Source organism: Sus scrofa, chromosome 10 (genome assembly GCF_054392235.1).
Source record: "Sus scrofa isolate SSC_HxYL_T2T_F1_AM1 chromosome 10, Sscrofa_HxYL_maternal_Yorkshire_Landrace_v2.0, whole genome shotgun sequence".
In the NCBI taxonomy this organism is placed as follows: Eukaryota; Metazoa; Chordata; class Mammalia; order Artiodactyla; family Suidae; genus Sus; species Sus scrofa.
This window is the reverse complement of record NC_139392.1, coordinates 70,294,746-70,575,507: the sequence shown is the minus strand read 5'-3', so window position 1 is coordinate 70,575,507 and position 280,762 is coordinate 70,294,746. Positions and strand designations below refer to the sequence as shown.

At 41.6% G+C, this 280,762-nt stretch overlaps 1 protein-coding gene across 2 annotated transcripts; it reads left to right on the top strand.

The window, feature by feature from the left end:
* Positions 1-124,686: 124,686 nt before the first annotated feature.
* Positions 124,687-273,745, top strand: ST8SIA6 (ST8 alpha-N-acetyl-neuraminide alpha-2,8-sialyltransferase 6). Of its 2 annotated transcripts, XM_021064812.2 has the most exons (8): positions 124,687-124,895; positions 125,395-125,493; positions 199,456-199,545; positions 227,337-227,423; positions 260,736-260,880; positions 265,422-265,534; positions 268,875-268,967; positions 271,039-273,745. In XM_021064812.2, exons 1-8 carry the CDS (start codon positions 124,795-124,797, stop codon positions 271,505-271,507), a joined length of 1,197 nt encoding a protein of 398 aa, XP_020920471.1. In that variant the 5' UTR covers positions 124,687-124,794; the 3' UTR covers positions 271,508-273,745. The 2 variants fall into 2 exon arrangements, with proteins under 2 accessions (XP_020920471.1, XP_084836319.1); XM_084980193.1 differs by lacking the exons at positions 124,687-124,895; positions 125,395-125,493 and adding an exon at positions 181,489-181,837.
* The last annotated feature ends 7,017 nt before the right edge of the window (positions 273,746-280,762 follow it).

Below are 280,762 nucleotides of genomic sequence, written 5' to 3'. Positions count from 1 at the left end.
GTGGTATATATACACGATGGAATACTACTCAGCCATAAAAAAGGATGACATCATGCCATTTGCAGCAACATGGATGGAACTCGAGAATCTCATACTGAGTGAAATGAGCCAGAAAGACAAAGACAAATACCATTTGATATCACTTATAACTGGAATCTAATATCCAGCACAAATGAACATCTCCTCAGAAAAGAAAATCATGGACTTGGAGAAGAGACTTGTGGTTGCCTGATGGGAGGGGGAGGGAGTGGGAGGGATCGGGAGCTTGGGCTTATCAGTCACAACCTAGAATAGATTTACAAGGAGATCCCGCTGAATAGCATTGAGAACTATGTCTAGATACTCATGTTGCAACAGAAGAAATGGTGGGGGAAAAACTGTAATTGTAATGTATACATGTAAGGATAACCTGACCCCCTTGCTGTACAGTGGGAAAATAAAATTAAAAAAAAAAAAAAAAGAATGACTCGGGGACCCAGCCTTCTATCCCATGGCTGTGCCATGTTTCTTGTATGGCTGTCAAGATCGACCTGCCTATCTCAAGGTAGCAGAGCAGAAGAGAGACAGACCCGCATGTAGGAAGACGGGGCCGTGGCATTCACAGATATTCCACCAGCAAAGGCTTAGTCACAGAGCCCAAGCAGATAGATGGATTGAAGGATGCTGGTGCCCAGGAGGTAAAGGATAAGATTTTTGGCAAGGAATTTTCTTGTTTCTCAAGGGAAACAGAGATACCACAGATTTGCTTTCACTGTAAGGTGCCTATAAGCTGGTATCTATTTACCAAAGGGCCTCCACTTTTGTTTTTAAAAAATATGTTTGGCGACCCCGCCCCCATCGCGGGGAACGCGTCGCTGTGGAAACTCACAGGCTCCGGCCTCTCCTCTCTGCCCTGAGGCAGGCTGCCCTGGAGCCCATAAGGAGGGCGGGGCGACCAAGGCCCCGCCCCCCGGCACCACCCAATCCCGCCCAGGCCCACCCGGCCCCGCCCACAGCCACACTGCCCCTGCCCCGTGGCCAGACCTCACCACCAGAAGCCGCGACCGCTCGGTCGGGTCAGGTCATCCATAACACCCAAGACAGGGTGGCTGCTCATGTCATCTTCTCAATCTTAATAACATGTGACTCCACAAAGGCTGATTAGCATCACAATTTTGGTTGAACTGAATCTGGGATTCGCCAGGGCTTGGCTTCCGAAAGCCTGGCCGAGTAGACAGCCAGGAGCTCAGGCTCCTCAGGACGTACTGGAGCTTCAGCTTCTGGACAGCACTGGGCCCTGGCCATGCAGACGGGAGCCCGTGTATTCAGGACTCGCTGGGAGGCGCAGCCGTGGGAGTAAAAGGTGAAGAAAAAGTGGGGAGAAGCTTCCTGTATGTGGCTGAGTGCCATTTTCGGAAGAGCCACCAGAAGAAGAGCTTGTTGTGGAAAACCTTGGATTTTAGGTACATTTGTGGGTAATGTGGACAGTTTCCTGTGTCTTTCTTTGGTGTGTGATATCTTGTTTCCTTGGTGTCATTTTTTTTTTTTTTAGGGTTGCACCCGTTTCATGTGGAGGTTCCCAGGCTAGGGGCCCAGTCGGAGCTGTAGCCCTTGGCCTACACCACAGCCACAGCAAGGCGGACCCCAGCTACTACCTACACCACAGCCCACTGCAACACCGGATCCTTAGCCCACTAAGGGAGGCCAGGGATTGAACCCGCGTCCTCACGGATGCTAGTTGGGTTTGTTAACTGCTGAGCCACGTAGGGAACTCTCTTGGTGTCATTTATTGAGGGGACTTGCCCCAAGGTATATCCTTGGCTTTGTTATCAATTAACTGGATTTATTTCTGGGCTCTCTGTTCTGTTCCTCTGCTCCCTGTACATGTTTTGGGGTCAGTTCCACACTGTTTTGGTAACTGTGGCGTCATAGTTTCAAGTCAGGGAGGGAGATGCCTCCAGTCTGTTCTTTTTCGAGCTTGCTTTGGCTATTTGGGGCCCTTTGTGGTTCCACACAAATGATAGGTTTATTCTGTTTCTGTGAAAAATGCCATTTTAATTGTGTTAGAGGTTGAATTGAATGAGTACACTGTTTTGGCTAGATGAATGGTGTAACAGTATTCTTCCAATGCCTCATCACAGAATAGTTTTCAATTTATTTATTTTTTTTTCAGTTTATTCGTGTCTTACAGTTTCGATTGTGCAGGTCTTTCACATCATTGGTCAAGTTTATACGTGGGTATTTTGTTCTTTTTGATGCCATTGTGAATGGGATTGTTTTCCTAATTTTTCTGATACTTCTACTTCTTTATTAGTGTATAGAAACAGCTGACCTTTGTTTATTGCTTTTGTATCATGCAACTTTACTAAATGCATGTATTATTACTACCTTTTGGTGATTTGATGTGGAAAATTATAATTCAGTGATCCTGTTGAGGGAGTTCCTGTTGTGGAATTTCCCGTTGTGGCTCAGCAGGTTAAGAACTTGACATAGTGTCTGTCCTTGAGGATTCGGGTTCGATCTCTGGCCTGGCTCAGTAGGTTAAGGATCCAGCATTGCCACAAGCCTCTATGTAGATGGCAGATGTGGCTTGGATCAGGTGTTGCCCACTGTGGTGTAAGCCTCAGCTGCAGCTTGGATTGGACCCCTTACCGGGGAACTTCCAGATGCCACAAGTGCGGCCCTAAAAAGAAAGAGACAAAAAGAATCCCATTATTTCTACCATAGCCCAGCACCCACAGCACCCAAGACCTAGTGACTACTAGTATTATTAAGTGGCCCTGTGGGAAGATTATATGTGGATTCCTACAGGAGCAATTAGCTGAATCTGGGTAAGGTTTGGCCCCTATCCTGAAGTTTGGTGTCTTACCTACTTTTCTGCATGGTACTGACATGTTTCCTTTGAAAGATTATTTACTTTCTAGTAATTTCAAACATAACAGAAAATATGCAGTAGCATTACAATGTATCTTGATCTCTAAATTCAGATTCCCCAGTCATCCTTGATTCACCACATATGCCAATTGATTGATTGGTTGATTGCTGTTTAGGGCATTACCCAGGACATATGGAAGTTCCCAGGCTAGGGGTCAAATTGGAGCTACAGCTGCCGGCCTACGCCACAGCTACAGCAACTCGGGATCCGGGCTGCATCTGTGACCTACACCACAGCTCCCGGCAACACCGGATCCCCCAACCACTGAGCAAGGCCTGGGATTGAATCTGCATCCTCATGGATACTAGTTGAATTTGCTTTCTCTGAGCCACCACTAGGGAACTCCCCACATATGCTAATTCACATGACAACTTCCATTGTGTTTTTCTTCCATTGTGCATTTTCAAAGCATGAAAACTTTTTTTTTTCTCCATTCTGACCATTTTCTTTTTCTGAAAGTGTTCTTGATACTTTCCCTGATTTTCATAACCAGGATAGATTTAAAGTCCCATAAGTTGAGTATGATCTGCGTGGCCTTTTCTATATGGCTTCTTTTGCTGAGGATGTTTTCAAGGTTCATGGATGTTATAACACGTATCAGTGGTTCATTCATGTTTTCCATTGTGATTAAATCTATGGAACATAACATTTACCATTTGAACCACTTAAAGTATAGTTCTGTGACAGTCATTTAGATTTACATTGCTGTACAGATATCCTCACTGTCCATCTCTCCTACCTTTTCATTTTTTCCAAGTGAAACTGCATCCATTGAACACTCTCTTCAACCTTTGTCAACCACATTCTACCTTCTGTCTCTGAATTTCACTTCCCTGGATACTCCATAGAAATGGAGTCGTATAATATTCACCCTTTTGTGACTGGGTTATTAAACTTTGCATTATGACCTTAATGCTACATGCTGTAGCCTGTGTCTGAATTTCCTTAGTTTTTAAGGCTGAATAATATCCCTTTGTGTATATATCACATTCTATTTATTGATTCATCTCCCCACAGGTAGATACTTGGGTTGCTTCCATCTTTTGGCCAGTGTGAGTGAGGCTGCTATGAATACAGGTGTACAAATACCTGTTTCACTTCCTGCTTTCAAATCTTTTGGGTATATGCCCTGAAGTGGAGTTGACAGATGATGCATTAATTTATGTCTGAGTTTTTGATGAACCACCATGCAGTTTTCCATAGTGGATGTACCATTTTACTCTCTTCTGTATGTGGCAGAATAATATGGAACTTTATAGATCTACCCTCTTCTGCTTACCCATTCATCCACTGATGGATATTCAAATTGTTTCTACCATTGGGCCAGTGTCAACAGTGCTGCTATGAATATTCATGTATAAGTTTTTGTTTGAACACAGGCTTTCAGTTCTGTATGGCATATATCTAGGTGTGGAGCTCTTAAACCAAACCATAATTGTATTTTTATCTTCCTGAGAAAATGCCAAACAATTGTACATATTTTCTGCATCATTTTACATTTCCACAAGTAATGTGCGAGGGTCCCAGTTTCTCTACATTGTTGCCAGCATTTTAATTTGTCTGTTCTTGATTATAACCATGTATTGTATGTGAATGGATGTTACATTGTGGTTTTAATTTGCATTTCAGTCATAGCAAGCGAGCAAGAAATATGCCTAAGATGGTTTTATTAGAATCTCAAACCCCAGGGTACTGCTCAGAAGACATAGCTGTTGTATAACCAAAAACTATTAACGTTCCCCTTAAATCAATTTTAAAAACCATTAAGCACAAAAAATTTTTTTCAAATAAAAAATTTTTAATTCAAAGAGAATTTGAAGGGAAAAAAAGCCCATAACTCCACTCTATGTTTTAACATATTTGTAGTCGCTTAATTTTTTACTTATGTCATTTTCATATTTATGTGAAGTGATTATAATTATTTAAAAAACGATACCATATTTCATGGAGCTGATCTTATTTACATCATTTCTCTTTTTTTTGGATATTAATTTAATTTGATTCTACGCTTTCCTCCTCTATTTTTTTGGGTGGGGGGAGCCACACTAGTGGCATGCAGAAATTCCTGGGCCAGAGATTGAACTCTCACTACCACAGTGATCCGGCCCACAGCAGTGATGTCAGATTCTTAACTGTTAGGCCACCAGGGAACTCCATCCTCCTCCACTTTTATAAGTAAAGCTGCAGGGAGCAAATTCTAGCAGATAATATTTTCATTTCTTAAACTATTTTCTTATAATTAGTTGTTAAATTATTGTATAAATAATCCTGAGGTGAGCACATTTTAGCAGATAGTTTTTTCTTCTTTTGTATTATTTCCTTAGAATAAATATTGATCTGTTACATTGCTGGATTCAATAGTGTGAATGTTTTAATAATTCTGGATGCATTTTTTTTGGTTGTTGTGTTGCTTTTCCAGACATTTATACTAATTTTCAGTGCTATTAACTTCTCCTTTTATCCCAGCCTCACTAGCATTTGTAAAACGTTTCCTGAAACTAATTTAATATGTGTAAAACGGTATTTTAGAGTTGTCTTCATATTGATTACTAAGATAAACATTTTTTTTTTCACTGTTTGCATCTATGGAATGCTAGCTTTATGATTTCTTTTTTTCTTTCTGTCTTTTTTTTTTTTTTTCTTTTTGTCTTTTTAGGGCTGCACCCGTGGCGTATGGAGGTTCCCAGGCTAGGGGTCCAATTGGAGCTGTAGCCGCCGGCCTACGTCAGAGCCACAGCAACACGGGATCTGAACCCGCATCTGCAACCTACACCACGGCTCACAGCAATGCCACATCCTTAACCCACTGAGCAAGGCCAGAGATCGAACCCGCATCCTCATGAATACTAGTCAGATTCGTGTCCGCTGTGCCGCAACAGGAATTCCTTGATGATTTCTCTATAAATTTGAAAGAGCTGTTTATTGATAGAGATGTTTATCTTTGTCTGTTGGTTTCACTACAATTTCTTTTCTTCTCTACTGTCTCTTGTGATTATAGGCGTCCCATACTCTTTTCCCAGTGGACACAAGTGCTTCAGTGTACAAGAGCTATTTATACTGCCCTCTGTGATGTTTCACTTGAAAATTTGGAACCATAGAAATCCATGGATGGTGGGATCGATTTGAGACTTTGTGTTTTATGCCATTGGTCCCCGCCTTTGTCTCTTTGTCAGTTCTACACAATAGGGAATTGAAAGATACTGCAGAGACGGGGAGATGTGTGATGAAGGGAGAAATTGACCACCTTGTTTTCTTCATGTAATTTTGTTATTAGGTTGACTTAAATCTCTCAAATAATGGATGAGTATGTGTGTAAGCATCTGCGTGTGGGCATGTCTGTGGCAGAAAGAGGGAGAAATGAGGAAGGACAAAGGAGGTGGTGATAAATTGTGGGGGGTTTGGGATGGAACTAGTGAGCTGGTAAATTGTTTGGCATTCATGCAGTAATTATTCCTCATTTCTCTATTGACTTCATGGATTCCAGGCAGCTTCTGAATCATCAGACTTGATAGAGCATTAACTTTATATTTGATTATTAATATCTGATTTAAACAAGGCTTCAAAATGAGTCATTCATGGCAATGAACTAAATTCAGTTTCTTATATTTCCCCTAAAATGAATCAAGCAAACAACCAAGAAAGGTATTAAAATTAAGGATGTGCAAAAATGCTGTCAGGAAGGTAGCGGTGTAAAGTAAAATAATTTTGTTTTTTAGGAAGACCTGGGATAAATGACTTTTTCAATAAACACTGCAGCCATTGTGTGCAGAATTCATATTTTCTTAGGCTGAAAGACAAAGAAGGAATTACTTCAAGTGCAAAGAAATTTATAGTGCAGTTATGAAAATGCATTGAAAAGTAGAATTATAGCTGCCTGAGGCTTATTTAAATTTATAATGAAGGCAATTCAGAAGGAAAGCAGTGTAGACTTGATTTACCCAATGCTGTGATCATTGTTAAGGCTCTCTGGATTTCTCCCTCCTGCCCCTGTCATCAGTGAGCTGCAGCTGCTGGCCTATGCCACAGCCATAGCAACACAGGATCTGAGCCACATCTGCAACCTCCACCACAACTCAAGGCAATGCTGGATCCTTAACCCACTGAGCAGGGCCAGAGATCGAACCTGCATCCTCATGGATGCTTGTCGGGTTTGCTACTGCTGAGCACTTCCTGGATTTCTTGATAATATAAAACTGGAGAACAGACTTGTGGTTGTCAAGGGGGGAGGGGGAGGGAGTGGGATGGACTGGGAGTTTGGGGTTAGTAAATGCAAACTATTATGGATATGCAATGAGGTCCTGCTGAGTGGTTTTGCGGGGGGGAGATGGGGGGTGCGGACCACGAGGACTCTGTCCTGTCCCTTGTCACGGAGTATGACGGAGGATAGAGTGGGAGGAAGAATGTGTGTTTGGGTATATGGCTGGGTTGTTTTGCTGCCTGGCTGTGCAGTGGAGGTTGGTGGAACATTGTAAGTCAACTATAATTTAAAAGATTAAAACAATAAGTAAAATGCATAGTTCAAAGAACAATCAAAAAACCAAAAAACCCAAAAACCTTGATTGTAGCAGAGTTAGTGGGAGTATATGGAATCTGGCCAGAATCCAGAATCCAGTGCAGTCGAGAGGAAGAATTCTTTCAGGTAACGAATATATAGAGGCATGTGATACAGTCTAACCTTCACCTATTTTTTCTCGGTCATGGTCTGGTTGTGTCCCCTGCCAAAGCTTTTCTGGGAAGCTGTAAGGAGAAAAAGATTTGCTGGCTTAGCTTCTGACTTGACTTCATTCCTCTCTGTAGGGGATCACTTTACGTTTCCTTAATTGCAGGGACAGCTTGTATGGTTGGCAGTTGTTTGAATTGAGAAATGGATTTTAATGAACTACAGTTTCTTTTGCTCAGCTGGAATTGAAGTAGTCAAAGACTAAATTAACAGTCGCCGGCAAAGCTAATATGACAGCCGTTGTCACAGAAAAGGAAAGGTAAGGGTTTATTTTGTGCTGCTATATGAGGATCATGCTCTTGAAATAATGGGTTTTGCAACTTCACACTTTTGAGATACTTTGGTGTTCTTTTTAAGATACCAAAAGGCTCCGCCAAGATAGTTTTATTTATTTTTTATTTCATTTTTTCTTTTTTAGGGCTCCACCTGCATGCCTGCAGCATATGGAAGCTCTGCTCCAGGCATCAAACTGGAGCAATAGCTGAGGCCTAGGCCGTAGCCACAGTAATGGGGGATCCCAGCTGCTTCTGCCACCTACACTGCAGCTTGCAGCAAAGCTGGATCCTTAACCTATTGAATGAGGCCTGGTATTGAATCTGTGTCTTCATGGACACTAGTCAGGTTCTTAACCCACTGAGCCACCACTGGAACTCTCTTCAAGGTAGTTTTGAAAATCTCAGAGGTCAGGAGAAGGGTAGCAACCTGGCTGAAAGTCATTCATTATTAATCAGATAGTAATTTATATTCATCTTGTGACTTAGGGTACATTGTCTGAGATTTTACTTCATTAAGTGCACTAGGTCCCTAACAGTATTCCTTTTGTTGTTTGTTTTTTTCATCTTTTTAGGGCCAAACTAGCAGTATGTGGAGGTTCCCAGGCTAGGGGTTGAATCAGTGCTGTAGCCGCCAGCATGCCCCACAGCTCACAGCAACACCGGATTCTTAACCCACTGAATGAAGCCAGGGATCGAACCTGCGTCTTTATGGATACCAGTCAGATTCGTTTCCACTGAGCCACGACGGGAACTCCATTATTCCTCTTGAACATCTAAGGATACAAATGCAGATAAAGGTTAATTCATATGGACCAACAGAATAAAAATTAGAATTAATATTCCCTAACTTTTAATTTAATGAGTAGTGTAGTTCCTACTACTTCTGTGTGCCTCATAAACATTGCTTCAGGCATTTTGAAAGCACTTTTTATTACACACTATGCAAATTAAAATTATTATCAAGTTTGTTCATTTTTTTTGTTCTTTTGTTGTTCATATTTAGTTCATTACTTCCTAGGGAAGTGAACTTGCTGATTACTTTTGCAGAAAACTGCTAACGATGTGTTTTAAATACAGTCTTACTCATTTATCATTTTGATATAGACTTAGATTTAATACATTATACAGTTAGTTTCTTTAAAAGCCATGTAACAATTTTGCAACAAAGTGGAAATGTTGTGACTTAAATTTGAAATGCACCATCTTTCCAAAAGCTTGGATGAAACAAAATGAAAGAATAATCTAGTGAAAAAAACCTGCATCACAAAAAAGTGTTTGTTCTTCTCTTGTCGTGACAGATTGCATTTTATTCCCAATGATAAAGTATAAAGATATATCCTTTGTAAATATCTCTTGAGTTTAGGGTGACTAAGTCACTGCAGTTTGCCCAGGACTTGGCAAGTTTTAGCTCTGAAAGTCTCTCTTTCTGGGAAACACCTCAAATGCAAGCAAATTAGGATGGTTGATCATTCTACTTGTATATGAAAATTTCCTAGGTAGAGTAGGGTTCAGGAGTGGCTTGCTTCAGGGCTCAAATAATGTCATCTGGGGTCCACCTCAGGATAGGCTGCATTCTCAGACTTGACAAAATGGCCACTGATAATTTCAGGGGACTGGAACTCATTTCCTCATTTTTAGTAAAATGAGTCAAACTTCAAACCTTATTTTTCCACTCCATCAAAACCAGTAGGCATTCCTATCATGGCAGAGCGGAAATGAATCTGACTAGGAACCATGAGATTTCAGGTTCAATCCCTGGCCTTATTTAGTAGCTTAAGGATCTGGCATTGCCATGAGCTGTAGTGTAGGTTGCAGATGTGGCTCGGATCTGATGTTGCTGTGGCTGTGGTGTAGGCCAGCAGCTGTAGCTCGGATTGGACCCCTAGCCTGGGAACCTCCATGTGCTGCAAGTGCAGCTCTAAAAAGCAAAAACAAAACAAAACAAAACAAAACAAAAAAGTAGACATAAAAAAGGTGTCTATCTTGCAAAAACCTTCAGGCATCACTGGATTTGGTGGGAGTATGTGTTCCCTCTTGAGCCACTTACCGTGGATGAGTGGATAGAATAATCTGGTTTGTTCTACCAATCAGGATCCATTTCTAGAGCTGGAGATGAAGTTGATGTGTGGTTGATGATACATTTTCCTAAGAAAATTTTGTTGTCTTCAAAGAGAAGGGAGGTAATATTGGCTATTAGCAATATTTCAGCCTTTTACCTTGCCCACGATTGAGAAATGTAGGGAACTTTTGCTTTTGTGAAGGATGTAGTAAGTAGTAGTGGCAGGTCATGGCTTCTGTCATAAAAGTTGGGGAGAAAAACAGAGAAATTACAAAAATTGCATTTTTAAAGATCTTGGACAGATGATCAAAAAAAAAAAAAAAAAGGACTGGATCATTAGTTCTCAGGCTTTAACATGTATTGGAATTATCTGGAGGGCTCTTACTGTTGTTGTTGTCTTTTTAGGCCCACACCCATGGCATATGGAGGTTCCCAGAGTAGGACTTGAATCAGAGCTACAGCTGCCAGCCTACACCACAGCCACAGCAATATGGGATCCGAGCCACATCTGCAGCCTACACTGCAGCTCACAGCAATGCCAGATCCTTAACCGACTGAGCAAGGCCAGGGATTGAACCTGCATCTTCATGGATGCTAGTTGGGTTTGTTAGCTGCTGAGCCACCACAGGAACTATAGGAGAGCTTGTTGAAACAGTTACTGGGTTTCACTGTATAGAGTTGTTGATTCATTAGGCATGAGTTGGGACCAGGAAATTTTTGTTTCTAACATGTTTTCAGATGCTGCTGATTTGGTGACCATACTGGACTAGATGGAATAAAATTTCAGGGGAAAGAGCCCTTCCTAATAAGCAGAGATTTCTGCCCAGTTTCTTCCCAAGGGACATAGTACTGAGCCTGCAGAGGCATGTGTTCAATCCCTGGCCTGGTACATGGGTTAAGGATCCCTCATTGCCACAGCTATGGCATAGGTTGCAGCTGTGGCTCGGGTTCAATCCCTGGCTTGGAGCTTCCATATGCCATGAGTGTGGCCAAAAGAAAAAGAAAAAAAAAAAAAGAGGTGAAAAAAATGTAACCAGTAATCAAGAGAAATAAGCAAATAACAGGAGACTCATGGATGATGCAGATATTGGAGTTAGAAGTCAGGGACTTTAAGAAAATGGAAATTAACATGTTAAAGAATATAAGGATGGGAGTTCCTGCTGTGGCACAGTGCAAATGAATCTGACTAGTATCCATGAGAATGTGGGTTTGATACCTGGCCTCACTCAGTGGATTGGGGATCTGGTGTTGCCTTGAGCTGTGGTGTAGGTCGCAGATGCAGCTCGGATCCCATGTTGCGATGGCTGTGGCTTAGGCCGGCAGTTGTAGCTGTGGTTGGACGCCTAGCTTGGGAGTTTCCATATGCTGCAGGTGTAGCCCTGAAAACCAAAAAAAAAAAAAAAAAAAAAGAATATAAGGATGGTAAAAATGAACGATGGAGAATTTCAACAAGGAAATTGTACCTCTAAAAAAAAAAAAATCAAATGTACATTCCAGAACTTAAAAAAATACTCTGAAATTATTAGAACTTGTTGTATGGCTGTAAGAGAAAATGCAGTGCAGCAGAAAACACAATTAATTCCTTGAAGGCAGATGAATAGAAAATATCTAAACTGAAACAAAGAGAGAGGAAAAAATAAAGAACAGAACATTTAAAACATGGATAAGGGGGACACACAAACATAGGAAGCCTGTGTAACTGAGAAAGAGAGGAGAGAGGGAATGGGTCAAAAGTAGAAGAGATAAATGGTGAATAATTATTTTACAAATAAAGACTAATATTAACCCATGGATTCAAGAAGTTCAGCAAATCCCCACAGGGGGGGAAAAAAAAAACAGAGAAAACCACATCCATGCACATAATAGTCAAACTCTTGACAACCAAAGAAAATATCTTAAACGAAAGAATATCTTAAAACTCTGCCAGAGGAAAAAAAAAAAGACACATTCCATTAAAAGGAGCAACAGTAAAACTGATTAAATTAGGGATTGATAAACTATGGTCAATGGACATTTGGTTCTGGACATTTCCTTATTGGAACGTTTTTGTTTATGGATTCACTTTCCTCTCTCTTAATTGATCTGTTCAGATTTTTTTGTTTCTTCATGATTCAGTGTAGGTAGGTTGTATGCTTCTAGGAATTTATTGATTTCTTCTAGGTTATCTAATTTACTAGTTTATAATTGTTTATAGTAGTTTCACATGATGCCTTGTATTTCTGTGCTGTCAGTTGTAATGTCTTCATTCACTTCTGATCTTATTTGAGTCTTTTTATTTTAGCTAAAGTTTTGTTGGTTTTTTTAAACGTTCTTAATTTCCTTGATCTTCTCTACTATCTTTCTAGTCTCTATTTCATTTATTTCTTTTTTTATTTCCCCAATACATTATTTTTTTTCTGCTGTACAGCATGGTGACCCAGTTACATATACATGTATACCACTCAGCCATAAAAAAGAACAAAATAATGCCATTTGTAGCAATATGGATGGAACTATAGAGACTCTCACACCTGAGTGAAGTTAAGTCAGAAAGAGAAAGACAAATACCATATGATATCACTTATATCTGGAATCTAATATATGGCACAAATGAACCTTTCCACAGAAGAGAAACTCATGGACTTGGAGAATAGACTTGTGGTTGCCAAGGGGAAAGGCGAGGGTGTGGGATGGATTGGGAGCTTTGGGTTAATAGATGCAGACTATTTTGTTTATTTCTGCTCTGATCTTTGTAATTTCCTCTCTCCTATGAACTTTGGGCTACGTTTTTCTTTCTTCTAATACCTTGAGGTGTAAAGTTAGTTTATTTGAGATTGTTCTCTTTTTCTTAATGTATTTATTGCTAAAAACTTCCCTCTTCGAGCTGCTTTTGTTGCCTCTCATGAGTTTTGATATGTTGTGTTTTCATTTTCATTCAACTCAAGATTTTTTTCCCCTTTTGATTTCTTCTTTGACCCATGGGTTTTTCAGAGGTGTGCTGTGTAATCTCCATATATTCATGAATTTTCCAATTTTCCTCTCCTAATTGATGTCTAGTTTCATACTTTTGTGGTCAGAAAAGATCCTTGATATTATTTCAGTCTCTTTAAATACATTAAGACTTGTTTTTTGCCTAGTGTCCAATCTATACTTGAGAATGTTCTGTGTGTCCTTAAAAAGAGTATGTATTGTGCTGCTGTTGGGTGGAACGTTTTGTTTATGTCTATTAGGTTCATTTGATCTCAGGTATAGTTCAAGTTCAATATTTCCTTATTGTTTCACTGTCTGGATGATCTATTCACTGTTGAAAGTGGGATATTGAAGTCCCCTACAGTTATTGTGTTGCTATCTATTTCTCCCTTCAGATCTATCAATATTTACTTTAAGTATTTAGGCACTCCAATGTTGGGTACGTAAATATTTACAATTGTTATAGTTTCATGGAGAATTGACCCATTTATTATTGTATAACAATCTTTGTCTTACTACAGTTTTTTTGGCTTAAAGTCTGTTTTATGTGCTATAAATTTAGCTATCCTACTCTCTTTTGTGTGGAGTATCTTTTTCCATATCTTCACTTCCAGCCTGCTTAAGCCCTTAAAAGCTGAAGTGACTCTTATAGGCAACACATAGTTGGTTTTTGCTTTAAAATCCTCTCAGCCACATCATGTCTTTTGAATGGAGAATTTAATAGTTTTACATTTAGAGTAATTATTGATGATCATGGACATACTGTTGCCATTTTGCTAATTATTTTCTGACTATTTTCTTGTCCTTTTTTCCTTTCTTTTTCTCCTGCTCTCTTCCTTTGAGATTTGGTGATTTTCTGTGGTGGTATGCTTTGATTCATTTATCTTTATCTTTTGCGTATCTACTATAGATTTTTGTTTTGTAGTTTGCATGAAGCTTGCATAAAACATCTGTAAGTATAACAGTCTACTTTAAACTGATAGCACTTAAAGTTAATTACATACAAGTCTACATTTTTTTACTTGCCCTGCACATTTCATGGTTTTTTTTTACATTTCATGTTTTCAGTGTTACAATTTACATCTTTTTTATTGTGCATCCATAACAAATTGTTGTAGCTGTAGTTATTTTTGATACTTTTGTATTCTAACCTTCATACTAGAGTTATAAGTGATTTACACACTGCCATTACAACATTAGAATATCCTGATTTTAACTATATATTTATCTTTGCAAAAACATATTTTTGTTCATGTATTCATTTCCATATGTTTTTCCTGTTAGTAATTAGATCCTTCAGTTTCTACTTAAAAAACTCCCTTTATTATTCCTTGCAGGTCTGGTCTAGGGATGATGAACTCCTTCAGATTTTCTTTGTCTGGGAAAATCTTTCTCTCTTCTATTCTGAAAGGCAGCTTTGCCAGGTATAATATCATCATCTTACTCCCTTCTGGCCTGCTAGGTTTTGCTGAAAACTCCTCTGGTGGTCTTATAGAGGTTCCCCTGTATGTACCAATTTGCTTTTGTTGTTGTTGTTGTTGCTGCTTTGAAGATTCTCTCTTCATCTTTAACTCTTGACAATTTCATTTTATTGTGTCCCAGTGTGGATCTCTGTGAATTCATCTTTTTTGTTACTTTTCAGGTATCCTGAATCTGGATGTCTGTTTCTTTCCTCAGAATAAGCATTCTGCCCTTTTTTTCTCTTCTCCTTCTGAAACATTTATGATACATATATTGGTTCATTTTATGGTGTTCCATAGGTCCCTTCATGTCTCTTCATTCTCTTTTATTTTTGCTCCTCTAATTGGATGGTTTCCACGGACATATCTTCAAGTATAGTGATCCTTTCTTCCACTTGATCGAGTCTGCTGTTGAAACTCTCTATTGCATTTTTCAGTTTCATTATGGTGTTCTTCAGCGCCATGATTTCTGTTTGGTACTTTTTAGATATTTTTCATTTCTTTGTTGATGTTCTCACTTTGTTCATGCATTGCTCTCTTGACTTCAGTAACACCTTTTAAACTATTATTTTGAATACTTTTTTAGATAAATCACTTATCTCCCTGACATTAGGATCAGTCTGGAGACTTATTTTGTTTGACTGTTTAGAACATATTCTTTTGTTTCTTCACTTTCCCTTTCTCCATGTACTGATTTCTTCACATTACATGAAACAGTCACCTCTTCCAGTCTTGGTAGTCTGGCCTCATGTAGGTGTTGAACTTCTCCAGTCAGTCCAGCCCAAGCTCCTGGTCACCTCTTCTACTTTTGTATTTGTCCAAGCTGCTGTCTTTACTTTCAGTGGCTCCCAGAAGAAGAGGGTGTGCTGAAACACATCAGTATCCCAAAGGCTTAAGAGTTGCCCACATGCCCATTCAGGATTCTGGAGGACTTCTAATCGCCTGTTCTTTTATCTCCACAATGCAGGCTAGTTGGAAGCCCAGGCTTCAGGCAGAAGCCAGAAGTATGTTAGAAGTTAGAGATGTGATTTAGCTCATATTATGGAGAAACTGGTAACTGGGTGCTTTTGTCTACCTACTCTGTGCTGAGCTATAGGGAAATAGCTGCTTGGAGTGCTTTTGTACTGTGAAGGGGAGAAAAGGATCTGATGTACTGGAAAATGTTTTATATCTTGATCTGGGTGATTGAATAAGTACAAATAGATATAACCCTTCATTGAGTTGTTTACTTAACATCCTTTACTGAATGTATTCACACCTTAAGGAAAAGGAGTATTTACTCTGGTTTACTCTCTAATTCTACAATAAAAATCAATAAGTCATGTTAAAAACAGTGAAAAGAACAAAGGAAGGGAAGACCTATAAGTTGTGTTACATTTCTCTTCAAACAATTAAAAGATGTTATTTGAAAAAAGAATTTGCCTTATTTCATATGATTTTTAATTGAAGACCAAAGACCAATAGGAAGAGGTTAGACGCAGAAAATTTTCTTTGATTGTTTAACAGCTACATATTTCACCATCGGAGTATTTGTGTCCCTCTGTAATGTGACATTGCCATCCCTCCTTTTCAGAAGTGGAGTCTTTTTATTCCCGCTTTACCTCTGGGCTAGCCTGGTGTGTTTGCCTAGAAAAATGTGGTAGAAGTGATGTTGTATGTGTCTTAGAGCCTAGGTCTCAAGAGACCTGTGGTGTCTCCCTCCATTCTCTGGGATCACTACCTAGAGATGTGCAGTGAAGTCCATTTAACATAGAGAAAGATGAGCAGCCACATGTAGAGAATCAAAAGTCTTCCAGGCCAAAGGCAGCCCCACTTTCCAGTCAGGTGAGTAAGTCCATCGTGGACCCTACGGCTCAGAAATCTTCCAGTTGAAAGCAATAATTTAATTGAGCCCAGGCAAAAAGTGGTAGAAATAAAACTCCACAGAAATAAAAATCAGTTTTAGACTCACTGTACCAAGTTATCTTCTAATTTTTTGAAGATTTCTACCAGGGATCATAATTCTGTCTAGAACCACTCCCAGGTTATCCATAGTTTTTCTACATTAGATCAAAAGGTCAAAAAAAGGAGTTCCTGTCCTGGATCAGTGGAAATGAATGTGACTAGCATCCATGAGGATGCAGGTTTGATCCCTGGCCTTGCTCAGTGGGTTAAGGATCCAGCATTGCTGTGAGCTACAGTGTAGGTTGCAGATGCAGCTTGGATCTGATGATGCTGTGGCTGTGGTGTAGGACGGCGGCTACAGCTTTGATTTGACCCCAGCCTGGGAACCTCCATATGCTGTGGGTGCGGCTCTAAAAAAAAAAGACAAAAAAAAAGATCAAAATAAATAAAAAGCAATAATTTAAATAACATGCATTTCACATGTAAATGTTTGCACATGATTATACTAGAAGAGATAATGAGGTTAGATGCTTGCTGCTCTCTATAAGCTCACTGTGAACATGATAGCTACAAATATAGGTGTGTTGCATTTATGATTCAAATAATATGTGTGCTATTGCTTTCAGGGATATGATTTTCCAAAATGGTGCACAATTTTTGGCAAAGTCTAAAACAAGCAAATTTTACTTTTTTTTTTTTGTAGAAGAACTAGCTTTATTTTTAATCATAGTAAAATACACAGAACATAAAATTTACTGTCTTAACCATGTGTAAGTTTTCAAGTACAGTTCAGTACTGTTAAATACATTGGTATTGCTGTACAACCAATCTCTAGAACTCTTTGTATCTTGAAAAATGGAAACTCTACCCATTAAACAACAATTCTCCATTTTCTCCTCCCCCAGCCCATGGCAACTAACTACTCTTCTATTTTCTATTCTTATGAATTTGATTACTCTAGAGACTTCATATAAGTGGAATCAAACAGTATTTGTCCTTTTTGAGTCTGTCTTACTTCACTTAGCATAAAGTCCAGGTTGATCCATGATGTAGTATGTGCCAGAATTTATTTCTTTTTTAAGGCTGTATAATATTCTATTGTATGAAAAGACCACCATTTGTTTATCCATTCATCTGTTGATGGACACTTGTGTTGCTTCCACCTTTTGGTTTTTGTGAATAATGCTGCTGTGAATGTGAGTGTTTAGATATCTCTTTGAGGCCCTGCTTTCAATTCTTTTGGGTCTTTTGGCACAAATCAAGACTGTCCTTGGAAAACCAGAATATCAATCATCATCCCCATTTTACGGATTAAAAATAAGGCACAGAGGATGTCCTGTGACACAAGGGGATCAGCAGTGTCTTGGGAGCTCTGGGACACGTGTTCGATCCTTAGCCCAGCACAGTGGGTTAAAGGAACCAGCATTGTGGGATTGTGACTGTGGCTAGGATCTGATCCCTGTCCTGGGGGCTCCATATGCCATGGGGTGACCAAAAAAGAAAAAAAGATATATATATATATATTTGCCTTTTAGACTTACATCATGAGCATTTTCCTTGTTATTTCTTCTTCTTTCTCCCTTCCTTCCTCTTTCTTTCCTTCTTTTCTTCTTTCCTTCCTTCCTTCCTTCCTTCCTTCCTTCCTTCCTTCCTTCCTTCCTTCTTTCTTTCTTTCTTTCTTTCTTTCTTTCTTTCTTTCTTTCTTTCTTTCTTTCTTTCTTTCTTTCTTTCTCTCTCTCCCTCCCTCTCCCTCTCTCCCTCTCTCCCTCTCTCTCTCTCCTCTTTAGGGCTGCACCTGTGGCATATGGAAGTTCCCAGACTAGGGGACGAATCGGAGCTGCAGCTGCCAGTCTACAGCACAGCCACAGTAATGGCGGATCCTTAAACAACCAAGTGAGGCCAGGAATCTAACCTGAGCCCTCATGGATACTTGTTGGGTTTGTTACCACTGAGCCACAATGGGAATCCCCACCTTTGCCTTTTTTGTTCCATTAGGGCCCCCAGAAGACTGGATAATGCCACTCACCTTGGTGAGGGCAGATCTTCTTTACTCAGTCTAGTGAGTCAAATGCTAGTCTCTTCAAGAAACACCCTCATAGGAGTTTCCATTGTGGTGCAGCAGAAACAAATCCAACTAGGAACCTTGAGGTTGCAGCTTTGATCCCTGGCCTTGCTCGGTAAGTTAAGGATCTGGCATTGCTGTGAGCTGTGGTATAGGTCACAGACATGGCTTGGATCTGGCGTTGCTGTGGCTGTGGTGTAGGCTGGTAGCTACAGCTCCAATTAGACCCCTAGCCTGGAAACCTCCATATGCCACTAGTGTGGTCCTAATAAAAGCAAAAAGACCAAAAAAAAAAAAAAAAAGAAAGAAAGAAAGAAAGAAACACCCTCACCCCTCACAGACAATCCAGAAGTAATATTTTACCAGGTATCTGGATATCCTTTGGCTCAGTCAGGTTGACACATGAAATTAATCATCACAAAGGGATTGTTGGGGGAAAAAAAAGAAGATGCAAAGGAGGGGTTATGTAGTTAAGATATTTACTACCTGGCCATTTACAGAAAATGTTTGCTGACCCTTAATATGAAAATATACAGAATATTTTCCAGCTTCCCTTGCAGCTACCTTGGTGAATCCATGTGTCTAGGTTCACATCAATGTACCTGGGCTACATCGTTAAAGAAGAGGGTATGTGTCCTTGCCTGCCTTCTTCCTTCCTACTACTTGGCCTACAAAGTGGTGGTGAACCATGTAGATGAGAGGAACACCTTGGGATCCAGGTGACCTTCTTGAGTAGTCACTGTACCAGCCCCAGACTACTTACCTGTAAAGGGTTATGGTGTTACCATCTTGGAGCTCTTGGCCTTCTTAAGCAATGGAAATTGATAAGAGACCAGACAGGAAAATTCAGTCCAGGCTTTACATGCATCAGGGGGAGTGACAACAAACAACAGTTTCCCATGCTTGCTCACTTGCTGGGGGCGGGGTGAGCTGGTTTCTTATAAATATTTACTAGATATGTAATATTCCATCATGTGATTGTCCAATAATCCTCCTAGTTTTTGCACTGATAATTTAGCTAACCAAATTCAAAAGTCACAGTGAAACTTCATAATAATTTTATATGAGTGAGAGTCAAATATACAGAAATGATAATGGAATCAACTATATAGGCTTTGGAGGTAAAAAAAAAAGTGCTTAAAATTTCTAATAATAATTGATAATTTTTTTTAATTTTTATTTTTTTTGTCTTTTCGCCTTTTCTAGGGCTGCTCCCGTGGCATATGGAGGTTCCCAGGCTACAGGTCGAATCGGAGCTGTAGCCACCACTTATGCCAGAACCACAGCAATGCAGGATCTGAGCCGGATCTGCAACCTACACCACAGCTCATGGCAACGCCGGATCCTTAACCCGCTGAGCAAGGCCAGGGATTGAACCCACAACCTCATGGTTCCTAGGTGGATTCATTAACCACTGAGCCATGACAGGAACTCCCAACAATTGAGAAATTTAACTTTAGCCATGCACAGTAATTTTACAACAGAGAAGACGTATCAAATATTACTACTTCATGCTGCATGATGGATAAAGCCTACTTGTAACTCCCATTTCAGAGTGAGGATGTATTTTGCTATGGAACCCATTTTATCAAAATGCCTTCTAAGAGTATTGAGCAAGGACCTAAATGCAACAGTTTAGGTTTTTAAGAAAGGTCCAAAGAGTAAAAAAGCATTAAAAGCAAAATGAAGAGCTCAGGTCACATTACGATAATCTTGTTATAGGAAAAGCTACTACAAGACATGAGAGACATGATTTGGAAGCATGTCAATAGCTTTCTGAAGATAGAGTGAAGAATAATGGGCAATCCCCCCGCCAAAAAAAAGGAAAAAAAAGAAAGAAAACATAGTACCTGGAATCATTTTATTCCAGGACAATTTTTTTTTTTGGTCTTTTTAGGGCCACGTCTATGGCATATGGAAGTTCCCAGGCTAGGGGTCAAATCAGAGCTGCACCTGCTGGCCTGAGGCACAGCCACATCAACGCCAGATCCAAGCTGCATCTGCAACCTACACCACAGCTCATGGCATCACCGGATCCTTAAACCACTGAGTGAGGCCAGGGATCACACCCACATCTTCATGGATACTTGTTGAGTTAGTTACCACTGAGCTACAATGGGAACTCCATGGACAGTTTTTTTGGTTGATGCTTCTTTTCATAAAAAATTAAAATTTTGAGACAGCTTAGACAGAGATCATCACCTGAATAATTAAAGATTATGGCTCCTAAAACGATTTTCTTGTTTAGAAAGCACAGCAGCAACTACTGACAGCAGGAAAGACAAAAGCAGCTCTTAGCAGATAGAGCAGGAAGTTCATGTTCAGTTGTTCCGAATTTTGACAGAAGCAACCTGTGGGCACTGCCTAGAGCTACAAGATGAGATATTAGCTTCAATTTTGTGAGTAAGAGACAAGAGATGAAAGCATTTATTAGAAAAATCTTGTTCGTTTTTGGTTGGTTATAGATACAAAGAAATGAAAACTGCAGTGCAGGATAAAAAGAGCAAGGGGTTTTGTAGAGAGGAGTTCCGCTATGTATTCAGCGTCAAGGTGAGATTTTGTCTTTCACAATCACATATTAAATAATTTTAGCATGGTAATATCAAACTTTAAAGAGTAAAAAAAGAAACAGAGGAGTTCCCATTGTGGCACAAAGGAAACGAATCTGACTAGGAACCAGGAGGTTGTGGGTTCGATCCCTGGTCTTGCTCATTAGGTCAAGAATCTGGTGTTGCCGTGAGGTGTGGTGTAGGTTGCAGACGCAACTTGGATCTGTTGTTGCTGTGGCTGTGGTATAGGCCGGAGGCTACAGCTCCAATTAGGCCCCTAGCCTGGGAACCTCCATATGCCATGGGTGTGGCCCTAAAAAGACAAAAAGACAAAAAAAAAAAAAAAAAAAAAAAAGAAAAGAAACAAAGAAAAATACAATGTCAAAGGAATAACATCCTCAGTTAATTTTTTGGGCACTCTTATAATCTTGGATAAGCATGCATAACAAAGTGTATTTGGTTTTAAAAAATTAATAACATACCGAAGAATGGGAAAAATAGTGTACATCATATATCTGATAGGGACTTGTGTTCAGAATATATAAAGAATTCTTACAACTCAACAATAAAAAATAAGTAACTGAATTAACAAATAAAGAAAGGATTTGAATAGCTATTTCTCTAAAGAGGGTATGCAAATGACAAATGACCATGTGAAGAGATATTTCAGCATCATTATCGTTAGGGAAATGAAGAGCAAAACTACGATGAGGAGTTCCCATTGTGGCTCAGTGGGTTAAGAACCCAACATAGCATCTATGAGGAAGCAGTTTCAATCCCTGGCCTTGGTCAGGGGGTTAAGGATTCAGTGTTGCCATAAGGTGCAGCACAGGTTGCAGATGTGGCTCAGGTCCACTGTGGCTGCGACTGTGGCATAGGCCTGCAGCTGCCTGATTCAACCCCTAGCCCGAAACTTCCATATGCCACCAGTGTGGCTATTAAAAAAAAAAAAGAAAGAAAAAAAATAAAAGAAAGAAAGCTATTATAAAACTTAGTAACAATCAAATTTGGATTATAAACCCAGAATTCTAAGGAAATAGTGCAGGTAGGTTTCTAGAGTCACAGATGCTCTTTTCTTACCTTTTGAATATTACGAATAGCTGTACTACCTTTGTTTACCTGATGGAATCAGGAAAGTGAATTGAAGTGGTAATTACTCTTCCATTTGGCCAAGCTCATCTTCTTTTTGCTTTCATTCATTTCCCATTTTATTAAAAATTAGGCAGGAAAATGAGACTTAGAGTTTAATTATTTGTTGAGGTAAAGGAAACATATTTACTGTTTTTCAGTTTCAATTGTTGTCTTCCTTTGGGTGTCCCTATAAATCTCAAATCTTTTTTTCTGCTCAGAACATACCATTAAAGAAAATGATTGGCTAGAGGGGAAGTGGTGGGAGAAGAAAAGTGTATTTTACTTTGCTTTTTAAATTTAGTATATGTGTGTATGTATGTATGTATATATGTATTTTTAAGGCAGCACTTGTGGCATATGGAAGTTCCCAGGCTAGGTGTCCAGTTGGAGCTGCAGCTGAGGCCTATACCACAGCCACTAACACGTATCTGTGACCTATGGCACAGCTTGTGGCAACACCAGATCCTTTACCCACTGAGTGAGGGCAGGGCTCAAACCCACATCCTCATGGATACCAGTTGGATTCTTAACCTGCTAAGCCACAATGGGAACACCTATCCTGCTTTTTTTTTTTGCTTTTCTGTCTTTTGTCTTTTTAGGGCCGCACCTGCAGCATATGGGTTTCTGTTGAGTTTCGATTCTATATATGTATGCTTCAAATAAGAAAATATAAGTTTCCTTTTTAACAGACATTGGCTTCTACATAGAAGTTAATTTGGAGAACGCTCAGTTTTGTGATCACCCTAGGCACATGTGGACTTGACTATACATGTTTGTTTTGAGAGTAAGTTCGTCATCGTTGAGAATATTTGGAACTCATTTCAGGTGCAGTCTGTGTGTCTAAATCTTGTGACGTTACATATTATTATGTTTAAACAATGGATTAAAATAATGATACTACAGTAATTATAAAGATAAAGACATTGATAATTCAACCTGTCATTCTATATGACCACTCAGGGATTTAATTTTAAGATTTCTTAACTATGGGCAAACTTGAAAGCTGCTAGAATCTATCCCAAAGAAGTGAACCTCTGGACAGTATTGCAATTTTTGGAATTTATTGTGAAGGATATTTTACTTTTATTATTTTAATTTACCCTGGCTTTATTGATATGTAATTTACATATACCATTGTATGAGTTTGAGGTGTACTTTTTTTTTTTTTTCTTTTTAGGGCCACACGCATGGCATATGGAGGTTTCCAGTCTAGGGGTCTAATTGGAGCTACAACTGCTGGCTTAGACCACAGCCACAGCACCGTCAGATCTGAACTGTGTCTGCGACCTGTACCACAGCTCACGGCAATGCCAGATCCTTAACCTGCTGAGCGAGGCCAGGGATCGAACCCGCAACCTCATGGCTCTTAGTTGGATTTGTTTCCACTGTGCCACGATGGGAACTCCAAGGTGTAGAGTGTGCTGATTGGTACACTTATATATCCAACACGATTACCACCACAGGGTTAGCAGACATGCCCGTTATCTTACATAATTATCACTTATTTTTGTGGTGAGAACATTTAAGATCTTAGCAATTTTCAAGTATATGTTGTAGAATTATTGACTGTAATCACCATACTGAACATTAGATACTCAGAACTTATTCATTATAACTGAAAATTTGAGTAACATCTCCCTGTGAAAAGGATTTTTAAAGTGTCTGCCAAACTTATTGTCTTTAAGTTGTTTTTGGAGGTCCCTGGTAGCCTAGTGGTTAAGGATCAAGCATTGTCACTGCTGTGATGCAGGTTTGATAGTTGGCCTGGAACTTCCGCGTGTTGCAGGCATGGCCAAAAGAAACAAAAAAGATGCTTTCTAACTATGTATCTGTTGCTTTATGTGAAATACAATTTTTGAAATTCAAATAAAGTGCGCTTTGTTCACCTACAAGCATAGATTGACAAACCTAGCTGTACTATCTACTGCATGAATATGCAAAAAAGATCAGTTTCTTTTCATTGGAATATAGTTGTTGCACAATATTATCTAAGTTACATGTGTACAGTATAGTGATTCACCATTTTTTAAAGGTAATACTCCATTTATAGCTATTATAAAATATTGTCTTTATTCCCCATGTTGTGCAATATATCCTTGTAACTTATTTTATACATAATAGTTTGTATCTCTTAGTCACCTACCTCTGTCTTGTCCTTTCCCCTTTCCTCTCTCTGCTGGCAACCACTAGTTTATTCTATCTGTGAGTCTGCTTCTTTTTTGTTGTATTCATTTGTTTATTGTATTTTTTAGATTCCACATATAAGTGATATCATACAGTATTTGTCTTTCTCTGTCTGACTTATTTCCCTTGGCATAATGCCCTCCAAGTCCATTCATATTGATTCAGATGGCAAAATTTTGTTCTTTTTTATGCTTGAGTAATATTCCATTGTGTGTAGATCAATTGATCTATCTATCTATCTATCTATATCTCACATCTTTTCCCATTCATATGTTGATGGACGCTTAGGTTGCTCCCCTGCTGTGGGGTTTTTAACACGTACAAAACTCAAGCATATCATGGTAATTCCATAAAAATCAGAAAGGGGAGTAATTTAAATTATAGTTCTCAAAAGTTTCTTACATTGTTTAGTAAGTGCTATTCCAGATGGATCCTATTATGTCCAGTTTGCAAAGTTTGCATTTTATAACCTTTTTCTAACCATTAAAAATAATTCAGAGATGCATAGCTAAAAGCCAAAAGAAGAGATAAAATGTACTATTAGAAACTACTTGATGAATCTAAAAGAAGACAGGGGAAAAAAGGAACAAAGGGCAAGAGGGACAAATAGAAAACAAATAAGAAGACGGTGTAACTACATCAGTAGTTAAATGTAAATGGACGAAAAGTTCCAATTCAAATAAGAATAAACCAGATAAAATAACAAGGTCCAGTCATTGCTGATTACAAAAGATACAATTTAAACATAAGATAGGTCCATAGTAAAAGGATGGAAAAAATGTTAATAAGATAGAGGAAGGCAAATACTGTTTGCTCTCACTTATGTGTGGAATCCAAAAAATACAACAAGCTAGTGAATGAAACAAACAAAAAAAGCAGACTCACAGATAAAACAAATTAGTGGCTACCAGTGAGGAGAGGGAAAGGGCGAGGGGCAAAATAGGGTAGGGATTAAGAGGTACAAACTATTATGTGAAAAATAAGCTACAAGTATATATTGTACAACATGGGGAATATAGCCAATATTTCAAAATAACTATATGGAGTTCCCATTGTGGTGCAGCAGAAACGAACCCAACTAGTATCCCTGAGGGCGCAAGTTGGATCCCTGGCCTCACTCAGTGGGTCGTGGGTCATGTGTCTGGTGTTGCCATGAGCTGTGCTGTAGGTCACAGACATGGCTTAGATGGCATAGGCTGGCAACTGTAGTCTGATTCGACCCCTAGCCTGGGAACCAACATGTGCTGTGGGTGTGGCCCTACAAAAAAAGATAAAAGCAACTATAAATGGAGTATAACTCTTAAAAATTGTGAATCACTATGTTGTACAGCTATAATTATAAAATATTGTATAGCAACTACACTTTACAAAAAGAAAAACCTAGTATCCTCCATAATAATGTAATAATGAGGTCACACATAATTGCGATCATTACACAAGAGAAACAATAAAACTATTAAATACTTTATACTTCCTAATAGTATGCATTTTTATTATAATTTTCTTGATTGACAATAGAATACTGATCTCAAAGAAAAAAAATACTATAGTATCCTGCAGTTGTGGTTGCTTCAAAGACTTTAAAGAAAATTTTAAACATTAGAAATAATTTTACACCTTTATTTACATAGTTACCTTTTCTGATGCTTTTCATTCCTCCTAGGCTTTTATTCAGAATCATTTCTCTTCAACTCAAAGGACTTGCTTTAGGATTTCTTCTAGTGATACAGGTGATGAATTCTCTCATATTTTGTCTGCTTGAAAATTTGGCTATTTTGCTTACAGTCTTGAAGGACATGTTCAGCACGTATAGCAATCTAAGGTGACTTTTTTTTTTCTTTTGGTATATTAAAATGTCATTCCTTTAGTTTTCATTGTTTTTGAATAGAAGTTTTCTGAAATGCAGAGTATCCTTTTTATTTGCATGTTGTTAACTTTTTCTGAGTTTGGTTTTCTCTCTATTATGGTTTTTAGCAGTTTGGCTATTATATGTGTAGGTGTAATGTTCTTTCTTCTGCTCTACTGAACAATTTTTGTTTGGGGTTCTCTGAGATTCTTAAATCTGTACGTTGATGTCTTCTTTCACTTTTGAAAAACTCTCTGCCATTATCTCTTCACATATAGCTCTGCCCTATAATTTTCTCTGTTCTCTTTCTGGGACTCAAGTTTTATATTGTTCCATAATTCTCTGATGATCTGTCCTATTTTGATTTTTTTCCCATTGTGCTTTAGGTTGGATAATTTTCACTGACCTGTTCAAGAACATTTACTTTTTTCTTTTGCTCTGTCAAGTGTGTCATTAAACCTTCCCATTGAATTTTTCATTTTAGATATTATATTGTTTCATTACAGAATTTCTAGATGATTCTCTTTTAAGGCTTTCCATCTTAGAATGGAAATTACCCCCACATTCTCAGTATTTCCCCTCATTTTGTGCACCATTCCTTTTAAGTTCTTTAATGTATCTCTTTTTGTAATTTAATTAATAAAATTTTAAATCATAGTTGATTTACAATGTTGTTTCAATTTCTGCTGTATAGCAAAGGGACCCAGTCAGTACATGTATGTGTGTGTATATACATTCTTTTTTGCATGTTATCTTCCAGAGATTAGATATAGAGATCTCTATAAGAGATCTCTATAAGAGATTAGATATAGTTCCCTGCTCTCCACAGCAGGACCTTGTTGCTTATTCATTCTAAATGTAATAGTTTGCATCTAGTTCTCTAAAAATCCTTGTCTCTAATTCCAACATCTGGGTCATCTGGGGATCTGCTTCTAGTGATCTTTCTTTTCCCCTGTTGCTTTAAATTCACATTTTCAAGCTTCTCTTCGTATCTATAACTTTCAATTGTATATCATTATGGGACAAAAGAGTTTTAGAGATTGAAGGAGATAATAATTTTTCCAGAAAAATCCTAGCCTTTAGGGTTGGAGGTTGATCTGTTTTCTCGGCAGTAAGTTAGCAGAGTCAGGGTTGCCCTGCTGCTTCACTTACTGGTTTACTTCTGTGCCGGTTGTCTTGAGAATGAGACCGAGACTTTATTTATTTGTCTCTTTAGGGCCACACCCACACATATGGAGGTTCCCAGGCTAGGGGTGAGTCGGAGCTGTAACTGCTGGCCTATAGCACAGCCACAGCAACAGGGGATCCAAGCTTTCAGCTACCCCTGTGTCTCCACCACAGTTCTGAAGATGAGCAATTCTTCTTTCACAGTAGAGTGTTTACAAATCTAGAAATTTGGCTATTTGCATTTCATTTTTTGTTCTGATTTATAGCCAGCATGTGTAAGAATCATTGCCTAATGAAGATGTTTAAGAAATCCTCACACTGAGCCATCCTGACGTGGCTCAGTGGTAATGAACCTGACTAGTATCCAAGAGGACCCAGGTTTGATCTCTGGCCTTGCTCAGTGGGTAAAGGATCCAGTGTTGCCGTGAGCTGTGGTGTAGGTCACAGACACGGCTCAGATCCTGCATTGTCGTGGCTGTGATGTAGGCTGGCAGCTGTAGTTCTGATTCGACCCCTAGCCCAAGAACTTCCATATGCTACACCTGCAGCCCTAAAAAAACAAAACAAAAAACCCCCAAAACCAAAAAAAAAAAAAAGGAAGAAAGAAAGAAATGCTCACACAACTGCAGAAATTGGCTCATCATTATAAATCAACTATGTTTAATAAAAAAATAAATTAGAAAACATACACCACCAAACATGTTATTAAAGTCATCATTATATTAATCCAGAAGCTTATCTGGCTACTTTCTAAATCATATTTTAAGTGATATTAAAATGATGTCTGGGAGTTTCCTGGTGGCACAGCAGGTTAAGGATCTGGCATTGTCACTGCAGCAGCTCAGGTTGCTGCCATGGCACAGGTTCGATCCCTAACCTGGGAACTTTGGTATGCCACAGATGTGGCCAAAAAAAAAAAAAAAAAAGATGTCTAAACATTATTTGGGGTATGTCTGTGAGGGTGTTCCTGTAGGAGATTAGCATCTGAGTCATTGGACTCAGGAAAGCAGATTGCCCTCCCCAGTGCAGGTGACTGTTGCAGGTGGGTACCATCCAGTCCACTGAGGGCTGAACAGAGCAAGAGGCAAAGATGGGAACCACCATCTCTCTGCCCGATTGCTTAACCTCAGACATGGATCTTCTCCTCCCTTGCACTGGGAATCACGTCTTCAGCTCTTCTGGTTCTCAAGCCTTTGGACCTATGTCACCAGCTCTTCTGAGTCTTTAGCTTGCAGATGGCAGACTGTGGGACTTCTTGTCACCTTCCACACTCATGTGAGCCATTTCCTCGTAATAGATTGATGTATATAATACATTATCTATCTGTCTGTCTGTCTTTCTACGTATGTGTGTATGTGTCTACCTGTCTGTCCATCCATCTATCTATCTATCTACCTACCCATCAACTATCTTTCTGTCTATGTATCTATATCTATCTTTCTGTCTGTCCATCTGTCTATATCTATCTATCTTCTGTTGGTTCTGTTTTTCTTTTTTTTTTGTCTTTTTGCCTTTTCTAGGGCTGCTCCTGCGGCATATGGAGGTTTCCAGGCAGGGGTCTAATTGGAGCTGTAGCCACCAGCCTACTCTAGAGCCACAGCAACGCGGGGTCTGAGCCACGTCTGCGACCTACACCACAGCTCGTGGCAACGCCGGATCCTTAACCCACTGAGCGAGGCCAGGGATTGAACCTGCAACCTCATGGTTCCTAGTCAGATTCATTAACCACTGAGCCACAATGGGAACTCCAGTTGTTTTTCCCAAGAACCCTAATCCATGGGGGTTTCAGTTCATTTTGAAAGATCAGTAGAGAAGAGACATTGACAGCAAATGAGAGGAGAAAGAATGGTCTGGGTGTAAAAGTGAGAAGCAAAGAGGCCACTCAGCCCATCTGTACGTTCAGTGGTTTGCAAGCTCGGGTTTGAGTAGCAGAGGCCACCACTTGAAAGGGCTGGAGAAAATGCAGTGTCCACAGGTGGAGTCAGGTTTGGGGTTCTGACCAAGAACGGATTACAGTTAGTTCTCCTGTAACACCTGTTCTGAATCCCCATTTATTTCAACACAGTTGTCATACTAGGGAGCAATGGGAGAAGAAGGCAAATTTGCCATGTACTCAGATGTGATTTCATAAGTGAGAACCACTTAGTGAAACACAGAAGCCCTTGCCAGGCTGACGGGAGCGCCTTAGGCAGACCCCAAATGCACACCCTCAGACACCCCCCAGCAGCCTCCATTCATTGGACGTGTTAGGTGCCCGCCCACATCAGGTGTTACCAAGGCCCTCTGATTTCAGCCGACCCTCCTTCCACTGCCTCACAGCAGCCCCCAGGCTGCCGCTCTCAGACATCCATTCCATGGGATGGTCTCGTTCAAGGTAAAGAGCCCTATTTATTGTAACGTTTATGTCTTTCTTAACCATTTCACATGTGTAAAGTTGTGCCACTGTTTTTATTAGATGCCTATGTTTTCTGACATGTCGCTGCCGAAGTTCTTGAGCGTTCTGCCCCCCTGCTCTTTTCCCCATTCGCTCTGTGGCTTTCATAGGTTGGTTTTAAAATGGCACAGTGATTTTTGTTGTGTTACCGCAGAGCTGTGTTTAGAGATAGGCTGCAGCTGAGTGGATTTGCTGATGCATGGACCCTGAGCTCCAGAGAGCACAGTGGAAGGAGCCTTAGGAGATAAGGAGGTGCGGGAGAAGAGGGCAGCAGAGAGAGGGGCATAAGTGCAGGGTTATTAAAATTCGGGATATACAGTGTGACCTGGGCGTCTGGAGCTGCTTGTAGATTAAACAAGAGACAAAGGTTAAAGTGGGATTAATGCCGTGGTCTGGAGGCTGACAGCAGCAGCCTGGCTGTGAGTGTGGAAGTGGGGAGGGGTGAGCTTCTCGGACCCTTGTTCTTTCTGCCAAAGGAAGCAAAGCCGTGAGGGGGTCAGGGCAGGGGTGATTTCCCTGGTCACAAGGGGCGCCCTAAGAGAATCAGTGCTTCAGTTTGAATGAGTTCAAGATGAAAATGAGATAATACTCTTTTTTATATCTGTTTGGCTAGAAGGAAGGGATTTTACTTTATTTTACTTTGCTTTTACTTTATTTTATTTTTGCCCTAGGCATGCAGAAGTTCCCAGGGCAGGGATCCAAGTGTGCCACAACAGTGACCTGAGCCACATCAGTGCCAATGCCAGATAGTTCCCTTCTAGGCCACCAGGGCACTCCAAGGAGGGGATTTTATCTCTCTCTCTCCTTTTTTTTTTTTTTTTTTTTTTTTTTTTTTTTAGGGCTGAACCTGCAGTATATGGAGGTTCCCCGGCTAGGGGTTGAATTGGAGCTGCAGCTGCCAGCCTACACCACAGCCACAGCAATGAGGGATCTGAGCCTCGTCTGCAACCTACACTACAGGTCACAGCAATGTTGGTCCTTAACCCACTGAGTGAGGCCAGGGATGGAATCTGTGTCCTCATGGATACTAGTTGGGTTTGTTACTACTGAGCCATGATGGGAACTCTTAAGGAGGAGATATTAAAGTAGGAAAAGACTGGGCCTGAAAAATTAGGGTGGAGTGGAGGAACTTATTCCTATGCAAGAAGAAGAATATAAAAACAAGAAGGTTGGAAACACATATATATAAAAATGATTTCACCACCCTCCCAGTTTTGCCTCGGTTTATTTTCAGTGTCTGAGCAGGAATTGTGATGAGGACTTGGTATCCTTTCTGTCAAAACTGTCAGGTACTTGATGAAATGGTTTGAGAAGGAAATAGAACTTTTTGGAAATTAAAAAAAATTAAGTTTGTGGAGTTCCCTAGTGGCTTGGCAGGTAAGGACCTGGCATTGTAATTGCTGTGGCATGGGTCACTGCTGTGGTGTAGGTTTGATCCCTGGCCCTGGAATTTCCTCATGCCCAGGATGCAGCCAAAAACAAACAAACAAACAAACAAATAACCAGATACATAAACTAACAAGTTAATGTTCTTCCAACAAAAAAAGGAGTAGAACCACCTCTAATATGTTAGTGTGTTTCCCTTTGAATATTTTCAGTGTTTCATCTTTCATGTGAATGGACCCCAAACTGAAAGCAGGTACTAAAAGCATGTATTCTCATTATTTTAAAACATTGCTTTCTGATTTGAAAAACATTCATAAAAGTCATGAAGTATCAGAAAGACTGAAAGCAAAGTGAGTGCCGAGAACTCCATCTCTCAGAGTTTTATGTATTTTCTGGAAGGTTATTTTATTTACAGTTTAATTCCACAATCCCCTCTGTGCGGCCTGGTTATCACAGGTCTGTTTAGATGTTCTACATCCTTGTTTTTCAAACTGTGGTCAGTAGGCCTCTGGCATTCAACATTCCTGTGAGCTTGTTGAAATGCTGCTTCTTGGGCCCCGATCCAGGACTATTAAGTTAGGGTCTCCAGAGGGTGGGCCCAGGAATTTGCATTTTGCAACCTCATCAGCAGTTTCTTACAATAAAGTTTGAAACCATGATCCAAGCGGAGGGCGGCAATATGTAAAGAGACTTGGTGTAAATATCCATTTAGTAGTCTTTCCAGTTAAAATTGAACCACTTGAGGTATATTCGAAAGTGAAAATACCAAAGTTTACTAAATTATGGTGTGCCTTAATTTCCCCAGGACTCTGAGTACCAATTAAGCCACATTAAAGATCTTATCTCATTAATTTGTGCCTTTACCAGCATCACTCAGTCTGGCCAGTTCTGGAATCCCATGTTAAGTGTGTCCCCAGTGCTTTTTGGCTCCACTCACTCAAGGATGGTGCTTTAATCATTCCACGGATATTTCTGTTCTTTACTAGTTTTGTGGCCTGGCTAGTTTCACTAGCACCTGCATGGGTTGGAATTCTGTGGAGAAACAGAGCACGTAGGATGTATACACGTGTATATAAAAAGAGATTTATTGTAGGGAATTGGCTTACATGATTATGAGAGCTGGCCAGTCCTAAGATCTGCAGGGTGAGTTAGCAATCTGGATGCCCGGGTGAGCTGAAGCTGTGACTCCAGTCTGAGATCAAAGGCCTGAGAAGCAGGAGAACTGATTGTGTGTTTCTTTCTAGTCCAAAGGCTGGAAGACTTGAGACGCAGGAAGAGCTGATGTTTCAGTTTGATCCAAAGGCAGAAAAAAGCTGACGACTTTGTTTTGCTAGGGAAGAATTCTCTCTTATTGGGAGAGGGTCAGCTTTTTTGTTCTATTCAGGTCTTCGTCAACTGATGGGACAAGGCCCATCCACACTAGGAAGTGCCATCTGCTTTACTCAGCCTACCAATTTAAATGTTAATCACATCACAAACATTCTCACAGAAACATCCATATAACTATCAGGGCACGACATGGTCCAGTCAGGTTGACACAGTTAACCATCACATTGCATCTTCCTTATTTAGATCAGATGGTGTGTGTAGTACTACATGGATAAATTAGATTTAATATTACAACCTAATTATTCGAGATCACATATTATTATGTATTAAAATGCTAATTCATGGCTTAGTGGGTTAAGAACCTGACATTGTCCCCATGAGGATGTGGGTTCGAACCCTGAACTTACTCTATGGCTTAAGGATCTGGCGTTGCTGCAAGCTGTAGCATAGGTCATAGATGTGGCTCACATCCAGGATTGCTGTGGCTGTGGCATTGGCCTGAGGCTGCAGCTCTGATTCGGCCCCTAGCTTAGGAACTTCCATATGCCACAGAATGTGGCCCTAAAAAGCAAAATAAATAAATAAATAAATAAATAAAAAAGAAAAATGCTAATTCAGGTTTTTTGTTTTATTTTGCTTTGTTTTCATTTTTATGACTGCACCTGTGGCACATGGAAATTCCCAGGCTGGGGTCAAATCAGAGCTGCAGCTGCCAGCCTACACCACACCACAGCAACACTGGATCTGAGCCACATTAGCGAACTATGACACAGCTTGCAGCAGCCCTGGATCCTTAATCCAGTGAGCAAGGCCAGGGACTGAACCCGCATCCTTACAGAGGCAATGTTGGGTTCTTAACCCATGGAGCCACAAAAGGAACGCCTAATTCAGGTGTTAGACTTTCAGAAACTAAATTTATTTCGTATTAAAAAAATTTTTGTTTTGGCCACGTCTGTGGCATGTGGAAGTTCTGGGGGCCAGGGAAGACACCCAAGCTGGGCTGCCACAGTGACAAGGCTGGATCCTTAACCTGCTGTGCCACAAGGGAATTCCTCACAAGCTAAATTCAACTACAAGCATTAAGTCTAACATGAAAGGAGAGGATTTGCAGTTGGGAATATGTTCTGGTGCTTAAATGAATTTACTTTTATTATTTATTTATTTTTTATTTAAATTTTATTTTTGTCTTTTTAGGGCCACACCGTCAGCATATGGAGGTTCCCAGGCAGGGATCAGATCAGAGCTGCAGTGGCTGGCCTACATCACAGCCACAGCAATGCTGGATCTGAGCCACGTCTGTGACCCACACCACGGCTTATGGCATTGCCGGATCTTTAACCTACTGAGCAAGGCCAGGGATCGAACTTGCATCCTCATGGATGCTAGTCAGATTGGTTTCTGCTGAGCCATGACGGGAACTCCACTTTTATTTTTTTTAAATACCGTCTTTGCTTATTCCCTTATTATTTATTGGTGTTATTTTATTTATTTGGGCTTCTTAAAAATATTGTATGCATTCATTTTTGTTATCAAGTGTTTACTGAGGCCTTCCTCTATGTAGCATTGGGGATATTCCTGTGACAGGCACAGAATTACAGACCAATTGCGAAATGCATATTAAACAAATCATTACATAATTAACAGCTAGTAACACTTGTGGTCTGAACGAAGGATGCAAGATGTGACCTCTAACAGGGCTTGTGTCCTAGAATTGAGGGTTTATGAAGTTGTAGAAATTTCCTCAAGCTGAGGCTCTGAAGCATGATTTAGAGTTTGCTTTCTGTGGCGTGGAAATCAAACTGTTTCAGTAGAGGATACAGAATGTGCAGCGCTTCTGAGGCAAGAAAGAGCTCAGAGCATTTGGACTAAAAGGTGGTGAAAGCCATTTGTGGAGGGTTTGGGATGTTTTCTTAGAACAGTTGGGAAGCCAGACGGGTTTGGGGCAGAATGATGCTGGGATGGGGCGTGCAATTGAGAAGGTTGCCCTGGATGTCTCTGGGGATTGGAACAGGAAGGGTTCAGGAGTGCCAGGGGGAGATGCTTTGGAGTGCCCTGGAGGCGGGGTGGGATGGTGGCTGCATGGAGGGATGGTGGTGGTGATGGGCGGCAGTGGATACTTTCAAGAAATTTTGAAGACACAGCATTTACAGACTTGAATGTGGATGAGAGAGACAGAGGAATCAAAAATGGCTGCCACAGACCTGGAGAGCGGACTTGGGGTTGCCAAGGGCGGGGGGAGGGAGTGGGAGCCACGGGGCATCTGGGGTTGGTAGATGCAAACTCTTCCATTTAGAATGGATAGGTAATGAGGTCCTGCTGTACAGCACAGGGAGCTATATCCAGTCTCTTGGGATAGACCCTGATGGAAGACTGTATGAGAAAAAGAATGTGAATATATATATGACTGGGTCACTGTGCTGTGCAGAATTTGGCACAACACTCTAAATCAACTATACTTTAGAAAAAAAATTAGAAAAAAATTGCTGCTGGTGTTCTAGGATCACTAATGGGGTAGATGGTTTTGAGCTTTATTGGGTATGGCACACAGGAAGGATAGCAGACTTGAGGGAGAAGATTTCCAGCTCACTCTGGACGTAGGATGTCCGTGGGATTGCCAGGTGTAGTAACATCACATAGACAGTTTGGAGTGAGGGGCGTGGCCTGGGCTATTGGTATATAGATGCTTTGGTTTTGACCCAGCCTAGGCAGACAAATTTTCTTTTCTTTTCAGCTTTTTAGGGCCGTACCCACAGCATATGGAGATTCCCAGGCTAGGGGTCCAATCGGAGCTACAGCTGCTGGCCTGCACCACAGCCACAGCAACTCCAGATCCGAGCTGCATCTGCAAGCTACATCACAGCTCACAGCAACACCAGATCCTTAACCCACTGAGCGAGGCCAGGGATCAAACCCGCAACCTCATGGTTCCTAGTCAGATTCATTTCCGCTGCACCACGATGGGAACTCCCAAGTTTTCTAAGGAAAAATACTGCTTGTAGACCTCCACGTACTTTCATTTCTTTTTTTTTTTTTCTTATGGCTGCACCCTTGGCATATGGAAGTTCCTGGGCTGGGATTGGATTGAACCTGTGCCTTCTTAGTGACCTGAGCCACTGCACGAGCTGCTGCAGTTGGATTCTTTTTTTTTTTTTTTCTTTTTTCTTTTTTGGCCTCCCTGCGTGGCACATGGGGTTCCCCAGCCAGGGATCAGATCTGAGCCACAATTGCGACCGAAGCCGCAGCTGTGGCAATGCTGGTTCCTTAACCCACTGTGCTGGGCTGGGGATTGAACCTGTGTCCCAGCACTCCCGAGGCCCAACGATCCCATTGCACCATAGCAGGAGCTCCTGAAGTCAGGTTCTTAACCCACAGCATCCCAGCGGGAACTCCCTCCTTTTCTGCCCAGATGAGTTTATAGTGATTATTGCCTCCAAATGGATTTTGGAAGAGAGGACCTGATGACACTGGGGCAGGTTGTGCAATAAAGTTGAAGAAAGACCGAAAACTTTCTGAGTGTCTCAGAGGTACACTCGAGCAGAGGAAGAGGAGCTGCTCACTCTTCTCCAAGGAACAGATCTTCTATTATCAAATCTGGGGAATGATCCTGAGCCAGAAATGAAGAGTCTTTCCTTACTCTATTCTGTAGGTCAACCTCCTTTTGTCTGCAGCTCCACTGGATTTATATTAAGTTGATATTATCCCCAATATTAGATTTTTCTGGTGGTCTTGGTTTTTATTTTCTTCTCTTGTCATGTAGCATATTTTATTTGTTTGTTTATTTATTTTTTGTCTTTTTGCCTTTTTCTAGGGCTGATTCCCTCGGCATATGGACGTTCCCAGGATAGGGGTCCAATCAGAGCTGTAGCCACTGGCCTACACCAGAGTCACAGCAACGTGGGATCTGAGCCATGTCTGCGACCTACACCACAGCTCACAGCAACGCCAGATCCTTAATCCACTGAGCAAGGCCAGGGATTGAACCCACCACCTCATGGTTCTGGATTCGTTAACCACTGCGCCATGACGGGAACTCTTCATGTAGCATGTTTTAAAGGAGGTTTGAAAAGCAAGGTCAGAGCTTGCCAGACAGATATCATTTTTAGCTAGTGGTCAAATTTCTTACTTTTTAAAAAAATGAATGAATGAATTGATTCGTTTTTTTGCTGCTGCACCTGCGGCATATGGAAGTTCCCAGGCTAGGGGTCAAATTGGAGCTGCGGCTGCCAGCCTACACTATAGCTTGTGGCAACGCCATATCCTTAACCCATGAGCGAGGCTAGGGATCAGATGTGAGTCCTCATGGATACTAGTTGGGTTCGTTACCACTGAGCCACAACAGGAACTTCTTTACTTTCTGATTAAACACAAAAATTTGTATTTAGTTGATTCTACATAACCATATTACCACTGTCTTACTTAGGGCATATTCTCTTTTTAAAAAACTGAATGAAAGATTCTTTAAATTCTGTAGTGTTCTACAGTTTTCAGAAATTTCACACATATGATTTCATATAATCCCTTAATAACCCTTTTCCCTCCTACCCTTATAGTGCTCCTCCCCCTCTCCCTCTCTCCAGAGGTAACTACTAGTTTGTTCTCTATATCTGTGAGTCTGCTTCTTTTTTGTTTGTTGCGTTTTTAAAATTCCACATATAAGTGATATTATACAGTATTTGTCTTTCTGTCTGACTTATTTCACTTAGCATAATGCCCTCCAAGTACGTCCATGTCGCTGCAAATGGCAAAAATTTCATTCTTTTTTATGACTGAGTAGTATTCCATTGTATGTATATGTGTGTGTGTATGTATGTATCTATCTATCTATATATACATACACACACACCACATGTTCTTTTTCCATTTATCTGTTGATAGATACTTAGGTTGCTTCCATATCTTGGCAATTGTAAATAATGCTGCTGTGAACATTGGGATGCATGTATCTTTTCAAGTTAGGGGATATTCTTTTAAATATAAATATATGAAAACTATAGTATGTTTTAAATAACTTCTCCTAAGTTTTTTGCCATATCCATGGCATGTAGAAGTTCCCTGGCTAACGATCAAAACCGAGCCATAGCAGTGACAATGCTGGATCCTTAACTACTAGGTCACCAGGGAACTCTTTAATTTCTCCAAATTTTTTTTTTAAATTTATTTTTGGCTGCCCCCTAGGATCAGATCAGATCCATAATTGTGACCTAAGCCACAGCTGTGGCAATGCTGGATCCTTAACCCACTGTGCTGGGTCTGGGATCAAACCTGTGACCCAGTGCTCCCAAGACCCTGCTGATCCCATTGTGCTATAGTGAAACTCCTCTCCAGATTTTTAAAGACAGAAAATGAAAGGTGATAATTAGAACTCAACAAACTCTTTAGCTTTTAAAATTTCCATTTTAACGGATCAATATTTAGCAGGAATGGGATGTTCTGTTTTATCCCACTGGATAACTTAGCACCTAGAATAAAAAGTATAGCAGTAGTATAACAGACTGTTAAGTTTTCTTCAAGTCAGGGGGTTTAGTATTAAATATTAAATACAAAGGTCTTGATTTTTAGAGCAAAAAGGAACTCTGACCTTACCAAGGAATTATTAGTGTTTTATTACTACTATTATTATTTAGGTACTTTTTCTTTCCTACATTTCAAGAGTACTGAGTATAGTACTATTGTAATTTGTAATTAGTGTCTAGATCAGTTAGACTGAACTAGATACTAATTCAGGTTCTAATTTAGGTATTTGTTCTTTCTTGCATTTCAAGAGTACTGAGTATAGTACTCTTCGTAATTTGTAATTAGTGTCTAATTCGGTTGGTTGGGAGATTGAAAAAGATAACGTATGCTGAAATGAATCAAATCAGGATTTCCTTAACAAAAACACAGCAGACATAGTACTTTATTTATTTCCCTTGTTTCTCTGTGCTCCTTGTTTTTTTAACTCTTGAAAAAAATATATCCTTGTACCATGTACAGTATTTGGGAGCATCAGTCGAACATAAGCACTATTTTGATGAAATGTCAAGTTAGTTTTTTAGTACAAACATAGAGCCATCTTTCATAGTTTTTATTAGTCTTTCTTTGTTCCTTCCTTTCTCCCCTCTTCTTCCTTCCTTCCATCTCTTCTTCCCTTTCATTTTCTCCTCTTTCTTTCTTTCTCTCTCTCTCTCTCTTTCTCTCTTCCTTCCTTTCTTTCTCTTTCTTTCTTTCTTTCTTTCTTTCTTTCTTTCTTTCTTTCTTTCTTTCTTTCTTTCTTTCTTTCTTTCTTTCCCCTTCCTTCCATCTTTCTTTCCTTCCTTCTTCCCTCCCTCTCTCTCTCTCCTTCCTTCCTTCCTTCTTTCAGTTAACTGCTAGGCACAGAGCGTTTTGCCTAAATATGTAGAGAGTACATAGCTGTCTGTATCATGATGTTGGCCTTAAAGGACTTATATCTGGACTTGAAGAACATATGTGCACACACCTAATACAAGAGGGTGAACCAAGGGATGGAGTGAGCTGGATGAGCACTCAGTGGGGAAGAAGCCAAGCCCTGCATTCCAAATTGAAACACTGGGTTTATGGTGTGGTTTTGGCAGGGCTGGGAGCAGAACTGGCCAGATGGAAAGAGCTCTTTAAAAATCACCTTAGTGACTGGATCAAGCGATTTGCTAACAAAATTCCCAATTTGGTACTAAATATGAGGGTTTTTATGATTGAAAAATTTTATGAGTAAAATTAGAAGCCATTAAAGGCAGCATTTAGATCCAGATGACTTCACTTAACTAAGGGCCAAAATACCTTTATGGATCACAGTTGCTAATGTGAATTGTACTCAGAGGTGAATCTGGAGCCAGAACAGACTGGGGCCCAGTTGTTTCGTGCATCAAGCCAATACCTCTAAGTGAACCAGCTGCTGTACCCTGACCTTCCTAATATTTTGCGCTGTTTTCAAAGGTAGCTGCAAGTAGAGAGAATTCAATCTTGGCTGTGGTTCACTCCATGGTGTTAAGAGATTCTAAGTAAAAATGTCGTATCAGCAAATAAGCTTGGGAAACATTGAGTAAAACAAAGTCAATCAAGAATCTCTTAGATAGATTGTGAACTTGCAAGGATACTTCCCAAGTTTATCTGTTCAGTCCACCTCTTTTCCTAGAGTATCTTCTGAGAGTCTTGTTCCACAAAATGTGGTTTGGAAAGTATTCTATTTGATAACCTACTTTAGATTATAGCTGGGGTAACCATCTAATTTATTATCCAAAGCAGGCATCTTTGAGATGCCTGCAGAGAGTTATTAGTAATTATGTTTGACACCACGTATGAACTGGGGCTGCCTTGGGCCAACCAGAATACATGATCCTCCTAGCTCTAGCTAATAAGAGCTATTGCAGTGGCCATCATTACCCCCTGGACATTGCATCCTAAAAGCAACAGAACATAAATAGCTTGGCTAAGTTCAGATCTTCTGAGAAGCAGGTTCTAGGACAAGCTTAGATATGCCTAGGACTGATTGGGTGAATCTCCAGGAAAGGATGAAGGGGGAGGGAGCAAGAGAAGGAGGAGGGAAGAGCTTCAGACTGTGATGCATGTCAGATACCTTGAAAGGAGAGAAGAAAGGAAGGGAAAGATGGAAGGAGGAGGGTTGGTTAGGAAGAACCTCAGATTGTTGCACAATTCTGAGAAAGATTGGACCAGGCTAATGGATCCTGAAGCAAAGGCTACATGTTGGAGGAATCCCACATCAGATGGGAATGGGTTGGTTTTGGAACCCTTGCTGTGGGACCCATGCAGGGGAAGCTTGGCTTTGACATAGGTACCATGCTGGGTCCTATGAGTTTCAGCTAGATGCTCCCTTCAGTGGGTTCTCTTGAAGAGAATCTAACAGGCTAATCTCTGAAGGCATCACCTAGGTTAACTCATGAAAAATTAAATACTATTTGTTGAATTACCACTGTAATTATTTCAATCCTATCATTTTGTCTTTGGAAGTTAGACCATGGCCCAGGTCCCCACAGTCCAGTAGAAGAGGCTGAAATTTCTTCATTATTGGGAAATCCCTTTGCTCTTGAAAGACTCTTATCCCAAATGGGCATTCAGTGGAGGAGCTGTTAGACTCTTCCAGAAGATGCAGTTCTTCCAGAGTAATACATTTATGAACAAGTGGGGAGGATGCCATCCTGGAATTACATGCAGTCTTGCTTGGAATAAAATGATTTTACAGTAGATGTGTTGCAATGACAGTAGCACTGTCATAGCTCTGTGGTTTATGGTTGTAGAGGTGATTCCCATTCTTGGTAAATTCTAGCAGAGAGAAGAGAAAGCAGAATTTCAGCAATTTACAATTCAAGGCTGAAACCTTTCCTGGCCCTGACTTAGCTGTTGAAACATGGCTCTTCGAGATTTCAGGGAGCTCTCTGAGGCAACATATATGTATTATCAGAGTATAGCTTGAGAATCTCTAGTTGCATCCATGTTGCTATACATGACATTTTTTTGTTCTTTTTTATGGCTGAGTAGTATTCTATTGTTTATATGTGCCACATCTTTTAAAAATATTTTTTATTGAACTGTAGTTGATTTACAGCGTTCTTTCAATTTTTGCTGTACAGCAAAGTTACCCAGTCACACACATATATACATTCTTTTTTTTTCATACTCTATCATGTTCTAACTCAAGAGATGGGACATAGTTTGCTGTATTATACAGTAGAACCCCATTGCTTATCCATTCTAAATGTAATAGTTTGCATCTACCAACCTCAAACTCTCTGTCCATCCCCCTTCTTCCTCCCTCCCCCTTGGCAATCACAGTCTATTCTCTATGTCTGTGTGTCTGTTTCCATTTTATAGATAGGTTCATTTGTGCCATATTTTAGATTCTGTATATAAGTGATATGATACGGTATTTGTCTTTGTTTTTATGATTTACTTAGTATGAGAATCTCTAGCTGCATCCATGGTGCTGCAAATGGCATTACTTTGTTATTTTTATGGCTGAGTAGTATTCCTTGTATAGATGTACCACATCTTCTTAATGTGTTCACCTGTTGATGGACATTTAGTTTTTTTCCATGTCTTGGCTATTGTGAATAATGAACCATATATTGCTCTATTTTCCTCTGTGGCTGCTTTTCACTCAGCAGAGGAGAATGTGGCATTCATCTATGACTCTGTTCCAACACCCAAATGATGCATTGTGATGGTGCCTCTGCAATGGTTAATTCTTTGTGTCAACTTGGAATTGACCACCATAGTACCAAGATATTTGGCCAAATGTTAGTCACATTGTTGCTGTGAAGATATTTTTAGATATGATTGGCATTTAAATCAGTAAAGCAGATTACCCTTCATCATGTGAGTAAACCTCACCCAGTCAGTTGAAGGCTTTAAGTGATCAGAGACTGAGGTTTCCTGGGGAGGAGGGAATTCTGCCTCCAGACTGTCTTTGGACTAAAGCAGAAACATCAATTTTTCTCTGAATTTTCAGCCTGCTGGTCTACCTTCCCTATAGGATGGACTTTCTAGTCCCCACAATCATGTGAGCTAATCTAAGATGAGTCTCAGTCTGTCTCAGTTTCTCTCTTTCTCTCTCTTTCCCCCTTTCTCTCTCTGAACACACACACACCACTGTTGGTTCTGTTTCTTTGGAGAACCCTGCTTACTACAGCCTCTTAATAGAAAAGAGCCATGATACGCATAGTCATAAATGGTGACTCATTCAAGTAGTTGGTGTTTTACTTTGAAAAGCATTGCCTGCCACTCCCACGCCAGTGTATCACTCTAATGTCAAAGAAAACTGTAAATAACAGCACGGGCAGCAGCGGTGGCAGTGAAGAGCTGGTAGTTGGGGTACCTCCATAGAGTCCTTATTGTCTGCCCAGTGCTGTTTGAGATGCTTCCTCTGTATTAACACTTTGGGTTCACGCTTAACAATCCTGTGAAGTGAGCATGACTGTTCCCACTTTACAAATGAGCAAACTGAGGCACAGAGAGGTTATGCAGCTTGCTCAAGGGCCACAGCCAGGAAGAGGCAGAGCCAAAGTGCCATTCTGGGGGTCCTGCTCAAGGGCCCATGGTCTGTCTTTTTAGGGCCGCACCTGTGGCACATGGAAGTTCCCAGGGTAGGGGACGAATTGGAGCTGCAGCTGTTGGCCTACACCACAACCACAGCAATGCCAGGTCCATAACCTACTGAGTGAGGCCAGGAATTGAACCCTTGTCGTAATGGTACTAGTCAGGTTTGTTACTGCTGAGCCACGACAGAAACTCTGTAATACAGTATTATTAACTATTGTAACCATGCTGTGCAATACATCCCACAACTTACTTATAATTGGACCTTTATAACTTTTGACTATGAACTCAGTTTTTTGTTGTTTACTTTTTAGATTTTATATATAAATGAGATCATATGGTATTTGTCTTTTGCTGCCTGACTTATCTCACTTAGCATAATGCCATCAATGTCCATCCATGTTGTCTGCAAATAGCTGAATAATATTCCATTGTGTATGTATGTGTGTGTATATATATACACACACACACATACAAAAACAACATTTCCTTCCTTCCTTCCTCCCTCCCTTCCTTCACTGCGTCACTGTCATGTTCCTGGATGAGAGATAGAACCCACACCATAGCTTCAACCAGAGCCATAGCAGTGACAGTGCAGGATCTTCCTGCTGAGCCACCAGAGAACTCCAGATCCTCTGCCCGTTTTTTAAATCAGTTGTTTGTTTTTCGCTTTTAAGTTAGATGAGTTCCTTGTATATTTATGCTATTAGCCCCTTATCAAATACATGATTTAAAAATATTTTCTCTCATTTGGGAGGTTGCCTTTTCATTTTGTTGATGATTTCCTTTGCTTTGCAGAAGCTTCTTATTTTGATATAGTCCCAATTGTTTATTTTTGCTTTGTTGCCTTTACTTTTGGTGTCTGATTCAAAAAAATCATTGCCAAGACCCATGTCAGGGATCTTACTACCAATGTTTACTTTTAGGAGTTTTATGGTTTCTGGTCTCATGTTGAAGTATTTAGTTCATTTTCAGTTGATTTTTTTGTGTGTGGTTAAGATTGTGGTCTAGTTTCATTCTTTTGCATTGTGGCTGTCCAGTCTTTCCAGAACCATTTAAAAATTTTTTTTTAAAGTATAGATAATTTACAATGTTTCTTTAGTTTTTGTGGTACAGAAAAGTGACCCAGTCACACACAATTCCCTGTGCTGTACAGTAGGACACTGTTGTCCATCCATTCCATATGTAGCTGTTTGCATCCACGAACCCCAAACTCCCTGTCCATTCCACTCCCTCCCCCACTCCTCCCTGGAATCCACAAGTCTTCACTCCATGGCTGTGATCTGTTTCTGTTTTGTAAGTAGGTTCATTTGTGCCACATTTTAGATTCCACAAATAAGTGATATATGGTTTGTATCTTTCTCTTTCTGACTTCACTTAGTATGATAGTCTCTAGTTGTATCCATGTTGCTGCAAATGACATTATTTTGTTCTTTTTTATGATTGAGTAGTATTCCATTGCGTATATGTACCACATCCTCTTAATCCATTCATCCGTTGGTGGACATTTAGGTTGTTTCCATGTCTTGGCTATTGTGAATAGTGCTGCAGTGAATATAGAGGTACATGTACCTTTTTGAAGGAATGTTTTGTCCAGATATATGCCCAGGAGTGGGATTGCTGGATCATATAGTAGATTTGTTTTTAGTTTTCTGAGGAACCTCCATACTGTTTTCTATAGTGGTTGTACCAATTTACATTCCCAACAATAGTGAAGGAGGGTTCCCTTTTCTCCACACTCTCATCAGCATTTTCCAACACCATTTATTGAAAGGTCTGTCCTTTCTCTATTGTATATTCTTGGCTCCCTTGTCATAAATTAATCAACCATATATGTGTGGGTTTATTTCTTGACTCTCTATTCTGTTCAGTTGATCTTTGTGTCTTTTTATGCCAATATCATACTATTTTGATTAGTGTAGCTTTGTAATATACTTTGAAATCAGGGAGGGTCATGCCCCCAGCTTTGTTCTCCTTTTTCGAGATTTCTTTGGCTATTCAGGGTGTTTTGTGGTTCCACATAAGTTAGGGGATTATTTATTCTATTTCTGTGAAAAATGCGATGGGAATTTTGATATGTTTGCTTTTGTTTTGAGATTTTAGGCATAGATATTCCTATTAGAACAGTCATACTGTAGAAACAGTAAGAATAAAAAATTAAGAACAAATAAGGGAGTCATTACTTTATTTATTCTCATACAATTATAATAGTACCTTAATCTCTTCTCTAAAGGGTATTCCTACCTGGTGAATTTATTTATCAGTACATAAAAACAGAAGGAAAAGTAAAATGATAAAAATCTTTAAGGAGGAGTTCACATCATGGCTCAGTGGTTAACAAATCTGACTAGGAACCATGAGGTTGCAGGTTCGATCCCTGGCCTTGCTTAGTGGGTTAAGGATCCGGTATTGCTGTGAGCTGTGGTGTAGGTTGCAGAGGTGGCTCGGATCCTGCGTTGCTGTGGCTCTGGCGTAGGCCAGTGGCTATAGCTCCGATTAGACCCCTAGCCTGGGAACCTCCATATGCCTTGGGAGCAGCCCAAGAAATGGCAAAAAGACCAAAAAAAAAAAACCCAAAAACCTTTAAGGAAATATTAGACATTAAACATATACTTTGATAGTTAAGTGGTGGAAATAACTGAAAATCATGAGCAATTTAATAGGCTAATATTAAAAAATCTAGACTTTAGTAAATATCAAGTTCATAAACAATCAAGTTGGTTTTATCAAGAAGCTGATCAAGATACAAAAATTAGGAGGTAAAAGTGCCAATCCAATATTTTCATTCGTTTTATACAGAGTATTTTACTAGAGTTGCTTAATAGGCAGTTTTTTCTTATCACTTTGAAGATTTCTGTCATGAAAATAATAATTCATTTGTCTGACATTGTGAAATAGTAGGCTTCTCAGTTATTTTATTTCATCTCATTACCGAATAAAATTTATGTCTTCATGAGACACAGTTTTTATTGTCTCAGTGGTGTCTAGGGGACTGTGATGCATTGATTAGTTTATCACTTGACTGCCTATAGAATGTTGTGACATGAGGAAGGAGGATGACATGGCTTTCTGACTGCAAAGCTTCTGGTACATTTCATATGTAGTTATCCTTTCTGTAGAGGAATTTCCTTTGAGTCTGACGTAAGATTACTGCTTCTCTAGCTCTTAACTTGTCAAAGATCATAGCCTGCGAGTCTTTTTCACCACCATTAGCATTAATCAATGTATTTGTTACTTTGCTTTCCTCCAGGAAATTAGTTTTCTGAAATATGTTGGGAAGCATTCTCCATTCCTTTTCCTAGTACTCTTGGAAATCTATCTCATCTATCTATCTAACCATCTGTCTTCTATCTATCTATCTAATCTATCATTTATCTGTCTATGTATCTATCATGTATCCATGTCTGTCAATTAATGATCTAATCTATGTAACTATTCTATGTATCTAATCTAGTTATCTAATCTATCATTTATCTATGTATCTATTACCTGTAAATATCTATCTACCTAATGTATTTATCTAATCTATTATCTGTCTCTATATCTATGTTATCTGTCATTTATCAATTATCTAATCTATGTATCTAACAAATCTATTTATCTAATCTAACATCTATTTATCCATGTATCTAACATCTATCAATTATCTATCTAATCTATTTATCTAATCTACCATCTATATGTCTATGTATCTATCATCTATCAATTATCTGTCTAATCTATCATCTATCTGTGTATCTATCTAGTCTATCATCTATGTACCCATGTTTCTACCATCTCTCCATTATCTATCTAATCTGCCATCTGCATGTCTATGTATCTATCATCTATTTAATCTATCATCTTTGTATTTATTTATATATGTACCTATTTATGTATCTATATATCTTCCTATCTATCATTTTTATGTCTTATCTATCTGTCTATCATCTGGCAATAGATGATAGGTGATAGACAGCTCAGTCTGCACCATTCATTCTGTGTTACATATTCTGTACTATTTCTTAGAGATCCCCAGTCCCCAGCTCTGGTAACTAACTTACTGACTTTGGCTGCCTTGACTCTCTGTATAAATCTTCTCACTCACCTATCTATGACCCATATACCTCCTAATAAACTGCTTTCACACAAATCCTTGGCTCTGGGTTGCTTTCTGTGAAAACCTAAGATGTCCCATAACTGCTTCTTTTATTTTCCCTCCAAGCTGGCATGAAAAACCTTGGGAAACAACTCTTTCTGTGTTGTGTCACTTAGATTTCTGGGATTCCACCACATGGCCTGAGTCTAGAAGTGTCCAGGACAGCCTTTTGGCTCCACCCCAGATTGTCTGCCCTCTCTCCATCCTGTCAGAGATGCCATCAGCTGTGTTGTTGCTTAGATTGTTACCTTTTCACTGCTCTCCCTCCAGAAAGCCACCTATTTACAAAAAAGTTGTTCCCATCAGTAGTTTATTCAGCAGTCAAAACACATATCTCACTGTCACCAGGGACAGAGACTCTCTTTTGATTATCTGTGTATTACCCAAAAGTATCTTCAGACAACCAGCACTTATTATTTCCCACAGTACCGTGGGTTCTTTGAGCTCAGCTGGGAAGTTCTGCTCCACTTGGTGCTGGCTGCGGTCACCCATGTGGCCACATTCAGCTGGGAGCCCTGCTGGGAGTAGAACATTCTAGATGGCTTCTTTCATATCCGGTACCTTAGCTGGACTGGAATACCTGGGGTTGGCTGGCCTCTCTTCCTCCATCTGGTCACTCATGGTTCTAGTCTAGCCCAAGCTTCTTCATATGGAAGCTGGCTTCTAAGGTGCAAATGAAAGCTTTAAGATCTTTTAAAACCTTGACTCTGAAGTCCCAGTGAAGTAAAGTACCTTCACTCCCATTGTGTACTCTTGGTTAAAGCCAACCATTAAGACAGCTCAGATTCAAGGAGGAGGGAAACACAGTCTACCTCTTCCCCCCCCCCCTTTTATGGCCACACCTGTGGCATATGGAAATTCCCAGGTTGGGGGTCAAATTGGAGCTGCAGCTGCAGACCTACACCACAGCCACAGCAACCCTGGATCTGAGCCACATTTGCAACCTACACAGAAGTTCATGGCAATGCCAGATCCTTAACCCAGAGTGAGGCCGGGTATCAGACCTGCATCCTCACAGACACTGTGCCAGGTTCTTAACCCAGTGAACCATAGTGGGAATTCCTGAGTCTACCTCTTGATGGAAGGAATGGCACAAATATGCAGGGATGAGAAGAATTATTGGCGGTCATCTTAAGAACTGATGTCCAGGAGTTCCTGTTGCAGCTTAGCTGTAATGAACCCATTAGTATCCATGAAGATGTGGGTTCAATCCTTGGCCTTGCTCAGTGGGTCGAGGACCTGGCGTTGCTATGAGCTGCAGTGTAGGTCAGAGATACAGCTTGGATTCTGCATTGCTGTGGCTGTGGTCTAGGCCTGAAGCTGCAGCTCCAATTCAGCCCCTAGCCTAGCAATGTCCATATGCCTTGGGTGCGGCCCTAAAAAGAAAAAAAAAATGATCCATAGCTCCTCATCACTTTCACTGGTCAGCTCCATATTTTACCTCCTCTCTCTGTTATTTAGCCTAACTTGGCTAGAGAATTTCTTTTCATCTTCATTGGTTTTACCATCTACCAGTACCAATCCTTTCTTAATCATGTGCCTCTTTACGCATATTCCACAAGCATAGCAGAAAAACCAGGTAAGAACAACAAGAGAGATAATCTCTAATCAGCTTTGGTACTTCCCTTGCTAACAATATCAGAAGTAACAGCTTTGGTACTTCCCTTGGTAACAATATCAGAAGTACCTTTTGTCCTTAAAAGGCGAATTAATTATTTGAAAGCAAAACTTTGCAACAATCTCAAGGTAATACCTGTCTTCCAAATGTCTACAAATACCTGAAAAACTGGCATGGCTATTCACGTGTTTATGTCATATAATCATCTTCTCATTATTTTATAAGAGGCACATGAAATAGAAAGTTAGAATTGGCTACTTGCAAAAAAAAAAAAAAAACAACAAAAAAAAACAGCCTCCTTTTCCTAGAATTTTAATGGGTGAGAAATCTAAGAAATGTTTGGTTGTGCTTTTGGAGCTGCCACTTGAAGCTTGTTGACCTTGTACTTGGGGAGACCTGTCAAGGCTTTCTGTCTCATTATCTCCTAGAGTTTCTCCCAAAGGAAAAGGACCGTGAATCTCAACAGTTTACCCATTTTCCCTACCCCCGCTCCTTAGAGAGTACTCTTTGTATTAAAAATAATCATGAAATCAGTCTTTGAGTGAAAAGTGTTTCTTCCTCTTATATCATCCTCCTTTTAGGGGAGGGTTATTTTTTGGCTTCCATTAAAAGATTGTCCTAGTGCCAAGAGAATTTTTGGACAGTGTTTCAGAAATTAATTAAAAAGTCACAGTTTCCGTATCTTTAGTATTAAGTGAAATGAAAGTGTTTACTGTTGGCTCTTTTCTCGGTAGGGAAACCATTACTTAGATGACTGAAAGCGATGTCCTTTTACCTCATTTTACAGATATTTGGAAACCTCTTTCTGCTTCTCCAAGGAATGGTTCGAGAAGCAAAGGAATTTGCATATTTGATTTATTCTGTTATCACTGTAAAGAAGAATCATCAAAAAAACTGAAAAGGTTTTCATCCTCACATGACTATTATTTCATTTCACATGACTTGCACACCTAGTCTTGTCTGCTGGTTGGACAGATGTTGGGAAAATTCCATGTAGGGGCAGAATACAGTATTCAGAGGGAATGTCAGCCAAGTAAGGGGTTCTGGCAAAAGTGGCTTGGTGGGGGAGAACACTGACACAAAGAATTTTTGGAGCCCTAACTGTGGACCCTTAGGGTTAAGGAAGTCTGTAATAGCTGGTAAGGCCTTCAGCCTCTTCTCAGGGATTTAAGAGGGAGATTAGAATTTTTCCAAGAAGTTGATTGGCAAGAGGCAAGAGTAAGGCAAGACCTTTGTCCAAGAAGAGCTAAGATTTTAGGCAGGTTTTTAAAATTTTTTTTTTCTTTTTAGGGCAGTATCTGTGGCATATGGAAGTTCCTGGGCTAGGGGTTGAATTGGAGCTGCAGCTGCAGGCCTGTGCCACCGCCACAGCAATACTGAATCCGAGCTGCATCTGTGACTTAAGCTGCAGCTTGCAGCAATGGCGGATCCTTAACCCACTGAGTGAGGCCAGGGATTGAATCCTCATCCCCATGGATATTAGTTGGATTCTGAACCCGCTGAACCACAATGGGAACGCCTTAGGCAGATTTTCTAACTGGGAAATGAGGTAAAGACCATTTATAGGACATGGAATAGAGGCATTAGAATGTCATCACTGGTTGAGCTTGTACTCTTCAATTTCCTTCTAAGTAAGATGCCTATAGTAGTCGCTTTGCCTCAGCCACAGAAAGCTTAAGACCTCACAATTAGAAATTAGGCAACCCTCCCAGTCTCTGTATCATCCCTTGCATCAGCTGTGACAAAGTAAATGAGAAATTGGGAATTTTTTTAAGCCAAGGTGATTTTATAAATCAAAGCCTTCCTTACTTGTGGTCCATATAACCCAAAATTATAGGTGGGGTTTTGTCTCCAGAAAAATTTTTAAATGGTTTAGGTACAAAATTTCCTTTGTAGAGTTTTAACTCAACACAATGAGATATAGTAAGTGACAGTAATGGATTGGGGATGACAGTGACAAGGCTAGACTGTGGAGAGTGTTTGAGGACGTGGAAGAATAGATGGGGAGGGACTAAACCTCAGTTGCAATGAAGGTTGGGATAGATGTGGACCATGGCATTATTGATATCCCATATTTGCTGGGCAGTATCCATCATTTCCCAGATTGACTGCTATACGCTGAGGGCAAGTCCTTAACAGATTTGTTACCTTAGACTTAGATGAGAAGGCAAGAATTAAATGAACTGCACAATCTGATATTTCATCAAGATAAATTTTAGAATTTGATAGGCTGCTATAGGAAGAATTATATCTTTTAATAGCATTAAAAGAAACTCCCTCTCAGGTTAAGAAAATGAGGTTGTGATTTCTCTGCATCTTCATCTTTTCTGTCCTCAAGTTTGTAATCACTTCAAGTCAACAGTATATATTAAGCATTTCTTCTATACCAAATATTTTGGGCAAAGCCAAGTAAGTTGAAGAGTTAGCACTGGATAAGTCCCACTCACTGAGGGTATATTTTGCCAAACACCAAGCTTGTTGCTTTATGTACACGTCTCATTTAATCCTCAAAATAATCCTGTGAAATATTGATCCAGGTACTATTGCTATGCAAGAAATAATCCCAAAAGTTGGCAGTTTGAAATGACCATTTTATTATACTGCCAGATTCTGGGTCAAGAATTTATACAGAGCATAGGGGAAATCATGAACTTGAGAATTCATGACGTCTCAGGTTTCAGCAGTGACAGCGTGAAAGCTGGGGCTAGAATTGGTCTACAAATGTCCTTATGTATCTGGTAGTTGATGCTAGCTGTCAGCTGAGGCTATTGACTGGGGCACCTACACTTGGCCTTGCCATGTGCCCTGGGTGTCCTCAGCATGGTGGTCTCAGGACCTCCAGAAGTAGTATCCTAGCTAACAAGGAGAAAATGGCATTGACTTTCATGAATAGCCTCAAATGTCATTCAGCATTATTTGAAATGCATTGTGTTGATGACCAGTGAACTGAAAGTGTGCTCTGTAGTCACAGAGAGGGTACATAGATCTCACCTCTTAGAAATACTCTTAATTTGGAAATCATTTGCCATTTTGAGATGCTGGGAATGTGAAATAGTTGGACTTTTGTGCCTGGCAACTTCCAGCTTCTCTCTCCTCAAAATTTTGTTTGGTATTAAACATTTTGCCTTTTAGCCCATCTCTCTCCTCTTCCATTTTAGCATAGGCAGCAAGAAGAAGCCAAGTAGACTTCTTAACCTTCTGCAGAAAAATCTGCTTAGCTAAATCATCAAATTCCTTAGGTATTTTTCCAACTTTTCACATTATTACATATGAGAGTTTGGCCAAACTTTGTACCACTAGATAATAAAATTTTACTTTCCTCTAGCTTCTTATACAATTCGTCTCTCCTTTTCTTCAAATCCCAACAGCCTCCTCTACCCCTGTCAGACTTCCATTAACAGTCTCCTTCGGATCCATTCAGATGCTTCCGAAGGGTGGTCTCAAAGCCAATGCCACATGCTTTAGGGTTGTGATGTAGTAGCACTCCTAGTACTAGGTACCAAATCTGTCTTCTAATTAGTATTGCTGCATGGTGAATTGCTCTTCACATGAGCAGCTTAAAACAGCTGTTTTATTATACTCGTGTGTTCTGTGACTCAGGAACTTGGACAAAGCCAGCAGAAATGGCTCGTCTCCACTCCATGATGGCTGGATCAGTAAGCAGGCAATGACTTGACAGCAGAGGGCTGGCATCATTTGGAGATATCTTCCCTCACATGTCTAGCATTTGGTGCTGGCTGTTGTCTGGGACTTCATCTGGGGCTTCCTACTGAAACGTGGAAAATATGGCCTTTTTTTGTGTGTGTGACTGAGGCTTCCTCATAGCATGGTTGCCCCAGAGTAGTTAGACTTCTTAAACAATAGCTCAAGCCTCCAAAAGTGAGTGTCTCAGTGAACAAAGCAGAAACTGCATAACTTTCTTGGCCTAATCCTAGAAATAACCCAGTATCATTTCTTGTATTCTGTTGCTTACAAACAAGTCATGAATGTACCCAGTTTCAAGAGGAGGATATGTAGACTCTGCCTCTGAGTTGGGGGGTTGTCAAAGAATTTGTGAATGTATTTAAAAACTTTAATGAATGTTATCATATTATTTAACAGATGACATTAAGCCCCTGAACCCAAATTCATTTGACTCCAAAGGCAAAGCGTTTGATCATGAAGGTAGATTGCTTCTAAATATTCTACAGTGTAAACATTAGTTACAGAACGGAGATAGTTTGGGGCTAAAAGATACAGTTCTGGGGACGAACTTGAGAAGAAGTGGTGAGACAAGAATTTTTGTGTTAATAAAACAATAAGAAAACCAGGTGGTTGGTTTTTTTGGCTGTTGTTATAATGATAATTAGTAACAAGTTGACTTTCTCAATATTAAGCCAGGCTGGGAAGTATGTTAGATCAGGAAAAAAGGACAACACAGAAGAGAGTTGTTTTCTGTGTGCTTTGGAAAGAAGGGAGGGGGAAAGGCTTGAAAGTGAAAAGAGGGGGGCAAGACTTGTCCAGAAATATATAGTATAGATGTGTGTGAGTGTAGGATACACAGGAGGCTGACAGGGAGATAAGGCTGGAGAGATAAGAGGGTGGTGTGCTAGGAAGGAATTTGAATGCCCAGGAATGTAAACTTTATTTTTGTTTTACATTTTTTTTAAGGTTTTATTGATGTAGAGTTGATTTACAATGTTGTAGTAATTTGTGCTGTTCATCACACTGGTTAAAGTATACATATACACACATCCATTCTTTTCAGATTCTTTTCCCATATAGATTGTCAACTTAAAACATATGTACAACTTAAAAGTTGAGGGTTAAGTTTTATTTGGAGAAAAATGAGGACTAGAGCCCGGGAGGCAGCATTTCAGATTTTTCCAAAAAACCACTCCACAAAGGTAGGGGGAAGGTCAGTCTATATGTGATTTCGGTCAAGTGGGAGGTACATGCACCCAAGCACACATTTTATAGAAGACTGCTACTAGCGTCACAAATGTTACTACTAGTCCGGAGGAGCAGACATCACCATGAAGGATTTTAGTACTTTTTTAGATATGAGGAGATGCAAAAATTGGGCTTATAAAATCTTAACCTGAAAATATGTCTGAAGACCTGTTCCGCCCGTTTTCCCAGAGCACAGAGTGCCTCACTTCTGATCTCCACCCTGAGTTCCTTTCAGGGGTGTTGAGGGTTGACAGCTGCAGTGGCTCATGATTCAATCAGTGTAGAGGTAGATGGCAAGTGTCAGTCTCCAGTTCACAAGATTATCATGAAATATTGGGTACAGTTCCCTATGCTATACAGCAGGTCCCCATTGGCCAGTCACTCATATACCTCACTGTGCATATGCCAATCCCAAACTTCCAGTCCACCCTGGGGAGGGATGGATGGGACTGTAAGCTTTAACCTATAGGTAGCACCATCTCAGGTATCTGAGCAGGAAATAATATGGGATCTGTGCTTAAGAGAGACAATTTCAAGATGACAGGTGGATTAGATCAAGGCAAATAACTAGAGGATAATTATTAGGCACCATGTTATTGTACTTAGATATGTTTTCTAAAGAGATCTTAGTCTTTTGCCTTAGTTATCCCCTCCTTAAAAAAGATTCTAACTCCCTGAACTGCATTCTATAACTGAAGTAATTATTTATATGTTTATATCCTTATTCATTCCATGAAGATTTTGATACAGTTTAAAGGCAGTATAGAATGAGAGAGTAATAAAAAAATCAAGGTCAGGGAAGATACACATACATTAGTAAGATAAGACAAGCTGGAGAATATGATGGAGCAATGAAGACATCGTGTCTGTTAACAGAGGAATGGATAACATAGATGCAGTGCACAGACACAATGCAATCTTACTCAGCCAAAGAAAAGAATGAAATAATGCCACCTTCAGCAGCACAGATGAACCTAGGGATTATCATACTAAGTCAGAGGAAGACAAATAGCACATGATATCACTTATATGTGAAAACCTAAAAAAAAGAAAGAAAAAGGGATACAAATGAACTTATTTGGAGATCAGAAACAGACTTAAAGACTATGAAAACCAACTTATGGTTACCAAAGGGGACAGGTGGGGAGGGAGGGATGGACTGGGGTTTTGGATTGGCATATGCACACTGAGGTATACAGATTGACTGGCCAGTGGGGACCTACCATACAGCACAGGGCACTCAATATTCATGATAATCTATATGGGAAAAGAATCTGAAAAAGAATGGATATGTGTACATGTATACCTGAAACACTTTGTTGTACAGCAGAAATTATCACAACATGGTAAATCAACTATACTTCAACATAATTTTAAAAATTAAAAAAAAAGATGATGTAGAAAGAAAAAGACCTCAGACCCTTTGAGTTGACAAAATTAACAGGTGGACTCTGAGCATCCAGGAAGATGAAGAAAAAAGGAAAACACTGACTGCTACAAAATTCATATCACTCATGAGATAGGATCCAGTTCACCCATGTCGTTTCCTAAGGAGAAACAGAGCAACTGGTCATCACGTGAGTTTGAAGGCAGTTATCACAGAGCAATTCAATGAAATGAGTCCTTCGATTCTCATTTTAGGAATAGAAGGAGCACATTGGTGTAGATTTTGATAAGATATTCTCCACTGAGAATAGCAGTGTTAGTACCATAATTCGGGCAGCAGAGAATCAACAAGGACGATGAAGTATAGAGTCAGGCATTAGAGAATAAATCTGGCTGTCATGGCTGGTCCTTTTCAGAGTCCAGCAAAAGGTTGGGATAAATAGAAGAGGTCTCTTCACTCTGACAAAAAGACCAGATACAAATGGGTGAACTTTTTTTTTTTTTTTTTTTTTTGGCCTTTTCTAGGGCCACTCCCATGGCATATGGAGGTTCCCAGGCTAGGGGTCTAATCGGAGCTGTAGCCACTGGCCTGCGCCACAGCCGCAGCAACGTGGGATCCAAGCCACGTCTGCAACCTACACCACAGCTCTCGGCAACGCCTGATCCTTAACCCACCGAGCAAGGCTAGGGATTGAACCCGCAACCTCACGGTTCCTAGTCGAATTCATTAACCACTGTGCTGTGACGGGAACTCCCATTTCTAAACATTTTAGTAGATATTTCATATATTTGTAAGTCTTTTATTAAGCACATGTTTAATTTATAACATCAAAGTAATTAAAGGACATGCTGGTTTGTCAGTTGACTGTAGCATAGAACCCTATTGATTCAATTTTTTCTCTTTTCATGGCTGCACCTGTGGCATGTGGAAGTTCTAGGGGTAAGGGTTGAATTGGAGCTGCAGCTGCAGGCCTACACCACAGCCATGGCAATGCAGGATCTGAGCCACTCCTGTGACCTGCACCACAGTTTGCGGCAATGCCACATCCCTAACCCACTGAGCAAAGCCAGGGATTAAACCTGCATCCTCACAGAGACAATGTTGGGTCCTCAACCTGCTAGGCCACAATGGGAACTCCCTTAGCTGCAAATCTGACTTCATAGCAGAGGTCATTCCAAGGTCCATGGACGGAGACAGGATTCCTACAAAACCAAGGGTGTTACTCTGGCTGCTCTGCAAATCTTTGCCAGTGAGCTGGCTTTCATTAGTATTCATGCCTTCTTGCTTTTGTCTTTACTTTTTTTCAATAAATATCTTAGTTTTGGAAATATAGATATTCAAGGCAAATGGCCAGGGATAATTTTCAGGAAAACATGCTTAAAATAAGACCGCTGACGGCCCTGTACTGAGTGGTGATGATTATGCAACACACAGCACTCTGAATCTCTTGATAGACAGATTTCTCTCATCGAAAAACAACCCGTATCATCAGCAGCCAACCCAAACTCCATCCACTCTTTCCATTTGTAGCAAGAGCAATTTGATGCCTAAATTTATGGCTTGTATTAAAAGCTTGGGAACCTGAGATCCATAATTTGAGGCATACTATATCATGGGTAATATCTATTTTTTTCTGAAGACTTCAAAGGAATGCATTCTCCCCCACCTCCAACCTGTCATTTTTCTGGTACATAAAGTGCTTTGGGTTTGAGGTAGAAGAATTCAATTCTATGTGCATTTCCTGGATTCCTACCTGCCATGAGCAGGGAGCCGCAGAGAACAAAGGTTGAGATAACAAAGGCTTAGTTCAAGAAATGTATAGTCTAGTAAGGGCTGTGACAAAGACACAGACAACCAAAATTCAAGGGAGGTACTGATAGTGTTGGATTTTGGAAGAGTGGGCATTGTTGCTTGAATTCTAGGCAGGAAACCATGTAATTAGGGTGTGGAGAATCAGGAAGAGTTTTCTTTTTCTTTTATAGCTGCACCTTTGGTATATGGATTTTCCCAGACTAGGAGTTGAAATGGAGATGCAGCTGCAGCCTACGTCACAACCACAGCAATGTCCAATCTGAGCTGCATCTGTGACCTACACTCCAGCTTGCGGTAATGCTGGATCCTTAACCCACTAAGCGGGGGCAGAGATGGAACCTGAATCCTCATGGACACTGTGTTGGTTTCTTAACCTGCTGAGTGACAACAGGAATTCCAGGAAGAATTTTCTAAAGATAGTGAGAAGTCAGGCATATAGACACAGGAGTGATAACTTGAGGAAAATTAACTTATCTCACTTGTCAACACACTCGAAATGGATATCTAATACCTAGGAAACATCTGCAGCCATAGTGCAGGTTTAATATCCAACCTAATTTGAGGGGAATAGCCGAAGAAATATTTCCTCGGTAGAGTTGTGGGAGCCAGTAAATTGAATGTCCCCTCAAGTTGCTGTCAGGAAGAAAATGTCTCATTCCTCTTCCTGAATCAACTCATAACTTTGCCCAGAAGAAAATTAAATTGGAGTCATTGTATCTGCACCCCCAGCTGTGTGGCAGCTCATGAGAGAAACTAGCATTTAGTCATTTTAAAATAGTAGGTGTGCTACAGTGTTTAAAAGTTGGGAAGGAGTTCCCTTCGTGGTTCAGTGGAAACAAATCCGACTAGGAACCAGGAGGTTGCGGGTTCACTCCTTGGCTTCACTCAGTGCGTTAAGGATCTGGTGTTGCTGTGGCTGTGGCATAGGCCAGTGGCTACAGCTCCGATTAGACCCCTAACCTGGGAAACTCCATATGCTGCAGGTGTGGCCCTAAAAAGACCAAAAAAAAAGTTGGGAAGATGATTGCAATGTCACTTCCTAATGCTTTGAGGGTTTCTTTCTTTCTTTCTTTTTCCTTTTTACAGCTGTACCTCAGCATATGGAAGTTCCCAGGTAGGGGTCAAATTGGAGCTGCAGCTACAGCCTGTGCCACGGCAACAGTGGGTATGAGCTGCATTCGTAACCTACACTGCAGCTTGTGGCAATGCTGGATCCTCAGTCGACTGAGTGAGGCCAGGGATCGAACCTGCATCCTTACCGAGACAACATCGGATCCTTAACCCTCTGAGCCACAACGGGAACCCTGCTTTTAAGTTTTTCTTGATTATCTGCAATTCACTTAACCACTAGGCTAGCAATGACCCTACTTCTATTGAATTTTTAAGGGAAATGAACTCACAGTCCAAGTTACTGTGACTTTTTATTTCAAATATGTCATCCAGTGGAGGCCATTTCTAAGGGAAGCCTTACTGATTTCTTGAGAAATAGCTTGTAAAGAAAGCTTTTGCTCTTAAGTCCAAAGTAATGGGAGGATGACAGAGAAGAGAGGATGGTGCACATAAAAATGATTAAAAGCATTTAGTGGTATTCATTTTAACAAGTCATTGATTGACAGGACATTCATAACCATAACACTCCCAAAAGAAGCCTTAGCAGGAGAGGAATTGCTTCAGTGTAAAATCGATCTGTTGGAATAATAGGAACAAACCCAAAGGAAAACCTGAAATCTGAAGCTGTAAGGTGACCAAATCTGGACAAATCCCCATTGTGTGTTAAGATTCCTTCTTTGTTTGAAGGGAAGCTGAAGTGGTCAGAAGGGCTATTGTGTGATGGGAAAAGGAAGTTTGAACAAGAAGCCAGGAGACTGTTTTCTTCCATTCATTTCCTATGCTACTCTTTGAGTTGAAGCTCTCTCGTTTGTAAAACAGAAATAATCTACTGTCATACATCTCATAAATCTCTCCTAGGGCTTTTGTTGGAATAAAATCAGATAAAAGATGCAGGAGCTTCTTCAAGAAGGGCAAAGGATAAGCTAATGATAATCATTATCATTTATATACAGAATACTTCAAGTATATCAGACCCAGGCTTTTAATACATTATTTTATCTTAGCCACAGAATAAGCTTGGGGTAGGTCTGTCTGTCTATCTATCCACCTATCTATCACTATTCTATAGATTGGGACATATACATATCACTGTACATCCCTATGTATATTTCCATATATACATACACACACATACATACATACATCATTATGTGTGTGTGTGTGTATGTATCTCCCTAGAATATATCACTAGTCTATAGATTGGGACATTGAGATTAAGAAACACTAAGAATTTGCCTATGATCATACCTGTAATCAATGGTGAAGCCAAGATGCCCTGATTCCATTGCTAACCAATTATATACGCGTTTAGAACTGGAAAAATCTGATGAGTTACTTTGTTCAATTCTACTATTTACAAGGTGTGCCTGTTTTCTTAGCTTCCTCTTTCATTCTAAATCAGGTGTCTCCATTTTATACCAGTTCCTTTCCTCAGCACCGCTGAACTTGACCTTTTCTCAAACACTCCCCCACTCTCCACTCCACTAATTCTTGAACATCTTTCCAGTCTCACTTCGAACACCTCGCCATAAGGATGTGATATGGTGTTTACCACTGTATTCCTAGTGTCAGCACAAAGCTGGTCACTAAGTAGGTCCATAAATATCTGTTTAGTAAAAGGTCGAATGAAGGAAACAGACCCAGGCGAATGAATTGAGCAGATCAATGCCATGTGGCACAATGGACATCCAGACCCACTGTTCTTCCTACTATCCCACTGGGTAAGTTTATTTCTTGCCCAAAATCATGGATTTTGAAGCTGAATACTTTAATCATAACCCATTAATTAAGACCTCAGTGATTCTCTAAATGAGTCATGAACTGTAAAAATAGAATGATATATTGTTATGGTTAAGAAAAAACCTAGCCGATAGGAGCATTGAGAGAGCTCAAATAAAATTTGGGACCAATTAATGACATGAGAATGAGAAGCTAGAAGCAATATGCAGCTAGTAGAGAAATGGCTCAAGGCTACATCATATTAATTTTTGTAGCATATGGAATACTTTGTGTCAATCCAGTTTGAAGAATATAAAATTCTCCCTCCTACTTAATTATGCAGTGTTCAATTTCAGCTTCTTCTATTAAAGTGAAAGGTGAGAAAAAATGCAAGAAAGAAAATTATTCTGTAAATAGAAGTTTTAATAAATTATGTTTAGGTGAACCCGTAATGCTGAGGCACATTAAAGATCTTTAGTGAAAAAAGGGTATTTTGATCTGTTAAGAAATGGGGTAATTTCAGAAAATGATGTCATCATGCCACAGCATTGATGGATGATGTTATCCGTGCCACTGAGAGAAACCATTTTCTCCTTTACCCCTTTAGTATAAAGCAATCACTATGCCACCTAGTGTTTGTTAAAATCATCGACAAATGATAAATACCACCATCAAAGGAAGTGTATCACACTTATAGTTTGATTTACTCTTTCCATTGAGAGCCCATTTTCAAGTGGCTTTGTAACCTGGAAATATAATCTAACATGCTCTTGTAGGTGGACTGGTTGAAATAAAGTTGGAATGAAAAAAAAAAACATAACTACGTGTGTTTCTTAAATTCTGCATGATGGAGAATTTCAAACAAATACAAAAGTATAGTGAATTATCAACTCAGGGTCAATCATGGTCCATTTATACTCCTCTCCCTCAGTAGAGTATTTTCAGGCAAGTTTATTTATTTGTTTATTTATCTGGCCACATCTGTGGCATGTGGAAGTTCCTGGGCCTGGGACTGAACTTGTGCCACAGCAGTGACAATACCGAATCCTTAACTGCTAGGCCACCAGGAAACTCTGAAGTAAGTTCATTTTCATTGAAGCAAATCTTATGATATTCTTGATATTCCTTAATCCAAAATATGTTAGTACACCTCCCTAAAGCATATGGAGTCTTTATTTATTTATTTATTTAGGAGTCTTTTAAAATACAGCCAGAACATCATTATTAAACCTAAGAATATTAACAATAGTTTTTTTGTTTTTTGGTTTTTTTTTTTTTGTCTTTTTGCCATTTCTTGGGCTTCTCCCGCAGTATATGGAGGTTCCCAGGCTAGGGGTCTAATCGGAGCCGTAGCCACCAGCCTACGCCAGAGCCACAGCAACGCAGGATCCGAGCCGCGTCTGCGACCTACACCACAGCTCATGGCAACGCCGGATCTTTAACCCACTGAGTAAGGGCAGGGATCGAACCCGCAACCTCATGGTTCCTAGTCGGATTCGTTAACCACTGCACCACCATGGGAACTCCAACAATAGTTTTTTAATATGATCAACTATTCAATTAGTGTTCAAATTTGTCTGAGTCATAATTTTGTACAGGGGTTTTGTGTGAATTAAGAGTCAAGTAAGGTCATACATTGCAACTTGTTAGCATATTTTTATTTTTATTATTTATTTATTTTGTCTTTTTAGGGCCACACCCACAGCATATGAAGGTTCCCAGGCTAGGGGGTCAAATCAGAGCTATAGCTGATGGCCTACACTGCAGCCACAGCAATGCGGGATCCCAGTTGAGTCTGGGACCTACACTGCAGCTCATGGCAATGCTGGATCCTTAACCCACTGAGCAAGGCCGGGGATTGAGCCTGTGCCCTCATGGATACTAGTCAGATTTGTTTCTACTGAGCTACGACGGGAACTCCTGTTGGTATATTTTAAAAGTTTTTCTTAAAAAATCTGTAGATTCCTTCTCTCATTTTTTATTATAATTGATTTCTTAAGGAAACTAGAGTACTTATCTGCTAATCTTTCCATATTCTGAAATTTTCTATTGCAGTCTGGTGGTATATGGTTTAGTATCTCTGTTTCTTGTAAACTGGGGAGTCGATTTAGAGGCTTGATCATTCAGATTCAAGTTTTTTTTTTTGTTTGTTTGTTTGTTTGTTTTTGTCTTTTTGCCATTTCTTGGGCCACTCCCACGGCATATGGAGGTTCCCAGGCCAGGGGTCTTATCGGAGCTGTAGCTGCCAGCCTACGCCAGAGCCACAGCAACTCCAGCAACTCGGGATCCGAGCCGCGTCTGCGACCTACACCACAGCTCACGGCAACGCCGGATCGTTAACCCACTGAGCAAGGGGCAGGGACCTAACCCGCAACCTCATGGTTCCTAGTCGGATTCGTCAACCACTGCGCCACAACGGGAACTCCAGATTCAAGTTTTTTCATACGTGGCTTTGTGTACTTCCATCAGAAGGCACCTTGTCTGGTTGGCCCTCTAGGATATCAATAATCATTAATGATCATTGCCTACATCTAGACTCATTGTTTCATTAAGGTTTGCAAAGGTGGTGATATTCTAATTTTATCAGTCTCTCTTCATTTCTTATCTAAAGCACTGTCAAGTTTCCTGTCTTTGGTTACTATCCTGAGGCAAGTTCAAGCACCCAAGGCAAGATAACTACTTGGCTTCATGTTACCCTCATCAGTTTTCAAAATAACCAATTCCAGTGTGACCACCTTCCAAAGGTAACCAATGAGATTTTCTTTTTTAATGTCACTACTGACTAATGGATGTTAACGTATTTGTTGTGTTTCAATTCATTGCTGTTAATATTTCTTTGATATTCAAATTGTTCCATTGTTGACCAGTTTAAGACTTCAGTTCTCTTGACTTGATGTTTTAGGCTCATTTTACCATTACAAGATATTTTAGGCTCATCTTGTATATTTCTTGCCCTAGACCTGGAATCAGCCATTTAACCAAGACTCCTTGGTTTCTTTTAGTACAAAATAGTATCTATAGACTATCATCTGGACTCCAAGTATGTCCTTTGCTGCTTTAGTTATGGTTATTAAGCCTGTTCAATGGGTAGAATTGTGACATATAGGTGCCTAGGTACATATTTTAAAATTAATAGTACACCTTAGTACATTTTCAATTCAAATTTTATTTTATTTTATTTCATTAATTTTATTTTGTTTTTGCTTTTTAGGTCCGCACCTATGGCATATGGAGGTTCCCAGGCTAGGGGTCTAATCAGAACTATAGCTATCAGCCACAGCCACAGCAATAACAGATCCAAGCTGTGTCTGTGACCTACACCACAGCCCACGGCAACACCATATCCTTAACCCACTGAATAAGGCCAGGGATCGAACCCACAACCTCATGGTTCCTAGTTGTATTCATTTCTGCTGCACCACAACAGGAACTCGCCAACTGAAATTTTAGATTACAGAGTTTTAACTTAACTCCTTAATTTTATCTTTTTTTCCTCATGCTGAAAATATTGGATTCTAACAACATTCATAGAATGACTTCTCATATAGAATATATGACAGCTGAAGAACAGAAGTGCCAATATTATTATGAAAAATAGTTTAAAATTTATTTTGTTTTTAGAGTATACACCACTAGGGATGTATCACCAGATTGCTGTATTTTAAAGTCACTTGAAATACTTCTTGTTTCCATGCATATGCCATCAACTGGATGAACAGTTATGTTTCATTTCATTTTACTTTGATTTATAGGGGTTGATTTTTAAAATTGAAGTCTAGTTGATTTACAGTTCTGTGTTACTTTCAGATGTACAGCAAAATGATTCAGAACATATGTGTTCATATATATATATTCTTTTTCAGATTCTTTTCCCTTATAGGTTATTGCAAAATATTGAGTATAGTTCCCTGAGCTATACAAAAGTCTTTGTTCGTTATCTATTTTTATAAATAGTCATGTGTATATGTTAATCCTAAACTCCTAATTAATGCCCCCCCTTCCTCTTTGGTGGCCAAAAAAATCTGTTTTCTATGTCTGTGGATCTATTTCTGAAATGATGGAGAGGGTGTGGAGAAAAGAGAACTCTGCTACACTGTTGGCAGGATTGTAAATTGGTGCAGCCATTGTGGAGAACATTATGGAAGTGCCTTAAAAAAACTACAAATAGAGCTGATTCAGTAATCCTACTCCTGAGCAAATATCTGAAGAAAACCATAATTTGAAAAGATACATACACCCCAGTGTTCATTGCAGCACTATTTACAATAGTCAAGATACAGAAGCAAGCTAAATGTCTGTTGACAGGGGAATGGATAAAGAAGATGTGGTACATATATACTTTGGAATATTACTCAGCCATAAAAAGACTGAAATAATGCTATTTGCAGCAACTTGGATGGACCTAGAGATTATCATACTAAGTGAAGTAATCCAGAAGGAAAAGGCAAATATAAGGATGGCTTTTTTTTTTTTTTTTTTTTTTCCTTTTTTGACCACCCCTTGGCACATGGAAGTTCCCAGACTAGGGATCAAATCCAAGCCAGAGCTGCGACCTATGCCACAGCTGCAACAATGCTAGATCCTTAACCCACTGTGCTGGGCCGGGGACCCAATGGGCACCTCCACAGAGACGAATCATTGACCCACTACGCCATAGCGGGAACTTTGAAAGAAAGTTTTGAATTACAGTTACTGATAGTTGTACTGTATCATATAATAGTTATCATCTACACTGTCTTTCTTATGCTGTCATTTAGTGTTAGTTTTATACATAACTAGATATTCAATGCTCACAGCCAGTGATTAAGCGAATTCTTTGGTCACTTGGTCATCTGAGCCATTTTCTAATGGATTCTTCAGGAAGGGCACATGAGAACGACACTCCTGAGTTCTTCCATGTTCATAATGATTTGCATGTGACTTTAAACTTGAATGTCTGTTTTACTGGATGCAAAATCCTTGGCCATGTTTTCTTAGCTTTTGTATTGTAAATGTTACTCCATTGTCCTATGGCATAAAATGCTGCTCTTGAGAAGTCTAATATCACTTTATTTTCTTTCTCTAATGAGGGCTTTGATAATTTTGCTTTGATGTCCAAAGGATCTTTTTATCCCCCTTTTATTTGTTTGATAGATTTACTAAAATATGTTTCATATTGATGACTCTGGGTTGATTTTTCAGGGTCCACATGTGCCCTTTAAAGACGTAGATTCAGATCTTTTTCATACCAGAAACATTTTCCTGAAAAATCTATTACTTTCTCGTGAGTCCTTTTTAAAATCTTTTTCTTTTTTTCCCTTTTAAATTTCCTTCTCATTCTGTTTTCTGTCTTATGGTATTGATTTGTCCTTGTGCTCTTCTTGATTTTGTTCATTTCTAAAATTATTCTTTTCCTTTTACTTCTCATTCTTTTTTGGGGAGGGGGGAGTTGGGCATGGCTGCAGCATGCGGAAAGTCCAAGGCCAGTGTTTGAACCTGTCCCACAGCAGTGACTTGAGCCACAGCAATGACAACCCTGGATCCTTAAACTGCTGAGCTACCCAGGAATGCCTTACTTCTCGTTCTTAAACACTCTCAGATCACTTTTCAAACTTTTCTTTTGTCCAGTCATCTCATTTTCTCATCCCATTTTATGGCAGTCTTCTATACCTTCTATCACTTTCTCACATTCTCTTGGCTCATTTGGAAATATTGGGTTTAGGTTTTTATTGTTTTCTTTTTTCTTTTTCTTTTTTTTTGGCAGCACCCATGGCATGTGGAAGTTCCCAGGTCAGGCATCGAACTTGCACCATAGCAGTGACCTGAGCCGCTGCAGTGACCACACCTGATCCTTAACCCCCTGCACCATAAGGGAAATCCTTATTGTTTTCTGGTCGAGTCTTTATGATGTGATTCCATTGTCTATAGGAGTAGTTCTCTGTCCATTATTAACCTTTTTCCTTGAAATAACACCACGTGGATTCAACCTCAGTTACTGCTGTACATCATGGTTGTTTGGTGCTCATTGAGGGGAGGGAATCCATGATATCTTTCTCAGCTTGACTGGGCCAGGGCTCCATTCTCTCTTGTTATTGTGGTGTGTTCAGCGCTTTCTGAGATATGGTGCCTTTGCTCCCCCACCTCCCCACCCCCTACTCTGGCTCTTCTTTTCTCTTTGCCTTTAGTGTTGGTCCCCAATCTGTTCTGTTGACATGCGGTGCCCAGCAGTTTCTCTTGAGTCTGGGGATTAATCCTTTGGCCTCTGCTTTATGAAAGTGGTACAGAATACTCAAGTGCAGAAATATCAATACCTATTGTATCTTCATTGGAAATGTTGGCTTTTTAGAATTACAAACACTTCTTTATCTTTTAAAACGCAGTGTGTGTAGAAAAGGGAACCCTCCTACACTGTTGGTGGGTATGTAAATTGGTGCAACCACTAAGGAAAACAGTATGGAGGTGCCTCAGAAAACTACAAATAGGATCACCATATGATTCAACAATCCCACTCCTGGGCATATACCTGGACAAAACTATAATTCAAAAAGATACATGCACCTCAGTCTTCATAACAGCATTATTCACAATGGTCAAGACATGGAAGTAACCTAAGTGTCCACTGACAAAAGGATGGATAAAGAAGATGTGGGACATATGGACAATGAAATACCACTCAGCCATAAGAAAGAATGACATAATGCCATTCACAGCAATAGGGGTGCAAGTAGAGATTCTCATACAAAGTGAAGTAAGTCAGAAAGAGAAAGACAAATACCATATCATATCACGTCTATGTGGAATCTAAAATATGGCACTAGTGGGGAGTTCCCATTGTGGCTCAGTGAGTTACAAACCTGACTAGTATCCATAAAGACTCTGGTTCAATCCCTGGCCTTGCTCAGTGGGTTAAAGATCTGGCATTGCAGCAAAGGGTGGAAAAAAAAATGTATACATGTAAGTGTATCTTGGCCCCCATGCTGTACAGCGGAAAAATAAAAAAAGATCCAGTGTGGCCATGAACTGTGGTGTAGGTTGCAGATGTGGCTCGGATCCTGTGTTGCAGTGGCTGTGGTGTAGGTCGGCAGCTGTAGCTCCAATTTGCTCCCTAGCCTGGGAGCTCCCATATACTGAAGGTACGGCCCTAAAAAAACAAACAAACAAAGGCACAAATGAACCTATCTACAAAACAGAAATAGACTCATAGATGAGAAGAACAGACTTGTGGTTGTCAAGGGGGAACAGAGTGGGGGAAGGAATGATTGGGAGCTTGGGATTAGAAGATCTAAACTATTTCATTTAGAAAGGATAAACAAGATCCCTAGCACAGGGAACTATATCCAGTCTCTTGGGATAGACTGTGATGAAAGAGAATATAAGAATAGTTGTGTGTATATGTATGTGTGTGTGTATGACTGAGTCGCTTTGCTGTACAGCAGAAATTGGCACAACATTGTAAATCAACTCTAGTTTTTAATAAAAATTTTAAAAAATGCACTATGGGGCGTTCCTGTTGTGGTGCAGTGGAAACGAATCTGACTAGTATCCACGAGAATGTGGGTTCGATCCCTGGCCTTGCTCAGTGGGTCGGGGATCCGGTTGCTGTGAGCTGTGGTGTAGGTTGCAAACTGGGCTCAGACCCCATGATGCTGTGGTGGGAGGCCTGGCAGCCATAGCTCCGATTTGACCCCTAGCCTGGGAACTTCCATATGCCCCAGGTGCAGCCCTAAAAAGTAAAAAAATTTAAAAAAAGCAAAACCAAAAAACATGCATTGTGATCCGAGCCATCTGAGAGTTGCAGGGCATCCAAAGTCTGCAAAGTGCCTTCCCAGTTTTGGCTGCTCTAGTGGGATTGACCTGAACAGCTTTCCAGGCTGAGGGGGGATGCTGCCCTTTGGGGGTGGGTAGCTGATGTCAATCCAGTTTCTGAGCTGTTGGTTGGAAGCCCCTTGTCTTTGCTTCTTCCTGTAGTTGTCACCATTCATCTTGTTGCTGTTAGTGTTTTGGCCTCCTCTGCTTATGGTAATACCTTGTCACTTTGGTCGTAGACGTGGTCCATGGGTTTTTGTTTTGCTGTCTCAATTGTTCTACTTTTCTTGGGGGTGATTTGGGACAATTGGAAATTGGTGTAATTGCCACCATGGCTGTCTTTCAGCCTCTGGGTAATTTGGGAGCAGATGTGCTGCTGTAGATATTTTAAAACATGTAAAACCCGAGGTGAGATTTAACTTGTTTTTCTTTGTAATGGCTTTGTTCCCTCTCTTCCCCCTTAAACAGATCAGATAATAGACAGGATGCTGTTTGCAAATACAATGAAAATCACTGAATGGGATTTGGAAAATAGCAAGGCTCTTAGCAGAAAATACTGTTTTGTCTATGTTTGTAATGTTATGGAATAAATCATTCCAATCCCCTTCAAAATAAATACTGAGAATTATGACCTTTTTTCCTATGATAAGCCTCTCAGAAATTCAAGCTCACAGAGTGTATGAATAATAAGCCAAGAAATACAAACTGGGTGAATTAAGAGGAAATGAACTTGCACATTTTCGGGATCTGCCTATTGTTATTCTGTTTCAGTGTAGTGTGGGACTGCCAAAAAAATCTTACTATCATTTATTTTCTGTTCAAAGTGATTAATGACAGCTTATAATTTCTTATCATATGGTATAACATCAACTTATGGAACTGATTTTTTTTAACTTTCTTTGTCTAAAAAGGATCTGGTTCATTTTAGAGAGTAAATAAGTATAATATGCAGCATAAAGAATCATTTCAGCTTCTCTTGTGCATACAGCTAAAGCCAGAGGTTCCCTAATTTCTAAACCAAAGACTCCTCAAGGTGTTTTGTTTTTTTTTTTCCCAGCTAAAATCCCATTTCCTATTAAAATACAAGGACAAATGGACCTCCTCAGAATACAAAACTTAGCTGTCATTCTTTCCAGAAAAAAAAAAAAAAAACCTACTGATTTTTTTTCTTTTTACATGTCAATGTTCTGTTTATTAATGGTTTCCTCCTTGCAAGGCATTACACCAGACACGTTGTAGATATTTTTATGCATTCCCTAGTCTCACAACTATGCAATGTAATTATTACTATCACCATTTTACAGATGAGAAAGTTGAGGTTCAAAGACTTGCTGTGTTTTGTTCACAGTCATAGAACTAGTAAGTTGGTGAAAAAACTTGAGTTCAGGTCTAACTTCCAAATCTAGGCGCTTGACATCAAGACGAAATGGCTTCATCTAATCTAGCCTTTCTTTATTTTCTTCCTCTCTCCCCGCCTTCTCGCTCGCAAACTCTCTGTTCTTTTTTTTTTTTTTCCTTCTCTCTCCCCCTTTCTCCTTCCCTCCCAGCCTCCTTTCTTTCCTTCTTCTCACAAATATTTACTTGCTTAAGCCTGGCACTATTTTAGGTACTGGGACAATGACAGGGAAATACACCACCCTTGCCCTCAAGAAGCTTACATTTGTGTTTGGATTGAGTTAAGAGACAGACAATCAATGACTAAGCAAATTTGTACATGTGTGTGTTCTATCAGATAAGTGCCAACCTCCCCACCCTCTTCCCCCTCAAAAATAGCCAAGTACACAGAATAGAATGCTTTGCCCTAGAAAGTTGCTACTTTGTGTAAAGCACAGGTAGCTCCATGTAGCATATGACTCACATAAAGTAAGAAATTTAAAGTTCTCTCTACTAACTTCTCTTCCAGACAAATCTTTTACTAGAGTGAAAAATAACTTGTCATTTATGTCATTCTCTTATCTGTAACTTCTAAGGGCTTTTGATGAACACTATTATAACAATATTATATTATTGTCTGTCGAATGCTCCCTACTTGTTTTTGTTTTGTTTTGTTTTTCTTTTTTGGCCATACCCACAGCATGAAGTTCCCAGACCAGGGGCTGAATCTGAGCCACAGTTGCGACCCATGCTGTCCTTTAATCCCCTGCACCGGGCCGGGGATCAAACCCATGCTTATGCAATGACCCAAGCCACTGCAGTCTGATTCTTAGCCCACTGTGGAAACTCCTCCCTATTTGTTGATCAGGCAAAGTTGACTACTTACCATGGTAAGGGGCAATGTCATATCAGAAGGGTCTCTAGGGAGAAAAGGGAGTGGGATTTTATAAAGAATTTGAAGCTTGCTTTATGGTGGGTCTCTCAAAGCTGAGGCTTGATGAGAATCAGGTGAGGGTTGTGATGGACCAGTTTAGGGTTTGTGGAAACAGTGAAGCAAGAAATCTGAGGCAAGGAATTGAAAGTCTCAGGAAAGCATAAGCAAATACTGATGCTTCCTTGGAAAGCCTTGATGGGTCTTTTGGGAATTTCCTGTAATGATCCTTAAGTCATTTCTGGGTAAGATTGTCCTAGAATAGTCAAGTTGTGCTAATAAAGTTGTGGAGTAAAGTCATGTTAGTGGAGACCCTCTAATTATAGAAGTTAAGTACAAAAAATCCGGGTTAAAAATCTTTATGTGATTCCCATGTACCATAATATGGATACAGTTTTTTTTTTTTTCTCCAATGTTTGAAAAGATGGATTTGGGATAAGGGATGAGGTCCTACTGTACAGCACAGGGAACGATATCCCATCTCTTGGGATAGACCGTGATGGAAGATTGCATGAAAAAGAATGTATATGTATGACTGGGTCACGGTGCTGTACAGCAGAAACTGACACAACACCATAGATCAACTCTAATAAATAAAAATTTTTAAAAAGAAAAAATGAATTTGAACATTATATGAGGAGTTCCCGTTATGGCTCAGTGGTCACAAACCTAACTGGTCTCCAGGAAGGTATGGGTTTGATCCCTGGCCTCGCTCAGTGGGTTAAGGATCCGGCATTGCCATGAGCTGTGGTGTAGGTCACAGACACTGCTCGGATCCGGTGTTGCTGTGGCTGTGGTGCAGGCCTCAGCTGCAGCTCCAGCTCAACCCCTAGACTGGGAACTTCTATATGCTGAAGATGCGGACTTAAAAAACAAAGAAAATTATATGAAATGTTGAGATTAGAAATGATTGTCAGTATCTGGAGTTCCTGTCGTGGCACAGTGGTTGATGAATCCGACTAGGACTAGGAACCATGAGGTTGCAGGTTTGATCCCTGGCCTTGCTCAGTGGCTTAAGGATCTGGCATTGCTGTGAGCTGTGGTGTAGGTCGCAGATGCAGCTCGGATCCTGCATTGCTGTGGTTGTGGTGTAGGCTGGCGGCTGTAGCTCCAATTGGACTCCTAGCCTGGGAACCTCCATATGTCGAGGGAGCAAAAAAAAAAAAAGAAAAGAGAAAAGAAATGACTATCAGTATCAAATCTGTTCTGAGACTTCTGCAGTGTTTTGACATCTATTCTTTGAGTCCTCTCGCCCCTTCATCTAAATTAGGGCAAGAATTTTGTTTTCTGACCCATGGTCAATCTGTACAGGGAGATTGTACGAAATTCGACTGTTTGATTTTCTGTCATTGGCTGTGGTTCAGAGGGGGAGATTCTAGGCCAAGCTGTTTTCGTTTGCAACTTGGTCATTTGGCACGTGACCGCTGGGTCTTTACTTTTCAGCTTTCCCTCGCTTTTTAAACCTGGGCCCTGGTTTTACATGCTGCTTCCTTTAGATGTGGCCCTTTTAGGATGGCAGCAGTGGTTAGAACAGGGGTGAGCAGGAGGGATGGAAAAAACGTGGTTGGCAGGTTCCCCCAAATGCTTTCAAAATGCTCTGGCCAATTTGGAGAAGCGGTCATAATTCATGTTTGGGAGACCGGCTCATTCATCCTCTTTGATGCATTTCAGCTCCAGCACAGCTGTCAGGGCGAGGAAGTTATAAATCTTTCTACATGTTAACATTCACATTTAATTAATACTAATGGGCAAAGCTGTCTCAAGGGGCAGATGGTATGATAAAGAATGAAGTCTGCAGGGCAGATCATAAAGGGAGTGTGTGAATGTATTATTTCTGAATCGGCCCAGCTTGCCAACATTATCCGCTGTTGATATTGTCCAGATTCTGCTCTTTCAAATGGCCCTTAGGTGGTTTGGATTTGAGAATTTCTAATGTTTGCTTGCAAAAACCAGACAGCGCCACTTTTTCGTTAGAAAAGGCAGGAGAACAAATTCAGACCCATCAAATTGCTCAAGCAAGATTTTAGCACTTTTACTCTCACTCCTGACATCCTTCAGTTTAATTGTGGTCCCAGACAGTTTCTTTCGGACGTTGAGCTAAGACAATGCCCGGAGGCTGTGATTTCTAAATGGTCCTTGGGTTCCATCAAAGTCATGTTGACTCAGCAACTCTGAGCTATGCAGACATTTAATTCACCCTGCACTTTCACGTATAAAAAGGTAGCTGAAATGATGACCTTCCTAAAACCCCTAAGACAAGTCCTTCTTTAGATAATGAGCAGTCCATGCAGATTTCAGGAAGAGCAAAAACAGAGCATGCCTAGGACTGCCTTATTTCAGTTGTGTTTAATGTGCAGTGTGCTTCTGAGATACACAGGTGGGCAATAGAAAACTTTATATAATTTTTTTTTGGGTCTTTTTGCCTTTTCTTGAGCCACTCCAGTGGCATATGGAGGTTCCCAGGCTAGGAGTCTAATTGGAGTTGTAGCCACAGGCCTATACCAGGACCACAGCAGCTTGGGATCGGAGCCGTGTCGGCAACCCACACCACAGCTCATGGCAACGCCGGATCCTTAACCCACTGAGCAAGGCCAGGGAACAAACCCACAACCTCATGGTTCCTAGTCGGATTTGTTAACCATTGCACCATGACGGGAATTCCAACTTTATATAATTTTTAAAAACTGTTTTTATTGCAGTTGATATACAGTGTTCTATCAATTTCTGCTGTACAGCAAAGTGACCTAGTTATACATACACACACACACACACACATATATATATATATATACATTCTTTGTCTCATATTATTTTCTATCATGTTCTAAGCAATTGTATGTAGTTCCCTGTGCTGTAGGACCTCATTGCTCATCCATTCTAAATGTAATAGTTGCATCTACTAACCCCGAACTCCCAGTCCATCCCATTCCCTCCCCCTCCCCCTCGGCAACCTTAACTCTGTTCTCCAGGTCTATGAGTCTGTTTCTGTTCTGCAGATAGGTCCATCTCTGCCATATTTTAGATTCCACATAGAAGTGGCATCATAAGGTATTTATCTTTCTCAAGGAAGCTTTATTTAACTTCTCTTTTTACCTGAGTACTGTTCACCATCAGAACAAGTCAGGGTGAGGCCTGATGAGGTGACTCTAGGGAATTCCAAAATGTTGATCTTCTCCAGGTCACGCCTTTCCCCAGAGACAGCCTCCCTGATGGTTTGAGTAACTTGTGTCCACCTATAGGGTATGAATAGAGTGTTCCAGGCGGGTCCCACTTGATTTCATTTAGCTTCCTTTCTAGGATCTATTTAAGTCTCTTCCCTTCCTTCCAGGTCTCAAAGATTTACCATTAATATGCCACTCTCTCCATAAGGCCCTTAAAAAATTCCCACAGCTCATTTTGACTTCCCATGAGGACAGTGAGCAAGGATGAGTTGCTGGCTTTCCCTCTTCAAACCAACTTTAAACTAGAAGTAAGAAGAAAGCATGGATTTGAGAAACTCACAAAAATGGCATGAATTGTCTAGGGAGAGTGAACTGTGTGGCAAACTGTGTGGATGGGGTAAGGTGGAGGGCGGGTCGGAGGATGCAGGGATGGTGTGAAGAGGACACTTCAGGTGCAGTCAGAAGACAGGGTGGAGAAAAGCTGGTCTGTTCTTGCTTCTTCCTCACCTGAATTTGGGTCCATGGTTCATGGATCTTTCACCACTGGAAACCAGCCATTGGCAACCAGGTCTCTAGGGCCAAGGCCTTTGGGGTAAAATCAGGGCAGAGCAAAGTCCTTACAGAAGTGAGGAATTTATAAAAATAAACAAGAAGTGCTAGACACACTGCAGCACTGCCTTCACTTCTGTGCTTCTAAACCCCCAGGGCTAGGAGATTACAACTGAGGAAGATTAATTGCTCACAATGCCTTTTTTGTTTTGGCCCCTCCACAGCATACGAGAGCTCCTGGTCCAGGGATCGAACCCACGCCACAGCACTGACCTGAGCCACTTCAGTGACAACACCAGATCCGCACCTGCTGGGCCACAGCTCTTCGCAATTTCTATTTTTAAAAGGAGTTGAAAGGTGAATCCCTGACCAACACAGGTGCCTCACAAAATGCCAAGTATGATGTGTATGTTAAAAAGCGAACAAAAACAACCCCCTCCGCCCTTACCTTGATACTGTAGTGAAATTTAAGAACACCCAAGATGTGAGTTCCCATTGTGGCTCAGTGGGTTAAGGATCTGATATTGTCTCTGGGAGGATGTGGGTTTGATCCTGGTTAAGGATATGGCGTGGCTGTAGGATGCAGCGAAGGTCACAGATGTGGCTTGGATCCAGTGTTGCTGTGGCTGTGGTGTAGGTTGCTGCTGCAACTCTAATTTGGCCCCTGGCCTGGGAACTGCAGGTACAGCCATTAAAAACAAAACAAAACAAAACAAAACACTGAAGATAAAGAGAGTTGTAATAGTTTCTAGAGATAAACGAAAAATCACCTACAAAGAAACAAAAATCACATTTTTCTTTTTTTTTTTTTTGTCTTTTTGCCTCTTTAGGGCCACACCTACGGCATATGGAGGTTCCCAGGCTAGGGGTCAAATTGGAGCTGCAGCTACAGGCCTACCCCACATCCACAGCAACGCAGGATCCAAGCCGTGTCTGCAAACTTCATTGCAGCCCACAGTAATGCCGGATCCTTAACCCACCTTGTGAGGCCAGGGATCAAACCCACATCCTCGTGATACTAGTCAGGTTCACGAACCACTGAGTCACGACAGAAACTCCAAAAATCACACTTTTCAATAGCAACGCTGTATACTAGGAAACAGTATACTTGATATTGTTTAATACTTGATAAGTATTGAAGAAAAATGAACATTGAACCAAGAATTTTATGCTCAGTAATATTGGCATTTAAATATGAGGATATAAATGAAAAGGCAAGAACTTCTTCCAAGTGTGTGGTTTGTACAGCGGCAGTTCAGGACTGTTAAGGCAGTTTGATGCTCTCTGGCAGCCCAGGCTCCTTCTGTCATGTTGCTGTGACATCCCTAAGGTGCTGGTCTCATCTCTGTGGTCCATGATGCCTGCTCCAGCTATCACCATTATACCCGTATTTCAGCCATCGGACATGGGAAGGCCACACCATTTCCTTTTTTTCTTTTTAATTTGTAAAGTTTTATTGAAGCATAGTTGCAACGTTGTGATCATTTCTGCTGTACAACAAAGTGATTCATTTCTACATGGCCACGCATCCATTTTTTTCCAGATTCTCTTCCCACATAGATGATGACAGAATATTGGGTAGAGTTCTCTGAGCTCCACAGCAGGTCCCCGTTGGCCAGTCATTCCGTAGACCACAGTGTGGGGATGCCAATCCCACACCCCCAGTCCATCCCCCCTCCCCTTACCTGTCCCCTTTGGTAACCGTAAGTTTTTCAAAGTCTCTGAGTCTGTTTCTGTTCTGCACATAAGTTCATTTGCATCCTTTATTTAAGATTCCACATATAAGTGATATCATACGATGTTTGTCTTTCACTGTCTAACTTCACTTAGTATGGTAATCTTTTTTTTTTTTTTTTTGGTCTTTCTGTCTTTTCTAGGGCTGCTCCTGAAGCATGTGGAGGTTCTTAGGCTTAGGGGTCTAATCAGAGCTGTAGCTGCTGGCCTACGCCAGAGCCACAGCAACGTGGGATTCTAGCTGCATCTGCAACCTACACCACAGCTCATGGCAACGCCGGATCCTTAACCCACTGAGCAAGGCCAGGTATCGAACCCACAACCTCATGGTTCCTAGTCAGGTTCGTTAACCACTGAGCCATGACGGGAACTCCCTTTTTTTCTTCTTTTTTTGAGTATGATCTTTTCAAGTTACAACTAGGAGTTCCCACTGTAGTGCAGTGAGTTAAGAACCCAAATGCAGTGGCTCAGGTTGCTACAGAGGCAAAGGTTCAATACCCGCCCTGGGACAGTGGATTAAAGTGTTGGCACTGCCATAGCTTCAGCTTGGATTCAATCCATGGCCCAGGAACTTCCATATGCTGTGGGTGCAGCCATTAAAAAAAAAAAAAAGAGTTCCCTGTGGCTCTTCGGGTTATGAATCCAACTAGTATCCATGAAGATGTGGGTTGGATCCCTGGCCTCACTACTCAGTGTGTTAAGAATCCAGTGTTGCTGTGAGATGTGGTGTAAGTTGCACACATGGCTTGGATATGGTGTTGGCTGTGGCTGTTGTGTAGGCTGGCACCTGCAGCCCCTGGCCTGGGAACTTTCATGTGCCACAGGTATTGACACTTAAAAAAAAAAAAGTCAAAAGAGGAACAGACTGGGGAGTTCCGTTGTGGTGCAGTATCCAACTAGTATCCATGAGGATGCAGTGTTCAATCCCTGGACTTGCTCAGTGGGTCAGGTATCTGGCTCAATCCCTTACTTTCTCAGTGGCTCGGTGAACTGTGGTGTAGGTCACAGACACGGCTCGGATCCCACATTGTTGTGGCTTTGGGGAGGGATGGCCCCTGTAGCTCCGATTTGACCCCTAGCCTGGGAACTTCCATATGCCTCAGGTGCAGCCCTAAATTAAAAAAAAAAAAGGAAAAAAAAAAAAGATGACCAGATCCCTTCCATGCATACTCCATTGACCTGAACTTAATCCTGAGGTCATATTTAGCTGCAAGAGAGGCTGGGAAAGGTAGGCATGATTCTGGCTTCATGCCAGTCCAGCCAAAAATTCAGAGGTTTTATAACAAAAAGGAAAAGGGGGAGAAAGGAGAATTTTTTTGGCTATCATTATATATCCCAAACAAAATATATTCCCTTTAAGGAAGGGAAGAGACAAGAGTATTTGCTAGCATCACTACTGTTTAACATAATTCTAGTGAATGATAAAAGAAAAGAAAAAGAAATGGTCAAAAAGAGAGAACTGTCATTATTATAGATGATATAATTTACGTAGGGAAAAACAACAGAATCAATATATAAACTACTAGACCAATTAAGGGATTTTAGGATAGATGCTCGGTATGTCAATTTACAAAAATCAATGATTTTTAAATACTTGTATTAACTGTATAGAAAAATACAATGAAAATGTGATTCATAATTCCAATAAAAATTAAAAATATTTATGGGGCATTTCCACTGCAGCGCGGTAGAAATGAATCCGACTAGGAATCGTGAGGTTTCGGCTTTGATCCATGGCCTCGCTCAGTGGGTTAAGGATCCGGCGTTGCCATGAGCTGTGGTGTAGGTCACAGACATGGCTTGGATCTGGCATTGCTGTGGCTCTGGCGTAGACTGGCAGCTGTGGCTTCGATTTGACCCCTAGCCTGGAAACCTCCATATGCCATGGGTGCGGCCCTAAAAAAAACCAAAAAAAAAAAAAAAAAAAAAAAACCAAACCAAAAAAAACACAAACAAACAATTAAAGATATTTAGGTTTTAATATAAAATATATAAAACCTTTTTTGGGAAAAATTTTAAACTGAATAAAAGACACAGAAATTAATCCAAAGTAGTACACTTTCAGTGTCTCTGGATGGATGTTAATGTCATAAGAATGTCTTCCCAGAGTTCCCGTCGTGGCGCAGTGGTTGACGAATTCAGCTAGGAACCATGAAGTTGCGGGTTCGGTCCCTGCCCTTGCTCAGTGGGTTAACGCTCATGGCGTTGCCATGAGCTGTAGGTTGCAGACGCGGCTCGGATCCCGCGTTGCTGTGGCTCTGGCGTAGGCCTGTGGCTACAGCTCCGATTCGACCCCTAGCCTGGGAACCTCCATATGCTGCGGGTGCGGCCCAAGAAATAGCAACAACAACAACAACAACAAAAAAATGTCTTCCCAAGTTAATTCTCTAATTCTTCCCAAAGTAAGGTATATATTCAAGGAATCTAAATCCAGTTCTTGGTTGAATTAATTAAAAATTTATGTGAAAGATTAAAGGTCCCTAAATGGTTAAATCAGTCTTTAGAAAAGAGGGGTTTCCTCTCTGACCAGATGTTGACGTACTGCGAAGCCACAGTAAATTTTTTTAACCTTTTTTTCCTCCCATTTTTGACTGCCCCCCAGCACATGGAGTTCCCGGGCTAGGGATCAGATCCAAGTTGCAGTCACAACCTGCCACAGCTGTGGCAGTGCCGGATCCTCAACCCACTGTGCTGGGCCGGGGATCGAACCTGTAACCCAGTGTTCCCAAGATGCCGCCAATCCCATTGTGCCACAGCAGGAACTCCCACAGTAATTTTTTAAAATTCAAAAATTTAAAAGATGATATTGGCATAGGAACAAGCAACTAGATTACTGGAATAGAATAGACAATTTAGTGACTTAATATATGATGAAGATGGTGCCAGAAATTAGTGAAAGGCTGCATCTTAGGTAATATTGGGAAAACAGACTGTCCATATAAAGAAAAATAAAAGTGCTTCCTACCTCATAGCACCATTTGGAGTCCACCCATATGTGTGTGTGTGTGTGTGTGTGTGTGTGTGTGTGTGTGTGTGTGTGTATGTGTACACACACATTCTTTTTCATTATGGTTTATCACAGAATGTTGAATATAGTCCCTGTGCTATACAGTAGGACTTTATGTGTGTTTTTTTGTTTGTTTGCGTATGGTGGGTCCCAGGCTAGGGGTGTAATCGGAGCTGTAGCTGCTGGCCTACACCACAGCTCACCTGCAACACCAGATCCTTAACCCACTGAGTGAGGCCAAGGATAGAACGCTCATTCTCATGGATACAGTCGGATTTGTTAACCACTGAGCCATGATGGGAACTCCAGGACTCACTGTTTATTCCTTCTAAATGTAATAGTTTGTGTCTGCCAACCCCAAACTCCCCATCCATCCCACTTCCTCCCCATCCCCCTTGGCAACCACAAGTCTGTTCTCTATGTCTGTGAGTCTGTTTCTGTTTCATAGTTCATTTGTTTCATAGTTTAGATTCTATATATAAGTAGTATTAGTCTATCTTTCTGACTGAGTTTGGTAAACTCTAGGTCCATATGTGCTGCTGCAAATGGCATTACTTCATTGTTTTTTATGGCTGGGTAATAATGCATTGTGTATATATAGCACATCTTTTTTTTTATTTACATACATTTCATTTTTTATTTTTATTTTATTTTATTTTTTTAATTACTCAATGAATTTATTACATTTATAGTTGTACAATGATCATCACAATCCATTTTTATAGGATTTCCATCCCACACCCCCAGAGCATCTCCCCAACCCCAAAACTGTCTCCTTTGAAAACCATAAGTTTTTCAGTCTGTGAGTCAGTATTTGTTATGCAAAGAAGTTCAGTCTGTTCTCTTTTCAGATTCCATATGTCAGTGATAGTATTTGATGCTGATGTCTCACTGTCTGACTGACTTCACTTAGCATGATAATTTCTAGGTCCATCCGTGTTGCTAAAAATGCTGGTATTTCGTTCCTTTTAATGGCTGAGTAATATTCCATTGTGTATATGTACCACATCTTCTGGATCCACTCCTCTGTAGATGGACATTTAGGTTGTTTCCATGTCTTGGCTATTGCAAATAGTGCTGCAATGAACATTGGAGTACATGTGTCTTTTTGAGTCATGGTTTTCTCTGGATAGATGCCCAGGAGTGGGATTGCTGGATCAAATGGTAGTTCTATTTTTAGTTTTCTGAGGAATCGCCATACTGTTTTCCACAGTGGTTGCACCAATTTACAATCTCACCAGCAGTATACTAGGGTTCCTTTTTCTTCACACCCTCTCCAGCACTTGTCGTTTGTAGACTTTGATGATGACCATTCTGGCTGGTGTGAGGTGGTACCTCAGAGTGGTTTTGATGTGCATTTCTCTAATAATGAGTGATGTGGAGCATCTTCTCATGTGTTTTTTGGCCATCTGTATGTCTTCTTTGGAGAACTGTCTATTTTGATATTCTGCCCATTCTTTGATGGGATTGTTTGTTTTTTTGGTATGGAGCGGTAGGAGGTGTTTATAAATTTTGGAGATTAATCCCTTGCCAGTTGATTCATTTGCAAGGATTTTCTCCCATTCTGTGGGTTGTCTTTTCATTTTGTTTAGGGTTTCCTTTGCTGTGCCAAAACTTTTAAGTTGAATTAAGTCCCTTTTGTTTATTTTTGTTTTTATTGTCATTCTTCTAAGAGGTGAATCTGAGAAGACGTTGCTGTGGTTTTTGTTGGCAAGTGTTTGGCCTGTGTTTTCCTCTAAGAGTTTTATAGAATCTGGTCTTATATCTAGGTCTTTAATCCATTTTGAGTTTGTTTATTTATTTATTTATTTTCTAGGGCCACTCCTGCGGCATATGGAGGTTCCCAGGCTAGGGGTCTAATCAGAGCCATGGCCACCAGTCTACACCACATCTACAGCAATGCAGGATCCGAGCTGTGTCTGCAACCTACACCACAGCTCACGGCAATGCCAGATCCTTAACCCACTGAGCAAGGCCAGGGATCAAACCTGCAACCTCATGGTTCCTAGTCAGATTCGTTAACCACCGCGCCACGACAGGATCTCTGATTTTGAGCTTAATTTTGTGTATGGTGTTAGGGAGTGTTCTGATGTCATTCTTTTCCATGTGGCTGTCCAGTTTTCCCAGCACCACTTATTGAACAAGCTGTCCTTTCTCCATTGTATATTCTTGCCCCCTTTGTCATAGATTAGTTGGCTGTAGGTGCGTGGGTTTAATTCTGGGCTTGCTATCCTGTTCCACTGATCTATATGTCCGTCTTTGTGTGCCAGTACCATATGGTTTTGATGACTGCTGCTGTGTAGTATCGTCTGAAGTCAGGGAGCCTGATGCCTCCAGCTCCATTTTTCTTTTTCAGGAGGTCTGTGGCTATTCTGGGTCTTTTGTGCTTCCAAACTTTAAAATATTTTGTTCAAGGTCTGTGCCCTTGGTACTTTGATAGGGATTGCCTTGAATCTGTAGATTGCCTTGGGTAGTAGAGTCATTCTGATAATATGGACTCTTCCAATCCAAGAGCATGGTATGTCTTTCCATCTATTTGTGTCATCTTTGATTTCTTTCATCAGTGTCTTCTAGTTTTCAGAGTACAGGTCTTTTGCTCTTTAGGTAGGTTTACTCCTAGGTATTTTATTCTTTTGGATGCGATAGTAAACGGGATTGCTTCCCTAATTTCTCTTTCTGCTCTTTCATTGTTAGTATATAGAAATGCCATCAATCTCTGTGTATTAATTTTGTATCCTGCGACTTTACCAAATTCATGGGTGAGCTCTAACAGTTTTCTGGTAGAGTCTTTAGGATTCTCGAGGTATAGTATCATGTCATCTGCAAATAGGGATAGTTTTACTTCTTCCTTTCCAGTTTGGATTCCTTTTATTTCTTTTACTTCTCTGATTGCTGTGGCTAGGACTTCCAATACTATGTGGAAGAGTAGTGGTGAGAGCAGACATCCTTGTCTTGTTCCTGATCTCAGCGAGAATTCTTTCAGCTTTTCACCATTGAGAATGATGTTTGCTGTGGGTTTGTCGTATATGGCCTTTATCATGTTGAGGTATGTTCCTTTTATGCCCACTTTCTGAAGGGTTTTTATCAGAAATGGGTGTTGGATTTTGTCAAAGGCTTTTTCTGCATTTATTGAGAGGCTCATGTGTTTTTTATTCTTCAGTGTGTTAATGTGGTGTATCACACTGATGGATTTGTGGATATTGAAGAACCCTTGCATCCCTGGGATAAATCCCACTTGATCATGATGTACAATCCTTTTAATGTATTGTTGGATGTGGTTTGCTAGTATTTTGTTGAGGATTTTTTCATCAATGTTCATCAGTGAAATTGGCCTGTAGTTTCCTTTTTTTGTGCTATCTTTGTCTGATTTTGGTATGAGGGTGATGTTGGCCTCATAGAATGAGTTTGGGAGTGTCCCTTTCTCTGCAATTTTTGGAATAGTTTCAGAAGGAGAGGTGTTAGCTCTTCTCTAAATGTTTGATAGAATTTCCCTGTGAAGCCATCTGATCCTGGACTTTTGTTTGTTGGAAGTTTTTAAATCACAGTTTCAGTTTTAGTGTTTGTGATTGGTCTGTTCGTCTTTTCTATTTCATCCTGGTTTAGTCTTGGAAGATTGTATTTTTCTAAGAATTTGTCCATTTCTTCTAGGTTTTCTGTTTTATTGGCATATAGTTGCCTATAGTAGTCTCATGATCCTTTGTATTTCTGTGGTGTCCATTGTTACTTCTCCTTTTTCATTTCTAATTTTATTGATTTGAGTCCTCTCTCTTTTTTTCTTGATCTTCTTTATCCATTTATTTGTCTATGGATATTTAGGTTGTTTCCATTTCTTGGCTTTTGTGAATAGTGCTGCTATGAACATAGGGGTGCACGTATCTTCTTGAATTATATTTTTTTCCAGGTGTGTGCCTGGGAAAGGGATGGCTGGATCATATGGCAACTGTATTTCTGGTGTTTTGAGGAACCCCAATTTACACTGTGACATCATAGGAGGGTTCCTTTAGGAGAATATCTTCTTACATAGGAATCAGCAGGACTTTTTACACCTTCACAAGTGTGTACCATAAAACACAACTAAGGATTTCTTTTCACTGAAAGATGCCATGGACAAAGTTAGAAGTGATTGATATGGAAAAATTATTTAACAGTGCCTAACACTGACCAGGGATGGAACCCTAGAATACATAAGGAACTGAGACATTTACAAATCAATCAGAAGAAGAAAGGTACCTCAACATGAAAAATGGGACAAGAATATGAATAGCCAGTTTACATAGGGAAACCCCCCAGCGGTTAGGAAGCATTATAGAGTTACTCAAATGCCTTCATCAGAAATGAAAATTAAAATTACCTTGACATACCACTTCATGCACACTAGCTTGGTAGAATGATATGGATATGGAGTTACAGGCACCCTCATCCATGGCTGATGGGGCTATAGATTGGTGTTGCCATCCTGGAGAGGATACAGGCAGAAAATGATCAAATGGAGTCTGCAGGTATATTAAGATCCAGGAATTCTCTTCCTTGGCATTTCTCAAAGGAATTCACACACAGGTACACAGCGAAACATGTTCATGGATGGTCATCATAGCATCATTCGTGGGAGTTGGAGATAAGCCAGTTATCTATTACCAGGGTAGAAGGTAAGTAAGATATTCTACATAAGGGAACATTATATGGAAAACACGGCAGCAGCCAGAAGCAGTGCCCTGAACATATACACAGCGATGTGGATTCTGTAAGACATAGTGCTGAGTAACTGAAGTAAGAGTGATGTCTGTAGTCCAGCACCATTTGTGGATGACTATGAGAAATGAACCCAACCCCCAAATACCACTTTATAAGAATAAGCATAGAGAAGGGAATATTCATCAGAATTATTAGAAAAGTTTCATAGGAAGGATGTCAGAGAGATGAGAGTGAGAATGATAAACAAAGGGGATCAATAGATGAAAGGAGAGAGGGGCCGGCCCAGACTCTTCCTGAAACGTTTCTTTTGTTTTTTTTTCCATGAAAACATTAGAATGGGTTGGTCCACTGAGGGTCTGGCCCAGAAGGAACATGGCATTTTAGCCAGGATGTGTGTGTGTGTGTTGGCGGGGGGGTGGGGGAAATGCATTGATCTGAGACAGCAAGAAGGCTGAAGGGACCACCTGAAGAGGGATCTGCTACTGATAAGAATCCCAAAGGCGAGAGAACCAGGTGCCTAGGAGACTGCCATCCTAGTTCTGCTTGTTCTTCCATGAGGAAAGTGCAGAACCTTTGGATTAAAAAAAAAAAAAAAATCCAAGACCAGGTACCAAGCCACATGGGAGCATTTTTCTCTTTTTAAAAGTGAAGATCCATCCTGTGAAAAGAAGAAGCCTGAAGTCGAGTACCCGGCGGGGACGCCCAGTCTCACGTCACTGGGGAGTTCCTGACTCTGCAATTAATTGGCTGCACCTGGGCTAATTTCGTCAGGTGTAATTTGTCTCCATGAGAGGCCAACCTTTAAAAAATCTCCCCATGCATCAAATAGAGCAGAAAAAGTCAAGCTGAAGGGGAATAAAAGTCATCCAAATTTTAAAATCATATGTGAAATAAGGGTAAATGGTACTATACTGGTTTTGTGCTATATCTGCTTCTTCTGATGCCTCAGAAATGCTTTATGTTTATACTTCAAGAGTATTTTAAATCTTTTCTCTTAAAAGCCTCCCTAAATCCTAAAATGCTATGGTTTTAGAAAGCTCTAATTTACTTCTTCCTAAAGCTGTGTTCTTGTTTCTGGATTTGCTATTGAAAATGTTTGCAAATTCTAGGTCACAAACAAATGGAATAAAATAGCATGATAAAAATATTTGGAGTATGGCTGCAATGAAAGTTAAATTTAAGAACATAATGGTTCTAGAGGATGACATCTTACATAGAGATTTAAGACTACTAAAATCTGTATTATTCCATTTACTGTGAATAAGATAGGATAGATGCATAGTCTTGAATTCAGAAAAAAAGATAAATCTTTTAAGGAAAAGTGTCAAGGGAAGCGTTGGTATTTGAGATAGAATTTGAAAAATGGGTAGATTTTAGGTGGAGAAAAGGTCACATGGCAGAGGAAACAATTTAAACAAAAGATCAGAAGTGATAAGAGAATACATGTTTGGAAAATGGTGAGTGGTTCCATTAGTTAGGTTATGAGATGGGTCACAACAAGAAACACCTGCCAACTAAAAACTGGCACTTGCCATCTGCCTCTACATGGATTAAATCATGAGCCACTGCAGCTGCCAACCCTCAACACCCCCTGAAAGGAGCTCAGGGTGGCGATCAAGAGTGAGGCACACTCTGCTCTGAGAAACGGACAGCACAGGTCTTCAGATAGTTAGATATTTCCAGGAGAAGATTTTATGAGCCCAATTCTTGCATAAACTCCTATCTAGAAAAACACTAAAATCATTAACGGTGATTTCTGCTCCTCGTGATCAGCAGCAAGCCTCTGCCAAAATGTATGCATGCACTTCCTTCACCAAAATCACATACATACTGACCTTCTGCTCTATTTCTTTGGAGCATTTTTTCAGAGTTATCTGAAATGTTTTCTTCCAGGCTGTGTTGCCCCAAATAAAACTTAAATCACAATTCTCATGTTACGCTTTTTTTTTTTTTTTTTTTTTTTTTTTGGTTGACACACTGATAAAAATATGTGCTAAGTGCTTGGCATGGTTTTAAATAACATATTAACTCAATTAGTCTCTACACAACCCTAAGAGGAGACTTTTTAGGTGAAAAGACTGAGCTTGGAGAGAGAAGATCTGAGGTCCCACAGGTAGTAAGTGACAAGCCCAGGATGCTGAACCCTGGTGCCCAGGTCCTGGTGATAACAAAGGAGTGTAGGGTGGGTGTTGAGAGTAGAGTTTCATCTACATTGTGAGATACTGAAGGTTAGATTTTGGAACAGCAGTATGGCAAGACCTATTTAGAGCAAGTTTAAGGGAGAATAATTGAGTAGTGGCCTCAATTATAGGAGAGATCAGAAGTGGAGGTAAGAGAATTCAGGAATCCATTCTGATGCTCTCACAGGGGGAAGCAGTGACAATGAGATGGGACTGAAGAAGGGAGATGGACATGACAATTAAACCAGGAGCAGAACTTGGACCAGACCTACTTGGATGATGAGCTGATAGACACCTTAGCTGGATATAAAACACATTATGAAACAGAATGACTGTGATCTTGGAGCCGAGAAAATCAACAGGTCATTGATGTCTTGTGCCTCTTGTTTTCCAGCTGTGTTTCCTTCACCTGACTTTTGAGTAAAAGAAAACATTATCACCTGAAAATTCATTTATGCTGCATCTGGAACATTGAGCCTGAGTGGCCTGCCAGTGGTTTGGTAGTGTCCTTATAGGAAAGAGGGAGGTCACAAGGAAGACTTGGTTTGGGAAGAGGAGCAGATGAACTTGTAAGACATCTAAGTGGAGATAACCAATAACCAAGAGGAAAGGACAACACTGGTCAGATTTAGTAGTTATTCAGTAGAAAAGCAGTGGAGCTAATCTATGCATGCAAATGTTGCCTGAGGATTACTGTCGAGGATTAAACTTTAGGAGAAAAATGCATACTTTTTCAATGGCTTTCGACCTTTCTTCTACCCCCAAACCTGAGACACAAAACAGATTCATGTCACCCAACAGAGCCTTTCAATGATTACATTGTGACTCACTTTGGTTTTAGGATCAGGTAGTGTAACCAGAGCCACTGTGAAGGCCACTCTTGGATGTTGATAATGAAACCCTCTTGTTTCTCTGTCTGAATCATTCCTTTTCTGCCTGCTTCTGCTCAGTCTTAAGGTAGGGTTGGGCATGGATTCAATGGCACATCTATTTCTTACAGTGGTAGCTCTTTTAAAAAAAATTTTTTGGCCGTAACCATGGCAGGCAGAAGTTCCCCAGGCCAGGGATTGAACCCATGCCATAGCAGTGACAACACTGGATCCTTTACTGCTAGGCCACCAGGGAACTCCTTAACAGTGGTAGGTCTTCATCAACTCATTCTTGTTTCATACTTTCTGGCTTTCCTGTTCCTGAAAGAATGCTGCTGGTTTTGATGCCACCATGTCTAAAACAGATGTTATTGGAGTTCTGGCTGTTGTGAAGCAGGGTTAAGAATCCAAATACAGTGTTTTGGTGGCTGTAGAGGTGTGTTTTCAATTCCCATCCCAGAGCAGTGTGTTAAAAGGATTGGTGTCAACTGAGGCTATGGCTTGGATTCAATCCCTGGCCAGGGAACTTCCTAATGCCATGGGTGTGGCCATAAAATAACTAACTAAAAGTAAGATAGATCTTGTCTGGTTTCTTGAGAGAGAATACAATTTTAGTCTAGCCTGCCAGTGGCCTCAGAAGAAAACATTTCGCTCTAGTGAATGCCGCAATCTGCCATTTTCATATTCAAGAAGTCACGTTTTTTAAAAAGTTCAGGATAGTTTGACATTTTTACTAGGAAGACATAATAATACATATTTTACCAGTGAACTCTTACTCTGTGCTTTGTATATGTCTGCACATGTCATTCACTCTGCAAATGTCACCTGCTTCCGTCAGAGTGTGGTTCTGGTGCCAAGACAGAGTGGAAAGAAGGCAGGCAGCACTCCTGCCCTCAGGGAGCTTGGCCTTCCAAACAGAAAAAACTATGGGTTTTATATATTTCCTTAAAAGGAAAATACCATTAATCCTATAAAATTGGATTGTGATGATCATTGTACAACTGTAAATGTAATAAATTCACTGAGTAATAAAAATAATAAAAAAATAAATTAAAAAAAAGGAAATAAGGAGTTCCCATTGTGGCTCAGCAGGTTAAGAACCCTACATTATGTCCATGAGGATGTGGTTTCCATTCCTAGCCTCGCTCAGTTGGTTATGGGTCTGGTGTTGCCACAAGATGTGGCATAGGTTACAGGTGTGGCCACAGAAAGAAAATGTTTAAAAAGAAAAAACCAAAAAGGAAATAAGACAAATGGGAAAATTTAAATTTCTTAATTATCCATAAACATCAGGGAAATAAGGCTAATTGATCATTCCTGGGAAAAAATGTATGTGAGAGAACTATCATCTACTGTTGTGTTTGGCTCAGAGTAGTTCATATTATTCCAATATCTGTATTGAAATAGAAATTCTGAAAGTGTGCTTTATTAAAAATCACCTAACAAGGCATCACTGTTGTGGCTCAGAAGGTTACAAATCCAACTAGTATCCATGAGGATGGGGGTTCGATCCTGGGCTTTGCTCAGTGGGTTAAGGATTCAGTGTTGTCATGAGCTATGGTGTAGGTGTATGCTGTGGCATATGGAAATTCCCAGACTAGAGGTCGAATTGGAACTGCAGCTGCTGGCCTATGCCACAGCAACACGGGATCCTTAACCCACTGAGGGAGGCCAGGGATCAAACCCACATCTTCAAAGACACTATGTCGGCTTCTTAACCCGCTGAGCCACATCAGGAGCTCCCAATTTTTAAGGTATTTTCACTTGAAAATGTAAGCCCCGGGCTTAGTCCAAATGTTTACATATTTAAACTGTTTTCTGGAACAGATTTAAACTAATTAAGGCAACATCAGTAATTCTAAGGTGGAATGTGTAGTCAGTCACTGCAACAACATGCAGGTGATCTCAGGAAGGAGCATGGAAAAAAATCTTCCTCCAGCTCAGTGGAACATGGGGTTATAGTTGATGAGCACCCATGGAGCAGGAGAGATGCCTTGGTCCACAGCTTTTAATAACTTGCTCTGGGACGAGGGAAAAATCATTTTGCTTCCCACTGGCTGGGCTTTCACAGCTGGAATAGAAAAGGTAATTAGGCTGTTATTTGGATAAGGCAGAAAAATCTGGCTCCACTGGCCTTCCTCCAATAAACCAAACCCAAAGCGCGGCATTGGCTCCCGGGATCTGAATACCTCCTTCAAACTTTGATGTGCCTGTTGGAAGTTTAACTGAGCAGATAAAGTGGTCAAAAGAAAACTGCTAAAGAGAAACAAATGAACGTGCCAGTGGAAGAAAACCAGTGCAGTTAACGGGCTGAGAGAAGGTCAGCGTGAGTTAGTAAATGCGAGCCTCTCTGAGAAACCACAGAAAGAGGAGCGAGTTGTTTTGACTCCATAATTTTAGTTATCATGTACGTTTGAGTAAATATCTATCAAGGTCATTGAAAAGTCTTATTAGAGTTAATAAGATGATAAAATAGGTTATAAAACATCAGTGATGTGGAACATGTGAAGTCCATTATAAAAGAAAATGAAATCAAAGGGTCTCCTTTCTCTAACTCAGATCATCAACCCATTAGAACCAGGTGCCTTTGAACACGGGGTGAAATGGGACTCATTCAAATATGCAAAACCTAATTAAAGAAACATTTTCCCAGGGAAAATTAATCATGGTGGGTAAACGTATGGCTATCTCCTAATTTAAAAGTGAAATGATCAGCACACCATGTCAACTCTGAGGTGAAGAATTCTTGTTTACAATGTACGTGAGTTAAAACAGTGTGATGATCCATGTGTGTGGTCTGGAGCCATGCTAAGTAATTCAGTGCATTTAAGAATATAAGAAAGAGTTCCCGTCGTGGCGCAGTGGTTCACGAATCCGACTAGGAACCATGAGGTTGTGGGTTCGATCCCTGGCCTTGCTCAGTGGGTTAAGGTTCTGGCGATGCCATGAGCTGTGGTGTAGGTTGCAGACACGGCTTGGATCCCACGTGGCTGTGGCATAGGCCAGTGGCTACAGCTCTGATTTGACCCCTAGCCTGGAAACCTCCATATCCCGCAGGAGCAGCCCTAGAAAAGGCAAAAAGACAGAAAAGCAAAAACAAACAAAAAAGAGTATAAGAAAATGTTCTCTTAAAGGGTGGTGATTTAGACCTAAAATATTAAGCAGGAGTCTCCTTATCAGTAGTTCTTCTGGGGGGATACTATTTAGGTGTCCATACAGAACAAATGCAAAAGACAATGACTTAAAGCGTCTCTAATGAAGTGTTTGACTCATCAAGGATTTTCTTTATTATCAGTGTGGTTTTGACTTAAGTGGAAACTCCAGGAGTTCCTATTGTGGTTTAGTGGGTTAAGAGCCCAACATAGTGTCCGTGAGGATGCAGGTTCGATCCCTGGTCTCACTTACAGGTTAAGGATCTGGCATTGCTACAAGCTGAGGCATCGGTTGCAGATAATGGCTGTGATCCAGCATGGCTGTGGCTGTGGCGTAGGCTGGCAGCTGCAGGTCCAATTCAGCCCCTAGACTGGGAACATCCATGTGCTGCAGGTGTGGCCATAAAGAGAAAAAAAGAAATTCCACTGCTGTTCTTTTGATTCTAGATCACAAGATCAAAAATGCTTCCAAATTGTAATTTTTCATCTCCTGCTCTAGTAGGGTACAGAAGAATAAATCTTTAATTTCTTTGCAATTTTCTAATCACACTGGTGCTATCTGCTAATCCCTAAATGACCACCTTTGGTTTGCCATGAGGGATATCTCATTTTTCATATATAGCTTTTGGAGCAATTAGGTCTCCTCTGTGTGTTTGATCTTACCGAATTGTGTTCTTCTAGGACCTCTGGATTGCTTTTTTAAAACATCTCGAGTCATCCAAGAAACCTCTCTTACTTGCAGAAAGAAATGGTGAAATGTAGTGGACTTTGAATAATTTACAGGATCTTTTTAGAAAAAAAAGTAAATATTTTATATATTTTATGGTAAATAAAACATGTATTTAGAAGAACAGCATAAATACTTGATAGGTCCCTGGGTCTCTTGGACTACCTTTGCACAGGATGAGTTATATATTTAGATCCACAACAGGGCTCATGGATTTGCTTCTAATGAATGTCTAACCCGGGGCGGTTTGTAAGTCACCATGGCTTTTGTATTTTACTAGTTATTCTAGGTTAAGAGATTTTTCTTTTCTAAGGACCATTGCTTTCCACCTCATGTTCAGTTTTTCCTTTCCTCTTTTGGTAATGGAAAAATGAACAGGCTGACAAACATGCTGTTGATGTAGAGATTGGGCTGGTGCAATAGCTCATGGGTGCCAAGCGTGGAGAACAGCAGGCAGGTGATTGTTGGAGTTCCCTGGTGGCTCAGTGGTTAAGGATCTGCCATTGCGATGGCTGTGGCTTGGGTCAGTGTTGTGGCTCCAGTTGGATACCTGGCTGGAGAACTTTTGCATGCCTCAAGTGCAGCCCCCAAAAATAAGTGGGTGATGGTTCGTAAGTTCGGGAAACTACAGTAGATCATTGTTTGTAAAATGAGGGTTGTTCTAGAAGTTCTAAAGAATGTTGTCCAATTTTCATAATTATTAGCTCAGATTGGATCACCTTCACCTTGGCTATCAATGTTCAGAAATAGAAAGGGTCTAGGTCTCTTGTTCAATGTTTTTTTGTACTTATTAAAAAATTAAACTGTTATAGATTGAGGTATAAACCCAAGTACCTTTGGGCTTTATAACTTTTCTGATGATTTGGTCATACAGCAGCCTCAACCTAAAACCTGCTTTCCATGAAAAGATGGTCAACATCACTAATTAAAGAAATGCAAATCAAAACTACAGTGAAGTGCCACTTCACACCCATCACAATGGCCATCATTATACATCTACAAACAGCAAATGCTGGAGAGGGTATGGAGGAAAGGGAACCCCCCTACGCTATTGATGGGAATGTAAATTGGTACAACCACTATGGAAAACAGTATGCAGTTATCTCAGAAAACTAAATATAGAACTACCATATGATCCAGCAATCCCACTCCTGGGCGTATATCCGGACAAAGCTTTCATTGAAAAAGATACATGCACATCTGTGTTCATAGCAGCACCATTCAAAATAGCCAAGACATGGAAACAATTTAAATGTCCATCAACAGATGAATGGATTAAGATGTGGTACATATACACAATGGAATACTACTCAGCCATAAAAAGGGACAGAATCATGCCATTTGCAACATGGGTGGAACTAGAGACTCTCATACTAAGTGAAGTCAGAAAAAGAAAGACAAATACCATATGATGTCACATATCTGGAATCTATTATATGGCACAAATGAACCTATCTACAAAAAAGAAACAAACTCATGGACATGGAGAATAGACTCGTGGTTGCCAAGGGGGAGGGGGAGCGGGAGGGAGTGGGAGGGACTGGGAATTTGGGGTTGGCAGATGCAAACTATAGAATTTGGAGTGGATAAGCAATGAGATTCTGCTGTATAGCACAGGGAACTATATCTAATCACTTGTGATGGAACATGATGGGTCACCTTACTGTACAGCAGAAATTGACAGAACATTGTAAATCAACTATAGTAATTTTTTTTTAAAAAAGAAACAAAGTCTATCTGATTTTAATCTCAGGTGCACTTTACTTCTCCTTGTTGTCACTTAAAGTGCCAGGGTGATTTTTTCATCTGCAAAAAGTGGTGGTTACACCAGGCCTAAGGAAATTTACAAAGCTCCTCTCCCTTTGTGCATCCTTCTCTACCTCCTAGAATCTTCTAGGAGGCCCAAGCTTCCAGTGCCTTCATACAACTTGCAACTTCTGCTTCAGCTCTGTAGCCAAATCGTTTTATCCCAGATTTCACAAATGCATCATGTATGCAAAACCTTCAAATTTTGCATTCGAATCTTTTCCCCAAGCTAGTAACACAGTAGATTCTCTCTTGTGGTGCTGGGCAGCGGCAGCCACAGGATTAGGAGGGGCAAACAGCTGATACACTTAAAACCATCCTCTTGCAAGACAACGGTTTGCTTTTGCACTTTCAGTACAGTATCAACAAATTGCATGAGCTATTCAACACTTTATTATAAAATAGGCTTTGTGTTAGACCAACGTTTCCAACTGTAGACTAATCTAAGTGTTCTGAGCACTTTTAGGTAGACTGGGTTAAACTATAGCGTGTGGTATGTTGGGGGTATTAAATACATTCCCTTGGCCATGCCCACGGCATGCAGAAGTTCCCAGAGCGGGGATTGAACCTATGCCACTGCGGTGGGCCAAGCTGCTGCCATGATGGTGCCACATCCTTAACCTGCTGCACCATAAGAGAACTCCTTGAATGCATTTTGACTTACAAATATTTCCAACTTATGATGGGTTTTTCCAAGTGTGTGTGGAGGAAGATCTGTGTTCCTTCATCATGGGGTAGAAGAGGGCTGGAAAGAAAGCAAGAGGGGAATTAGCTGAAATATATACCTGATTCCAAAATATTTCTAAGTGTTTTCCCTAGGTTTTGAATTATAAGATCATGTTCTAGAGATACATCTGGGGAAAAGATGCCTTTAGGATTCTGAATTGCCAGCAAGAAGTTGAATCACTTGTGCCAATAAAACTAGAAACTTTCTACTAAGTCTAAAATCAACATGAATTTAGATGGGGATCTAATTGGTCATATGAATGGGTAGTGAGGAACAGCATTCTGGTTAATTGCTACTGACTATGAAATTAGACTTATTTAAAATTTTTTTTTCTTGTTTTAAAGATAGCTATAAACCTTCCCAATTTTGAGTGCTAAATATCAAAGTAGAGCAGTTTACAACTTGCATTACATACTGGTTTTTATTTATTTATTTATTTTTGTCTTTTTGCCTTTTCTAGGGCCACTCCTGAGGCATATGGAGGTTCCCAGGCTAGGGGTCTAATTGGAACTGTAGCCACCAGCCTATGCCACAGCCACAGCAATGTGGGAACCGAGCCGTGTCTGCGACCTGCACCACAGCTCACGGCAACACCAGATCCTTAACCCACTGAGCAAGGCCAGGGATCGAACCCTTGACCTCATGGTTCCTAGTTGGATTTGTTAACCACTTAGCCACGACACGAACTCCCTGGTTTTTATTTTTTATTTTTTGTATTTTTAGTGCTGCACCCACAGCATATGGATGTTTCCAGGCTAGGGGTTGAGTCAGAGCTGTAGCTGCAAGGCTTACCCCACAGCCACAGCAATGCCAGATCCAAGCCACATCTGCGATCTGCACCACAGCTCTTGGCAACTCTGGATCCTTAACCCACTGAGTGAGAGATTAAATCCACATCCTCATGGATACTAGTTGGGTTCAATACTGTTGAGCCACAATCAAACTCCTGGTACTGTTTTTTAAACTACAGATGAAGGTTTTGAGTATTTTTATGTGGTCCCATTTGGATTCAAAGGCTTTAAACTTTTTCTTTTTAGCATTTTGAGCAGTCAAATGGCATGTCAAGAACCTGCACAGGATCACAGACGCGCTTCACTCAACAAATATTTATTGAGCCCTTGTCTCATTCCTAATTAGAAATAGTTTTTTTTATTAAACAATTCATAAAGCATGAGATTTTGATTCAAGATATTTTTTTTTTCTATCATCTTATTAGAAGCTGCCTGTCAAATCCTCTTTTACTAAGAAGTTTTTAAAATCTCAGAAATGTTGCTAAATTTTATTAAATGCTTCCTTTTCTGTTGCTAAGATGACTGTGGCTTTATCATATAATAAGATAAATCAAATTAGATTTTTCTCATTGTGAACCATCTTTCCATCATGAGAATAAATGCCAGTAGCTCTTTTTAAAAAATAATAAACTGCAGGGAGTTTCTATTGTGGCTCAGCAGTAACGAACCTGACTAGTATCCATGAGAATGCCGGTTTGATCCCTGGGCTTGCTTAGGATTCGGCATTGCCATGAGCTGTGGTGTAGGTCACAGATATGGCTTGGATCTGGTGTTACTGTGGCTGTGGTGTAGGCCTGCAGCTACAGCTCTGATTTGACCCCTAGCCTTGGAACTTCCATATGCCGCCCGTGCAGCCCTAAGAAGACAGTGAATAAACAAAAAAACTGCATATATGTCCTCATTTTAAAAGACTTGTTAAAAAAGCTCTTTTTTTTTTTTTTTTCCTTTTGACTGCCAAACCTGTGGCATATGGAAGTTTCCAGGCCAGGGGTGAATCAGAGCACAGCTGTGACCTACGCTGCAGCTTCGGGCAACACCAGATCCTTAACCCACTGAGCGAGACCAGGGATCAAACCTGCATCCTCAGGGACACTATGTCTGGTTCTTAACCCACTAAGCCACAATGGGAACTCCTCAAAAAGTTCTTTTAGGAAGTTCCTGTCGTGGCTCAGCGGTAATGGACCCAAATTGGATCCCCACCCCACCCCCCTTTTTTTGCTTTTTAGGGCTGCACCTGCGGAGCATATGGATGGTCCCAGGCTAGGGGTCGAATCAGAGCTACAGCTGCTGGCCTACACCACAGCCACAGCAGCGCGGGATCTCCCAGTCCCATCTGCGACCTACACCACAGCTCTTGGCAATGCTGGATCCCTGAACCACTGAGTGAGGCCAGGGATCAAACCTGAATCCTCATGGATACTAGTCGAATTCATTTCTTTTTTTTTTTTAATTTAATTTTATTTTTTTTTTACAGAATAAAATGCATATATTTAAACACAATCACATTCACACAGATTATTATATCATGGATCTTAAGAAACAGATTAAGTGACTCCCTCTGGAGAAGTGGAATCGAGAATATGCTGAGACAAATAGGAAATTTATTCTATACTTTATCCCATTTTGTATGGCTTTCATCTTTACTATTTAGTATTATCTATTACATTTCAATTTTTCTTTAAAAATTAGCATTATATTAAAATTGTGTATATTATGCAACTAAAATTTATGAGGAAGAAAGCCGTTAAATATTTTATATAGCATAATTAAAAGAATAACTTAACTGGTAAGAATAACAAAAGTAATATACCCTATGAAAATAAGTAAAATATAAAATGCATAAATTGGTTAAAAAAAGCAATGTTCTTCAATACAGGCATTACACCATTCTAGGTGATGTGATAAACAAGACATTATGGACCTTGCATTGTACCATGGAGAGAAATGGTTATTAATAATACATTTGTAGAACTGTATTATTTAATTGTACAGTTGCATTATTTAATTATAATTATCATAAGTTCTTTGATGGAGAGGAAATCAGAATCAGATGTAATAAGACTTCAGCATTCCAAGAATGATGTCAAATGACCCCCTTCATGGTGGATTATGCACTTATTGACTATGAGATATATTTCTTCTCCAGAGATTCCTTGTTTGTGTATCAATTGTAGATTTTTGGTTTGCAGTTATTCTGAAGTTTTGATATGAGTCTATATGTATATGAGATTGTTTTAAATTGTTGGTCTCTTACTTGCAAGTTCGTCTCCAGTGTCCTGCATTTGTACCCACCTCTTCTTATGGTTTCTGCTTTTGGTGGTATAATTATGCATGGATGATTTCATATCTTTACTGTATATATACCTTTACTGGTGAGCCTTGTCATTTGTGGAATTTGTTTCCTGTTGCTGTCTTCTCTTTTCTGCCTAGAGAAGTTCCTTTAGTATTTGTCGTAAGGGTGGTTTAGTGTTGCTGAATTCTCTCAGCTTTTGCTTATCTGTGAAGCTTTTGATTTCTCCTTCAAATCTGAATGAGAGCCTTGCTGGGTAGAGTAATCTTGGTTGGAGGTTTTTTCCTTTCATCGTGTTGAGTATATCATGCCACTCCCTTCTGGCCTGCAGAGTTTCTGCTGAAAAATCTGCCCATAACCTTATTGGGGTTCCCTTGTATGTTACTTTTTTCTTTTCCCTAGCTGCTTTCAAGATTTTCTCTTTGTCTTTAATTTTGGTCAGTTTGATTAATATGTGTCTCGGTGTATTCCTCCTTGGGCTTATTTTATAAGGTACTCGTTGTGCTTCCTGGATTTGAGTGAGTGGTTCCTTTCCCATGTTAGGGAGGTTTTCGGCTATTATCTCTTGGAATATTTTTTCTGTCCCCTTCTCTCTCTCTTGACCTTCTGGCACCCCTATAGTAAGGATGTTGGTGCGTTTAACGTCCCAGAGTTCTCTGAGACTCTCTTCATTTGTTTTCAATCTTTTTTCTCTTTTCTGTTCTGCATCCGTAATTTCCACTAATCTATCCTCCACCTCGCTTATTTGTTCTTCTACCTCCTGTATTCTGCTGTTAGCTGCTTCTAGTGAATTTTTTACTTTGGTCATTGTATTTTGCATCTCTTCTTGTTTAAGTTTTATATCTTGTATCTCTTTGCTCAGTGTTTCCTGTAAATTATCCATCTTTGCCTCCAGTTTATTTCCAATGTCTTGCACCATCTTCAGCATCAAGTCTTTTTCCTGGAGGCCGAGAATCTCATAGCTTAGCTGATTTTCTGGGGTTTTTCCTTTCTCCCTCATCTGAGTTATAGTTCTCTGTCTTTTCATTTTTATAGGTTTTTGGTGTGGTGATGTTTTTATAGATAATAGAGTTGTAGTCTCTCTTACTTCTGGTGCCTGCCCCCTTGTGGCTGAAGTCAGTTTGGGGGCTTGCTGTAGGCTTCCTGATGGGAGGGGCTGATGCCTGCCCACTGGTAGGTGGAGCTGATTCTAATCCCTCTGGTGGATGGGGCTTAGTCTCTGGATGGGATTCCAGGCAGCTGTGTGCCTGAGGGGTCTTTAGGCAGCCTGATTACTGAGGGGCGGGGCTGTGATCCCTCCTGAGTTGTTGTTTGCCCTGGGGCTTCTCAGCACTGACTGATGGGGTGGGGCCAGATTTTCCCAAAATGGCCACCTCCAGAGACAGGCAAGCTGCTGAATATTCCCGAGAGCTTTGCCTTCAATGTTCTTCCCTCACAACAAGCCACATTCACCCTGTTTTCCCAGGATGTCCTGTAAGAACTGTGGTCAGGTTTGACCCAGATTCCTATGGGACCCAGTGCACGTGAAAGTCTGTGTGTGCCTTTTAAGAATGGGGTCTCCGTTTCCTCCAGTCCTGTGAAGCTCCGGTATACAAGCCCCCCTGGCCTTCAATGCCAGATGCTCCAGGGGCTCTTTCTTCCAGTGCCAGAGCCCCACACGTGAGGGTTTGATGTGGGGCTCAGAACTTTCACTCCTGTAGGTGAGTCTTTCTCTGTGAACCAGTTAGTTTTCAATCTGTGAAGCTTCCCACCCAGGAGGTATGGGGTTATTCATATCGTGAAATTGCCCCTCCTACCTCTTGATGTTGCCTCCTCTTTTTCTTCTGGGGTAGGGTATCTTTTTTAAGGTTTCCAGTCCATTGGGGTGGAGATTGCTCAGTCTTTAGTTGTGAATTTTGTTGTTTTTGGGAGAGAAGTTGAGCTCCAGTCCTTCTATCCTGCCATCTTAATCCTCCTACAAGTCAAATTCACTTCTGCTGCACCACAACAGGAACTCTCAAAAAGTTCTTTGAGGTTTAGAGCAAAATTGAGAGGCAGGTACAGAAAGTTCCTATAGACTCCCTTCCCTCACGCATGCGTAGCCTCCCCCATTATCAAAATCCCTCACCAGAGTAGTACATTTATTACTGTTGATGAACCCACCCTGACACATCATAACCACCTTAGATTATGTTCGGGTTCATGATTCCTGTTGTACATTCTTTGAGTTTGGACAAATGTTTAATGACATGTATCCATTATTACAGTATTGTGCAGAGTATTTTCACTTTCCTAGAAATCTTCTGCCTGTTTCATCCTTCCCTGCCCATGAATTCCTGACAACCAGTGATCTTTTCATGTCTTTATAGTTTTGCCTTTTCCAGAATGTCAGAGAGTTGGGATCATACAGTGCTAATGGTTCTTTTAAAGTAGTTCTTGAGATTTATGGTATGTTGCCTTGTTCATTCATTTTAATTGCTGAATGAGTAAGTGACAAAATATTTATCATTTGCCTTCTGAAGGGCAATTAGGCAATTTCTCCTCTCTTACTTGGTAGAACATTTTAGGTCGGAAATAGTTTTGCCTCAGAATTTTGAACCTGTTGTTCCATTCCTTTCTAGTTTTCATGGCAGCTGATGAGAATGTAATAATAAACACAGAGGTAGTGCTTATGATGGCCTGGCTGTGTCTTAACCTCTCTATGTAATATAGCTCATTTAATCTTTATAAATCTGCAGTCTATATGTAGATTAGAAAGCTATAATCTATATATGGATTTATAAATCTATAATCTGATTTATAAATCTATATAAATATCTACATAAATATAACTACCTATATATAGATAAATATAAATAAATATAGATAAGTCTATTATATAGATATTTAATATAATTATAAATATCTATATAATATAATATAGATTATATTATAGATTATAATACCTATATATTAGTTATATAATATAGATTATATTATCTATATATTGAAATTAATATAAATATCTATGAATATAGATATTATGTTGATGTTTACATAAATATCTATGTAATATCTATATAAATCTACAATCTGCATATGGATTTATAAATCTATAGAAGTCTATATGTATAGATTTATAAATCTAAGTAAATTCTACAATCTATCTATAGATTTATAAATGTATATAAATACTTATAATAGAGACTATTATTATCCCCATTTTTTGGCCATGCCTCCAGCATGCAGAAGTTCCTGGAACATGGATCAAACCCACAGTGACAATGCTAGATCCTTAATCACCAGGCCACCAGAAAACTCCATTATTATTCCCTTTTTTTTTTTTCCTTTTTTGGCAGCCCTGCAGCATATGGAGTTCCTGAGCCAGGGATCAGATCCGAGCAGTAGTTGCAATCTCTACCGTAGCTATGGCAATGCCATATTCTTAACCCACTATACCACGCCAGGGATGGAACTTGCATCCATCTCAGTGTTCCCAAGATGCCACCTATCCCATTGTGCCACAGTGGGAACTTCTATCCCCATTTTAAATATGAGGAAATTGAGGCACAGGAAAGCTGAGTACCTCACCCCAAATTCTATAGCAAAAATGTAGGAAGGCCTGCCTATGAACCCAGCTAGTGTACCTTGAGAGCTGCTTCTCAACGACTGGATTATATCACTTCTCATGACAGATTAATTCCTGATCCTTTGTGTATGACCTGGTCTTTTATCTGGGGTCCGCTGCTGAGATTCTCATATTCGTGCAGGTGTAAACCTAGTTTCCCTTACATCTCCCGTTTTCTTCCCGGGCTTTCTCTGATGCCTGAGTGCGATGGTCCTATTCCTGCTGGGACCCACCTTGTCCTCACTTGTGTGCAACCCAAGAGGGAGTGTATAGCTCAGGAGATAACCCTTGGCCGACAGGGACACAAACTCTCAGATAAATGCTTCTCCTGCCTGACCTTCAGGTGAGACATTCAGGTGCTCCTCAGATGGTTCCTTAGGGGCTGCCCCCTTGGATTAAGCTCCAGGTTCCCATAGAATGGACCAATCAAATCGTGCTTTCTCTTTCCACATCAGTCCTGCTTATTGGATCACTTCTCAAATAAGCGTCCTATTTGCAAGCTTTGGCCTAGGGCTTTCCTTGGGGGTGGGTGGGGTGGGTGGGGTGGTGGGCAGGGAAATAGTTGGTATCTGAAGTGGTCCTGGGAGTCCCCCATTGTAGTGCAGCAGAAACGAATCCTACCAGTAACCATGAGGACGCAGGTTCGATCCCTGGCCTCACTCAGTGGGTTTGTTGCAGTGAGTTGTGGTGTAGGTTGCAGATGTGGTTCGGATCTTGTGTTGCTGCGGTTGTGGTATAGGCCAGCTGCTACAGCTCTGATTTGACCCCTAGCCCGGGAACTTCCATATGCTGTGGGTGTGGCCATAAAAAAAGCAAAAAAAAAAAAAAAAAAAAGAAGAGGAAGAAGAGGAAGAGGAAAAAAAGGAGAAGGAGAGGGAGAGGGAGGAGAAGGTGGAGGAGGAGAAGGAGGAGGAGGGGAAGGGGAAGGGGAGGAAGAGGAGGAAGAGGAGAAGGAGAAGCAGCAGCAGCCCTGGAAAGCAGGCCTTTCGAACTGCATCACTTACCAGTCAGGTCGTAGCACGGACCCCATTGCTGGAGGTGGATGGAGTGGGAAACACCCTTGACGTCACACTTACCCGACTCACTGCAGCAGCGGCTTGGGGGGAAGGGCAGGTGATGACGAAGTTTTCACTTAAGAGACAGATGAGGCCTTTGAATAGCATGCGACAGTGTGGATGACAAGGAGCACAGATTGGGTTAATGCTTCAGACACTAACTGGCACCTTAGCGCCGACTTTAAAAATGGAAGACCGGAAGACCGCCATGGCAGGGTTTAAAGAAGGTATCATGCCTCGTTGGGGCAGAATTGAATTGCTCAGGTGACAGAGCTACAAAGAGGATTGGATCTGCAGCCTTGACCGGCGTCCCATGCAAATGCCAAGACCGTGATAGGAAAGGAGTGGGACCTTGAGACCTACCATGGGACATGTGGGTGGATAAACCTAAGAACCTCCAAGTCCCTGAAAGTCTCCAGGCTGACACAAGTAGTCCCCCACCCCTGCTCCCCAATCCTGAAGAGAGAGAAGCTTCATTTTGCATCATTCCAGGCAAAGACCTCAACAGAGGCAGATCCCTCTTGTTATGATATGTTTTCTCCTTAAGCTCTGCCTGTGCCTCCACCATTGCCTCAGACTAATAACCAGGGTCAGGTCACAGCACAGCTTAAGCAAGAAAATACAGTCAGTTCTTTAGGAGGAAAGAGCATACATGTCAAACAAATTGCAGTACCTCCTGGCAGAAACCAAGGGAACACATTTGGGAATGGATCTTGAAAATGTTGGAGCAGACAAGGCAGAATATACAACTGAAGAGGGCAGGATTTATTAATAAGGGAGCACGCTCCTGTAGTGTGAAATCTGATGGGGTCTGGATATCACTGCAGGGCACCTATCGCTCATTCTGTGCAACCTGAAAAGGCACCGTGCAACAGAGGCTGATGGAGAAACACCTGCCTTCCTCCCCCTAGACAGTTCTGTCTGGGTTGTGCATCTGTGGGTTCAACCAGCCATGTATTGGAAATTGATCTAAAAGGGACTTGAACATCCATGGATTCTGGTACCCGTGGGGTTCCTGGAACCAGTCCTCCTCGGATACCGAGAGACCACTGAACTGAGACATTCTATGAGGTTCATCAGAAAATCCCTGGCACAATGATCCCTGCATTCACAGGGGCTACCAGTTCACTGAGGTACTTTTACCCTGGCTTTCTTACCTCTGCTTTGCTTTTCCCAGTTTCTCACTCCTGATCCCAGGGATTTATTGTTAAATAAACTAACTGCACAAAAGCTCCCGTTTCAGCTTTGCTTTTGGAGATTAAAGGGAAGACCTGGGCTAAGATAACCCGTTACTTGGCGAATAGGTTCCTTAGATTGATCTACCAGTTTTCTTACCTGATAAGGCCATTTTGGGGTATATTTTGTATTCTTCGGGTTTACTCTGCTTCCCCCCCCACTTCCTTTTTTTCCCTTTTTTACATCTGCACCTGCGGTGTATGAGAGTTCTTAGGCTAGGGGTTGAATCCGAGCTGCATCTGCCAGCCTACACCACAGCCACAGCAACACTGAATCTGAACTGCAGTGGAGACTTATGCCACAGCTGTGGCAACACTGGATCCTTAACCAGTGTTGAGGCCAGGGATCAAACCCACAACTTCATGGAGACTATTTTGGGTCCTTAATCTGCTGAACTCCAGCAGGAACTCTTCCCTGATGTCTTGATTTAGATGCTTATTAACGCATTGATTTTTCTATAAAAAATTTTTAATGTGTACATTTAAGGCTGTAACTTTTCCTGTTTTCACCATAGCCCACAACTTGGTATGTTGTCTTTTCATAATTGGTTTTGTCAAAATATTTTGAAATTTTAATTAAGATGCTTCTTTGACCTGTAAATTATTTGTAAGTGTGTAGGGACAGTTTTATTACTCTTTCTGTCATTGGTTTCTGATTTCTCTGCTTTGTGATCAGAGAATGGGAACTTGGCAATGTCCATTCTGTGGGATTTGTTGTGATGTGTTTTGTGGAGTAGAACATTCCCAGTTTTCAGAAGTATTCTGGGTTAGCTTGAGAAGAATTTAGGTTTCTTTTGTTTGTGTTTTATTTTATTTATTTATTTATTTTATTTTATATTTTGTCTTTTTTTTTTTTTTTAGGGCCACACCTGTGGCATATGGAGTTTCACAGGCTAGGGGTTGAATTGGAGCAGTAGCCACCAATGACAGCTCCGAGTGGCATCTGTGACCTACACTGCAGCTCATGGCAATGCCAGATCCTTAACCCACTGAGCAAGGCTAGAGATTGAACCTGAGCCCTTATGGATACTGGTCGAGTTTGTTACCACTGAGCCACAATGCGAACGCCTTTTTTTTTTTTTTTTTTTTTTTTTGAGTTGTGTTGTTCAATCCATTTTTCTCATTGATTTTTTTTGTCTCCTTGAGAGAAAGGTGTGTTGAATGCATCAAATTTGTTTTGTATAATTTGATGTTATATTGCTGTTTGTTCCATGTGGATTCAGGATTTTTATTTCTGCCTAGTGGGTTGTGCCTTTTATTATTCTGAAATGATTTTCTTTATTTCTAATAATACTTTCTGCCTCTGTATCTGTTTTGTCTGCCATTTTTAAGCTTTCTCGTGGTTAGTATTTCCTTCCTATATTATTTTACTGACTGTTATTTTAATCTTTTCTGTGTCATTTTGCTTATATCTACCTAATCTGTGAGTTTCTGTCTTTTAACTGATAAGGTTATTTATATTTATTTTAATAACTGATATGTTTGAATTTATTTATACCATCCTATTTGGTGCTTTATTTTTGGCTTCTCTTAATGTTTTCTTCTATTCCTTTTCTGCCTTCTATTGAATGGGTTTGTTTTTCTCTATTCTCTTTTCTCCTCCGCTGGTTTAAGAGTTGTCATGGTTTTGTGTTACAGCTGCACAGTGGAATTCTATCCAACAGGTTAGCTATTGATAAAGTTATCATTAAGGCAGAACAAGAAGAATTTAACATAAATGTAACTCCCCCTCCCCTTAGTGTGCACTGTGTGTATCATTATACATCAGCTAGGTCCCCTTAAACGACACAGGAATGCCAGCTCAGCCTCCAAAAGCAGTTCCCTCATGGCTCTGGCAAGGTAACTCATTAGGAGATAACGTTCCTTTCTCAATCCTGTAAGGGTCAGGGTGACCTGCTACTTGCCTTGTTGGACTATGTAAATTGTCAATGTCACTTTGATGTATAACCCTTTGCCTCAAAACATTTGACCATGCTCTGACCTCTAATGGGCAGAACAGTCCTCAGGGCTCTCCCATTGTCTTGGATTATAATCCTCAGGTTGACTCAGGTAAAGTTCTCCCATTGTATCTTAAAAAACTAAGTTAACATGTTTTTACATTATAATGGATGTCCTATTTTTGCTTTCTTTCTTTCTTTCTTTTGGCAGCCCTGTGGCCTATGGAGCTCCCAGGCCAGGGATCAGATCTGAGCCACAGCCTCGAACCAAGCTGCAGTTGCAGCAACACCAGATCCTTAACCCACTGCACCGGGCCAGGGATTTAACCTGCTTTCCAGCGCTCCCAATCCCCGTTGCAGCATAGCAGGAGTTCCTGGATATCCTTTTCTCCCCAGCTTTATTGAGGTATAATTGACACATAGAGTTGTAATATGTTTAAAGTGTACACTGTGAAGATTTGATAGAGTTTACACTGTGAAAGGATTCTCGCAATTGAAGTAATAACACATTCATCACCTCACATGTAATAGTGGATGTCTTAATATTTAAAAAGTGTACATATATACACAATGAAATACTACTTAGCCATGAAAAAGAACAAAATAATGCCATTTGCAGCAACATGAATGGAACTAGAGACTCTCATACTAAGTGAAGTAAGTCAGAAAGAGAAGGACAAAAACCATATGATATCACTTATATCTGGAATCTAATATACGGCACATATGAAACTTTCCACAGGAAAAAAACTCATGTACTTAGAGAACAGACTTGTGGTTGCCAAGGGGGAGGGGGAGGGAGTGGAAGGGACTGGGAATCTGGAGTTAATGGATACAAACTGGTGCACAGCACTGGGAACTATATCTAGTCACTTATGTTGGAGCATAATGTGAGAAAAAGAACATATATATGTATGTGTGACTGGGTCATTTTGCCCTATAGTAGAAAATTGACAGAATATTGTAAACCAGCCATAATAGAAAAAAAAATCATTAAAAAAATCTCAAAAAAACAAAAAAAGCGTCTGTTTGTACTCAGCCATAAGAAGGAACAAAATAATGTCATTTCCAGAAACACAGATGCAACTAGAGATGATCATACTAAGTGAAGCAAGTCAGAAAAAGAAAGATAAATACCATATGATATCACTTATATGTAGAATCTAAAATATGGCACATGTGAGCCTATCTGTAGAACGGAAACAGACTCACAGACATGGAGAACAGATTTGTGGTTGCCAAGGGGGAGGGGGAGGGAGTGTAATGAATGGGGAGTTGGGATTAGTAGATGCAAACTGTTACATCACATTTAGAATGGATAAGCAATGAGGTCCTACTGTATAGCATGGGGAACTATATCCAGTCTCTTGGGATAGACTATGACGTAAAATAATATAAGAAAAGGAATGCATAGCTATGTGTGACTGGGTCACTTTGCTGCATAGCCAAAATTGGCCCAACATTGTAAATCAACTATACGTTAATAAACATAAATTAATATTAAGAAAATAAATAAAAAGTGTATATTTCACTTAACGATGTGTAAACGTAATTACTACTTCTACTGACCTTCTGAATAAGACAAGGAACTTAGCATGCTTTAACTCTGATAGCTCCTCTTCTTCTTGTTATTATTGTTTATTATTTTGGTCCAATCTTGTTCCATAGTTCCCCTCACAGATTAGTCATCATTCTTTTGTTTTATATAGTTGATGGTTTGCCATTTTCCTCTTCACCTTTATTCTCACATCTCACTCTTTTCTTCTGGAGTCGTCACTTTCTTTTTTTCTAGAGGTACCATTTGTAGTTTTTCTTTCCAATAAGGGTCTCTGAGTGGTAAACTCTTTTAGTCCTTGGAGACACTTTTTAGCTTACTGTCACATTTCCCTGCTAGTTTAGGCAGATATAAAATTAAAGAATGACAGTGTTTCCCCTGGCTCTTTAAAGATTCAGTGAACTTTAGGTATCTATTTTTGCTGATAGGAATATGCTGTATTCTAATTACCATTTTTTTGTAAATTACGTGTCTTTCCTCTTTGATAACTTCCAAGACTTTGTCCTTGGGGTCCTGAAGTTTTATGACAGTGTATCTAGATTTGGATGTATTTTTATTTATCCTAGGTGGGGGCTGGTTGCCAGGGGAACCAGTTATGTGATGGGAGGGCTGGGACTTTCAGTCCCTCCTCCAGCCTCTGAAGAGGAGAGGTGATGGATGCTAAATCAATCACTAATGGCCAATAATTTGATCAATCATGCCTAATTTAATAAAGCATCCATAAGACCCCAAAAGGATGGAGTTTGTGTGTTAGTGAATACATTTGGAGACTTGGGGAAGGATGGTATACTCAGCACAGAAGCTAGGTGCCCTTTCCCACATGCCTTATGCATCTCTTCCATTTAGCTATTCCTGAGTTATATCCTTTTATAATAAACTGTCCATCTAGTAAGTATAGTGTTTCTCTCTGAGTTCTGTGACTGGGTGTAGCAATAATAAAACCCAAGGAAGGGTTTGGTGGAGCCTCTGATCTATAACCAGTGGGTTAGAAGCACAGGTGATAACCTAGACTTGCTCTGGGTGCCTGAAGTAGGGCAGGGGAGCAGTTTTGTAGGACTGGAGCCCTTCACTTGTGGGATCTGATGCTGTCTCCCAGCAGACAGTGTCAGAATTGAGACAATTGCTGGGTGGTGTGGAACCTCCCCCCCCCACTCCCACAACACACACATTGGAGTTGGTCTCAGAATTGGGTAGGTCTAATTCCTCTTCCATTGGATATACATTAGGCTTAGGAACTTGTATGACCAATAGAATCTGGCAGAAGTCATGTTCTGGCACTTCTGATACCAGATCCAAAGAAACTTGCATCTTTGGCGCAGGTCTCTTAGAATATCTTTGATGGGAATCCTTGTTCCCTAAGTAAGAAATCTGGCCACTCTGCGATCAATGTGCTGGAGCAACTTAATGTGTAGTTGAACATGTGCTTTAAATTTATTTATTTATTTATTTATTTATTTTTATTTATTTATTTATTTTTGTCTTTTGTCTTTTTGTTGTTGTTGTTGTTGTTGCTATTTCTTGGGCCGCTCCCGCGGCATATGGAGGTTCCCAGGCTAGGGGTTGAATCGGAGCTGTAGCCACCGGCCTACGCCAGAGCCACAGCAACGCGGGATCCGAGCCGCGTCTGCAACCTACACCACAGCTCACGGCAACGCCGGATGGTTAACCCACTGAGCAAGGGCAGGGACCGAACCCGCAACCTCATGGTTCCTAGTCGGATTCGTTAACCACTGCGCCACGACGGGAACTCCTAAATTATCCCCATCAAAGGTCAAGACAGGTAAGGGAAGCCACACTGAACTCTTCTGACCACATTTGACACCATGTGAAACAGGATCACCCAGCTGAGAACTTCCTGGATTCCTACAGCACAGAATCTTGAGATCTAATGAAATGTTATTGTTTTAAACCATGAAGTGTTAGGGTAATTTGTCATGTAGTTGTAGATAATAGCAGTATGGGTTTTCTTAGGCTTTTCTACAACTCTTTTAGCTTCTGTTTCCATGTTTTTTTTTGTTTGTTTTGGCCAAACCTGTGGCATGTGCAAGTTCCCAGACCAGGGATTGAACCCAAACCACAGCAGTGACCATTTTAGATCCTTAAGTGCTAGTTTACCAGGGAACTCTCCTTTCCATCTCCTGATCTTTCAATAGATAATTTTATCAGAATGGTATTCCAGATCATTGATTCTCCCTTTAGCCATGTATAATCTTGTTGCTTGACTCATCCATTGATTATTTTGATATCAATGACAAACCATTGATCTCTGAACAATACGGAGGTTAATCTGAGTAAAATTTAGGGTCGGCCCTCTGTATTGGAAATTTCTCCACATCCGTGGATTCAGCCAACCATGGATCATGTAAAACTAGTATTTCTAGTAGAAAAATATCTGCGTATAAGAGGACCTGCACAGTTCAGAGCTACATTGTTCAAGGGTCAGCTGAATTTTTTTTCTCATACTTCTGTTGTTTCTTTAGAAAGAACAAAAACAACTGCCTCATTTTTTTTTTTTTTTTTTTTTTTTTTTTTTGGCTTTTTGCTATTTCTTGGGCCGCTCCCGCGGCATATGGAGGTTCCCAGGCTAGGGGTCTAATTGGAGCTGTAGCCACCGGCCTACGCCAGAGCCACAGCAACGCGGGATCCGAGCCGTGTCTGCAACCTACACCACAGCTCACAGCAACGCCGGATCGTTAACCCACTGAGCAAGGGCAGGGACCGAACCCGCAACCTCATGGTTCCTAGTCGGATTCGTTAACCACTGCGCCACAATGGGAACTCCTGCTTCATTTATTATAGCACTTTTCATCCTTTCATATCCTTCATGATTTTAAGCTTGTTTAGTTTATATTCTTTTTCTGATTATTGTTTAACAATCCTCCCATTAGTTGTACCCAATATTCATGGTGAAGTCCTTAAGTGATTTGTAGTTTTTATTTTATTTATTTATTTATTTATTTTTGTCTTTCTGCCATTTCTTGGGCTGCTTCTGGGGCATATGGAGGTTCCCAGGCTAGGGGTCTAATCAGAGCTGTAGCCTCCGGCCTATGCCAGAGCCACAGCAACACGAGATCTGAGCCATGTCTGCCACCTACATCACAGCTCACGGCAACGCTGGATGGTTAACTCACTGAGCAAGGGCAGGGATCAAACCCGAAACCTCATGGTTCCTGGTCGGATTCGTTAAATACTGCGCCATGACGGGAACTCCTTTTTTTTTTTTTTTTTTTTTTTTTTTGTATTTTCTAGGGCCACACCCTCGGCATATGGAGGTTCCCAGGCTAGGGGTCTAATCAGAGCTGTAGCCGCTGGCCTACACCACAGCCACAGCCACGCCTGATCCAAGCCGAGTCTGTGACTTTCACCACAGCCCATAGCAACGCCAGATGCTTAACCCACTGAGCAAGGCCAGGGATCAAACCCGCACCCTCATGGTTCCTAATTGGATTCATTAACCACTGAGCCATGACGGAAACTCCTGTAGTTTTTAATTTTATACTCATTTTTAGTGACATTCCTTTTCTTGAGTTTTTTTTTTTTTTTTTTTTTTTTTTTTTTTTTTTTTTTAATGGAACTAGAACACTTAGCATTTTCGTGCCATGCACCTGCAGCCATCATTAGCCAAGGACCGAGATTTGTCATAACTTTAGGACCACTTAGGATGAGTAACATTGGACTTCGAACCCAAACGAAGGTTAAAATTCTTTCACCCAGACCTTGGGCAGAGACAAACAATTGTCATCGTGCAGCTGTGTGAATCTTTGTTTTTCGAGTTTACATATTTTGTTTTTAACAACAACAACAACAAAGCTTATGCAGAAATTTTAATTCCAACTCTGTCCCACTGGGAATCCAGTCTTCCTCTTTCATTCCCTGCAGAGATGTTAAAAGCAAACTTTTAGGTTACCAGGGTGATAATGAATTCCAGGTGAGCCGCTCTGGATCCGCACTGACACTTCCTGCTCTTTTTTTGATTTGCTCCTCATTTCTAGTAAACTGGGGCTTTCCTTTTCTTTATTGAGAGGTTAGCTATGCATTCCCTTTTTGTTCTATTTTGTAAAACATTTCTAAATGTTTGTAACTGGTCTATATGTTAATTAAATAGGAGTTGTTTCTATGTTTACTTAAAAACTCTGAGTTTCTTTTTCCCTCCTTCTTTGGAAAATATTTATATTTTCTCTTTTTTAATTTTTTGTGAAATGATTATTACTTTTTTACTAACAAGGTTTTAATGATATAATTATGTATATGTGTGTGTATGGATATATATGTATATATTCACCCCAAAAGATGAATGAAATAATGCATTTTCATTACATTTCTCCTTCTTATTCTGTCATTTCTGTTATTTACCATGAATTAGAATTTTCCTTCTTAGATTTATTGTATCAATTTAGTATCTTTTATTCTTGTAGGAATTTTTAAAGAAAATGTAACAGTTATATTGTGGAATTCTATTATTTAGACTTAATTCTATATATAATCTACAGGCCAATCTCACTGATGAACATCGATGCAAAAATCTTCAACAAAATACTAGCAAACCACATCCAACAATACATTAAAAGGATTGTACATCGTGATCAAGTGAGATTTATCCCAGGGATGCAAGGGTTCTTCAATATCCACAAATCAATCAGTGTGATACACCACATTAACACACTGAAGAATAAAAAACATATGATCCTCTCAATAAACTCAGAAAAAGCCTTTGACAAAATCCAACACCCATTTTTTATAAAAACCCTTCAGAAAGTGGGCACAGAGGAACCTACCTCAACATAATAAAGGCCATATATGACAAACCCACAGCAAATGTCATTTTCAGTGGTGAAAAGCTGAAAGAATTCCCACTGAGATCAGGAACAAGACAAGGATGTCTGCTCTCACCACTACTCTTCCACATAGTATTGGAAGTCCTAGCCACAGCAATCAGAGAAGTAAAAGAAATAAAAGGAATCCAACTTGGAAAGGAAGAAGTAAAACTATCCCTATTTGCAGATGACATGATACTATACCTTGAGAAACCTAAAGAATCTACCAGAGGATTTCCCGTCGTGGCGCAGTGGTTACCAAATCCGACTAGGAACCATGAGGTTTCGGGTTTGGTCCCTGCCCCTGCTCAGTGGGTTAACGATCCGGCGTTGCCGTGAGCTGAGGTGTAGGTCACAGACGCGGCTCGGATCCGGCGTTGCTGTGGCTCTGGCGTAGGCTGGTGGCTACAGCTCCGATTAGACCCCTAGCCTGGGAACCTCCATATGCTGCGGGAGTGGCCCAAGAAATGGCAAAAAGACAAAAAAAAAAAAAAAAAAAAGACTCTACCAGAAAACTGATAGAGCTCACCCATGAATTTGGTAAAGTCATAGGATAGGATACAAAACTAATACACAGAAATTGATGGCATTTCTATACAGTAACAATGAAAGAGAAGAAAGAGAAATTAGGGAAGCAATCCCGTTTACCATCGCATCCAAAAGAATAAAATACCTAGGAGTAAGCCTACCCAAAGAGGCAAAAGACCTGTACTCTGAAAACTAGAAGACACTGATGAAAGAAATCAAAGATGACACAAATAGACATACCATGCTCTTGGATTGGAAGAGTCCATATTATCAAAATGACTCTACTACCCAAGGCAATCTACAGACTCAAGGCAATCCCTATCAAAGTACCAAGGGCACAGACCTTGAACAAAATATTTTAAAGTTTGGAAGCACAAAAGACCCAGAATAGCCACAGACCTCCTGAAAAAGAAAAATGGAGCTGGAGGCATCAGGCTCCCTGACTTCAGACGATACTACACAGCAGCAGTCATCAAAACCATATGGTGAGAGAGGACAAGATGGCAGAGGAGTAAGGGGACATGCTCATCCTCTCCCACAAACACAACAAAAAAAGCACATCTACAGAATAAATGACTCGCACAGAACAGCAACCAATCGCTGGCAGAGGAACCTAAACTCCAATAACGGCAAGAGGTTCGTGACATTACTGGGCAGAATGGGAGAAAAGAGGAGAGTGAGAGAAGGTGAATCCGAGCAGGACAGGCGCTCCTGAAAGGGAACTGCGGAGGAGAAAGGGATCCCGCACCCTGGAAAGTCACCTACCGGGGGAAAGATCAAACAAACCGGAGGAATCTCCAGATGCAGAGAAGAGTGTAGCAGTAAGTTGGAGTACGGAAAAGCCGATCAAGAACCCAACGGACCATCTGAACTATGGGCACAGTCACCAAAAATTGAGACGCCTGTGTGGGGGCTGGGCACCGAATCCTCGGCTCCAGAGGTTGGTCCTCGAGAGAGGGCCGGGGGACGCCTGGGTGGGGGCTGGGCACCAAGACCTAGGCTCCAGAGGTTAGTCCCCGGGTTGGGGGGGCGGGGAAGAGCGGAAACTGCTTGGGAGGTCTAGAAACCATTTGACGGGGCAGAGACTGCCTGGGAGACTAGAAAACAAAGCTGTCGCAGAGGAAGGGAGCAATACTCTAGGGGCGGGGAAGTGGAAAGCCACATCAGAGGGAAGCTGGGAGAAGAGCCTGGTCTGCGCCCGTGCTGGGGAGGGGAGAGAAGAAGGGATGGGTCCCCATAGAATACCCCCCACGCCACAGCAAGCTTACAGGCCCGCTAGCTAGCAAAAAGCTGTGCTTCCCAGTGCATCCCCTCCCCCCACCCCCGCCACCCCCTACGCTCTCACCGGACCTGGGGCTGCCTGCCATCCAGGAGGGCTGGCCTCAACAATTGCCTGAAGCCTACCACTGCAGGGGCTGTCCCTGCACAGGCCTGCTTGCCCTTTGGAGGGGCTACACTTCCGCAGAGCAGCACCAAACACCACCAGCCCCCGAGAAAAGGCCTGCAGCCCAGAAAAGCTAGAACAAGCTTAGCCAGGCTGTGAATAGATCGGCCTAATTCTCAGACGGTTTTTCTGAGACGGGTTGCCCCGGGGAGGAGCCTCTTGGGTTTCCATCGGCCCTGCTACCCGCCCAAGCCCCCAGGGGGTGCTCTAGTGGATCAGCTGCATAGGACTGCCAGCTCCAGGCAGGACCCCCTGCAGCCCAGAAAAGCTGCAACAAGCCTGGCCGAATTGGGAAAAGATCTCAGATGGTTTTTCTGAGTAAGGCTGCCCTGGGGAGGAGCCTCTTGGGTCTCCAACGGCCCTGCTACCTGCCCAAGCCCCCAGGGGGTGCTGAGACCTAGTGGACCAGCTGCATAGGACTGCCAGCTCCAGGCAGGACCCCCTGCAGCCCAGAAAAGCTGCAACAAGCCTGGCCGAGTTGGGAAAAGATCTCAGACGGTCTTTCTGAGTCGGGCTGCCCTGGGGAGGAGCCTCTTGGGTTTCCAGTGGCCCTGTCACTCACCAAAGCCCCCAGGGGGTTCCCCACTCCTGCGGAATAGCTGCTCAGCACCACCAGCCCCCTGGAAGAGCCCCTGCAGCCCAGAAAAGCTGCAACAAGCTCGGCCAGACTGTGAAAAGATCTGCCTACATTCTCAGGCTGTCCTTCTGAGTTGGGCTGCCCTAGGGAAGAGCCTCTTAGGTTCTCAGTGACCCAGATAGCTGCTCCAGCACCCAGGGGGTGCTGCACTCCTGAGGAACAGCTGCCCAACACCACCAACCCCCTGCAAGAACCCCACAGCCTAAAAACACCAGAGCAAGCTCTGCATGACCAAGTGAAATCTGCTACCATTGTGGTGTGGACCTCCCAGTCCTGTCTGCCCTCAGGAAGTCCTCCTTTGCTTCAAAGAAACACTGTTAGCCCCATCAACACTCCAGAAAAGCCACACTGCCTTAAAAAAGATTGACCAACAACATCAGCCCTCAGGAAATATTCCACGGCAGTGACAAGGCAAACACTGCCTGATCACGGAGAGTACAACTCCCTCAGGAGAAAGAAAACAACAAGCAAGATGAAGAAGCTGAGAAGCCACCCCCAGTCAAACCAACAGGAGAACTCACCTAAAACAGTCAACAATGAAACAGATCTCTGCAGTCAGACAGACCTGGAGTTCAAAAGAGAAATAATGAAAATACTGAAGGAATTAAGAGAAGATATGAACAGTAATGCAGATACCCTTAGAAAGGAACTAGAAAATATAAGGAGGAGCCAAGAAAAACCAGAACATTCATTTGCAGAGATGCAAACTGAACTAGGGGCAGTAAAAACCAGAATGAATAATGCAGAAGAACGAATCAGTGATATGGAAGATAGAATAATGGAAATCACTCAATCCGGTCAACAGACAGAAAACCGAATCAAAAAACTGGAAAGCAATATAAGAGACCTATGGGATAATATAAAGCGGGCCAATCTACGCATAATAGGAATTCCAGAAGGAGTAGAAAAAGATAAGGGGATGGAAAATATATTTGAAGAAATTATCGATGGAAACTTCCCAAGTCTAAAGGGTACTGGATTCAAGATACAAGAAGCACAGAGGGCCCCAAACAAACTGAACCCAAATTGACCCACACCAAGACACATCATAATAAAAATGGCAAAAGTTAGTGATAAAGAGAGGATCCTAAAGGCAGCAAGAGAAAAACAGAATGTTACCTACAAGGGAACCCCCATAAGAATATCAGCTGATTTCTCTACAGAAACACTACAGGCCAGGAGGGAATGGCAAGAGATATTTAAAGTGCTAAAAGGAAAAAATATGCAACCTAGAATACTCTATACAGCAAGAATATCATTTAAAATAGAAGGGGAAATAAAAATTTTTCCCAACAAACAAAAACTTAAAGAATACAGCAACACAAAACCCAGGTTAAAGGAAATATTGAAAGAGCTTCTCTAAACCAAAAAGAAAGGAAGGAAAGGGAAGAAAAAAGAAAAGAAAAAAAAAAAAGAAGAGGAAGAACTAGGACTGAGGAAACCGCAATCAGAGAGCAGTCACTCAAATAAGCCAGCATACAGATTTAATCATGAACATGCTTCAAACAAAATAAAATTAAAAAGAAAAAAATAAAAAAGAGTCATCAAAACCATAAAATGTGGGCAAGGGATGTTAGGAAGTAAATAACCCTTTTTGTTTGTTTGTATGTTTCTCTTCTTAATTTTAATGTAGTAATGAAGTGTTTGAACTTAGAGGACCATCAGGCTAAAACACACAATTATGGGAAGGGGTTAGCATACTTTAAAAACAGGGCAACCACAAGCCAAAAGCAAATATTGCATTTGCAAAAAAAGAAAAAAAAATACACTCAAGCAGATAATAACAGGAGACCATCCAACCAAAAAAAAAAAAAAAAAAAAAAAAAAAAAAAAAAAACAGAAAGGAGGAATGGAGAACCATAGAATCAACTGGAACACGAGGTTCAAATGGTAATAAATAATCATCTATCAATTATCACCTTAAATGTCAATGGACTGAATGCCCCAATCAAAAGACACAGAGTGGCTGAGTGGATAACAAGGCAAAAACCTTCAATATGCTGCCTACAAGAAACTCACCTTAGGACAAAAGATATATATAGATTGAAAGTGAAAGGGTGGGGAAAAATATTTCACACCAATAGACATGACAGAAAAGCAGGAGTCGCAACGCTCATATCAGACAAAATAGACTTTAAAACAAAAGACATAAAGAAAGACAAAGAAGGACACTATTTAATGATTAAGGGATCCATCCAAGGAGAGGATGTTACTATCGTCAACATATATGCCCCAAACATAGGAGCACCCAGATACATACAACAAATATTAACAGACATAAAGGGAGATATTTATGAGAATACAATCATAGTAGGAGACCTTAATACCCTCCTCACATCAATGGACAGATCCTCTAGACAGAAAACCAATAAAGCAACAGAGATCCTAAAGGAAACAATAGAAAAGTTAGACTTAATTGATATCTTCAGGACACTACATCCAAAAAAAGCAGAATACACATTCTTCTCAAATGCTCATGGAACATTCTCAAGAATCGACCACATATTGGGACACAAAGCGAATCTCAATAAATTTAGGAGCATAGAAATTCTCTCAAGTATCTTCTCTGACCACAATGCCATGAAATTAGAAATCAACCATGGGAAAAGGAAAGAGAAAAAACCTACTACATGGAGACTAAACAACATGCTACTAAAAAACCAATGGGTCAATGAGGAAATCAAGAAGGAAATTAAAAACTATCTTGAAACAAATGATAATGAAGACACAACCACTCAAAATCTATGGGATGCTACGAAAGCAGTGCTCAGAGGGAAATTTATAGCAATACAGGCCTTTCTCAAAAAAGAAGAAAGATCCCAAATGGACAACTTAACCCTCCACCTAAACGAATTAGAAAAAGAAGAACAAAAAAGGCCTAAAGTCAGCAGAAGGAAGGAAATTATAAAGATCAAAGAAGAAATCCATAAAATAGAGACTCAGAAAACAATAGAGAAAATTAATAAAACCAAGAGCTGGTTCTTTGAAAAGGTGAACAAAATTGACAAACCCCTGGCCAGACTCACTAAAAAGAGGAGAGAAAGAACCCAAATAACCAAAATTATAAATGATAAAGGAGAAATCACAACGGATACAGCAGAAATGCAAAAAACCATAAGAGAATACTATGAACAACTATACGGCAACAAGTTTGACAATCTGGAAGAAATGGACAATTTTCTAGAATCTTACAGCCTGCCAAAACTGAGTCAAGCAGAAACAGACCAACTGAACAGACCAATCACTAGAAATGAAATTGAAGAGGTCATAAAATCACTCCCTACAAATAAAAGTCCAGGACCAGATGGCTTCACAGGTGAATTCTATCAAATATATAAAGAGGAATTGGTGCCCATCCTCCTGAAACTCTTTCAAAAGGTTGAAGAAGAAGGAATACTCCCAAAGACATTCTATGATGCCACCATCACCCTCATTCCAAAACCAGACAGAGATACCACCAAAAAAGAAAACTATCGCCCAATATCATTGATGAATATAGATGCAAAAATTCTCAACAAAATCTTATCCAACCGAATCCAACAACATACCAAAAAAATTATACACCATGACCAGGTTGGGTTCATCCCAGGTTCACAAGGATGGTTCAACATACGCAAATCAATCAGCATCATACACCACATTAACAAAAAAAAAAGTCAAAAATCATATGATCATCTCAATAGACGCAGAAAAAGCATTTGACAAAGTCCAACATCCATTCGTGATCAAGACCCTCGCCAAAGTGGGTATAGAGGGAACATTCCTGAATATCATCAAAGCCATTTATGATAAACCCACAGCAAATATAATCCTCAATGGGGAAAAACTGAAAGCCTTCTCACTCAAATCTGGAACAAGACAGGGATGCCCACTCTCACCACTGCTCTTCAACATCGTTTTGGAAGTCCTAGCCACAGCAATTAGACAAACAAAAGAAATCAAAGGCATCCATATAGGGAGAGAAGAGATCAAACTGTCACTGTATGCAGATGACATGATACTATACCTAGAAAACCCTAAGGACTCAACCCCAAAACTACTTGAACTGATTAATAAATTCAGCAAAGTGGCAGGATATAAGATTAACATTCAGAAGTCAGTTGCATTTCTGTATACCAGCAATGAAACATTAGAATAGGAATATAAAAATACGATACCTTTTAAAATTGTACCTCACAAAATCAAATACCTCTGAATACACCTGACCGAGGAGGTAAAGGACCTATATGCTGAGAACTATAAAACTTTAATCAAAGAAATCAAAGAAGATGTAAAGAAATGGAAAGATATTCCATGTTTCTGGATTGGAAAAATCAATATTGTGAAAATGGCCATCCTACCCAAAGCAATCTACAGATTCAATGCAATCCCTATCAAATTACCCATGACATTTTTCACAAAACTAGAACAAACAATCCAAACATTTATATGGAACCACAAAAGACCCAGAATCGCCAAAGCAATCTTGAGAAACAAAAACCAAGCAGGAGGCATAACTCTCCCAGACTTCAAGAAATACTACAAAGCCACAGTCATCAAAACAGTGTGGTACTTGTACCAAAACAGACAGACAGACCAATGGAACGGAATAGAGAATCCGGAAATAAACCCTGACACCTATGGTCAATTAATCTTTGACAAGGGAGGCAAGAACATAAAATGGGAAAAAGAAAGTCTATTCAGCAAGCATTGCTGGGAAACCTGGACAGCTGCATGCAAAGCAATGAAACTAGAACACACCCTCACACCATGCACAAAAATAAACTCAAAATGGCTGAAAGACTTAAATATACGACAGGACACCATCAAACTCCTAGAAGAAAACATAGGCAAAACACTCTCTGACATCAATATTATGAATATTTTCTCAGGGCAGTCTCCCAAAGCAATAGAAATTAGAGCAAAAATAAACCCATGGGACCTCATCAAACTGAAAAGCTTCTGCACAGCAAAGGAAACCCAAAAGAAAACAAAAAGACAACTTACAGAATGGGAGAAAACAGTTTCAAATGATGCAACCGACAAGGGCTTAATCTCTAGAATATATAAACAACTTATACAACCCAACAGCAAAAAAACCAATCAATCAATGGAAAAATGGGCAAAAGACCTGAATAGACATTTCTCCAAAGAAGATATACAGATGGCCAACAAACACATGAAAAAATGCTCAACATCGCTGATTATAAGAGAAATGCAAATCAAAACTACCATGAGATACCACCTCACACCAGTCAGAATGGCCATCATTAATAAATCCACAAATAACAAGTGCTGGAGGGGCTGTGGAGAAAAGGGAACCCTCCTGCACTGCTGGTGGGAATGTAAACTGGTACAGCCACTATGGAGAACAGTTTGGAGATACCTTAGAAATCTATACATAGAACTTCCATATGACCCCGCAATCCCACTCTTGGGCATCTATCCAGACAAAACTCTACTTAAAAGAGACACATGCACCCACATGTTCATTGCAGCACTATTCACAATAGCCAAGACATGGAAACAACCTAAATGTCCATCAACAGATGATTGGATTCGGAAGATGTGGTATCTATACACAATGGAATACTACTCAGCCATAAAAAAGAATGACATAATGCCATTTGCAGCAACATGGATGGAACTAGAGAATCTCATCCTGAGTGAAATGAGCCAGAAAGACAAAGACAAATATCATATGATATCACTTATAACTGGAATCTAATATCCAGCACAAATGAACATCTCCTCAGAAAAGAAAATCGTGGACTTGGAGAAGAGACTTGTGGCTGCCTGATGGGAGGGGGAGGGAGTGGGAGGGATCAGGAGCTTGGGCTTATCAGACACAACTTAGAATAGATTTACAAGGAGATCTTGCTGAATAGCATTGAGAACTATGTCTAGATACTCATGTTGCAACAGAAGAAAGGGTGGGGGGAAAATGTAATTGTAATGTATACATGTAAGGATAACCTGACCCCCTTGCTGTACAGTGGGAAAAAAAAAAAACCATATGGTACTGGCACACAAAAACAGACATATAGATCAGTGGAACAGGATAGCAAGCCCAGAATTAAACCCACGCACCTACAGCCAACTAATCTATGACAAAGGGGGCAAGAATATACAATGGAGAAAGGACAGCTTGTTCAATAAGTGGTTTTGGGACAACTGGACAGCCACATGGAAAAGAATGAAATCAGAACACTCCCTAACACTATACACAAAAATAAATTCCAAATGGATTAAAGACCTAGATATAAGACCAGATTTTATAAAACTCTTAGAGGAAAACACAGGCCAGACACTTGCCAACCTAAACCACAGCAACATCTTCTCAGATTCACCTCTTAGAGGAGTGACAGTAAAAACAAAAATAAACAAAAGGGACTTAATTCAACTTAAAAGTTTCGGCACAGCAAAGGAAACCCTAAACAAAACAAAAAGACAACCCACAGAATGGGAGAAAATCCTTGCAAATGAATCAACTGGCAAGGGATTAGTCTCCAAAATTTATAAACACCTCCTACCGCTCCATACCAAAAAAACAAACAACCCCATCAAAGAATGGGCAGAAGAGCTAAACAGACAGTTCTCCAAAGAAGACATACAGATGGCCAAAAAACACATGAGAAGATGCTCCACATCACTCATTATTAGAGAAATGCACATCAAAACCGCTCTGAGGTACCACCTTACACCAGCCAGAATGGTCATCATCAAAGAGTCTACAAACGACAAGTGCTGGAGAGGGTGTGGAGAAAAAGGAATCCTGTTACACTGCTGGTGGGATTGTAAATTGGTGCAACCACTGTGGAAAATAGTATGGCGATTCCTCAGAAAACTAAAAATAGAACTACCATTTGATCCGGCAATCCCACTCCTGGGCGAATATATATATATATATGTGTGTGTGTGTGTGTTTTTTTGTTTTTGTTTTTTTTTTTTTTTTTTTTTTTTTTTTTTTTTTTTTTGTCTTTTTGCCTTTTCTAGGGCCGCTCCCTTGGCATATGGAGGTTCCCAAACTGGGGTTCTAATGGGAGCTGAACATGCCGGCCTATGCCATAGCCACAGCAAAGCAGCATCTGAGCTGCATCTGAGACCTACACCACCGCTCGCAGCAACGCCAGATCCTTAACGCATTGAGCAAGGCCAGGGACCGAACCCGAAACCTCATGGTTCCTAGTTGGATTTGTTAACCACTGCGCCGCCAAGATGGGAACTCCCTTAATTCTATTTTTAAAATGATCTATTACTCATCTCGGTTCTTTCTGATCACAACTTCTTTTTTTTTTAATTTTATTTTTATTTTTTTGTCTTTTAGGGCTGCAGCTACGGCATATGGAAGTTCCCAGGCTAGAGGTCCAATCAGCTCTAGCTGCTGGTCTATGGCACAGCCATAGCAATGCAAATCGGAGTCTGTGACCTATACCACAGCTCACGGCAAGGCTGGATCCTTAACTCACTGAGCGAGGCCAGGAATTGAACCTGCGATCTCATGGATACTAATTGGGTTTCTTACTGCTGAGCCATGACGGGAACTCCCCTGATCACAACTTCTTTGTTGTGAACTTCTTTTTTTGGCTGTACCCTTGGCATGTGGAAGTTCCCAGGTGAAGGATCCAACCCGTGCCACAGCAGCAACCCAAGCTGCTGAAGTAACAGCACCAGATCCTTAACCTGCTGAGCCACAAGAGAACACTAAATTTATTTGATTCATGCTTTATGATTGGATTATGACTCAAGTTGATTTTTTTCCAGGATACGTATCTAAGTATTATATATTCTGACTTCTTAAATATTTGAAATTTCATGGGCTTTAATATTTGAAAAACTATCTTTCCTAGTTGGGTAGAGAATTTGGGGGTCACATCTTTTCTATTCAAAAATTCAGTAAATATAGTTGTATTCTTTTAGAGTCTAATGCTGCCAAAGTGAAGTCAGAAACAAGATTAACTTTTTCCTGTTTCTTCTGTCTGGATACATTTAGGATTCTTTTTTTGTTTTTGAATAATCTCTGCAAGAGGATAAATCATAAAGTTAGTTCTCTATTAAATTTCTCTGGAACACCATGAGTTCACATAGTGAGTTCAGGCAATAAGAACACCAAACACTGCATATTTACACATTTCTTTATATCAGTAAAGTTTTCTTCTACTATATCCTTAAATGTTTTTAATATTTCTTTTTATGCTTTTTAAAAAGAACCCCTAATCCCTACATAATATATCTCTAACATCTGTCTTTGATACATGTCATTGTTTTCTTAATCAGTGTATTTTCCTTATCCCTTTTCTTTGTGTTTTCTGCAGGTTGCATCACCCTTACTTTTGTGACACTAATGAAGATTTTTGCCATCTAATTTCTGTTGCTCAGTCTTCTGAAGATAGTTCTCCGTTCTGCAATATTTGTTTTGTTTTGTTTTTTACTCTTGTCAGCTCACTTTTCATCCTATTGCCTTGCTGCCTTGTCTTTCAATTCTTATTTCTTCTTTGGGTTCCTCTTTCATAGTGTTTATATTATATGTCATTTCCTGGGGAGTACAAAGTGAACCTTGCTTAAATTTTCTGCTCTTTCCTGCTAAGTATTGTATCAACATATATTTTTCATTTGCTTTTCTATTGGTTATATTTCTTTCCATTCATCTTGTATTTTGCAGAACTTTTGCATATTTTTTTCCTGCTTACTCATCTTTGAAATAGATGCCCTTTTCTTTCTACCACTTGACAGGAATATTGCGAATGGAAAATCTTTGGCAGTTCTTCCTTTTTATTTGCCTATGTGTTGAAATTTAGTTTTGCATTAAGGGCTAACTCTTGAATTTTTTTGTTTAGTCATTTACCTGCTTAGAGTTCAGGTTGTATGGAATGGAGAGGTGGAGAAGAGAAGTTGGGGAGAGTAATATGGCAGGTTTGGGTATATTACCCTGAAACACAATCTCCACACCCCCAAATCTGTTAAAGCAACTGGAGTTCTGCCTGGTCTTGCCAGCCCTGGAATTAAGCAGGATGGTCTGGGAGAAGCCAATTCCATATAAAGAGCAATGTTTCAAGGGCCATTTGTTTATTGAATAGGTGGGATAGGTGCTCATTTTTCTTTAGTAAATTGATTTCAGTTGCTAGCTAGGAAGTTCTTTTGAAGCATCTCTCTTCAAGATTAGCACCATCTCTGGTCATTCTTCCTCTGGCTACTAAGCTGTATTCACTCGTCACCATCTCTTTTAACCCTTGAGTCCTGGTGGTTTCCACTGATGGCTACTTATTTTTGTTGGTTCTTCCTCCCAACCTTTGCTCTTCCAAACTGAGTACTAATAGGACCTTCAAAAACTTTTCCATTTTCCCACAACTATAAGTCGTAAATAGGGGAGATAAGTCTTGAACTTGGTCTTGTCCAATTAGTTCATCTTAGGGGTTTGTGGAATGGGATTGTGGCCATTCTATACTTTCATGATAAAAATGGAATTTCCAGTACTCTTTTTTGGACTTTGTGATCTCAGGGAAAAGAATTTTAGAAGTTTAAGTTTTTATATATTCAAATCTATTTAACACTGTGAATAATAACTTTATTATTTTTTTGTTCTGTAATTTTAGTTATACTACAGATTGTTTTTCTTACATGTGTAAGACCTATATGAAATTTGTACATCATCCTAGGTGTTCTGTATTTAAAGTTAAAATGATTTTCTACATGAAATCGCTTCAGTGTTTAAAATATTCAATTAGTAGTGGCCAAAATCTGTAATAAAACATAGTTGAACTATAGCTCCCCCCTACAAGGTTGTTGATTTCTTAAAATTATTTCTACTTGTATTTATATCCTCAGATTTATTGAAAATATATAGCCTTGGTTATGCTATCCTTATGAATCTCCTCCCCCAAGGAGTACTTTAATATTTATGAATGTGCTATTGTCTTGCAGTCCTCACAAATCTCTAATATTGCTAAAACCAATCAAGCTGGCTGAAGACATCAGAAACCATCCTTTCTAGACAGAGAGGTAAAAATGTCACCCAAATGAAGGAAAAATTCTTTGGTGCATCTGTTTTCTGTGTTTCTCAAGCATGTCTTCCTTTCTCTATGTTGGAAGTTTCCACTTATGTATACCATTAGGTATAAGAGACACTTGATTTTTAGGATGTTTCGCAAACCCTCAGATCTATGCATATGGAAATATTTAAGAGTCTCATGCTCTACTGACTGAGCTGGCCGGGTGCTGCATATGGAAATATTTAAAACCTTATACCAAAATGAGAAACCCCCATTTCTAGGAAGATTCTCAATGACTTGGACATTTTTAATATATCAAAACTTCCCAATCATTTTTAATAAGTTATTTTATGAAAAGGAAGGGCACTCATGAAATGAATTAAAAAATAATAAAGGTAGAGTTTTCTTGTGGCTCAGTGAGTTAAGATTCAGCATTATCACTGCAGCTGCTCTGGTTGCTGCTGTGGCGCAGGTTCAATCCCAGGCCCAGGAAATTCCACATGCCTTGGGTGTGGCCAAAAAAGAAACAAAATGACAAAGGCAAAATGAGAAGTAAATGTTGGGCAAACTGGGAAAGTAGGGTAGGTCTACAAACCAGCTAGGGCTTCTGCATATCAGCCAGAGTTTCTGAGGGTTCAGGTCTTTGGGGCTGCTGGTCAACCTAACAGTGTTAAGTTACCAAATGCACATTTTTCCAGTATTGGTTCTCTGGCTAATAATATTTAAGGAATCCTGTTTTTGTCAGGTTCTTCGATCTCTCAAGGATAAACAAGATAATTTGTATTTTACCAACCCAAGTCTTCAATTACAAACCTTGTGGTAAAGATCTCCACTGTCAAATTTTAAACTCTCGGTTCAGAATCCCCATTGCAAATTTACACTTGGTTTTCCAATTAAAATGGGCTTTTGTGGGTCCCCTGCTGATTGCCATTGGCTTGATAAAAAGTAACTTCATTTGCAGCAAGGGTGTTTAGGGAGCCTAGTGCAAGACTGACTCTTCTGCTGTTGCCTTGAGCCCAGCTGTGCTGAAATATTAAACTTTAGTAAATTAAGTGAAATTGCAGCTTCCTGGCTGATACAATAATGCCCTTTACGTTTTTGTCTGGAAACCATCTTCGGCGTGAGTTGTCTGCACAATTCTTTTGCTCTAAGAGAAAGACAGTTCAGACTATCTTCCAAATCCAGACAACTTTTCCATTTTCAAGGTAATTGTGCCCTATCTTACTTATCTAACAAGACGCTTAAGCTTTCAAACACGCAGAATTGGATTACTTTATTATTTTAGCACAGTCTGAACATAGCATTACTTTCTCATACCATCCTCAGATAAGCAGCCAGATCCCCCCAAATGTCAGTCTTAAGTAACAAGTAGCAAATTTTTCTTTACAGATGAATAGATATTTTAACAGCAGTAGTGAGCAATGGAAGGAAATCCTATTTCTAGTCACATTTATTTTCAAGGTTTTTTCCTTTTCTCTTTGAGAAGAACATTAATTATGAGGTGTTTTATTCACTGACCAAACGTTTATTGATCAACTACTATGTGCAAAGTTCTGGTGTGTTTTCAACTACGTATTTTTAATGGAGTAAATGCAGAATTAGTTGAAGGGGACGAGGCAGCCTTACATTTCTCTTCTTGATAAATGTTATTTCTTCTGTGATGAAATCACTGGCGACAGCTTTATTGAGCTGTCTGGGCTACTTGCTTCTCAGAGGCTGTCACATTGGTTTTTCAGGTTGAGACCTTATGCCTCTAGGAGAGTCCCGTTGAAATATGTTTTCTGTTACCTGGGCAAGTTCACTCACTAAAACCTTTGAAAGTGCCTTTATCAAGGTCTTCACAGGCTGCAAGAACCCAAGGGTTCCTTTTGGAAAAATCTCAAATATATACAAAAGCCCATTGAACAGTGTAAAGAACCCCCATGGAACCATTAAGCTGTTTAGGGTTTACTGGTGTTCCTCAAGGGTTCAGCGTCGGGGGCAAAATCCCAGAAGCTTGTACAGTGGGGACTTTGGCCACACTCAGACGGGCTAGCTTAGAGCTGAAAGAGGAGGAACCCACTCCCAAAATAAATAATTGGGGAGCCAGGCAATATCACATTGTCCTCCCTAGTACACGCGCTGAGCAGTATGATCTAGCCCATTAAGATGTAAAGCAGGGGTCTGCCAACTTTTTTGCAAAGGGCCAGATGGTCAATATTTTGGGCTCCATGAACCATCTGATATTTGCGACCACGACTCAATTCTGCCCTTGCTGCGCAGAAGCAGCCGCAGATAAAGACAGCTATACTCAGCCATTGATGATACGGACGAAGAGAGGGGGCGGAGGTTGGGGAGGTGTTCCAATCAAACTGTTAACAAAAAACGGGCAGGGGACGAATTCGGCCTGCGGGTAGTTGTTTGCTCGGCCCCATAAGATTGCCTGGCCCCTGGAAATCCATCTGTTGTCCCTTTGAATCTGCCTTTAAGCAAGGGGAGGTTCTTCTAAAGTCCCTAGCAGCCTCTATGCGTGGGACGATCCAGCAGAGAGACTACACAGTTTTAAAAGTTTTTGAAGTGGGCCCTTTCTTCCCTCCTCTTCCGCCCCTCCAAGCCCTCGCTCTCCTCCGCAGGGGCGCAGAGCGGGCTGCGGTCCGCCTAGGTGGGCTGCGTGAGCTTCGGGGAAGAGCACGCGGCCACTCCCGGGAAGGCGAGGGCGCACTGAAGTTGGAGCCCAATCAGCACGGCGTCCAGCTCCCGAGCCCCAACCTTCAGGTGACCCCGCGCGGCGGCGGCGGTGGCGGCGACTAGAGCCCGCAGCTGCTCGGAGCGCCTCCGGGAGGAGAGGAGGCGAGCTGGGCGGATCATAGCGGCCATCCGAGCGCCAGGCTCCCGCCGCGACCCCGGGCTGGGCGCGAGCAAGGAGGAGAGTCGGGACACCGCTGCTCCCTTCGCCCCCGAAGACTGTGCAGACCGCGCCGGGGGCGCCCGAGAGTGCGGGTCCGCGGCGCGCGCTGCCGCCGCCCCTCCCCGCCGCCTGGGAACGCTGGAGGTGTGCGTGGCTGCGGCGGCAGCGGCGGCGGCGGCGGCGGCGGGAGCGGCGAGTCGGGGCCGTTCCGGCTGCGCTTTGCCAGGGCAGAAGCGGCGGCGGCAGTGCCTGTGGCTCAGGATGCGGCCGGGGGGCGCGCTGCTCGCCCTGCTCGCCAGCCTGCTGCTGCTGCTGCTGCTGCGCCTGCTCTGGTGCTCGACCGACGCGCCCGCCAGCTCCAGGTAACCCACCCGCCGCGCTCGGGCCGCCCCGCGTGCCGCGCGCTCCCGCCGTGCGCCCTGGGGGGCCCCAGCTGCCCACCAGCTCCGCTCGGGCTTAAGGAGTTTCCGCCGCTGCAAGGACCAGCCGACGGGCAGCGGCGGCCTGAGGGGTAGGGTGGGATGGAGACGTCCCGGCAGGCTGGATGGGGGAAGGTATCAGAGGGTCGACCCTGACACCGTCTGGGCACCACCTGGGGCGGAGAGGGACCAGTCAGGGTGGCGAGGGCTCCAGCGTGCGTTGCTCTGGGCGAGGGAGCTGCGGGCCTGAACCCGCCGTCGGGCCCCCCATTAAGTCACCCGGTTTCTCCATTCTGGACTATGCCTTCCCTTCCTTCCCGCCCGGAGCCTCTTCAAACTCCGGGAGCCAGGGCGCGCGAGGATGCCCCGGCCCGGCTGCGAGCGCGATGCCGAGCCTGCCAGCCAACTGCTCCCCAACTTAGTTTTCTTCCCGGCTGTGCAGGTTCTTGGTGGAGGAAAGCAGGGAGGCTACCCACAGCACCCCCGCCGCGCTGAGGACACTCAGGAGCCGGGCGACCCAGCCACCGCACACCACGAGCAGGTACTCTCGGCGCCCGGCGGCCAGCGCAGGGGGCGGGGGTCTGCGCGGCTGCGGCTTGGGGATGCCGCGCGACAGCACCCACAGGACTCGCTTCGAGTTGTCTGGTTGGGAGCACACGAGTGTGTGTGTGTGTGTGAGAGAGAGAATGTGTGTGCAAACGCGTGCGTGTAACCCTCTCTGTAAACCCTATCCCCTCGATGTGGATGTTTTTCAAACCTAGGGAGATATGAAAACAGCTGCACTTAAAAAATGGGTGCTGAGTTCCGCTCTCGATCATGACCGTGTTGTTGAAAACCTCGAGAAGCAGCTCTGTCTACTGAGGGATTTGGTTGGTTTGCTCTGTCTTGAGGCTTTCAAGTGCGCCGGTGTTAAGATTCACGTTTGGGAGAATGGAGTTCTGTGCAGTGTTGAGAATGTTTTTGTCCTTTGTGAATGGAGACATTTTTTTTTTCTTTTTCGCTCAGAAGAGTATTTATCCATGTGCAATAATTATTTGGGTTTATCCTTTTTTTAAAAAAAAACTGATTGTAAAAGTAATTGATTCTTAGTGTAGAAACTTAGATGATATTAGAAATGTTTTTAAAAATGCTCAGTCCCACTATCCAGAGGTATTAAGGTTTTGATCTATATTCTTCCAGTTGTTTTTCCCCTGTACATGTGTTTTTAAAATATATTTAAGATTATACATTTTATTTTCTCTTCCTTTTTTTCTAAAACAAAAGATATATGTCTTTAAAAAATTTCTCCCAAACATTGCTTTTAATGTTGCATAATTCATCATATGAATGTGCCATAATCTATTTCACTGTTTTTATTTTTAGACATTTAGATTGTTTCCTGTTTTGTTTGCTGTTAACCATTCTGTGAAGTACATCCTTGTATGTAAATCTTTATCTTCATTTTCAGTTCTCCAGGATAGATTAATAGAAGTTGAATTATTAGGTCAAAAAATTTTCATTTAAGGTTCTAAATACATACGGCCAGTTGCTTCTTAGATGAGTTGAATCAGTTTACATTTTCACCAGCAGAATGTACCGCTTTGACCCTCAGCTTTCGTCGTCGTCTTCTTATTGTTTTGCAATTTTACGTACTGTCTCTTTATCTCTTAAGAATCCTTTTTCCTCTATGTACCTTTCTGTATATTCTTGGCTCTCAGACCGTCTTAATCTGATTGCAGGAGCTAAGGCTGTGTGTAGTTCCTGCATGACCATGAGAAGGGTCTGGGGGAGCCAGGAAGAAATGAAGTGCAAAATGACATTGCTCCTCTTACTAGAATCTCATGGCATATTAGAGGCACTCAGAAATCCCAGCTTAGCAAAGCTTTAGAGAAAAATGTTGGTCTACAGTTTGAGCTTATGCAGTCTTGTGTATGATAGGTAGTAGTTTTCCAATGAATTGGGAAATAGTCCATCTTTTTTCCAAGTCCTGGTACTGTTATACATTCTGGCCTTGTCCCTTGGGAAAAGTTTGAAAGAAGTATTAATTAAATTATCTGGTCATAGGCCTTTTTTGAGGTAATTCTTTGATGAATTTTTCAGCTTCTTTGGGCATAATTCTTTCCTACACGGCCTACTTCTTGAGCTAATGTAGATAATTCATTTTTTTTTTTTCCGGAATGCCGTCCATTTGATTAAGATTTTTAAAATTTGTACCATTCTGTTGTATTTTTAAAAACCTGTCTTTTGATCTGTTTTCTATCCCTTTATCATTTATGATTGATTATGTGGCAGGCGTACAAATTTTAATCTCTACAACTTGGTGGTGTAGAGAAATGGTGATTTCTTGATTTTGCAATAGCTGATCTGGTCTTTTCTCCAGCTGTAGGTGAGTGGTTGAAGTCATAATGTAATGGTAATGCTAAAAGCAATAAGGATTGCCAGCACTTACTGACCCTTAGTGTGGGCACTGATCTAAGAGCTTTACATTTATTAGCTCGCTTAATCTTTAAAAAATGCTAAGAGAAACTATTATGATCCTCATTTGATAGATGAGGAAACTGAGACACAGGGAGATAGAACAAATTGACCAAAGCCACAGAGTTGACAGGTTGTGGAGCCAGGAGTCAGATCCAGGCCATGTGGATCCAGAATCCCACACTCTTTAAAAAAAAAAAAAATTGATTGATTGATTGATTGATTGATTGCTTTTTAGGCATATGGAAGTTCCCAGGCTAGGGGTTGAATTGGAGCAGCAGCTGCTGGCCTATGCCACAGCCACAGCAACGCCAGATCCAAGCCCTGTCTGTGACCTACATCACAGCTTATCACAGTGCAGGATCCTTAACCTCCGGAGTGAGGCCAGGGATTGAACCCACATCCTCATGGATACTAGTTGGGTTCATTTCTGCTGAACAACGGGAACTCCTAAAAATTTTTCTTATAGTATAGTTGATTTATAAGGTTCTGTCAATTTATGCTGTACAGCAAAGTGACCCAGTCACACACACACATATATATACATTCTTTTTCTCATATTATTTTCTATCATGCTCTATCACAAGTGGTTGGACATAGTTCCCTGTGCTATACAGTAGGACCTCATTGCTTATCTATTCTAAATGTAGTAGTTAGCATCTACTAACCCCAAACTCCCAGTCCATCCACCTCCCTCCCCAACTACAAGTCCCTTGACAACTACAAGTCTATTCTCCATGTCTGTGAGTTGTTTCTGTTTTGTAGATATGTTCATTTGTGCCATATTTTAGATTCCACATATAAGTGACATCATATGGTATTTGTCTTTCTCTTTCTGACTTACTTCACTTAGTATGAGAATCTGGTTGCATCCATGTCACTGCAAATGGCATTAGTTTGCTCTTTTTTATGGCTGAGTAGTATTCCATTGTGTACGTGTAATCCATTCCTTTGTCACTGGATGTTGAGATTGTTTCTGTGTCTTGTAAATAATGTATTATTGTAAATAATGCTGCAGTGGGTGCATGTATCTTTTTGAATGCAGGTTTTGTCTGGATATATGTTCAAGAGTGGCAGAATCTCATGCTCTTTTGTTTTGTTTTGTTTTTTGTCTTTTTAGGGCTGCACCCATGGCATATAGAAGTTCCCAGCCTAGGGGTTGAATTGGAGGATCCTCAACTCTCTGAGCAGGCCAGGGAACGAACCTGTAACCTCATGGATACTAATCAGGTTTGTTACCTCTGAGCCATGACAGGAACTCCCAGAATCCCACACTCTTAATCTACCTGCCATGCCTTTCATAGATGCTGGGGAAGATGTGTGTGTGTGTGTGTGTGTGTGTGTGCGTGCATGGGTGTGTGTGCTTGTGCCAACTTAACTCTTTCTGGCATATTTAAAGAAAGCAAATACTCACTTTTTCAGATTGTTTCAACCATTTTCTCTTACTCTAAGATGATACCCAGATGTAAGGGGGAGAGGAGCTTAGGGGTTGTGATGGTAGAGTTAAGCGGTGGGGTTCATGGTCATGGTACCCTTTGACTCCTCTACTCTCCCAGGGGATGATAGCATCCATTTCCCATTTGCTGGCTGGGTATCCTGAGGACAGCCAATTAGGAAAGTTGCACTTTGTGGTTCCTTGGATTCTACCTGCTGGTACTCCCCACTGTCTGGGTCTCACCTGCGCTCCCACCAATGCTCCTTTTCAGGGAATGGGTGTCGATTCTCATTTAGTCCAGTCCTGGGTTGTCCTCTGCAGCGTTTGCTACAGTGCTGTCTTATGTAGCTCTGGCTAGCTAGCTCTACAGCCAGCCTCCTATTTTAGTGCCCCATCTAAACATGCAAGGACCAAGACTGGTTCAGAAAACAAAGTATCAGAGCCTCCCTCTGCTTGCCCGACGAAGTAGATGTGACTCTGCTCTAAATTATTTCAGGATTGAAGACTACCCAAGAAATGATCTGTTTATTCAGAGGCTAATTGGGGGAGGTGGCAAAGCCCCATCTATCCTGTTGTTACCTTTCTCTTTTCAAGGCAAAGCTCTCTTTTTCCTTTCTTTCTCTTCTTTCCATCTTTGTTTTAGGCTGGAAATATGCCTCTTTCTCCTGCCTCATGTTTTCTTTTATTCCTGCCTCAAACCTACAGGCCTGACTCAAACCTAAGGCTTAAGGGTAAATTGGGGACCAGGAGTTTTTTGTTTTTGCTTTTTTTAAAAAGAGAGTTCCCGTCGTGGCTCAGTGGTTAACGAACTCGGCTAGTATCCATGAGGACTTGGGTTCGATCCATGGCCCCGATCAGTGGGTTAAGGACCTGGCATTGCCAGGAGCTGTGATGTAGGTCGCAGATGCAGCTCAGATCCCAAGTTTCTGTGGCTATGGTGTAGGCTGGTGACTGCTGCTCCAATTTGACCCCTAGCCTGGGAACTTCCATATGCTGTGGGTATGGCCCTAAAAGACAAAAAAAAAAAAAAAAAAAAAAAAAAAAAAAAAAAAAAAAGGTTCAGAAAGCTCTAGGAGCTGAGTCTTCGAGGCAAGGTGGTTAATGTGCTAAAGAGGGAAAATGGGAGGAATATGGAAAATCTTTTCTTGGGACTATAGCACATTCTGTTTTGCTTGTCTGAGGTTGAATCTCACTTTACTTTTTCAAGATAAAGTCTTCATCTCTTTACGCTCCTCAAAGAATGCTTTAAAATAACTAGGGAAAAGTCATGTCAAAGTCAGGTAAAAGAGAAAAATGCACTAATAATTTTCGAACTATGATCCTATCACAGTAGAATCTTTCTCTTTCTAATAAACTCTGTCACTGTCTGTCATTTGTTTGTTTTTCAAATAACCAGCTCTTGGGTATGTTTCTCAGTTCTGGTATATTTTCACGTTCTATTTCCTTTGTGTTATTTTTGTTTTTTAAAATATCATTCCTTTTTCTCTAACTTAATGTCTTGAAGTGAATGCTTCAGTTATTGATTTTCCCTTTTTCTTGGAACAAAAATATTTACTGCTATGAATTTCCTTTTGAATGCGCCTTTGCACCTGTTCTTTAAGTTTGAATGGTGATTCAAAAAATATATTCTAAATTGATTTTTAAAAATATATTCTAAATTGTTTATAGTTTGTAATTACAATAAAATATTTTTTATTCTTGGAGTTTTCAGGGAGGCCTAGCAGTTAAGGATCCAGCATTGTTATTGCAGTGGCTTGGAGCACAACAGTGGCGCAGGTTCAATCCTTGGCCTGGAAACTTCCACATGGTGTAGGCATGGCCAAAAAATTCTTTTTCAAAAAATTTTATCTCCATAGTTATTTAGGACAGTATGTTTAAATTTCCAAGTGGTTGGAATTTTTCTTAAATATTAATTTAAATATTAACATAAATATTACTTAATATTAATTTAAATGTATAAATTCTATTTTTGGATTATAAATGAAACCAAATAAAATCCTGCCATAATGTTATAAGCGGGCTCCCAAATATTGTCATTGGAAATGAGAGATTGGATTATTGAGACGTTAACAACATGGACAGAGCAAGGCTGTGTTACTGTCTGGCTTGAGATTCCAGGGTCCCTCCATGGGAGCTATCTAGGTCCTGGTTGTGGTTTGGCATCTTTTAGTGGCATTGTCTGTTCTGGCTTTAATATCCAAGGTGATGATTCAGGATCCTGTGGCTGGCTGAGACTTTCTAGATAGGACATTCACCGTTCTTTGAATGTCCTGTTGAGTTGGTGGCTCTTTCATCAGCCCCTCTGGGAGGATTGGACCATGAGTCCACGAGGTGTGGGGACCCGACTTCCACTTCTCTGCCTTCCCAGAGGGGTTTGCCTGTTACTTCCATTAATGACCTTTCTTTCCATGTCCTGTGACTCTTTCCCCCTGAAGTAGAACTTGACTTGTCCCTGTTTGAGAACTGGAGTTCCACAGAGGACAGACATGAAAAGTCAGTCATGTCTTATCTCAACTAATTATTGTAGGGAGCATTACTGCAGAGATTTTATTGTACGTTTTAATATTTTATTTTATTATTGTATGTTTTTAGGTGAATGCACAAAAAAGGAAAACCGCCTGTCATTTCAATACCTAAAAGATGCTAGTAATCATATTTTTAATAACTTTTTTATGCACTTATCTAGAAATTTTGCTATGGATATTTTGGTATGGGGTAGTAACTTTAACTTAACATCTGAAGTTTTCTTCATGTCCTTGGTATTCTCCTGTAACGCAATTTTTAGAGCATGGTGTTCGAATGTATGCATATACTATAATTGATTTATTCTTCCCTTCTCTGCACTTCAGTTGTTTATTATTTTTTATTTTTATTTTTGTCTTTTTGCCTTTTCTAGGGCCAATCCCGTGGCATATGGAAGTTCCCAGGCTAGGGGTCGAATTGGAGTTGTAGCCACTGGCCTATGCCACAGCCATAGCAACGCGGGATCCGAGGTGTGTGCAACCTACACCAGAGCTCACGGCAACGCTGGATCCCTAACCTACTGAGCAAGGCCAGGGATCGAACCCGCAACCTCATGGTTCCTAGTCGGATTCGTTAACCACTGAGCCACCACAGGAACTCCTATTGTTTTTTATTTTGATGTGTACTCTAACATGAATAACGTTATAGCCTTAACACATTCTTGATTATTCAGATAAATTCCTAGAAGTGGAGGACATTGATCCAAGAATAGGTGAAAAATTTAAAACGTTACTATTACTTGTCCAATAGTTGTTCCAATTTATTCTCCTGTAAGCAGTATATGAGAGTTATCATTGTGTTAAATTCTTGCCAGTTCTGTGCACTAGAGTTTATTTTCATTTTTTTTCTAATAACATACTCAAGAGGTGGTATGTTAAAATGTATTTATTTGTCTTAATTTTTAATGCATTTGTTGACCATTGACATCTTTTTCTTTTTTAAGTTGGCTTTTCATATTGTCCTCTGTTTTTCTGTCAAGATACTCCAGTTTCTTGTTGATTTACAAGACATTTATAAACATCAAAAGTATTGAATTTGTAATTACCAGGAGTTTAAATTGACTTTCTAATTCAGTTAACATTTAATTATGTCTGTGGGTTATTTAATCTGTAGATGTTTTCAATCTTTCTGTATTCGTATCACATATCTACTTTTCATTATCAGTTCTGCTTTTGAGTTGATAAATTTATTGATAATTTATTGCTATTTTTAGTACCCTGAAATAAGTGGACATCTTTCATTTTCAAATATTTAAACTTTTCCTCCTTCTAGAACTTCTTTTAACGTGTGGCAAAAAGGAGTGGGCTTTTTATTAAGTTATTATTATTCTATTATATACTTTCTCCTTTGAATATTACTATTTGTAAAAAACTTGAGGAGTTCCTGCGGTGGCTCAGTGGAAACAAATCTCACTAGCATCCATGAGGATGCAGGTTCAATCCCTGGCCTCGCTCAGTGGTTTAAGGATCTGGCGTTGCCATGAGCTGTGGTGTAGGTTGCAGAGGTAGCTTGGATCTGACGTGGCTGTGGCGTAGGCTGGTGGTTACAGCTCCAGTTTGACCTCTAGCCTGGGAGCTTCCATATGCCATGGGTGCAAGCTTTAAAAGACAAAAATGTGAAAAAAAAACAACAACAAAAAAAATAAAAAATAAAAAACTTGAATTAAGTGATTGGTTACAAATCTAAAAATACTATTTAGATCTCTTTTCAGTGTTTGACATTTGTCACTGTGCATGATCTCCCCATTTTTTAGTTCCTTGTTTCCATTCCTTTCTGGGTCAGTTAATTGTGTGTCTTCTTTCTTCTAATATTTTTAGCCTTGGAATGTGGATAATGGTGTTTCTAAAACTTGAGATATTTAAGACTGCAATTCTTATTTTTCATCCGTGAATACTGAATCATTGCATTACAACTCTATGGTCTGAAATTTTCATCTTAAAACTTTGATAAGATATTCTTCTCTTTTCTGGCTGTTTGTGCTATGAAAGAGAAATAAAGGTAATCTTGCTTTTATTTCTTCTAAAGTAACCTGTTTGATTATTTGCTTTGCTGGATCCTGACAGGATGTTTTCTTAAACTGAAAATTTTCAAAATTCACAGTGATATGTCTTTGCGGTGACCTCTTGTGATTAATTGTGTCTATAAGCCTTTTGAAGCCACTGGCCCAATGATTTTTAAGTTAAAAATTTTTGCATTATACCCTTGATTATTTGAGGTGTTCCACATATTCTGCTTATATTTTGTGAAATGAGTCTTCTTTTTTTTTTATCTTGTGTCACAATACTTCTTATATTATCCCCTTCCCATGTCAACAGCTTCATTTTTCTTTCCGAGCTGGGTTTTCTCTTTGTCCTTTTTCCTCTGCCCTCTGGGATGGCTTCTCAAATTTGTCCTCCACGTTTCTGAATTGTTTTCTGTTAGTCTCAATTCTCTGTTTTTCCCTGTATAAAAGAGTTTATCTATGGCATGTTTAGTCTTTAGTTTTTTCCTTCTTCACTTACTCCTTATCACCTCAGTTGATATCTTAGAAAGCATCTAAGGAGCCCTTTAAACTACATCTTCCATTTCTTCATATTATTTTGTCTTTTAATGAGAATGTGAAGTAAATGCTTTCTAAAAATTTCTTCTATTTCTTATAGTAAATGTTTTTCCGAAGTATGATTTTTCTTTGCATCTTGAGAATAAGATTCTACCCCCAAGTTAGAGACTCTTTTAATAAGTTTTATAATTTGGTGGGCTTTTTGTAGGTTTCTTGGTTTGTGTGTTTTGACTGCACCCAGGGTGTGTGGAAGTTCCTGGGTCAGGGATCAAACCTGCACCACAGCAGCAGCCAGAGCCATTCAGTGACAGTGCCAGATTCTTGACCTGCTTCTCCACAGGTTGGAGGGCTCTTGAAAACATATATTAATTTATTTATTGCATACAGTAGAACTGATGAGGTAGATATTATTCTATTTCCTATTTTTCTCTTTTAAAGTTCAACTATAGTTGATTTACAATATTGTTTTTGTCTCAGTGTACAGCAAAGTGATTCAATTATATAATTATATGTGTGTGTGCCCATATATGTGTGTGTATGTATGTTTTATATATATATATATATATAGTTTTTCAGATCCTTTTCCATTATAGTTATAAGATATTGAATATAGTTCAATATTCAGTAAATCCTTGCTGTTCATCTATTTTGTGTATAGTGATATGGAACTGTTAATCCCATATTCCTAACTTACCCCTTCTGAGACGGGGGGTTGTTTTAAATTTATATATATGCAAATGAGGAGTCCTTTTTCTAGTCCTGTGCTTATCAGACAGGCTGCCTTGGAAGTCCTAGTGGCTCCCACAAGGGCCGAAAGATCCCCCTTCTTAGAGATCCACCAGGTGAGAGAGGCTGAGTCAAGTAGCTCTTAAATAAATGTCTGATTTTTTGAAAAACTTGAATTGAAAAACAAATGTGGCAGAATACAGGTAACATAAAATTTACTCATTTGACTTTTAAAATACTGGACCTCAAAGCTATCTCTTGTTCCTGTGTCTTGATCTCATGATGACTATTAGAAAGCATGTATATTCCTGAGTGCTATTGATCAACTGGACTTCTGCTGCTGCCAGGAATGGTATGTGACATGTCACCTGAAACTCAGAGAAGGCCAGGCTCCTGAGACTCTCCCTGTATGTGCCACCCTCTTTGCATCCCAGGGTCCCTCTATTTCCTTTTATTGCCTCAGTATTGCTGTATGATATGATATGATAGGGTGTGATGTGATATGGTATGGTATCATGTGATATGAAATGGCATGGTATGGTGTGATATGGTATGGTGTGATATGATATGGTGTGAAGTGATATGGTATGGTGTGATATGATATGGCATGATCTGGTATGGTATATGCTATATATGGTGTGATATATGGTATGGTATGATGTCATATGATATGGTATGATATAACATGTGGTTTGATGTGATATGGTATGACAGCATGGTGTGATGTTATATGACATGGTGTGATATGGCATGGTATGGTATAATGTGATATGGCATAGTATGATATGGCATGATATGGTATGATGTAGTATGGCATGGTATGGTATGATATGATATGGTATGATGTGATATATGGTATGGTATGATATGATATTATGGTACAATATGGTGTAGTATGATGTGATATGGTATGATGTGATGTGATGTGGTTTGATATGGTATGATATGATATGCTGTGATATGGTATAATGTGATATGACATGGTATGGTATAATATAATATGGTATGATGTAATATGATATGGTATGATGTGATATAGTATGATGTGATATGGTACAGTGTGGTATGATATGATATAGTATGGTATGTGATATGGTTTGATATGGTGTGTTATGGTATGGTATGGTATGATGTGATCTGGTATGATGCGATAGTGGTATAATCTCAAGAGGACATGGAAAGAGAGCAGTGCACAAGCACTGGTACAGCAGCGCCCACTCCAGCTCCTGCTGCCTCAGGAAGCAGACCCTTCCTGTGTGGGAGCAACCACCTGATTTTCTGCTTGGGGCAAGCTCTCCATGCCCAGGTAAAGTAGACAGTGGGAGGAAGATCAAAGCCACTCGAGTAGTTCTCTCCCTGGAACTGCTCTGCTTCAGGGGTGAACATTTACATCAGCCACTGGTAATTTCTCCATATGGCACCCTATTGCTAATAATATTTCTAACCCAAACCTGACACATTTCTGAAGCAGCTGTCTGTTGCCATCAAAATGTGTAGTTGTCGTTTTGTGTAGACATGGGTACTTCCGTAAGAATGTAAATAGTCTGGAAGAGGGAGAATCAAGCCCTGTGTACTCTCTACTGTCTTATACTGAAAGTTGTAATAATGTTTTATTGGGCATTTTTCTGTTTATGTTCACACTGGGATTGTAACTCTGAGCTTCAGAAAATTCAAGATGAGAGTGAACCAGAGCTTGTGTAAAGGGATAAACATAACTCTGGAATAGCTGATTTTCACCCCCTTACTCCTTGCCTGTGCACCCCACCCTCCAGGTAGATGGAAACTTGCATTTTACTTTCAAGAATGATATAATATACTTTGGTGTCTTTACTTTTTGGCCTGTAGAAGTAATGATGCTCTCTGTGTCCTGATTTTCAAAACGCAGTATGGTTTCAAGTTGCCTTGAGTCTGTTTGCTGGAATCGTTTGAAACGAGGCTTTAAAGCTTGCCTTCTGCCTCTTTTCCTACTTCCTAACCCTGTGGCTTACTTGCATGGCTCTTCTCTTAAAGGTTTACAGGGACTTCTCCTCCATTTCTGCACTTCTGGTGTTCCCTGTTTGAAAAGGGCTTTACAGTGCTTCCCAGATGGGCCTTTTTTTAGTCTCTTCCTTCCCTACTGCCTATGTCACACCTTTGGCAGCTCTGGTCTGGTGTCAGCTGCAGGCACAGTTGTGCAGGGGGAGGCGACCCCGAGAGAAGACTTCACACCTGGGGCTGTGGTCCCTGCCAGGCTTCTGTGTCCACGCTGACATGGGGACAGGAAAGGCAGGATGAGCCTGTAAGACATGAAGACATGTCCTGCTCTTTCCTTTGCTTTGGGGGTAGCGACGTGACTGTGAGTCAGGAGTTTAGGAAGAAATGGTGTCAGATGGCTCAACTCTCACTTGGGAGGTGGTTGAAGGTGGAATTGAATGTTCTCTTAAGCGCATATCACTCCACTGCCTCCTTGACAGGGCCTCTCGTTGCACAGAGGCTGGGTATTGCTTTTTATGACTTCAGAGGCGTCGCTGGATGTTCGGCAGACAATGCCGTTTGCGACGTATGTCACCGTGAAAATGGTTCCATCACAACGTAAGTCAAGGTTGCCTTAGTGTTGTCTGGCCTTGGATATTAATTCACTGAGCCCTTAATAGACATTTTCCTTGAGCCATCGGGCATTAGGATGAAACAAGAGAAAAAAAGCCTGACTGCCTGAGAGAGGAATAAAACCAATGCCTTGGTTTTATTTTTGCTTTTTTTTTTTTTTTTTGAGTTATAGGGAAGCACAAATATTTTGAAAGATTAAATGTTAGCAGAGGACGTAGCAAGAGGTGAGGTTGAAACATAGCAGACGGGATATGAAGAGAAGAAAAGGAAATAAATCTATCTCATCTGCAAAGAGCACATTATTCTCTTTTGAGCCCCTAGTCTAAGCTGCCCTGTGGTTTCAGGGTGCAGAGGTTCTGCAACCTCTCATTTGGGGGTTGAAAAAGAGGCTCTTTAAGGAGCTAGTGATGCTTTGAATAAACTTGAGGAAAGTGTTCTTGTGTCCTGATGTCTTGTTTTATAGCTTCTTTTGCCATTAAGATGATGATGGCTTCAGTATATTTGTTAGTGCTCACTTAGGGAATCAACTTAGCCAGGGCTGTTGAATCTATCTTGGCTATCCTTTCAGATTTGTAAAGCTTTATTTTGTTTCACAGAGTTCTAAAAAAATACTCCTTACATGCTATAGATAATCAGTCAGTAATTTCTTGGAAACATTCATATCTGCGGGCATAATTATGTCTGAAGATAATTTTATAGGGCATAACCTGTGCTTTTGAAGTTATCGTAAGCTGATTTCCATTATCTTGTTAGTTATTGTTGTTAGTTGTTGCAAAAACACTAGAATTCTCTAACATATAATTTTTAAACTGTAGTTTTCCAAGACACTGAAGTTGTAGTTGTAAAGACCATTACTTTTGAAAATGATTAAAATCTGGAGTTCCTGTCGTGGCTCAGCAATTCACAAACCTGACTAGCATCCATGAGGATGCAGGTTCGATCCCTGGCCTCTCTCCGTGGGTTAAGGACCCAGTGCTGCCACAAGCCATGGTGTAGGTTGCAGACATGCCTTGCGTCCGGCGTTGCTGTGGCTGTAGTGTAGGCCAGAGGCTGCAGCTCTGATTTAACTCCTAGCCTGGGAACCTCCATATGCCACTGGTGTGGCCCAAAAAAGACAAAAAAAAAAATTATTAAAATATCTCATGGGTTTCTGGAATCTTATTGAATACAGGTAGTACCTTGACCTTGACATGCCATTTCTGGAGGATATAGTCAATGTTCCATATATCTTTTTTGAGATTATATCTCATTATTTCCTTACTTTGCGGGCTATCATATGTGATCCAAAACTTTGTGTCTGGAATGTATCTCTCTTTTTTTTTTTTCTTTTTTGACCATCCCGTGGCACATGGAGTTCCCAGGCCAGGGATCAGATCCCAGCCACAGTTGTGACCTAAGCTGCAGTTGCAGCAATGCTGGATTCTTAACCCACTGTGCTTGGCTAGGATTGAACCTGCATCCCGGGGCTCCCAAGATACTGCTCATCCTGTTGTGCTACAGCAGAAACTCCTGGAATGTATTTTTGTAATGCTATACTATGTATTTTATAACATATTTGCTACTTTGTTGTTTTAGGGGAACTTCCATATTTTACATGTTTGTATTTGTCAGCATGGCTTGACTCTTGGCCCATTAAGTTTGTGGGCCAAATTTCATGTTTTTGATTTGGGAATTTATCCAACATATCCCCTTTAGTTTGGGGATACCAAACTAGTCATGTTTTCCACAGCCAGGGAATGTGATTTATGCACTTGACTGTAGTTCAATGAGGTCTATGCCTTGTCTGTTTCTTTCACCACAGTCATCTGGAGTCCCCACTGTGTTGGACTTGAGTCCCCTTGTCTTGTGTCAGTGATGGCATTAGGTTTTTGAAGGTACCCTTTGCCATGTTGCATTGCAAGGGAGATGGGTTGTGAGTTTTATGCAGTAAAATACCAGTGATGATAACAAAACCTGATTTATGGTTGTGTGCTTGTATGAGTATATCAAATAAGATTTTGTACTTGCAGGACGATGGATTTGAACTGGAGGGTTGAAAACTCACTTCTGTAATCATTTCTTAGAGGGAGAACATACTTTTTAATTAAAAATTTTATTAACATATAATTGATTTACAGTGTTCTGTCAGTTTCTGGTGTACAGCAGAGTGACCCAGTCTCTCTTATCTCTCTCTCTCTCTCTCTCAAACACACACACACACACACACACACACACACACACACACACACTCCCTTTCTTATATTATTTTCCATCATGTTCTATCCCAGGAGATTGGATAGAGTTCCCTGTGCTATACAATGGGGCCTCAGTGCTTATTCTTTTTTCTTTTTAGGGCTGCATGTGCAGCATATGAAAGTTCCCAGGCCGGGGGCCAATCAGAGCCTATGCCACAGCCACAGCAACATAGGATCCAAGCCACATCTGGTCTGCGACCTACACCACAGCTGAACCACAGTGGGAACTCCCGTTCTAAATGTAATAGTTTGCATCCACTCACTCCAAACTCCCTATCCCTCTGGCTCCCTCCCACTCCCCCCTTGGCAACCACAAGTCTGGGAGAATGTATATTAACAAAGAATTTGAATAAGTAGACAGGGAGTCTTATGATACTTGTCCTTAGGAGAATTTTTTCTAATAAAAAAGTTAGAGGCAGTTCCCATCATGGCTCAGCGGTAATGAAACCGACTAGTATCCATGAGGATATGGGTTCCATCCCTGGCCTGACTCAGTGGGTTGAGGATCCCATGTTGCTGTGAGCAGTGGTGTAGTTCACAGATGTGTCTCAGATTTGGCGTTGCTGTGGCTGTGGTGTAGGCTGGCAGCTGCAGCTCCAGTTTCGCCCCTGGCCTAGGAACTTCCATATGCTGCAGGTGCAGCTGTAAAAAAAAAAAAAGCATGGCCAAAGCAAAGGTTTAGTCTTCCTCATATTTATGTGGGGCTTCTGCTGGAAGATCCTTTTAAGTCAAGATACGTATTCTAAGCGAGGAGGGTTCCACATAGAAATTGATCATATAGTGTATTAACTATTCATGTATATAATTGGCAAGCTGGTTTCTTAGTAAAAGCTCTAACAATCTGAAAAAAAGTCTATATTTTATGAATGTTGAACACTCTAGGATTGCCTCGATTTTTCTCAAGTGATGAGAATAAGGCATGTATCACATTTAAAAGATAAGATTGTTTTATATCATCTTCACTATAAAAACAATAAAAATCAGAACAGGGCTGGTGTTTGGGGATAGTTTCAGATGTGAAACGTTTGGGTAAATTTTTTTAATAAATGTAATTTATAAATCTATAAACTTTATTCAATATAGCAAACTTTTTTTTTTTTTTTTTTTTTTTGCTTTTTAGGGCCACACCCATGGCATAAGGAGGTTCCCAGGCTAGGGATCAAATCGGAGCTGTAGCCACTGGCCTACACCACAGCCACAGCAACACGGGATCCAAGTCATGTCTGTGACCTACACAGCTCATGGCAATGCTGAGCAAGGCGTTGAACTTGCATCCTCATGGATGCTAGTCAGATTTGTTTCTGCTGAGCCATGACGGGAACTCCCCAGTGTAGCAAATTCGTTAAAATGAAACTTACTTAAATTAATTAAACGGTTTAGAGGTGGGACTTCCAGATGGTGAACTGAGGGTGGTCTCTACCTGCCCCTGGATCCTTAAATGGAAAAAAGATGCATTTAGACTTTTACCTTGCACCATACACAAAAAATGAACTCAGCATGGGTGACAGACCTAAGAGATAAAACCATAAAGTTTCCAAAAGAAAACAGGAAATTTTTTGTGGCCTCGGGTCAGAGTTCTTAGACACAATGCCAGAAATGTAAAAAATAGAGGAAAAAGTTGATCATTGAAATGACATTTTATCAAAAATAAAAGCTTTTGTGCTTCCACATACACAACCAAGATTATAAAAAGGCAAGCCACAGATTGGGGGAAAATATTTGTAAATTGCACATCCAATAAGAGATTTGTATGCAGAATATATAAAGAGTTCTTACAACTCAATAACAAGAAGGCACCTTGGCTTAAAAGTGATCAGAAGATTTGAATCGACATTTTACCAAAGAAGATATACACATGATATAAATGGCCAATAGGCACATGAAGAAAAAAAATGTTTAACATCCTTAGCTATTAGGGAAATACAGATCAAAACCACAATGACGTCTCCATTCACACCTTTTATGGTGGTTCTTCTAGTAATTCTACCGTGACATTAGGCAGCTCCCTCTGAAGAATAGGTTCCACTACTGAAGTTCCGCTAATGTAGCCCCTGTCTGTCCAAGGAAAGGTTTATTACCCAGAATGGGAGGTCCTGGGGTCAGGGGAGGGAAAGATGGCTCTCCAGGAAAAGTTCTGGAACAGAGAGAGAGAGAAGTGAGCACACAGCTTTCGTAGACTCTTAGGAGTCCATGGGTAACCCTTGGACCTTGAGGCAATTTACATTTGAGGAATTATCACTAGAGGGACTAAACATCAGTATCCCTTTGGCTCCAGCAGATGTAGAATAATATCTTACTTTTTTCTGTTATGAAAGCCATGAGCTTTGCCATCCTGAATCCAGTAGCCAGCCCTCATTCAAATGGCCATAATCAGTGGAGCCAGAGCTGGCATCCTGTTTAAGAACGTTGATGCTGGGGACTAATTTTAGATCTTCCTTTCCTCATGGAAAGATGCACAGTTATATAGGAATGTTGAGTCTGTGTTATACAATTGAAAATACCTAAATGTGTATCTGTTTTACCAAAGATTGTGATAAGACCCGCTGTTATGGTTTCAAGAAAGGCACTAAGAGTTCTGTTTCCTACAAAGAAGGACCTCTAGTGAGCCAACCTTTAAAACAGTTTTACTGGGGGTTGGGGATGGCAGCAGGCTTTGGCAGATCGTTTTCTTATAGCATATAGAATAGCCCGTTTTTGGGGGGTTGGGACCCTCATTTTCAGTGGGTCCCATTGTTTTGTCTCCCCCAGTCTGGGCTTTGGGTTTGAGAAGGGATGGCAGAATGAGGAGTTGTTATGCAGTGGGAAGGAGAATTCTGTTTGGGTTTTATAAATCTCTAGGTGAGTAGTGTTCCCTTTTATCGCTAGAATGAGAGGAGGGGCCCTAGTTAGAGTTTGGTGGGATGTCATAAGACCTACAAATCAGAGGTTCCGGGTAATTACACAGAGGGCAAAAGAGAGATGTATTTGGGAGCCAGTGTCCATTCTGTAATATTAAGGGGGTGTCTTTGGGAGTTCCTATTGTGGCTCAGCAGGTTACAAACCCAACTGGTATCCATGAGGATGTGGGCCTCGCTCAGTGGGTTAAGGATCTGGCATTGCCACAAGCTGTGGAGTAGGTTGCAGACGTGGCTCAGATCCCACACTGCTGTGGCTGTGGTGCTGGCTGGCAGCTGCAGCTTCAATTCCACCTTTAGCCTGGCAAATTCCATATGCCACAGGTGTGGCCCTAAAAAGCCAAAAAAAAAAAAAAAAAAAAAGGATGTCTTTGAAGTAGGCCATTCTGTCTCTTTGTTAGGACCATGGCCTATGGACAGTAGGAAAAGTGATGCCTGTTGTAAGACTCATGCCTACACTGAATGAGTAGTGTATACCCCGGTCAGAGTGCATAATATTTGAGGATCTGCAGGGAACTAACAGAGTCTTGGTAAGACTTACAATAGCAGGGTCAGCAGTAGCATACCGGAGGGCTGAACTCAAAGGAGGCCCCCATAGGTGTTAATCACTGGGCGGCCATGGTAATTAGAACTCATGTATTGGGGCAACAGCGCAATAAAATCAATTTGCAAATGAGCTAAGGGGAATTTGCTCCTTGGTACGATCTTCATTGACCGTGATGCCGGAACAGAGGAGGGGACAGAAATCACACTTGGAGCTAGGGTTTTGGCTAGGACCATTGGCATTGGGATACCGTGGTGTTTGGCCCCATGTTTCAGAGTCCAAGGACCGCAATGACTGGACGCCTAGAGCCAAGGGAAGGCGGGGGGTCCTCTGTGAGTTTACTTAATAAGTGTGAGAAGGTTGGTTAACTATGGTTTTAAAGTGAGCCTCTTCCACGGGATCTTTCAAATGAACTGGGTCATGTCCTGGGAGACTTGAATTATAATACAGGAGGTCTGAGCAATAATACGTCCCCCATGTGGAAAGCCCCCTAGGGAACCATCCCGAATAGGAAATCTATATTGTGCCTATTGGTTAGACCAAACAGTGGATCCCTTAGCTACACCAAGGAGTCTGTAAATATGTGGATAATGAACATACAGTTATTGAAGGAATCCTCCAGTGTCCACGTGACTGACCATGTGGCCTGTAGTTTATTTACTACATAGTTTATTTACTATGTCTTGACAATGAGATGGAAAGAAGCACCTCTCCCTTGAGTTCCATCACATGAGATGGCAGTGCTGTTGTCCATAAAATAAATGGAATCCCTTCCTCCTGGACTCAGAGCACCTTGCAAGTGACCTTTGGGGCCAAGTGAGGGGCCATCTTTCTTGGGCAAGAAGATTCCAGAAAGTATGAGAATTGGTGTGTAGGGTTTCCACAATGAAGAAACCACCAGATGCCACCGGGGCATTGTTAGCTGGGAGGCTTTCTGGGTGGCCTCAAGAGCCTGTTGATGGGGTGACCGCCATCTGGGTTGAGCTGATTTCCTGCAGTTGCCTAAACAGACCTTAATGTGTTGCTGGGAAGCCATTTATATTGCTTCTAGAAGTCAAATAGAGCTTGTCTGGGAGAGTGGGAAGTAGGATTGCTGTCTGGAGATGGTTTGGAGCAGCCTTCTGGGGACAAAATGATGCCCTGCAATGAAACTGAGATGGTAGAATCTTGGATCTTTAGGGGGTGCAATGACCCAAGTATAGTCAGATTCTAGACCACAGTTTGAATGTCTTGGGTCATAATTTCATGAGTTTCTTCTCTCAGTAGAGCATTTTCAGTAGAAGGTCATAGCTTGTGCTTGAGAACAGAGCAAGCCAAGGAAGGTCCTGCCTGCATGCATGGCGTGGCTGTTGATGCAGCCCATAGGCCATGAGAGTATATGGGAGCCCCACAGATGGATGCAGATGGTGGCTATGATGCTAGAGACGTGGGGACAGAATAAAGTGTATTAGCTAGATCAGTAACTCCCAAGGATCTGCCTCACCGAGTGTATCCTTGTCCCGATGATATTTATAAGCTTTCTTGTCTGAAGAGTCTTAATCACCATTTTCCAGATTTGAGTTTTCCCCCATGGGCTTCTCTTTAGTGGTGGAATTAATTTATGAACTTCCCTTTTTAGGGTTAACAAGGCTGTGACATGCGGAAATGCAAAGGCACTAAGGAATATCCATCCTCTCTGTCAGTGACCTTTAAGAGTGTCTTAAGTTTTTGGGGTGGTTTTTTTTTGGGGGGGTGTGTTGGAAGTCTTTAGGAGGTGAGAAGATAAAGCTGGGTAACATTTTAAAAAATTTAAAACTAAAGTATAGTTGATTTACAGTGTTTCCACATATAAGTGATATCATATGGTATTTCTCTTTCTGACTTACTTCATATGAGACTCTCTAGTTGCATCCATGTTGCTGCAAATGGCATTATTTCATTCTTTTTGTGGCTGAGTATTATTCCATTGGGTATATGTACCACATCTTCTTAATCCATTCATCTGTTGATGGACATTTAGGTTGTTCGATGTCTTGACTCCTGTGAATAGTGCTGCTGTGAACATAGGGGTGCAGGTGTCTTTTTGAATGAGAGTTTTCTCGACATATCCCAGGAGTGGGATTCCTGGATCATATGGTAGTTCTATGTTTAGCTTTTTGAGGACTCTCTATACTCTTTTCCATAGTGATTGTACCAATTTACATTCCCACCAACAGTATAGGAGGGTTCGCTTTTCTCCACACCCGCTCCAGCATTTGTTGTTTGTAGACTTATAAATCATGGCCATTGTGACCGGTGTGAGGTTAGAATAGCAATTATCGAGCTGTTCCCAGGAGCCAGGCTTCGCAGCTTTGACTTCATTTAACTCTCATAGGGACACTCTTTCTGTAGGACCCTTACTCTTTCCAATTTACAGAAGGAAACACCGAGATCAGAGGGTGTAGTCACTTGTCCCAGGCCACACAGCCAAAAAAGAGCCAGCTGTCTGACTTCTGAGGTTGTGCTCCAGATGGAGAAACAGGGGGAGGTCACGCTGTGGCCTGTGTGGAATTCAGGGGGCAGGGTCTTTCTGGACATTCAGGGAGCATGGGAAGAAAGGACAGGGAGTGGTCACGGATGGCTGACACTTGTAGGGATGGGAGCCTGGGAGGCAGGGGACCAGCCCAGAGGGGACCACTGAATCCTTTCAGCCTATGAAGGCAGGCTCCATGAACAAGGATGCAGAGTGGACCAAGCGTGGGGAGCATGGCTTCAGAGGTGCGCTGGAATGTGAACCCAGGCCCCAGGTGGGTCTTAAAAAAACCCCCCATCTCCTCCGGAACTTCCTCAGCATGGAGTCCTCACCAGTTTGCTGGATGGGCGATCAGAGCAGCCCCAGTCTGTGTGGGTCGGCAGACAATTGGTGCCAACCTTAGGGGCTGAAGCTGTCTGCTGGTGCCTACATCCAGAAAGGAGCCCTCTCAGCTTACAAGGAAAGTACCATATGATATCACTTCTTTGTAGAATCTGAAACACGGCACAAATGAACCTATCTACAGAACCGGAACAGACTCACAGACACAGAGAACAGACTTGTGGTTGCCAAGGAGGTAGGGGGAGGGAGTGGGAGGAATGGGGAGTTTGGGGTTGGTAGATGCAAACTATTCCATTTAGAATGGATAAGCAAGGAGGTTCTCCTGTACAGCGCAAGGAACTATATCCAGTCTCTTGGGATAGACCATGATGGAACATAATATGAGAAAAAGAATGTATGTGACTGGGACAACAGAAATTGACACAACGTTGTAAATCAACTGTAATTAAATTTAAAAATGTAAAAAAAAATCAAAACAAAACAAAAAACAAACCAAAAAGGCAAAATCTCCCCAAAACCCCAAGGAAAATGGCAAACAAGTTCTGAGAAAGTGCACTGAGATGCCATAATTTACTTTTCCCAAGTTGCAACTACTATTGCAGACAGCTTACTTCTCCTCGGGCTTGTTTGAGTGTGTGTGTGTGAGTGTGTGTGTGTGTGTGTGTGTGTGTGTGTACGTGTGCAGTCTTAGGCACAGATTTCCCCTTTATCCCCACCCTGTAGTTTGTGTATGTGAGAGTTTTCTGTGCTTTTGAGGAAGATTCAAGGAACACACACGCACCATGCTCACCATGAATTTCATGAAGGGCGAGTCTCCTAAGAATGAATTTGTAGCCAAAGGATTCTATCCCGACTCACTGAAAAAAAAAAAAAAAAAGGTGCGTTTCTCTTCTTTTGAGAATATTCTCCCCAGCAGTAATGATGCTGGTCCACAGTCAAAAGTTATGAATGACTCCATTCATCCATTCTGCGGATGCTTCTGCTGCAGGAAACCTCTGGTTTTATCTCAGGGCTGCATGGACATGCGGGTGGTACCTAACTTGATTTGGGTGAGAAAAGCCTTCTTTCCTTAGGGTGCAGTTGATTTGTTTAGCTCAGCCTTCAAGGAAGAGCACATCCATCCTCTAATTTCAGACATTTTCTTTTTTTTTTTTCTTTTTGTCTTTTTGGGGCCGTACCCATGGCATATGGAAGTTGCCAGGCTAGGGGACCCATCGGAGCTGAAGCTGCTGGCCTACACCTCAGCCACAGCAACACCAGATCTGAGCTGCACCTTGAGACCTACACTGCAGCTCACAGTGATGCTGGATCCTTAACCCACTGAGCAAGGCCAGGGATCAAACCCACATCCTCATGGGTCCTAGTCAGGTTCTTAATCCACTGAGCCACAAGGGGAACTTCTAATTCCAAATGTTTTCGGAGGCTCCATTCTGGTCAGCCAGGGATCCTGGGTCTGTGACAGCCCTGAATTGGCATCAGTCACTGCTCTAAAGGAGTTCCCCACCTAGAGGGTGTGGCAGGTACCCATGATGACCATCTAGTGTCAGTGCTGTTATGGAAACATGTCCAGTGCAGTGTGGCAGCCCAGGGGTGGCTGGACGGGTAAGGTGCTGGCATTGTGTCTTGAAGCCTAAGTAGAAGTTCCACCAGTGGACAGAGAGGGAAGAAGACATTTGTGACACATGGGATGGCTTGGGGATGTATGAACAAGGTGTGCTGATGAAGCTGAAACTCTTTTGGGGATGCTGAATCCCGGGATCTCAGTGGGCAGGTGCTAGAAAACAGAGGGGGTGGTCCTGGCTAAATAATTCATCTTGGAGGTTCAAGGGGACCCACTGAAGGGTTTTCAGGAGGATGTGATCAGCTTTGTAATTCAGAGAACAGACTCTGGGGCTGGTGGCAGGCAGGGCTGAGGTGTAGCTGGGTTGGCTGTCCTGGTTATCCGAGTAGTGGGAGGACCCCAGTCCCAGCCCCCTGTCCCATCTCCCAGGGACACCAGAGATGGCTACCTGGAGGCCACCAGGGCCAGAAATCAGAGCAGGCCTGACTTATAGCCCACAGATGGGAGTAGATGGGAATTTATGGAGAAACATGAAGAGTTTGGATCTTCAGGAGTTCCTGTCGTGGCGCAGCGGTTAACGAATCTGACTAGGAACCATGAGGTTGCAGGTTCGGTCCCTGCCCTTGCTCAGTGGGTTAAGGATCTGGCGTTGCCGTGAGCTGTGGTGTAGGTTGCAGATGCGGCTCGGATCCCGCGTTGCTGTGGCTCTGGTGTAGGCTGGTGGCTACAGCTCCGATTGGACCCCTAGCCTGGGAACCTCCCATATGCCACAGGAGCGGCCCAAGAAATAGCAAAAAGACAAAAAAAAAAAAAAAAAAGAGTTTGGATCTTCAAGTCTTGGCAATTATATAGAATTGGGGGGGGGATGGAGTGTGAAAGGAACCTGATCAAAGTCATGGGTATGTGCAGTTATGGGTGGTATTAGTCTGCTGCAGCTGCTTTAACAAAATACCACCGATAGAGTGGCTTACACAATAGACATGTATTTTCTCATTCTTTTTTTTTTTTCTTTTTTGTGTAATTTGGTTCTGGAGGCTAGAACTGGTTCTGAGACCCAGGTGGAGGCAGAGTTAGTTTCTTCTGAGAGCCATGAGAGAAGATTCCCTTCCAGGCTTCTCTCCTGGCTTTAGGTGGGCATCTGCCCTCTGTGCCTGTCTGTGTCCTGATGTCCTCCTTTTATGGGGACACTGGTTGTGCTGGATTAAGGCCCTCCTTACTGGCCTCATTTTCACTTAATTCCCTCTTCAAAGACCCTTTCTCCAAATAAGGTAACATTCTGAGGGACTAGTTAGAACGTGAGTTTGGGGGTTATGGGGACGCAGTTCAGCCCATAACATGGGATATAAACAACAGTCAGGAGCAGTCCCACGTTGTTCATTAGGAAGCATCATTTAACTGGGTCCACCTGTCCTTCCAGGGCCCTGAATGAGTGTGTGTGAATTGCTAGGTGGGAGGGCCACTTCCAAGGAAAGAATCCCATGACCTGCATGAAGGTGGCAGAGGGTAACATAGTTTTGGAAATTTAGATTTTATCAAGGTGAATGCCATTCCTTTGGCTTCTGAAAGCAGATGTCTGGGAGAGGCTAGCTGAGGGCCCGTGGGTTTCAGTAGCATATTTCCGGTGTGGTCACGGTCTAGGGGTTGGCGCTCCGGATGGGCTCTGTGGGTGTGTGTGATGGATTATTTTGAGCCCAGAGAAATTAAACTACCTCGGAGGCAAAGGTGGAGTCCCATGAGCCTCCCTTCTCGTCTTTCCTCTGCCCGTCTTGCTTAGTCCTCTCCGGCTTCTGTAACCACAGACTAGGTGGCTTAAACAGCAGAGATATACCTCTCACTGTTCTGGAGGCCGGACGTCCAAGGTCAGGGGCCATCAGGGCTGGCTTCTCTTCCTGGCTTGCACATGGCAGCTGTCTTGCTGTGTCCTCAAGGAGGGAGATAGAGACAGAAAGACAAAGACACAGAGACAGAAGTAGCCAGACCTCTTTGGTGCCTCTTCTTTTTATTTTAGGGCCACACCTGCAGCACATGGAAGTTCCCAGGCTAGGGGCTGTATCAGAGCTGTAGCTGCTGGCCAACCCCACAGCCACAGCGATGCTGAGCTGCATCTGTGATCTGCATCACAGTTCACAGCAACGCCGGATCCTCAAACCACCGAGCAAGGCCAGGGGTTGCAACCTGCATCCTCCTGGATACTGGTCGGGTTAATTACCGCTGAGCCACAGCAGGAGCTCCCTGATGTCTCTTCTTATAAGGGTACTAATCTCATCTCATCGGATCCCCTGCTCCCCTGTGCCCGCCCGCCCGCCTTGAGCTCCTCTGACCTTCCAGCCCTGTAACCTTAACATGAAGAGCAGCACGTGGTCCCTCTGGAGCCTCTTGCATGAGGGCATTGATATCATTCATAAGGGCCTCATCCTCTTGACCTCATCACCTCCCAAATGCCCAAGCTCCAGGGAACATCACACTTGGGGGGCGGGGGGAGGGGGGTCAGGGCTTCGGCATATGAATTAGGGGAGGGGCTCAAACCCTCAGTCCCTAAGAGTCCCAAATGTATGACCATCAGTATTTCCCTGCCTTGTCCCTGACACCTTGCAGCTCTCTCTCAAGGTGGCGGGAGGGTTAAAGGAGATTACATGATACACTTAGATAATGCATTTATTTGACCACATTTAATCAGAGCCTGGCCTAGAGGAACTATTCTATCAGCGAGTCTCAGCTTGTATCACCGTAGAACTCTCCAAGCCAATGCTGCCTCATTATTGTCTTGTCGGTGGTGTTCCAGAGTATGAATGGCCTGTGCTCTCATAAGTGAACTTTCTTATAATTTAGAAACACCTAAATCCTGTGTGTAATTAACGTCTATGGCTTCAGGGCCTCTGTGCCCTATTTTTAAGTCAATTTTTATTGTTTTCTAAGTAGTGCGTTAAATAGAAAACCAAAGGGTCCTATTAAATCAATTTTTTTTCTATAAAAACGTATATCTGTGGTTTGGACTCGTGTTGGTGCCTGATGCCCATTAAGTGCTAGGTGCATACGTGCCAGCTGTCCCTAGTAAAAGGCATAAAGTAAATGAGCAGTTCTCTGCCCTGCTTCTTCCACCCCCTGCGGCAATGACATCCAACCCTGTTAGCTGTTTGTCTTATATTTACTTCTATGTTTTTCCATAATGTCCTCCTCCTTCTGCTGCTGGTTTTTAAAAATTTAATTAACTTACCAAGTTTATGTAATTTCATTTCATCATTGAATTTTCAATTTTCCTTATTTTTGAAGTCTCTTTATGGCAGAAAGAGATTTAGCTCTTGTTTCTCCATCCGTCTGTCTCACCGGACGGCGGGCAGGCAGGCACACACACCTCTTCACACCGCCCCCCCCCCAACTTTCCTGCTACAGTTGGATCTGTTTTTAAGGTAATTCTGCCTGCAGTTTAAATTATCATGAGTTTGTAAATATAAAGGTGAGCTCTCTGCTGACCATGATTCCATGTCCTTCTTGGTCTCCTTGTGTGTGTGTTCAGTCTTTCTTATGACTTTTTAGAGCAGTTTTCGATTCAAAGCAAAACTGAGAGGAAGGTATAGATTTTTCCACATACCCCTTACCCTCTCCCCACAACACACACACACACACACACACACACACACACACACACACACACACACACACACGCACGCGCGCACACACGTGCACATACATGCACACACACACAGCCTCCTCATGGTCAACATTGCCCACCAGAGTGGTACATTTGTTACAGTCGAGCCTACATTGATACATCATAATTACTTACAGTCCCTAATTTACATTAGGCTTCATGCTTGCTGCTGTGCATTCTGTGGGTTTGGACAAATGTACAGTGATGTGTATCCATCACGACTATATCTTGCAGTGTATTTTCACCACCCTGAAAATCCTCTGTGCTCTGCCTGGTCCTCCCTGCCTCCCTCTCCTCAACCCTGGCAACCACCGAGCCTTTTACTGCCTCATTAGTTTTGCCTTTTCCAGCAGGTCAAAGAGTTGCAATCACACAGTAGGCACCCATTTCAGATTGGCGTCTTTTTAGTCGTATGCATTTAAGGATCCTTTGTCTTTTCATGGCTTGATAGTGCATTTCTTTTTTTTTTTTTCTTCTTTTTTTTTTTAGGGCCACACCCGCTGCATATGGAGGCTCCCAGGGTAGGGGTCTAGTAGGAGCTGTAGCCACACAACCACAGCCACGCGGGATCCGAGTTGCATCTGTGACCTACACCACAGCTCACGGCGTCACCTGATCCTTAACCCACTGAGCGAGGCCAGGGATGGAACCTGCTTCCTCATCAATACTAGTCATATTCATTTCCGCTGAGCCACAACGGGAACTCCCTATAGCTCATTTCTTTTTAGCGCTGAGTAATATCCACTGTTGAATGTACCACAGTTTATTAATTCATTCACCTACTGAAGGAGCTCTTTGCTGCTTCCAAGTTTTGGCAATTACGGAAAAAATTGCCATTAATGGTCATTGTGTGATTTTTGCATGTTTTTTTTTCCTGCTTAGTTTTTGTTTGCTTACTTTTATAAAGGGATTTCTTAAATTTTCCTCCACATTCTCTAAAGGAGCTATAAAGTCTCTCTCAGTGTAGTCCAACAATCTGATAAGCTATCATTTTAATTTCTTTTTCTAGAAAATATCCTTCTTGGAATGTCTTGCTGTTGTGCTCCGTGCTCTCCGCCTGCTGCCTCCCTTTCATACTAAGATTTCATTTTAGTATCATTCTGTGAATTCTCCTCCCTGCTCCCCGAACCTGGGGTCCCTCTTTCCTGAATCTCAAACTCCTATTTTTAGACTCTCTCCTTGTGGTAGACACATCCTCCAGTAGCTTCTTCAGAAAAGATTCATGAAAGATAACCTCTCTGAAATTTTGCAGGTCCCCAACATTTTAATTCTACCTTACCATTTCATGAAAGTTCATCTAGCAGTTCCCATTGTGGCTCAGTTGTTCACGAACCCACGGGGATGTGGGTTCGATCCCTGGCCTTGCTCAATGGGTTAAGGATCCAGCATTGCTGTGAGCTGTGGTGTAGGTCACAGATGAGGCTCAGATCCTGCCTTGCTGTGGCTGTGGAGTGGGCCAGCAGCTACAGCTTTGATTCAATTCAACCCCTAGCCCGGGAACCTCCATGGGTCTTGAGTGTGGCACAAAACAAAAACAAAAACAAAAACAAAGAAAGTTAATCTAAAAAGAGAATTCTAGATTGGGAACCACTTTCACTCAGAATTTTAAAGGTGTGGCTCAGTTGTCTTCTGGCTTCCCCTGTTACGGTTGGAAAATCCTGCGTCATTCTGATTTGCCGATTCCTAGGTTTCTTCATGATGTCATTCTTCTTCTTTTTTTTTTTTTTTTCATTCAACAAATATCTCTGAGGCTGTTTTGTCACCTCTGGTGTGTCACACTCTTTTCTAGGTTATGGTCAACCAGAGCAACACAGATAAAAGTTTTCTGACTTTATTTCAGAGCTTACATCCTGATCTTATCTCTTCTCCTCTTTCACTCCATTTTTTTTTTTTTTCCCTTTTTAGGGCCATACCCATGGCATATGGAAGTCCCCAGGCTAGGGGTCCAATCGGAGCTGCAGCAGCTGAGGCCTACACCACAGCCACAGCAACACCAGATCCAAGCCTTGTCTGTAGCCTACACTGTAGCTTATGGCAACACCAGATCCTTAAGCCACTGATCGAGGCCAGGGATTGGAAACACATCCTCATGGATACTAGTTGAGTTCTTAACCTGCTGAGCCACAATGGGAACTCCACATTTTGATCTTTTCTGGGGGGCCTAATTTTTTTCTCTTCCTGAGGATATTCCAGTCGCCCACGTTCCGGGGTTCCTCATGCTTACAGTTCCTGTGCCTTTCTGAGATTCTGTGGTTCAATCCAGCATGATTCTTATTGGGTATTCTGCTCTGTAGGCACATAGGTCTGAGTTTTCTTTGCTTTGTGAAAGTTATGATCCATCCATCTACTGTTCATCTTCCAAAAAGGTGTTTAAATCTCTCATTTTTATGTCTCTCAATTTCTTTGCTCTTAGAGATTTCTATCTTATTCTGTTATTTCTTTTGAAAAAAATGAATGGGAATTTAGGAGGAAACAGAGATAAAGGTATACATTTATTCTACCATGTTTAATCAGAAATCGTACTGTATCTTTCCAAAATTTTAAACGAAATGAATATGTAGTTTTCATGCTGCTATATGTGTACTGTTTTAATTTCGAAAGGGATTTTGGGGCCATCCCAAGTTGTTTAAAAGTCTAACATTTGACACATTAAATCTCATATTATCTCATATATATATATATATGAAATTATCTCAAAACGTCGACCTTCATTTCATTATTAGAGTTTTCCTGATGGGGATAAAGTAAGGTATACATTTGCAACTTAAGGCTTACTTTACCCGCTCCAGAGAGATTGTCACAAATATAAAGAAATAATTAGAACTTATTCTCAAGGTTGATCTCTTTTTTATTGCATTCTATATTTTTATTTTTATTTATTTATTTTTTTGTCTTTTTGCCGTTTCTTGGGCCGCTCCCGTGGCATATGGAGGTTCCCAGGCTAGGGGTCTAATAGGAGCTGTGGCTGCCAGCCTACGCCAGAGCCACAGCAACGCAGGATCCGAGTCGCATCTGCAACCTACACCACAGCTCACAGCAACGCCGGATCGTTAACCCACTGAGCAAGGGCAGGGATCGAACCCGCAACCTCATGGTTCCTAGTCAGATTCGTTAACCACTGCTCCATGACGGGAACTCCCCTATATTTTTAATATTAATTTTAAAATAGATTTTTTTTATTAATTTAGTATTTAGACTAAGATAAGTTTTTCATTGTGTTGGATGATGTGGCGCTACTCGTCTCTTGTGTTGTCACAGAAAAAGTAAAAAATGGTACTCACTGCTCTAATCAAAACTGTCTTATATGTCATTTCAAACAAAGGTTGGGACAAACTGGGGACTTTATAATTAAAAATAAAAGTAAAACCAAACATAGAAACAGAGTAAACCGTTCTCAGGTCCCAGGATTTCCTCCCTGTGACATCAGTAAGGGCTCGCCCTGGGTTCTGGAGCAGGGATCAGCACATCAAAATGCTGGGGAATCTTGGGAAGGCTAATTAAGCATGCAGATCCCCAAGCCACACCCAGAGGTGGGACTTGGTGGGTGGGGCTGAGTCATCTGTGTGCAGCAAGTGCCGGCACCAAATAATTCCAACCAGATGATGCTCAGATGACCCTTTGAGACCCTAGGTCTGGAGGATCCATGAGGCACTGAGACGGCATGACTTAAATAGTTGTAGTTAGTCTTCATCTTTCTTGTGGTCCAAATGTGTTTGGACATCTCAAAGCTATATATGTCCTCCTTAGCTTCCTTGATTTCTTTTTCTTTTTCTTTTTTGGTCACAGTGTGGAGCAGCTTGATGTGGGATCTCAGTTCCCAGGCCAGGGATCGAACCCAAGCCACAGTGGTAAAAGCTCCAAATCCTATCCACCAGGCCACCAGGGAACTCCCCCAATTTCTTTACCTGGCATTTCCACCTTTTTTAACATGGTATTGTAAACTACTTTAAAGTGATTTTAAACTTGTATTTTTTAAAAAAATTGTGGGGTTTTTGTGATTATAAATGTATTACAAATCATTGTGAAAAACTTAGGAGAAAAATTGTAAAAAAGTAAATGAAAAATGGCTCCTATCTCACCATTGAAATGCTGCTTACTACTTTTATCATATGGGTGTATTTTCTTCCAGAAAAGAAAACGTACATGCCATTTCGTTCCTTTCTTGTTTTCATGTGATGTTATTAGGAATCTAAAAATTCTTTCTAAGCAAATGTTTTAAGTGACTACTCTTCCCTTTTCTGAGACTTCCATAATGGAATCACTCTCTTTAACTGTTACTTTTTACTGTTACTCTGTCTTCCCCATTCCACTCCCATAACACTTACCAACATATAGACTATATTTTTGATGACTGACTGGTTGTCTGTTTTGCTCTGCAAAATGTAAGCTCCAAAAGGGCAGGACCTAAAGTGTAATATTCTCACTTCCACCCCAGCTGCCCTTATATTCAGTGGCTAGAGCAGTATCTTGAACACAGTAGATTTTCAGTAAGTGTTTGTCATATGAGGACATCAGTCAATGAACAGTGCAGTGAACATGCTTGTGCCCATACTTTTTCACTGTACAGATCTTTTTCTCTAGGGTTGATTTTAGAAGGATAATCCTTGTCAGCAGATATCAACAATTTTATTTATTATTATTATTATTTGTCTTTTTGCCTTTTCTAGGGCCACTCTCACGGCATATGGAGGTTCCCAGGCTAGGGGTCCAATCGGAGCTAAAGCTTGCCGGCCTACACCAGAGCCACAGCAACCCGGCGTCCGAGCCGTGTCTGCAACCTACACCACAGCTCACAGCAATGCCGGATCCTCGACCCACTGAGCAAGGCCACGGGTTGAACCTGCAACCTCATGGTTCCCAGTTGGATTTGTTAACCACTGCGCCACGACGGGAACTCTTATTATTATTATTATTATTTTGTCTTTTTGCCTTTTTCTAAGGCTGCTCCCGTGGCATACGGATGTTCCCAGGCTAGGGGTCCAATCGGAGCTGTAGCTGCTGGCCTACACCAGAGCCACAGCAATGCAGGATCTGAGCCATGTCTGCAACCTACACCACAGCTCACAGCAACGCCAGATCCTTAACCCACTGAGCAAGGCCAGGGATTGAACCTGAAACTTCATGGTTCCTAGTCGGATTCATTAACTGCTGAGCCAAGACGGGAACTCCTTATTTATTATTTTGATTTTGGCTGTCCCGAGGGATATGGAGTTCCCAGGCCAGGGATCAGTTCCGAGCTGTAGTTGTGACCTGAGCTGTAACTGTGGCAGTGCCAGATCCTTAATGCTGGGCTGGGGGTTGAACTGGCAACCTGGTGCTGCAGAGACACCACTGATCCTGTTGCTCCATAGCTGGAACTCCAGGTACTAACAATTTGAGGTTCCTGCCAACTTGGGCTCCTGCTCCTGTAAGAATTCCTGTTTCATCACACCTTTCCCTATGCTAAGTATTATTAGGTTCTTATTTTTGTTAGTTTCATGGGTGAAAATGGTCTCTCTTTATTTTATTTATTTATTTTTTTTTGTCTTTTGTCTTTTTGGTTGTTGTTGTTGTTATTGTTGCTATTTCTTGGGCTGCTCCCGCGGCATATGGAGGTTCCCAGGCTAGGGGTCCAATCGGAGCTGTAGCCACCGGCCTACGCCAGAGACACAGCAACGCGGGATCCGAGCCACGTCTGCAACCTACACCACAGCTCAAGGCAACGCCGGACCGTTAACCCACTGAGCAAGGGCAGGGACCGAACCCGCAACCTCATGGTTCCTAGTCGGATTCGTTAACCACTGCGCCACGACGGGAACTCCTGGTCTCTCTTTAACTTGAATTTTTTTATTACTAATAATCGAATATTAAAACTGTATCTTCAAGATTTAACCATACGTTTGTTGCTGAAGTCGATGATGCGTTGTGATTTTTAAAACATTGTAGTGAAGTATAGTTGATTGACAGTGTTGTGTTAATTTAATGTACAGCACAGTGACTCAGTTGTACACATGTATATTCTTTTTCATGTTCTTTCCCATTCTGGTTTCTCATAGGGTATTGAATATAATTCCCTGTCTATACAGTAGGACTTTGTTTATCTATCCTGTGTATACTAGGTTGCATCTGCTAATTCCAAGCTCCCAATCCATCCTTCTCCCACTGACTTTTGTCACTGATGTTCAACAGTTATTAAAGCAAGTTTCTCTCTGTGTGTATGTTTAACAAGTTGATGTAGAAATGTGGTTATTTCTACATCATAGAAGAAAGGTAGAGGTTATCATTTTTTTCCCCCACGTGTCAAATGCGCGATAGTTTCTTAAGTCACATGAAGTAGCAAGAAACGTTGGGATGTGACCTGTCCATGGGCCAGTAAGTCAGCTCTAAACAGGACGCCCATTTGGTGTCCATTCTTCTTTCTCTTCTTCTTCTTTTTTTTTTTAATTTTTATTTTTAGGGCTGCTCTCATGGCATATGGAGGTTCCTGGGTTAGGGGTCGAATCGGAGCTGCCAGCCTGTGCCATAGCCAAAGCAATGCAGGATCTGAGCTGCATCTATGACCTATACCACAGCTCACGGCAACTCCTGATCCCTGACCCACTGAGCAAGGCCAGGGATGAAACTTGCATCTTTATGGGTCCTAGTTGGGTTCGTTAACTGCTGAGCCACGAAGGGAACTCCGTGGTGTCCATTCTTTAACAAGCTGCAAAGTCCATTTCTATCATTGTTTATGAGCTCATAAGATGAAACTGTATTTGTTGGCTGTAGTTTTTCCTGCTAACATGCTTTTAGCATAAAGGTCATAAACTACCAATAATAATAAGCCGGAAATGCATGCAGTGTTTTGAAACTGGGGCTGCTGTGCATTGCATCATAGCGCATTGGTGGGGTAGCAAAGACCTTTATCCACCCACCTGCCTGGACAGTTGGAACGACTTCTGCACTGCCCAGCTTCCCCCTTCCAGAGCAGAGGCTCAGAACAATGAGCTGCGAGGTCCTTTTCAAGGTCAAGGGCCCCATCCTGCCACCCCCTTCTAGGACCTCCCCCTCTCCCTCAGAACAGAAGCCAAAGTCCTTCCAGTGGTTTATGAGTCATTATAAAATCTGGCCCCACTGCCTCTCTGACCTCATCCCTTTCAAGTCTCGTCCTGGCTCACTGTGCTCCAGCCCCACAGAGCACCTGGCTATTTCCGGAACATGCTGTGCTCTGGTGCTTTTTCTCAGACTGTTTCCTTTGGCTGGACCACGGCTCCCCAACCCTCACCCTCTGCATACCGATCTGTCCCATTCCTTCCCCTCATGTCCACCTTGTTCTAGGCTGTCAGCTGATGGAGATGGCCCTGCCCCCCTACCGACACTGTGGTCCCCGCTTTCCTACCCTGCCGTCCTGTCGAGCTTTCCCAGCCGTGTGGGTCACCGTGCCACTTCTCACCGAATGACCTGAGATACACTTTACTTCGGTTTTGGCCCGTCTTCTCTCATGCAGAACTTAGCCCCCTGGGGGCAGGGATGGGTGCCCATTTCACTCACAGCCTGGCTTAGAATCATACCTGGTGGAAACCGAATCTACCTTTGCTCTATCACCTGACTTACAGCTTGAGAATAAGAGGCTTGTGGAACTGACGTTCACACCATCGCACAGGTAGCAGGTGTTAGACTTGAGACTTGAGTTAGAACTCCTCTTGCCAGGGATGTTTTAAAGGCAGGAGGGGCCACAGCCCTGACTTTCTGAATTCTTCCTTTGTTTTTACAGTGGCCCCTGCTGTTCTAGTTTATTCTTTCTTCATTGTAGCCCAGGTGGCCTGTGGTTTTCAAAAATCCACACAAATCTAAGGGACAGTCCCCTGCCCCCTTTAAACTGTCATTGTTTACAAAAATGACCTCTTTTAGAGCAGTGCATCATTATTCTGGTCACATCTTGAAGTGATGCGCTTAAAATACCTTTACAACAGCACAGTAAAGAAAGCCCTTTAATGGAAAGGTTATAGATGTGCTTTAAAATACATGCCCTCACTTTCTTTTCTTTATCCTCCATCTCGAGACGGAATCTACCTGACCTTCAGAACTAGGACCACAAAGACTTCTCCTCCTTGGTGTGTCATGCCCTTAAAGTCACATGTCCTCATTGGGGGGACCTCAGGCAGCCACTTGGCCTGTGATGCCAGGAGCCCCAGGCTGCCTCAGAGAAAGGTGATGGGGTGGGTTGATGCTGTGGGTTCCCTGTTTTGTTTCAGTCCGAGATGTGTGTCTTTCTTCAGGTTGATGTTTTCAGCATTTGTATTAAAGATCATTAGTGAAAAAAGGGGAGGGAGTTCCCTCTGCGGTGCTGTGGGTTAAGAACCTGATTGCAGTGGCTCAGATGGCTGTGGAGATGTGGGTTCAATCCCCAGCCCAGCACTGTGGGTGAAGGGATCTGGTGTTGCTATAGCTGCAGCTCGGATTCACTCCCTAGCCCGGGACCTTCCATATGCCTCAGATGCAGCCATAAATCAAAGAAGGAAAAAGAGGAGGTTCCACAGCATAAGAACCACGTGGTTAAGCATTTGACAGCCGAGGCCCAGGGGGGCTGCACATGCACCACGTTTCTCTGACCCACGGTCCATGCTTTTCTTCACTTCGCCAGCTCATGGTTTCCTGACCTTCAGCAGAGTTTTCAAACTGGGAACCACATGCACAGTTATCACCTGAGGTGCTCATTAAAATGCGAAGTCCCGGACTCCACTTTGGTTCTAGGGCATCAGAATCCTGGGTCCCAGGAATCTGCATTTCTAGAAAACACACCTGCCCACGTCTGTCCTGGTGATTCCTCTCAGCACACAGCCACCTCTTCCTACCCTCAGGCTGCTTCCTGCCTTCCTTCCAGGGCCCCAGAAACCTGCCTGCTCATTTCTTTCTGTTCTTTCTTTTCTTTCTTTCTTTCTTTCTTTCTTTCTTTCTTTCTTTCTTTCTTTCTTTCTTTCTTTCTTTTCTTTCTTCTTCCTTCCTTCCCTACTTTTTTTCTTCTTTCTTCTTCTTTCCCTCCTTTTTTCTTCTTTCTTTCTGTCTTCCTTTCCCTTCCTTTTTTCTTTTCTTTCTTTCCTTCTTTCCTTTTCTTTCTCTCTCTCTCCCTCCCTCCCCTCTGTCTCTCCCTCTCTTTCTTTCTTTCCTGCCCAGTGACATATGGAGTTGCTGGGCCAGGGATCAGATCTGAGCAGAAGTTGCGACCTACCTGATCCTATAACCCACTGTGCCAGGCCGGGGATTGAACCTGTGTCCTGAAATTGCAGAGATGCTGCCGATTTCATTGCACACTGGGAACTCCAGAACCCTGGCTCCTCTTCACTGGCCACTGTCAGACTTTCATTTCCTTCCCCTCCCTTGCTCCTCCCCCACTGACTCCCCCTTCAGTAATTTTATGTTACTTGGGGGAGGGGATGAGCTCACTCTTTTAGGTGTGACCTGTGTCACTGTCAACTTTCTCACCCAGGCAAGTTCTGGGTGTTTCTGTGGTTTTCACCCAGAAGTCAAGAGTATCCGGAACCCATCCTATTGGACTTCAGGGCTGTCTGCCAGGAGGTCTTCTCAGCAGAAGCTGTGGGTGCAGTTGAGGCGGCAGGGCGGCCAAGGGCAATTTCATTGCATACACTTGGAGTTGTCAGGCTGTGGTTCCCTGGAGAGCAGTGTGGAGGTCGGGCGGTAGGGGGCGCTCTCGGGTCTCAAGAATGATGAACACCAACCACATGCCCTCTTGGTTGCTTCCAGGGGTAAATCATCTGGAATTGCCTTAGCAATGAGTAACACGTAGCAATGGGGGTTTTCTGCCCTACACTTAGCAAGCAGTCCTGGGGTAGCAGTCCAGACTGATGTCGCAGCTCCCCAGGGTCACAGAATCCCAGAGTCCTTCATCCCTCCTTCCCACCATCCTTAGCGTGTACCTCTCTACCTCATATCTGCAAATGTTGACTGCCCCCGGACTGTCTGCATTGCCCTTGGGAGGAAGAAGGAAGGCTGAGGGCAAAGAAGACTACCCTTTCCTAATGAGGATTTGCCCTTATACCTGGAAAGGGAGTCCCGGCCCATAACTGTCACGTGCCCAGCCTGGCTGCGCCCAAGTCTGGAAAGATAAACGGTCTGGTTTTTCTTCTGAGTAGGGGGGAAAAGGGCAAGGAAGGGGTTTTGTGAATGGCCTGGGGGCTCTGTCAATCTGCTCCCTGCCACAAGGGGGAGCCCCTGGTCGGATGGAACAAGTATTTTGTGTAACCCTGTGATATAGAGTATAGACACTTGGAAGGAAACTATAGACGGGACTATAGATCCTTTGTCGCTGAGTGAAGGACAAGATGCTAAATGAAGCCTCAGTTAGACATGAGTCCAGATTCAAGTGGAACAAGCAGACAGGAGTATGTGGGGATGTTGGTGGTGGGGTTAGTGGGAGCAGTGTTATAACTCTAATGGAAAAACTGGCGGTATAAACGTGTAAGGGGTCATATGGTGCAATGACCCCTCACTCCATCAAATATAGATGCAAGGGGACAAAACTGCAAATACTCTTTATAAGCCCACAGCAGCGCACCTTGGAGCTCACTCTCCGTGAGTCCCCCAGCATGGCAGTGGGTGGTGGAGATGACAGTGCAGCTTCCGGTGACAGATGCACACGTCAGCTCCAGTTCACTTCCCAAGTTACTGCAGGCTGCCTTCTGCCCCTGCAGCTCTCTGACACTCGTGCTGAGATGATCAGGGAACACTCATCAGTCCCTATCTTACTTGCTCCCTCGGTTAGACCGTTCTTTTTGTCTCTGAATGGTTTTCCCATTTGACTCCCAGGATGCCAGCCTGGTGGCCATCCTTCTGCATTTCCCATTCACTATTGCCTTTTCAGCATTTTCCTGCTTTCAGAGGCATCCTAGCTCTGCCCTCTGCGCCTCGTGCTTGCTGTCCCTTCTGCTCCCGTATCTGCTTGGCTGATTCCTCAGTTTTCCCAAGGAGACCCAGCTGAGCTGCCCCTCTCCCTGGGAAGCCCTCCCAACTGCCTTTCCTCCCTCCGTGTTTCTTTGGCACAGCTCATTTTCACTGGAAAAAAAGGGACCCTGTGCATCTCCTGGTGGCTTGAGAGTTACGTGAAATCAGGGGCTGCCCATCCTTTTTGTAACTCCAGCATTCATGAGTGTCATATCCCAAATGTTTGTTGAGTGAATGAATGAAAGTATTAGGATTTATAAGCACTCTAACTCTACTGAGAGGAAACGGTCATCAGGGGGACTTGGTGTGTAGGGGAGGGACAGGAAGGATGGCAGGTCACACTCAGCTACAAGGAGACAGGCCTAGCTAGACACATGATATGTTTTGTTAACTTTATCTCCCCAGCAGCCTATGGAATACATGTTAGAACATTGGTGTTATAGTATTTAAAGAAATGGACATTTTGGGAGTTCCTGTTGTGCCTGAGTGGTAATGAACCCGGCTAGTATCCATGAGGATGCAGTTTCGATCCCTGGCCTCCCTTAGTAGATTAAGGATCCGGCATTGCCATGAGCAGTGGTGTAGGTTGCAGATGCAGCTTGGATCTGGCATTGCTGTGGCTGTGGTGTAGGCTGGTAGCTGCAGCTAAGATTCAGCCCCTAGCCTGGGAACCTCCATATGTTGCAGGTACGGCCCTAAAAAGAAAAAAACAAACAACCAAAAAATGAGAAGAAATGGATATTGAGAGATTGAGTCGCTCAGCCAGGGAGTGAGGGAAAGCTCGTAGGAATAATACTGAAAGTGAATAGGGCTTAAAATGAAGTCAAGGAGTTCCCTTTGTGGCGCAGCAGAAACGAATCTGACTAGGAACCATGAGGTTGCCGGTTCAATCCCTGGCCTCGCTCAGTGGGTTAAGGATCTGGCGTTGCTGTCAGCTGTGGTGTAGGTCACAGACGTGGCTCAGATCCTGCATTGCTGTGGCTGTGGTGTAGGCTGGCAGCTGTAGCTCCGAATCGACCCCCTAGCCTGGGAACCCCTATATGCTGCAGGTGCGGCCCTAAAAAGACAAAAAGACCAAAAAAAAAAAAAAAAAGAGTCAAATCCATGCCTCAAAAATCCTCTGACAATAAGGAAAAACCGTCTTTTTCTTTTCTTTGTCCGAGGAGCAGGATGTTTCACAGGCATAGAAAAAACCCTTCCTGCTGATCCCGTCCTTGGTCGAATCTGCCTTTTGTTTAGACCAACTTCTGGAAGGTGTCTGACTTTGCCTCCACGGGAGCAGCAGGGGCACCCTCTATTTATAGGCAAGATTGTGAAATAGATCATTCAGAGCCTGCCTGCCTCGCCAAAGCGCCCTGTGCTCCTTGGGCCCCCCACTCCCTCAGGATGTTCCTGTTTCCCCACTGAGTTTTCAGGTTCTGCACTGAAGCACCTCACCTCATTCTGAATTCTCACGGCTTCCCTTGTTTTTTTTTTTGTCTTTTGTCTTTTGTTGTTGTTGCTATTTCTTGGGCTGCTCCTGCGGCATATGGAGGTTCCCAGGCTAGGGGTCGAATCGGAGCTGTAGCCACTGGCCTACGCCAGAGCCACAGCAACGCGGGATCCGAGCCGCATCTGCAACCTACACCACAGCTCACGGCAACGCCGGATCGTTAACCCCTTGAGCAAGGGCAGGGACCGAACCCGCAACCTCATGGTTCCTAGTCAGATTCGTTAACCACTGCGCCACGACAGGAACTCCTTCCCTTGTATTTTGTATCCCATCTTCCCCGCCCCCCGCTCCCCATATCAAATTTCTTTTTCCAGAAGTTCCCTGGTGGCTTGGTGGGTTAAGGAGCCAACGTTGCCACTGCTGTGGCAGAGGTTTGATCCCTGGCCCTGGACCTTCTGCAGGTGCAGCCGAAAAAATTTCTTTTTCTATGTCAGACCCTTATGGTTCTGTGCCGAGTCATCGAGAACTATCATATGTTAATTTCCACCACGGTGTTCCTGCAGGAGTCTAGCTCAGGGTTTGGGCTTTCCAGCTGTATTACAGGTCATTGGGCTTCTTTTCAAGACCCTGTGCTTCATTGGGAAGGAATGAATCCGAAATTGTAGAATTTCCTTTCTTTTCTTTTTCTTTCTTTGCTTTTTAGGGCCACATCCGCAGCATATGAAAGTTCCCAGGCCAGGGGTCGAATCGGAGCTACAGCTGCGAACCTACACCACAGCCACAGCAACTCGGGATCCAAGCGGTGTCTGTGACCTACATCACAGCTCACGGCAACACCGGATCCTTAACCCACTGAGCGAGGCCAGGAATCGAACCCGCATCCTCATGGATCCTAGTTGGGTTCGTTAACCCCTGGGAACTCGATGAAACTGTAGAATTTCAAATGGGTTGGCTGGATCTATTTGGGTATGTAGGCCCTTGCAAGAGTCTCTTAAGCCTATCAGAAGGGGTATCCTAGTGTACTTTGTTTTAATTTTAAAAAGTTTTATTGAAGTAGAGTTGATTTACAAGGTAGTGATCATTTCTGCTGTAGCACAGAGTGACTCAGTTACACATGGACACCCTCGCATTCTCTTTCAGGTTCTTTTCCCACATAGATGATCACAGAATATTGGGAACAGTTCCCTCTGCTCTACAGCAGGTCCCCGCTGGCCAATCATTCCATACACAATAGTGTGTACGTGCCAGTCCCAAACCCCCCATCCCTCCCTCTCCCCACCTTTCCCCTTTGGTTACCATAAGTTTGTTTTCAAAGTCTGCGAGTGTATTTCTGTTTTGTAAATCAGTTCATTTGTGTCTTTTTTTTTTTTTTTTTTTTTTTTTAGATTCTACGTATGGGTGATATCATATGATTTTGTCTTTCTCTGTCTGACTTGCTTGACTGAGTATGATCATCTCTAGGTCCTAATATGCTCTTTGGCTGTGCCCAGATCATGCAGAAGTTCCCAGGCCAGGGATTGAACCCATGCCACAGCAGCAGCCCAACCTGCTGCAGTAACAGTGCTGGATCCTTAATCCACTGCACCACAAGGGGGCTCCTTGGTCCTAATAAACCCTTTTTTTTTTTTTTTTTGTCTTTTTAGGGCTGCACCTGTGGCATGTGGAGGTTCCCAGGCTAGGGGTCGAATTGAAGCTACTGCTGCCGGCCTACACCACAGCCACGGTAACACGGGATCCTAGCCGCGTCTGAGACCTACACCATAGTTCATGGCAACGTTGGATCCTTAACCCACTGAGCAAGGCTAGGAATTGAACCTGAAACCTCATGGTTCCTTATCAGATTCGTTTCTGCTGTGCCATGACGGGAACTCTGGTCCTAATACACTCTTGAAGAAGGCACATTGCCTATCATACAAGAGGCACTCCATACAGGTTTGAAAAATGGAAGTCTTAGGTGTGATGAGACTAGCCCTTGTGATCAGTGATATTAGGAGTTAGAGCTTCGGGGCGGGGGATGGAATCCTGAGCTTCAGTAGAGACTTTGGGAAGGAAAGACTTCCTTCTACCTTTTTACCAGTGAGCTCTTTCACACCTCACTGAGATTTTTGTGGTGGGCTTTCATTACTTGATGGTGAGATTTCAGGGTTTTCTTCTTTCTTTTCCAAAGAGTAATTGATCTGGGAATAGCATCTTTAAAAAAATTTATTGAAAGTAGTTGATTTATAATGTATTAATTCCTGCTATACAGCAAGGTGATTCAGATATATATGATATAAAATATAAAATAATATATGATATAAAAGAATATATATATATATATATATATATATATATATTCTTTTTTTTTTTTTTGGTCTTTTTAGGGCCGCATCTGCGGCATATGGAGCCTCCCAGGCTAGGGGTCGAATCGGAGCTACAGCTGTCGGCCTACACCACAGCCACAGTAACGTGGGATCCGAGCCGTGTCAGAGACCTACACCACAGTTCACGGCAAGGCCGGATCCCCAACCCACTGAGCAAGGCCAGGGATCATACCCACATCCTCATGGATGCTAGCCAGGTTGGCCAGCTGCTGAGCCACCACAGGAACTCCTATATTCTTTTTCATAATCTATTCCTTTATGGTTTATCACAGGCTCTTGAACATAGTTCCCTGCTAAACAGTAGGACCTTGTTATTCATACATCTATATATACTAATTTGTATCTGCTGACCCCAAACTCCCAATCCTTCCCTCTCTGACCCTCCCTCTTGGCAACCACAAGTCTCTTCTCTATGTCTGAGTTTGTTTCTGTTTCATAGGTAAGTTCATTTGTATCACTTTTTAAAGATTCCATATATAAGCAATATCATATGGTATTTGTCTTTCTCTTTCTGACTTAGTTCACTTAGTATGAGAATCTCTAGGTCCATCTGTGTTGCTGCAAATGGCATTATTTTGTTCTTTTTATGGCTGAGTACTCTTCCATTGTCTTTGGGTACCACATCTTTATCCATTCATCTGTTGATGGACATTTAGGTGGCTTCCATGTCTTGGCTATTGTGAATAGTGCTGCTGTGAACATAGGGGTGCATGTATCTTTTCGAGTTGTGGTTTTGTCTGGGTAAATGGCCAGGAGTGGGATTGCTGGATCATATGGCAACTGTACTTTTAGTGTTTTGAGGAACCTCCATACTGTTTTCCCTAGTGGCCACTCCAGTTTACATGATGATCTGGGAATAGCTTCTTGAGTGCTTGAATTCAGAGGCAAACAAATGCAGTGCTAATCAGGATTGTCCTCTTTCTTGAGAAAGTGGATTTGCATGAGACAGAGATAGCAGCCTATTTCCAAAGGCTAAAACAGACTCGTTGGAGTAAAGGGGTAAGAGCCAAGTGCAAGGCATCCTCTTATCAACAGATAAGTACCCAGTTGTTGCCTGGGAAAGAGTGGCCCCAATATCATCTCCTTTGGCAACCCCTTGTCACTCTGTCCATGGAGAAAAGGGACCTTGGGTGAAAGTGGGTTCAGCTGCCCTCCTTGTGTGCTTTTACATGGATCATTTCCTTGACCTTGATCTATATAAAGGAAATATCACCGCCTCCTCCAATAACAATACGGCATAGACAAAGCTGCTATTTTTTTACCTCATACTTTGATGACTTTTTGAATAGGTCTTCTCTTACATTTTTCTTTTTATGGATGCTCCTGAGGCATATGGAAGTTCCCAGGCTAGGGGTCTAATTGGAGCTACAGCTGCAGCCCTCCCCCATAGCCATGGCAACCCCGGATCTGAGCCGCATCTGCGACCTACACTGTAGCTTGCAGCAACAGCTGATGCCACTGATCGAGGCTAGGGATCGAACCCACATCTCCACGGAGACCTCTGGGTCCTTAACCCGCTGAGCCACAATGGGAACTCCATGCTCTGACATTATTTTGTGATGTCACATCCTTATCATTCAAGCTCAATGCTTGAAGATCTATGGTGGCAGAACCTTAGTCTAGAGCCTGGGGTGGTCTCTGGACCAGCAGCATCAGCATCACCAGGGAACTTGTTAGTGGGGCTCCCCCCGGAGGGCTTAGTGAGAGCTTCTGGACCTGAGAACCAGGCCCTCCACGTGATTTTGGGACACGCTAAAACCTGAGACCCACCAACCTAGGATGCTTCCTTCCTAAATGCCAGAGGCGAGAGAAGTGAATAGGCACCACGCTTTATCAAACCATGGCATTCACCATTTTTCTTTTTCTCCTTTAAAAACCCTCTTTCCTTGCCTAAAACTTTGTCCTAGAAGATAGAATCTTTTTGTGTGCGAATTAACAAATTTTATGGGGAATATTGGAAACTCCTGAGATCTTGGCATAATGGGTCATCATTCTTTCCCACTGTGGCCCACATCCCCTCAAGCCTTATGACTGTAGTGCCTGCAGGCCAGCTTCCACTGCAGGCACCTGTGGCTCTTTGCCTGAGGGCAGTCTCTGGCCAGCTGGTCTACCTTGCCTACTTAGAACATGCCCTGGAGTCTGGGAGAATGAATGCCCCTGGGGCAGCTCTCAACCCAGCTCTTCCACCAGATGGGGTGGGTACCCTTGAGGCTGGCTCCACACTGGCTCTTAGAACTCTCGAGAAGGCCTTAGCTCAAGTTACCCAGTAGCCGCAGGAGGAGCTTGCTTGATAATGCACATTTTATCAGATGCATTTCTTTTTGTATCTGTTTTAATTTTCTCCGGTTCACTTTGTTGGCGAAGAAGGGATTCCTGCTGCCCTAGGATTATGGAGATGCCTGGACACACTGGCACCGTGTAGATGACGTTGCCTGCGTTTATGAGTCACCTGTCCTCCCAGCCTGGGGGAGGACACTGCATGACACATGGGATGGCATGGAGATTGCATTCTGGAACATCGTGACCATGCAGGGGCTGTGGGAGGCAGGCTCTGCAGGATCAGGAGGGTGGGGGTCCCTGCCCGTTCTCGTGGGAGAATGTGGTTTGTTTGAATAATCCCATGGGCTGACAGGGAAGTGAAGCCCACTATGTGATGAGGTGGGGACTCTTTGGCTGAGGGACCTTATCTGTGGGTGCAGAGTGGGGAGGCCAGTTTTTCCCATGTGTCAAGGTGCACACAATACCTCAGTGTGGGTGTTGAACCACCGTAGTCTCTCTCCCTTCCTGGCTTAGCTGTGATTCTCTCCTCAACACACTGTCTACATTTGAATCCTTGTCTCATGGTCTGTTGCAGAGAGAATCTGAGCGAAGGCAGCCATGTGTAGACATCAAGCATCTCCTGCTACCAGAGCATTCAAAAACTCATCATTAGGAGTTCCCATTGTGGCTCAGTGGGTTAAGGACCTGACGTGGTTTCCATGAGGATGCGGGTTCAATCCCTAGCCTAGTTCAGTGGGTGAAAGGATCCAGCATTGCCACAAGCTGCAGTGTAGGTCACAGACGCAGCTCAGATCCAGTGTTGCCGTGGCTGTGGTGTAGACTGGCAGCTACAGCTCCAATTCAACCTCTAGTCTGGGAACTTCCATATACCGCAGGTGTGGCCATAAAAAGAAAAAACCAAACTGATCTGTAATTTTCATAATTTCTGAAAGTCATCTTGTTTTTTTGTTTTTTTGTTTTTTGTTTTTTGTTTTTGGCCATACCCGTGGCCAGGGATCGAACCTGCACCACACCAGCAACCCAAGCCACAGCAGTGACGACACAAGATCCTTACCCCACTGTGCCACCAGGGAACTCCAAAAGTCATCTTGTTTTATAAAACATTCCTAAGTTATTATCTCAGTTTTGAGTCTCAAACACCTGGTGGCAAGTAAGGTAGTTCTTTAGATCACGACATATTTATGATAACACTGGGGATGTTATATTTCTTTCATTCCATAAGAAAAATGGAAAAAAATTATCTTGGCAGATACAAGCTGCAGATAAAAAAAAATGAAGATATGGAAATAACTGTGAATAAATGAGGGTTCCTCTCATGTTAGATCTGTTGAAATGTTTGTATAGTGAAAATCCATTTTTATTTTTCTGTAATTGAAAATAAGGGCACAATCTTCAAGTGAATACCTACATTACTAGATGGCAAGCGTGCATTTTGGGGTCTGGGCAAATTTTGAAATAGAGTGTGTTATAGTGATTATCAGGCAAAAGCAGAACTTGGAAAAAATGCTGTGAAAGTTGTTCAGGGTCAGATACCAGCATAAAACATGAGGTGGGGGGGGGGTGATGGACGGGATGTTGCTTCAAAGCAAGGACTTGGAAAGGGTGGGAGTGACCATTGCTGGACCAAAGAATCCACTGAAAGTTTGTTACACCTCTGGTTTTGATTGTGGATAATTTTAAAATAACCAGCACATAATAGGGGCTCAGTTAACACCTGAGCTTTTGTGGAGTTTTTAATTTTTTTCCATTATAGTTTGTTTACCGTGTTCTGTCAATTTCTACTGTACAGCAAAGTGATCCAGGCACACATATATACACATTCTTTTTCTCACATTATCCTCCATCATGTTCCATCATAAGTGACCCGATATAGTTCCCTGTGCTATACAGCAGCATCTCATTGCTTCTCCACTCCAAATGCAATAGTTTGCACCTATCAATCCCAGACTCCCCATCCATTGCTCTTCCTCCCCCCCCCACCATGGCAACCACAAGTCTGTTCTCCAAGTCCACGAGTTTCTCTTCTAACACCTGAGCTTTGGGCATCACTTTTCTTAACTAGGAGGCTTCGTAGAATATATATAGTATTGGCCTGAAGATAATTTCAAACAAAGATGTAGATTCTCTTTAAGATTATTGCATATGCATTTCTGGACCCATCACGGGTGCTGGATGCACTTGAACAAGTGGGCTATTTTCGATGTTCGAAGGGGAGGGAGAAATGGGTCCCATTCTGGTAAATGCCACTTTGTTCTTAGGATGCTCTCTGCTGTTGTCTTCTCATCACCGTGGTAGCAGAAGAGAAAGTAAGAGTGTCTAGAGAACAATGCAAGCAACAGCTAAAAAGATACGAGAAAATGAAAAACCCCTGATGTAGCTATCGAGATTGTTCACTCATTTAAAAACTACATTCGGGGAATTCCTGTTGTGGCTGAGCAGAAACAAGCCCGACTAGTATCCATGAGGATGTGGGTTCGATCCCTGGCCCCAATCAGTGGGTTAAGGATCTGCTGTTGCTGTGACTGTGGTGTAGGCCGGCAGCTGTAGCTCCGATTCCACTCCGACTCTGGGAACTTCCATATACCTCGGGTGTGGTCCTAAAAAAATAAAAATAAAAATAAGAAAAGAGAAAATTCAGGTAAAATGAGGTCAGACCGGTGGATCTTAACCTAATAAGACCCTTATAAGAGGAGAGATTGGGATGCAGAAGTGGAGGCACAGAGAAGGGACCACATGAAGCTGGAAAGGGAGGTGGCCATCTCCAAGCCAAGGAGGGAGCCCTTGGAATGAAACCAACCCTGCTTCCAGCCTCCAAAACCAAGAAGAAATAAATTGGTGTTGTGTAAGCCAAAAAAAAAAAAAAAAAAAAGTTCTGTTTATACTGTACTGTGGTCTGTTATGTGTGCAGTAGCATTGTACACACCTTCATGAAACATACGTTATTGCTCAAAAATAAAGATACATCAAGAGTATGTTGGGAGTTCCCATCATGGCTCAGCAGTAATGAGCCCAACTAGGATCCATGAGGATTCGGGTTTGATCCCTGGCCTTGCTCAGTGGGTTAAGGAGCTGGCGTTGCTCTAACTGTGGTATAGGCCAGCAGCTGCAGCTCTGGTTTGACCTCTAGCCCGGGAACTTCCATATGCCTCGGGTGTGGCCCTAAAAAGCAAAATAATAATAATAATAAAAGAGTATGTTGGAGCCATGGAAGTGTATCGCACACAGCCCTCAGGATGGCGTGTAGGAAATGAAAGCATTCTGGGGTCTCTGGGAGCCTCGGGGAGCTGCCAGTCTCACTGGGGGAAGAAGCATGAGTCACAGAATGCTGGCAGTATTAAGTGGTACAAAGGAAAAGAAAATAGGGGCCTGTGAAAACACGTAACACACGTTACTTCTGGTGTGGTTTCAATATCTCTAACTACCTGCTAATTTGGTTCCCTAATATATCAGGCACCTAGTTTTTGATAGTAAACACTCTCTGAGTGTCTCATTGGCTCTGATTCAGTCAAATGAATGGGAACAATATTCTGTTAACTAACAGTTACTCCCAGGCACATTTATTTTCTGTTGTATCAAAAGAGATTTTCCCCATTTTCCAGTTGGCTCTGTTGGTCTAAAATTACACCTGTCAATCATCCCGTCTGGTCCACATTGTTACACAATTTCTCTGCTTTCTCTCATCCCCTTCTCTCTTAACATCCTTCATATCGTTCCATATTTTATTTTATTTGGGGGTGGTGGTGGAAACATTTAGCTAAATTTACTGGACTTTAAGTGATGTCGAATCCGTGAAACCCAGGCATTTCTGATCATTTTCAAATGCCACTGACTGTAAAGACATAGATACAGCACTGCCATTAAAGGAGGAGAAGATAAATTATTGTCCCTGAGAGTCAGTAAAATAGTTTTTTTACAGTCCATTTCACTAAGTGTTTAGACTGTGTATTACCTGATTAATCAATGTGTCGAGAGCCGTAACGACATCAATGCATTTTCCCCCTTCAGCCCGGGGATAGTGGGAAGAGGGAACAGAATTATTTAAGGCTCTCTTCACTGTGGAGCAGTACATTATCCTCTGTTAATGATGAGAGTAGCTGTTGGCTACCCTTTGGTAAAGAGAAGATCGGTATTGTGGGAAGACAGAAGACCACGTATATACGTTTTGGTCTTTCTGCGTCATAGTAATTGGCTCTGACTGGCTAAATCCCATCCCCTAAAACAACCCTTAATTACTACTTGTTGTGGGGAGTGGCTTTAGGGAAAAGGAGAACCCAGAGCACAGGTGCAGTATTTTGGAGATTCAAAAATGCTATTCCCTAAAAGTTTTAGAGGAGTTGAGCCTTTCAAATACATGCTTTCTCCCAAAGTTTTTTTTTTTTTTTGCACTTTATTTTTCAATTCCAAGTTTCTCCTCTTGTGGCATGACTTGAGACTCTTGCTCTTGACTTAAAGACGGTTGTTCTCATGGCTAAAAGTGAAATGAGGGACCTGATATCATTGTTAGGTGCTCTTGGCTTTGTGTAAATAGATTTCAGATAGAAATTATCTATGTGCATGAGGTTATACATCCTGTAATATTAAAATAACAAAATCTCTAATAGAGTCTGAAAAGGAATGTATGAAGCCAACATTTACAAAGTCTTTCTATGTCTCCACTTGTTTCCTTTATACTCTGGGAACTGTATACCCATGGAAAATGTCCCCCAAAGCAAATAAACAATTTCATGGGGTTTACTTTTTGGCTATGCCTGCAGCAAGTGGAAGTTCCTGGGCCAGGGATCGAACCCGCACCACAGCAGTGACGCAAGCCACAGCAGTGACAATGCTGGATCCTTAACCACTAGGCCACCGGGGAACTGCCCCCAAAGGAAATAAAATTCAGTTTAAGACTTGTTCTAGCTTTGTGTATTTCCTTTAAATTCTTGGATCTTGCTTATTCTGGTCTAGTTAACTGGATAATTTATATACATGACCTTTTTTTGGCCTACTAATTAGAAGCATAAATGAACTAAACTATGTTCTGTATAATTTTTTTATCGTATTAGGGATTAGTGGAAGTTGGGTTTGAAATAGACTCTGGGAGGGAGATGAGTGTACAGGAAGTTTCATTAGGAAGTGCTCCCAAGAACAACACATGTGAGGGGATGCAGGAAGCAGGATTGGCAGGGACAGTACTTAGACTCTGATGCTCCTGTAATGAGGGGGTTGGCCACCAGGGACTGGGAAGCTAGAAGGTCTCCTCTGAGTTGGGCTGAACTGAGGGGTAAGGGGCCAGGCATTGATCGGTCCTTGGATGCTGCTGCCCCTCCCCCCACCCCCCGCCAGCCAGGGGCTGTGTCCTTGGCGAAGGCAGCTTCTTCACCAGAGGGGAAGGCCTTTGTGGGCATCACTCAACAACAGTCCCAGCAGCTGGAGGGGTATCTGCCCCAGTTCTAGAGGAGGGGTCTGGACACCACAGCTTCCTCTTCACGTGGGAGCACCGATTTCCTAGCACTTGAATGTTTAAGTGTGTAAATTGGCTCCAAGAAATATTCATCAGTATCAGTTCCTGGGGTGACTTTCCTAAAGGGTTTTGGGAGATGATGACAAGTGATTCAAGTATTCACATGACTTCATCCTAGAAAAGCACACTGCCCCTTTTCCTAATAAGCAATTCAGAGTCCTTAGTCTTTGCGATGATAATTTTTAAAGAATTTTCTGTATCATGGGTTATCATCTTATAACTTCATTCTTATCTGTTTGGAAAATGTATGTCTGGCTTCCTAGGTAGAAAAGCTCTTTTAAAAATAAAAATTGGAGAGTTCCCGTGGTGGCGCAGTGGTTAACGAATCCGACTAGGAACCATGAGGTTGCGGGTTCAGTCCCTGGCGTTGCTCAGTGGGTTGGGGATCCGGTGTTGCTGTGAGCTGTGGTATGGGTCGCAGACGTGGCTCGTGGCTCGGATCCCACGTTGTTGTGGCTCTGGCGTAGGCCGGTGGCTACAGCTCCGATTGGACCCCTAGCCTGGGAACCTCCATATGCCGTGGGAGCGGCTCAAGAAAAGTCAAAAAGACAAAAATTAAATAAATAAATAAATAAATAAATAAATAAATAAATAATGGGAGTTCCCATTGTGGCTCAGTGGTAACAAATCTGACTCGTATCCATGAAGATTCAGGTTCGATTCCTGGCCCCTCTCAGTGGATGAAGGATCTGGTGTTGCGTAAGCCGTGATGTAGCTTGCAGACAAGGCTCGGATCTGGTGTTGCTGGGGCTGGGAACTTCCATATGCTGCAGGGACGGCCCTAAAAATATAAAACTAAACTAAAATTCTGATGATATAGATGCAAATGAGAAAAACGAGGAAGCATCTTATATAGTAGCACAACTGAATGACCTTAGGTTCAGAAAAGGTGCAGGGAAAATGAAAGTAAGGAGGGGTAACAAAGATGTGTGCAGAGGCGTGGCATGTGGATGTCAGACGATTGTGGAAAAGGCTGAAAAACAGAACAAACCTCTGATGTTTTTCGATAGCTGTGTTTTAGGTAAAAACCAAGAAAGGGATATACATGTTGCTTGGGGCAGATTGGATATTGTTCCCCGGAGTTAGGGAAATCAGAACCGCTTCTTTCCCTATGTTGTTTCCAGCTTCTTTTTCAGGAACAATGATCTTCAAATAGGAAACATCTGGCACAGAAAAGAGACTGGAAACCCAAGACAGGTGTAGAGCTAGTCAGAGATCACCTTGTCACTTCAAGTAAATCCTGTTTCCAGATGGGGACAGATTATCTGCCAGGAACGAAATGTTCCTTAGCCATGTAATTGGATTCCCACTGCTGGTCGTCTTGAAGGGATCTCCAAGAAGAGAGAGATGGTGATAGGAAACTAAAAATGGAAGAAATGCAGTTTTGAACATCCTTCATTCAATCCTTGAAATGTTATTTGAAGGGAGGAGCTACATATATTTTGGAAACCATAAATTGGTGAGCTAACTATTACATTTAGAATGGATAAACAATGAGGTCCTGCTGTACAGCACAGGGAACTGTATCCAGTCTCTTGGGATAGACCATGATGGAAGATAATATAAGAAAGGGAATTATATAGATGGATGACTGGGTCACTTTGCTGTACAGCGGAAATTGGCACAATATTGTAAATTAGCTACATGCTTCATAAAAAATATATACATGAATTGGTGAGCTTGACTTACCTTACATGGAACAATTAGAGGGGAAATATGCTAATAGGGGACTACATTGTTTACTGGAAACAGGACACATCCAGTTTACCTCATTTCTTGTGAAGACAGCAGATATGTAGGAATAAAAGCCCAGGCCCTGTAGACAGAAGTCCTGGGTTTAAGTCATCATTTTGTCACTGTTAACAGAATGTGGTTATGTCACACCATCTCTCCGAACTTCGATTTCTTCATTGAAATTGTATGTTTGTAACTCCCTTGGAATCACAGGCCCACTCACACAGGTCAACCTTAGACTGATATTAAAGGAAGCACAACTCAATATGCATAATAAATAAATAAATAAAATTCACACTTTTATTTTCCTTTCTCTTTTTCTCTCTCTTTTTTTGGGGAGATGCACCTGGGGAATATGGAGGTTCCCAGGCTAGGGGTCTAATCAGTGGCGTAATCGGCCAGACTACACTACAGCCACAGTGACACCGGATCTGAGCCACATCTGCAGCCTACACCACACCTCACAGCAACTCCAGATCCTTAACCCACTGAGCGAGGTCAGGGACTAAACCTGAGTACTCATAGATACTAGTGGGTTCTTATACTAGTGAGCTACAAGGGAACTCCTTATTTTCCTTTCTCTTAAAATACGTGAGAAGGCCTTCAGTTCAGAATCCTCAGCTCTTCTCTTGGTATCCGTTTACCCTTCTCGGTTTTTTCTCTCCCACCTGCTCCAGAGATTCAAATTTGACAAGTTCTGAAAGAGCTCTCTCATTTACTCCTAGACCCTATGGATCCTTCCCCGCTTTTCAGTGGTCTCCCTCCCCACCTGTTCACTCAGACCTCTTTGCTTTATGATATCTGGCTGACATCCAGTTACTCTGAGTCTCTCCCTTGCAAAGCCTTTTAGGATCTGTCTTCCTCTGTTAACTCTGTATCATCTCTCTGACTCTGAGTACAAAGAACCCAGGACCAGCCTGACTGAGACAGCTGCCTTTGCAGATAGATGGGGTGGGAACAAATGGAAGATTGGGAACGGTAATTACAGGCTTCCTTTGGCAGCCTGGCAGAGGGAGAGCATCAGTGATCAATTTCCTTCTTCTGGTGTGTGTTTATTATCTGGCAGGCAGGTGCTTTGTCCTGGAGATACAGCAGGGAGCTGACGGATCCAAGTTCTGCCCTCTTGGGTGGATCTGTAGCGATAAGTAGTTTGCAAAAACAGAAAGTCGAGGCTAGAAATGGGAGTGGGAAAAGTCACTTTGAGGGGATGCCCTTTGAGTGAAGACTTAAAGGACGAGAAATAATGGTCGAGGCAGAGGGGGCAGCGAGTCACCAGACCCTGAGCTCAGCGTGTTCAAGAAGCAGAAAGAATGGAGGATAGTAGGGGATCATCAGGTAAGTCAGATAATGTTGTAGGATGCCAGCCTTGGTGACACTTTTGAGTTTTATTCTAATCAGAGGTGAACTCTCTGAAGGGTTTTGAGCAAGAGGATGGCAGAATATGATTTACGTTCTTTAAAAGTTTCTCCCAGGAACTGCATAGAGAGAGGGCAACCCCAGGGCAAGAGGGAAGCAGAAAGGCCGTTTTGGGGGCCCTGACTCCAATCCAGACCAGAGAAGGTGTGCCTGGGGCTGGAGTGGTAGATTAAGAGAAGTAGATGGATTTGAGGCAGAGCTGCCAACAGACTGCCTGTAGGAGATAAGCCAAGGGAAGAAATTGAGGCTGATCCATTTTTTGGCTTGAGCAGTTCATTGCCATTCACGGAGATGGGGAAGCCTGGGAAAGGGCAGTGGGGGTCAGGGGTTGTGTTTGGGATGTGCTCCATTTGACCAGACTATTAGACGTCCAAGAACTGTCAGAGAGGCATCTGGAGTGTATAAATGAGTCTGGAGCTCAAGGGAGAGGTCAGAGCTGCCCGTATAAATTTGCGTGTCGTCACTGGAGAGACAGTAGGCAAAGCCAAGAAACAAGATGAAATCCCTTAGCCTGAAAATAGGTGGAGAAGAGAACGCAGACTTGCAGGAGCAAGTTCAAGGGCCTGGCAGTATCTTGAGGTTTGAAAGAGGCGTAGCAGCAAGTGGAAGGAAACCAGGAGTGTGTGACGTCACGGATCACATGAAAGGAGAGTTTTCAGGGAAGAGGGTGGGTCAGCTGGGTCAGATGTTGCCAAAAAAATCACAGAAGATGAGAGGAGAGACATGTCCATTGAATTTGGGGCAGGTGTTTAAAAGCTCGAGGCAAGCAGATTTGAGTGGTCCAATGAGTGAATAAACTGGGGAAGTGGGAGGCTTTGATGTTTAGATAAATCTGAGAGGATTTATTAGAGAGAGAGGTAGCAAAAGGAATTGGGAGATGGAGAAGGATTATGGAGTCAAGGGAGGAGAACTGTACATTCTTGGAAGAATGGTCCAGAGAAGAGAGACTCTGGTTATGCAAAAGAAAGAGATGAGTGGGTCCGTGATTTTCTTAAGAAGGGGATAAGTTCTACTCAGTCATGAAAAAAGCATGAGATAATGCTAGTCACAGCATCATGGATGGACCTAGAGATGATCACACTAAGTGAACTAAGAAATAAAAAGGTACCATCATACCATGTGATGTCACTTATACGTGGGATCTAAATTATGACACAAATTAGCATATCTGTGAAACAAAAGCAAATTCACAGACATAGAAAACAGACTTGTGGTTGCCAAGGGGGCAGGGAGTAGAATGGGCTGGTAATTTGGGGTTAGTAGATGCAAACTATTCCATTTAGAATGGATAAGCAATGAGGTTCTGCTGTACAGCACAGGGGACTATATCCAATCTCCTGGGATAGACCAGGATGGAAAAGAATATGAAAAAGAAAGTATATAAATGTATGATTGAGTCACTTTGCTGTACAGCAAAAATGGGCACAATATTGTGAATCACCTATAATAAGAAAGAGAAAAGAAAAGAAAGAGTTAAGGGGAGTTCCCATTGTAGCTCAGTGGTAAGGAACCCAATTAGTATCCATGAGGATGCAGGTTTGATCCCTGGCTTCACTCAGTGGGTTAAGGATCCAGCGTTGCCAGGGGCTGTGGTGTAGGTCGAAGATGCAGCCTGGATCCTGAGTTGCTGTGGCTGTGATGTAGGCTGGCAGCTGCAGCTCTGATTCCACCCCTAGTCTGGAAACTTCTGTGTGCCATGGGTGAGGCCCTAAAAAAATGACCAAAAAAAATAAATAAAAGGAAGGAGTTAAGGGCTGGGGGTTCAGAGTGGGTTGGGGACTACTGGCTTTAAAAAAAAATCATTCCCTTTTTTTAAAAAAAAAAATTCTTTTTTTTTTTTTTTTGTTCTCAACCATGGCACATAGAAGTTTGCAGGCCAGGGATTGAACCTGCAGCATGGTAATGGCAACGCCAGCTCCTTAACTCTCTGTGCCATCAGGGAGCTCCGGGGATACTGACTTTTGATGGAAACAAGGCCTTTTTTTCTGTTGGAACTCGTGATAAAATGAAGATGTTCCTGTTAGAGCCTGCTCTGTATCCTCCCCAAAATTCATGTGCTGGAGCCCTAGCCCCCTATCCCCCCACCTCCGATTGACTGTATTTAGAGGCAGGGTCTCCAGGAAAGTCAGAGACAAGCAGGTCACAAGCATGAGGTCCTGATCCAGTAGGATCAATGTCGTTATGAAAAGAGGAAGAGACGCCTGAATGCTCTCTCTCCAGGTGCGCACCCAGGAGAAAGGCCGTGCAGGACACGGTGAGAAGGTGGCTTCTACAAACCAGGAAGAGCCCGATCCCAGCGGCCCCTTGTTTTGGCCCTTTAGCCTCCAGGATGGTGAGAAAAGAGATGTCTGTGGTTTAAACCACCCCGTCTGCCGTGCTGTGCGGTACCCAGCAGACTAATGAAAGCCCAGGAGGCGAGAGGTTCCCGACAGAGTGGAAGATGTGTGAAGGTGTTGCCCTTTGTGGGCTCCTGTTTTCCAAGTGAAGAAGGAATGAAGGCCGTGTGATGAGAAGGCAGAGGAAGGGAGTGTGGGAGGTTGGTGGAGACAGAAGAGAGGAAGAGGAATTCCATTTAGAATGGATGAGCAATGAAGTCCTACTGCATATATAGGACAGGGGACTGTATCCAGTCTCCTGGGAGAGACCAGGATGGAAAAGGGAGAGAAGAGTCAAGTTTATTAGAGAAACATAGCAGGGTTTCCAGGTGTCGTTCAAGGTCCATGTGAAGTTTGCAGAGCTGAATTGCAAATGAAATCATTCAGCAGAGTTCTGTGATATTTCTCTGGCGGTGTTTGGCTGGTCCAGGCTAGGCCCAGGTGGCCAGGAGCTGGGGACATCCTGGGCTCTGCATTTGCCAGGCAAGGGGGGTAGAGAGAGAGGCAAAAGAATTAAGTGTTTTGAGGGCATGAGTTGGGGAAGGAGGGAGATAAAGACAGGAGTTCCCCTGTGGTGCAGCAGGTTAAGGATCTGGTGTTTCTCTGCAGTGGTGCAGGTTTGGATGGCACAGTGGGTTAAGGACATGGAGTCGCAGGTGTGGCATAGGTTGAAGCTGTAGCTCAAATTCTATCCCTGGCCTGGGAACTTCCATATGCTGTGGGTGTGGCCATAGGAAAGGAAAGGAAAGGAATTATTGCACAGAGAATACTAGAATAAGTGAGTTGGACGAATAGAATATATTCCACAGCAATAAATTGTATTTATTATATGGGACAGGCGCTAAAGATACTTCATGGCGTAGTAACAAGGTTTAAATGCAAATACTTGGTAAACTATAAAGTGAATTATCAGCCTGGTAGACTAAATAAAATAGTAGATATATCTTGATTTCCTTAAGGCTGTCACTCTAGCTGTCACTTATAAGCTGGATTTATGAACAACTGCAGTAATTGCATTGTTGCAAAAAATTTTTTTTGAGTTCTGCTTGTTTTTAGCTCTGAGCCAGCTCTCATGGCAAAATGATCAGTTCTTCCATGTCAGACAACCCTTAGGTGAGAAGTTTCAGGTGGGATGCTGGATACGTAAAGCTTTTTGGTGTTTCCCAGAAGAAAAGATGTCAAAGAACCATAATTGTAATTTCAAGAATCTTAAGCAAAAAGTTGCAGGAACTTGGAAGAAGTATATGCAGACTCTTTATATTTAGAATTTCTCAGGCAGAATGAGAATGTGATAAGACTTGTAAATTCCAAATTACATTCAATTGTATCTAATAAAGGGATTTAAGAAGTTGAGAAAATATGTATTATTCCTGGGAAAGAAATAGAAGCGTTGAGAGAAAAATGATAATAACTAGTTGAATTAGATGGAAGCATTCATTGCCCAAGGAAGAACCCACAGCTATAATAAGAAGAATCATTCTGAATGTTCTAGTTCTTGAATTAACAAATGCATTCCAGTTTTGATAGAATTGAAAAAAGAATGCTCGATAACAAAATGTGAGCACTGTGTGTGCATTTATCTCAACTTTTCCTTGCTTCTCTTATACAGGCCAGCCTCATTTTATTGGGCTTCATAGCTAGTACATTTATGTACTGTTACACTTGTTACATATTGAAGGTTTATGGTGACCCTGAATTGAGCAAGTCTCTTAGCACCATTTTTTTTTTCCAACAGCATTTGCTCGCTTCCCGTCCCTGTGTTACATTTTGGTAATTTTTTGCAATATTTCCAACTTTGTTCGCTATTATTGTATTTATTATGGTGGTCTGTGTGAAATGTGATCAGTAATCTGCGGTCAGCGATCTTTGATGTTATTACTGTGACTCCCTGAAGGCTGATGATTAGCATTTTTTTTTGCAATGAAGTTTTTTTTTTTTTTTTTTCATGACTGCACCTGCAGCATATGGAAGTTCTCGGGCCAGGGATTGAATCTGAGCCCCAGCTGTGACCTACATCATAGCTGTGGCAATGCCAGATCCTTTAACCCACTGCATCGGTCTGGGGATCAAACCCACCCTTCTGCAGCAACCTGAGCCACTGCAGTCTGATTCTTAATGCATGGTGCCACAGCGGGAACTCCCACAATAAAGTACTTTTGAATAATGTAATTGATTTTCTTAGACATCATGCTCCTGCACTCTTAATAGACTACAGTATCACATAAACGTAACTTTTACATGCGCTGGGAAACCAAAAATTTTGTATGACTCACTTCATTGTGGTATTTGCTTTATTTGGTGGTCTGAAACCCAACTTGCATTATCTCCGAGGCCTGTTTGTATTGATATGCACTTCATTCCTGTCAAATTTTTATAGATGAAATTCTGAAAATCTATAGATCAGGAAAATGTGCAGGTTCAGACCCAGGAAGACCCCATGATGCAGCCATTGTGATGCAGCAGTGGTTGGATTCCCTGGGCTCCAGTTAATGATTCACTCAGGGTCATTCCTCTGCTTGGCCTTGCTCGGTCACACCTGGGCCCCTGCCTATGGCCTGACACTTCTACAGGAATGGGGTTCACATGGTGTGGCTTGAGGAGCCCATTTCTCTCCAAAACTTGGGATCTTTTTCAGAGGCCGAATCCCTGTGTTAGGGCCTTTGCTGGGATGGCTAATGCCTCTGAGTCCCAGTTTGAGTGCCTGGGGCTGGCTTGGCCAGTAGTCAATACATGGGATGGGATGAGGCTCTGAGAGGCCAGCGCTGGGGGTTGGAGAGGGCAAGTGTTGTCCAGGGCAGTAGGAGCCAAAGGTCAACGATGATTGCAAACCATGGCCAGGAGAGACAACTGGAAAAGCAGATCTCTGCAGTGGGAGCCGGGTGGGAAGGTGAGAACTGGGTACCTGAAGGCACTGACAGGGGAGTAGGAGGGGCCGGAGCACCTTCAGAAGGTCAAAGTGACTCAGTCCTCAGACTAGACTGGAAGGGGGCTCTCTGCCAACAGGGTTGGGCATGAAGGCAGAAAAACATTTTTTAAGGACATTGTTTGATTTTTTAATTTTAATTTTTTTTCTTTTTAAGGTCATACCCATGGTATATGGAAATTCCCAGGCTAGGGGGTCAAAGCAGAGCTGCAGCTGCTGGCCTACATCACAGCCATGGCGCCAGTGGATCCTTACCCCACTGAGCGAGGCCAGGTATTGAACCCACATTCCTCTTGGATACTAGTTGGGTTCTTAACCCACTGAACCATAGCGGGAACTCCTAAGGACATTGTTTTAAATGTAAATATGTTCCTTGTGAAATGTGATCCATTAAAAACTCATTAGAACTCATTACCATCTGTGATCTTCCTCACAAACTCTCGTTTTCCAGATGAGTAGGAAACGGAACTAGGAATTAGTCAACGATCAAGAAGGAATATCCTCCGCAGGGAGTATTAAAGGGGAACCTGAGATGTCACAGGAAGGAAGTCTTCTCCCAAATGGAGACAAGAGCCCCTGGGCCCTGCCGAATTACTTGAAAATCCCCAACCAGACACAGTAGCTCTGATTGAACTGGATTCAGATTATTCCAGATTTTCAGTGCACTAACAGCAGGACATTTTGTCAGCTGGGAAATTGTGACTATGCAGATATGAGATTAATATGCTTTAATGTAATCAAGAGTTCAGTTTTGTTGAGCAGGCTTATTGCTTCTGAGTTTTGCGTGATGAGACTTGATTGACTGCCCTGCTCAGAACCCAGCAGCTCATTCGAGGAATTGTATTTCATCTTTTCACAGGTGATCATATTGTGCTGTTTCCTTGTCGAATTTCCTTGGTGATGCTGTTGCTCTATTTTAAGATGGATTGGTCTCTCAGGATGCTGTCATAACCCTTCCTAATTAGGGTTTACCTAGGCACAGTAAATTTGGTTAGCCAATGCTCTTTACATGTTCATTCATTATTAAGGAGAACATTTGGACATCATTTTAAATGCAGTAAAACCTCAATTCTATAGAATGAACACAGACCAGGTTCTTCTGCTTAATTAAATCTTATAATTAGCTGGGGGTTAATCAGAAGATCCATTTGGTTCTCATTCTTCCTGGTGACTCCCCCCACACCCCCCCACCCCAGGTTTTATTTTACTTTTCAGCCTCATCACCCTTGGAATCTCTTTTTTTTCCCTGGATAAGTGACAATCTTGAAGTATCTCAGGTTCATTGATTATTCATTTGCCCATTTGCTCAAATTTATTAGGGGCTATTAAATAGATAAGGAAGACACACTTGTGTCAAAAACAGACGTAGAAACGTATTACAGAGAATCAAGGGGAAGTTCTGGCAGTTGCTTTTGGAACAAATTCTAGTTTATAGTTTTTCCATCGTGCCTTGCACAACATGTGTCATAGAAAAATGTCTTTATTGATGGCAAGAGTCTAGAGAGCTTCTGTTGACTAAAAGAAGTAGTTCCCCTCTTTGTGTGGCAGATGTGAACTGTTACATTTAGAATGGGTAAGCAGTGAGGTCCTTCTCTATAGCACAGGGAACTATATCCAGTCTCTTGGGACAGACCATGATGGAAGATAATATAAGAAAGGGAATGTATATCTATGTATGACTGGGTTTCTTTGCTGTACAGCAGAAACTGGTACAACACTGTAAATCAACTATAGTCTAATAAAAAAGATTAAAAAAGGCATTTCAGAATTTCAGAAATCATCATTATTCTGTGGTAGGGCCTTCTGCCTCATTTCACATTTATGAAATTGCCGCAGTAAGATGAGATGTTCCACTTGCTATTTTTATTTTATTCTGATATATTCTTCTCACCATTTTAGTTCATATTTCAGGGGCCCCCGAATGTTTGGACATGATTTCTGAAAGATGTTTTTGCAATGATTTTTCTCTCTGATGACATTAACTTGAATTCCACAAGTAGACCCAAACGGCCTTTATGAGATCTACCAGTTTTGAATAGATCAGTAAATTAGTATTTTGCTCACCGTTCAGATGTGTTCACTGACCAAGTTTTGGAATGTTTATTTATTTATTTGGTCATGTCTGCAGCATGTGGAAGTTCCCAGGCTAGGGGTTGAATCAGAGCTGCAGCTACAGGCCTGTGCCACAGCCAGGGCAATGCCAAATCTGAGCCACATCTGTGACCTGTGCTATAGCTTGTGGCAATACCCGATGCTTAACCCACTGAGCAAGGCCAGGGATCTAGTCAGGTTCTTAACCCACTGAGCCACAAGGGCTGTTTTGTTTTTTCAAAGACAATTCCATTATATTCTCTACATGAGGTCTCCAATTTTTGAATCTAATGTTACCGAACTGAACTTAGGTCCACTCACTCGCCAAGCAGCAAAGCCATGTTGTGGTGAAGGAAAGTATAGTGTTTGTTGCAGGGCCCCCAAGCAAGGAGAATGGGCAGATGATACGCAGAAGACCTGAACTCCTTGATGGCTTTAGGGTAGGGTTTTTAGAGGTAACATAAGAGGGGAGGGCTGAAGGGTGCATGACTGTCTTCTCATTGGTTGGTGGTGAGGTAATGGGTGATGTTGCATGAATCTCAGTGATCAGCCTTCTGGCTCCAACCAGTCTGGGATTTAGTGCTTGTGCTTGTGGTCAGGGTGGAGTCACCATCCTCCCCTGGATGGGGGGGAGGGAGGGACCATAGTTCCTGAAGAACAGCACAAAGATATGTGTCAGATGGTTATGCATATTCCTGGAGGAGGAATGAGGACTGTGTTTTATCACTGAACTCTTGTCATAACTTTTCTTCTTCACCTACTTTTCCTACCTTTCCTCATTCCTTACTTCCTGAATCAGTAACTGCTTATGTCTGCACTTGGGAACTCACTGAAGGCCGAGGAGACTAAAGCTTTTTTCCACAAACAAGAAATGGGAGGTGGAGCAAGGAGGGGCTTTTGTTCCCAGGAAGTTCCTGCAGGGTCCTGCTCGGTTTTACCAATGCCTTCCTGAAAATGAGTATAAACTATGAATATAGAAAAATGAGCTATGGACTTACAGATTATAAGAGAGTTTTCACTCTTTGATGACTGAACTTATTTTATAGTGGTTGTTGTGGTTATAATATTTAGGTATTTTTAAATTCTCAGATGCCATTCAGTGCCATGTGACTATCTCAAATAGCACCGTAGAGTCAACTCAGATTGTTGGATTCGAATTATTTTCTCATTCAAGGTCTTATCTCAGATTCACTTCTCCAGGTTTTATTGAAGAAATTAAAAAAAAATTTTATCGAAGTATAGTTGATTGACAATGTTGTATCAATTTCAAGTGCCAGTTACACATACATACATGTTCCTTTTCTTATATTATCTTCCATCATGGTCTATCCCAAGAGACGGGATATAGTTCCCTGTGCTACATAGTAGGGCCTCATTGCTTATCCATTCTAAATATAATAGTTTGCATCTACTCACCCCAAACTTCCCAGTTCATCCCACTTCCTCCCCTTATTAGGGAAATATTTGACAGATACATTTCTCCATTTATTTTTTGGTTGGGGTGAAGAACGGTTTGACTGGAATTGCACAACTAGTTTGGACACTTAAATATGGATTTTAACTGACATTTTGGAGACATTTCCAACTTGTTTGGCCTTTTCTCAGAAGAGGCTGTACCCTCCAACGGTCATCCAGTTTGCTTGCATAATGCCTTTTGGAGGGCTGGGTTTGATGGGGAAGTCAAGCCAAGTGTTAGGAACAATTGCGCTATTTGTAAGTTGTCCATGGCAGAGCCCCCGGGAGGATGAGCCCTAGGTTTGACTCAGGAAAGTCATTGTGTTAAATTTTCCCAGTACCATAAATCTCCTCCAGCATTATTTCCTCTGTTGAGCTCTTCATCTGGAAAAACAAAAAAGAAAAAACAACTCTTATTTAGTGAGATGGTAATTTAGCTCATTTCACTCTCGTAGTTTTTCCTGCTCATGCTTCTCACCCTAAGACAGGCCCACATTTCTTGAAGGTCGTACTCTAGATTATTACAAAAAAATTATCAGGGCAGATGAACTTGATCTGTGAGGCTTTTAAGACTTTGTCACTCTGGAGTTCCCTGGAGGCTCCGTGGGCTAAAGAGCCAGCATTGTCACTGCTGTGGCTCTGGTTAATGGCACCACCAGGATCTGGTTAGAAAAGCAGGTGATCAGGCCCCATCCCAGAGGTGCTGAACCAGCATCTGCATTTTAGTAGGTTTCCTAGGTGATGTGTGGGCACATTGCAGTTTGAGAGATGATGCTTCAAGAGGCATTCTGTGGTGATGACAACCACCTTGGGAACCTCTACTGAGGATTGCCTAAGTGGGCTCTCTGATCCAGTCACCATGCTGAGCATTTTTATGCATTATCAATGACAAATTTTGCATCATATCTGTCAAAGAGATAGTATTGCACATGAAGCTGAAAGCTTGGGGGCAGGTAAATGGTTTCTAAGGGGCCAAGGATTTAGTGTGTAGCAGAGTAGCATCTGAACTGTGCTGTTTGCCATCAGAGTTTGTTCTTTATCAGGATAGTATTTATTCAATTTGCAAGTGTTTCCCACACTCTCATTCAGAGTGTTAAAAGGTAAGCTTATTAAAAAGGTAAAACTAGGAGTTCCTACTGTGGCTCAGCGAGTTAAGAACCCAACAGAGTCTCCACGAGAATGCAGGTTTGATCCCTGGCCTCACTCAGTGGCTTGCAGATGTGGCTTGGATCTGGTGTTGTGGCTGTGACATAAGCCAGCAGCTGCAGCTCCAATTCAACCCCTGGCCTGGGAGTTCTCGTATGCCACAGGTGTGGCCATAACAATAATTTTTTTTTTAATTTAAAAGGTGAAATCATGTCTCTCGTATAGATATGAAAATGAACACTTTTTAGAGATTTTGTTTAACTCAGTGAGTAAACTGGTAAGGTATTCCAGCCAGTTCAAAGGAACAAACACATTTCTAAATCAGGAATATTGAGTTGAATGTGCCCAGAGCAGCAAAATAAGTTTTCCCACCATGGGGGAGAGTTGTCTCTCCACTGGACATAACTCATTTGCATGCCAATGGACAAGAATTGTTTTACTGCTATCTCTTAAGTTCAATACATAGAATTGCAGAATGGCTCTGCTACAGGAATAATTATTCATGACACTTGTTAAAATGGTAAGGCAGATTTTATTCCATTCTACTGTAACAAGTGTAGGAACGACGACAATGGCATTTTGCAGTAGGGGAGAGAGATTGGACTCAACTCTGAATACAACAAGGCAATGCGGGAATTTATTGCCAAGAAGCAGGGTGGGGGTCAGTGGAGGAGGCATCAAAGGTGAGGGATGATTCTCGCCAAACCAGCCTGATGGGAATCTTGCTGAAGGCAGATCAGGGTGATTGGCTATAACCCCGGGGATTTGGTCAGATATCAAGGGTGCTCATGCATGGAGGGTGGGGGATTCTGGCTAAACGGACTTACTGGGGTTCTTGTTAAAACTGGGCTCTTAGGGGCATGCCCATGAACAAGTCCTAGTTGAAAAAGACCCTAGAGGAGCCTGACTAGAGTTTGGTCAAGGAGAGACTATTGTGAGTTCCTGTGACTCAGAATCAGGTGCCCTGGAGTGGAGGGTGCTATAGGCTCTCCTGTGAAGGACAAGTTCCCCTATAAGGGGAGATAAAACAACTTGGTTTTTAGCCACAAAACTCTACTCCAGTTCTAACAGAGTGCCTTCATGTACATTCTTTTTTAAAAAAATTAAATTTTATTGACGTGTAGTTGAGTTACAATGTTGTGTTAGTTTCAGATGTACAGCAACGTGAGTCAGTTTTATATAAATATATATGTTAGGAGTTCCTGTCGTGGCACAGTGGTTAACGAATCTGACTAGGAACCATGAGGTTGTGGGTTCGATCCCTGGCCTAGCTCAGTGGGTTAGGGATCTGGCGTTGCTGTGAGCTGCGGCGCAGGTTGCAGACGCAGCTTGGATCCCGCGTTGCTGTGGCTCTGGCGTAGGCCGGTGGCTGCAGCTCCGATTGGACCCCTAGCCTGGGAACCTCCATGTGCCGCGAGAGTGGCCCAAGAAATGACAAAAAATAAATAAATAAAAATTAAAAAATATATATGTTATATACATATAGATACACAGACATATATAATATATGCATATATGTACATATATATGTATAATCGGTTATCTATATATGTATATATATAGCCATTCCTTTTCAGATTCTTTCCCCATATAGGTCACTACAGAGTATTGAGTAGATTTCCCTGTGCTATACAGTAGGTCCATGGTACTCTTCCATTTCATAAAACCTTGTGGGGAGCGCGAAAATGAGAGGATGGGATTGACACATACCTATGTTCTTTAATCTTGCGGTGCCTTATTTCCCTCATCTATAAAATACGCACCGTCCCTACCTTGCATATTCATTGTGAGGAGCAAAGGAGATGGCCCAGGTATAAAGTTTAAAAATAACGCTTGGCACCTGACGATTATCCAGTGGATGTTGCTGGTCTGATCTTTATGCTCAACGAGGAAAGCATATCAGAACTTTGCATCCAGGAGTGTGGATATTAGTATCAAAAATATACTCAGTTCATCCAAGGTTTTCAAATTCAAACCGTGTTCAAGAAAGGTCAGCGTGGACTTTCCCCTGTTTGCACATTCATTTTAGGATTCTGATCTAGAAGTCTGTCTGTTCTGTGGCTTCTCCTTTGAACTGGTTCCCTCATAAGGCGTAAAATCAAATCTTGAATGTGTATTCATTTCCTATCTGTATGAGATTCATGATTGTCCATTTTTGAAAAGTATCTTTCAACAATGGTAGGGTGGCCAAGAATCCATAGGGATAACTGATTGAGTAATAGACCTAGTTTATTGATCTTTGTCAGTGGTAAGTGAAGATAGGTTAAAGTGAAGACGAAAAACCGAGTTATCCAAGACTATTTGCAGAAATGTCTGCAATTTATTTTTTTAAATTTATTTTTCAATCTTTGACTATTTATTCTAGTTTACAAATTCTAGCAGGAATGGCTCCACTGGACTCTTTTTGAATATATTCACACTGTCGTGCATAATTTCTGCAATTTATAGTGGCTGCGGTGCTTATGTTGAAAGGAGTGAAGCTTTATGTAGTCATTTTAAAAGTAGTTCTTATATTTTGAATTAAATGACTTCCCCAAAGCACAGATTTGTGGTTTCTTGAAACTAATATGATCGTGGGAAATAGTTGGCACCCATTCTGCAGCCTCAACATGATAAATGTGGTGATTTCTTGCCTGTTTCCCTCACTAGACTCTGCTCCAAGGCAGAGACACTGTCATGTCTATGGTCCTTTCTCCAGCATCCCCTGTTCTCTGTGGCACAGATGCGTGGCAAATGACTGAACAAAGAGGCCGATCAGGGTCTGCCCAAGACTTGATTTTATCATTTGGGTGTGATTGGTATTTCAAAGGCAGATTTGTGTTAACCAAACTCCTAAGAGAGTGAGTTATAAACCAGAATACTAATGTGTCAAGGAAAGGGAGTAATCAGACCATCCCAGGAGGCTGGGATGCTTGCCTTTCTCCCTCAGGGAAATGACCTGGCATGGGGGTGCACATTAGAATTCCATGTTTGCTTGATGAGCTGGAGGTGAACGCTGATGGCCACTGCCCCCTCTGTCCTAGAGCTGGCAGACCAGCTGTTACACCAGTCTTCAGCAGGCTTCCTCCTGATGGTCAGGGTACCCTCCTGGTTTCTCCGCCTTTCTTCCCGGGAATGGGGAAGGAACACGCAAGGGGCACATATGAAAGAAAACCTGTTTGGGATTTCTATTTTTAGGCTGTATTCCCTATCTGTTAAGACATTCTTTTTTTTTCAGAGAGAGTAAAATTGATGCAGTGTCAAGCTTTCCATTTAGATTCCCAATTCAGTTTTGCCCCCTTTCCAGCCACTGTAAATAGAATTTAGATGTTCTTGAAACGCTTTAGTTACATCTTTGGGATGTTTTCCTTATGCAGAAAACTGGTTGCATGATTGCATTAATTACAAGTCATGCTCAGAAGGTGATGTTAACTCTGTGGTTTAGAGGTCCTAGTGAATGCCCACTAAGTCCTGGTGACATTACTTTGTAGGGATTGAAATTGCTTTGGGGGGGAGGTGTGGGGGAGAGCCCACTGCCTGCAGAAGATCCAGGGCCAGAGATCAAACCCACGCCATAGCAGTCACCATAGTAGTGACAATGCTGGGTCTTTAACCTGCTGAGCCACCAGGGAACTCAGAATCATTTGTTTAAGAGATATGCTTTGTATTATCAGAGCCTTAATTATTATTAGTCTGCAGTTGCCAGTGCAGCCTCTAAGCTTCTTGCTGTTTTGTGAAATCTTGCCAGTTGGTTTTCAACTCAAGTCTGACTTATGAAGATAGAATTTCTGTAAGCAGATCAGCTACATAGATAATAAGGAGAGAAGAAATACTTGTTTTGTGTATCTTTTCCTCCTCATCTTATTAAAGATTTTTTTTTTCCCTGTGACATGCTGAAGTGATGAAAATGTGCCTGAAGTCTTGGTTGCCAGTACCAAACAAATAAATTCTATAATTAAATAATAAAAGCAGTCAAAATCCATAATATAAGACTTGCAAGGAGTGGAAAAAGATGCATTTAATGGTTAGCAAACTGTCAGTAAAAAACAAAAAAGACTGGAATCATCCAGGTCCTGGATGGCTCCGTGTGTCCGGCTTAAGGAGCATGTCCTGAGGCTGATGGGGGTCTTTGAGCTGGGAAATGACAGGATCAAACAGGCACACAGGACCACCCCACATCAGGGGTGTGAGGATGGAGCAAAAGGGAAAAGAGGTTGGTTGAGATGTTTGGAGAAAACAGACAGGCTGAGAACCCAGGAGATCTGGAGTGAGTCCTGGGGGATACTGTAACTAGGTGTCAGTCGATTACTTTAAAGGAACAGTCAGGAAGGGAAGAACCGTGGGAGATCCCAGCACTATGCACTGGTCCAGAAAGAGCCTGCCCAGCAGCCAGAGGTAGAAGAAGAAGGAGCGAGGGCTGTGATGGGGACCAGGTGCCAAGTCAGTGGTCAGCCATTCAGGTGCTGCTGGGAGGTCAAGTCAGAGACCTGGGTTTTCCCCAGGATTGGGCAATGCTTTCCAAGAACGGTGTCATGAATGGATTTGTAGGTAAAGGAAAGGAACAGCTGGTGCATTGAAATCTGAAGGAGAAGTAAGATAGTAGGTAGCGGAGAAGAGCAGAAAGGGTTGCTTTTTTTTTTTTGAGCTTGAGATAGTACAGAATTGAGCATGACAGTCAAGGGAAAGCTGAATGTTCAGTAAAGAGGAAAATGAAGGGAAGGGCCTGGATCTTCGAGGAGATGGAGGGTTGGGATGGCAGGTGGCTTCTTTACCTGAGATGGAAAGTAAGGGTGGCTTATAGCTAACCATCACATCTCATCTGGCAGCATCTTTTTTTTTTTTTTTTTCTGAAAGAGCACGTGTGATTCCATAAGTCAGGAAGGCATAGAAGGGTGAAGGCATGGAAGAGTCAACATGTAGAGTAGCCACTGAGAGAAATGGCAGAGGGAGGTGGCTGGCTCCATGGAATAGGGTTGTCAAGATACAGAATACCGAGCCCATGGGACACCATGAATTTATCAAGGCACCAGCCCACCTACCTGTATGATTTGGTCCCCAGCAGTCCTCGGGGTAGGGGGGTGGGAAGGAAAAGGAATGTATTAGGCCAGAGGCTGTACCGACCACCATGGCAGATTTGCCAGGTGGATGGGACAGAATGTTGAGGGAGCAGGGACTTGGGCGTGCTGGTGAGAGCTTGCTCAGGCCACATAGGAGCGGACAAGCAATCTTGTCTAGTGACACGTGAGGCGAGATTGTGATCCTGGACTAGAGCAATGAAAGAGGCAATGTTAGGGGCGGTTAGAGCCATCTCGGCTCTTCGGTGTGGGAGCTTTCTAGCGCTAACTTGGTTCACCAAGTTCCAGCACTCTCCAGGATGACGGCCACCATCCCTGCTGTGACTTGTCCTGGGGGGCATCCTCCACTGTAGAGTTTGACTGATCAAATGCAGGCTGACTCCTTTCTTTGTCTATATTCGGTCAGAGGTTCTTAAAAAGGGCTTTCACCCGAAAATTGAAATAAAAGCTGTCGGGAGTTCCCTGATGGCCTAGTGTTTAAGGATCTAGCATTGTCACTGCTGTGGCTTGGGCTACTGCTGCAGCCCGTGTTTCATCTCTGGCCTGGGAACTTCCACATGTTATGGACATGGCCAAAACAAAACAAAAAACCTATCAGAGTTGACAGAAACGGAATTCTTATTTCGAACCCATGAGAGTCTGGCCCCAGAGATTCCTACAGCTTATCGGATGGCCTTTCTGACTCCATGCCTTTTCTCTCCCAGACCCAAGTGCCCAGACTGCCAACTTGAGTTAGTTGGAGGGGGTCCCTCTCTGTTCGTATCCTGGACTCCTACATATGAGATCCCCAGCAGCAAGCTCTGATATGCTTCCTCTGTAGCTCTGGCTCCCATTTCAGGCTCTCCCTGACATCCAGGCCTTTTGGATGGTCCATCCCAACCTATCCTAAGTAACCCTTCCTCTAGTTACAAATTACCCCCACGTATCCTGCAGCCATCTCTTCTTCCACCAGCTTGCTTGTCACTCCAGGTCTCTGAAATTCCTACGTTCATCTCCATCAGTTTCTCTCTGTCCCCTTTGACTTGTCCGAGAGATGTCCCTAAATCAGAAGTCGAGAAGGATGGCGTTCCCCCCTGTGGTGCAATGGGATTGGCAGCGTCTCTGCAGTTCCAGGGCACAAGTTTGATCCCTGGCCCAGCGCAGTGAATTAAAGGATTCAGCATTGCTGCAGCTGTGGCATAGGTCACAGCTGTGGCTGGGATCTGCTCCTTGGACCAGGAACGTCCGTATGCTGCAGGGCGGCCAAAAAGAAAAAAAAAAGGAAAAAAAAAAGGAAGTCAAGGATTCATTCTAATATCTTCATCTGTGGTGGATACCAACTTCTCAAATATGATCTGTCCACAGGTCGTGACCTCTGTCACCAAAAAACTGGGAAGCTTTCTCCTCTTCTCTCAAGTAACTCCCTCGAGGGCTCAGATCCAAGGAACATCTAACTCTCCCTTATTCCCATAACAGAGAGGGCTGACCATCTAGCCCTCCCCTGGATGGTCTAATGCCTCCCACTTCTCCAGGGGCTCCTGGCACCCCTTATGGTGTCAGGTTTCAGGCATCTTCAAACATGGCAGTCATGTTGTTCACTGGTATTTCTGACACTGTGAATAACAAACATGGTTGGTGTTCCTGTTGTGGCTCAGCAGGTTAGGAACCCGTTTGGAATCCATGAGGATTCAGGTTCAATCCCTGGCCTTGCTCAGTGAGTTAAGGATCTGGCGTTGCTACAAGCTGCAGCATAGGTTGCAGATGCAGCTTGGATCCTCCGTTGCTGTGCCTGTGGTATAGGCTCGAAGCTGCAGCTCCGATTGGACCCCTAGCCTGGGAACTTCCATATGCCGCAGGTGCAGCCCTAAAAAGAAAAAAAGAAAATTGTCGAAAAGAGCATGAGCTAGGAGTCTTGTCTAAGAGGCAGGAAAAAGGCTGTGTTGGTTCAGTGCCTAATGTAGACAAACGTTGAAAGTTTATGGGTCCCACATGTCAGTATCTTACCACTTTCCTCGGAAGGCTTTAATGATCTTGAATGAAAAGGAAGAAAACTATGAAGGTTCGTTGAATGAAAAGGGGGGCAAGAGAGAAAAAGAAAGCAGAGAACTCAGGGGACCCCCCCATTTCTGATCCTTTCTCTGTGAAGTGACTTCTTATGGGTGGGAGAAGTGTCTGACCCCTCTGGTAATAACTACTGTTTGAGGAAATGACCTGGCAATGCATTTAGGAGAACAAGAATATTTGAGTAGTAACTTCTCTGTGTCAGCTGTTTTTTTTTTCTTTTTTTTTTAGGGCCGCACCTGTGGCATATGGAGGTTCCCAGGCTAGGGGTCAATTGTAGCTGCTGGCCTACGCCAGAGCCACAGCAACGTGAGATCCAAGCTGCTTCTGCAACCTACATCACAGCTCACGGCACCACCAGATCCGTAACCCACTGAGCGAGGCCAGGGATCGAACTGCATTCTCATGGATGCTAGTCAGGTTCCTTAACCACTGAGCCACGATGGGAACTCCTCAGCTGTTTTTAATACATGTCCCATGTCATCCCTGGTCTCGATCCATGCAAGCTGTTGGACCTGGACTGGGTGGCTCATAAATAGCAGAAATCTCTTTCTCACATTCCGGAGGCTGGAAGTCCCAGATCATAGCACCTGCAGATCCGGTGTCTAGAGAGCCGCTTCCCCATAGACAGCTGTTCTCTCTGTAACCTCGCAAGGTGGCAGGGGATCAGGGAGCTCTCTTGGGCTGATTTTCTAAGGGCACTCATTCCCATTCAAGAGCGCTTCCCCCTCTGGACCCCATCAACTCCCAAAGACCCCACTTTCTAATACCTTGGGGGCCAGGATTTCAACATAGGAATTTTGGGCCAACACAAACATTCCATATGTAGCATCCTTCTAAACTCCTTTATTGAGTAAAGATTATAAAAAGGAAGCCCCTTTCCTTTGGATTCAAAGGCCAAGCCCAGATTCAAGGCAGGCCCTGCTGGCTCACACCCCCCTTTTCCCTCTGACTGCATCATTTATGTTCTTATCTCTGCTTTACCCCAGACACCCTCATTTGCTTTCCACGGGCCTTCTGTGATTTCAGTTGGGCAAAGCCATTTGGATTTTTTTATTAACAAAGATACTCTCTGATTTAAGGCAGGTTCTCTGACACTAAACCCTATGGGTGCCTGCTTGTCACAGTTTCACAATTCAATCTGGCAAAGCCATCATAAGTCAAAGCACTGCTGCCTGGGTAATTTGCTTCATTAGTGGTGCTGCCTGAATCAAATACAGAGCAAATTAGAAGTAAACAAATCCTTGGAAAGTAGGATAATACATTCAGAAAGCGCAGAAGGTGAGGCCTGTAGATAGACGGAGGAAGAAAGTGGGGAAGGGGGAGAAAATCATATCAAGATAAAGAGGGATTTTATAAGCCCACATGTACTTTGTGCACCGTCTTTTTAGAAAGCTTTTCTGGGAGTTCCCTGGTGGCTCAGGGGGTTGAGGACCTGGCATTGTCACTGCTGTGGCACGGGCTCCATCTCTGACCTGGGAACTTCTGCATGCTGCAGGGTGTGGCCAAAAAAAAAAAAAAGAGTATTTATGGAGGATTAATTATGAACCTGTCTTATTTACATCTTTACCTTGATAGTCCTGCTCCCTTACTTCCCATATTTAATATTTTAGGAAATCCTGACAGTTTTACCTCCACGATAGATTTCAAATCTATCAGCCTCTTTTTCTGCCGATAGACAGTGGGTGTGGGCTTCTGTGTGTTGTTTTTTTTGGGGGGGGAGGGGGGAGTTGGCTGTGCCTGGGCCAGGTATTGAACCTGTACCACAGCAGCAGCTTGAGCCACAGCAGTGACAATGCCAGATCCTTAGCTCCCTGAGCCCGCATGGAACTCCTTCTGCTGCACCCTTGTATCCTGATCACCTCTTTCTCTGGGCATAGAGGATGCTTGCCCTTTTCTGACCACTGCTATGCAACCAGGTAGGGCATGCAGCTAGTTCTGGCCAGGCCAAAGCATCCAGATATAAGGTAAGACCTTCCAGCACTTTCTTCTCTTGCCACAGCAATTTCAGAAGTCAGTCATAGAAAGGAAGGTGCCCCAGGAGTGCAGTATGCAGGATTTCTAGGTCACGTGGAGCACGGCCACCCTAGAAAGCTACCCCGGAGTTCCTGTTGTGGCTGAGTGGGTTAAGAACCTGACACAGCGTGAGGATGCAGATTCGATCCCTGGGTTAAGGATCTGGAATAGGTTGCCATGTGGCTTGGATCTTGTGTTGCTGTGGCTGTGGCAGAGGCCTGCAGCTGCAGCTCTGATTTGACCCCTAGCCTAAGAACTTCTATATGCCGCAGGTGCAGCCCTAAAAAGAAGAAAAAATAAATTAAAAAAAGAGAGAGAGAGACAGCCACCCCCTGTCTCGTGGGCATTTTATGAGCAGGAAACAGACCTTTGAGATGTAAAGCACCTGCCAGGGGGTGATGTTTGTTATCACATCGTGGTCTAGACCATCCTGACTGGTACAACAAGTTGCCATCATCTCTCTCCCAACCTCCTAACTTTCCCACCTTTTCTCTGAAGTCCTGCCTCCTCCTCTCATTTCATTTCTCAGTCAATTTTTTTTTTGTCCACACCCATGGCATGTGGAAGTTCCTGGGCCAGGGATTGACCTGAACCACAGCAGTGACAGTGTCAGGTCCTTAACCTGCTGAGCCACCAGGGAACTCCTCTCAGTCAGCTTTTATTAAATTTTTTAAAAGTATAGTGGATTTAGCATTGTGCCAATTTCTGCTGTAAAGTGACCTAGTCCTATGTATACATACATTTGTTTTCTCAATATTATCTTCCATCATGGTCTATCTCAAGAGATTGGTACAGTTCCCTGCATTATACAGCAGGACTTCCTTGCTTATCCATTCTTTTTTTTTTTTTTGTCTTTTTGCTATTTCTTGAGCTGCTCCCACAGCATATGGAGGTTCCCAGGCTAGGGGTCGAATTGGAGCTGTAGCCACTGGCCTACGCCAGAGCCACAGCAACACGGGATCCAAGCTGCATCTGCAACCTACACAGCTCACGGCAACGCCGGATCGTTAACCCACTGAGCAAGGGCAGGGACCGAACCCGCGACCTCATGGTTCCTAGTCGGATTCGTTAACCACTGCGCCACGACGTCCATTCTAAATGGAGTAGTTTGCATCTACCAATGCCAAACTCAGTCAGCTTTTTATTTATTTTTTAATTTTTGTCTTTTTAAGGCCCCACCCGCGGCATATGGAGGTTCCCAGGCTAGGGGTCGAATCGGAGCTGTAGCCACTAGTCTATGCCACAGCCACAGCAACCGTGCATCTGAGCCGAGTCTGTGACCTACACCACACCTCACGGCAATGCTGGATCCTTAGCCCACTGAGTGAGGCCAGGGATCGAACCCCCATCCCTGTGTATGCTAGTGGGGTTCGTTAACAGCTGAGCCACAATGGGAACACTTCAGTCAGCTTTTTAAAACATGCATGAGGTCACACACACACACGTCGCTTCCCTGCCCCCAAACCTTCCATCGCTCCCCCTTGCTGCTAGAATACATCCTGACCACACTTTAGCAGGTAGGCCTGTGTGCCCTGGCCCCGCCTTACTACTGCAGACACCCGTCAGCCTTGAGCCCCACCTGCCCTCTTTTCAGCGACTCAAACATCCTGGGGCCTTTGCACATGCTTTCCCCTCTATCTGGAATGTCCCCCCCACCTCTGCTTCCCAAAGTAGCTCCTGTTACCCTTTGATCTCCACGTATGTGACACTGTCTGGAGGCCCCGGCAGTATACAGTTGGCTCCCCATTACGCTCAACCATGGCATCCACTGCTGTTTTCATGATCCGAACCATAGATCACTGTTCTGTGTTCACTCTTGGGGTTATTTGTTGGTTACCTATCTTTCTCCTTAACTGGCCCGCAAGCTCCACTAGGGACAGGGGCCTTGTTCTGTTTGTTTGTTTGTTTGTTTGTTTTGTTGTTGTCTTCCTTTTTTGGCCATCCCACGGCACTTGGAGTTCCTGGGCCAGGGATCAGATCCAAGCCACTATTGCCACCTAAGTCACAGGTGCAGCAACACTAGATCCTTAATCCACTGTGCCAGGCCAGAGATGGAACCTGCATCCCAGGGCTCCCAAGATGCCCCTGACCTGGTTGCGCCACAGTGGGAATTTCGACCAAGTTCTGTTTTATCCATCTCCATCTCCTCAGCCCCTGTGCCTGGCTCCCAGCGCATATCAGATCCTTTGCAGATACCTTCAGAACGAGTCAGTGAAGGCATGCAGGCATTCGCAAAAAGTTGGACTTGTGTGCTTTTTTTTTTCTTTCTTTCTTTCTTTTTTAAGGGCCGCACTTGCAGCACTTGCAGTTCCCAGGCTAGGGGTCGAATCGGAGCTGCAGCTGCCAGCCGAGCCACAGCCACAGCAACGTAGGATCCTAGCCATGTCTGCGACCTACACCACAGCTCACGGGAACACTGGATCCTTAACCCACCAAGCGAGGCCAGGGATTGAACCTGTATCCTCATGGATACTAGTTGGGTTCATAACCTGCTGAGCTATAATGAGAATTCCCTATTTTTGAAGTATAAGGAAAGTGACTGTTGATATTTTCTTGAGCTTTCACTGTGGCAGGCATGGTACCAAGTGCTCTTGTTTCTTCCATCTTGTATAGGTTATGACAATACCATGATGCGGTGAGGGCTAGAGATACAGCAGTGGAGGCCGGAAACGGTTCACCAGTACACATGTGTCCACAGGGCCCATGAGACAGCCCGAGTCCATAACCCATCTCTCTGACTTGCTTTTTGACTTGGTTTTGTTCAACTCCCATTTTTCCAAGTTCATAAAACAATAGCAACAGGCTCTCATATTATAGTGACTATAAATAATCAAAGGCCAAATTTACCTTGACTTCTTCTTGAAGAGAATTATTGATCTCCTGTGTCTGCTTGTTTCCTACCAGCGAAAACATCTTCTAAAAGTAAAGTCTTACATACACAACGATTAAAACTGTTCAATAACTTGTTCATTGTACATACTGACCTCCAAATATGAAAAAGTGAAAATGTAAAGTCTAGGAGAGCATCCTAAATGTCCTTTGACGGATGAATGGATTAAGAAGATGTGGTATGTATATGCAATGGAATACTACTCAGCCATAAAAAAGAACAAAATGATGCCATTTGCAGCAACATGGATGCAGTCTTCTCATACTAAGTGAAGCAAGTCAGAAAGAGAAAGACAAATACCATATGATATCACTTGTATGTGGAATCTAAAACATGGCAACAAATGAACCTATCTACAGAACAGAAACGGACTCAAGGACATAGGGAAGAGACTTGTGGTTGCCAAGGGGGAGTGGGGAGGGAGTGGGATGGACTTGGAGTTTGGGGTTAGTAGATGAAAACTATTACATTTAGTATGAATAAGCAACGGGGTACTACTCTATAGCACAGGGAAGTACATCCAGTCTCTTGGGATAGACCATGATAGGAGATAATATAAGAAAGGATATGTATATAAATCTATGACTGGGTCACTTTGCTGTACAGCAGAAATTGGCGCAACATTGTGTAAATCAACTATACTTTAACAACAACAACAAAAGAAATGTATAAAGTCTTCCATGGTCAGTTCTTTTTTGTTGGACTTTACTGAGGTGAAAGTATTGTCGGAGGTGAAAGTATCAATTTCCCTTTCCATGCTGAAATCCAATAATGGGATGAAAATCAGACTTCATTTGGGCACACTTTATCAATTAAATCTGATTTTTGTTAACCATATCTTATAAGCTGTTTTAAAATCAATCTATTTTTTAATCTCTTTCGTAAAACAGCACGTATCTGAATGCAAAGTCACTCCAGCCGACAGAGAGATGCCAAAACCTGCAAGACGACTTGAAGGCTTTATCTAACAAGACGAGAAAGTAAGTGCTGCTCTTCGCATTTCATTTAATTTTAAAATAGGTGTTTTGTACTCAAAAATATTCCACAGCGTCCTTGGAAATCATTTGGAAAATAAGACTGTTCAAGCCCAGACATGACCTTGGGCTTGCAGAAGCTCAGGTGGTTGAGGAGGATGGAGGAGGGGCTGAACGGTGCAGACCAGGGTCGGACCCTGGCAGTGGGGCCTTGACTTATCTGTTCTGGATCCACATTCATTAAAAACTGTATCGTTTTTTAAGCGGCTCAACTTTTCTAGATTCTTAACAACACACAGCATTCCGGACCCTCCCCTAGAAAAGCAGCACCCTTGTATTGAGTCCCTCACAATCCAGCAGGTTAACAAATTGACCCCAGTTCCGGCTGTGGTTCACGCCCAACTTGCCCACACCTGCCTATCATCCTGTATTTTGGAGTTTCCAGCCCCATCGTCTCCAAACAAGGGAAACGGAGCTCTAAAAGCTCCAAGAGCTTCATACAAGGAAGAGCCACACGTCACGTGGGCTGAGTCTGCCGGCAGAGGCCCTGCCTGGGTTGTTCCGGAAAGGGGCGGGGTCTGGCCACGCTGAGGCGGGACTGCGTGGGGGCGGGGCCTGGGGCGCCCCCTGTCAATCTCCCTGGGAGGAACTGCTCCGCGTGGAGGCATTTTGCTGTGCACTTGCTTGACCAAGTTGGAAGACTGTTCAGGGTAAGAGGCAGAGCAGATTTCCTCCCTGCAGGCTCATGCAAGGGTGACCAAGTGGCCTTTCTCCTCCTAATAATCCATCTTCTTTCTCGCTTCCCCCCCCCACCCCGCTTCTCCCTCTCTATCTCTCTCTCCCTGTCTCCCTCTCTCTCCCTCTCCCCCACACACATGAACACACACGAGTCTTCCTGTTTTAATGTTAAAAACAGTGTTTGGGGGAGGAAGCCATTTCCCATCATCCATTCACTTCCTTTCTGAGGCTGACCTGGGGCGCAAGGAAAGCAAGGTAGGCAACCTGGTCAGATCTCCTTTCACCTGAACCTTGATATTTGCTTGGAGGAAGGGACCTGATCCATTGACCATCCTCGCAGACTGTCCTCTGCTTGAGGTATGACCTGCATTCAATGGGACCCACGATCTACGACACAGGTCTTCCTGGAGAGGGGCACACGGGCTGCCCGACTCTCTGGGTTTACAGGGAAGTGTTCCCCCACGTAAATGTTCCCTCCGTGTAAGGAACCCCACAGGACCTCACTTAGAGACCTCACCTACTTTTCTGGGCCAGTGGTGCCTGTCCAGTGCTCAGGACAGGACTGAGACGACCACCCTTGCTGTCCCAGGTGCCTGACTTCTCCGTCTGAGCCTTCTGACTGCCTGGATCCTTGACATTATTAGGGAAACCTGATAATCTCTGATTTGAGTGAATCTGGTTTAACCATCCAGTCCTGTGTGTTAGCTCAGTTTATTTCAAAGGATAGCCCTCTTCAAATATTTCTTTTCTTTTCCTTAAATTCCAACGGAGGCACCCAAGCTTCTAGAGAAATCCACGGTGCTGTGGGCCTTCCATTTGCTGCACCTGATCAACTTCCCTCCCTTCCTCACAGTCTGGTCTGGGTCACTCTTTGCCCTGGGAGGCTGGCCCACAGGGACTTCATCCATAGGGCTCCTGGCTCCTTTGTCATCTGGTTTTCTTTGGGTTTGATGCCGAGGGGAGCACTGGAAATTGACCAGGAAGAGGAACTTCCCATTGTGGTGCAGTGGAAACGAATCCAACTAGTAACCATGAGGTTGCCGATTTGATCTCTGCTCTCACTCAGTGGGTTAAGGATCTGGGTTGCCTTGAGCTGTGGTGTAGGTCACAGACATGGGTCAGATCTGGCGTTGCTGTGGTGTGGGCTGGCAGCTGTAGCTCCAATTTGACGCCTAGCCTGGGAACCTCCACGTGCTGTGGGTGTGGCCCCAAAAAGCAAAAAAAAAAAAAAAAAAAAAAAAAAAAAAGCAAAAAAAAGAAAGACATTGATGAAGAAAAGGGAGAAAAGAAAAGAAGCTTTCTTCATGTGATGGATGGTGCTACAGGTGAATTATATCCTTGACGGAAGGAAGGTGTTACATTGAGAAGGAGGGCCGTGACTTTTGTTCAATCTCTCTTTCTCTCTTTCTCTCCCCCGCCCCCCGCATCCCCAACACACTCTGGAGCCTAGGGGTAAGCTCTTAATTGTCCCCAGTGTTATACTTGGATTTTCCTACCTCCCACAGATGCATTTGGGAAAAGTGCCTTCTTTAAGCTTTGCTTCAGTGACTCAGTTTGAGCGGGCCCTTGTTTTTGCCAGGACCCTCGCTTTCCATAGATTGGCTAGGGCACCATAGACTGGCCAGAGTGAACACCTGGATGATGCTTCTCTTCTTGCTCAGTCAATCCACTGAATTGGGGATGGCCCTCAAGTAGCTCGTGCATCATAGATGGCCCAGCACATCTCTTTTGATCATGTTGGAGCCATCGTTTTGCTTGTTGTTTGTTGGGCTCTTTCTCTGCCTTTTCTTAAGGGACTCACACTCCAAACCTCGGGCAAGCACCCTGCATGCCTCAGTCCTATGTCCCCGTGCCTTGTGAAAAGTAGAACTTGGCAAAACTGGTCCTTGCTCCGCCATTCCCTGTGACAAGCTGAGTTGTCTTTCCTGTTCCACGTGTGAATCAGTGTGTAAAAGTTACAAATGGACTCTCTCTGACTCTGTCTCTGATGTGAACTGTTTGTTCTGCAAAGGGACAAAAGTTCTCAACATAAGGATGATCCAGGGCTGGACTTTGGGAGCAAAGTCCTCGAGGCAACATGGCAGAAAATTATTTTAATCATGGGAGGGGACTTTATTTTTCAAGGTGGAGAATTGTACAGCTCTTGGAAACTCACCTCACCAAACCTGGTTAAGAGTGGTATGCTAATGAGATGGCCTGTGAATCTGCTCTTGTGTTTGCTCTCTCTCTCTTTTTTTTTTTCCTGGTTTGTATTTGGTGCTAAGACTTTTTCTCTGCTCTTCTTTGGTGGGGAGTGGTGGGGGGAGGAGGGAGTGCCTTTCCATTAAGGCACATGGTTTTCAGCCAGCTCGTGTAATTAGCCTACACTCGTATTCTGCTCGGCAAAGGTCCAGAGGAGGTAGGCAGGAATTGCTCATTGTTATGGAAGTGTTATTTTGCACACAGGAGACTAATTTTTGCAGTTGTATTGTCTGTTGTCAGGAATTGTGCGTTCTGTGACCAGGGCTATTACGGACTTATAGGGGACAATCGGGAAAGCTACACAGTGTGTGGTGATAAAAAGCCATTCCATTTTCCTAGAAATAATTATTTAGCTCTCTTTTTGTCATGGTCTGTTAAAGACGTAGAATTTTCTCTTTCTTCAACCAATTGGTCCCTCGCAGATTGCTAAAATAGAATTGAAGGAGACGGCATTAAGGTGGGAGGGGAATGGTGTTGTTTCTTACCCCTGGCCTTGACTTCATTTGGGAATAAAAGAAAATTAAACAGTTGCCATTCAGAAAACCATCGACATTATGTCTTGGTAGCCAAAGAAGAAGCTGTATTTGCTGATTCATCACAGTTCTTTATTCTCTGCTTAAGACAGCTCTGGGACCATGAGTTGATGGCTCTATCCGTGGTACCTATCACGGGGCTCAGCATATAGCAGTTGTCCCGTCAATATTTTGTGCAATAAACTGATGAACTTCTGAGATCTTCAAAGAATTTTCTCTGTTAGGTCTCATTTCTAGCTCTTAAAAAATTATCCAGGAGTTCCCATTGTTGGCTTAGTGGGTTAAGAACCTGATAGTGTCCCTAAGGATGTGGGTTCCATCTCTGGCCTCTCTCACTGGGTTAAGGATCCAGTGTTGCCGCAAGCTGTGGTGTAGGTCACAGATGTGGCTCAGATCTCATGTTGCCATGGCTGTGGTGTAGCCTGCATGTGTGACTCTAAAAAGAAAAAAAAATTATGCATGAACTTCAGCTCCTTTTTCTTTTTCTTTTTTTCTTTTCTCTCTTTCTTTCCTTCCTTCCTTCTTTCTTTACCACAGCATGCAGTGGCTTGTTGTGGGATCTCAGTTCCCAAGACCAGGGACTGAATTTGGGCTTCAGTGGTACAAGCGCCGAAGGAGACAGTGCTATGGAGGAAGCATGCACAGCCTGGAGGGGACACACATCACTTCTGTTCACATTCCACTGGCCGGAAGTAGCCCATCTAGATGTTTCTGGTCATGTGACTGAGCGTGGCCAATGGAATGGGAGTGGAGTTGGTGTGTGGTTGATGTTGGGGATTGTGGTGCCTGGCTGGGAAGCTGCTTATGCAACAACTATGTGCTATGGAAAGGGAGCACCAATTAGTGGTGGTCAGCCAAGTATTCCTGCACTCATTCTCTTGGCTTCTCAGGTTTTCTTTTTTTTTTTTTTTTTTTCTTTTTAGGGCTGCACCTGCAGCCTATGGAAGTTCCTAGGTTAGGGGTCAAATTGGAGCTGCTGCTGCTGCTGGCCTACACCACAGCCACAGCAACACCAGATCCGAGTCACATCTGTAATCTACACTGCAGCTTGTGACAATGCTGGATCCTTAATCCACTGAGGGAGGCCAGGGATTGAACCCACATCCTCATGGATACAAGTTGGGTTCTTAACCCACTGAGCCACAGTAGGAACTCCTGCTCAGGTGTTTCTTAAAGAGTTCCCTGGTGGAGTGATTGTATGTATGTGACCTCATGAGTGTTTTAAAAAGTTGACTGAGAGGAGCTCCCTGGTGCCTCAGTGGGTTAAGAATCCAGCCTTGTCACTGCTGTGGTGTGGGTTCATTCCCTGGCCTGGGAACTTCTGCATGTTGTGGGTGAGGCCAAAAACTAAAAAATTAAAATTGAGATTTTAAAAAAGTAGAGATGAGACAGATTTTTTTTAAAAAAAGGATAGGAAACATTTTTCTTTAGTTCTGTTTTTTTAAACATTTTAAAATTGTAGTTGATTTCCAGTGTTCTTTCCATTTCTGCTGTACAGTAATGTGACCCAGTTATACATACATATACACATTCTTTTTCTCATAATATTTTCCATCATGTTCCATCACAAGTGATTGGATAGAGTTCCCTGTGCTCTATAGGACCTCATTGCTTATCCACTCCAAATGTAATAGTTTGCATCTACTAACCTCAAACTCCCTGTCTGTCCCACTCCCTCGGCTACTACAATTCTGTTCTCTATGTTCATGGGTCTGTTTTTGTTCTGTACACAGGTTCATCCGTGCCGTATTTTAGATTCCACATATAAGTGATATCATATGGTATTTGTCTTTCTTTTTCTGACTGACTTAGTATGAGACTCTCTGTTTCCATCTATGTTGCTGCAAATGGCATTATTTTGCTCTTTTTAATGGCTGAATAGTATTCCATTGTGTATATATACCACATCTTCTTAATCCATTCATCTCTCAATGGACATTTAGGGTTAGAAAACATTTTTCTTAAACAACACTCATCTCTTACATCTTCTGAACACTTGCGTGGTTTAAATAGCCCTTCTAGTGAAAGGAGGCATTTAGAGATGTTCTTAGGAACAGAGGGTAAGCCACTGCCCTGTAACTTCCTCTGCAGCCACTAGGGCATGAGCCACTGGCTTGCATCTAGATGGCTATTCTTGGAAAGATCCAAATTCTCAGAATCAAGCTTTGGAACACAGCCTTGCACAGGCTAGGTGTGGCTGCAAGCACACTCTGCTTGGTGCCCATGTCTGTGTGATGCGCTACATCTCATGGAGTATCATTTTAAGTTCCTGAGAACAATAGAATTTTCTGAAAGGATCATCTTAATGGGGCCTGATCAAGATGTCTGTTCGAAGACTCTGTTTTGCAGGGTGAGAAGGAAAGTGAATTGAAGACCGGCCTAAGTGTTCTTCCTATTTATTATCTCGGAGAGCACAGCGTGACCTGAATTGCAGCTTGAAAAGAAGAAGAAGAAATTTTGGCAGATCAGACTTGAAAAACCCGGACTCTGAACATATCACTTGCCAGCCTGCTAACAAAGCGAGTAGTCCTAATTTTCAGGTGTCTCTTAGGAAAAATGATTTGTGGTCGTGTACAAGATTTTTTGGCATCAGAATGATAGAAGGCTTGTTTCTACTCACCTTTAAATCTAAGGTGCCTTTATTACTTCTTAAAGACATACGCCCCCTTTTGTCTGTCTTTTTACCTCTCACTCTTTACCATGCCTTTTTGGGTCAGCTTCTAAGGGCTCCAGAACCTAGCATGCCTTCCTTTCCTTGGCACGGAGGTCAGAAAGAAGTTAGCACAAAGCATCCGTTCACATCAGCATGCTGTGTGCTTAATATCATCGGACGTTATCTCTTGGTAACCAAAGAAAAAGCTGTGTTCGCTGAGAGAAGATTTTAAGCTGGGGCATCTGAGGTGAGAGCAAGCCTGTCATAGAAGTCTCTGAAACTTATTTTTTTATTTTTGCATTTATGCCAAATGAGGTATGCCAAATCTATCCAAAGGTGGTTTAACCATCATTCTAAATAGACGATCATACAATTAAGAATTTGCAAGAATAGTCGCTTCCATTCTTCTGATTCGTGTACTTTTTCTGTTCTTACCATGAGCATGTATACGTTTCATTTTCTAAAAAAATCGAATTCCCCCAGTTTAAAGATAAAAGTGAGATTATGGCTTGTTCAGAGTCAGGCAACCAGTTAATGGGAAGGTGGGAAAGAAGAGCTTTTGTGTGTGGTTGTTGACATTGGAAGATAACCAATGTAATTCTAATCTGAATTCTTTAATTAATACTTGGCAAGACTTGCTTAGTATCATTTGTTACCACGCTGAAGATTGGAAGAGTGTACTATTTTATTATAAGTGTTGGTCCATGGAAACAAAACTGAATTTTCCCTCAGGGGAAAAATGGAAACACTGATTTTCTCGTTATATTAGTCTTGATTATGTATCCACATCAGAAGGCTTCCTCATACCTGCTCAAATAAGTCATTTGATATGATATCACTTATATGTGGAATCTAAAATATGGCACAAGCGAACCTATCTGCAAAACAGAAACAGCCTCATGGACATGGAGAACAGACTTGTGGTTGCCAAGGCGGGGTGGAGTGGGATGAATGAGGAGTTTGGGATCAGTCGATGCAAACTATTGTGTTTAGAATCAATAAGCAATGAGGTCCTACTGTATAGCACAGGGAACTATATCCAGTATCTTGGGATAGACCATGATGGAAGATAATATGAGAAAAAGAATGTGTATGTGTGTGTATATATATATATGTGTGTGTGTGTATATATATATGTGTGTGTGTATATATATATGTGTGTGTATATATATGTGTGTGTGTGTGTGTATATATATGTCTGACTGGGTATATGTATATATATGTGTCTGACTGGGTTCTTATGCTGTATAGCAGAAATTGACTCAACACTATAAATCAACTATACCCTAATAAAAAATGAATTGAATTGGGAAAGTAACCTTTAATAGGTTTGATTAAACCTTTCGTCATCACATTTATTTAAGGTCATTAAGACATTGTTGGAATTGGTTCCAGGTGTAGAAGTGGGGTGGAGAAAGAAAGCAAACCCATTACTTTTATTCACCGTTTTAGAACATAGCACGTAATGTTTAAGGAGGAGTTTATTGATGATTTGTGGTCGCCAGACTTCCAAGATGGTGCCCGGTGATCCTTTCCTCCTGGTGTGGACAGGCTTTCCCCCGCCTCACTGAAGGGGGTTTGCCCTGTGTCGCCAATACAGTGTCACAGAAATAGCAGTAGGGTGTGTGACTTTCAAGGCCGGACCATAGGAAGAATTACTGGATAGTTCTGCTTTGCCTTCTCTTGATTGCTTGCTCTTGCGGAAGCCAGTTACTCTGTTATGGGAACATTGAGAGGTCCACGTGGCAGGGAACTAAGGTCTCCTGCCAGCAGCCAGCACCAGCTTGTCAGTCATGTCAGGGAGCCTCTTTGGAAGCACATGCTTCAGCCCTGACCAACATCTTTTTTTTTTTTTTTTTTTTTTTTTTTTTTTTTTTTTTTTTTGCTTTTCAGGGCCATGGCTGCAGCATATGGAAGTTCTCAGGCTAGGGGTCAAATTGGAGCTGAATCTGCTGACCTGCACCACAGCCACAGCAATGCTAGATCCAAGCTGTGTCTGCAGCCTGGACCAAGCAATGCTGGATCCCTGACCCACTGAGCAAGGCCGGGGATCGAACCTGCCTTCTTGTGGATCCTAGTCGGATTCATTTCTCCTGAGCCACAGTGGAAACTCCCCCACCAACATCTTGACTTTACATCCTATTGAGAGCTGCTGGGCTGGAACCATCTTGCTAAGTGACCCTTGAATTCCTAACCTACAGACATAGTGCAGTAATAGTTGTTATTAGTTGTAATAATTATTAGTAGTAATAATTACTATTAGTTGTAAACTTACTAAGCCACTAAGTTTTGGAGTAATCTATGGTCACATGACCGTAGGTAACTAATTGATGTTTCAATTCATAGTCCTTTATGTTATTACATTTTATCAGAATGACAGTTATTATTACCAAATTATTCATAGTGATGGTAACAACTCCCATTTTTGTGAACCTACTGTTTGTAGGATAATTTAAATGTATCTTGTCTTTATAATATGTCTTCAGAGTGGGTTTTGCTCTTCTGATTCCACAAGTGAAACTGGTGAGCTCGGAGGATTTAAATGGCTTGCAGAACATCAGACAGTTAGAACTGGCAGAACCAAGGCTTGGGTGAAATTCTGACTGTTCTATTATCATTATTGTATAGTTCCATTCTTAATGAGAACAGAATTACACGTCACAAGTATGGGAAGAGAAAGGCACTTGACTTTACAATGCAAAACTATTTAAAAATGATCTCTCTCCAAAATACCATATACTTTCCTCACCTTCTGTTAGTTATTTCACTTAAGTGTTGGTGATGTAAGTACACATAGGTAGCATTATCGTGTATAGCAGTTACCCTAATTGCAACTTGGGGACCCGTGTGGCTTCTCTTGCCAAGATCATGACAGATGGCTAGTTATTGTCATTGTTCAAAATTAATTTCTAAAATCTTTGGGTGGTTTTTTTGGAGAAGCTTTTTATTTATGTATTTATTCATGTTGGTCCATTAATCTTAAACAGCTTAATTGAGGTGTAATTGACATACAGTGAATTACAAATATTTTAAGTGTACAATTTGCTAAATGTTGACCTATTAATACCCTTGTGTCGCCATCACCACATTCAATAAGGTGAACAAATCTGTCACCTCCCCCCAAATCTTCTCATTGTAATCCATCCCTCTTGACACTCTGCTCATTCCCTTCCTCTAGGACACCCCTGATCTGCTCTCTGTCACCATAGATTAGTCTGCATTTTATAGAATTTTGTGTAAAGGGATCATACAGTAAATACTCTTCTTTGGGGCGATCTGGCTTCTTTCATTCAGTATCATGATTTTGAGCTTCACCCTCAAAATAAAAGGAATAGGTTCTTCCTTTCAGTACACAAAATTCATAGCTACTTTACTTGGAATAGCCCCAAACTGGAAACAGCCCAAATGCTCATCAGTGGGTGAATGGATAATCAAACTGTGGAATATCCATGCAAATGGAACATTACCTCTGGGTGATGTTTTTACATTCTCATCATATTAAATTTATATTTACTATATTAAATTTCAGTTTCAGTAGCTCCTCTGTGCCCAGCACTGTGACAGGTCCAGAAACAGTCATTCTCAACCTGAGTTGTGTTAGCAGACTCCCCGGGAGCTTTCTCAAAGTGTGCGAGGTTGAGAGCAGGTTGAGAACTCTTTTTTTTCAATTTTATTCTATTTTTATTAGAGTATAGTTGATTTACAGTGTTGTGTCAATTTCTGCTGTACAGCGTCGTGACCCAGGCATGCATATATATATGTACCTACGTGTATATGTGTGTGTGTGTGTATGTATATACTATCTTTTTTTTATTATACTGTCTTCCATCATGGTTTTTCCCAAGAGACTGGATATAGTTCCCCGTGCTGCACAGCAGGACCTCATTGCTTCTCCATTCTAAATGGAATAGTTGCATCACTAACCCCAAACTCCCAGTCCCTTCCCCTCCCTCTCCCTCCCCCTTGGCAACCACAAGTCTGTTCTAACTGTGTCTTTGAGTCCGTTTCTCTTTTGTAGATAGGTTCATTTGTGCCATGGTTTAGATTCCACATATAAGTGATATCATATGATACTTGTCTTTCTCTTTCTGACTTCACTTAGAATAAGAATCTCTAGTTGCATCCATGTTGCTGCAAATGGCATTAGTTTGTGCTTTTTTATGGCTGATTAGTATTCCTTTGTGTGTATGTACCACATCTTCTTAATCCGTTCCTCTGTCAATGGACATTTAGGTTGTTTCCATGTCTTGGCTGTTGTGAGTAGTACTGCAGTGAACGTAGGAGTACGTGTAACTTTTTGAATTAATTTTGTCTGGATATATGGAATTCCTTATTTTTTTAAATTTTATTGTCCTATAGTTGACTTACAATGCTGTATTAGCTTCAGGTGTACAGCAAAGTGGTTCAATTATATGTATATTCATTATTTTGCAGATTCTTTTCCCATCTAGGTTGTTAGAGAATACTGAGTTGAGTTTCCTCTGTGCTACGGGAGGTCCTTGTTGATTCTCTGTTTTATATAGCGGTGTGCATATGTTAATCCCAGCCTCCTAATTTGTCCCCACCCCCACCCCACGGGGTTACCCACCCTGTTTTCCCTTGGGTAACCATAAGTCAGATTTTGAAATCTGTGAACCTGCTTTTATTTTGTAACATGAGGAGAACTCTTGCTTAAAGGACACAAGGAGAGAAAGAAGTTATTTCCACTCTTCAGCAGCTCACGTGTAGTAAGAAGGTCCAATATTTACAATACTCTGGCTTCTCCTTCTTTGTAGATTCCTCCTCCTCTCCTCTCACTTTTCACAACCTTCAGGTCTCATTTCTCATCATCCTTGGACCTGAAGGATTGAAGCTGATTCTCATAAGATGTATATGGTAAACCCTAGAGCTACCATTAAAAAATGTTAGTGAAAATTATTAAATATGTTAAAATGCTACATTAGAAGTAGGCATGTAGGGCAAATGTAAGGCAAAGGAAAGCTGTGAAGGAAGACTAGAGGAACCAAAACTACATGGGCATATAAAAATGAAAGTAAAATAGCAGAGGTAAATCTAACTATAACAGTAATACCATTAAGTATAGAGGGATTAAGTCATGCAGTCAAAAGGCAGAGATTGTCAGACTGGATTTAAAAACATGATCAAACTCTATGCTGTCTACAAAAGACACATTTTGGATTCAAATATACAAATAGATTGAAAGTAGAAGGATGGAAAAATATATATCATGCAAAGGGCAACCACAAGAAAGCTAGCATGGCTATGAAAAATAAACTTTTAAAACAAAAAGTATTAGGAGAAATACAGAGGTTATATCATAAAAGAGTCAATCCAGCAGGAAGATATAACAATTATAAACACATGTGCATCTGACTGTAGAGCACCAAAAAGACACAAAGCAAAAACTGACAATGGGAGAAATATGCAATTCAAATAATTGGGGACTTTCTATTTTCAATATTGAATACAACACCAGACAGAAGATCCACAAGGTAATAGCAGAATTGAACAGCAGTATAAAACCAACTAGACTTAACAGACATCTGTAGAATACACCCCCAACAATAGAATATAATTCTCAAATGCACACAAAATACTGACTGGGATAAATCATATGCTTGGTTAGAAAAGAAACCTCAGTACATCTAAAGAATAGAAAAAATACAAAGTATATTATCTGACCGTTTTAATGAAATTTAAAATAAAGAGGGAAAAATTTGAGAAATTCACAAATATGTAGAAATTAAACAGCATAATCCATACTATGCAGTGAGTCCAGGAGGCAGTAGAAAGGGAAAACAGAAAATACTTTGAGGAGTTCCTGCTGTGGTGCAGTGGGTTAATGATCAGGCTTGTCTCTGGGGGTTAAGGATCTGGCATTGCTGCACCTGTGGGCAGAGGTTCCCTATTAAGAGGCCTCATCTTATAGTTCCTGTTGTGGCTCAGGGGGTTATGGACGCAGCATTGTTTCTGTGAGGATATGAGTTTGATCCCTGGCCTTGCTCAGTGGGTTAAGGATCCATTGTTGCCATAAGCTGCAACGTAGGTAGCAGATGTGGCTTGGATCCTGTGTTGTCCTGTCTGTGGCGTAGGTTGCAGCTGCAGCTCCGATTCAACCCCTGGCCCCGGGGAATGTCCATATGCCACGGGTACAGTGGTAAAAAGGGCCTTATATTTAAATGTAGTCATATTCTGAAGTGTTGGGCATTAGGATTATAATTATGAATTGGGGGAACACAATTCAGCCCATACATTTGGTTTATTGCCTGTCACCCCCTATTACAATACAAATTTCATGAGCATGTAGATTTTTAAAAAAATTCTGTTTTGTTCACTGTTGTATGATTGATCTCTAGGACCATACCTCACACATACAGATGCTTAGTAAGTATTTATTGAGTAAATGCACAAAAACAAAAGGATAAGTGCTGTAAAGATACTTGGTGGGTATAGAGTGTTGCAAAGGACCCAGGGAGGAAAGATCAACTCTCCTTATGTGGTTCCAAAGAATTAAAAAGGCAAAAGGCTCAAAAGCCAGTGGTTTAAAAATCTTATCAGGTGTACTCACCATGCTAGCTCCTTCAGGATTGTAACCCATTCTATGTAATGATGAAATTCTTCATGAGCTGGAGAAACACGAAATTTACTGGTTCTTTCTGAGTTCTTGCAATAGACAGAGTCCTAGTTCTAAAAATTGATAGTATAAGATCACTAAATTATTATGTTCAACTCTGGATATCTCTGTCTATGTCTGAAGATTTCTTTCTATAAGCTTGAAAAGTGGGTCATCTTTTTTTTTCAATCTTCAGAAATCATATAGTGATTGTGTTGTGAGAGAAAATATAGCTTATCTTTTTCTCCCCCTCTCTTTGTGTATTCATTCTTTGTCTCCTGGTGATGTATTTGTATGTTGCTGATATTTATGAAAGAGATACTTAAAATTTTATATCTTTTGTTTACTGTGAGGTACTTCTTGCCTTTGGCATTATATTAAATTAGTCCAGTGAAGTAAATTGTTATCCAAAAATAATTATGATAGCCCCATGAAAAGCTTTACATTTATGCCATGTATTCCTTTTTCTTTTTTTCTTTTTAGAGCCACACCTGTGGGATATGGAAGTTCCCAGGCTAGGGGTCGAATCGGAGCTACTGCTGTGGGCCCACATCCTAGCCACAGCAACGCAAGGTCCAAGCTGTATCTGCAACCTGTGCTGCAGCTTGTGGTGATGCCAGATCCTTGACCCACTGAGCAAGGCCAGGTATCAAACTGGCATCCTCTGGGAGACTGTGTCAGGTTCTTAACCTTCTGAGCCACAGTGGGAGCTCTGCTCTGTATTCCTTTTTAACCTTCCAGATCTTCTCTCTACCTTTTTGGTTCTTGCTTCTTGTTCCAGAAGGTTGCCTTCCTTGTGCTACCTTAGTTGGGTTCTCCCAACATTTGGCATTCGGTTTGGGTCATGTTCTGGGAGTCATTGGAAGGAGAGGGAAAAGTGGGAAAAGGACACTTAGACCCCTGGCTCCCTCTGTGTGCGTGTAGGGATGACCACAGCCCCTACTGAAGGCCACCGCTTGTATCCAGGGACCCTCTCCTACACCTCCAGATATAGGTCTTTCTGGGTAGTATATGGACTTAGTATATGGACTTAGCTTTCTCACATCTGTTGCTAGCCCTTGGCTTGCTACATTGGTCTGTGTCACCTTTCCTAGACCATGTTCCACTCCTTTATAAATGGACACCCCATTGCCTCTTGCTTGGCTAATGGTAATCACTGCTTGCAGCATTTTTTTTTTTTTTTTTTTTTTTTGGCCGCCCCACAGCGTGTGGAGTTCCTGGGCCAAGAATCAGATCCGAGCCACAGTTGCAACCGAGCCACAGTTAAAGCAGTGCTGGATCCTTAACCCACTGTGCTGGGCTGGGGATCGAACCTATATCCCAGTGCTCCCAAAATGCTTCTGATCCTGTTGCATACACCACAGCAGAAACTCCAGAATTTTTTCTTTTTTGGCTTTGCCTAATGCATGTAGAAGTTCCTGGGCAGGTGTTGAACCTTCGCCACAGCAGCAGCCCGAGTCACTGCACTGACAACATTGGATCCTTAACCTGCCATGCCACCAGGGAATGCCTTGTAGCATTTCTTAGAGTGTCTTAAACATATAATTACTATCAAAACCTCAAAAGTTAATGGCCTAGGACAGAGTACGTGTTCTTTTAAAAAACAACAACAACAATATTTGACTTTTTCAAATGTAGCAATTTGGAGATTTTTCTGGTGCCATAAAGAGGAATGGTAGTATCTTTAAGAATTAATTCCTCAAGCTCTTTTGGAATATATAACTTGTCTGTGGGACACTCAAAGGTATGCAGAGAATAAAAGTTGGAGTGTCCTTTCTCTTATGCTAGTTGGGCTAGGGTGTGGGCCCACAGCAGTAGCTCCTATTTTTTTTCAAAAATAAAAAATATTATTTACTTTAAGATCTGATTTTTTTATCATTGTCTCAGCTTTTACTATTATTTTTTAATAGTTATTTTTTCTACTGTACAGCATGATGACCCAGTTACACACACGTACGTGTTCTATTTTTGCACATTATTATGTTCCATCATAAGTTAATAGGTACAAACTATTGCCTCTGGAATGGATTAGCAATGAGATCCTGCTGTGTAGCACTGGGAACTATGTCTAGTCACCATAGCATTCTAATTAGAAGTTATCATCATGCAGAGTTACACACAATGTAAATTGAATGCCCTTCCCTTTAATGGATGAAATGTCTGCATATCAGTGCTCTTCATAGTTCAGTTCAGTTTACCTGCTCCATACCTGTCTTTTTGAGCTGCCACACATTGATCCCCATTCCTTCAAAAAGCATTGCCCAGTGGAAATGATTGGCTCCTCTGACTGCAGATCTTACAGCGCTGTATTGACTTGCACAATTTATTTTCAGATAGACCTGAGATCCTCAGGGGTTTTGTGGAAACTAGCTACAAAATTGTTGTACAACTATAAATGTAATAAAATTCATTGAGTAAAAAAAAGAAATAAAAAAATAATGCCACTTGCAGTAACATGATGGAACTAGAGACTCTCATCCTGAGTGAAGTCAGAAAGAGAAAGACAAATACCATACGATATCACTTGTATCTGGAATCTAATATACGGCACAAAGGAGCCTTTCCACAGAAAGGCAAATCATGGACTTGGAGAATAGACTTGTGGTTGCAAAGAGAAAGTGGGAGGGAGCGGGAGGGACTGGGAGCTTGGAGTAAATAGATGCAGAATGTCGCCTTCGGGATGGATTAGCAATGGGATCCTGCTGTGTAGCCCTGGGAACTCTGTCTAGTCACTTAGGATGGAACACGTCATGTGAGAAAAAAGAATGCATATATGTATGTGTAACTGGGTCACCATGCTGTACAGTAGAAAAAAATATATATATATATAAATAAATGATTAAAAAATATATACAAATAAAGATTGTTTGGACAACCCAGAACTCCACTTAGAAGCTTGCTGACTTAATATCCTTGAGGTGTCCACACCCATTTCTGTAGACAAAGAGGTTGCCTTTCACCAAGTAGAGATGTTAGAGGAAGCTAAATCAGTATCTCAGCTCTTAGACTGACTAATATTCCAGTTTTACAGGACTAATAAATGAATATCCTCAAGATAATGTTGAGGTACCTAAGAAGTACCCAATAAATGTTTAATGGTTAAATTAACCATAAATGATACCTTTTGAAAAGCTCTATTTATATCCTAATTGAGATAAAACTAGTCATAGCCTGTGGGTCTGCGTCTCCGAAGGGAAGTTTCTTGAAAAATACTTGAAATGTTCATGCGGTATTGGCTTTGTATCGTTTAGCATGTTGTTTATCATTTGTCTCTCATCTTGAGTAGTATTAATAATGACTTAAATGGCCATTATTTATTCTTTTGAAAATAACTTGCTGCATTATTTAGTATAATTTATGATATGTCTTGGTACCAGAAAATACTTGTGATGGGATTAATTTTCAGTTTCATGATGAAAATAGATGAGATGCAGCATGATATATTGGAAAGGGAGCCGGGCTGTGAATCAAAAGATGTGACTTTAATTCTTAGCTCATCCTCTCCCAGTACAACATTGAGCTCGCTGTTTATCTTCTTTGAACTTTTGGTTTTGTCAGCCATAAAAATAGGGGTGATGTCATATGGATAGCTGCCTCACAATGGGGGGGGGGGAAGGCAACACTTTGCAACTGAAAACCAACGATAAGTATCAGTTTGCAGAAAGCGTGATGTGATTTAGAGCATTTTACTCAATAGGAAACTTCGAGAGAGGCACATTTATTGCACAGATTAGCCCACACTTGTAGCATATATGTGATTTTTCTTTCTCTAGCCCTGCTCCCACCTTGCAAATCATGATGGTACTGTGGTAATCTTAATTTGCTAAAAAAGCAGCTTGGCGATTTATTTTTCAGTAGAAAAGGGCAGGCCTGGAGAGGAAAAAAACTTCCTTTGACGTCCCTTATTCTCCAGTCTTCCTTTTTATGATATCAGAGGATAATGTTTCATTTCTAGCCTGGACCTCAAAAAAAATTCTTTCAACAGAGCAACCTGAGGAAGTAAGCAGCTTGAGTGTTGTCTTTTGATTGTAAAATGGCCAGGAGTGTTTCTCCTTTTATAATAGATGGGTCTGCTGTCAGGGGTTCAACCTGGTTTTAAATATCAGGGACCATAAAGTCAAAAGCCCTTCCATGTGGCTAATTCACTAGTAAAATTAGAGACATTACGATTGACATCTTCCAATGTTAAGTTAAGCTGGAGCCAGCTACAATTTATTGGGGGATATATGTCTTTAAAACAAAATGTTTTAAAGAGGATGCATATTTCACGATGCTTTGTTATTTTGATTGCCAAATGGGTGATAATTTTCATGTTCTAGACTCAGTTTGATATAAAGGGAAGAAGGATTTCAAAGTGATACGAGCTTAGAGTTCCTGTGGTGACACAGTAGGTTAAGAACCTGACTGCAGAGGCTCAGCTCACTACTGAGGCATGGGTTCGATCCCTGGCCTGGCACAGTGGGTTCAAGGATCTGGCGTGGTTGCAGCTGCAGCTTGGATTCAGTCCCTGGCCCAGGAACTTCTATATGCCATCAGTGCAGCCATTTAAAAAAAAAAAGGTGACACAAACTCTGCTTTTCAAGTGAGCCAAAGTTTAATACACCTAAGAGCATTTCCTCAAAATCTTGGGAGAAATAAAGTCACCTTTAGTTTCCCAAGGTTGTGGTTGCCATTTGTATCTAATATGATAGTTTTGTTTCACTGAGGCTCAGGACTATTTTTTGGTTTTTTTTTTTTATTTTTTTCATTGGTTGTAGCTTTTTTAAAAATTTATTTTTATTTATTTTTTTATTTTCCCACTGTACAGCAAGGGGATCAAGTTATCCTTACATGTATACATTACAATTACATTTTTTCCCCCACCCTTTGTTCTGTTGCAACATGAGTATCTAGACAAAGTTCTCAATGCTATTCAGCAGGATCTCCTTGTAAATCTATTCTAAATTGTGTCTGATAAGCCCAAGCTCCCGATCCCTCCCACTCCCTCCCCCTCCCATCAGGCAGCCACACGTCTCTTCTCCAAGTCCATGATTTTCTTTTCTGAGGAGATGTTCATTTGTGCTGGATATTAGATTCCAGTTAGAAGTGATATCATATGGTATCTGTCTTTGTCTTTCTGGCTCATTTCCCTCAGGATGATATTCTCTAGTTCCATCCATGTTGCTGCAAATGGCATTACGTCATTCTTTTTTATGGCTGAGAAGTATTCCATTGTGTATATAGACCACATCTTCCAAATCCAATCATCTGTCGATGGACATTTGGGTTATTTCCATGTCCTGGCTATTGTGAATAGTGCTGCAATGAACATGCAGGTGCGTGTCTCTCTCTCTTTTTTTTTTTTTTTTGTCTTCTTGCTGTTTCTTTGGGCCGCTCCCGTGGCATATGGAGGTTCCCAGGCTAGGGGTCGAATTGGAGCTGTAGCCACCAGCCTACGCCAGAGCCACAGCAACATGGGATCCAAGCTGCGTCTGCAACCTACACCACAGCTCACGGCAACGCCAGATCCTTAACCCACTGAGCAAGGGCGGGGATCGAACCCACAACCTTATAGTTCCTAGTCAGATTCGTTAACCACTGCACCACGACAGGAGCTCCATATGTCTCTTTTAAGTAGAGTTTTGTCTGACTGTTTTGAATCAGTCTCTTACTGGGTCGTGTGTGGCTGCAGAGTCTCACCTCGCCTTCTCAGCCAGCCTCCATTAGACTCAAAGAGGGGAGAGAATGAAGTGTTTTTGAGCAGGGCTTACAGGTCGTGGATGAGGGGTGAGAGTTGGAGAGATAGAGGAGCAGTGATGTACCCATGTTTAACCACCAGCTTGAGGAGGAGGGAACCCATTGGCAATTCCTATGGTGTAAACACTCCCACCTTGGCCAGTTTCAGGCTACCAGTGATTTTATTTTTAATTTTAGGGGGGTGGCCTATGGAGCTCCCGGTCCGGGGATCTGATCCAAGCTATTGTCTTCACGTAAGCTGAAGCTGTGGCAATGCCAGATCTTTAACCCACTGTGCTGGGCTGTGAATCAAGCCCACGCCACGTCCCAGCACTCCCAACACACCACCAGGCCTGTTGCACCACAGCAGGAGCTCCATCAGTGATTTTATAGTGTGCTTGTAACATTGCTGGAAATTTAACAGGCAGCTCTCCCAAGCTTGTATGAGCCTGCTCTAGCATAATAATGAGAAGGAAAGTAGGAGGATAGGCCAGAAAGGTTCCCCACACTCAGCCTATGCCAGCAAAGAGGACTGAGAAAAGTTGGCCAAGATGAGATAGGGGTTTACTGTGGGTTTTTTGTTTTAAAAGTTACACACGCTAGATCTCTAGCAACATAACCCTTTTCCTCCATTTCCTGTGTGAAATCCCACAAATTCTGCACTGATCCCTGTTGAGGGAGTTCACAGATGCAGATGGGGGCAGCCAACATATGGGTTCATCATTGCAAAAAGGATGAAAGTGCAATCAGATACATGCACAGGTGCATACCCTTTTGATTTGGGGCTAAGAAATTGGGAATGTAGGAAGGATAAGTTGGGTTCATGGGCTGGCAGAAGCGGCTGACCAGCTCTTAAGCTTTAATCTGAGACTCTTCAGCCAACACCATCAAGGAGAGCTAGGCTTTAAGATAGGGTGGTTTGTGAACAGGTCAAGGAGTGGGAGTGAGCACTGGGGAATATTCTTACATAGAGACCATAATCCACAAAATAAGGAAATGTCTCTCCGAACTCATTCACTGTAGTTCAGGACCGCATTATGTTTCATGTTTATACTGAAGCATGCATTTCCTGGGTGAACAAGAGTAATGAGCTTGACCTGGGATTGTGTTAGTTCCCTGCCATTGTGGGCAGAGTTATGGTCTAGACGGGGAAGCCAGGTGTCAACACAGGATGAAATTCAATGTCAGTAAGGCTATTTATTATTGGAGCACTGGTCAAGGAAATCTGAGAGCACATAGAAAGTCGTGACATTAGGTCTTTGTTTTTTAAAATAATTTCTCAGCCATTTCTTTTAACGAAGTGTAGTTAATTGACAATGTTGTGTCAGTTTCAGGCGTACAGCAGAGTGACTCCTATATACGTGTGTGTAGGTATATATTCCTTTTTGTATTCTTTTCTACTGTGGTTAAGTATAACTACCTCTGCTATACAGTAGGTTCTTGTTTGTTTTAGGTATGGTTGTGTGTATATGTTACTCCCAAATAAATGAATTTATGTGCAAAACAGAAACAGACTCACAGACATGGAAAACAAACTTACGGTTACCAAAGAGGATAGTGGGGGGAGAGGGGGAGATAAATTAGGAGTTTGGGATCAGGAGCTTGCAACCAGTTAGGTCTTTAAGATACATATTCATTTAAATATACTATAGAAATTTTAAATACTTGGTTCTTAACAATGGCCAGTGTATAGTGCTTCGTATTTCTATCACCATGGAAAAGTACAAATTTTAAGCCCAGTATGAACATTTTGAAAATTCTTTGAGATGTAAATGACATACAACGAAGTGCCCCTTAAGTGTGCAAGGTGAAGAGGCTTGGTGTACACATGTGCCATCACTGCAGCCCAAACTGGGAGCATGTCTGTCACCCACCAAAGGTTTCTCACGCTCTTTTTGTCATCCATCCCTCACGTGCCTGCCCCCGGTCCAGCCAGCGCCTCTTGTGCTTTCTGTCCCTGTCGACCAGCTTTCATGTTCTGGAGTGGAATCTACATGGTGTGCTCTCATTGGTCTCTGTTTTTTCATTCTGTGTACTGACTTTGAGATTGATTCATGTTTTTGCAGGTATCAGTAATGCATTCCTTTTTATCACCACATAAAAACAACGATATTCCATTGTAGGTAAATAGCACAATCTATTCATCCATTTATCTCTTTTTAAATTTTTGTCTTTTTAGGGCCGCACCTGTGGCATATGGAGGTTCCCAGGCTAAGGGTGAATCGGAACTGTAGCTGTCAGCCTACACCACAGCCACAGCGATGTGGGATCCGAGCTGCACCTGCGACCTATACTACAGCTAACAGCAATAGTGGATCCTTAACCCACTGAGCAAGGCCAGGGATCAAACCTGCCTCCTCATGGACACCAGTTGGGTTCATTACCCACTGAGCCACGACGGGAACTCCTCTTTTTTAATTTTTAATTTTTTATTGAAGCGTAGTTGATTTATAATATCATGTTAGTTTCAGGCATACAGCACAGCAATTCATTTATACACACACACACACACACACACACACACTGTTTTTCAAAGTCTTTTCCCTTATAGGTTATTACAAAATACTGAGTATAGTTCCCTGTGCTATACAGTAGTTCTTGTTTTTGTTTTTGTTTTGGAACTTCTCTGGCATGTAGAAGTTCCCGGGCTAGGAAATGAACTGCACCACAGCAGCAACCTGAGCCACAGCAGTGATGATGGCAGATCCTTAACCTGCTGCGCCACAAGGGAACTCTACACAACAGTTTAAAAAATTTTTTTTAATTGAAGTATAGTTGATTTACAATATTGTGTTAGGCATCCATTCACCTCTTAATGGCCATTTGGATGATTTTTAGTTTGGAGCTGTTAAAAATCAAGCTGCTATGAACATTAGTGTGCACAAGTCTTTTTGTGGATCTAAGTTTTCATTTCTCTCGGGTAAATATCTAGGAGTGAAATAGCCGCGTTGCATGGTAGATATGTTTACCCTTTGATGAAATTACCAAATGGTTTTTAGAAATAGTTGCATATTTTATGTTCTCAGTAGTGTATGAAGATTCCAATTACTCTGTTCCTTGCCAAACTTAACATGGTCTGTCTTTTCAATTTTAGCCATTCTCGTGGATGTGTAAGTGGTATATAATTGTGATTTTAATTCACATTTCCCTACTGACTTTGTTGAGCATCTTTTCATGTGTCAGTTTTCCCCCTGTCATCTGTGGTGAAGTGTCTATTCAGATCTTTGGCCCAGTTTTTAATTGGGTTCTTGACCTTATCATTGAATTTTCAAAGTTCTTTACATAGCCTGGGTACAAGTTCTTTATCATTTATGTGTCATGCAAATATTTTTTTCTCTGTCTGTGGCTTGACTTTTCATTATCTTTTTGAAAAGTGAATTTTTTAAGCTCAATTAATAATCTGTTGTTTATTTTCCTACGAGAAAGATAACTATTTTCACTTTTTTTTTGCCATTGTAGGATAGTATTGAACATACATGAATACATCTCTTTGTCTACATATGTGAGAGAAATCTTGGGTAGACCCTGAAAACTGCTGGGCTCAGATTTGTATGTATTTAGCTTTAGTAGTCATCCCTAAGCTACTGTCAAAAATTGTTGTACACATTAAAAATCCATCATCAGTTATTATATTATCTCAGATTTTCCTTATGAATAAAATGAATTCAAGTAGGTATTGAAATTAACACTGCAAGTTTAAGGCTTGAACACTAATGATTAATACCAGGCTCATCAGATTACTATAAGAATTGTCCTTGAAGTTTAGTTTATAGATATCTCCTTTTATAGGTTTTACATTATGTGCATAGTGTGTACAAAACACAAGGTCATTATGATTTTTTAATGTTTTTTCTAGAAGTTTTCCAATTTTAGTTATCACGTCTAGATTAATGATCCGTTTTGCATTAATATTTGTAGGTGAAACAAGATAAGGACAATAATTTTTTGGAAAAATCGATAGCTATCCAATTGTTTCAGCAACATTTGTTAAAATATTGTATTTTCCCTTTGAATTACATTGAAAAGCTCTATTTTCGCATTTTCTATTGTGCCATTAATTTATCTGTATAAATAAGATACTACTCTGATTATTATGGCACTATCGTAAGCCCTACAATAGGTAGTATGGCTCTTCCAAATTTGTTGTTTTAATTTTCAAATTCTGTTGTCTATTCCAAGTCTTTAAATCTCCATGTAATTTTTTTTTTTTTTTTGTCTTTTTAGGGCCTCACCTGTGGCATATGGAGGTTCCCAGGCTAGGGGTCTAATCGGAGCTGTTGCTACAGGCATACGCCAGAGCCACAGCAAAGCCAGATCTGAGCCGCATCTGAGACCTACACCACAGCTCGTGGCAGTGCCAGATCCTTAACCCACTGAGCGAGGCTGGGAATCAAACCCACAACCTCATGGTTCCTAGTCAGAGTCATTTCTGCTGTGCCAGGGTGGGAACTCCCGACGTTGCTTTTTTTATTTGTCTTATTTAATTTCTCTTAGGAATATTTTGTGCTTTTAAGTGTACAGGTATTGCATATCTTTGGTCAAATATATTTCTAAGCTTTTTACATTTTGATGATATCAAAATAGTATACTATGATGATACTATAAATGGAATATTTAAAATTTAATTTTCATTGTTTCTTGCTAGTGTATAGAAATATAATTGATTCAGTATTCTGACCTTATATCTTGCAGTTCTTCTAAATTGCAGTTTTGTAGATTCCTTAGATGATCATATCATCTCTGAATAGACAGTTTTAATTATTCCTTTTTAAATTTGGATGACTTTCTTTTTCTTGTCTTATTGCTCTGGTTGGACCTCTAGCACAACATGCAATAGAGATGGTAAGAATGGATATCCCTGACTTGTTCTTGATGTTAATGAAAGAGCATTCATTCCTTCACCATTTTGTATGGTCCTGGCTGTTAGGTATTTTTTGGTAGATTCTCTTTATCTAAAGTTATGTAAATTTCCCTCTGTACTGGATTAACTAAGAACATTTGTCATGGCTAACTATTGAATTAGATCAAGTGCTTTTCACACACCGCCATGTTTATTGAGAATATTATTTGGTTTTTCTTTTTTATTCTATTACTGTGATGAGTAGCATTGATTGATCTTTATGTAAACGAGTCTTTTTTTCCTGTGGTACACCTGAGTTGGTCCTAGGGCCTTATCCTTTTAACATATTGTCAAATTCAACTTGCTAATGTTTTGTTAAGGATTTTTGCATCTATGTTTATGGGGGATTTTGGTCTGTAGGGTCTTTTATTGTTCCTGTTCTTTTAATATTGTTTTCTGGTTTTGGCATCCAGGTAACACTCTTCTTATAGAATGAGTTGGGAAGTATCCTCCTGCGTCAGTTATATAGAAGAGTTTGTATAGAATTGGTATTCATATTACTTAAATGTTTGATAAAAATTCTTCAGTGAAGCCATCTAGGCCTGGTGTATTCTTTGTAGAATGAATTTTAATTACAAATTCAATTTTATTAACAACTATAGGACTATTCATGTTATCTGTCTCTTCTTGAATGAGCTTTGATAGTTTGCGTCTTTTAATGAATACGTCCATTGCATCTATGTTGTCAAGTTTGTTGGCATAAAGTCTTTATACTTTTAATGTCTATAGGATGTTGGTGCTGTACCCTCTCTCATTACTAATATTGGCCATTTGTATCTTCTCTTTTACCCGATAAGTGTGGCAGGAAGTTTATCAATTTTATTGATTTTTCAGTGAAGCAGCTTTTAATTTCATTGATCTTTTTCTTCCAATTTTACCTATTTCTGCTTTTAGCCTATTTTTCATACTAATATTCCTTGCTCAGAAGTCTACTTGATATAAATATAGCACTTCAGCTTCATTTTAATTAGTTCTACTATGGTATATCTTTCTCCATGTTTTTACTTTTAACTTATTTCTCTCTCTATCATATATGTGTATGTATATTATATCATAAAATGTTTGTCTTCCCCTGTCTGACTTACTTTACTTATAATGATAATCTCTAGGTCCATCCATGTTGCTCTACATGGCATTATTTTGTTCTTTTTTGTGGCCGAGTAATATTCCATTGTCTATATATACCACATCTTTTTTTATGCATTCGTCTGTAGATAGACATTTAGGTGGCTTCTCTGTCTTGGCTATTGTAAATAATGCTGCTGTGAATATTGGGAGCATGTATCTTTTTGAATTAGAGTTTTTGTCTTTTCTAGATATATGCCCAGGAGTGGAATTACTATATATATGATATGATAACTCTATTTTTAGTTTTTAAGGAACCTCTGTACTGTTTTGCATGGTAGTTGTACCAGTTTACATTCCCACAAACAGTATATGAGGGTTCCCTTTTCTCTACACTCTCTCTAGCATTTACTATTTGTAAATTTTTTGATGATGGCCACTCTGGTGTGAGGTGATAACCTTATTGTAATTTCTCATTTGCATTTCTCTCATAATTAGTGAAGTTGAGCATCTTTTCATGTGCCTATTGGCAGTCTGTAAGTCATCTTTGGCAAAATGTCTATTTAGGTATTCTCATTTTTTGATTGGGTTGTTTGGTTTTTTTGAATATTGAGTTGTATGAGATGTTTTTATATTTTGGAAATTAATCCCTTGTCAGTCACTTGGTGTACTAGGACAAGTCTTTGCAATCATTTGCAAGTATTTTCTCCCAGTCCATATATTGTCTTTTTGTTTTGCTTATGATTTCCTTTGCTATGCAAAAATGAATAAGTTTGATTAGGCCCCATTTGTTTATTATTGCTTTATTTCTATAGCTTTGGGAAACTGTCTAAGAAGACATTAAAATTCATTGAATTATTTTTTTTAAAAAAGGAAGCGATGCCATTTATGACAATGTTTCGCCTACATTCTCTTCTAGGAGTTGGATGGTATTGTATCTTATAGTCAGGTCTTTTTTAGTTTATTTTTATGTTTGATATGAGGGTATGTTCTGACTTCATTGATTTACATGTAGCTCTTCAGCTTTCCCAACACCACTTGCTGAAGAGACTGTCTTTTCTTGATGTGTGTATTCTTGCCTCCTTTGTTGAAGATTAATTGTCCATAGACATGGTGCATTTATTTCTGGGCTCTCTCTTCTGTTTCATTGATCCATATGTCTGTTTTTGCACCAGTATCAATGCTGTTTTGACTACTGTAGCTTTGTAATATTATCTGAAGGTGATACCTACAACTTTGTCCTTCCTCCTCAAGACTGCTTTGGCAATTCTGCATCTTCTGTGGCGCCATATTAATTTTAGGATTATTCATTCTGGTTCTGTGAAAAAGGTGAGACAGCTTTTTTTTTGTTGTTGTTACTTAGCCCAATGGACCCTGGTACACATGGTGCTCTGATTATTGTCCTGTTTCCAATATGATCATTGGACTAAAAACCATGCCTTGTTGGTAGGCAAGACTTCTCTGGACAGGAGAGGATAATCACAATGTCATTTCTTTCTTGAAGAACCAGAAATTGAAAGAACCTTGAGTAGGCTGCTGAATGTGCGTGTTTTCTTCTTTTTAAATCTTCATGCTTTTTTGCAGAAGGTTTTTAGCTGTCTCTCACCAAGTGGAGACAAGCAATCCTTACTCCAGCTAGGAAGTGTCATATCTAGACCAAGCTTTGGAGCTAGAGTATAGGTCTCAGAAGTCACTTGGTGTCCTAGGACAAGTCTTGGGACCCATAGGAGTGAGGTGAAACTGTTGGAAACCTGTATGCAAGTAAAACTATTTTTATTCTCTCTTATAGTATCTCTTTGCTTTGCTTCTCCTTTATTTCTTAACAAAGTCTTGCAAGATTTTCAGCTTTTCCTATGTGATCTAACGGGAACCAGAACTAATTTTGATTAATCTTGATGGCAACATTGACAAGAGAGGTCCATAAAAGTAGCTATATTGCATGGGCAGGAATTGCTGGGGTGATTACCTTCCTCACCCATAATTAATACTTCCTTTTAGAGATAAACTTTGGAGGATCTGCATTATACCGGGGGTGGGGGATAGAGAAGTAATTTTCTTGATGAAAGTCTTGAATGCCTTCCCCACCCACTCACCAACATACACGCTATCTCCTTATTTCAAAACCATGATCTCAGAGAGTTCCCATTGTGGCACAGCGGAAACGAGTCTGACTAGTATCCATGAGGATGGGGGATCAGTCCCTGGCTTCACTCAGTGGGTCAGGGATCCAGCAATGCTGTGAACTGTGCTGTAGGTCGCAGACATGGTGCAGATCTTGTGTTGCTGCGGCTGTGGTATAGGCCTGCAGCTGTAGCTCCAATTCAACCCTTAGCCTGGGGAACTTCCATGTGTTTAGGATGCTGCCCTAAAAAGTAAAAAAAAAAAAAAAAAAAAAAGCCTTGATCTCAAATAGCTGGCATCTAATGACTATGGTATTAATTGAGAGGAAATTTAAGGTTTTTTTCTATTTGAAAGGATAGATGGATTTTAATTGCTAACCCTTAAGAACTAGAGGCTATTTTGTGATTAAAGGAGTTATTACTTAATGATGGAATTTCAGGTAGGAGAGGTCTACTGGGGACTGGGATCCTGATAAACTATTGCTGTGCCTGTAGATTTTTATGCCCATATCCATCTCTCTCTCTCTCTTTTTATTTTTTTGGCTGCATCCAGGGCATATGGAAGTTCCTGGGCCAGGGATGGAATCAGTAGGAGCTGCAACCTATGCCATAGCTTCGGCAATGCCAGATCCTTAAACCACTGTGCAGGGCCAGGGTTCAAACCCACACCCCTTCAGAGACTACGCTGTGTCCTAACCCGCTGCGTGACAATGGGGTGTCCCTGATATGCATCTCTTTTAACTTGGTCTAATCTGGTTTTTCAATGTACTGTTCAGGATTAAAATGTAAGATGATTATTTGGGGGAAATTTTATCTATATAAACCAAGGCAAATCTATCAACTTAGCGTCTGGAAAAAACCGGTAAGTCACATATTTATGGGAAACATCTAGAAAATATATATTTATTTGTTAATGAGAAGCTAAGGTGAAATGGCCATAAGATTGGCATGTGAATTGGTGTGCTGTCATGGTTTGTTTGTAGCACTTGACTTAGGATCCAGGCAAGTTAACACTTTCCTAAATCAGCATAACAAGTGCATGCTCCTAGGGGGTTTGAAACGGGAGTGATGTTTACCTTCGTCTACTGTCACCTTATTTCAGAAAAGATTTAGAGGGCTAAAATGAGCGAATTCTAAGTATCCTTTAGAAGACTTACGGATTTGTTTAGCGGTGAGTGAGATCTTTTCCTTGCTAATTTCATTGCCATTTGACTTTTAGGTATTCAGAGGATGACTATCTTCAAATTATCACAAATATCCAGAGCTGCCCATGGAAACGACAAGCAGAAGCGTATGAGAATTTTAGGTAAAAAAAAATGTTCTTCATAAATAATATGAGGTGAAAAATGTTTTGTACATTTGCTTCTTAGGGAACATGAGCAACATGTTGTTAAAAACAAAAGCAGAAAGGGGCCAAGTGACAATCAGGATGAGTTCATTTCAAGACCCCCTCATGAAGCAGGGCCATCTGTCTCCATCTCTTGTGTACAAATTTATATTTGTCATCATGTTGCTGAAATTAATTACAAACATCCCAAGTTCAGAAAGGAAGTTTTTGTGGTACTTTGTGTGGTGTTTTAGAGGATGCTGCAGCTTCTTTGTACCATTTGTATTTGACATCTAGGCAGTAAAATGTGTTAGGAATTTTGGAAAACGCAAAAAGGGAAAAATCCGCTGTGGTCTTCCGAACAAAAGCTATGTTCCTTTCTGCACATTCCCTTCCAGTTTGTTTTTCTCATTAGCTTTTCCATATCACCAGCATTCAGGAGCGTGAGATGCTCCAGGTAGTAACCTGGGGAGATGGTGTCAACCCGATAAGACCAGGTTATCAGCTGATGATGACAGAACTGTCCTGTACTCTGATAACTAGGAGCCACCCAGACAGAAATAAGTTGTGTCAAAACAACACCCTGCAGGTGGTGCCTGGGTACTTCCTCCTGATATCAGCTCCTGTGGTGCCACTGCGCCAGGTATCTCTATGCTTGTCTGGGCTACCCTGCTCTGCTTTCCTTTGCCTACATTCTTATTCTTTGCTTTGCATCAGTACAGACTTTGTTTTTTACTAAGTTACTGCAATGTGGAAATAGGGTTTTTTTAAAAAAAAAATTGTATTGACGTGTCGTCAATTTACAGTGTTGTGTTAATTTCTTATGTACAGCAATGTGACAAAAAATGTATTCTTTTTCATATTCTTTTCCATCATGGTTTATCGCAGGGTATTGAATATAGTTCCCTGTTCTATCCAGTAGGGCTTTATTGTCTATCCATTCTCTATAGAATAGTTTGCATCTGCTAATCCTAAATTCCCAAGCTTCCCCCGGCCTTGGCAACCACAAGTCTGTTCTCTGTGTCTGAGTTTGTTCCTGTTTTGTAGATAGGTTCATTGGTGTCCTATTTTAGATTTCACATATAAGTGATATCACATGTTTGTCTTTTTCTGACTTACTTCCCTTAGTAGGGTCATCAGTAGGTCCATCCATGTTGCAGCAAATGGCATTATTTCATTCTTCTTTCTGGCTGAGTAACATAATTGGACTCCTAGCCTGGGAATCTCCACATGCTGCAACATGCTGCAGCTCTAGAAGACAAAAAGACCCAAAACACCCCTCCCAAATAAATAATTAATTAAAATATAAATGTAAAAAATAGAAAATATACTACATAGTATATATATTTATATAAAATATATACTATGTATAAATGAAAAATAAACAAATAATTTTTAAAGTTTTTTTTTCCGTCTTTTTCTTTTTGGTGTGTGTGCTACAAATCAGGAGACTCTTAGAATCCAAAACTGCATGAAAATCACGGGTGCAAATAATGATAGATTGATGCTCTCTAGATGGATGGTATATGCAGATAGAATGGCTATTTCCCCCCGATACCATCAGTGTGAAAAGTGTATCCATAAGCGTGATGACTACCCAGTGGCGTCTTTGTCCCTTCAGGGCCGATTTAATTAAACATCTGGGACTGTAACACTTAGTGTTTGTTGTCACTCAAGAGAACAGTCGTGGTGACCTTTATTTACTTGAATATTTATTATATTAGATTGTTCTTTTTATGGACATATTTGTAAGCTAAATGACATAAAGCCTCAACAGAAATCTGTGTGCAATTAAAATAATAAATCATCCACTTTCCTCAATTTTTACTAATATAACTGGCCAGATCTGGAGAGTTTCTGGCTTATTTATGAAGCTGGAATGATGAAATGTCCCCTATTATTGTAGATGTCAAGTAGCGAAATAGTTTCTTTTTTTATTGATTTATAGCACTTTATACCAAACTGAAGAAAAGTGAAGGGTGATATTATTCTTTTAGCAGGAATTACAAAAGTTACATTAAATTCTGAAAAATGAGAGCCAGTGAATATTTTCAACTCCCAACAGTTACTATTTGAAAATTATGGGACTTTTGTGATCATACGATCTCAAAAGCAACGGCCTTTAAAAAGCTTTTCTTAAATAAATATACTGCTTGCTAGCAGAGGGCATACATTTTATTTTTCAATAAATATCTGTTTTGGATTTATTGCATCAAAACACAGTAGACTTAACCCTGGTACATTGCCAGGCACAAAGTAGAATCTCAGTAACTGTTTTAAATAAATGGATGCATGAAAATAAACTAGAAAATGTAAGGTTTTCTTACTGACTTCAGAGAAATTGTAATCAGTTTGGAGAGACAAGAAATAGAAGTGTGACTATTGGACTTCCCGTCGTGGCACAGTGGTTAACCAATCCGACTAGGAACCATGAGGTTGCGGGTTCGGTCCCTGCCCTTGCTCAGTGGGTTAAGGATCTGGCATTGCCGTGAACTGTGGTGTAGGTTGCAGACACGGCTCGGATCCCGCGTTGCTGTGGCTCTGGCATAGGCTGGTGGATACAGCTCCGATTGGACCCCTAGCCTGGGAATCTCCATATGCTGTGGGAGCGGCCCAAAGAAATGGCAAAAAAACAAAAAAAAAAAACAAAAACAAAAAAAGAAGAGGTGTGACTGTTTATGACTTAATGTAAGAGCAAGTAACATATGCAAATACCATCATCTGTCAATGCGCCATCACTGGGGGCATGTGATTTCTTTTCTTTCTTTTTTCTTTTCTTTTTTTTTTTTTTTTTTTTGTCTTTTTAGGGCCACACCCACAGCTTATGGAAGTTCCCAGGGTAGGGGTCATTCAGAGCTGCAGCTCCTGGCCTACACCACAGCCACAGCAACTTAGGATCCAAGCTACGTCTTCGGTCTACACTGCAGCTCACGGCAACGCCAGATCCTTAACCCACTGAGCGGGGCCAGGGGTCAAACCTGTGTCCTCATAGATACTAGTCAGGTTCATAACCCATTGAGGCACAACAGGAACTCCCTAATTTCTTGAAACAGTTTGTGGAAAGAACTACTTGAGCTGTAGTTGTGAGGACAATTGGAAAGGGAGGGAGAGACCAGGAGTGATGGGACCAGGAATAAACATGAATAAAGGTCAAGACGAGCTTCACTGAGGCAGTGTACTTGTACTGGGGGGGGGCTTGGGATGAAGGGGATATTTGTAGGTAGGTGGGGGCCAGCCTTATGGTCAGATATCTAATACAGAGTATCTGACCATCAGAGTAAGGTTCACAGGCTTCCTGTAGATACCAGCAACTCAACAGAGTTTCAGCAAGCGAAAATTTATTATTATTTTTATTGGTATATTATTTTATCATTTTATTATTTTTTGTTATTAGTGTAGAGAATGTATTCAGTCAACAAAATGTTGTGCAGATTAGTTTTCAGAAGAAGTGAATAGACTGAGGAAAATCTGAGCAGTCAGGGGCTGGTTGTAGAAAGATTGCTGTAGAAAGATGAAGGTCTGGAGTTCCCGTCATGGCTCAGTGGTTAACAAATCTGACTAGGAACTATGAGGTTGCAGGTTCGATCCCTGGCCTTGCTCAGTGGGTTAAGGATCCGGCGTTGCCATGAGTTGTGGTGTAGGTTGCAGACGTGGCTTGGATCCCGCGTTGCTGTGGCTCTGGCATAGCCCGGAGACTACAGCTCCACTTAGACTCCTAGCCTGGGAACCACCATATGCTGCAGGAGTGGCCCTGGAAATGGCAAAAAGACAAAAAAAAAAAAAAGAAAAGAAAGAAAGATGAAGGTCTAACACATCACTGGTAGTGGAATTCCTTGTTATGGTGCAATGGGATTGGTGGCGTCTCTGCAGCGCCAGGATGCAGGTTCAATCCCAGGCCCAGCACAGTGGGTTAAAGGATCTGGTATTGCCACAGCTGTGACAGAGGTCACAGCTGTGGCTTGGGTCTGATCCCCGGCCTGGGAACTTCACGTGCTGCAGGGTGGCAGATAAATAAATAAATAAATAAAACTTCACTAGTAGTGATAGAAATATCCCAGAAGGGACACTTGACTGTGATGTCCTTGAGAACAGGGTATATTTTATCTATTTTTTTTACCTCTTGTGGCCTTCATAGAGACAATATCCAGTAAATAGCTGTAGTATCCATGAAGTTGTGGCAGGACTTGGTTGCTTATTGATTCCAAGTTTCTTTTTGTCTTTCAAAAAAAATTTTTTATTAAGGTATAGTTGATTTACAATGCCGTGCTGCTTTCTGCTATACTGTAAAATGACCCAGTCATTTGGGATAACGAACCCCACTAGTATCCTTTAGGATTTGGGTTTGATCCCTGGCCTTGCTCAGTGGGTTAAGGATCTGACTTTGCAGTGAGCTGTAGGTCAAAGATGCAGCTTTGGAGTTCCTGTCGTGGCTCAGTGGCTAACGAATCTGACTAGGGACCATGAGGTTGCGGGTTCAATCCCTGGCCTTGCTCAGTGGGTTAAGGATCCGGCATTGCCGTGAGCTGTGGTGTAGGTCGCAGACGCGGCTCGGATCCTGCATTGCTGTGGCTCTGGTGTAGGTCAGTGGCTTCAGCTCTGGTTGGACCCCCAGCCTGGGAACCTCCATATGCCATGGGAGCAGCCCTCAAAAGCCTAAAAAGAAAAAGAAAGAAAGAAAGAAAGAAGGAAGGAAGGAAGGAAGGAAGGAAGGAAGGAAGGAAAGAAGGAAGGAAGGAAGGAAGAAATATACAAATATATGGCCCTGTAAGAGCTTATCTTCTCTGCAATCTTTTTTTTTTCCATTTAACAGTGTTTGTCCTCTCTTCATAGATTCTTAACCTTTTAGTTATTCTGTAATTTAGCTGTGCCTACCTTTCCTCAGCCTTTACCTGGAAACATCTAAAGTCTGTATCAGTGATTCCTTGAAATGTTATGTGACACTTTGCACATGTTTCTGGGAAAAAAATCTCCAACTTTCCACAGATTCTCAAGAAGTCTGGAAGCCCCAGAATGCACTAAAATATGTCTGAGAACCCTTCCACACCTGAGAGTGTCTTTGCATTGGAATTTGATCATTCGACTTTCCTTCCCTGTAAGTGTGATTGTCACAAGTTTAGGTGTGGTCATAGCTCAGATTTATCCTTCTTTATAATTTGAGATGAATTAATTACTTTAACTAACTCTAAACATCACTCATGAGATCCTGTTTGAACTTAAAGAGGGATTAAGTATGAGTTCAAGACGTCCTACCCCCTAATTTTTCCTTGACATGCAGTTTCATTTCCCTATAGCTGTACAAAGTGACGAATGTCCAACTGTCTCCCTTCTGCTTTTTCTCCCATTACAATTCTTTCCCCTAAGCACGAGTCAGCGCACATATAATGATTTGTGGAAAATCTAACCTGGATTTCAGTTTAAGAAATTACAGGCAGTCCCCAATTTACAATGGTTTGACGTACAGCTTTTTGACTTTTCGGTGCTGCAAAGTCAATATTCGTTCATGAGAGACTATACTTCGCATTTTGAATTTTGATCTTTTTCATGATGCCTGAGAACAGAGGGATCTTTTATCATGGCGCACGATACCAAACTGAGAAGGTACCTGGAGATTGAAAAGCAAGGCAGGCAGCTCCGTATAATCAGTAGATCAGTGTATTATGTGCTAACTTGCATACAGGGTAGGATCGGGCAGACGGTGACCTAGAGCGTTTTCAGCTGCACCCTACGCCTCCAAGGGGCCGTTGGGACAGTGTTATAGTCAGCCTCAGGTATGGGGATATGTGCTTGGAGACAGCGAGTGCATTCCCAAGACAAGATCGTTGTTGGGGAGTGAGTCTCATGGGTTCCAGGAACATGTCAGTGAGGGTCTTTGTCCTTGCAGATGAACACAGCATAGAAACCACCTGGACCGAATGACGATTAAATAGTACCTATTAATTACAAAGCCGTTGACAACAAAGAAGAGATTTACTTACAGTACAGTATGAAGTAGGCTCAGTGGAAGGACAAAGGGACTGAACAGAATAGGATGCTATCAGCATGTCAACAGCTGTATGCCGAGGTAGCGGTACATCCTTGACCTTCTCTCGTGATGCTGGGCAGGGTAGCAGCCCCAGCCCCAGTCACCTGGGTAATCACGAGCATTAACAACCCAGACACTGACGATGATTCTGGCCCCTGATCACCATGCTGGTTTTCATTTCAGTACCTTGTTCAATAAATTACATCAGGTGGTCAACGTGTTATTATAAAAGAAGCTTTTTGATAAATGATTTTGCCTAGCTGTATAGGCTAATGCAAATATGTGTTCTGAGCACGTGTGAAGTAGGTTCAGCTAAGCTATTGATATTAGGAAGGTCAGATGTATTATATGCGTTTTCTTAGTGTTTTTTTAAATTTATTTTTTATTGTTATTTCCCCCAACATGCTCCCCCCCCCAAGGTACAGCATAGGAAACCAGTTACACGTACATGTATACATAAATTTTTTCTCCCATTGTCGTGCTGTGTTGTAAGTATCTAGACATAGTTCTCAGTGCTACACAGCAGGATCTCATTGTTAATCCATTCCAAATGCAATAGTTTGCATCCATTAACCCCAAGCTCCCAATCCCTCCCACTCCCTTCCGCTCCCTTCCCCTGCCCCTCACCCCCTGCCCTGGGCAACCACAAATCTATTTTCCGAGTCCATGTGGAAAGATTCATTTGTGCTGTATATTAGATACCAGATATGAGTGATATCATATGGTATTTGTCTTTCTCTGTCTGACTTAACTTCACTCAATATGAGAGTCTCTGGGAGTTCCATCCATGTTGCTGCAAGTGGCATTATTTCGTTCCTTTTTATGGCTGAGTAGTATTCCATTATGTATATATACCACATCTTCCTAATACAGTCATCTGTTAATGGACATTTGTGTTGTTTCCATGTCTTGGCTATTGTGAATAGAGCTGCAGTGAACATGTGGGTGCATGTGTCTTTTTCAAGTAAAGTTTTGTCCGGATATATGCCCAAGAGCGGGATGATAGTTCTACGTATAGTTTTCTAAGGTACCTCCATACTGTTCTCCATAGTGGTTGTACCAGCTTACATTCCCACCAACAGTGCAGGAGGGTTCCCTTTTCTCCACACCCCCTGCAGCACTTATTCGTGGACTTATTAATGATGGCCATTCTGACTGCTGTGAGGTGGTATCTCATGGTAGTTTTGATTTGCATTTCTCTAATAATCAGTGATGTTGAGCATTTTTTCATGTGCTTGTTGGCCATCTGTATATCTTCCTTGGAGAAATGTCTATGCAGGTCTTCTGCCCATTTTTCAACTTGGTTGTTGGCTTTTTTGCTGTTGAGTTGTATAAGTTGCTTGTATATTCTAGAGATTAGGCCCTTGTCCATTACATCATTTGAAACTATTTCCTCCCATTCTGTAAGTTGTCTTTTTGTTTTCTTTTTGGTTTCCTTTGCTGTGCAAAAGCTTGTCAGTTTGATTAAGTCCCAATGGTTTCTTTTTGCTTTTATTTCTGTTGCTTTGGGAGACTGACCTGAGAAAATATTCACAAGGTTAATGTCAGAGAATGTTTTGCCTATGTCCTCTTCCAGGAGTTTGATGGTGTCTTGTTTTATATTTAAGTCTTTAAGCCATTTTGAGTTTATTTTTGTGCATGGTGTGAGGGTGTGTTCTAGTTTCATTGCTTTGCATGCAGCATTTGTTTGTTTGTTTGTTTGTTTGTTTGTTTTCAGGGCCACACCCGCAGCAAATGGAAGTTCCCAGACTAGGAATTGAACTGGAGGCACAGCCAACAGCCTAAGCCACAGCCACAGCAATGCCAGATCTGAGCTGCATCTGTGACCTGTACTGCACCTTACGGCAATGCTGGGTCTATAACCCACTGAGTGAGGCCAGGGTTTGAACCTGCGTCTTCACGGATATTAGTCAGATTCTTAACCCGCTGAGCCACATTGAGAACTACCTTAAATGCATTTTGATTTAGGCTATTTTAAACTTATGTTGGGTTGATTGGTGTAACCCCAGTGTGAGGAGGAAGGTCTGTATGGCTTTTGACATTTTTTCCCTGTCATTTTTAGCAACTGATGGGTAATCATTTGCTCGAGTGGGACAGTCAGATATTTGAGAATAATGTTACCAGGTCCAAGCTCATTCTTGCCATATGACAGGCCGGTGAATTGAGAGATGCGTTGCAGGAATAGCATCTTTATTTGGAAAGCCAGTGGCTCAAGAAGATGGACAAGTGTCCCAGAGAACCATCTTGCCCAGGTTTGAAGGCTAATTTCACTCTTTTCCTTTCTTTTCTTTTTTTTTCTTTCTTTTTTTTGGGGGGCCACACCTATTGCATATGGACGTTCCCAGCCTAGCCATTGAATCAGAGCTGCAGCTGCCTGCCTATGCCACAGCCAAGGCAACACCAGGATCCACCCGCATCTTGTGACCTATGCCACAGCTCATAGCAGTGCCGGATCCTTAACCCACTGAATGAGGCCAGGGATGGAACCTGCATCCTCACAGAGACTACGTCAGGTCCTTAACCCACTGAGCCACAATGGGAACTCCTCTAGTTTCTTTTATGGAACAAAGAGAGGAGGGTAAGGAGGTAACTTTAAAAAAGGTGCTGAGTTGAAAATATTTCATTTGGCCAGTGTCCAGAGAGAGCATGTTAATTTTTTCTCTCCTGTAGCCATTCACAGGTGGGCCTGGTCAGGATGTTTCCTGTGAGCCAAACAAAGGTATTTTAGCTTAAAGCACAACCATGGGAGAGGCAGGGTTCCTAGAGATGGTCCATCATGTATACTTTAAGCTATAGGCGATATCCCTTTAGTGATTAACTTGTAGCAAAAGCAATAGAATAAAAAAGTAAAGTAAAAGAAGTAGATCCAATATGGAGTCAGATTTGTTCTTCCCTATGACAATAAAATTGAAATACCGTTTTTTTTTTGTTGTTGTTGTTTTTTTTAAGGGCCACACTGTGGCATATGGAAGTTCCCAGGCTGGGGGTCTCATTGGAGTAGCTGCCGGTCAACACCACAACCACAGCAACACAGAATCCTTAACCCACCGAGAGAGGCCAGGGATGTAACCCACATCCTCATGGATACTAGTCAGCTTTGTTGCCCCTGAGCCATGACAGGAAATCCCAAGATCGAAATACTTTAAATATGATATGAAATCCTCCCCACTCCTCTTTCTCTACTTTCTTTACTTCACCCTTGAAAACTCCTTTGTGAAGCTCTAGAAACTTGTAGTGAGCAGCTTTTCTCCCAGCAGAAGATCTTGGAGCTTCAATAATTAGTCTTGGATTCCCTGGGTAACTTGCATGTTAATTACTGCATTAGCTTTCATGAATCGTTTTCTAACTTAAAAGGACTGTATTCATTTGTGTAATCAATTAACAGAAAACTAACAGGTACACCAGCAACAGTGCTTAATTGTCATTTTACTTTCACTGATATTTTCAGAAATTAGTCATACCGTTATTTTGGTTTGGGTTTCCTTTGGATACACTAATACCATTTAACTTCTTTAGATGTCCCTATGTTTCATAGATATGAGTTGGAATCCAAAAAATGACTCAGTATTATCAATCACATATTTACTGTATTATCAATCACATATTTACTGAAAACTTGGTGGCAGCAAATGATGCTCTTTATAAATGCATGTGTTTTTCTAAAAAAGTGTTTAAAAAAAACATGCATTAAAAAAAAAACATGCAAATGAGATGCCTTTCAAATTACTTGGAAAGCAGGTATTTTGTGCCGGATTGCTTTGTTACAGATAAGTATTACATGGTAGCAGTTGTATTAAGTCTCAAATTATCCCCTCAGGTTTGGTTGGATTAAAATTTCTTGAGAATAGCATTGTCTTACTTGGTGTGGGAGATATAAGAAAATATTCCATTGCTGTCTTACTAGATTCATTGGTATTTCTAAAATAACAACCAGAGTGTTTCTTTCATTTTATGTGAGCTCCTTGGAAAAGACACATTAAACAAACTAAATTTACAGGCTGCATGTAACATGCGTTAATTTTTTTTTTTTTACTACATGACACTTACGTGATTGAAACAGTGCCACCTAATGATTCGGCTTTGTGAAAGCATATAAATTCTGGAAATAGATAGATGGATAAGTTAATCAGTATTTTTTAAGAAAGTGTAATACTGGTCAACCAAACTTAGTTTAACCAACAGTGTTTTCTATTTTTTAAATTTTATTGACGTATTGATTTACAGTGTGTTAATTTCTGTACAGCACAGTGACTCGGTTCTATATATTCTTTTTCATATTCTTTTCTATTCTGGTTTATCACAGCATATTGAATACAGTTCCCTGTGCTGTGGGACCTTGCTGTTTATCCATCATAAGTATTAGTTTGCATTTACTAACCCCAACGTCCCAATCCTTTCCTCTCCCACCCCCTTCCCCTTTGGCAACCACATGTCTGCTCTTTATGTCTGTGAGTCTGTTTCTATTTCATAGATATGTTCATTTGCGTTGTGAATAAAATTCCACATATAAGTGATGTCGTGTGGTATTTGTCTTTCTCTTTCTGACTTACTGGGCTTCATATGCTAATCTCTAGGTCCACCCATGTTGCTCCAAATGGCATTATTGCATTATTTTTTGTGACTAATACTCCATTGTGTATAGTGATGTGTGTGTGTGTGTATCCATACTTCTGCATCCATTTATCTATCTGTGGACATATTTTGGTTGTTTCCATGTCTCGGCTATTGTAAGTAGTGCTGTTATGAACATGGGGCAGGGGGGAAGCATGTGCAGGTATCTTTTCGAATTTTGGGTTTGTCTGGGTTTATGCACACAAGCAGAATTGCTGGATCATGCAGCAGCTCTATTTGTGGTTTTTTGAGGAACCACCACATTGTTTTCCTTAGTGGCTGCACCAACGTACATTCCCACCAACAGTGGAGAAGGATTTCCTTCCCTCCACGCCCTCTCCACCATTCATCATTCATAGTTTTTTTTTTTTCTTCTTAGCGCCACACCTGTGACATGCAAGTTTCCCAGGCTAGGGGTCACATCGGAGCTGCAGCCAGGCTTGGCCACAGCCACAGCCACTCCAGATCCAAGCCATGTCTGCGACCTACACTACAGCTTGCGGCAATGCCAGATCCTTTAACCCTCTGACAAGGCCGTCGAACCTCATGGATACTAGTTGGTTCTTAACCCGCTGAGCCACAAAGGGAACTCCTATTATTTGTAGATTTTTTAAAATGATGATCACTTTGACTGGTGTGAGGTGGTGCCTCATGGTAGTTTTGATTTATATTTTTCTAATAATGAGTGATGCTGGGCAGCTTTTCTTGTGGCTTTTGGCCATCTGTATGTCTTCTTTGGAGAAAAGTTTATTTAGGTCTTATTTTCTGATTGGGTTGTTTTTGTTGTTGTTGTTGTTAGTGAGTTGTATGAGCTGTTTGTATATTTCCCAGGTTAATCTCTTGTCGGTTGCATCATTGGAAAATATTTTCTCCCATTCTGTGGGTTGTCTTTGTGTTTTGTTTGTGGTTTCCTTTGCTGTGCAAAAGCTTATACGTTTGATTAGGTCCCATTTGTTTATTTTTGCTATTATATCGGTTGCCTTTTGAGACCAACAAAGCTTTCACTACTTTGTGAAAGATGTCTCCAAAAGCTACAGCTATGGTTTGATTTTTAGTAGCATTTTGTGAGCTTACACTTTTGTTTTTTCATTCAGTCATCAACACTTAACATTGTTATGTCCCAGGCATTTTGTTTGGTAGCACAGATTTCTTAGAGAGAAGCAAAAGTCGTCTCTGTCAGAGGCTTCTTTTAACTACAAAAAAACCATGCTCATTTTTCTGAATCCCTGTTCTCTTCTTCCCCATAACCTTTAAATGTTTGCTGCTTACTATTCATACAGGGTGACTACAATGATGGCTCAAAGTGACACATTTTTTTTAAATTTAAGATGTTTGCATTTTATAATAGGTGTTTGGGGTCAGTTGTCAGATGGAAAAAGCTTCTTTTCCCCGTTTCCTCTGTATGTAGACCATTTTTCACTGTTAATATCCTGTCATATCATTTTCTGTTTGTCATGTCATATGGCACGCCTGTACTGTTAGAGAAGAAACAAAAACCACACCGTGTCATTACACCTGCCGAGTTTAATAATAGAAACCAGCTCTAGTACATTTAGGAGGTTAAGTCTTCTCTGAGTCTTCACAAGATGATTGCCATAACAATGCATCAAACCTACATGGGACTCCCAGATCTTCCACATCTTTTTTCAAAACCTATCTCCCAAGTTGTACTCAGTAGTAACCATATGGCTTTATGCTCTTATGTCAGAGAAGGTGTTTTCTAGACCACCCTGCCTTTCAAACCCTCTGCTCCTTGTTACCTTGTTGGAGGTGTCTTCATTGATAGGTTACATTGTTGGTCACATTGTTTTAACAAGGATGCTGTATAGATTTTTATGCATATAGATCTTTCTCCAGGGTTTCATCAAACCTCCTTCCCTTCTGAGTTAACATGTCAATGGAATTCCAGTCCTTTGCTTTGAGCATCATTTCCTTTTATATTTTATTTTACCTTGGTTTACTTCTTATATTCCACTCAACTACAAGAGCTGATCTTTCATAAAATTCAAATTACCACTGTACATATATCAGGGGAAACGTCAGTCATCTGAGATGCAGACTGAATTTGAGCTCTGTTCGTTCTCTTCCTTAACCTGAAGCTTGTGAGTCCTTTATTGAACAGGCAGTCACAGAACTGCATGGATTTTTCTGTGGCTGCCACGTTATGAAGTAGAACTTTGAGTGAGTTGAGCTATAGCTAAAATGACAGAGTATGTGAAACGTTCATTTACTTATTTTCTTTTTTCTTTTACTTTCATAGCCACACCTGTGGCATATGGACGTTCCCAGGCTAGGGGTTGAATTGGAGCTGCAGCTGAGGCTTATGCCATAGCCACAGCAATGCAGGATCTGAGTCGCATCAGTGTCCTACACCACAGCTCATGGCAATGCTGGGTCCTTAACCCACTGAACAAGGTGGGGGTGGAACATTCATCCTCGTGGATACTAGTGGAATTCGTTTCCTCTGAGCCACAAGGGGAATTCCTATTTCATGCTTTTTGAATCCCTGCAAATCATTGGAATTCTTAGATCACTGCATTCTTAATGATCTATTCTTTTAGTGGGAAACTTACATTCATTTTGAGCCAGTTGATGCTGAAATCACAGTATTTTAGCGCACCATCTTGATTTTATTTTTCACTTTGCTTCGTACCCAAAGACTCTTTCTCCTTGATGACACAACCAAACCCTGAAATAGCTTCCTGTGCTCACTCTGTCTTCCACCCACCTCTTTAACCACGTTTCACCTGTGGTCAGCAGACACCCCACATAGCTAAATCCAAAAGGCATTTTTCCATTCCCCTTTGCTTGACCTCTCGCCTCTGACCAGTATTTTGAAATTAGAGACCAGTCCTTGCTCCTTGAAAGATTCTCACATTGGCTTCTGTGTCATCCCATTTGTTCTCTAAGGTCTTTCTTCATCATCCCTGTATCAATCCATCCTTGAGTCCTGTTCATATTTCAGAAACATCTCCCTAGAATGTGGGAATCTTGGCTGGCATGTAGCAGACACGCCATGTCTTTGTTTCATCACTGTTTCCCCTTTGGATTATTGCAATGACCTTGTTCCTTCCTGGTACCCTTCTCACCCATTCTCTATGCAATAGTTGGATGGGCTTTTTTTTTTTTTAATGGATGTTGGATGTTGGGTGATCACAACTCACTTCCACCGCCTACCACTGCCCCAACTTGTTTGGAATTTGGGATCTATGTTGTTGTTATTCACTGCACTCAAAATAGGGACTAAGCTCCCGTAAGGCCCTACATTGCTTGGCCGTTACCTGCTTATCCAGCCTCACCTCACACCACACTCCCCTGAGCCCCTTTTCCTCCCCTGTGTTGATCTTCTGATTCATCAGATGTATGATTCTTGCTTCAGCCACAGAGCCTTGACAGTTCTGTCCCTTGAGTCTCCCCCATGCCCCTAATCACGCGTCCGCACCTTTTAGATTCCAGATCTGCCATCTCTTGTTCAGAAAGACCTTCCCTGTAGAACCTGGTGAAGTCATTCCCTGTAGAACCTGTAATGAGAGTCTCCTTTGTGACACTGATCATGTGGATGGATTTCCATTTCATGTGAGGCATTAATTTATAGACCTGGATACCCTGATCTGTGTATTTTATAGACTACACCATAATGATGGGAAAATGTCTTCATCAGGAGGAACCAAGAATCCTTCTAGATGGTTCTAAAGACGAGCCAAGGGTCAGTAGGTACTAGGAGTTGGAAAACACAGGGTTCTGGGCTCAGAGCGTAGGCTCAGCTCCTTGTTGGTTTTATGTGTCTTATTTTATGGACCTTTGGTTTGTTTTCCATGGTCATTGATTTTATATTTGGTCTCCTTATGACAATGTTGACTCCTTAACCACTAGGCCACCAGGGGAACTCCTTGGTCTTCCTATGAATGCTGCATTTCCACTGGAGCTTCTTCAAGGCACCGTTTTCTCTTGGACAAAAGGCACTTGGGCACTTGGTTGTCTGTGACATGGTTATCATTATTATCGGGTTAAGCCACTTCTCCCAGCCAGTCTCTTTTGGTCTGCTGGAAATGAGGTAATACCTTCTTCTATGAGTTCTTAGGAACATTCAGTACATAAAATGTTCAGTACAAAGCCAGCTGTATGTTCATGTCTCAATACTTGAACACACTTATTATTACTGTCAGTGGAATATCATTTTTCTGGCTTAAAATTAAACTTTACGCTCTTGGTATCTGTAATAAATACAGCAAGTCCATGAGTAGCAGTAAAACTTTTGCTTGTCCAGTCCTCTGCCTGGAGAAACACATAAACATTTGTAAGCCCCACTTTTGCTTTTGTGATCATTTTGGGGGCGTTATACCACACATTTGATATGAACCGGCACTTCCTATTTGGTTTGTTCCACTTGAACTTTCTTTGATCTTCTCATGATGGAAAGAAGGTCACCTAGAGCAGAAAATATCGAACTTCAGTTTTCTAGGTTGCCATCTTCCTGTGCGTTATTTGCGGTAGAAAAGGACTTACCTCTATAGGGACAGTCTGTGGCTTGTCCCTTCCTTTCAAGACGTCTGGCCAAATTGTGTTTGAGGGCATGCTCTGAGAGTCCAACAAGAAATGGCTTTGAGTTGCCTGCAAATTAATCAGCCTGATTATAAGCAGAGCACAAAGTTACACGTCCTGTTCTTTCCCCAAATTACTGAGCCCCCTGGTGGGGATTAAATAAAAGACTGGCAAGCTCAGGGTAGGACTGGATGATTCTTAGCGTGTTGCGCGAAGTCTCAGGGCAGAGATGAAAAGCCAGGAGGTGGAGGGAAACCAGAGGCCAAAAGTGAGAAAATAGCACACTGTTCCCAGAGGGCAGGCAGAAGCTGAGTTTGGGGCTGAAGCCAGAAAGCAGAAGATGATGATGAATTCCTTAGAGTGCCGTGGGGGCTGTGCTGGAAGAGTGCCTGAGAAGGGAGCCACTGCAGCGGCTGCTGGGAGCACGTACAGCCCATTTGTCCATGGGAATCAGGCTCATTAAATGACCGTGAGCAGACCTGGCCTCCTACCCGTTCCTCTATCTGTACAGGACAGAGGCTCCCATCCGTAGCCCAGAAGGAGCCCTTTGCGAGACCCATGCATCACTTGTCACTGAAGCGTACCATTAGGACTTGGTTTGGTTAAGTTTAAAGATCAGGAAATAATGAGACCTTTTATCAAAGAAAGTGGTATAAGTGCAGAATATACGGGGAACATTTCCCTTTGGAAATGCTTCGTCGCCCAGCATGCTGGTGCAATTATGAGTAAGATTGATTTACCATTATAATGATAAAACTCTGCCTTCTAGGGTTCAGAGTGTTACTTCAGGATCTTAAATGCATTGCCAGACATTGTCTGCAAAAAGAAAAAAAGTTTCTTACTTCTCCTTTTTCTTCCCTACAAAATACCGAACTAAATAAGAGATATAAACAAATGACTTCTTTGCCTTTTCTTCACACGTCGAATCTTGGTGGCAGTGACCTGGATTGGTTTTTCGGTGTTTTGTGGGGTTTTTGGGTCTGCAGAGCAGAATGTATTCAGAAATCTTAACATTCGTCTGAACAGTTGATGCTGTATTTTTAGAATTTGGGTTTTCCACACTTGTATAATTGGCTGTTGACTTCAATGTAACCATTTTTAAAAGTCAGGAGCCCTTCCTGTGATAAGGCTGGGAGAGGCTTGGGAAGGTCAGTTTGGTCCCAGCTTTGTGCTCATTCATAAGGGCCTCTGGTGAGGGAAGGTGGAGAGGAGGGATACATTAGGATTTGGGGACTAATGTATACACATTATTATATATAAAAGAGATAAACAACAAGGACCTACTATCTAACATGGGGAACTATGCTCAGTATTTTGTAGTAACCTATATGGGAAGAGAATACACACACACACATGTAAAGTGAATCACTTTGCTCTATACCTGAAACTAACCAACACTATGAACCAGCTATACTTCAATAAATAAGTAAATTTTAAAAAAAGAACAGCCTCTGAAGCCAGCCAGTTGGTTGAATATCTCTCCAGGCTTCATAACCCTGCTTTTTCACAATCTAACTTCCTATTACCTCGCGGTCACGTGATCTCCTTTTCTCTTTACGAGGCTTAAGATGAATGAAAACAATAGCAGGTCACTCCTGCATTATGAAAAGGCCATGGCTCTTGCTCCTGGTCCTCTTTTGTTTAAGCTGCTTCCTGTGTCAGGGGAGGCACCCTCCTCTCCCAGTGCCTGGATCAGAAACCTGTGTATTACCCTTGACATCTCCTTCAGTGCCCATTTGCAGTCTGTCAACAAACTTTAGTAGTTTCACATCCTAAATAAGTCTCAAAGCCACACCTTGGGTCTCTGTCACCATGACGGTTAATTTTATGTGTCCCCTGGCCTAGGCTGTAGTACTCACTTATTTACTCAATTGAAAATCTACGCATTGCTGTGAAGGTGTAGTTAAGCTCCACAATCAGTTGACTGACTATAAGTGAAGGAGAGGACCCTGGATAATGTGGGTGGGCCTCATCTAATCAGTTGAAGGCCTTAGGAGCACAACAATGGAGGTTTCCCAGAAAAGAAGAAATTTTGCTGCAAGACTGCAGCATCTACTCCTGCCTGAGTTGCCAGCCTCTTCTTGAAGATTTTAGACTTGCCAGCCCCCACAATTGTGTGGCCAGTTCCTTAAAAGAAATCCAGATAGATAGACAGACAGACAGATATCAATACTGATAGACTCTTAGTTTTGCTTTCCTGGAGAGCTCTAACTGATGTAGCTACTCCATCTCTTAACTATTATCTAGCTATCTCTTAACTGGTGGGCTGGTAATCTGTTGCTGTGTAGTAAAGTGCCTTAAAACTCAATGAGTTTTGATTGATTGCAGTGATTGCATATTCTCTCACTGACCCTCTGGCTCACTGGGCTTAGCTGGGAGATGCTCCCTGGAGAGCTTTCATATGGCTGTGGTCCAGTGGTGCCTGGAGCTAGAGCCACTGTCTGGACTAGACAACCATGCGGGCTCCCTCCCCCAACTGGCAGTTGACATTGGCTTTGGTAGGAGTCCAGCAAGGGCCGCCGTTGACAGGAACTTCAAAGGAGCCCCGCGTGTGACTTGCCCTTCTTATAACATGGTGGCCGGATTCTCCAAGGAGATGGCCAGAGACTGAATATTGCAGGAGACACAAGCAGAAGCCCCAAGACTTTCCGTGACCCAGAATGCCACTTCTGCTGTGTTCCCTTGGTGACAGTAGTCATGAAGGCCAGCCCAGCTTCAAGGGAGCTTTAGATTTCCCTTGTTGATGTGGGGAGTGTCTCACGTGCATGGGGGAGGGAAGGCGTTGGTGACGGCCATCCTTGGAGACCATCTCCAGCTCTGGGTCAATGCCATATCCTTCTAAGTAATCACACGCCCTTATTCAGACCCCCTTAATCTATCCCCTTCACTGGAGCCGGGGGGCACATTGTAAAATACATGTCTCATTGTGTCACCACTGTAACCTGACCTGCAATGGCTTGCCCTTTCCTGGAGATGGAAGCCACTTTGTTCACCTCGTCTTGCTTTTATGACTTGTCGTGATGAAGTTCTGCAGGGCTCCCCACCTAGTACTGTATCTCCCGAGCCAGACAGAGTTCCCTTCCACATTCTGCATGTTCTACACTCTTTCTCCTCCCAGCTTTCACACTCCCTGTTCTCTGCTTCTCAGCCTCTTCCCCCTTCCGGCTCTTCCTCTTGCCTCGCCTCACTGCCTTCTATACATCTCTTGGTTTTCAGCTTAAGCCTTGCTTCTTCTGGGGAACAGAGCCCTGACACCCCAGGCTTGGATGGAACAAGTTCCCATGTGTTCCTGTCCACGGGGTTGGGCCCAGGTCTTGGGTTTGCATGAATGTGGCATCAGACTCTGTTAAACTTGATTCGCTCTGCTCTATTCCTAAATTCACAACCCGTAGACATGAGAGGAAGGATGCAGGCAGGTGGAGTGTTCCCTTCAGAGCAGCATCTAAAGGTTTTGTGGTTTGTATAGCGCTTGGGTAGTGAGTAAGCCCACCCCCTTAACTGTGGTCTCCCTACCTGACACTGGCAGTGTGCCCGTCTCCGGGCTGTTGTCACAGAAGGGGATTCATCTGGGCTACCGTCTCACCCTGCCAGGTTCTGAAGCCTCCTTGGTATACAGTGGGCCTGGCATGAGAGGTATACAGCTGGTCTGATGGCGTGGTGCTGTGATGGTTTGCTGTCCTCTCTCTCCCACTAGATTACAAGCTCTTCCTGGACATTTACTCCGTCTTTCTTCCTGCTGTTTCTCTGATACTGAGAACAGTATTAAGAGCTTGATCTGTTGAATTAATGTACCTGTGAATGGATGCATGAATGAACAAATGAATGAAACCTTCAGGTTACCCCCAACGTAGTTTCATGTCCCTGAATTTGTTTCCTGACTCTCCCTCCTCCTCTTCATGTTTGCAGTTCTGATCTATCCTCTTTAGTGTCAGACACTCTCATTTTCTTGGGAGTTCTCTTCTGATTTCCAGCCCTTAGATCTGTGTCTGGACAGGAATTTCCACCCAGGCCTTGACTCCCTGGAACCCAGTTCCCATCCCTCCGCCCTTGAACCTGTATCCAGCTGGGCCTTCCCTTGAAGAAGGGATTTGAATGGTGCTTCACTCTTTTTTTCCATGTAGTTCTGGAAATGCAGCACAGTTCAAGATATTTAATCACAGTTTACAAAACATTTCAGGATGTGGATATTTTCCCTTAAAGGTCATGGAATTTATCTACATGTGACAATGGCTGTGTGGGCTGTGTCCGTGGCTTTATTCTCTCTGTGTGTCTGTTATAGTTTATTGGCATTTAAGATGATGACATTTAGAGGGAGTCAAAGACTTGGGTTCAGATCTCAGTCACCAGCTGTGTGACCTCAGGTGAATAACTTAGCCTCTCTGTGTCTCAGCTTCCACATCTGAAAAATGAGAATAAAAAGTATCGATGATTATAATAATAATGTTTCCAGAGTCCCCAGGTGACCTAGGGAGCTAAATTGTCCTATGTTTATACACCTGTTCATAAATAGACTCCCCTTGCAAGCCAGTGACCTTCGATACAAGAGAGGTTGCATCTATTTTGTTGACTTTTCCTTCTCGAACAGAGTTAAGCGCTTTAGTCACCGTTAATGCTTTGCCCTGAAGCCTTCTGCCACTTTCTACATCTCGTCCAAATTGTGCTGCTCCAGGTTCAAGGCGACAGCAAGGACAGAGTCTCTGATTCCTTGAGATAATCCCAGGGTCTAGCTAGGTGCCGGGAACACAGGATGCTTTGGGGGAGTTTTTTGGTTTGTGTTTGTTTTTGTTTTTTGCCACACCCACAGCATGAGGAAATTCCCAGGTCAGGGATCAAACCCACATCACAGCAGTGACTGGAGCCTGGAGCCACACCAGTGACAACACCAGATCCCTAACCCACTAGGCCATAAGGAACTCTGGATGCTCCTGATGAATAGTTGTGAAATGAATGAATTCCCTTGGGGGGTGTTGGGGGTCAGGGGGAGACTGAGAAGAGCACCGGGTGATGGAGCCGTTTTCCTCTCTCCCGGCGGCCTTAGTTGAATCCTTTCTCCTTGTTCTTTCATCTCTCCAGTAGATCTCAGCGCTCCCCCACCCAACCCTTTTCCCCCTGAAATCGCTTCCTGACTGTGGGCCCTTTTGATCTTTCATTTGGTAAAATCTAACAACAGTTGGCCTTCCTCCCTCTGGTTGGCTTCCACTACAGTCCAGTGACTTTTCCCAGGCACAGGTTTATTCATGCATTGAGCAGATATTTAGCCTGAGACTCCTGTGTGCTGGGTGCATAGTCACACATTCATGCAGTCGTCCCCTTAACCCTCAGGTTAGTTAAGTGCCCTTCCTCTGAGCACTTACATAACCTCTTCTTTTTTATTAAATATTTAAAAATTGAAGTTGATTTAGTGTTATGCCAGTTTCTACTGTACAGCAAAGTGAGTCAGATACATATACATATATATATTCTTTTTTAATATTCTTTTCCATCATGATCTGTCCCAGGAGATTGGATATAGTTCCCTCTGCTGTACAGCAGGACCTCATTGCGTGTCCATTCTAAATGGAATAGTTTGCATCCACTAACCCCAGTCTCCCAGTCCCTCCCTCCCTGACCCCTTGGCAATCACAAGTCTGTTCTTTATGTCTGTGAATCTGTTTCTGTTCTGCAGATAGGTTCATTTGTGCCTTATTTTAGATTCCACCCATAAGTGATATCATATGCATTTGTCTTTCTCTTTCTGACTTACTTCACTTAGTATGAGAATCTCTCGTTGTATCCATGTTACTGCAAATGACATTATTTTGTTCTTTTTTATGGGTGAGTAGTATTCCATTATGTATATGTACCACACCGTCTTAATCCACTCATCTGTTGATGGACATTTAGATTGTTTCCATTATATAACCTCTTCTTACATCAATTTCTATCATATTGAAATTATATTGAAGTACCAATTACATTTTGTATCTGTCTCTCCTGATGTAAGCAAGCTCCTCCACCTCCGCCGAGGGTTGGCTCCGTCCATGCTCTATTCATATTTGCATTTAATACTTTATAAGTTGTGATCCTCGTGACCTTGAACCATGGCTGTTACTCAGCGGGAGTTGGGTAAACACGTGCTTAATTGTTCTACACTTTGGTCCTGTTTCTGTGTCTTGATGTTACCCAAGTTAAATCTAATTCCTCCCAAGTCCGTACAGTATTTGAAGATAGCGGTTGAATCCCCTTGCATCTCTTCTTCTCCCATCTGGACCCTATGAGTTCTGTTACTTCTTCTGCTGGGGGGACTGCTCCCTCCACACAGGCCCTGGTTTCTCCATGTGCCTTTGAAAGCAAAGTGTCTATGACCTAAGCACAGTGACTGTGGTCCAAGCATCACAGAGTAGACTGTATCTCCCCTTCTCCTCCTGGCCACTACTCTTTTCTTTTCCTTTTCTTTTTAAATTTTTCTTAAAGTTTTCCTGAAGTTCAGTTGATGTACAAGGTCGTGATCATTGCTGCTGTACAACAAGACGAGTCAGTTCATTCTCTTTCGGATTGTTTTCCCACATAGATGGTCACAGAATACTGAGTAGAGTTCTCTGTGCTCTACTGCAGGTCCCCATTGGCCACTCATTCCGTAGACCTCAGTATACTGTTCTTTTAATTATATTCTTCAGTTCATGTTGGAATTTTAATAAGCCAGTGCTCACTGCTGAGTTATGTCAAATCAACTGAAAACCTGTGAATCTGGAATTCCCATTGAGGCTCAGCAGGTTAAGAACCCGACATAATCTTTGTGAGGATGTGGGTTTAATCCCTGGCCTTGCTCAGTAGCTTAAGGATCCGGCATTGCCACAGGCTGTGGCATAGGTCAAAGATGTGACTCGGATCTGGTGTGGCTCTGGCTGTGGTGTAGGCTGGCAGCTGCAGCTCCCAGTCACCCCCTAGCCCAGGAACTTCCATATGCTGCAGGTGCAACCCTTTGAAAAACGAAAAAAAAGGAAAAAAAAAAAGTAAATAAAACCTACGAATCTTACTCAAATGGCTTATGACCAGGAATGACTCACCTCAACTTCCAGTACCAAATTATTCTTCCCCTCCCCCCTTCCCTATGCCTCCTCACGACAGAGCTGCCCCACCGGCCCACACAAGTCCAGCATGGTCACTGGGGCATGGTCCCTGTGTGTGGAGGCTGGGCTGGGATCTTGAACATGGTGTGACATCAGCATCTGCAGGAAATAAAATGCCCTTTGGACCATGTGCTTTTGATTGTGAACTTCCAAATTCTACAACAATCTTTTGGAGTAAGCTATGGTGGCTCACCCAAGAATATCTTACTCATTGAGATTGTAAACCACATAAAGGCACAGACAATGCTTATTTTATTCATCAAAATGTAAACAGCACATCTCATAGTATTCAATATCTGCCTAGGTGCTAAATAATGTATGAATGAATGAATGAATCGAGGTGTGATATGTGACCGACTTACCTTTTACAAGCCTGAGTTGTCCTCAGTTAAAAGATGAAGCTCAGAAGTTCCTATTGTGGCTCGGTGGGTTACAAACCTGACTAGTATCCGTGAGGATGTGGGTTCAGTCCTTGGCCTTGCTCAGTGGGTTCAGGATACGGGGTTGCCATGAGCCATGGTGTTGGTCACAGACATGGCTTGGATCTGGTATGGCTGTGGCTGAGGCGTAGCCTGGTAGCTGCAGTTCTGATTCGACCCCTAGCCTGGGAACTTTCATATGCCACAGATGCCACCCTAAAAAGTAAATAAATAAATAAATAAATAAATAAATAAAGATGAGACTCAATGATACCTATTTTGTAGGATTATGCGTGGCTTAACTGAGCTAATATATTTAAGCACATGATAAGAATGCACTGGACGTTCAATATTGTTCTGATTGGTTCATCGATAAATTATGTCCTGTAGGGTAGGGACAGAAAAAGGCAGAAAGGAGAAAGGCTGTTAATGTATTGCTTGGCCTTGGTATGTTGTAGTTTTGGTGAAGGAAAAGAAAGGTGACTAAGACATTATAGGCCGAATTTAAAAAAAAAAAATCCCCACATTCATGCAGGTGCTTATGTTTTAAAACTCCTTGTCCTTGAATCCTCATTAGAATCTTCAAGAATGGGTCCTGGAAAAAAGGACAGCTCTTTATTAATACTCAGAAAGTGCCCTTAGCCTCTGCTTCACCCTGACTGCCCCACATCTCATTAGGGAGACTTAGAGAGTCTGACAAACACAAGAGATGCCTGTGAGCTCTGAGCTGGGACGCTTAGGTGGTTAGTATTCAGACTCTCCTCTAGTGCCTCACACGCGCTAAGCCTTAAGCCGTCATTAACATTTCATGGAAATCCAGGAAGCATCCCATTTAGAAATGGAAAAAAAAAAAAATTTGACCTGGGACTTGAAATGAATGTGGGAGGGGAGAAAATCAAAGATAAAAAGCAAGGAAACACTCGGCACCTGCGGTGTAGAAGCAAAGGGAATTGCTCCAGCTTGAACAAAAATCTCTTTCTCGAAAGTACTTCATTAGACCAACTGGGATGCAAAGGTGATTTTGCGCCTGTTCAGATTCTGGCTTGATAGATCAAGGCTAAAAGTATGAAGCCAGGTTCTCCCAGGATCAACCTACTTTTGGAGAGTTAAACACTTCTGAAAGCATATGAATTCTTTCCACTTTTGGAACTTGGTGTAGTACGGGAGGAGGTGGGGGGCGCTCCCCATTCTTTTCCAGGAGCTGGAAGGGGGTAAATTTCCTTTTGAAATTGGTTTGCGAGGGTAGAGGAAGTTGCTGAAGGTCGGACACAGCAGGATTAAACCACCATCAATCCAGGGGTTTCTTTTCCATTAGATCCTGGGGCCCATCAACTAGACAATTTGATAACATTGATTCCATCCATTGGGGTCCATGTAAAACAGGAGCCTTGCATGTCTTGGTTATATAGCAGGTTTGAAGCAATTACACGTAAAATCTTGTGCAGCTTTTGTGTTGTGTCTTGACAAGTTTTCAACAATATTACCAGCATAATTTGAGGAACCGCTATATATATGGCTGTGCCTGTGGTGCATGGAAATTCTTGGATTAGGGGTTGAATTGGAGATATAACTGAGGCTTATGCCACAGCCACAGCAATACTGTGCCAGTCACAGCATCTGTGACCTACGCCACAGCTTGTAGCAACACTGGATCCTTAACCCACTGGTAGAGTCCAGGGATCAAACCCACATCCTCTTGGATACTAGTCGTGTTCTTAACCCGCTGAGCCACAACGGGAACACCCACCGTGTTGTTTTGACACCATCATGGTAGGCATCCTAAAGGAAGAAGCTCAGATAAGCATTACCCCCATCACAACATACTCTAGTGTAAACGGCAGGGAGGTGGTTATCCAAGGACATGTGTCAGGGCCACTCACAAGCCGGGGTGGCATTGGTCCTATCACATAAACTCTCTCAACTCAGTTTTCTCATCTCTAAAACGGGAAGAATTATATTTACTACCTCCCCAGTTGTTGTGGGAACCAGATAGGCTAATAGGTATGAAAATGCCCTGGAAAGTATACAGTACTTTACCCGGGTGAGGTTTGTGCATACTGATCTGGTTCGATATTTACTCTGCATTGGATGGGGTGAGTTTTTTGACTCCGTCAACGGATTCAAATGCTATTATTCCCTTCTGGAAACACTCTCACAGACCCCTCCAGAAATGATGTCTTACCAGCCATCTGGGCATCAACTTGACCCTGTGAAGTTGACACATAAAATTCCCCATCCCACCTAGTGAATACCAGCCGTGTCCTTCATTGCTTAATGCCTCTTGCTTTCCTTACCCAAGAAGAGGAAACGGCTCTACCCATTATTGTGAGGGCATCTAGTTGACTTTAGAATCACCAAGGGTGAGAACTGACTCTGCCTTTTAAGGATAATAGGCATTGGAATAACAGAAAGAAAATTTCGTTGTGGGAGTTTCCACTGTGGCACAATGGGATTGGTGGCATTTTGGGAGCACTGGGATGCAGGTTCGATCCCCAGCCTGGCACAGTGGGTTAAGGATCCAGCATTGCTGCACCTGTGGCTTAGGTCACAAGTACGGCTTGGATCTTACCCCTGGCCTCAGAACACCCCATGGGGTGGCCAAAATATATATATATATATTCCATTTTGTTTTGTTTGTTGTAAGCATCTCACCTTTATACTAACACTGACTATTATGGGGATCTTGGCCATGTGGATGAACTGTAAAATGACCAAGAGCATAAATTTGTCATTCTACCCCTGACTATCAAGGTTTAAAATGCCCCATTAGTCAGTGACTCTGGGGAGGCTTCAGAAATAACATCTTGGATCATTATTCTGATATTTTCCCTGGGAAGTTATTAGGAGTGATGAGGTGTTTCTCTCTCTTTTTTTAATCTTTTATGTGTATTTTTTTTCCTACTGTACAGCATGGTGACTCAGTTACACTTACATGTATACATTCTTTTTTCTCACATTACATGTTCCATCATAGGTGACTAGACAGGGTTCTCAGTGCTACTCAGCATGATCCCATTGCATCCTGAAGGCAACATTCTGTATCTGTTTACCCCAAGCTCCCAGTCCCTCTCACTCCCTGCCCTTCCCTCTTTGATTTTTTAATCATGATTTCTTTTTTTTTTTTTTTCAATTTTACTACTGACATTTTTTTTTGGTTTCATTTTGTTTTGTCTTTTGTCTTGAGGGCTGCACCCACAGCATATGGAGGTTCCCAGGCTAGGGGTCCATTTGGAGCTGTTGCCGCTGACCTACGCCACAGCCACAGCCACACCCGATCCGAGCTGCATCTGTGACCTACACCACAGCTCACGGCAACACCGGATCCTTAGCCCACTGAGCGAGCCAGGGACCGAACCCACAACCTCATGGTTCCTAGTCAGATTCATTTCCACTGCGCCATGACGGGAACTCACTACTATCATGATTTCTTTAGACGTGCAAGGCAGGGCAGTTCTCACTGTGGTGCAGTGCAAACGAATCTGACTAGTATCCATGAGGGCAGATTTGATCCCTGGCCTCACTCAGTGACTTGGGGATCTGGCATTGCTGTGAGCTGTGGTGTAGGTTGCAAATGCAGCTCAGATCCTGCATTGCTGTGGCTGTGGTGTAGGCTGGCAACCCCTACCTGGGAACTTCCATATGCCCTGGGTGCAAGGTGGAGTGGCCAAATCAATTCTGGTATATTCCGACAATGGAACACGACTCCAGCAGTAAAAAGGAACAAATTGCTGATATACACAGTGACACACATGAATTGCAAAAATATTTATGCCAAGTGAAAGAAGTTCTAGCTTATATGCGATGTGATTCTGCTTTTATAGGTTCTAGAACAGGCAAAACGAACTCACCTTTGGTTAAAAAAATCACGGAGTTCACATTGCGGCTTAGCAAATTAAAAACCTGGCATAGTGCCCTTGAGGATGCAGGATCAAACCCTGGCCTTGCTCATTGGGTTAAAGATCTGGTGTTGCCACAAGCTGTCGTGTAAGTCACAGACAAGGTTGGGATCCAGTGCTGCTGGGGCTGTAGCATAGGTCTCAGCTGCAGCTCCAGTTTGACCCCCGACTGGGAACTTCCATATGCCTCAGGTGCAGCTGTAAAGAGAAAAAAAAAAATCAGAAATGGTTGCCTAAGGTAGGGGAGGGCTGGTGGTGGGCTGCAAAGGGATTTGAGAGAATTATCTGGTGGGGTTGTTAATATTCTGTATCTTGATAGGGGGTCAAATGACAGGTGTGTATGCTCCTCTCAAAATTCATTGAATGCATGACATAGTATTTTATTACATGTAAATTCTGCCCCAAAATACAAAATTATGATATTCATGCTGAAGTATTAGGGGTGACATGTACTGATACTTGTAGTTTAGTTTGAATGCAATAACTCTGAGAACAAAAATGGATTGAGGGATAAATATACAAGAAGGCAAATAATAATAAAAAATATCTGTGTAGCACCTAGCTGGTAGTTATTCAAATGTTCATGGTCCAATTCTTTCCATTTTCCTCTGGGGTTGGAAATGTTATAATCTGATAATTGAAAACAGAGTTTCAGGGGAAAATGTATTCAAAAACACAGAAAAAGTACACTGCTCAGGCATGGTGTTTTGTCTTTGGGTTTTTGTGCTGTAGTATTCTTTCAAGCACCAAATATTCTTAGAGAAATTAAGTTACTTGTAAAAGGTAAGTGAGAATCTATTCCATTGCCTTTTTCAACCTGCTGCCTAAAAGAGACATTTAATATTATAAGACACAAGGATTTCTGAGTTTGCAGTGTGTCACATGAATTGTTATGAAGTTAAGTTTAAAAATACTCAGTATCAAGTTTTGGATCATACATCATTTCATTTTCAATTTTTTCTCTCGTTAGTCCCCATCAACTATTTTTTAGAAATGGTAGGTTCTGAAATACAAAGACAGATAATAAGCAGGTGAGAGAGTTCAATTAAGACTGCATGATTCTGGGAGTTGTGGCGCAGTGGAAGGGAATCCGACTGGGACCCATGAGGTCTCGGGTTCCATCCCTGGCCTCGCTCAGTGGGCTGAGGATCTAGCATTGCCAAGCTGTGGTGTAGGTCGAAGATGCAGCTTGCATCCTGCATTGCTGTGGCTATGGTGTAGGCCAGCAGCTACGGCTCTGAATTAACCCCTAGCCTGGGAACTACCATATACCAAGGGTACAGCCCTAAAAACAGAAAAAAAAAAAAAAAAGAACAAAAAGAAAAAGCACTAATTTGGGAGTTCTCTTGTGGCACAGTGGGTTAAGGATCCACCACTGTCACTACAAGGGCTCAGGTTGCTGCTACAGCATGAGTTTGAATCCTGGCCCAGGCTTTCACATGCCGTGGGCACAGCCAAAAAAGGAAAAAAAGAAAGAATGTACTGTTCTGATAATAGAAGCTGATAAGAACAAATTTGAAAATCTTGATTTTAGGGTGCAAATAATATCCCAGCAGTCACTTTTCATACCTTGAGAATTATTGGTATTCAAGAAGACTAGACTACAATTCAAAACGACCTTGCCAGATTAGAGCATTGTATTCTCTCAAAAGAACCAAATTCAATAGGAACATGTATAAAAGTATACCCTTCAGGATGAAAAACCAGTAAAAAAAAAGGGTGGATGGGGAAGGACCGGTTATGAATCTAGGGTGTCGGCACTGACCACAGTCCCCTCTGCCCAGTGAATGTTCACTATTCCTGGTGCTATAATGGGATCCAACTTTAATATGTATTTTTAAGTAAAATGGAGAGAGAGGTAAGGATTTAAAGACGAATGAGATGATTTAAATAACGAAAAAGTGGTCTTTTGAGAGAAATCTGAGAGAAGAGGAAATTCTCTCAATGTTTCAAGATTGAAAAGATTCCGGGAGTTCCCTTTGTGGCTCAGTGGTTAACAAATCCGACTAGGAACCATGAGGTTGCGGGTTCGATCCCTGGCCTAGCTCAGTGGGTTAAGGATCTAGCATTGCCGTGAGCTATGGTGTAGGCCGCAGACGCGGCTCGGATCGTGCGTTGCTGTGGCTCTGGTGTAGGCCGGTGGCTACAGCTCTGATTGGACCCTTAGCCTGGGAACCTCCATATGCTGCGGGAGCAGCCCAAGAAATGGCAAAAAGACAAAAAAAAAAAAAAAAAAAAAAAAGATTGAAAAGATTCCAGTTTTGCTTGATGATTACTGTTCTCAATTACATGAAGTGTGTTTCTGGGGAGATTTTATGAAAAACTAACCAGGGAAATGGATTTAAGTGAAGAGAGTTCACTTGTGCAAATGAGACTCTTGACTTCGAGGTGGATTAAACTCTGGAATAATTATCAAGAGAGGCCATGGAATCTACGTCCCTAGAGAATTATATAAACACAGTCTCAATTCTCAGTGGTTCTAGATTCACCAGTGATTGGAACAAACTCGGATGATCTCTGGAAGGACCTTTCTGGGTCTGGCTATACTCTTTCACTCCACAGGAAGAATTTGCTTTGAATTTTTTTTTTTTTTATGTCTTTTATGCTATTTCTTGGGCCACTCCCGCGGCATATGGAGGTTCCCAGGCTAGGGGTCGAATCAGAGCTGTAGCTGCCAGCCTACGCCAGAGCCACAGCAACGCGGGATCCGAACCGCGTCTGCGACCTACACCACAGCTCACAGCAACGCCGGATCGTTAACCTACTGAGCAAGGGCAGGGACCGAACTCGCAACCTCATGGTTCCTAGTCAGATTCGTTAATAACTGCGCCACGACGGGAACGCCTGAATTTTTTTTTATTAAAGTATAGTTGATTTACAGTGTTCCTTCAATTTCTGCTGAACAGTAAAGTGACCCAGTTTTTATGTGTATATGTGTATATATATATATATATATATATATATATATATATATATATACATACATATATATATATAATTAAATTATATTATATATTCTTATGTAAGGATATATAAGAATATATTCTTTTTCACACTATCTTCCGTCATGTTCTAACCCAAGAGATTGGACATCGATCCCTGTGCTGTACAGTAGGATCTCATTTTTTATCCATTCCAAATGAAATTGTTTGCATCTACTCACTCCAAACTCCTAGTCCATCCCACCCCTTCCCCCTTGGCAGCCACATATCTGTTCTCTATGTCTGGGCGTATTTTAGATTGCCCATAAAAGTGATATCATGTAACAGTTGTCTTTCTCTTTCTGACTTACTTCACTTAGTTTGAGAATCTCTAGATGCATCCACGTTGCTGCAAGTAAATAGTTTTAAAATACAGCTTGGTACTAAATTACATTGTCCTGGGCTTTCTGTAGGGAATGGCAACCTTAAATTCACGTCACTTAAAAATTCACTATATGGACTTCCCTTGTGGCTCACAGCAAAATTACTTGGCATTGCTTCTGAAGTGGCTGTGGCTCAGCCCCTGGCTCGGGAACTTCCATATGCTGCAGATGCAGCCACATGTTTAAAAAAATTTTCACTGTATAATACTATGAAAAAAAGAATATGTATATGAATGGGAGACTATGCTGTACAGCAGAAATTGACTCAACACTGTAAATCAACTATATCCTAATAAAAATAAATTTAATAAAAAATTTAAATGAAAAGATTCACTGTATGAACATACAGCAGTGTAGTTACGGTTTAGCAGTACTGTATTGCATACTTGGAAATTTTCAAAGAGAGTAAATCTCTTACCAAGTTATTCTTACCAAAAGAAATAAAATAAATATAACTCTATTAGCTTGATTATGATGATTGTGGCACAACATGTGTGCGTATCAAAACACGAAGCTTATGCCCTAAACATAAACAGTTTGTATTTGTGGATTTTCCTGCAGTAAAGCTTGAAGAGGTCACTGTATTGATGGATGCTTTTCTTTGAACTTAGCTCATAATAAATGATTACATATTGCTTTGGCGATGATTTATAATACTTCTTAATTTAGTTTCTCTACATTTAAATGCAATAATTATAAGGTATTCTGTCATTTTCTCTTTGTTATAACTGTATCATTAGAAGTTTCAATTTTTGATTTTTAGTTTGATATTGGAGTATAGTTTATTGACAATGTTGTGTTAATTGCAGGTTTACAGCACAGTGATTCAGTTATACACGTACACACATCCATTTTTGTTCACACTCTTTTCCCATATAGGTTATTACAGGCTGTTGAGCTGAGTTCCTTGTGCTATTCAGTAGGGCCTGATTGGTTATCTGTTTTGTATATAGTACTGTGTGTATGTTAATCCCATCTCCTGATTGATCCCCCCACCTTTCCCCTTTGATAACCGTAAGTTTGTTTTTAAAGTCTTTGACTTTGTTTCTGTTTCGTAAATAATTTGTATCATTTTTTAAAAATTAGATTCCACATGTAAGTGATATATTTGTCTTTGACTTGCTTCGCTTAGTATGATAATCACTAGGTCTATCCGTGTTGCTGCAAATGGCATTATTTCCTTCTGTTTCATGGCTGAGTAGTATTCCATTGTTATGTATACCATATACTCTTTATCCATTCATTTATGTTGCTTCCATGTTTTGGTTATTGTGAATAGTGCTGCTGTGAACATTGGGGTGCATGTATCTTTTCAAATCAGTTTTCATTTTTTCCGAAGGTATACTCATGGGATTTCTGGATCATATGATAACTCTATTTTTAGTTATTAAGAAACCTCCATAATGTTCTCCATAGTGGCTGCAGCAATTTACATTCCCATCAACAGTGTAGGAGGCTTCCATTTTTTCCACACCCTCTCCAGCATTTATTATTTGTAGAATTTTGATGGGAGGCCATTCTAACTGGTGTGAAATGATACATTTTGCTAATAATTAGTGATGTTGAGCATCTTTTCATGTGCTTTTAGGCCATCTGTCTGTCTTTGGAAAAATGTCTACTTAGATCTTCTGCCCATTCTTTGATTGGGTTGTTTGGGGTTTTTTTGATATTGAATGTTGTATGAGCTATTTGTGTGTTTTGGAGACTAATCCCTTGTCAGTCATTTGGTTTGCAAATATTTGCTCCCATTCTGTGGGTTGTCTTTTCATTTTTTTTTATGGTTCCCTTTGCTGTGCAAAAGCTTATAAGTCTGATTAGGTCCCATTTGTTTATTTTTGTTTTAATTTTCATTATTCTAGGAAGTGGATAGAAAAAGCTATTGCTGCAAAAGTTTGTTTGTTTATTTATTTATTTATTTATTTATTTATTTGCCATTTCTTGGGCTGCTCCCGCAGCATATGGAGGTTCCCAGGCTAGGGGTCTAATCGGAGCTGTAGCCGCCGCCCTACGCCAGAGCCACAGCAACACAGGATCCAAACCGCATGTGCAACCCACACCACAGCTAACAGCAACACCGGATCCTTAACCCACTGCGCAAGGCCAGGGATCAAACCCGCAACCTCATGGTTCCTAGTCGGATTTGTTAACCACCATGCCATGACGGGAACTCCCAGAAGTTTTTATATTTAAACCATTATATAGTAAGTATTGCCTGTTGATGACTTGGCCCCTACCTGAATATAATTTGTTAATGTTCTTTGCTATTTTATCCTACCACATTACCATTTTGCCATGCAGAGCCAGTTGGAATGGAATGAGATAAAAATACCATCTTTGTGAATGATATATCTTCTTTATGAAAGTCCATATGCCCATTGAAAATGGGCAAAAGAGCTAAACAGACAGTTCTGCAAGGAAGACATACAGATGGCCAAAAAACACATGAAAAGATGTTCAACATCACTAATTATTAGATAAATGTAAATCAAAACTACTATGAGGTACCACCTTATGCCATCCAGAATGGCCTTCATTGCAAAGTCTGCAGTAAGTGCTGGAGAGGGTATAGAAAAAAGGGAACCCTCTTAAACTTTGGTGAGAATGTAAATTGGTGCAACCACTAGGGAGAATAGTATGGAGATTCCTCAAAAAACTAAAAATAGGATTACCATTTGATCCAGCAATCCTATTCCTGAGCATCTATCCAGAGAAAACCATGACTTGAAAAGATACATGTACTCCAGTGTTCATTGTAGCACTATCTTCAATAGCCAAGACATGGAAGCAACCTAAATGTCCAACAACAGAGGAGTGGATAAAGAAGATGTGGTACATGTACACAATGGAATATTACTCAGCCATAAAAAGGAATGAAATAATGGCATTTGCGGCAACACGGATGGACCTAAAAATTACCATGCTAAGTGAAGTAAGACAGTGAGACACAGGTGTCATATGCTATCATTTATATGGTGGAATCTCAAAAAAGGATACAATGAACTTCCTTACAGGACAGATCCTGACTCATGGACTTTGAAAAACTTCTGGTTACCAAAGGAGACAGGTTATGGGGGAGAGGGATGGGCTCAGGGTTTAGAGTGGAAATGCTGTGAAATTGGGTTGTGATGATGGTTGTACAACTATAAATATAAGAAAATGTATTGGGTTAAAAGCCCCCCTCTCAAAACAAAAAACAAAAAACAAACAAACAAAACAGAAAAAGAAAGTCAATATGGCAGAATTCTCTTTTGCATTTTCCATTGTAGTTTCTCTCTCTGTGGTTTCTTAATCTGATTCCTTGATGCCCTGTTATCCTTATCCTTTGCAGAGCAAAACTTGCTTCCTGTTGTGATGCTGTTCAGAACTTCATTGTTTCTCAAAATAACACTCCAGTCGGGACTAACATGAGTTATGAGGTGGAAAGTAAAAGCGAAATCCAAATTAGAGAGAGCATTTTTGATATGTTGCCAGTGGTGAGTAAAAATCAGTTGTGGTTTATTGGTGTCATGTTCTCCCGGATTAAATCATAACATCATAATGGCTGAGTTAATTAATTAAAATGCCACACTCTGTTTGGTTGTATAAGCTATGTATGGCTTTCCATTCTCAGAAGACAGTTCTGAATGTTTGTGGCCCTCCAGGGAATGATATTTATATCTTAAATGATAAACTCCCCCAGACTTTGAATCTTTCATGACTCATCCTTGAATGAGATGTGGTACTTGGGCTTTCTGCATAGTAATTACTGGAGCTTGGGAAGATGACCATTCTTCACCTGGAATAAGATTCTTCTAGTTGTCAGTTTGGGTGACTAAATCAATTCCTTCACAAAGAACTGTGGCTTTATGTGGCTAATCTTTAGGAAGTAAATACATAAGAGTTTGTGGTCAGTAACCATAGTCCCCACAAGACAGCAGTTTTTCTCCAGTGTTTTCGCGGATGTATCCCAAGCTTCTAGAACATTCTTCAGTGCATGTATTGCCATGTATTACCTATTTGTTAATTAAACTAATGAGTAAGGATGCCGTGTCATTATAATATAAATCCAAACACGGGAGAAATTTTTCTCATGAAGAATGTCCCACAGCTTATAAACTACACTCTCAGGCATCTTTTTGTGATTTGATTAAAAGCAATTAGGCCAAGTCAGTATGGTCAGAATGGGATCACTTTTATATGCAGTTTACTGACTGTAGGATATTCATTTCTTATAATTAATTCCATTTGGTTCGACCTTTGACTTCTTTCAACTATTTATTGTCATGTAAGTTGTTCCAATTTTTTAACATATTCCAATTTTTGAACAGTTCAAAGGAAAGTATAATTTGCTGGGAATGAATAAGAAATCAATATAAAATGTTAGAGAAAAAATATGGGACATTTTCTGGAAAAGAATGAAGACAGAAAAATAACTAATCCAGCATTCTAGGAGTCCCCTCATGATGCACTGAAATTACCACTAGTTGAAAAGACAATAACTAAAGACTATTTATAACTCCACAGATCAATTCTTTCACCCATGCAGTTTTTATTAGAGTCTTTTTTTTTGCTTTTTTTTTTTTTTGCTTTTTAGGGCTGCACCCATGACACATGGAGGTTCTCAGGCTAAGGGTTGAATTGGAGCTGTAGCCACCGGCTACACAGCCACACAGGATCCAAGATGCAACCTACACTACAGCTCACAGCAACGCCGGATCCTTAACCTACTGAGCAAGGCCAGGGATCAAACCCGCAACCTCGTGGTTCCTAGTTGGGCTCGTTTCCGCTGCGCCATGATGGGAACTCCCTTACTAGGGTCTTCTTTGCTTTGGACTGGCCAGAACAGAGGAGCAGCAGGTATTTTTTGCTTCTCATTGGCACCTTGAAAAGAATAACAACACAGGCTTGATGATTCTGGATGTGATTAACCACAGCATCCATTTTTCCAAATTGATACTATTTTTAAAAACTGGAGGGAGGAATTCTGAAGTCAGTACAGTCACAGTTGCAAAGCAAGGTGACTTTTCTGTTGCTTCAGCATACCTGCCCTTGGTCGCAGCACCTGATCGACCTTTCCACATCCGCACCTTGCTCTGTTCTGCAGGGCACACAGTGAGCAGCTTGCAGTGGATGCTTCTGATTAAATGCTGTAGAGTCACGTCCTCCCAAAACTTTGCTAAGATTCTTGAAAAGAAAACAGAGTTGGTTTTCATCCAGAGTGAGCAGCAAGCAGGCCATCGAGTTGCCCAAATTTGCGTTTCCTTAGGAGGCTTATTTTAAGGAACATTGAAATTGTCATTAATTTACACTGTCACCGAATGTGAAAGCCCAAAGCAAATAGATTTTTTTTTTTCCTCTCAGTTGACCAAGAAACTGAAAAAAAAAAAAAAAAAAAAAAAAAAAAAAAAAACCATTGATTATTTTGAGTGCTTAATTGGAGATACATTTCCTTCGGTAATCTTTTCTCTTGTACCATGAAGAGTCTATTTGCATTTTGCCCTATCTATAAAATTCAGAATGCTGTGATAGCATTTAGTAAACACTGTCTGAAAACATCTTGAGCTAAAAGTAGAGTGTCTGGAAATAGTCTGAGGTGTTGTGGGAACCATTCATTTAAGAGCCAGGCACTCTCCTGGGCATGGCAGCTACACCGGGAAATCAGGCACATCTTTCAGCTAACCTTTCACCTGTCCAACAAGAATACCTGTATGGTGTGTTAGGGTTAAGGCCATGGACTGTGGAGTTCCTGTTGTGGCTCAGTGGGTTAAGAATCCAACACAGGAGTTCCCGTCGTGGCGCAGTGGTTAACGAATCCGACTAGGAACCATGAGGTTGCGGGTTCGATCCCTGCCCTTGCTCAGTGGGTTAACGATCCGGCGTTGCCGTGAGCTGTGGTGTAGGTGGCAGACGCGGCTCGGATCCCGCGTTGCTGTGGCTCTGGCGTAGGCCGGTGGCTACAGCTCCGATTCAACCCCTAGCCTGGGAACCTCCATATGCCGCGGGAGCGGCCCAAGAAATAGCAACAACAGCAACAACAACAACAACAGACAAAAAAAAAAAAAAAAAAAGAATCCAACACAGAGTCCATGAGCCTGTGGGTTCAGTCCCTGGCCTTGATCAGTGGGTTAAGGATCCAGAATTGCTGCAAGTTGTGGCATAGGTCACAGATGTGGCTTAGATCCGTTGTTCCCCTGGCTGTGCTGTAGGCCAGCAGCTGTAGTTCCAATTTGACCCCTAGCCTGGGAACTTCTATATGCTGCAGGTGCAGCTGTAAAAAGGAAAAAAAAAAAAAAAAAACAAAGAAACCACAGACTCTGAAACAGACCTCCTGGGTTCGAATCCCAGGCCTGCCACTTTCTACCTTTTCCTTGAACTCATGCCTCCATTTTCCCATCTGTCAAATGCTTATAGGGTTGTCATGAATTCCATGTGTTCCTAAGTTATGCACCAGAAAATTGCTTCTCACACAAGAAGCACCATGTGAGTTCTCATTTTTAGGGACAAACCCAGACATGCTGAAACAGTTCTCTCCACTTTTTGGCATCTTCTGATGCAGCATCTGGAGCACAAGGCAGTCAGGGGGATTTGGGATTCCATTGGGCAGCTCAGAACCACGCTGGTCCTAGGGTGCTGCCATTGGAGCTGGTAAACTGGGCAGGAGGGTACCCTGATTTAGAGGTAGAAATACCCTCCCTGTGGCAAGCTGTAATTTACCAGTGGTTTCACAACCGGCTGACAGAATTCCCGCATAGTCACTGGTTGGCTCCCCTAAATTGGTACAACTGGGTTCCAGCACAGCACTGGGCCGGGGGGGTGGGGGGACTGGTTCACCCTGGTGGCCATGGCCAGCAGCCACTCAGTGAAAAGTGACATTCCCCGGGGCAGGGTCTGCATAAAAGATGGGAGCAAGTTAGACGTAATTCACATGCTTTCTGTCCTTGAGCACCTACACCCAAATTCTGGAGACAGAAGAGGTGAATCAGGATCTTGTCACTGTGGAAGTCAGAGCTGGCATCCTTGCTGCTAATCAAGGTCACACCCTTCCTTCTGGAAAAGTGACCAGCCAAGGCAGAGTTCACTGTTGAATGGTTATGTTTCAGGAGTTCCACTGTGGCTCAGTGGGTTAAGAACCCAACACAGTGTCCATGAGGATGCAGTTTCAATCCCTGGTCTCACTCAGTGGGTTAAGGATCTGGCATTGCCGCAAGCTCCAGTGTAGGACACAGATGAGGCTTGGATCTGGTGTGGCTGTGGGGTAGCCTGGCACTCGCAGCTCCAATTTGACCCTCAACCTGGAAACTTCCATATGCTGCAGGTGCGGCTCTAAAAAGAAAAGGAAAAAAAAAAAGTTATGTTTGACCTGGGGAGGATTTGGTAAAAATGGGAAGTCTTTTGGGGTCAGTCAGTTGGGTCTTTGGAGGAAACAAATGTGATTCTGGCCTTGGAAATGAATTTGAAATAAATCAGCCCAGAGTTCCTGGGCCTCCCTGAAGCACAGTGGCCGATCATTTGTGGGGAATGGCAGGCATAAATCTCCTATCATCGCCGAGCCTGAAGGCCTAACTATTTAAGAAGCACGGGGAACTTTCCCTAAATGAGCTATTAATTTTATGGCTAAGAATAGAGAATGTAATGCTCCTTTGTAATTGCTGTATTTTCTATTTTTTCGTTGAAAAGCTTCCTGTTGGTCGGAAAGCACCACGTGGGGTTTTGCCGTTCTTATTTTATTGACTTCATTATGCGATGTCAGTTACGTTCAGTTACATTTTATAAACAAAATATATTCTGAATTATTGCATTATATTGTGTGAGAGTCTGTATATTCCTCTGAAGAGAAATGAAACAGGTTTAGAGGATTTTTTTTATCATCAGTCCTAAGTTGATCCACATACCGTGGTGTCGTCATGTTTGCTTCTTTTCCTGTTCTTTTTTCTCCTTGGCATGTGTGAAAGTTACGCTCCTTGAATTATGATGATGACGTTTATGATTCTAAAACTAAAGATGTTTCATGGCAGTTTTTTCTTTCTCCTGATAGTTTCAGCCTTTCATCGGGTACCCTTACAATCAGTGTGCAGTGGTTGGAAATGGAGGCATTCTGAATCAGTCTCTTTGCGGAGCTGAAATAGATAAATCTGACTTCGTCTTTAGGTAAGATCTGTCAGACTGGTGTCTTTGAAAGCCAAGATGAGTTGGACGTTTTAAAGACATAGGGGGAAGGTTCTCTGTGTAAATTCTGACCTTTGAACTGCGTTGCATCAGCCAACCTTTTATCTAGTGTGTTTCTTGAAGTGTTAAATGGATCATGAGTTCCTCTGAATGTTGAGACTAGACGGATAAAGATGTGCTGTGGTCACCTAACTTTTCAGAAACGCTGCACGAAATCATAATGAAAGAGGATCGTCACTGCAGGACTTGTCAGAGCCTTCTGCAGGACTTGTCAGAGCCTTCCACAGATTCAGGATGCTTTTTGAAAAAAAAAAAAATAGGACATTTCAAGAAAATTTTGTTCTCAGATAATACCTGTGAAAATTCTGACCTAGGTACTGCATAACCATATGATATCATCGTTTATTTAGGTTTCTGGCCTATGGCTTAGGGAAGTTCCTGGGCCAAGGGTTGAATAGGAGCTGCAGCTGCTGGCTTATACCACAACCCCAGCAGTATGGGATCTGAGCCATATTTGTGACCTACACCAAAGCTTATGGCAATGCCAATCCTTAACCCACTGATCAAGGCCAGGGATTGAAACTGCATGCTCACGGACAGTGTGTTGGGTTCTTAACCCACTGAGCCACAACGGGAACTCCAGAAACACGATTTTCTTTTGGTAGCTCCCCCTCACTTTAATCTCTTTAAGGATTTGTACACTAAAGGTAACAACAGAACAATGGACCTGACAATCCAACAATCACTGAATGTGTTCTTCATGTTTAATGTGAAAAGGGCCAAGATTTAGCCATTTTGTTTAAGTACTCAGTATGGAAATGCCATAATGAAGATAAATAATTCCTCTTGTAACAGGCTTTTTATGGACTTAAAATCACCAAAACATCTAGGATGAGTCTTACCCCTACACATTGATTTATAGCACATCTGGGAAATACAAGTTCAGTTTAATAGGCAGGAAAAAAAAAACACAACTCAATAGCTATTTACAAACCTAAAATATATGCATATATTTCTAAATTCGGTATTTGCTGTTGCCAGATATTTTTCTGAATATAGAGTTCCTTTTGAAATTAGCCTTCCATGAGAGTTCCTGTTGTGGCACAGAGGAAACGAATCTGACTAGGAACCATAAGGTTGTGGTTCGATCCCTGGCCTCGCTCAGTGGGTTAAGGATCCGGCGTTGCTGTGAGCTGTGGTGTAGGTCTCAGATGCAGCTTGGATCCCATGTTGCTGTGGCTGTGGCATAAGCCGGTGGCTACAGCTCCGATTGGACCCCTAGGCTGGGAACCTCCATATGCCACAGGTGTGGCCCTAAAAAAGCCAAAAAAATTAAAAATAAAAGTGAAATAGCCTTCCAAACTGAAAGGCCAAATGAGGGCCCAGCATGGTTGGTATCATTAAAATTTATTCAGTTTTTAAGCCTATATCAATTTTAGCCATACGTGTTTCATAATTTGTAAAACCAGCTGGAAACTGCTTATTGTTATTGTTTTTTCTTTTCAGAAGGCTGAGAGCTGTCAGTTAAGTGTGTAAGGACTTTATATACTGTATATATACAATATCCGATATTTCTTCTAGAAGTTTCCTATGATACCATATTGCAAATCACCTTTGAGTCTTCAACAGAATATGAGACGGTTCTAGAAAGTAGTTTTGCTCAAGGAAGCCCACTCATGAAGACATTCCTGTGGCCCTTTATCTTTTTTATCAATGAGAAAAGTACATGTTTCACTTATTCATATATTTTACAGAGCACAGAACAGAATATTGCAACCTCAGTCATACTGCACCACATCAAGTTCAAACAGCCTTCCCCAGAGATAATCCCTTTGTATGTATAACTTTAAGGAAAGGGTCTGCTTAAAGTTCCCTTATGGCTCAGTGGGTTAAGGATCTGGCATTTTGTCACTGCAGTGGCTTGGGTCATTGCTGTGGTGCAGGTTTGATCCCTGGCTGGGAACTTCCTTATGCTTGAGGACGTGGCCAAAAGAAAGGGAGGGAGGGATGAAGGAAGGAAGGAAGGAAGGAAGGAAGGAAGAAGAAAAGAAAAGAAAGGAAAAGAAAAGAAAAGAAAAGAAAAGAAAAGAAAAGAAAAGAAAAGGTCTGGGGAGTTCCTGTTGTGGCTCAGTGAGTTAAGAACCCAAATGGTATCCATGAGGATGCAGGTTCAATCCCTGGCCTTGCTCAGTGGGTTAAGGATCCAGCATTGCCATGAGCTGTGTTGTGGGTTGCAGATGCGGCTTGGATCTGGCATGGCTGTGGCTGTGGTATAGGCAGGCAGCTGTAGCTTCTATTTGACCCCTAGCCTGGGAACTTCTATATGCCTCAGGTGTGGCCCTAAAATAAAATTTTAAACAAATGGTCTACTTGAAATTCTATAAATGATACTTTAGAGTCATAAGCAGCTTTCCCAGGAATATTCTTACTCAAAATTACAATTCTTAATTTGTTTTCCAGTTTAAAAACAAATTAGTACTCAAAAGAGGATGAGAATATCAATAGGAAAACATCATTATAGGAACATTAGGGCTTTATTTATAAACAGCATAATTTGGTGGAAAAATTATCCATATGGGAGTCAGGAAATTTTGATTTTTTTTATAGCCTTTGCTTCTGGCAGACTCTATAGCCTTAGTTTGCAATATCTTAATTTTAAAAATCTGTAAATGGGTGATCATACCACTCTGGGAACATAATTGATATAAATAATAATTTTAACTCTTCAAAAGTGAGGCAAAGTGTAATAGTTATTTATAAAGGTCTTGAATAATGCTGAAAGCATTTATCAAGTCAATTTTTCCTTTTTTGGTCTTTTTGTCTTTTTAGGGCCACACCTCCGGCATGTGGAGGTTCCCAGGCTAGGGATCAAATTGGAGCTGTAGCCACCAGCCTACACTACGGCCACAGCAATGCTAGATCTGAGCCATGCCTGCAACCTACACCACAGCTCATGGCAACGCCAGATCCTTAACCCACTGAGCAAGGCCAGGAATCGAACCTGCAACCTCATGGTTCCTAGTCGGATTCATTTCCACTGCATCATGATGGGAACTCCTATCAAGTCGATATTTTATCAAAAAATTTTATCAAGTCAATATCTATCAAAAATATTTACCAGGTCACATATTTCATCCACTCTTTAAATGCCAGCTAAGAGTTAACTACTTGTTAAGTAGTTTGACATGGAAATCAGATGAGTTCTGAGAATCTCTTAACAGCAGTAATTTTCTCCAGTAGGATGAGAATGATCACCTGTACATGTGTGGACGTACTTTTTTTTATGTTATATTTTGAAAATAATTTCCCTTCCATATTTCAGGTGTAACCTCCCCCCCACCACTGGAAATATCAGCAATGATGTGGGCAGTAAAACCAACCTGGTGACTCTAAATCCCAGTATCATCCGACTAAGGTAAGTACCTTCAAGGTGCATACCTGTTCAAGGACATTTGTTCATTACTTAACCTGTTGCTCAGTCTGAGCACTAATCTTTCAGACTCTTGTTGCCGAGACTGACTTCCAGTACAGCTGGAATGGCTTTTTGGTAAAAGCTATAAGAATATATTGGCCAAAAAGACAAAAAAAAAAAAAAAAAAGGAGTTCCCATCATGGCGCAGTGGTTAACGAATCTGACTAGGAACCATGAGGTTGCGGGTTCGATCCCTGGCCTTGCTCAGTGGATTAAGGATCCAGTGTTGCCATGAGCTGTGGTGTAGGTCGCAGACGAGGCTCGGATCCTGCATTGCTGTGGCTGTGGCTGTGGCTGGTGGCTACAGCTCCGATTACACCCCTAGCCTGAGAACCTCCATGTGCCGCAGGAGCAGCCCTAGAAAAGGCAAAAAGACAAAAAAAAAAAAAAAAGGAATATATTGGCATATAACAGGATATATTGGTAATTTAGGTTGTGGCTCATAAGAGGAATGCCCAGTTACATTTCTGATGTCATAAGTTCAGAGTTCCCATTGTGGTGCAGTAGAAATTAATCTGACTAGTATGCATGAGGATACGGGTTTGATTCCAGGGATCTAGTGATGCCGTGAGCTGTGGTGTAGGTTGCAGACACGGCTCAGATTCCATGTTGCTGTGGCTGTGGTGTAGGCTGGCAGCCGCGGCTCTGATTCAGCCCCTAGACTGGAAACTTCCATATGCCATGGATGCGTCGCTAAAAAGCAAAAACAAACAAAAACAAAAAAATTAAAAAAAAGGAAGGTTACTAATCAAATGAGAGTTTAGTTAACTCTTCATCTTTTTTAACAGTAGCAATATTCCTTTTTTTCTGTTTTCTTTCAAAATTTTAGTGTTACTCCTTTATCTCAATAGCACTTTCTTGAAAAACAAAAAACAAAAAACAAAAAAAAAAAAAAAACAGTCTGTTTAGGAGCTTCAGAGAGTAAGCCTTAGGAAGGAGATCCTGGTGAAATCAAGTTTTCTCTTTGGATAGTTTATTACTGAAAAATAATTTCCAGTGTAATGACTACAAAATGTTGGCTATTCAATACATAGTTTTATTTTATTGTTTTCATCAAAAGTGACTAATAATTGCTATTAGTACAATACACCCCTCAAATAGTTCTAGTATGGCTTAGTATACTGTACTTATCCCCCCAAAGCTTATTTTGTAAACCCATGCAGTCATTCATACCAGTATAGTCACTGAGGTATTATTTAAATCAAACGTATAGAGCTATCACAGTCCATGGTGAAAATTTATAGTATGCGTATGCAGGTATATATGTATGCTTGCATATAGACGTGTTAGGTGTTCTAAAGGAAAGTATTATTTTATAATAACACACATGCATATATATATATAGCTCTATGAATTTTTTTAAATGCACAGATATCTTAAGAGTGAGAGAAAACTCACTTAATATTTGAGAAAACATTTCAATGTTCAAAATGTGTAAGATGGGCATTCCTGCTGGGGCTCAGCAGGTTAAGAACCTGAGGATGCAGGTTTGATCCCTGGCCTCGCTCAGCAGGTTAAGGATCCGGTGTTGCCACAAACTGTGGCATAGGTCGCAGATGCAGCTCAGATCCAGTGTTGCCATGTTGACTGTGGTACAGACCACAGCTCCAGCTCCAATTGGACTCCTAGCCCAGGAACTTCCACGTGCCACGAGTCCAGCCATAAAAATAAAAAAAAATTTTGGAAGATGTTTCAGCATTAGAAAACAACCTTGGGAAAAAATTGCTAAGTTGGAAGATAAAATAATATAAAAATATATGTCTAGTAAGGGTATGGCCCCATAAGAAAGCAGAAATGAAGGTTTAGACATGCCAAGAAAGAGGAATGAAGGCCTAACCCTTGATATTTCCATGATGCTTCTGTAACTTGTTTTCTCTGAGTCTGCCTTTTATGTCCAGTGATAGACATGGTTCTGGTTTTCTTTTGAGCCCGTGGCGCATTCAGCCTCATGTTCCCAAAACCTGCCCCTTGGATGATTTTCGTTAAAATCGTGATTTTTTAAAAAATTTGGCAGATATGGGAACTTAAAGGAAAAGAAAGCCGTATTTCTGGAGGACATTGCAACCTATGGAGATGCCTTCGTCCTTCTGCCCGCGTTTTCCTTCAGGGCCAACACCGCAGCCTCTTTTAAAGTGTACTACGCCCTGAAGGAGTCTAACTCAAGACAGAAAGTTTTATTTTTCCACCCCAAGTACCTGAAACACCTTGCGGTTTTCTGGAGGACTAAAGGTGTGACCGAGTATCGCCTTTCGTCCGGCTTGATGATCGCGAGTGTGGCAGTTGAACTGTGTGAGAACGTGAAGCTCTACGGGTTTTGGCCCTTCTCTAAAACTGGAGAGAACACCCCTGTGAGTCATCACTACTACGACAACAAGTTACCTAAACGCGGTTTCCACGAGATGCCCAAGGAATACAGGCAAATCCTGCAGCTTCACGTGAAAGGCATCCTCCAGTTACAGTTTAGTAAATGTGATACATCCTGAGCAAACGGTCTGGACGTGGGAATCCTTTTTATCCAAAGCTGTGGGTACGTCACAATGTTCCCAACACAGAAAGCATCTTAGGAACAGCGTGGACATGTGCTTGGATCCAAGCTCCTCACCCCCTTCGCACCCTTAGTGACTCTGTTATTCTTTGGATCTTGAGTTTCTCTTCCTGCCGCATGGGGACCAGGACCTGCAGCTGGAATTAGGGAAACGTGATCATCTGTGAAAACTTTGGGCAAATATGTGGCGTGAGGTAGGGACTCGGTGAATAGTTCCTCGTTGATGCTGATAATAAGCATTTCCGCCCTCAGCAGGTGTAATTCAAGGCAGGCTGTCTGGGAGACCCTTTCTGAAGGGAACAGCCGAATGGCCAGTATTTACTGGAGTTCTTTTTCTGTCAGGCTCCTCTATTACTAGTCATGTCTTTCTCACCTTTCATCGTCCCTGAAAGCCTGTGTATAAGAAAATTGTGACCTTAAGCAAGACTCGTGGTTATTCAGGAATGAACTTCTTCTCTTGGGTTGTTTCTGATTATATTCATTGGTATCTTTGGCTGCACTCATATGATGGGTGGATGTAAGGCCAATCCTTTTCTTTCTTTCTCTGCTTTTAAAAATTACTCTTTAGGGAGTTCCCTGGTATTCGAGTGGTTGGGACTTGGCGTTTTCACCACTGCATCCTGGGTTCCATCAGTCCGCGGCGTAGCAACAGAGATCCCACATTAAGCTGCTGCATTAAGCCCAGGCCCCCCCACCCAAAAAATTCTTTAACTTACATTAGTTTTCTGCCTTGCTCTTAAGCCTCTTCCTCTCCTTCTGATAGAATTTATTTCAAGGACAGGAATAGTTACAATACCCAGTTTTTCTTACCTGTTGCCTTGTCTCTGCGGTCACTCACTCAAATTTTTTTTTTAGATTATTGAACAGCGACTTCATGCCAGAGCCTTTAACAGGGAGATAAAGATGACAGAGTCTTGCGGGAGGAAACAGATGTGCATATCATGAACTAGGGTAGGGTGTCCTCAGTGTTAGCACAAAAGCTCTGAGTCAAGTACTGTGAGAAAGAGAGGCAAGAATCCTTCACTCGATTTCAGTGGAATCTATTGCAGAGAGGAGGTAATTTCTGAATTAAACTTAGGACATAAAGTCCTTACCAAATGAAGAAGCTTCCAGATGGATGGAATATAATAGGGGAGAAAGCTGTCCTCTGGATTCTGTTTCACGAACATGAGACTCGTTGAAGGCAAAGCATGCTCTTGGCCCCAGGGACTGTCACGCGAGGGTAAGATAGAGCATGCAGGGGTGGCAGCTGGGGCCCACATCTGTAACATGAGAGTAATACCAACCTGACTGATTTCATAGCAAAGTGGTGAGGACTGCCGCACCCTGAGACTTCGCTGTCATTAGAAAACGTGTATGTTTACAGGAGAAATAAGGCTCTCAATTTAAACATCAGTAGACATACACTAAAGCTCCCGGAGATGTCGCACATCGGCATTTTCACAGCATCCCTTACGTGATGGTGGTACCTGCTAATGTTGGTCATCCCACATCTGCGGAATAAGTCATTTGACTGCAAGAAGTCATGATGTGCACACTTTCCTGCTGGTCTTTGTACCATGCGCCACAAGAGCAGAAATAGGAGCAGAGCCGCCTGCGCGGCCTGGCAAATTAATCACAAATACAATGCTGGATTCTTACCTTAGCCAGATTATTGTGTTCTTCAATGTTCACTTGTAAGAACACTGTGCTGTAAATTGCTCATATTGATACAGTACATCTTTAATTCGATTGTAGTTGACATTTGTCATGCCATTCTTAATGCCCGTTTTCATTTGTTCTTCTGTCGCAAAGGAAACCTATTACCACCGTAAATTGATTTGAAAGTTCGTATATAAATATTTTCCAAAAGGAACATGCTTTTAGTTACATAAAGCCTCATTCATTTATCTTTCTTTGTGTAGTGGTGAATAAATGACTGTTTTCTACGGTTTCTAATGGATTTAATTAGTTTTTAAAAATCCGCTAGCAGTGTTGGTAATGCCTGTCTCATGTTACTGGCAATGATTATGAAAAATAGATCAGAACACTGTAATATTTTATAGTTTAGTAAAATGTTTCCCTCAAAATGTTTTCTGCTGGGTAGACTTAAACTTTGCTTTTTGATGATATTGGAAATATATGATTAATGAGTAAAAGTCCTGGAATATCCTGAAATAAATCATTAAATGTACAATATGGAGAGTTTCTAAGTTATTTTCATAAAAGCTACAGATGATTGGAACATTAGAGCTTTCTTAAGTTTTTCCCATATAACTTCCTATTTTATCCCAAGACGTTTTCTCTGGAATAGCAAAACAGAATCTTCAGTGTCGCTGATAAGGATTTCAGAAGTATTCAAAATGGTGTGAGGGCAGGGAATGTTGTCCTCTTGATACCATGTTTAGTAAAATTTCAGTTAAAAAAAAAAAAACATGTTGAGTTCTGGAGAACATTGTAGGTCATTTCCCATGAACACAACCAAAGTTAGTTTCTTTTTAACATTTGTGTCAACGTTTGTGTTGCCAGCCTCGTAGCATGTTCACATTTTACAACCATGCTGGCTAGACTCACATTAACCAAAAGCCTTAGGTCAAAAAGAACACATGTGTTCTCTGTATCTCTTTCCTGAATTTATCTGCAGTTGTGAAATCACAATATTTGCAATTACTTGCTACTGCTTGAAACTCTCTTTCACTGTGTCTCGTGTCCTCGGGGTTGTGGAGAAATACAAGGGAGTGAGAGGATGGAGTTCGTGTGGTGTTATCAAAATTCATGTCCTATTATATTTTAGAAAGTAAAAAAAAATCAATTCTGTTTTGGAACAAAAGGACATTACTGATGCAACACAATGGAACACCTAGAAGGTCATCTTCTTCCAAAGAGGGAATGTTATCATGTAACCTATCAACTGTGTGCATTGTAAATCATAAGTCACAATTCTTTTTGTTCTGCGATGGTGAACTATACCACGTTTCTCACCAAGATCAAAACTATGAGAGAGGCTGTGAACGCCATCCTGTAGATTTAGAGGTTAACCCCCAGCAAATCTGACCGTGACCCTCTCAAGAAATCTCTGGGTTGTAATGAGCACTGCTTAAATGTTGTTAGATGGATGCATTCGATCTCCTGCTCTTAAACTTCAAGGATATCCATGGGCATGGAAAATGGAAAGTCTCCATACTGGCGCTGGACTAAACTCTTAGGTAGGACTCCAGCCTGTAATACCACCTGCAACCAGTTGCTAAGGGAAATACTAGCTTGCTTTATTCCATTTTCCACTTGTTGTTTAGCATCATTGGGCAATGTAAGTGAATAGCAAGAGTTCAAAGTCATTTCTCTGGAAATCCAGGGGTAAGGATAAATATTCATGTAAGCATATAACCTATAACACTGCACGGTTTCTGGGAAGAACACCATCAACATTCGCATGGAGTTAATTTTTACACACTATAATCGTCCTTGAAGGTCTCTGGTATTTTTTCCTCCTAAGAAAAGGTAAAGGCAGAGGCAAATAGATCATGACTTTCACGAAGGAAGATTTCCTTCTGCATGCAAATTCCAGCCCAGTAAATATGTGGGCTCTCAGCCAGGCAATCAGCCAAGGACATTTTTTTTTTCTTGAGGACTTTCTATCTATAGAATACTGAAGTGAGCCATAAATCAGACCTGTTTGGGACAAGATTTTCCCTTGCTTACAAAAAATTTCCCAGTTAAATACTCTATCATGTCAAGTACCCTAAATCATTCCATGGACTTCAGGAAGCTTTGGGAAAATTGGAAAGTTTTGTGGATAACAAGTCTGTTCACATTCTAAATAGCTCCTCCATAAATATAATTATGATGCAACATATAGTATAGTTGTGACATTAAAAGCATGTTCTCTAAGTCACATGACATGGAAACACATTCCTCTGCTACTAAAAATTGAAATAATTGTGGGAATTCACACGAGATATCTGAAGCACTTGACCTAATAAGATGATTTCTTTCTTTATTCCTGATTTTTAAAAAAAATCCATTTAGAGCCACTGGGTGAGTTCAAGGTTTCCTATTTGCACATGGCTTCAGAAGGCCAACTCCATCGTGAACAAGTCATCATTATCCTCCTGAAGATGGATGGAGGGAATATTTTTCATGTTATCTGGGTCATCATTCTTCTAAGAGCATACTTCTTTGTATCAGAAAAAAATGTGAGTGATATATGATAGACATGCATCACTTTATTTTATATCATGGAGAAAAGACCAACTCTTTAGCAGATGGTGTTGGAACACTGGCTCATGGTATGGAAAAAAAGAATTCCTAAATCACACCATAGAAAAAGTAGGACTTTAGGTAGATTAAAGATGGATTAAAAGGTGAGCCTCAAGAGTTCCCGTCATGGCGCAACAGAAACGAATCCAACTGGGAACCATGAGGTTGCGGGTTCAATCCCTGGCCTCGCTCAGTGGGTTAAGGATCCTGTGTTGCTGTGAGCTGTGGTGTAGTTTACAAAGATGGCTTGGATCTGGCATTGCTATGGCTGTGGTGTAGGCTGGCAGCTCCAGCTCCAATTCGATCCCTAGTCTGGGAACCTCCATATGCTGCGGGTGAGGCCCTAAAAAGCAAAAAAAAAAAAAAATGAACCTCAAAGATAGTAGAACAAAATAAAGGTGAGGGGCTTTACTTCTTAAACATAATCCCCAATTAATTTTTCATGAGGTGGAGAAATGAAGGCTATGGCTCTATTGAAATGAAGAATTTCTGGGAGTTCTCGTCGTGGCTCGGTGGTTAACGAATCCAACTAGGAATCATGAAATGAAGAATTTCTAGTCAGTGAACAACACCTTAAACAAAGCTAGTAGACAGTGACAGACTGGAATAGCTTTTAGCAATGCATAAAATTAATGACATTAATATAGAAACATTTCTAGGAGCTACAAATCAACACATAAAAGACAGAAAACTCAATGTAAGAATGAGCAAAGGATAAAAATGTGATCCTCAAAGGGAAAACCTGAGTAGCTAATAAGAATAGAAAGTGATGCTCAAACTCACTAATGTTTGAGAAATGAAAATTAAAATGAGGTATATTTTATTATATTGTCCAGAATTCTTAAGACCATTCTTTCCAGGAGGTCCCATTAGGGCTCAGTGGTAACAAATCTGACTAGTATCCATGAAGACGCAGGTTCAATCCCTGGTCTCGCTCAGTGGGTTAAGGATTCAGTGTTGCCATGAGCTGTTGCCATATGTAGATCACAGATGAGGCTTGGATCCTGTGTTACTGTGGCTGTGGTGTAGGCTGGCAGCAACAGCTCTGATTTGACCCCTATCTTGGGAACTTCCATATGCCCTGGGTGAGGCCCTAAAAAGACAAATTAATTAATTTTTAAAAATACTTTTAAAAAAGATCATTCATTCCCAATGCTGGTAGAAATATAAACTGATTCAACCATTTTGGAAAGCAGTCTCAAAGTTGTGAATTAGTAAAATTAGCTATTTGTCCTATGGCCCAGCAATCCCACCTTTTGGATTTATATCCCAGGGAACTTCTTTTATAGGTCCACAAGGAGACAAGATTAAGAAATTTATTTCAGGAGTTCCTGTTGTATTTCAGTGGGTAAGAACTCAATGTCTCTGTTAGGATGCAATTCAATCCCTAGCCTTGCTCAGTGAGTTAAGGATCTGGTGTTGTCACAAGCCACAGCATAGGTTGCAGATGAGGCCCAGATCCTCCATTGCTGTGGCTGTGGCATAGGCCTGTAGCTGCATCTCTGATTTGATCCCTAGCCCAAGAGCTTCCACATGCCACAGGTGCAGCTGCAAAAAGAAAAAAAGGTATTTATTTCATTATCGTTTGCAGAATCAGGATGTTGGTCACACAAATATCCATTCCTAGGGGAGTGAATGAGCTCACTTTGATAGATGTATAGTATGGAATACAACTCACTGGATGTAGGCAGAGCTAGGATAGATCCTTAAAATACAGCATAAAGGGGAAAATATGAGCTATAGTACAGTGCCATTGAAATACATGTTAAAACATACACATAACTGGAGTTCCCACTGTGGCACAGTGGGTTTAGAATGTGACTGCGGCAGCTCTGGGCACTGTGAAGGTATAGGTTTGATCCCTGGCCCAGTGCAGTGGCTTAAAGGATCTAGCGTTTCTGCAACTATGGCATAGGTCGCAGCTGTGGCTTGGATTTAATCCCTGGTCTGGGAATTTCCTTATGCCATGGGTGCAGACATAAAAAAATACACATATTTAAATATGTTCATACATAACATATATATTCAAGGCTCTATTTTAAACACTAGAAGAGTGCCTATTTAGGAGGGGTAACAGGAATGGATTTAGGGATAAAGGGATAAAATGAATAAATAATGGAAGAAAAGGACCTCGCAGAGACACAGCTACTAAGTACACCATAAACAAAAAGCCTGATTAGCAACTCAAAATCCGAGGCAAATAAAATTAAAGACAGAATGAATAACGTTAATTTCAAAAGAGTAAAATTTCTAAAACAACATCAAAACCAATTTTCGGTTTCATTCCAAGAGGAAAAGGACATACATTCATTGGTAGAAAAATAGTAGTGCTAAGGAGCTATGTTTTACAGAGGGAGAGACCTGTACCAATGAATAGGAGAAGAAAAAATATATATGGAAATGAACAGTCTACATGGTGCCAAGTACTGTGTTGGATACTTTATATATGATAACATGTTTAATAAGGCAAGTCTTTGACTCATGCTCTTATTCTCACTGAACACATAAATACAGAAGATGAGACTCAAAATAGGTAAGTGACTTTTCTATGGTTATATTGTAAGAGTAGAGCTAGCATTCAAACACATAGCTGAAGTCACGTGTTCATTCACGAAGCCATCTTCACAATCAAGATAGTATACACGTGTATGACTGGGTCACTTTGCTATACAGCAGAAACTGACACAATGTTGTAAATCAACCATACTCTTTAAAAAAGCCAGTCAAAAAAGAAGATTTTATATATATATATATAAATATGGATATATATATCCATTATTCCAGAATGTTTTTTTATGCTTCTTTCACTCAGCACAGTAATACTAAGATTCATTCACAGTGTTCATGAATCAATAGTTTGTTCCTCTGTTTGCCGAGGAGAAAGAAGTCTGTCATATGAATGTACCACAATTTGTTTATCCATTCACCCATTGAAGTACATTTTCGTTGTCTCCAGTTTTTGGCTATTACAGATGGAGCTGTCATGAACATCCATGCACAAATCTGTGTGTGGATGTATATTTTCATTTCTTTGGGGCATATCTAGGGTTGCCACAGCTGGGGCACATGGTCAGTGTATGGCTGACACTTTTTAAAACTACCAAACTGTCTTCCAAAGTTACAACATATTGTATTTCTATGAGCCTATACCGGTTATAGTTACCTTGCATCCTTGGTAAAATTTTGTGTGGTCAGTCTTTTTTATATTTTAGATACTCTGTTGTGTGTATAATTGCTTCTCATGATTTTAATTTGAATTCCTTTATGATTATCTTTTCATGTGTTTATTTGCCTCATATATATTTTCTTTGGTGAAGCATCTCTTCAGCTATTTTGGCCGTTTTCTATTGGATTGCTCTATTATGATGTTAATAAGGGAATTATATATGTATTCTCAGTACAAATCTTTTATCAGATATATGTTATGCAACTATATTCTATCTGTGGTTTGCCTTTTCATTTTCTTAATAGTGACTTTTAAACAGCAAACGTTTTTAATTTCACTAATGTCTAACTTACTGATCTTTTAATCTTATAGTTTGTACCTTTTGTTTCAAATTTAAGAAATCTGTGACAAACCCAAGATCACCAGGATTTCCTCCTATGTTTTCTTCTAGAAGGTTTCTACTTTAACTCTTATATTTAGTCTTATGAGCCACTTTGAGTTAATTTTGTGTGTGTGTTTGTGGTGTGAAATGAGGGTCATTGGAGTTATGTACTTTTTTTTCTGCACCCGTAGTTTGTGGAAGTTCCCAGGACAGGGATTGAACCCATGCCATGGCAGCTACCCAAGGCACTGCAGTGACAACATGGGATCCTTAACCCACTGCACCACAAGAGAACTCCTGATTTCACATATTTTTGGTTTTGTAGTTGTTTAAGGTAGTTAATATGAGAATTATTTTTGTTTTTAACATAGGAGTTGAATGTTACAGATTTTCCTCCAAAAACTTTAGCTGCTTTCCACAAATTTTCATATGTTTTGTTCTTCATGCAACTTAAAATACTTCTGACTTTTTATTTCTTCTTTGTACCAAAGGTTATTTAGAAGTATGTTATTTAGTTTAAAATTGCATTTCTTAATTTTTCCAGATATATTACTCTAGATTATTTCAAATTAATTTCAGTGTGGTCATTGAACATGATTTATCTGATTTAAATCCACTTAAGTTTATTGAGACTTTTATTTTTCTGGCCCAGAATATGGTCTTTCTCGCTAAGTTTTCTGAATGCATTTGAAAAATATGCATATTCTGATGTTGATGGTTGGAGTGTTCTACTAATGTCAATTAGATCAGATTGGTTGATATTGTTGTTTAAATGTATCTCTTTCCTGATTTTTTTGTGTACTTGTTCTGCCAATTATTGAGAGAAGAGTGTTAAAGTCCTTTGTATAATTGTGAATTTGATTATTTCTTCTTGGAGTTTTATCAGTTTTTGCTTTGTGTATTTTGAAGCTTTATTAATAGGTGCTTGAATGTTTAGTACTGTTATATTTTCTTGATAAATGATCTCGTCATTCTGAAATTATTGTATTTATCTCTAGTATTATTTTCTTTGAAATCTTTTATATTATTATAGCCATTCCAGCTTTTTATATAATGTTAACATATCTCTTTCAGCACATTATTTTACTTTAAACTTACTTGTGTCTTTATATATAAAGTGGTTTTCCTATAGACATCAAATAGTTAGGTCTTGTTTTTAAATCTAATCTGAATATCTCCCTTTTACTGGATGTGTTTATATCATTTAGATTTTATGTCAAACAGTTTATTTCAACATATAAACCTCACAATACTTTATTATTTTTTGTTTTAAACTGTCAATTACCTTAATAAAATATTTAAGCAAAAATTTTTATATTTACCCACATATTTACCATTTTCAGTACTTTTTATATTTTGTGTAGATCTGCATTTTCATTTGGTGTTATTTCTCTGAAGGATTTTCTTTA

Excerpts from the sequence above, each read along its gene's own strand:
- ST8SIA6 (XM_021064812.2), top strand. The coding sequence starts at position 124,795 with ATGCGGCCGGGGGGCGCGCTGCTCGCCCTGCTCGCCAGCCTGCTGCTG. Across the intron at positions 124,896-125,394 it reads GACGCGCCCGCCAGCTCCAG|GTTCTTGGTGGAGGAAAGCA; the intron begins GTAACCCACCCG and ends CCGGCTGTGCAG. Across the intron at positions 125,494-199,455 it reads CCACCGCACACCACGAGCAG|CACGTATCTGAATGCAAAGT; the intron begins GTACTCTCGGCG and ends TTCGTAAAACAG.